The 282,382-nt window shown below is 44.6% G+C and overlaps 12 protein-coding genes and 1 non-coding gene across 21 annotated transcripts; 6 read left to right on the plus strand and 7 right to left on the minus strand.

The window, feature by feature from the left end:
• Positions 1-10,760: 10,760 nt before the first annotated feature.
• Positions 10,761-37,659, minus strand: Dync1li2 (dynein cytoplasmic 1 light intermediate chain 2). 2 transcript variants are annotated; one of them, XM_027939110.2, is made up of 13 exons: positions 37,352-37,659; positions 37,150-37,223; positions 35,015-35,131; positions 29,979-30,209; positions 25,102-25,271; positions 24,222-24,315; positions 23,179-23,314; positions 21,264-21,375; positions 20,622-20,681; positions 19,942-19,983; positions 19,526-19,643; positions 18,618-18,734; positions 10,761-10,939 (listed from the first exon to the last, which is right to left on the minus strand). In XM_027939110.2, the coding sequence occupies exons 1-13, from the start codon at positions 37,456-37,458 to the stop codon at positions 10,932-10,934; spliced, it is 1,386 nt and encodes a 461-aa protein (XP_027794911.1). In that variant the 5' UTR covers positions 37,459-37,659; the 3' UTR covers positions 10,761-10,931. The 2 variants fall into 2 exon arrangements, with proteins under 2 accessions (XP_027794911.1, XP_027794910.1); XM_027939109.2 differs by lacking the exon at positions 10,761-10,939 and adding an exon at positions 13,827-16,783 and having other exon boundaries at positions 37,352-37,658.
• A 2,830-nt stretch (positions 37,660-40,489) lies between these two features.
• On the minus strand, positions 40,490-77,232 carry Terb1 (telomere repeat binding bouquet formation protein 1). Its single transcript, XM_027938981.3, has 17 exons — positions 77,202-77,232; positions 71,302-71,412; positions 70,989-71,117; positions 69,779-69,910; positions 68,315-68,375; positions 68,111-68,226; positions 67,900-68,022; positions 63,903-64,055; positions 61,909-62,040; positions 60,118-60,243; positions 58,760-58,920; positions 53,364-53,710; positions 50,916-50,980; positions 50,534-50,629; positions 45,080-45,229; positions 44,719-44,784; positions 40,490-40,677 (listed from the first exon to the last, which is right to left on the minus strand). Exons 1-17 carry the CDS (start codon positions 77,230-77,232, stop codon positions 40,490-40,492), a joined length of 2,187 nt encoding a protein of 728 aa, XP_027794782.1.
• Positions 77,233-82,328: 5,096 nt separating this feature from the next.
• Nae1 (NEDD8 activating enzyme E1 subunit 1) lies at positions 82,329-104,295 on the minus strand. The gene is made up of 20 exons (XM_027939158.2): positions 104,194-104,295; positions 101,421-101,524; positions 101,258-101,318; positions 99,346-99,376; positions 98,503-98,574; positions 98,230-98,309; positions 97,343-97,452; positions 95,205-95,314; positions 94,027-94,089; positions 93,566-93,629; positions 93,150-93,241; positions 90,571-90,630; positions 90,354-90,487; positions 88,789-88,864; positions 88,480-88,519; positions 87,524-87,610; positions 86,982-87,074; positions 83,789-83,903; positions 83,654-83,703; positions 82,329-82,545 (listed from the first exon to the last, which is right to left on the minus strand). Exons 1-20 carry the CDS (start codon positions 104,244-104,246, stop codon positions 82,436-82,438), a joined length of 1,605 nt encoding a protein of 534 aa, XP_027794959.1. The 5' UTR covers positions 104,247-104,295; the 3' UTR covers positions 82,329-82,435.
• Positions 104,296-111,284: 6,989 nt separating this feature from the next.
• Positions 111,285-118,534, plus strand: Ca7 (carbonic anhydrase 7). The gene is made up of 7 exons (XM_027939203.2): positions 111,285-111,324; positions 113,811-114,008; positions 116,200-116,318; positions 117,093-117,188; positions 117,292-117,354; positions 117,863-118,018; positions 118,412-118,534. Exons 1-7 carry the CDS (start codon positions 111,285-111,287, stop codon positions 118,532-118,534), a joined length of 795 nt encoding a protein of 264 aa, XP_027795004.1.
• An 18,966-nt stretch (positions 118,535-137,500) lies between these two features.
• Positions 137,501-144,413, plus strand: Pdp2 (pyruvate dehydrogenase phosphatase catalytic subunit 2). 2 transcript variants are annotated; one of them, XM_027939201.2, is made up of 3 exons: positions 137,501-137,630; positions 138,126-138,233; positions 139,437-144,413. In XM_027939201.2, the coding sequence occupies exon 3, from the start codon at positions 139,474-139,476 to the stop codon at positions 141,064-141,066; it is 1,593 nt and encodes a 530-aa protein (XP_027795002.1). In that variant the 5' UTR covers positions 137,501-137,630; positions 138,126-138,233; positions 139,437-139,473; the 3' UTR covers positions 141,067-144,413. The 2 variants fall into 2 exon arrangements, with proteins under 2 accessions (XP_027795002.1, XP_027795003.1); XM_027939202.2 differs by lacking the exon at positions 138,126-138,233.
• Positions 144,414-158,976: 14,563 nt separating this feature from the next.
• Positions 158,977-166,851, minus strand: Cdh16 (cadherin 16). 4 transcript variants are annotated; one of them, XM_027939196.2, is made up of 17 exons: positions 166,807-166,851; positions 166,438-166,521; positions 166,172-166,327; positions 165,964-166,102; positions 165,466-165,624; positions 164,541-164,737; positions 163,809-163,931; positions 163,470-163,620; positions 163,008-163,235; positions 162,846-162,922; positions 162,586-162,774; positions 162,226-162,467; positions 161,597-161,726; positions 160,497-160,617; positions 160,261-160,368; positions 159,875-159,991; positions 158,977-159,074 (listed from the first exon to the last, which is right to left on the minus strand). In XM_027939196.2, the coding sequence occupies exons 1-17, from the start codon at positions 166,849-166,851 to the stop codon at positions 158,977-158,979; spliced, it is 2,364 nt and encodes a 787-aa protein (XP_027794997.2). The 4 variants fall into 4 exon arrangements, with proteins under 4 accessions (XP_027794997.2, XP_027794995.2, XP_027794996.2 ...); XM_027939194.2 differs by having other exon boundaries at positions 160,497-160,733; positions 161,593-161,726; XM_027939195.2 differs by having other exon boundaries at positions 160,497-160,663; positions 161,589-161,726.
• A 4,282-nt stretch (positions 166,852-171,133) lies between these two features.
• Rrad (RRAD, Ras related glycolysis inhibitor and calcium channel regulator) lies at positions 171,134-174,424 on the minus strand. The gene is made up of 5 exons (XM_027939149.2): positions 174,260-174,424; positions 173,672-174,062; positions 172,924-172,997; positions 172,589-172,793; positions 171,134-171,784 (listed from the first exon to the last, which is right to left on the minus strand). The coding sequence occupies exons 2-5, from the start codon at positions 174,039-174,041 to the stop codon at positions 171,507-171,509; spliced, it is 927 nt and encodes a 308-aa protein (XP_027794950.1). The 5' UTR covers positions 174,042-174,062; positions 174,260-174,424; the 3' UTR covers positions 171,134-171,506.
• A 5,229-nt stretch (positions 174,425-179,653) lies between these two features.
• On the minus strand, positions 179,654-183,133 carry Ciao2b (cytosolic iron-sulfur assembly component 2B). Its single transcript, XM_071604244.1, has 6 exons — positions 182,619-183,133; positions 181,964-182,167; positions 181,730-181,807; positions 181,350-181,475; positions 180,458-180,503; positions 179,654-179,888 (listed from the first exon to the last, which is right to left on the minus strand). Exons 2-6 carry the CDS (start codon positions 182,108-182,110, stop codon positions 179,791-179,793), a joined length of 495 nt encoding a protein of 164 aa, XP_071460345.1. The 5' UTR covers positions 182,111-182,167; positions 182,619-183,133; the 3' UTR covers positions 179,654-179,790.
• A 9,905-nt stretch (positions 183,134-193,038) lies between these two features.
• Positions 193,039-202,151, plus strand: LOC114095728 (cocaine esterase-like). Of its 2 annotated transcripts, none has more exons than XM_027939113.2 (12): positions 193,039-193,114; positions 195,341-195,545; positions 196,458-196,596; positions 197,462-197,595; positions 197,676-197,934; positions 198,359-198,457; positions 198,718-198,858; positions 198,966-199,046; positions 199,450-199,594; positions 200,017-200,151; positions 200,660-200,732; positions 201,183-202,151. In XM_027939113.2, the coding sequence occupies exons 1-12, from the start codon at positions 193,039-193,041 to the stop codon at positions 201,364-201,366; spliced, it is 1,671 nt and encodes a 556-aa protein (XP_027794914.2). In that variant the 3' UTR covers positions 201,367-202,151. The 2 variants fall into 2 exon arrangements, with proteins under 2 accessions (XP_027794914.2, XP_027794913.2); XM_027939112.2 differs by having other exon boundaries at positions 200,017-200,106.
• A 3,514-nt stretch (positions 202,152-205,665) lies between these two features.
• On the plus strand, positions 205,666-214,566 carry LOC114095712 (pyrethroid hydrolase Ces2e-like). Of its 2 annotated transcripts, none has more exons than XM_027939078.2 (12): positions 205,666-205,741; positions 208,122-208,326; positions 209,230-209,371; positions 210,203-210,336; positions 210,417-210,675; positions 211,108-211,206; positions 211,480-211,620; positions 211,730-211,810; positions 212,043-212,190; positions 212,574-212,714; positions 213,197-213,269; positions 213,677-214,566. In XM_027939078.2, exons 1-12 carry the CDS (start codon positions 205,666-205,668, stop codon positions 213,861-213,863), a joined length of 1,686 nt encoding a protein of 561 aa, XP_027794879.2. In that variant the 3' UTR covers positions 213,864-214,566. The 2 variants fall into 2 exon arrangements, with proteins under 2 accessions (XP_027794879.2, XP_027794877.2); XM_027939076.2 differs by having other exon boundaries at positions 212,574-212,663.
• On the minus strand, positions 209,995-210,067 carry Trnav-cac (transfer RNA valine (anticodon CAC)). Its single transcript has one exon. It is a non-coding gene; the product is annotated as a tRNA-Val (tRNA).
• Positions 214,567-241,480: 26,914 nt separating the features above from the next.
• On the plus strand, positions 241,481-249,891 carry LOC139702820 (cocaine esterase-like). Of its 2 annotated transcripts, none has more exons than XM_071605234.1 (12): positions 241,481-241,556; positions 243,944-244,148; positions 245,124-245,265; positions 245,980-246,113; positions 246,195-246,453; positions 246,886-246,984; positions 247,264-247,404; positions 247,514-247,594; positions 247,827-247,974; positions 248,358-248,495; positions 248,976-249,048; positions 249,496-249,891. In XM_071605234.1, exons 1-12 carry the CDS (start codon positions 241,481-241,483, stop codon positions 249,680-249,682), a joined length of 1,683 nt encoding a protein of 560 aa, XP_071461335.1. In that variant the 3' UTR covers positions 249,683-249,891. The 2 variants fall into 2 exon arrangements, with proteins under 2 accessions (XP_071461335.1, XP_071461336.1); XM_071605235.1 differs by having other exon boundaries at positions 248,358-248,447.
• Positions 249,892-270,551: 20,660 nt separating this feature from the next.
• Positions 270,552-278,686, plus strand: LOC139702657 (cocaine esterase-like). The gene is made up of 12 exons (XM_071604199.1): positions 270,552-270,627; positions 273,008-273,212; positions 274,125-274,266; positions 274,986-275,119; positions 275,201-275,459; positions 275,889-275,987; positions 276,268-276,408; positions 276,518-276,598; positions 276,824-276,971; positions 277,355-277,492; positions 277,975-278,047; positions 278,500-278,686. The coding sequence occupies exons 1-12, from the start codon at positions 270,552-270,554 to the stop codon at positions 278,684-278,686; spliced, it is 1,683 nt and encodes a 560-aa protein (XP_071460300.1).
• The last annotated feature ends 3,696 nt before the right edge of the window (positions 278,687-282,382 follow it).

Here is a 282,382-nt window from a genome sequence, read left to right on the forward strand (position 1 = left end):
AAGAAACAATACATGGAAAACATTATTTAAAAAAAAAATACATACCTATATTAGGAAGAGAAGAAAGGGAAGTATGTTTGTCTGATAAGGAGAAGGGAAGATGGGCAAGAGACTGGAACACTCTTCATCCACCTAAGGAGATCAGCAGATGCTTAAATTGAAAAATCTAGGGTAGCAGTATATGTGTTAATTAAACCTACAAATATAAGACTGGTGCAGTGTGGCAGCCTCTAACCCCAGCAACTCGGGAGGCTGAGGCAGGAAGATTTCCAAGTCTGAAGCCACTTAGCGAGACCCTGTCTCAAAATAAAAAGTAAAAAAGGGCTGGTAAAGTGCCTCAAAAGAAAAGAAAAGGAAAAAAGAAGAAATACAAAAACTAGTCGGTTAAAAGAGTTAAGAAGTGTTGCCTCTGGGAAGCAGGAAATGTCATGGCGATAATGGGCCTTTTAGAACTATTTGATTCTCTTAACTATGTGCCCCTGTTACTTTGATAAAAATAAAAGTTGGGCTGGGGGTGTGGCTCAGTGGCAAAGTGCTTGTCTCACACATGTGAGGCGCTGGGTTCGATCCTCAGCACCACATGAAAATAAATAAACAAAATAAAGATATTGTGTCCATGTATAACTAAAAAAAATTTTAAAAAATAAAAGTTAACTTTAAAACAAATTTTTAGAAAAGGATCTCAGGAGTCGGTGTTAAACAAGGCAGGCAAAGTCCCCTTCAGGGACATGGAAAGCAAGTACCGAAATCAGTAAGGAGGGCAGAGTGTGTGCTGAGTTGTTGAGGGAAGGAGAGTACTCATCATGGTATATGAATTAACAGCAAAAGGATTTAATTACATCTGTGGGTCAGAATTTAAGCTGAGATCAGAAATATGAGCACCAGCTAGCTAGACAAGAGGACAGTAAGGGTTGGTGGAAGAGTATTCCGGGCAGAGGGAACAACATGTGCAAAGGCCCAGAGATGAGCACATTCAGCAACACTGAAGAACTCAAGTGCAGAGTTAGTTCAAGGAGAAGAGACAGACAGAACTGAAATGGAGCCATGGACCAGTGTTAGGAGGACCTTGGAGGCCATGTTAGGGGGTGGGCTCCAACTGGAAGAGTATTCAGCATGAGAGCCGTCCCAGGAGGCCTGCCTCATGAGATGCTCTCTCTGGCTTTGGTGCCAGAGGACACGGATGGAGCAGAGGCAAGACTGGAGCTCTTCTCCAGGACTCATTAACTGCTCTCTGTTCCTGGACACTTGCCCAAGTTTATTTTTAGTTCGAGAAACAGACTCAAATTTTTCTCTTCTGATTTTTAACAGAAGTTCACAGACTTCCAAAGGGTGTTGTTGGGAATCCCACATGGATCCTTAAATAGTAGATAAAAATTAGCATTATGGTTCCTTCCTCTGTGTTAAATTGTAATACATCACAAGTCCCTGGCAAACCTGTGCTTCTGGTGTCTACAAGTGCTAAAGACAAAATGAAGACAATAACTGACAAAGAAACAGATGGCCCTTGGACAGGTCCCCATTCCAGGATCTGGCCCACGTGGCCAGGGCTGACTAAGGCACCCAGACTGAGAGGAGACTGATGAAGAAGCCAGATGCTACTTTATGCATTGTTGCCAGAGTACAGACCGGGCCAGGTCACAGACTCTTATCGCAGACCCTGAACATATCCTGATGTATCCTCTGAGCAGCCAGATTATGTGGAGGGATAGCTCATGCCTGCAGACGTGCTTGGGCTTTAGGAGACTCTTACAACAGGGTCTTTTTCAGCCTGGGCAGTTTTTGGATGCTGACAAGTTTTTTATCATTGACCCTTTCTCTGTGTTTGCAGTTGTCTGTTCTTTGTACAATGCTCAACTTGTAGCATCTTTACTTCTGGATACTTCCATTCACCTGGATGAGATTTAGCATCTCCTCCCATTGAGCCCTGGCTTAACTCCCTCCAAGAGCAACAACCTCCAAATCTGGGAATCCCCCACTGTACCCACTCTGCACACACACATACATGCACCCTGATTCTTTTGAGCATCAGGACTCATGGAGACCTCTGATCTCAAAGCATTGGTCTTATAAGTTTAGATTCTAATTCCACAAAGGCCTGTGAGCAAAACACCTTCTCAGACTCTAATTCCTTCATGTTTTGTTCCTAGAGGCAGTGTCTGAAAATTATGAGAGGGGTTCCCACTTCATTTCTTAACTAGGCCTCTCCTCATTGTATCCTTGCCAGTGTTGGGGGTAGGGTAGGTTTTTCTGTAACTTCAATTAAGCAATTGATCTAATCTTCTTTTAATAAACTCAGTAATTAGCAGAAGGCCTTAGAGACTTCTACCTCAAATGGAAAATACAGGCAGTGGTCATAAGTAGATTTCAAGCATAAAGTATATAATGGAAAGCCTGATAAAGTTTATATTAACAATTATCAACATTAAGCAAAAAACCAAATGCACAGTAAATTGTATATTTAATGTTTCAAGACTAACAACTTGGTTTGAAATGGTTCTACTTCAAAAGGCCTTTTTAGGTACCAGTATAACATCCATATGTCTGAAAGATTAGACTGAAAGATATAAAGATAAAATCCATTTTTGTGTTTGAAAGGACCAATGTCCCATCCCTCTCTTCTGTGGCAGTGCCAGACTCCTCCAGCAATGTTCCCACATGCCTAGGGCAAAGGTCCAAGGCCTGGGCAAATTCCAGGCAGGAATGGTTGAGGGGTTAGAGTTAACTGCGGCTTCTGCAAGAACTTGTGTCTTCAGCCGGAAAAATGCTTTCCAAGTCTCCTCTAAAAATAGTGCTTGCTGGGATTTTCCAGTTTGACATTCCTTTGGCTCCTATGATCAAGGACAACCCAAACAAATCCATTTTGCACCCCTCACTGTAGCCTTTAATGGCATCTTACCTTATAGGACCCCAATTTATGGTTCCTGATACCTCCAAGCCCTGCTCGTGCTTGGTGATACAAAGGAGAATTCATCTGCGCAGGAGCTGCTGAGCCTCACTCCCTCTTCCTTCCACCAGAGAGAAAGGGAGTGTTTTTCTGGGGAAGAAGAAGTTGAAAAAGTGCGCACAAGAAACGTGGGAACTGCCTTCATTTAACTCCAGTACTGGTGTTATTAGCCCTGAGGTTCACTCAGGGAGCCACTGAGGTCACCAGGAGGCAAACATCTCCTGATGTCCCACTCCCATCAGCCAGGTATTGAGCCATGTGCTGAGACAGCCAGGCTCTTGACTAGAGTGCTGGGGTTGGGAGAGTAACTGTGGAACTATGGTGGTCCATTCAGCATCTATTCCCTTCATCATTAGGCAATAGTACCCTTCCCTGTTCCTGGACAGGTGGTGCCAACCCAGGAAGAGTGAACAGCTGACCCATGATTCCCTTCCAGCCTAAAGATCAGCTCAGGATGGGTACGGGACCTGGGTTGAGCCAGTAAGAATCCTACTCTGGAATTTTTCTCTCTAAAATGGAGGGATTCTCAAATTTAAGGTGCACAGGAATTACTCAAGGGGTAGATTCTCAGTATCTCCTCCAGATACTCTGATGTGTATATCTAAGAGGGGGACAGGTATCTGCTGCTACGGGTATTGATGGAACTACAAGGTCAGTGCAACCACCCGGGGTGGGGAGAGCAGGGAAGCCTTCACTCAACCGTGTGTGATCCTGCCAACTGCCCCTGCCTTCCCACTGACTTTTTGGTGCTAGGGATTGAACCCAGGGCCTCCAACATGTCTCCTGTCCTATTGAGACAACCTCTTGCTTGGCAAATAGACCCCAGGTAGGATTTTCCTCTCTATGGACATGATATTTACACAGTGCCACCTTTGTACCAGACACTACTTGGTTTTTATATATTAACTCACTTAACTCTCACAACAGTTGAGTGAGGAGGGCTAACTCCTGCACATCCTGTAGGGCTCAGCTAGATGGGAACACTTTCCTGAGTCCCCAGGTTCAGTCAGGTACTCCTATCCTGGCTTTCACAGTCCCTTGCATCAAAGAATTTATTACACTATATTATGATTCACAGTTTTCTTATTTATATGCTGTCCTTCCAGAACATGAGTTCCTAGAGGGCAATGCTTCACTGATCTCTGGCCCGGTTCAGGGCCCAAAGCATGGCATAGCAGTGTAACCTCAGACAAAATATTAAACCTCTGTGAGTCTCAGTTTCCCAGTCTGCAGATTGTAAACAGTTTACACTTGTGCTGAAACAAAGTCAACACTCTGCAAATGCCCACTCACTGTTGGTGTCATTGTTCTGACCAAGGAAGATAGGGCAAGGCATTCTGGAAAGAGGAGCCTGTTTTAAGCTCAGGACCTGGTGGAAAGGCCAAGGGGTTCAAATGGAAGTAAGTAGTCTGGGTTCTTGTTGACACATGGGGAGGGTTCAAAGGTATATGAAAGGAAAGGAACAAATGGGCAGAAACAGTAAGTTGGGACAGATTCTGAAAGACTGCTATGGTCCCTCAAAGGCCCATGTGTGCTGGACATGGTGGTACACATCTATAATCACGGTTACTAGGGAGACTGAGGCAGGAGAATCTCAAGTTCAAGGTCAGTCTTGGGAACTTAGTAAGAACTTGTTTCAAAATTAAAAAGAAACAAAAGGGCTGGGGAATGTAGCTCAGTGGTAGAGCACCCTGGGTTCAAATCCCTAGTACTGCCAAAATAAAAAGTCCATGTGTTAACGGTTTGGTGCCCAGAGTGGGAAGTGGTTCAAACTTTGGAAGGTGGGACCTTGCAGGAGGTCTTTAGATCATTGAAGGTGTGCCCACAAAAAGGAATCTGGGACCTGAATCCATCAGTTTTCCTCTCTTGCTTCCTGGCATGAGCTGAGCGGTCGGCTCCACCATGTTCTCCCTGCATGTCCTTGCTATCCTAAGTCCAAAGCAGTGGGATCACCCAATCTTGGACTGGAACCTTCAGAGAACTATGAGCTTAAGAAACCTTTACTAAGTTAATTGTCTAGGCATTTTGTTATAGTAATTTAAAAAACTGATTAATACAAATCCCTTGCAGTCAGGGAGCCACGGGAGCTGCACTTTGTTCTATAGGCAAGAGACCAAAGTGATCAGATTTGGGTGAAAACAATAAGTACAGATGAATAATTCAAAGTCTTATCTCTTTAGTATCAAACAGATAGTAGAGACACTATTACCTTGAATATACATAGAGTCCTTTTAGAGGGAAAAAAGTCTCAGGGACCCCGAGAGTACATCTGTGGATGGTTAGGGATCCCCAGACCTATTGGGGGAAACCCTGGAGCAGCTAGAAATACACCAAGACTTCAGGGAGTCAGCTCCATGAACAGCTGAACTAAACTTTTTTTTTTCTGTTTTAATTTTTTTTCAAGATACACATGACAGTAGAGTGTATTATTTATTTATTTATTTATTTTTAATGTGGTGCTGGGGATTGAACCCAGGGCCTTGTGCATACAAGGCAAGCACTCTACCTACTGAGCAATATCCCTAGCCCTAGTAGAGTGTGTTTTGATATATCATACATGGAGTATAACTTCCCATTCTTGTGGTTGTACATGATGTGGAATTACACTGGTCGGGTATTCATATATAAACATAGGAAACTTAAATCCAATTCATTCCACTGTCTTTCCTGTTCCTATCCCTCCTCCCTTCCCCTTATTCTCCTCTGCCCAATCCAAAATTGCCCCATTCTTCCCTAGCTGCCCCCCAAAAAAACATTATGGATCAGCATCCAGATATCAGAGAAAACATTTGGCCTTTGTTTTCAGGAGATTGGCTTATTTCACTTAGCATGATATTCTCTAGTTCCATCCATTTACCAGCAAATGCCATAATTTCATTCTTTATAATTGAGTAATATTCCATTGTATGTATGTGTGTGTGTGTGTGTGTGTGTATATATATATATATATATATATACAACATTTTCTTCATCCATTCATCTGTTGAAAGGCACCTAAGTTGGTTCCATAGTTTGCTATTGTGAATTGAGCTCTATAAACATTGATGTGGCTGGTCACTATAGTATGCTGATTTTAAGTCCTTTGGGTATATGTAGAGGAGTGGGATAACTGGGTCAAATGGTGGTTCCATTCCAAGTTTTCTGAGGCTGAACTAAACCTTGAGAGAAGGATGGGCCTTGGGCAAGAAGTCAAAATAGGCAAAGAACACATGGTGGTAGGACATAGCAAGTCTCTACTAAGAGATTGGGGAGGAGTTGAAGAATATATGTATTAAAGAAGCAGTGGGGCTGGGGGAGGTTTCAGGGGCCATTGTGAAAGGCCTGTCATGCCAGTTTTGTTCTTAGCCCACATACATGGACAGACCTGAGTGTTGGTTATTTTAACTTATTTATTTGGAAACAATCACAAAATTACAAAAAAAAAAAAAAAAAAAAGTAAGTAAAATACAAAGACCACCATTTTTGCCCTGAATTATGTTAAGAGTAAGTTAAAAACTAATACTCCATCACCCTCAAATACTTTAGTGTAGTGTTTATTTTTACAACCAAGAATACACAAAAAATGAGGAAATTATTATTGATACATTATTATCATTATTATCTAAACCCTCAGATCTAATTTGAGTTTTGCCAAGTGTCTTTTATGTTTTTTGTAGTAAAATGATACCATCAGGAATCACAGGTTGCCCTTCACTGTATCTCTAGTCTCTTTTAGACTAGAACAGTTCCTCAGACCTTCCTTGACTTTCATGATCTTAACATTTTAGAAAATGACAATTATTTTGTTTTTTTTAAAATAATTTATTTTATTTATTTGTATGTAGTGCTGAACCCAGGGCCTCTCACGTGCTAGGCAAGCGCTTTACTGCTGAGCCACAACCCCAGCCCAACAATTATTTTCTATAAACATTTTTTGGCAGAAATAACCTCAAAGTGATATATTCTCTTATTCAAGAGGCTTATGATTGTCATTTGTCCCATAACTAATGATGTTTGCTTTGATCAGTTGATTAGACTTGTGTCTACCAGACTTTTCCACCATAATATACTTTGTAATAAATACACTCGGGATAATTTGAACATCAAAATAAATACGTATTGGAATGAATTTCAATAAATCTTATAACTTTGATGTTTTCTTTATTTTTATTTTTGAAGACAGGGTCTCATTAAGGTGCCCAGGCCGGCCTTGAACTCTTTTTTTTAAGAGAGAGAGAGAGAGAGAGCGAGCGAGTGAGCGCATTCTTTAATATTTATTTATTTTTCTAGTTTTCGGCGGACACAACATCTTTGTATGTGGTGCTGAGGATCGAACCTGGGCCGCACGCATGCCAGGCGAGCGCGCTACCGCTTGAGCCACATCCCCAGCCCCTGGCCTTGAACTCTTGATCCTCCTGCATCAGCCTCCCAAGTAGCTCAGATTATGGATTACCACCAATGTGCCCAGCTCAACTTTGAAGTTTTGCTAAGGGCTGGAATGCTGTTTCACATGGAACTTGTTCTTTTACAGTGCTGGGGATCTAACCCAGAGCCTCATACATACTAGGCAAACACTAACATTGAGCTGCATCCCCAGCCCTTGGAACTTTCAATTTACTTATTTATATCAATATAGACACATTACTTTCTACTTCATTTGCTGGTTGATAATCCATTACCTATTTTCTTTTTCTTTTTGGTACTGAGGATCAAATCCAGGAGTGCTTTACCACTGAGCTCCATGCCCAGGCCTTTTTATTTTGAGACAAGGTCTTGCTAAATTGCCAAGCTGGGCCTTGAACTTGTGATCCTCCTGCCTCAGCCTCCCAAGTTGCTGGGATTACTGGTGTGCACCACTGTGCATAGCTTGCTTGCTTGCTTGCTTATTTGTTTGTTTATTTATTTATTTAAATGTTCAGATTGTCCCTGGTTTGGCCAGTAGTTTTGTTTTTGATATGTCTTGGTCTCCATACTTCTTTATGCCCTTATTTTCTGGCACAAATGTTCCAGACTCATCTTGTGCTTTTCCTATTCTAGCTCTGGCATCTGTCAGTTCTCCAATGAGCCCCAAATTCTTTTTGAGGTACTGAAGATTGAATCCAGAGCCCTCATGCATACTAAGCACATGCTCAATCACTGAGCTACACCCCAGCCCCTCAGTTTATTCTACTGGAGAATGATATTTAGAAACCAAGATCTTGGCACAAGATGTGCTCATTGCTATTAGGCTGCTGCTGTTCCCAGGTCCTCTCAGTGAAAAAAGCTAAGGGATACATGTATGCACATGAACACATGCATATGTATGCACATATTTACATCTAATTGTTTTTATGTCCTGTGTGTATAAAACCATGATGTCACACTGACACCTCCAATTCCAATCCAACATCATAGGGTTCATTCTAGTTTTCCCTCCCTTGTCTGCCAGTGAGAAACCCCCTATTATCCTTTATTCATTAACTTACTGGACCAATGTCCATGTATTTAACTGATCTCACCCCACTGCCATACCCATCCCTGCACAGATGTCCTGCTCACACATGATGGGGCCACCCAACTAGGGTTCTTACACCCATGCTTGGCTACTCTACTCCATATGGATATTCTCACCCAACCTGGGCTTTAACAGTCTGCACCTGTCCCACTCTGCAGGAAGTATCTTCACCCTGCTTTGACTAACACTACATGGCAGGCCATTCTCCCAAACCCACTCATAGGGACACGCTTCATCCTGCTTAGGTTCCAGAAATCTGCTCTGGGTCTTCACAGATCCCCACTCCCCTCTGAAGCACATACACCATGCCATGCCCACCTAAAGGCTTTAGGGCCAATCTGTTCAGGGAGAAGAACCCTACAAAGATTTTGGCTTTTTAGTAGGGAAAAGCTGACTGTGGTGTCAGAGATCACTTGGGTAGTCACTTGTTCCCAGGAGACTACCAGCTCTTATAAGGGAAGGGCCTCCCCATTTCCTGCACATAGTGTGTCACCAACCCATCCCCACAACTCCTTTTAAGTAGAGGTAAGGAAGAAGCCCCAGGAGGCCACATACTTCAACCATATACCCGGATGCTCATGCATTCAGATGGCAGAGAGCTGCCTTGCCCAAGAAAGCAGGCAGTTGCCCAGGTGATGGAATTTATGGCTTTGAGAGCTTGTCTGCCTTAAAATAGCTCTCTTGCTCAATCTAAAGTAGCAATTTATTCCTTCAGCTTTAAGACTGGGGTTTGCACTGCCTGGCCTGAGGAAGTGGGCAGAGTGGGAGAGGAAGGCAACATGGTAACACCAGCATTCTCTAATCCTGCTTTCTGTGGATCTTGGCAATAATCATCCCCCCCCCCCCCCCCGCCTTGGACCTATTTTCCCATCTCCGAGATCACAATTTTTAAGACCTTTCTAAGAACTTTTAAGGTCTCTCCATCACACAATTAGTTCAGGGCTGGTTCTGCTTCAGGACCCTTTCTGCAGAGGTACTGCACTAAACACTCATCTCAACCAGTTTATCCTATCTCCCTGGGAAGTAGGTGAGAGTCTCCTTGCCACTCAGAGGACGATGAGATCTGAAGAGGCAAAGGGATTTCTCCCCAGTCAGACAACTGTTAAAAATCCTAGGGCCAGAATTCAAACCAGTCTGACTTTGGGTTCCCAGCTGAAACTGCCCAGGTGTCAGAGCTGTGACTGTGGGCTAATTTTCCTTTTGTCAGAACAGTTCTGGTCCACTTGAGTGCCAAAAATACTGATGTTCCCAAGTATGGGGAGAACCATCTGGCAGGCAGAGTGGCTAGACTGAGGCTGTGTTTGGTGATGCTTCCCACAAGGACCCAGCACCAGCTGCAGGGAGATGTTGGCTTAACCTCCCTTTGTGCCTAGGACAGTAGTGCCCATGGGTACGACATGAGAAACCAGCTCTTGGGGGCAAGAACTGCCAGGGATGTCCTAGTCATAGCAAACCCACCAATTCTACAAATGCTGGTTTCCTTTAAGGTATCAGAAGGAGGGGCAGGAGAGAGGGTACTGAGAAGCTGCATGATACCATCCATTTGGCTGTAGAGTTCAAATTTCAAAGATCATAGAAATACGGACCTTTGCAGAGTCTCAGAACCTTGCATGTGAATGTTCTCAAGAACATTCTGTGGGGCTGGGGAGATAGCTCAGTTGGTACAGTGCTTGCCTTGCAGGCACAAGGCCCTGGGTTCAATCCTCAGCACCACAAAAGAAAGAAAAAAAAAAAAAAAAGAACATTCTGTGGAACCTGAAGGTAATCCACAGTCAAAGCTAGGTGGAAAACCCCAAACACATGCCTTTCTGAAGAGTCACACCAGTCACCAATAAAATAAATTAAAAAATTTGTTTAGTTTTGAGTATTCCAAAGCTGCTCAACCACGTTAGAAGATGACCTCAGAATACCTTTTGGAACACCTAGACTTCAGCTTTTACAAATGGGAATAGGACTGTCAAGAAGGAGGCAGCCAGCGAGGGGCAGAGCCTGTGCCAGAACTGTGTGCACTCCAGTACTGTCCTCCTCTGGGCCTGTCGTGAGAGAGAATTCATCCTCTCAAGGTGCAAAACCATCTGACGTGAACTAGAACCTCTGAAATGCCATCTCAACATGCATACATTTTCTGTATGCAAAAGTTAAATGATTTGTTTAGTTTCCTATATACACCCAAGCTTAATTCCAGGCCAGCGTTTGTTAGATGAGTCTGTATAGGTCAGAAATGGATTCATAGTCAAATGATGCCAAATATTTTAAATATCAAGGACAGATGTAACATGACACAGGCTGCTGACAGATGTACCAAGGCACCCTTACTCTTTCAAATAAACGACTGCCTTAAAAAGGAACATAGTTTTAAAATTGTTGAGTTCTTCCCAAAACAAAAATGCTTCACATTGTGTTTCTAGTAAGACTTTAGTTCTTTGCAGATGCTGATGGGATGAGCAAGTTGTAGGGAGGGGAAAGGTCAGTGGGGAAGATGGAGGAGGCTGATGATCACTTTGGAATGCTGATTCAGTTTTCTATGCAAAAAAAAAAAAAAAAAAAAAAAAAAATTGGTTCCATTAAATAAATGTCAACAGAAAAATATTGCACATGAAAATACCTCACTGTTTTCATTTATCTTTACTTACTTGATAAAAACAAGACGAGACACAAAGTATTATTAACAGTACTGGAAAAATCTGTAATTCTACCCCACAAAGGGATTTCTTAACAGGGTTAGAAATACTTGGAAGGGCTGGGTATGGTGGTGCATGCCTGTAATCCCAGTGACTCAGGAGGCTGAGGCAGGAGGATAGCAAGTTCAAGGCCAGACTTAGCATTTGGCTGCAACTTAGCAAGACACTGTCTCAAAATAAAAATTAAAAATGGACAGGGCTGTAGCTCAATGGTAGATGTAGCTCAATACCCAATACCAAAAAACACTGCCCAAGAGTGGAGAAGAGACTTCCTGACCCACACACAGACCTGATCCCTACTGTTCCAGAACCCTATCCCCACCAGTTCCCAGTCTTGCAACGCTTGGCTGTAAACACAAGCTTCTGTCCCTTCAGGCCATGAGATGCTATGGCCTGACTTATTGTTTGGCAGCAGGGCACACTGCCTTATCTTTAGTGGGAGTTTTCACTTTTTCCTTCCTCTTGCTCTCTGGACCACTGCTGCTGGCCTGTCATCTCGGTCTCCCATTAGAAAACAGCATCTGTGCCTCACCCAGCAGTCAGAGAGCATCAAGAGAGCAGTTGGCATCCTGTTGGCTAACAATACCAAATACCAATGTCCTTACTTTCAGAATTCAGTGCTCAGGTGTGGCATCTTGTAGGAACTGCACCAGGAATTTTGAACAGGGTATCAATTCCTCTACCTCCATTTTCCAAAGAGATGAGATTAAACTACAGACTGATTCCACAAACAAAATGGGTGGGTCAAAGGATGGAGTTGCTAGAACAATGTTAATTAGGGATTACTTTCAATCAGCAACCACACTGAAGACCTACCATAAGCCAAGCATATGTGCACCTTCTGTGTTCATGACTGGAAAGAAATTTCATGCCCATTTTACAAAGTCAGGGAAAGAAGGCTCAGTGGGGAGAAATTTCCAATTTTGTTTGTGTTACTTTGTTTCTTTATCAATTTTTCTACTCTGTCTAAACTGTACTTGTTTGGTTCAAAGAGAATGCACAGGATTGGAATCCACTTGAGCTCAACCCTTCCAACTTCAGTTGCCTCCCTTCATGTGCTGCTCCTATCTAGAGAAGGCAGGCCAGGGAATCCAGAGTGGGTTACCAGTGTGTTTGAGGCCCCCTAAGACACATGAGTAGGGAGACCAGCTCCCTGGCCTAGCATGCACCCCCAGGGACATTCACACAGGTAAAACTCAGGGCCTATTGAGGGCACTTACCAATGGTAAGCCCTGAAGTTCTTGCCTTAAGAGGGAAGTCCTTTCTAGATAAGAGTGTGGCAGGCAATTCACTCTGACTTTCCCAGTAAGATAATGTGACTGCAGCCCATTTTCCCTTTGCACAAATGCACTGGATACTTGCTCTTTGGATACATTCTGTCATTTTTGTCCACCTAATAAGAGTAACTCTTGCATCCATGACAGCAAGGGAAATAGGTGGAATAGCAGCACACAGCTGCAGAGGACCTCAGATGAGAACACTTTCTTTTTCTTTGGCAGTATTGGGGATCAAACTTAGAGCCTCACACATGCTAAGTAAGCAAGCATGCTCCCATCTACCATCCTTTCATTTCATTTTAAGTCAGGTCTCACTATGTTGTGAAGGCTGGCCTCACATATGATCTTCCAGTGTCAATCTCCCAAGTAGCTAGGATTACAGGTGTGCACCACCATACCCAGAGAACACTTTCAATTGCTGTATTTCACCATCTGCTTTGAGGGAGCAACACAAGTGGCAGCAGAGCATACTGTCAGGGTTGAATTCTGGCCCTAACTTCAGCAGCTGCTTAGCCCGTCCCTGGCCTAAGGGTCCTCATCTGGAAACTAAGATGGTAAGAGTTATATTTGCCTCACAGAGATGTGAAGATTAAATCAACTTGTACAAAACATCTAAAGTGTGACTGGTATATAGCAACCTCCAATATAAGTATTTGCTATTACAGTGTTACTGGTAGTATCATAAAATGAAATAATCCCTCATACCACCCTACAGATTGCTTGAGAGACCTGAGGTACATCACCTTAACCAAGAATCAAACCAGCATCACCAATACAGGGACAACTCAATGTGAAAGTAGAACATGTACAACCTCATCTATGCAGTAGCATTCTTACAAAAATGTCAAGCCAGAATCAAATCATGAGGGAAACACTAAGATGGAACTTTCTATAAGACCACTGGCCTGACCTCATCTGAAATATTTAGGGGTAAAATATCCCGATGTTAAAAACTGATGAATCTATAAAAAATAATACGGGTATTCAATACATTCTTTTTCAACTTTACTGTAGGTTTGCAATTTTTCAAAGTAAGTTGAGGAGATAATTTGTATAAGTGCAACAGTCAGATACGCAATTCATGTATTTGAAAATAAAAGCTACAAATTTTCTTGAGCAAATTTTACAGTGCAAGTGGAAAGCACTACAATGTAGTTACTCTGAAATTCCTCTATGAATCCTTATGCTTTTAAATTGGCTAAGTGCAAATCACTCAAAATGAAAAATTTATATAAGAGGCCAGAAAAACAAGACAGTCTCTCACAAACCCTTCTGCATTCTACACACAGCTTTGAACTCCACAACTTTCAAACTATGGCTTTACATGTTTTTATCAGAATTCCTGAATTTTTAAGTGAGTGGTATTTTTAGCTACATGATCAGATACGCAAACAATGGTTTTCCAGTGGGATGATTTATTTATCAAAAAAAAAAAAAAGTCACCAAAATCGTAAGCAGTCTGGATTCGTGTTTATTGAAGCCAGTAATTAGAGACATCTTTTTATTTTCCAGCACTAGAGAGTAAGGTTCCACAAGACTGCATACTGCACCCGGATAGAGCCACACCCCTGGACTAAGGCTGGTGGGGGATAATCTGCAGTCCTATTTTAAGTTAAAAACACCAATGAACTTAGCATATAGACGACAGTGAACTTACAGCATCAACATTGTTAAGGTCATGATGTACAGAGCAGTCACTTTCAAATTCATTAAATTAATAAAACATGACAACGTTTTCAGTTTAAATACTGATTTTAAAATGCCAATTTAAAAAAAGTGCAAACAAAATAAAGTAATCTAGCAGCATACCTGTTGCATTTTTAGGAAAGACCAATTCATGGCCTTTATTTGGGCCACATCTTCTAGGTTGGGCTTATTTTTCTTTGATTTTTCCATTTTAAAAACAAACAGCAGATGTAACCACTATAATGTGTATAAATAAGTCATAAAATTGTCTTTAACTGTCTACCTACATGTGTATTCTGCAAATAAAATGAATTTTATTTTAAAAAGTAAAGGCTGCTTATTATTTGGCCTTTGGTTCCAATGCTTGAAAACCCCCAAATAACAGAAATCTTCTCCCTTCCCACCCTCTAAAAAGAACCCTGAAGCTCCCCCAAAGTTGGTAGACTTTGGCAACCACTGAGCACATGACACTACGCATCAGTTTCTTCTGACACTAGGAACATCCATTTGTCATGAGAATAAAAGTGGTCTCCAAGAAACCTTCCTTCACAAGACTGGCACCTTAGTATTTTCATAGGCTTTACTACATCTTACACTGACACAAAAAGTGCTTATCAGTTCAAATGATAAAAAAAAAAAATGAAATTTTGCATTACTATTTATACTCACACTGTATCCCTCTTAGGCATGTGCCTTTCCAAGAATTTTTTTCTTGTTTCTGAGGTTATTCATTTTGCTCCCAGCTACTACAGAGGGAATAAGTGACCCCCACCTTTAGTGTGGCCATGAACTGTTTGGCATCTACCGGTTGCTACACCACAAATACCACTCCACAGTTTACTGCCATCACCTAGACAACCTGGTAACTGGAAGCCACGATACATGTTAAAAAAAAAAAAAAAAAAAAACAAAACTGAATTAAAAAAAGGAAAAAATAATATATTTCAACAACAAAACTGGCACAAGAAACATTTTTTCATTTGTCAGAAAGGCAAGTGAATACGCAGCTTTCTCCTTAACAGTGTTCAGACCTTTTACAAAAGCAATTCAAGACAATTTTAAGAGTTTTGTTATATAACATAGGATATTAAGTTATGCCCAGTATTATGTTAGTGGTCAATCAAATCTGGTATGTAAAAGTAATGACATTAGGGAAGTTATGCTGAGACACAGTACAACAAACATTTATATAAAAAAGTAAACGCCACGTAAGTGAACTGTGGTATTTCCCTTGGTTTGACAACAAATGTTTTATACATTAAATTCATGGTAGTGTTTGCATTTAAATGCTGTGTCATTTATAAAATTAAAAGTGCCATCTCAAATCCACAGAATTCATTCCCAGAATGGTGATGTGACATGACAATGTGCATGAATCTGCCCTAAATGGGGAGACACCTAAAACACTCACTTCCGTAAGAAAAAAAAAAATGCTACATTTTATGAAAAACACAAAAGAAATTATATAATTTTTGTTTTCACTATAAAACATTCACACTTATTTGTCCATCTGATAGCAATGATCAGACCAGGGAGCTAGGACAAGACCTTTTGCATTAGTGGAACTCCATGAAAGTTTCCACAGACTGTAAGGCAGGGATTGGTGCAAGCCAATTAACCAGAGTACAATTACATTAAAAACCTCCCCCAAACTTTCTGTAGCACATTGCATTATGGTAGAATGAGAGGTTGATTACCCATTTTCTACTAGTAGGCCAGCCTGTGGTAGTTTAAAAAAATAAAATAAAATAAACAATAACAAAGCAGGAGCTATTTAGAAAACACAACTCAAAGTAAACTAATTTTGCTGACTTTGATCACAGCCCACAGTGACTGCCTGCCCCACGATGCACATGCATGGAGCCCAACATCTCCCCAAGGACAAGGCTTGAGCCAGGCATGTGGGTCCTGGGCAACTGACATCTTCCCAATCCTGTGTCAGCTCCACCTGACTCAGGACCCCTACACTTAATGTATCCTCCATAAGCTAAATGCATTCAGAACGAGTCTAAATCCCATTTTTCTTAGTGTTTAGTTTGGAAATGCTTCTAATTTTAATTCTTAAACAATGATTATTTGACTTCTACTGAACACACAGTATTTACTAACACTGCTCATCTCTCTTTCTTCCTCCACCTCCCTCAACGTCCGGCTTCCCCTCCATCACGTCTCTCGTTTCTCATTTCTCCTTTCAATCTTTCTCTTTTCTGGACTTTCTGCTACTTAATCTGCTTCCCAAGAACAAGTGAATTTGCTAACACGCAACTGGTCAGACTAACCACCATCTGATAATGATTTCCTGGTCTCATTTGCTCCACCCCAACAGAAAAGTGGGCCCCCTTTCTCCGCACTACAAGAAGCCCAGTTACGCTCGCTTCCCACGAGAGCCACATGCCCGAGAGTCCAAGGGTTATCCTTAACAAGGGGTCTGCCACGTAATCTTCCTAAATGTGCATTTCACACTCGGACAAGCCAATAAAGTTTTTTTTTTTTTTTTTAAAGAGTTCATCTCCCCTTCCCCAAAAAACTGATAGCATGTGCCATATCAGAAAAATCCTGGTCTTAGCAGATCAATATACATAGTTATTTGGTCATTTGACATGTGCACTTTTTCAGGAGGATCAGGCTTCATTTTCTGTTGAAGAGTTTGTTACCATGGAGTCTGGTTTTCGAGTCATTCTATCCAGTTCTTCCTGAACATTTGACAACACAGTCTTTTGTCCTTAAAAAAGGCAAAAGAAAAAAAAAAAGCAGCAAAGTGAGAACAGGAAAAGATTTTTAAAAAGAAACATTTAAAATTATACAGACTTCTATAATCACTTGTGGTGAACAAAAATGGGAAAGCCATTTATTCAAGAATCATGAAACAGACCCTAACTCAGTCTTTTTAATTCTAAATGTCACAAGTCTGTGCTCCCCCAACTATGTGGCTGCCTCTAGCAGGGGTATCTCTGTGCCAAATGCAAGGGCCTTTCTGAAAACCGTCTCACCTTCCAAACCCAACCCCTGAGCACTCATCACTAACATCTTCCTAGAAATGGTCATCTGAGTTTCAGGTATATGGCAAACTGCTTTCTTTGCCCCGGGCAGATAAGTATTCAGGTTTTTTCTAATCACAGCACTATGGACTGACTCAGATGCACAGCCTGAAAACACCATGTGTCAATATGAGATGAGACCAACACCAGGCAGTTCAATCCTGCACAAAGTTGGTGTTCACATTTTTCTGTTTCAAACACTAACAGGGCCTAGAAAATGACCTCAAATTCTGATAAGTGAAAAACGGTCATGGCCATGGCCAAGGCCACCAGACTCTAAGAAATTTGAGCTGCCAAAGGTCCAGGCTGTCCAGGAAATGGAGTGATCTCCTAAGGGTTTCATGGGCTCTGGAAACATTAATTAGGGAAAACACTGTATTAATATATCTTATATAAGTCAGCGGAAAATTAAATGCAAAGACCCCCCCCCCTTTTTTCTTTTACTTTTGGGTACTAGGGATTGAACCTAGGGATACTATCACTGAGCTACATCTCCAGTCCATTTTATTTTTTGAAACAGGGTCTTACTAAGTTGCCCGGGCTGGCACTGAACTTGTGATCCTCTAGCCTCAGCCTCCTGAGTCTCTGGGATTACAGGCATGTGCTACAGCACCTGTTGTAAAGCAAAGACCCTTTTAAAATATTCTTTTAGCATGTGCAAGACCCTAAGTTTAATCTCTAGTACCACAAATAAAATGAAATGTCCTCCAGCTTTCTGAGAAAATGTGTGATTCTCAAGGAACTTGGTTCTTTTGTTTCAGAGATCTCCAAGAAAAACTTGGCCCACTAGCCCATATGGAAGGATAGGTGGGTGGGCCACCATAGAGTTCAGAGAGGAAGAGATGACTCTCTAGTGAGACTGAGGGTTCACAGGCTCTAGCCCATGGCAAGACTAAGAGCAGTAGAGTGAATAAAATCCTTCAAAGTATCATAGAAAAATAAACAGAATAAATAAAACGTCAATAGTTTACACGAGGTCAAAATTTCCAGTGATGAGAGCTTCTATAATAGAGTCACATGTACAATTCAGGCTGCACCTCGACTCACCTAAGAGCCTAAATACATATACATCCCACTTTATTTATTTATTTAATTTAGTTTTTGGTACCAGGAATTGAACCCAGGGGTGCTTAATCACTGAGCCACATTCCCAGCCTTTTTTGTGTTTTAGAGATAGGGCTCACTAAGTTGCTCAAGGCCTTGCTAAATTGCTGAGGCTGGCTTTGAACTCGTGATCCTCCTGCCTCAGCTTCCCAAGCTGCTGGGATTACAGGTGTGTGCCACGGCGCCTGGCTACATCCCACTTTAAATGTGCCCGGGAAACCTATTGGTAATAAGGCAACCCCACAGAAAGCACCCTGCTCACTATGAAACGTAGATCTACTTCCACGTGTGGTTGTTCAGAATACCATGAGTCTGCAGGCCAGGTGAAGGTACACAATCCTGTATGTATTCCCATCCTTCTAGTACAGCTTGGCCATAAGGGCCATGAGTCAGTCTCCAAGGACCCCTTTATACCTGACTTCTTGGTTGTGCTCTGCACTCCACCAGCACCAGGACTTCCAGGAGAGCCTGTTTTTTTACTCAGAAGACTATTGAAGAAGCTGGCCAACACCCCTTCACTGGCTGCATTATCTAAGGAAACAGTAAGCAAAGAAAGCATCACACGAACTGGATGACTTAAAACAAAAAAAGTAGTTCTCAACTTGCAATTAGCCATTCGTGGCCATCACCATCCTATGATCAAATTCATTTACTCCGAGTCCTTACAACACTAACGCTGAGGCTAATTACGTGTTGGCATGATTACTAGGTGGAAACACATTATAATTCCTACCTAAGCATAGGATAACACATGTTCCACACCATCTCCCTGTCCTCAAAGCAGTGTTTTTCAAAATTTTATAAGCCCTTAACACTCCCAGCCTGCCACAAAAAGCTCATATCCTAAGTAGAAAATACCCATCAAACATTCGAGAATTAAAAAGGATTTTGTTTTGATGGTTTTACCCAATAACTTTGGGTATCAATAAGCTGCTGGAAATAACAGCTACTTAAACTAATAAGTAATTTAGCTTGACAAGAGCAGTGAAGGAGAAAAAAAATCTCACAATTTATAAATAGTAATAATATAAACATGAGACATAAAAAACTCAAAATACACATTTTAAAGTAACTTTCTATTTTGCATTCCTTTCTGAAAGCATCTGCAGGACCTGAAGTCTTACAAAACAAAGAAAGAAAAAAAGGTTCATGGGTCACTAATTCCAACAAAGGAACAGATCTTGGTTGCTTCCATCCAAAAATCCCTCCCTCTAGGAAGTGGAAAGAAGCTCTTCTTCAGGGAGAGCAGAGCCCCAAGCTTTCCTAGATCTTCACTCCTACAGACCTAGAACTAAACAATTCTCCATAAACAGAATACTTACTTTTGATGTTTGGGTCCGGCTTCTTTACTGACGTTCCTGGGGAGGCACTTGGTACACTGGCTGGCCCTCCCCGGCCCTGGGTCCTTGGAGAGCCAGAAGGTCCTCTCGCAGGGGATTCCTAAGTCCAAAACCAGTCCAGGTGACACATAAAAATAACAGAAAAATACAAATCTCAAAAATGAAGATTTGATTCTGCCAGAAATTTTCCAGAGTCTAGGTGAAGAACTGGGAGTTTGCTCCTAGTTCAGCCCCTTCCTAGGCCTCAGTTTCTCCTAAGAGGTCCTTTAGAAAGACCAAATTCCCACTGAACATGAAATGAAAGCCCACCTAAATATAAGCTCTCATAAATAATGGTATAAATTCTGAAGATACCCGTGACACTGGCCATGACCCTCTGTGTGGTATAAAGTACTCACGGAGGCTCTCGTGGGCGTAGCCGGCTGCTTGGCAAGGAGTGACTGCAAAGAGAGGGACAAACTGGCCATTAACCAAGGCCTGCAGAGTGCACTTGGGTTGGGAGAAAAACTTACTCTTAGTATTCCACTAGAGGGCGCCATTAACAACCACCAAATTGTATTTTACTCTACTGGCAAAAAAACCTATTTGGTATATAGTGAAAAAGATCCAAGTAACCAGGCTTTAAATTTTTTTTTTATTTATTTTTGGTGGTCCTGAAGATTGAACTTTAAGACAGGGGCGCTCTACCATTGAGCCACACCTTAGCCCTTTTTTAATTTTTGAGACAGGGTCTCACCAAGTTGCCAAGGTTGGCAATGACATTGTGATCCTCCAGCCTCAGCCTTCTGAGTGGCTGGGATTACAGGCATACACCACCACACATGCTTCCAACCAACCAGTTTTGAAGCTAAGGAAGCAAACAGGGCATAGAAAAGAGGAAGAGTTGGAAAAATAATTATCAAAACCTTGGACCTGCCCATACCCTCAGAAAAGGGGGTGAAAAGGAGACCTGGTCCACATCCCTATAATGCTGCAAGTTCTCTGTGATTCTCACTCGTATGCAGCCCCAGCCTTACCCTAAGGAATTGGCATTCCAAGCATGAGAGGGGCCTCTGTTTTAATCTCCCAGTCTTCTTACCTGTTGCTTCATCAGGAACACCTGCTCATCCTCTGCTGCCAACTCTTTGTCATGGACCAGCTGTGAAGAGACATAACACATTTGTGGCCATGGGTCAAGAACACTCTCAAACAACTGAAAATTCATGCTGTAAGGGGAGTCTTAGGCTCAGGCCTCCACATGGATCTGGAAGATCATTCCTGAGATGGTATATTTTTCTTGCCTGGTACAGACAGTCTCCCAAAATTAGCCATAGCATTGGGCCAACTGGCATTTTTAAAGTCTGGCAGATCAGGGTCTTCAGATCCCAACAGAGAGGAGATCTAGCAACAATAATCCAGAGGTGGCAGCAGCACTATCAGGACTCACTGGGACATGCCAGCTAGCTCTATGTAGGTGCACCATTACTCATGCTCCACCATAATGAGCCACCCACATAACCACTAGACCTCACCTGAAGACTAACAAAAAGGTCCCTGGATTACTTATTTCTTCAGAGCAGTACAATTAAGATCCATTTCTTCTTCTTCCCTTGTAGTGCTAGGGATGGAACCAAGGATCTTACGCATGCCAGGCAAGCATTCTACCACTGAACTACACCCCAACCCAAAACCTGAATCTTTTTAGGTTTCTTTCCCCATTAAAAGTGTTTGCTGTGGGTACCTTTCTCACAGGAGGTTTCACAATGAAGTCCTCATATGCATCTTCTGGCTTCACGGTTGTAAAATTTTCATGTAAAATAGCTATTTTCTTTTCATTGTCCCAACCTGCAGGTCTAAAGGCAAAGAGGGATTGGATTGCTTTTCCTGGGACTGCCTTACAAAATACAGAGCACATAGGTTAGAAAGCATTCCTGGATGAGAGCCTATCCCATAAGATCTGGTCTGCAGCTGCTGGGATGGTTTGCAGCTTCCTCAGCACGTATACCTCATCAGATCAGTGTGGCAGATCCTGCTCCACACAGAGCTCACGGGCCCCAGGCCTAAGAGGTCAGTCTGAGATCTGACTGACCACATATGGCCCCCATTGGAAGCATTCAGAACTCTCCCCCAATTGCCCTTATAGGAGCAAGGACACAATGGGACCCTGTCTTGACAAAGAAGAATGTAGAGAGTAAAAGAGAGGACAAAGCATGGAGTCTTCCCTCCTATGGGTTCTCTGAGGACTGCCTTTTCTTTCTTTTTTTTTGGTGCTGAGGATATCGAACCCAGGCACTTTACCACTGGGTTACATCCCCACCCCTTTTATTTTGAGACATGTCGTTCCTTGCTAAGTTGATAAGACTGGCTTTGAACTTGAGATCTTCTTGCCTCAGCCTCCTAAGCTGCTGGGATGTTTTTAAGACCTTGTCTCAAAATAAAGAATAAAAAGTAGTTCGGTGATAAACCTTCCCTGGGTTAATTCCCCAGTACCAAAAAAAAAAAAAAAGCCAAAAGATGTTTTTCTGTTGGGACCAGTCCCAAGTCCAACCAGGCTCCCGCTTCCTCTTAGAATTGTATGGGATTTGGGTACTGAAGGATTCCAAAACTCCACTTATTGAGCTTCTGTCTTTGGTACCTGCCTGACTGCTCTGGATGATTCTCCAAAAGCATATTTGTTGTCTAGGTTAAATCAGGCTCTCCTCAAATGTGCAGGAGGTTACCCATTCAGTTTCCTGGGGGTACCTGGCTCTCTAGCCTCTCATGGCTGCCCCTGACCCTCATATCTACTGAGGAAACACTGTTCATCTTCCAGCTTCACTCCCTCTGCCCTTCTCTGTTGCTCTTCACTTCTTTGGCTGTTCCTATATCTTTTTCGGTCCCACAGAGGGGAGTACATTTCATACATTTCGGTGTCCCCAGCAGAGAACCTGGGCACCAAGGAGATGCTGAGTAAGAACTGCTGAATGAAAACAACTGCTAAGTCAAAAGGCCACCTGAGTCTGAACATCTACCTGCTAGCCCAAGTCCTCTCAGAGAGAACACAGCTTCATCATTATTTATGTGTTCAGAAACACAGTTCTCCAGTTAAAGACACAAACTCAGGAAAACAAGTATACAAGTTGCTGGCATGACAATCAATCCCAGTAGCTCCCAAAATGTGAAATGCTGGAAATTAAATAAGTACTGAGTGTGACCAAAATCTACACTGGCAGGGATGTGGGAGGATCACCCTTATCAGCGAGCAGAGGAACCAGATGCCATAACAGAAGACATTCAGGATCCTTAAATGAAATCACCTATACTTCAACTACCTCCCCCAGTCAGTACTTCACCAGTTGATAAGTGCCATATATGGCTCGATTATATTTGGGCAACTTGGTCTCACTGAAGAAAGGCAGCACCCCTGGCCTCACCACTCACTTCCCTCAGGCAGACTGTCTCATAGTCCAGAAAGAGAAGAGGGAAAGATGGGTGTATCTACCACCTCTGAGGTCCAGCCCCAGCCCCAGCCCCAGCCCCAGCATTTTCCCCATGGCAGCCAGAAAGCTGCCTGCACAAGACACGGACAAAAGGCACTTTATATGAAAGGGTAAAATGCATAGCAAATGTACTATGAAAAAAGAAGGGGTTAAAAGCATCACCTTTAAAGAACTCACATAAATACTGCATCCTTTTCCACTACTAAGGCAGGCGTGGTAAAGTGGAAACCGTATGTTTTATGAACAATGTACTTATACAACAAATCAAGATTTTTCTCCTCCTTCACTGATGTGTAAATCAAGGCAGCTCCATCTAATCAATTTGCTTAAGGAAAACCAATTCACTGCAAGCAGAGACAAAATCACATACAAGCACAATCCTTACTGTACTACTCACAAGTCTTATCAGTTTTGATTAATATACGAACATCAAAAATATATTACAATTTTAAAAACTAAAAAGAGAATTGTAACAGATGAACCAAGTCAAAAGCATGAAGTATGCTGACGCTAGCAGGCTACACAGTTGCTTTTTTAACACCTCATTGTTGTCCTGCTCTCTCAGGTTGTTTCCCAGAAAGCAAAGTATTAATGGCTCTGGGGCTGGCCTAAGAGAACACCCTCGACCAGTTAAGGTGTGTGGATTCTGTCCTAGGCAGAAGCTCACAAGTGAGCAAGTTTGTCATTAAGCATACCGTTCCAGGAATGGGTGTTAACAAGCTAATGGGCTCAAAGGAGACAGTTAGAACCCATCTGTGTCCTCATATTCCAGGATGTGACAGTAGGGCACCAATAACTATTGGCTCTTCACAAAAACAAGACTTCAGAGACTGGTGACACAGCATCTCTCTCATAGGTAGCACAAAACACAAACACATGAGAAATACTTGTAGCACCTAAAACACCAGATTATTAACTGTCCCTTCCTGAACAAAAGCAAAGTCTAAGAAAATTTCTAAAATTTCTAAGCATGGTACAATTATTTTAATAATAAAACCATCACTCCTTAATATGAAAGCCTATGAAATGTACAGCCTTAAAAACAAAGAGTAACCAAAGATAGGCACAAGTTAATAAGCCTCAAATCCCAATACAGTAAAATATAAAACTAGTAAAAAGATATACATAAGTTCTCCCAGGAGAAGACTACTCTGAGTTCAGGAGGGATTTCTAAGATGCCCCATTTAGTGGGAATCCATGTCCCTGGGTCCCAAGGATACACTGGAGGCAGAACCTCCGCAGGTGCGACTGGATGAAGTCCAAGTGCTCGTCCCTGTAATCATGTTCCTTCTCCAGGATGCTCACTGCATCACACTGCAGGGGAGAAAAAAGAAAAAGAGTCATCTCTCTGCTTCTCTGTCCCCATGGAGAATAGGAAAAGCACCTTTTGCAGAAATAAAGTATCATAGCTCCAAAGAAGAAAGCCATTACAAAGGGTCCAAGTATTAATCAGAGTACAGTAAAAAGGAACAGGAGATTTCTCTCTTTCATCCTCTCAGCTTCTTCATCTATAAAGTGCATATACAATATGCCTGACCACCTCACAGTTGTTCTAAACATTAAACAAGGTCACATGAGGTCCATTGTACATCACTGGGTACCACCTCCACAGGGCTCCACTCTCAACAGGATAAGATTGGCACACCCTGCTGTTCGCAACCAGGGTGGCTCTGATGGGAATATCGTACTTTTGATACCTCAAACGTTTTTAAAACTACTTTTTTATTCTTGTGTAAAAGACACTTTAATTGAACTCAATTTCCATCCCAACCTCATCGTTCTATTTTTTCACCGTCAATTTGGACCAGATGAACTGGTTAACATGGCCTTAAGAAAACTGCTTTTAGTTGAGTTTCCCATACAGTCTACAGTGTTTCGTGGAAATTAACTGAATAAAAGTGAACCAAGTGATGTCACATTTCCAGCAACAACGTTAAGTGACAATTTGTTCTATCCTGAAACATTCAATGAACCTTAATGGTTCCCGAATAAACTCAACTCTCCCTAGGGAAGAAACTTCATCAAAGCCTCTCAATCTTTCTTTGAGACAGTGATTGTTCACTGGCCAAACCCAGCCAAGCTTACAATTCCTGGACGCACCTTTGTGCACACCACCAACACTGGGATCCCCAGGTTATGAGTCAGCACGTTGTCACCTAGAGGCAGGGCAACATTTTCTTCATCTGAGCCTGAGATCAGAGGCCCTCTTCTCTGTGGGGAACCCTGACAACCTTCTTCAGGCTCAATATAGTCTTGAAAATCTTTCACAACTACAGAGGAAAAAGGAAAAAAAAAAAAAAATATATATATATATATATAATACACACACAAATAAAAACACACATTAACTGTAGAAAACTGAAAAATGTAGTAATAGGCAGAAAACAAGCAGCTGTGTGCACCAACCTTCCCAGTTTCATCTGACTGCAGAATCAGAGATTTGGGAATGGTGATGCAAAATGACAATTCTGACTTTCAGTCTGAGCTTCATAACTTCTGAGCAGCAAGGACATTTCTCTGGTGTCTTCAATTGCACCAACTCCTAAACAGTTCTTTTCTTTTTCTGTTTTTTTTTTTTTCTTTTTTATTTTAGGCTTTTCTAGTTCCAACTATGAAAAGAATCACTTTTCTTAAAATATCCTACTTTTCAAAATACCAAATTAGTTGAACTGCTACTTCAACATAGGTGACCACTGGGAATCATTACAACTAATAAAACCCAGAATCCTTATTAGAAATGCTTACTAAATTACTGAATTCCATAAGAGCATGCTGTTTCCACATGGCTGAAGGGTGTCAGCACTAAGTAACAAGACTGAGCCTGCTTACCACCAGCCAAATTTCCTCCTTGCTCTCACTCATGTGAACTCGGTCTCATTTTAGAGATCTTGAGTCACACATGCCATGTGTATGGCCTCTCCCTGACTAACACAACAAAGGGTCAAAGGCACATCTGCTTCTTGGTGCACACATTGACTACCCTAGCTAAGGAGGGCCTTTAAGCCAAGTGCTTGATGGATAGTCAAACCAAGGGACCACAGACCCACAGACCTGCACGTGGATGTGGGGCACTTCAAAGCTCACATGTCAAGCAGATAACAAAGACATGATGGTTAAAGCTATTTTGAGCCAGAGGAGACAACAGGCAGCTCTACCCTTTTAACAAGCCCAACAGGACTTAAGAACCACAAGGTATTTTACTATTATCAACAACATATTCGCCAAGTAAATGCAAATAACAACACTACACAGGGCCCTAGAGAAAGGTGCAGGGTCTTCTCTTTTCCCACAGAAATGTTTAAAACAGTAAGTTTTTATTTACAGAGCTTTTTGGTTATCCTTGCATGAGCTTCTAAAATTATCTGCAAGCTCATCATATTTCAAATAATACTAGGCAAACTGAAAGCTAATTGCTTAAGCTCAAGTGTAGATGTGATAATATTTCATATCCACAATTTTCACTTTAATTAAGTTCATGCATATAATTCATTTTCAACATAAGTAACCTAGTTGAGTGATCTTCACTCCATTTTATACAACAAAGAAAAATCTGAGGTGATTATTGAAGGACATCAGAAGAAATCAAAGATTCTCATATTTTCTCTTTAAAAAAATTTAAACAAACCTTTAAATAAACGAAAAATACAGGGACTTAACAGTCTAAGTATCACTGAAGGCCCTTGGCCAGGGCTTCCCTGTCAGTGAGCAGAGCAGAGCCTGGAGTCGGGGAACAGGTGAACTAGGCTACAGCGGGAAGTGAGGCGAGGCAGAGCTCAGGTGCCTCCATTACCCAGGGTGCTGCCCAAATTCTGCTGTATTATACGATACGCTACGAGGTGAGAACAGCCTGGAATCTCTCGGTAAGACCTAGTCATACTATAAAGGAAAGACTTAAATTGTGGTTTTTCAACAAGAGTAGGAAATTGACATCTTTTAAAATAACTCAGCATTTTAGAAAGCATACTGGAAGGCAGAACAAATGTGTACAACATATAGGTAAACGAAAAGGGAAGATTAAAATAGTGAGGACTGTGTAACTCAAAACATAATATGTGCATTTTCCTTCGGGAATATTCATAGTGCAGTGTTAACAATTCTCTCTGCCTGGTGGGATGGCCAATAATTTTATAGCAGGGGCCATCCAACTGGAATGCATTAGCATGAAGACAGAGTAGGTTCAAGAAGGCAGTCACAAAGTACTCTACCTTCCCTACTCCTATCTTTCCCCTAATACCCCACTGATCACCCCATTAGATCCACAGACCTGAGAGTCCACAGGCCTACGTAAGCAACAGAGTAAACTACGAACGTGCACCACCTTCTGGCAGCTCTGAGAGTTGCTTCCCACCTAGTTCTGGTTCTTGCAGCCAGTTATCACAGACACTGAATCACTGGAGACCCTAACCCTGAAAGAGAGTGGCTGGCCACAGAGGAACTCTCCAAAATCAGAAGACTGAAGGTCGGTTGGATTAGAAACTGAGTTCGACACAACCTTTCACTAGTTCAATACAATTCAGAGTCCAAATAATCTGGAAATCAAGAGTCCTCTGCACAAGAATATGTCTAGCTACTTTATTAAAATGATTATCTAAACTCAGCATAACAAAGGCACCCCTTCAGCATGTAGCACAAAGGCATGGCTACCATTCCCAACATCTCAGGCATGGGTGGTAAAAGCAGAAGCCTTCAGAGGGTGAACGAGAGTCAAGAGACATGGACTTGGTTCCAGCAATTGCTAGTTGCTCTCAAGTGTCTTTCTCCTCTTCCTCCTTATAACCACACAAAACCCTGATTTTCAGAACACAGAGCCATACAGAATAAAGACATTTCCCTTTCCTTAAAAGACAGCAGACCTGGGCACCACGGTGCATGCCTGTAATCCCAGCAACTCAGAAGGCTGAGACAGGAAGGTAGCCAGTTGAAGGCCAGCAAGGCCCTAAGCACTTATTGAGGCCCTGTCTCAAAAACAAACACACAAACAAACAAATAGCTGGGGATGTAGCTCAGTGATAAACACCCCTGGGTTCAATCCCCAGTTCCAAAAGGAAAAAAAAAAAAAGAGAAAGAGAATAGGCATATGCCCATCAGCCCTTCCTCTTTCTCTATCCTGATGTCTGGAATACAGATGTGGAGGCTAGAGCTCTAGTTGTCAGAAGGAAATGAACCACACCCTACAAATGACAAAGCAAAAAGCATAATGGAGCCAGGGTCCTTGAGCCATCTTCGGAGTTCAGTGCTGTTCCCTAGTCCTAAACTGCCTACTTCTAGATTTCATTTCCAGGAGAGAAAAATAAACCTCAGTCTTGCTTACGCCATCACCATTCCAGGTTCTGTGTCACAAGCAGCTGAATCTAACACTGACAAAAACATCAATGACTAAGCCTACAAAACAAACTCAATCTCATGCAATAAGCTTCCCAAGAATAGGTATCTGGACTGCTATGTCCCCAGCACCTAGAATTGTACCGAATATTGAACAGGTACTTTCCCTATCCGGGAAAGAGCAGTGTCCTTGGCCAGTCTCTCTTTTCCTCTGTTTTAAAAAATCTTTACAAGGTTATCACTAATAACACAGGTTCAGAGAACTGGTACAAAGCTACTGGACAGCGGACTGAAAACAGTTCTTCAGCCTCAGAACTATTCTAAGAAGCTGTCTTCAGGGTTTCTTTTTTTTTTAATTTTTTTTTTTAAGAGAGAGGGGGGAGGGAGAGAGAGAGAGAGAGAGAGAGAATTTTTGATATTTATTTTTCAGTTTTTGGCGGACACAACATCTTTGTTTGTATGTGGTGCTGAGGATCGAACCCGGGCCGCACGCATGCCAGGCGAGCGCGCTACCACTTGAGCCACATCCCCAGCCCTGTCTTCAGGGTTTCTATTTCAGAGGAAAAAGAGACATTATCTACAAAGGTCAGTGGCTGATGACAGACAAGCTGAGCTGCATAACAATCACTACAGCACACATGTGGATGACCCAGGAAATACAGGCAACAAATCAAAGAAAAAAAGCTAAACTCTTTGTTTTAGCTAATGTGGAACAGGGCAAGATGAAGTGTGGGACAGGAAGACACACACCAGGAATTTAATTTGAAAAGCACATCAAAATTTCTGAACCCTTCTGCCAGTAAGTGTGATGATCCCACGTGCCATGCTCCAGAGCTCTCATCTATTCACTAAAGGAGTGATGTCATCCTGTGGAATCAAGCCAGACTAGGCCAAGCCTGTCCTGACCAAGACAGTTGCTACTGCCACAATTCCAGTCCCTGCCCCTCCCATTTCCCTGGCAAGAGGACAGAAGCTGATGTAACTGCACAGAGGCAAAGGAAAGGAAAAACAAGCTTCTGAACCACATTAAGGAAAAAACTAAAAAACTTCCTTTAATTTGAAAGTTCTTTTTTCTCAAAAGAACTCTGACATCCTAAGCCTTAAAATAGACTTTCATTTAGTTGCCCCCCCAGATAACCTTTTTATTCCTAACTAAAGCCACATTTGCTGGGCTCCAAAATGAAGTAAGGTAGGAGCTGAAAGATCTGTCTTTTTCAGGGCTCCCACTAAAGTTGCCAACAAGAGGGTACACAGGGCCTTCATGGAATTCCAGGGCTGTTGACTCAAGCTGCAGAGACCACAGCGAACCCCACATCCTGATGCTAATGCAGCAGACACAGTGACATAAAAGCCTGGAGGCCTACAACACTGATGAAGTTTTAGGAGATGAGAGAAGATGTCTTACACTAAAACAGAATCAACGAAGATAATAAGAAAGAGTCATTCCTCTTATTCAACAACTGACACTTAAGATAAAGACTGCTTTGAATGCTTTTTTCAAAGTATTCTTGATATTGATACTTACAAAAACAACTCTGGAATCAATGGTGCAAAATAAAACATAAATACTGCAAGGGAAACCTCTCAACTGTAAAGGTGGTTCCATCCATCCCAAAAGACTAGTGAATTTTCCAAGAAAATTTTAATTTACTTACACTTCCGCTCCAGCTCCCTCATTTCTTCTGGTGGAATTTTCATTTTATCAATGTGTTCACGCAAAACACTAGCCCACTTCTGTAAAGATTCCATCACAGTCCAAGGTCTAGACATGTCTGCAACAAAAATGACCAGGGTCTCTGGCAAAGATTCAGCAGAAACTGCAAACTTCAACAGGCCTTTGTGGTACAGATCTCCATCCAGAATCCATACATTGCAACGCGTGTGATCTAAGAAAAGAAATGAAGCCAACAACAGTCAGGAGGAGCAAGCTATCTGAAGAGCAGATATAGGAAGATCACGATTTCCACACAGAATGCAAACCTAACTGAAAAGGTGCAAATGTTCAGTGGACAGCAATCCTAGGTCCTTGTGGTTAATGAACTATTTAGACTTTTAAAAAAATTTAAGACTATCATATATCAAAGTATCCACAACTAAAAAGCCTTCAGCAATATCTAAGGTGCAGAGTAAAGGTAAATAGCTTTCAGTAAGAACCAAAAAAATCTAATGTTCAGTGGTCAACTGTGACATGGTCTAAATAATCTTTTGTCCTAAGATATCAGCAATCTTGTGAGGTGGCGAGTAATGCTGAGAGCTTGTGGTTAAACAAGGCCTTGTTGTGTCAGTCACATTAAGTGGTGCATTCACATACCAAGAAGGATACCAAGAGACAGGTCCTTTGTATTTAAATGTCAAGATAAAATCACTACTGATATAAATTGAGACATGAATTGCTGGATGCTTGATGAGATTACGGAATTACAGATATTCCTGTGGTAATAACATGGTTACATTTTCTAAAAATCCTTATCTTTTAGATACACTTTTAGAAGTATTCATAGAAGAAATGATACAATGTCTAAAATCTGCCTCAAAATAATCCATTATGGAGTGAAGGGAGAAAAGGGTTATACTTGAAATAAAACTGACTAAGAATGGTAATTATTGAAGACAAGTGATATTTACATTGTGGTTCATGATACTAGTCTCTCTACTTCATATATATTTTTTGTTTTCTATAGTAAATTTTAAAACCTATATACATAATTGCATGAGTACAGACATTTAAAAGAATATAGTTCCAAAAATCATATTTAGATGATCAAACTGTATACAACAATTCTCCAAACTGATAATATATTTTTAAAAAATTGTACACATTTTTCTTGGTAACTTTTTTTTTTTTTACTGAGGACTGAACCCAGGGGTGCTTAACCACTGAGCTACACCCCCAGCGCCACGCCCCCCCCCCCCTTTTGAGACAGGGCCCTAGTAAGTTGCTTCGGACTTCACTAAACTGTGCAGGCTGGCCTTGAATTCATGATCTTCCTAACTCAGCCTCCTGAGCTGCTGGAATTATAGGCATGTGCCACCACGTTCATGGTAACTTTTTTTTTTTTATAAAAGTAACTTGAAAGACACTTCTACTATCAAAAATAACTTAATTTTGCATCAATTCCAACATAAACTTACAATCTATCTTCCACTAACTATCTTTTTGGTATAATCAATAAATTCATATGCTATAAAAATATACATTTATGACTTTATTTCAACAGTATAAGGTATCTAAATCTAGCTCTACTTTTAAACTCTAATGTGTATATATATTATATAGATTATATATTAGATATATTATTATACAAGTAATATATAATATACATAATATGTAATATATAATATTATATAAGTAATATAACACACACACACACACACATATAGTGGGAGGAGGGTACCAGGTATTGGACTCGGGGGTACTCAACCACTGACCCACATCCCCAGACCTATTTTGTATTTTATTTAGAGAGAGGATCTCACTGAGTTGCCTAGCACCTCGATTTTTGCTGAGGCTGGCCTTTGAACTCACAATCCTCCTGCCTCAGCTTCATGAGCCATGGGGATTACAGGCGTGCACCACCATACCCAGCTTCTAATATATATTTATTTATGCTAGGGATTGAACCCATGACCTTGAGCTTGCTATGCAAGTGTTCTACCACTTTAGCTAGTGGTTTTAGTTTACATTCTGTGAATGCCTTAAAAAAATACTGCTCTGTACCCAAAATCCACAGGTTTGAATGCCTACCTACCAGCTAGTACAATTCTTTTTTTCAGCCTCTCTTGGTACTGTTCACTATACATAACTCACCCATGTGCATGAAGATCACACACACCCCACATAGCATTAGATGGATCTCCCAATCCGGATGCAGAGATCCTTTGACATGTCATGTCTCACCACAAACCAGGTACAAGTCAGAGACTATTTTCGTTATCTGGGTGACTGCCTGCAAAATGTATATTTATAACCCAGTCACACCACATAATAAAAAAGACCAGGGCTGAAAGATATATAATTAACCACGGGTAAGGGCAACTGTTTCATCAAATAGGAACTCACAGATAGATAGTCAACAAAAAGGTTTTAAAGTAATCAAAATCCATTAGTCTCCAGTTTTTAATTCTACAAATATTTCAGTGAAATTAATACAGGTACATTAAAACAGGTTTTATTTTCAAAAGCTCTAATCATTTACCTATTACTTTTCTCAGAAAATAAAACAAAAACAGACCTCTCAAAACATATTACTTCAAACTTACCCTAAGTAGTATATTTGTTGCTCTATTTACATTTTAATAAGTGTTCTTTATCTGGGATAATGGGACAAAATGGGTAAAAGGGATCTGAAACAGAAGTTACCATGTACTTAAAGTCAAGTAAATATGGTTACGTGATGCTTTGACCTGAAATGTGCTTGTGCCATCTTGAAAAAGAGGCTATGAAGATGCACAGAATATCTACACCACATTTTGTCCTTTCATTCTGTCAACCTGTAAAATAGGCACTATAACCCTATTCTATACATGAGGAAATTGAAGTGTACTGTGGTTAAGTCAGTTGCCCAAGGTTACTCTACTGCTGGTTATAGGAGAGACCTTAGGAACCAGTTCTGACTCCAAAACACAAGATCGCTATACAATAACCATGGTGACCTACAAAAACAGGAAGCAAAACAGGTAACACAGACATGAGAGGTCCTCTAAGCCTGGCTCAGTGGGCCCCAAAGTCCCAGCACTACAGCTACCAACTCCAATGGGCCTAGATGGATACCTAATGCCTGTTCATCTGACAACAAAGACCTTGGCACCAGATCAATCTCCTGCTTTCAAGATGTTCAGGGAATATTCAGCAAGAGAAAGGAAGTTAGGAAAGGGGAGCAGGAATAAAAATCCCTGGGGTTCTAAAATTACCACTAAAATTAGTTTATACAACGTAAGGTTTTGTTACCATTTGGATCTGAAATGCCCCCCAAAAGGCCAGATACTAAAGGCTTGGTTGCCAGCCTGTGGCACTATTAGTAGTTGGTGTAACCTTTAAGAGGTGGGGCTTTAGTTCAAGGAAGTAGGTCACTGAGGGAATGTCCTTGAAAGGTATATTTTGTCACCCACCACCGCTTATTCTGTGTGCTTCCTAGCCTCCTTGAGCTGGGCAGCTTGGCTCTGCCACACACTCCCTGCCATGATGTGCTGTCTCACCACAGGCTTCAGGAGCAACCTAAAAGCAATTGCTCAAGCGACCATGGACTGAAAACTCTAGATACTATGAGCCCAAATAAATCTTTCTTCCTTTATGTTGATTTTCTTATGTATTTTGTCACAGTAACAGAAAGCTGACTAACACAATTTCCAAGTTGAGATGGCAGAATTATAGTGCAGGCAAGAACCTTGGTTCAGACTTCAATTTAGCAATAAGGAAGTGGGGGACCAGAGGTGGTAGGATTAGTTCTCCCTTATAAAATTAATCACCTTTACATCATGATCCTTCCTGCCTAAATGGTAAAGTCTGTAAAGAACTTATTTGGTACTGGGGACTGAACCTAAGGGCACTCTACCACTAGCTACTTTCCCAGCCTTCATTTTATTGAGACAAGATCTCACTAAGTGGCCAATACTGGCCTCAAACTTTCAATCCTCCTCCCTCAGACTCCTGAATATATGGGATTACAGATGAGTGCCATAGAACCTAGGAAAGAATGTATCATCTTTAGGCTACAAAGGTAACTTTCCTACATACACAAAAAAAGACCTAGGGATCCATATTACTTATTTTACAGTTATTAAAAAAAAAACAAAACTAAAAAACCTAACACTGTCAAGTACAATGGTGCAGCACACCAGTTATCTCAGCAGCTCAGGAGGCTGAGGCAGGTGGATCAAAAGTTTGAGGCCAGTATCAGCAATTTAGTGAGATACTGTCTTAAAATAAAAAATAAAAAGGGCTAGGGATATAGCTCAGTGATAAAGCATCTCTGGGTTTAATCCCTGGAACAATCCCCACCCCCCAAACCCTAAAATAAAATCTAAATGATTACAAAGGAAGCATTACTATCTAGTTGTAACCAAAATCATTAGTCCACCCATCTCACAATTAAAAGAATTTTAAAATGATATCTAATCCTTGTAATAGTGTTTACCACATGCTTTTAAATACCCTACTGTGTAGGTAAAAACCATTACGCTCTGCATTTTAGAGATTGTGAATTAAAGAACATTATCACCCCTGCGCCTTTATTCCCTCCCACCAAAGAAATACAAATTAGCATTTCTTAATAGTCACATAGAGATTCAGGAAATCCTCCTGAGTGAATGTACATTAAATTATAAACTCTGAACAACACCAATTACAGACTCTCTGTTAGAACCAGGCAGAGAAACAATAATACTGCCAGATTAGTACGCCAAGCATACTCCAAAGCTTTAAAAAAAATCTTTCTTACTAGTTTTATATGCATGTGAAACTTTATCTTCAGTATCTCCTGTTAAATAGAGGCTAAATAGAAGAGCAATGAATGGCCCCATTCTTCATTTTGCTTACATGCTCTATACAAAATCCTGTGAATGACACATATTTCATTTATTCCCTTATTACTAATTCTCTTAAGAACCAAAAAGAAAAGTTGATAACCCCTGACATGTCATAGGAGTCAGAGTCCTGCATGTATCCCTTACTATGGATCAACGCTTCACTCACCATCTCGGTCCTCATCATGGACACTGAGGTAGAGATACTCTAGGCCTCTTCCTTTTTTGCCATGCTCTGCTCCTTGTAGTTTAGTCATAAGAGTTGTTTTACCAGAACCATCTTCACCTACAAATGATGTTTGCAAGAAAGACAAAAATGTACTGTTTATTTTGGACAAGGATGGCATGTTATATCAAAGTCATGACATTCACACAACAGGGAACAACTAAGAATGGCACCGACCACTGCTGAGGTCTCATTCGCTTTCATAAAGAAAGGAGATTTTGCTCTAAGAATGACTGGTGGTGGGGGCAGGTAAAAGCAGAAAATTCCAAGATCACATTGACATTCTACTGCAGTTTTCCTTACTTCACAAGGGAAGGCATAAGGCAAGTCCATCAGCCTTAGCTAGATTTTCTAAGACATGCATTTGGAGAAATTAAAGGAAAAGGTGGGACTAGTTTCCTCACAAAATAAATTTCTACCACAAGAATGCAAGAAATCTTCAAAACACAACTAACCTCAAAGTCTAGGAACTCTGAATTTTTTTTTTTTTTTTTTTTTTTTTTAGTCTGATCCTGCCTCACCATCATGAAGAATGGATGTTATTTTTCTCACTTGATTTTAGTACATATCCTTCAAAAGCATTCTGGAAGGCTGAGAAACTAAAGAAAATAATTACAGACCTAAGCAATGGGTACAGTCTGAGTAATTACCATTTTTTCATCTCCAACAATCTGATATCTCCTCCCCACACCAAAAAGAAAAAGATAAAGAAAAAACAAAATAAAACAAAACAAAAAAACAACCACCTCTCTAAACAGCAGGTAGAACCACTAGCAATAATCATCACTAGGCATTCCTGGGACTTAATAATATAGAATTATAGAGGGAGCGAAAGGCATTCCACAGATGAGACTCCCTGTCCATCCACAATGCTATTATTACCTTTTTGTCCTCCACATCCCAGCTGGACCATTGTAAAAGTTAGTCAGCCTAACTTCAGTACCCGCTCATCCTTAGTTACTTTCCACTCTACAGCCAAAGTTCTCTTTCTAAAACACAGATCTAGTGCTCTTAACCCTTGGTTTTTGAAAATCTCTAAGAGTCTGCTAACCTACCACAATGAACATTATCTGAAACCCATTTAGTCCCCTCAGAAACTATGGGGAAACCATGAAGAAAATGATGCCCAAAAGTATAGATGGAAGTAAGATAAAAGGGTTATAAAAATCAGAAGCCTTCAAGAAGCATTAACTCTTCCAGCTTTTCACAATCTGCCCCCAACTTCCTGTAGTGGCATTTACCACAAGAAATTTTAAACAGTTTCCAAACCCCAAACCCTTCTGTCATTTTTGTGTCCTGCATACTGACACTTATCCTTCAGAACAGGCCCAAATTTCTTTCAACAGCACAAGCAGCCTGATGCTCCCACAAGAATCTGCCCATGATAGGCATGGTGTAGTGCAATCACCAACATATCTGTTTCTGCTAGACTGAGGTTCTTGTGTGGAGCATCAGAGTTGTCTGTGCTGTCCCAGCCCGCAGGTCCCACTACACAAATGTGTGTGTTGTGCGAAGGACCCCAATCACCTTTACTTGTATGCGGAAACTGAGTTCACATAAGTTAAGGGGCCTAACTCAAGTAACCCAGCATTGAGGGCAGGACTAATGGCTGGAAAGCCCAGGGTACTGACTGCAAAGCCTGCTGTCCTTGCAGACTCCCTAAATCATCCGACTGTGCACTGCTCATAATAACCGAGGAAGGCTCCTGCGGCAGCTCCGAGCCCAGGTCATCTCGTTCTCCCGCCTACTCCATCTAGTCTTCTCAACTACTCTCTCCCTTCTCTCCACCCTCAACTTGAACAGAGAAGACTAGGAGCGCAGGAAGTCAAGTCGACTTAGCAGCCAAGTGACTAAAGGAAATGTGCGGACCACCCCACACAGCCCCTCTGGACTCCCAAAGGGCCAGCATCCCACCGTCAGGCGTGGTGGGCTTGGCGATTCTCCAGCTGCCATGCCAGCGCCTAGAGAGCCCTCCCGGGCGGCAGACAGGCAGCAGGGAAGGAGGGGAACGCTGGGACCTGTGGGAGAGGCGCCGCCTCGCCCACCCGGGCGGCCGCGGGCAGCGCCCCGCCGCTCACCGAAAACCAGGATGTTCTTGCCGGACGGTAGCTTGGACCTGGCGCGGGTGGACACTTCACTCAGGATCGAAGACCTGCAGCGACAAGGGGAAGAGCGGTCAGCTCCGGGGCCGCCCAAGACCGGCCGTCTGTGTCTGCCTAGGGTCCGGCCGGCAACCTCTCCATCCTGCCGCGCCCTCCCCGACCCAGCCTGCTGCCTCACCACAGGCTCTGGCCCTCCTCCTCCTCACTAGTGAGGTCGCCGGCAGCAGCCACCGCGGGCCCGTTGGGGCCCAGCAGCAGCTTTTTCTCCACCCCCACCGGCGCCATCTTGCCAACTGCAGCCACAAAGAGGGCCCTCCCCCGGGCCCGCCGAGGACCCTCAAGGACCCGTGAGGACCCTGGCGGGGCCGCCCGTCGTCTCCGCGCCGCGCCGCCCACCACCGGGGCCGTTCAGCTAAACGCGCCCCGCCGGGCAGGCGATGTCTGCGGGCTCCTACGGTTCGCGCGGCCGCTGCGGTAGCGGTAGTCAGGCAATTGCTAGGGCAGCCTTGCAGGAGGAGGTAGGAGGGAGGCGGGCGCCGCCCGGACTCAGAACGCGGTGGCGGCCTCTGCTGGCTGAGGGGCGCGGCGCAGCGCCCGCCCCAGGACCCAGCCCGGCTCGCAGTTACCTGGGTCTGTCTAGTGCTAGGGAGCCCCGTGGACTGACGCGGCAACCCACTCTTTGGAGTAAGACTGATGCTCGACAGCACCACGTAGCTAGCCCTCACAGTGTGCCAGGGCCACACACTATCCCAATCTTACTACAGGCACGGCGGCCCACCCCTGTAGTCCTCGGGACTCGGGGGTCTGAGGCAGGATTGCAAATTTCAGGCCCCAAAGACAGCGAGAACCTGTCTCAAAAAATAAAAGGGGCTGGGGATTTTGCTCAGCGGCAAAGCACTCTCTGGATTCAGTCCTCACTAACTACCCGCGCAAAAAAAAAAAAAAACCCAAAAACAAAAACTTACCTTTGACCGATGAGGAACCTGAAGTTCAGAATTTGGATGCTAGAAGGTGGCGTCTTGGTACTTATTGTACTCACTAATCTGAAACTGCTATATCGTGAATTAACCTAATCTTCATCAATCCCTGCAGTGAAAGATCGGCCTTAAACAAGATTCTCAAATCCTCATAAGTATCCTGCTTTTCACCTCCACCTTCGTAAATCTTATTAAGACTGTTCACCCCTGTGAACCATATGTTTGGGTTTGTTTTACTAAGAGTTAAAAAAATATATTTTCAGCGGGCTGGACATGGGCTCAGTATTAGAGCGCTTGGTACTTGGCTAACATGCCTGAGGTCTTCCTGGGTTCAGTCATCAGCACCTGAGGGGAAAAAAATTTTTTTTCAGGCATCCAGCCTTTGACACCAAAATTAAACTTTCATTTCCTTTGGGGGGGGGGGCGCATAAGAAAAGGGGTAGGGGATGTGAAAGAGGAAGGTGCAGGGAGAAGGAAGAGGAGGAAAGAAAACTGCACAAGGGTAAAGTTAGGTGTGGCCTGAGTGTTCTCAATGTTTTGATGGAAGCAGACTACCGTTTACAAGGCACTGCTAAATATCACAAGTGAATGGGATGACAGAAGAGCAACCACTTAAGTGGGTTTCACATGATAGTGATCCTGGCTCTGCCAAAAAACTGGGCATAGTAAATTATAGCATCCAACAAATGAGCATATCATCTGCAAAAGATCAGGAATAAAAAAAACATTAAATATATTACATCCCTGGAAGCCTGGGAAGATCAAGCAAAGTGTTAGAAATTATAGAAGGGTAAGCAGTGTCTGTATTTTCACAGGCAGAGGATGGGAGTTGAAAACTGTTAAGCCAAACAGCACTAGGTGATACTCTAATATGAGTAGTTGGAAAACAGCATTAAATTTACACAATATCTTTTCTTTTCTTGGAGGAATACCACCAGGTAGGAGGATTCTACAAACATAACAAATGCAGATTTCTTTTTTTTTTTTTTTAAAGTTGCTGAGCTGATACCAGGGTATGAATGGTCCTACTTTTTTTTTTTTTAAATATTTATTTCTTTTTAGTTATTGGCGGACACATCTTTGTTTGTATGTGGTGCTGAGGATCGAACCCAGGCCGCACGCATGCCAGGCAAGCGCGCTACCGCTTGAGCCACATCCCCAGCCCCACAAATGCAGATTTCAAAGGAGCATTTGACCATTCTCAACATAAACAAAGTAGATGATATCATTAAGGACTGTCAAAGAACAGGCCAGAAAGGACTGATGATGAAGCCTGCCCCAGCCAATTCATGGTGCTATCATCACTATAAGCTTATGCCTTAGCAAATAAAGATAATCATTATTTGAAAATAAAATTATAATATTAAGAATTGAAACTGCATTAACTATAATCTGAGTTGATCATGTAGAATGCCAAGAAGTGTCCAGTTCATAAACCTCACAGGGTCATAGTCAAGCCACACTTCTTAGGGTTACACTTCTCTTTGGACACATTTTACAAACAGATGGCCTATGGTCAGTAACTAAGGTACATAGCACTGTTATGCTACAGCATGTTATCCCATTAGCACAAAGCCTAAAAGATGTATAGGGACAGAAGGGGAAAGTAATAGATACTTTTAAAAAGCTAAAGCAAAAATACATACACCAAAAGTAAATCCAACTACTCAAAGCAATATATCATTAGTTTTTAGAAGAAACATTTTGGCTACTTGCATGCCTATAATCCCCTCCTGAGGCAGGAGGATTGAAAGTTCAAGGCCTGCTTTGGCAACTTAACAAAGCCCTGTCTCAAAAAAATAAAAAGGGCTAGGGATATGGTTCAGTGATAGAAACCCCTGGGTTCAATCCCTAGTGTCCCCCCTCCCAATTTTTTAAATTAACAAAATGTAAAACATTGATTTAGTGGGTGGGAACCTCAGTTGAACAGCTTGAGAAAACATTCTGAGTTCTAGGGAGGGACTTTGGCACTGAGCAAAAATACTAAAATCCGTATGTCCACATAATGTTCATTGCAGTATAATGTGAAATAATGTTTAAAAGCCAGTAACTTCTTTCCTCTGAGCCACGTTCTCTGAGCTTAAGAATTAAGTCATATTCCTAAACATATGTTTGACCTTATGGAAGAATTTTATATGACTATGCACAGTGAAAATGTATTTGCTTTAGAAATTATTGTAATAATTTGAAGAGTTCCAGCATCACAAAAACTGTTTAATTAAACTTATACTTGTTTCTACATTCCCTGCCTCATGGGGATTTAGAATAATATTTAACATTTTATCTTTCAAGGCACCATACCTATAGTCTAAACTAAAAATTGACAAAGTCTCTTCCAATCAAGGAGTTGTACACATGGGGCGTTTGATCAGGTTGTGGTATTTTTGAGCAAGGTCTACAGCTGTCCGTCCTTGCTGAAAGGGGAAAGACCACAAAATTGAATTCCAATGATTTCCCATTTTCTTAACTCCACAGAAAAGGTAATTTACTTCTTCTTTAGTAAAGTTTTTACGAATTCTTCTTTTTTCTGTAATTAATGAGAATTGTAGAACATATTAGTACTTGGTGAAAAAAAGGAGTCTTCTCGAAACCCAAATGAATGTGTAATTTACTTATGGATATAAACTAGAGTGAGAGTATTTCATGCCTGGGATATTCATCATATGAAAATCCACTTCAATTTTTAAAAATCTGAGGGCCTACTATTTTAAGTGCTATTATTGGTACTTCTTCAATTACTATAACAATTTTTTATAATGATACATGTAACATCTTTCCATCAAGAAACAAAAGGTTATAAAACATTTGGTTAATTCAACATTCCTGTAAGGATAGTTAACAGTTTACCTATCTTAGATACAGTTTTCCCAAAGGACTCCATAAGTTTATAGAATAGAAAACAATATCAATACTTGTTAAATACTAGGTTCGATTGATATTTTTTGAAGAAAAAAATTAAATCCGTTTATTCACAGATGACTTGATTTTTTATAAAATTTATTTCTTTGTTCTAATCAGTTATACACGACAGCAGAACACTCTTCAATTCATTATATACAAATGGAGCAAAATTTTTTGACTTCTCTGGTTGTACCCAAAGTAGGATCACACCATTCGTGCAATCATACATGTACCTAGGGTAATGATGTCCGTCTCATTCCACCATCTTTCCTACTATCTCCATGAACCCTCCTCGCCTCCCCTTTGCCCCATTCAAAATTCCTCCACTCATCCCATGCCCTCCTATTATGGATTAGCATCCACTTATCAGAGGTTTGATTAACATTTTTAAGAATAAGGGTCTTCTGAAATTTATTTTACAAAACATGTTCACTACCAATATGGGTGCTCAGCTTGATCAAAACTCAAAAAGATAGAAACTTCCTTCACCATTATGTGGCCTGACTATCTGGATTAGGGATACTTTCTAAAACAAAGAATCCATAGTTGGTAAACAAATATCTTCTGGTGATGATTACTAGGAAGCAGTATTCTTCAAACCTAATTCATTAGTAACTCATATAATCATAAGTCATGTAATTATTGTAGGTAGATGCTGGAAAGTAGTTTTTTGTTTTGTTTTGCAGTACTGGGGATCAAATCCATAGCCGTGCACAAGCTAGGCAATGCTCTATTACTGAGCTACACCCCCAATCCAAGGAGGAGGTTTTGTATTTCACCTTGAGGCTGCTATCTAGGAGGCACTGGTATCAAAGTGTTGGGTCATCCTTAGAAATTCTTACCCTTGCAGGACAAGACTGTTGGCCATCTATCCACCTTTCTAAGAGCCACAGTTTATACTTTTTAAGACAGAAAAGAACTGGGTGTGGTGGCACATGCCTGTAATCCCAGCTACTCAGGAAACAGGTAGGATATCACAAGTTCAAGGCCCATCTGGACAATTTAGTGAGACCCTTCTTAAAATAAAAATGGCTAGAGAGGGCTTGGGTTGTAGCTCAGTGGTACAGCACTTGTCTAGCATGTGTGAGGCACTGGATTTAATCCTCAGCACCACATAAAAATAAATAAATAAAATAAAGGGAATCTAGCTCAGTAGTAGAGCACCCCTGGGTTCAACCCCCAGTACTACAAAAAGAAAAAAAAAAAAAGAAAATTTTACCACAGGCTGAGAAATCAATATAAGTAACAATACTTAATATTATAAATTAAAATCCAAGCTCTATGAAGGCAGAGATTTTTGTTTAGTTTATTTACCACTGCATCCCCAGTGTCTAGAACAGTATCTCAAACATAGTCAGTGATCACTAAATATTTGTTGAGAGTAGAGCTATTTATTTATTTATTTAGAGGCACTAGGGACTGAACTCGGGGGCATTCAACCACTGAGCCACATTCCCAGCACTCTTTTGTATTTCTTTTAGAGACAGGGTTCTCACTGAGTTGCTTAGCATCTTGCTTTTGCTGAGGCTTGCTTTGAATTTGCAATCCGCCTGCCTCAGGCTCCTGAGCTGCTGGGATTACAGGGGTACACCACAGCACCCAGCTCCCTGTCATTTTTGAAACAGGGTCTCACTAAGTTGCTCAGGCTACTCCTGAACTTGCAATCCTCATGCCTCAGCCCCCCAAGTCCCTGAGATTACAGGCATGTGCCACTACCCACAGCTTAGTGCTCTTATTAGAAATCTAAAACAGCAGACCAACTTATCAACTGGTTTTAGCTAAAGTAAGTCTGACCTACAACACAGATACACAGTATTTATAGTGGAATGTTACAGTATTTAGGATAACTCTGTATAATCAATGTATAATTATATCTCTGCCCATTTCATGAGGGTTTACAGATGATTCTTATTTTGTAAAATTTTTAGTTGTTACATGATTGTTGAAAACTTACTATTAATTTGCTGATAAGGGATGGGGTTGTGGCTCAGTTGTAGAATGCTTGCCTAGCACGTGTGAGGCACTGTGGTTGATCCTCAGTACCATGTAAATAAAGTTATTATGTCCATCTACAATTGAAAATGTTTATAAATAATAATAATAATAATAATAATAATAATAATTTGCTGTTGAGTCCTTATCAAGAATAAGATTTTCAAGTGTAAAAAATGTCTTAGGGCTGGGGTTGCTCAGTGGTAGATACTCATCTAGCACATATGAGGCACTAAGTTCAATCCTTAGCACCACATAAAAATGAACTAAAGATATTATGTGTCCACCTACAACTAAAAAAATAATTATTAAAAAAATGTCTTATGAATAAAAATACACATATTCTAAGTGTCTACAGAAAATATGATTTAAAAAAATGGGCTCCTCTATAGTGCTACTATACTTTGGGGGAGGGGCTCTTAACAACTGAGCCACATCTCTAGCCCTTTTTTTTATTTGAGACAGGATCTCACTAAGTTGCTAAGGCTGGCCTTGAGTTGTAATTCTCCTACCTTAGCCTCCTAAATTGCTGGGGTTACAGTTACGTGCTACCAGGCCCACCTTACTACACTAAATTTTATTTAAATGTATAACTTTTAACTTAATAAAAGGCCCATATCTATAAAGTAAATTTGAAATTTCTTTTAAGGTTTTGGCATTGAAAATAGCCAAATAAGTATTATGTGAGGCAAAATGTTACCTAGATGTAAAGTCCAAATGTCTCTGTAATAAGTAATAGTGGTTCTATTGATGTTATTAATCTCCACATTACTTTGACTAGTAATGTACTCAACTACTTATTCTTACTCTGCAGGTACTAGCTTCATATGAAAAGAAGAAAATGGTAATGTTTTTAAATCTCTTTGATATATGTTGAATGGTGATAAACCTGAAACATTAACACTTTAGTTAAAATTTCCATCAATTAACTGTTTAAAGAAGCATTTTGATTTTTAAGTAGGGTAGTAAAGGCTTATGCTATTTGTCTCTTCAATTTTTTTGGTGGGGAGAGTACCAGGGATTGAACTCAGGGTCACTCAATCACTGAGCCACATTCCTAGCCCTGTTTTGCATTTTGTTTGTAGACAGGGTCTCGCTGAGTTGCTGAGCACCTCACCATTGCTGAGGGTGGCTTTGAACTTGCGATCTTCCTGCCTCAGCCTTCTGAGCTGCTGGATTACAAGCGTGCACCACAGCGCTGGGCTGTCTCTTCAATTCTGATCATTTGAAGTGCTATAATTATGAACAAAAACCTTCTGCAAAGTCTCTAAAGCACCTGTACATAGAGCAATTTTGTTCTTAAAAAAGAAATGTGACCTAAAGGATAGAACAAGGGCTTCTGGAGAAAGGCTTGCATTTGAGTCTAAGTTCTGTTATTTACTAACTTATACTATAAGAATTAAAGGAAATAATCTCTATAAAATACCAAATACAGAACAGGTGCTTAATACATATACATTTCCCCCTGCTCATTTCCCAGCTGGCAGGCAGTAGGTTAGCAAACACCATTAAAAAGGGAAAAAGGATGTTTTTTTCTTCAGAGGTATAACCCTCATTAGAGCCCAGGGCTATCATTTAAGAGCCCAACAATGATGAGACTGAGAATAATGACTCAGCTGCTCTCATCTTAGAAATATGCAAAATTTAAGTTTATTTAAAAATTAAATATATTCACTTATTTGTCCAGGAGTAGTAGATTCATTATTGAGTTGCTGTCTTCTGTGTGGGGTCAGAAGAATTTCTGAAAAATATAAAAAACATTTAGCATATGTAGAGTTTCAATCTGAGTAATAGCATATTAATCCATTAGTATATTTCCATTTTCTCTCTTCTAGTAGAAATACTTAGGTGAGCCAAGGAAGAATTTTTAAACCACAAGAGACTATGTCTACTCCCTGGGTACATCTTAAATTACTAGTTGCTTAGACAGATTTTCAACATTATTTTACCATCTAGCTTTTAATATACATACTGCTTTAGATGACACTTTGAAGGTATAGTCATAATTACAGTTTTAAAGCTGCTGGATTAATTACTTTTGTTACAGATAAGTGATTTCCTTAGTTCACTTTTATATCTGTCTTCAGCTTCCACAATGACTTTGTGACGATCACATTGGTATGGGCAAGAGTGCAAGAGCTTGCTAAAATTTCGGCTATTCAGGGGTTTTCCTACTGCTATGCAACCTAAAAGAAAACAAATCAAAGTGATGTACAGATGTTACAAAATATGCACTAACACATCTATGAAAATAAATACGTATATGATTATAACTAAAGTTAAATCAGGAACTATACATATTTCAAGAAACTCCAATTCATGCAAAATAGTAAAGACCACAAATACACTACAATGAAATAAATATTGAGACAGAGGTGTTAACAGACAGTTATACTGATATAGAAAAAGAGCATCTAGTTTGCCAGCTCTGAAGGAAGACATCCAGGAGATGTGATCATTAAAAACAGTTGTCTGTTTTAAACATTTTCTTTCTTACAGAAAATTTTAAACACACGAGATTAAAGGGCAGAGTATAATGAACCCTCATGTATTTATCACCCAACTTCAGTAACTATTAAGCCGTGGCTAATCACATTTTATCTACACCTCCACCTATTCTACTGTCCCCATGTGCACACTGGAATTTGGATTAAAGTATTATTCCATCTGCAAATACTTCGTTTGCATCCCTCATGAATAAGGGCTCTTTTAAACACACACACAATATCATACTCTAATCAGTATTTAAATTTCATCATTTTTTCTTCCTTGCTTCCCAATCATTTCAAAACTTTTTTTAAAAACAACTGGTTGTTGTGGGCTGGGGATGTGGCTCAAGCAGTAACGCGCTCACCTGGCATACTCGGGGCTCTGGGTTCGATGCTCAGCACCACATAAAAATAAAAAAATAAAGATGTTGTGTTCACTGAAAACTGAAAAATAAATATTAAAAAATTCTCTCTTTCTTCTCTCTAAAAAAAAAAACACAACAACTGGTTGTCTGAATCATAAATGTATTTATTTGTGGTGCTGGGGGTAAAATCTGGGACCTCACTCCTGCTGAACACGTGCTCTACCAATGAGTTGCTTTTAATTTACCAGTTCTCTCTTCCTTCCGTGTCATTAGTATCAGTTTCCCAAATGCTAGGATATGCCAGTGCATCCTAGTTGTATCCTTTAAAATGTTCTCATGTACTCTATAAACCAGTAATTAGAAGATATAGATGATTGATCAGATTCAAACATTTGGGTATTTTTGCTAGAATTCCTAACAGGTAGTATTGTGTCCCTCTCTGTAATATACTAAAAGGAACATCTTTTTTTTTATGTTAAGATGGAAATTAGAGTCAAGTCATGTCAGCCACATCCATCTACTATGAAGTTATCCATTAGCCTGTCACCTAATTATATTTGTGGCCTATTCCTAAAGGATGAGAAGTTGGAAATGCAGATTTTTGACTGGGGTAGGGGCATTTTGGATATAATAAACATGAACAAAAGCACAAAAGTGTGAAAAAGCATTGTGTGTTCAGAGATTCATAGGTACTCTGATATAGTATAAGAAAAATATTGAAGAGAAGATAAAGCTGGGGAAGTTTGCAAAGAAAGACCAAGAAGGGTTTTGAAAACCCTGCTAAAAAGTTTTTAACTGTCTTCAAGGTAATGGGGAGGAACTGAAAGATATTTATGAGTAAGGAAGAAGACATGATTTCTTTGTCTTTGGAGAAAGGTCATCTGACCCTCAAAGGATCACTTGAGAGGTTACTTTAATAGTCTAGAAAATAAATTAGGGGATTTTGAAACAAGACAGTTTCGGGAAGAATCAAGACATTTCTAATCTAAATTGGCAGAATTTGATGAATAATGAACTGCTGGGCCTGGCACAGTGGCACATGCCTGTAATCCCTGCAATTCTGGAGGCTGAGGCAAGAGGATCTCAAGTTTAGGGTCAGGGAAGCAACTTGGTGAGACCCTCAGTAACTTAGCAAGATCCCATTTCAAAAAATGAAAACAACTCAGGATGTAGCTCAGTGGTAAGGCATCCCTGGGTTCAATCCCCAGAACTAACTAACTAACTATGGGAGTAAAGGAAAACTTTAGAGTAATTCTAAGTAATTCCGTAATTGAATGGTAAAGTTTGGAATGAGCATAGCATATTTCTGGCACTGAAAGCAAGCAAATATTCAGTACAGTTTAGCAAGTGGAAGCAGGACAAAAATCTACACAATTTTGAAAGCCAGGTGGGGGAGCTGATTGTCAGTGAGTTGCAGAGAACTGCTGAGGGTTCTTTAGCATGGTGATAAGATAAAAAACACATATTAAGAAATTAACGGCAATATGGATACTATAGTTGGTGTTTAGAGACATTTGAGAACAAAAGACTGCTAGAAAGTTGCTGAAATAATTTAAGCATGAAGCCAAAAGTCCCATGTAGGAAAGAATAAAGAACCAAATTTGATAGACTTAGAAATTGGCTGGACTGGTGATGAGATCAGTGGTAGAATGCTTACCTAGCATGTGTGAGGCCCTGGGTTCAAGCCCCAGTACTAGGGGAAAAAAAAAATCCAGAAATTGGGAAATGAGAAAGAACAGTCATAGATGATTCAAGGGTTATAGTCTGGGAGACCTGAAGAATAGTAACAATATTGACAGAAACTGAGTTGCTGGGGGTAACTTTAAGAGGAAGAAAGATGTTTAGGATACATTAAGCTTGAAGTGGTATGTCCCAGATACAACTCAAAGTGGAAGAATATGCTATAAACCAAGGTAGAAGTTAAAACTTTATTTATTTATTCTTTGTACTGGGGATTGAACTCAGGGGGTGTGTTTAATCACTGAGCCACATCCCCTGCCTTTTTTTTGAGACAGTGTCTCACTAAGTTGCTTAGAGCCTCACTAATTCGCTGAGGCTGGCCTCAAACTTGTGATCCTGTCTCAGCTACCCAAGTCACAGGAATTACAGGCGTGCACTACCGTATCTGGCTAGAAGTCAAATATCTTTCTTTTCTTTTTTTTGCAGTGCTGGGGATCGAACTCAGAGCCTTGTGCATACAAGGCAAGCATCTTATCAACTGAGCTATATCCCCAGCCCTTAGAAGCCAAATATCTTGACTCAAATTTGAAAATAATCATTAAAGGGCTGGGGACACTGACCACTGGTCATGCTTGCCTAATGTGTGCAAGGCCCTGGGGTTACAACATAATATCACACACAAAAATAAAATTAATTAAATATAATTTCTTAAAAAGAAAAATCAGTAAAATGAGACATGATAGAACAAAAGTCATAGAGTTAAGCAAGTATTACAGATCATGCCTTAGGAGAACACCTACAGAAATTTGGCAGTAAGAAAAAAAGCAATAAGAACCAACTTCTGTACATCTTTTATCCTAGTATCTGCCACATAATGTTTGTTGAAATGAATAATGGTCACTAGGGAGGAAACAACCAGGAAAAAACATCTCTCAAACTAAGGGATGAAAGAAATGGGGTTAATAGTTACAGAGCATTCGCTCCACCAAATAGATACTTCTGATCAGAGGTTCTTGGTTCATGACTTACCAGCCATTTGAAAAAAATAATACAACTAAATTGAAAGAAAACTATAATTTGTATTTTATTCTTATGAATTACACTTATTATGGACAGCATAACTTCTCAAACACTGGAGTAAATTAATGATTCAATAACTTTCATTCCTGTTCCACATTGATTTTCTTTTTTTTTTTAGAGAGGGGGAGGATTTTTTTAACATTTATTTTTCAGTGGACCCAACATCTTTATTTTATTTTATGTGGTTCTGAGGATCAAACCCAGTGCCCCGCGCATGCCAGGTGAACATGTTACCACTTGAGCCACATCCCCAGCCCTCCGCATTGATTTTCATGTGGTGTTTGCTTTTCATGACAACAACCTCTAAAAACCTAGCTTCGTATGGTATTATGATACCAGGCATATAAGCATGTGCCTATAGTCCAAAACTACTGAGAAAGCTGAAGCAGAAGGATCACTGGAGCCTAGGAGTTCAAGCCCAGCCTGGGCAATATAAAAGATCCTATGGCACACATCTATGATCCTAGCAACTTGATAGGCTAAGGCAAGAGGATCCCAAGTTGGAGGCCATCATGAGCAACTTGGTGACACCCTGTCTCAAAATAAGAAATAAAAATTAAAAGGGCTGGGGATATAACTCAGTGACAGAGTGCTCTTGAATTCAATCCCCAGTTGTGGGGTAGGGCCAGGGAGAGACTTGGCATCCTCAAGAGGAATGTGACACAATCTAATGTTGAAACTATGAACTACCTTGAGTTAGGAGTTCATGAGTTGTCCATCAAATGTTGATTATTGTTGTTATATTTCCCTTATTAAGTCAAAAATATTGTGTAGTACTCTTGTGAGTTCATTACAGAGCTCCAGGGAGCCTGGGTGGAAAATTTTGGAAAAACTTTGGAAAAAAAATTTTAGACTCCTGAGAAGAAATTTAAAGGAATAGTAGTTAACAATGTGGAGATACTAAAGTAGATAAGAATTTATTTTTTAAAATCACAGGTTTTAGGGGGGAAAAAGGTTTCAGATAAGCTTTAACATTTAAAATTCAGGAGAAAGAAGGAAAAAAGATCCAGGTTTCAGAGAGTTAAGAAGGGAATAAATACTTGAAAGCAGCAAGAGAAGAATCTTGCAATAAACAGTGGAAAGAAAAGTGAGTGGATGAATGCTTTTTAGGGTATAGGGAATCACACAAAGTATTTGGACTTTTTAAGATAAGGGAAAATAAGCATAGTTTAAATGGCCCAAATAAAGTTACTGGATAGAAAGGAACTGACGAGAAAGATTTTATAATTATTAGAATGGGAAGAAAAGATGATCAGGATTTAGAGTATGGCTAGCCATCAGCATTAGCATAACAGAGGTAAATATCTTCATCCGAAATAGAAGAATAGTGATGTTCTGAGCTGAACCTCAATTTTCTTCATAGAGCAGATGGGCGCAGTAAATGTGAACAAAGAGAAAATACTGGAGTGTGAAGGAAAGAAGGAATGGATAAGTACTGTGGAACATTTTCAGAAAAATAATAATGGGGCATGGGACAGTAGAAACATTAATGTATTTATTATAAATATAAAAATAGGCATTGTTTAATTCTTAATATCTATAATGTTTACAGCATAATCCAGAATACATACATATTTGCTCTCTGAAGACAAAACTGTTTTGCTCAATCAAGTTAAATTTAAAGATGATATTGTGACAAGACAGTAAAAAAGTTATAAAGAGGTATTAACTGCATTGTTTTGTGTAAACAAATGTTGGGAGCTCAGCATGATATAGGTAATAGAGTATTAATTTGAATGTTTGATGCTCCAGATTGTCATTTATCCAAAGGAAATGAAGTTTAAGTCACAAAGGTAGAACTATTATAAATTCTAGTTATTATTTAATATCATATAATGCTTCAGTTATAAAATAATTACAATTAAAAAATACTTACCTGAACACCTATACTTCAATATTTTGGAACAATTTTCAGTTGCTTGAAAACTGACAACTTCCTTATTTATTATGTCTGAACATAATACAAATGGATCTGTAAAAAATTATAAAATGCATGATTTTTTGATACATGAAAATTTATAAGATTTACTAAATCTCAGGATTTTCATAACTTTATCTCAGTACTATAGAACCAGTCATCTTGGTTGGATTAACAGAAAGATTATGGATGTCAATAAAAGATTTCTCAGGCATTTACATCAGAACGGTAAAGGTGTGGCCTATAGTTCATAGGGCAGACATACCAATGTAAATTTTTAGCTATATCCATCACCTAAATATCTGTTTTCTTGAAAAACAAGAAACATTTTAAAACATACCTGTTACTGGTAACTGCTGCTTTCTATTTTTTACAGTATGAGTAGGATGTTTAAAAAAACTGTCACTAAAAGAAAATAGATAAGAGATCATTAAAAATAAAGGTAACTGTTTGGTGGTCAAATATTTCTGTAAGCAGTGACGTGATTCTGGGTGTTGGGCAAGCAGGAGTATGGAGCCAGGATCTACCAAAATATACTATGCTATGCTCTGGATATTGAATGTCCCCAAAAGTGTATGTGTTATAAGCTTAGTCTCCAGATTGGCATTATTAGGAGGTGCTATGGATCTTTGAGTAAGGGACTTGTAGAACGTCCTTAGGTCAATTGGTGTGTACCTTTGAAGGGGACTACGGGACCCAAGCCCATCCTCTTTATTTTGTGGCTCATGCGGTGTGGTCTATTCTACCAGGTGATCCCACCATAATATGCTGCCCTTGCCAAAGGACCAAAGCAATAGGTACTTCATTCCCCTACCATTTTAGATTTTGTAACCTCTAAAACCATGAGCCAAAATAAATCTTTTCTAAGTTAATTGCCTTAGTTGTTTTGTAGTAGCAACAAAAAGCTAATACTTCTGCCAAAGTAGGATCTGCAACAGTCATAGCCTTGTTTTTAGAAATGAAGTTAAACAAGACTTCCTTCAGAGGGCCAATAGTATTGATGTCAGCAGAAACAAAGAATAAGATTATGAAAAGAAGGAAGAAAGGAAGGAGGGCACAAAAGGAGAGAACAAAATTAGCGAGAGTGAAAAAAAGGAATAGCAAAGTATATTAAAAATAATCATTTAAGGACCTGAATTTAAAAATTCTGGGGCGGGGATGTTGGGGTTGTGGCTCAGCGGTAGAGCGCTCACTGAGCATGTGGGAGGCCCTGGGTTCGATCCTCAGCACCACATAAAAATAAATAAAAGTATTGATAACTACAACTAAAAAATAAACATTTAAACAAAATTATTCCTGACTGCCAAAACATTTGTGTCAGTGACGAATAAATCCTTAATGAATAAATATAAGTTTTGACTATACTCTCACAATAACAATACCAAAAAGGTCAAGAGTAGATAGAAGACAGATGAAGCAAGAGTACCACTATAATATCTATTACATGTATTTGTAGAAAGTACTATACAGGAGGGGAAGTGTAAACATTAGTAACTCAGCTGACATTAATACTATAGCATTAATAACACAGCTGAGGTAGAAACACAGTCAACCCTAAAGGAAGAAGAAGGGTATGGGTAGAAGGTTTGGGCCAGAGGGCAAGAATTGGCCTCAAAATATATCTCACTGCTTTGAAATTCCACATCCTAAAAAATCAAATTAAAACTAACATTGGCTGTGGCTCAGTGATGAAACACCTTTTGGTTCAATCCCTGATACCAAAAACAAAAAAACAATAATAAAACTAACATCAAGAGTAGTTTTTTTGTTAGTTTGCTTTTGTTTTTTGGTACTGAGGCTTGAACCCAGGGGCACTTTACCAGGGAGCTACTTCCCTAACCCCTATTTATTTATTTTTGTTTTGGTACCAGGTACTGAACCCAGGGGACTTAACCAATGAGCCACATTCCCAGCCCCTTTTTATTTTTTATTCAGAGACAGGGTCTCATTAAGTTGCTTAGGGCCTCGCTAAATTGCTGAGGCTGGCTTTGAACTTGGAATTATCCTGCCTTAGCCTCCCAAGTTGCTGGGATTAAGGTATGTGCCACTGCACCTGGCTCTTTTTAATTTTTATTGAGACAGGAGCTCAGTAAATTGCTGAGGCTGGCCTCAAACTTGTGACTCTCCTGCCTCAGCCTCCAGAGTCACTGAGATTATAGGCATGTGCCACCATGCCCAAAGGGAGTGGTTATGGTGTAATTCATCTTCCTGATACTTGTTTTATCCTGCAACCTGCCCAAACCACAACTTCTTCATCTTCTTAAGCACAGAAACCATCAGAAGAGGACAATACAAAAGGGTTTAAGAAGAAAAGCTACAATTCTAGGCTAAACTTTGAGGGAGAAAGGGTATGTATTGGAAATGAAGTATGGGAAACAAAAGGGCAATGCCAAACTAGATTTTCACCACAGCCTATTCCCTTTATCATACTGTTACAAACTGTTTTTCTGCCACATTGCCAGCAGATATGCTTGCACTAATACTTTGAGTAGATTGCCTCATTTAGGTTTTCTTTTATTAGCATACTTTCTAAAATTTCAATCTGATTATGTCACTCAATGGCTTCTAATACCTTATCAGTTAAAATCAAAAATCTTGAGTATGACATGCAAGGTGCTACATGAATTGGCCCACCTCCTCATCCAATCTCTTTTGCCAAAATTTCCTGTTTTATGATCCTCCCAAGACCATGTTTTCTCATTTGTATATCCCCAATATTTAACAGTGTGGCACAGAGTAGCGCATAATAAATGTCGGCTGAATAAATGTTACAATTATTAAACTATACCTTGATTGAGAAATAGAATTCTTTTTATCAAAAGTCATTTCTTCACATATGTTTTGATTGCAGCTTGAATTAGCTTTACATAAAGTCTTATTTTGCCAACTTTCCCTATAGCAAGCATTAACTGGATTAGTATTCTTTAAGAGTGTCTTCATTTGGTCATCATTTGCACAAGGTTTAGACATCACTCCACAGGATTTATAACTCTGGAGCTGTCTAGACTGGCTTTTATTCACATCTTCTGCTTTGGTGCCTCCAATCTTATCTGCATGGAGATGTTTCAATGTATTCTGAATATTTATGTTCATAGATGAAATATTACTCTTATACTTTCCTCTTGGTATTTTTTCCTATAATGTAAAAATGACAAGAGTTTTTAAATAATCAATTTTTATAATCCACTTTACATTTCCTTTAAATAATGTAGAGAAAGTTCGTAATTGTCAACAGAACATATATGATAAAAGGAACAATTTATATTAGGAGAAAAAAGGAATTTTTTTTCAATAAATGACAACTGGGGAGACATCTGGAAAAAATATAGATATCTCACAGTCTACATAAAAATAGGTAAAAATGAACTTTTAAATTTAAAAAATAAAATCATGTATGTTCTAAAAGAAACTATGATATTTCAATATTATTAAGGGGTGAAGATCTTTCCCAGCACCACACAAAATCAATAAATCATAACACAAGAAAACTAATATGCTTATCACATAATTTACTTTATCAATACTGAAGATTGAACACTCAGGGCCTCACACCTGGTAGGTAAGTGTTCTGCCTCTTAGCTACATCCACAAACCTTTTTTAAATTTGAGACAGAGTCTTATTAAGTTGCTGAGGCTGGTCTGGAACTTGAGATCCTCTTGTCTCAGTCTCCCAAGTAACTGAGATCACAGGCATGTGCCACCACACCTGGCATCATTAAAGAAAATTTTTTTGAAAGCTCTCTCAGAACCATGAACAATGAGGAGTGAGGGAGTCACAAAGGAAAAAAGGCCAGAAGCAAAACCATGGCAATCAAATTTTTTCTTGATACTGGAGCCTCAGCCTCGGAGCCATTAGGATAAATAGGTGTGTGCTACTATGTCCCACCCAATGGCAATAAAAAAACACCAGGAAATAATATTGGTCAAGCTATTATAATGAAATATTAAAAAGATCAATGGTAGTATAGAAAAGTAGGTAAATGGTATATAGGGAAGCAGCAAAGATGAGACTTGAATATAAACTACGACAAGATCATGGAGAATCATAAGAGGAGAATCTGCAAAGATGGTTTAGCATCACTGAAATTAAATGAAACTGGACCGGGGTTGTAGCTCAGCGGTAGAGGGCTTACCTAGCATGTGCGAGGCCTTGGGTTCGATTCTCAGCACCACATAAAAATAAATAAAATAAAGCTGTTATGTCCAACTATAACTAAAAAATAAATATTTTATAAAAAGAAACTGGATTTGAATCCTCCCCCCAAATAAAACACAATAAAATGAAATAGCAAAGTAGGGAAAAGAAATGAACAGATAGTTCATAGGATAGGAAACATGTATCTCCTTAAACACATGAAAAAATTCTCCATCCCACTTGTAATGATAAATTAATACTAAACCTACATTCAGGTATCTTCCTCATCTAGTAAAGATTAAAAGATTATGGAGAGGGCTGGGGATGTGGCTCAAGCGGTAGCGCGCTTGCCTGGCATGCGTGCGGCCAGGGTTCGATCCTCAGCACCACATACACACAAAGATGTTGTGTCCGCCGATAACTAAAAAATAAATATTAAAATTCTCTCTCTCTCTCTCTCTCTCTCTCTCTCTCTCTCTCTCTTAAAAAAAAAGAGTATGGAGAAACATACTCATGAACACTACTGGTAAGAGTATTAACTGTTATAACTTCTATGAAGAAATAATTTGACAAAAATTTTCATAATAAAAATTGCCTATTTGTACAAAAAAATTCTATAGATTTCTTTTACACATGTATGTTATGTTATTAACTACAACAATATTTGTAACAGCTAAAAGTTGGAAAGAACCTTAATATGTCACAAGGACTGCCAGTAAATCTAGTCAACAGAATATAAAATAACAGATTTTTAAAGAAAGATGAATTGAACATCTATATTTGATTGTGGACCTCTTAAAAAATCATTAAAACAACCATTTTTATAAAGGCATAAACCCACAAGAGCAAGGAGCAATGGAAGAAGAAATAAAGGCAACAAAAATATCAAGACTAGCTGGGCATTATATGCCTGTAATACCAGTGGCTTGGGAGGCTAAGGCAGGAGGATCTGGAATCCAAAGCCAGCCTCAGCAAAAGTGATGTGTTAAGCAACTCAATGAGACCTTGTCTCTAAATGAAATACAAAATAGGACTGGGGATGTGGCCCAGTGGTCGAGTGCCTCTGAGTTCAATCCCTGGTCATCCCATCCAAAAAAAATTCAAAACTAGAAAGCAGATACATAAGTGACAATCTACTCAGCAAATCTGGTAAAGCTGAATCCAAAGTTGATGAAGGGAAAATCCAAGAAACTAAGATAAACCACCAAACCCTCAAAAGACTTATGAATTATAACTACCAAGAAACTCTACAAGGTGGGATGTGAAGGCAGAGTTAAAACAAGAGTGGAGCTGGGTGTGGTTCTGCCTGTGATTTCAGTGAGTTGGGGGTGAGGACTAAGGCAAATGGATAATCTGAGGTCAGCCTCAGCAATTTAGGGAGATCCTCAGAAACTTACCAAAACCCTGAGTCAAAGTAAAAAGTAAAAAGGACTAGGGATGCAGAACAATGGTAACAAGCATCGCTGGGTTCAATGCCCAGTATCCACCCATACACACATACATACACATGCACATACATAATTATAAAAATAAAACAAGATTGGATGAAAGTCTTTAAAAAGCAGGTGGGCCAGGCATGGTGGTACATGCCTATAATCCTAGTGATAGTGACTTGAGAGGATGAGACAGAAGGACCACAAGTTGGAGGCCAGCCTCAGCAACTTAAGCCCTAAGCAACTTAGCAAAACCCTACCTCAAAAAAAAAAAAAAATCAATAAAAAGAGCTGTAGGTATAGTTCAGTGGTAAAGCACCCCTGGGTTCAATCAAGCAGGTAAAGAGCAGTTTTTTGGGGAACTACTGATCCTAACTCCTAACAGGGGGTCATCCTTCTTCTGCTTCTTTCCCAAGGCTGGCAGTTTAGTCAGGGGGCTAAAACTTAATCTCTGCACTGAAGTGCACTAAGCAAAGCTGAAGGCAAAATGCTAGTCAAGAATTAAGACTCAGTAAATATTACATACTGTATAATAGGACACCCACACTCTCTTCTTCCATTTTGACTCCAAAATACTCACTGCCAATCTCTAGGCAGGAGATTGGGCACTGGAGGTTCTCCAAAAACAAATAACAATGAAATAGACTCACTGAATGAATCCTCAATCAACATACTTTTAAGGAGACTTTTAGTATCTTACTCTTAAATATAAGCCACAACCTAAAACCACCAGAAATACAAATAAAAATGCCAAAGGAGAAAAAAAAAACCTTTAAAAATGAAAACTAACCTTAATATAGCTAAGAAAAATCTGGCAATTTAAATGAAGACTTAAATCCATGATTCTTTTAATGGAGGTAAAAAAGAAACTTGGTAATTAAAAATATAACAGAAGTAAAAAATCTAATAGGTTAATTTAGAAAATAAGTGTGAGAACTTTTCCCAGATACACAACAAAAAGATAAAGTGAGGGAAAATAAGAGAAATGAAAAGGAAAACCAATTTTGCAAGTCCAACTGCTTCAAAAAAGAAGTTTAAAGAAAATGAAGGAAGTACGTAGCATCACAGACCAATGTAAAATTTTCCCTCATATTAAAGAACATAATTCTCCAGATTAAAAGATCCCACTAAGTATATAGCATAACAGATGAGATTGATATCCATTTTTTAAAATATTTTTAGTTGTAGTTGGACATAACAATTTTATTTATTTACTTATTTATTTTACTGAGCATCGAACCCAGTGCCTCACACAAGCAATCTACCACTGAGCCACTTTTGCACAACACATCACTCATGCTTATGGTGATGCCAGTGTAAATAAATCTATTGTACTACTAGTTATATAAAAACAAAAGTACATAATATTTGATAACAATGTTGCTGGTTTACATATTTATTTATCATACTTTTTAATCATTATTTTAGAATGTTATTCCTTCTACTTAAAAAAAAAAAAAGGTCAGACATGGTGGCTCACACCTATAATCCCAGGTACTTGGGAGGCTGAGGCATTAAAAATGGTAAAAGAGAGGCCAGCCTGGATAATATAGTGTGACCCAGTCTCAAAAATTACAAAAAAAACCCCCACAAATCTTGTATTTTTTTTTTAAATAATACTGGAGATTGAACCCAGGGGCTCTCTACCACTGAGAGACATTCCCATCCCTTTTTACTTTTTATTTTGATACAGAATAAAAAATTCTATGTTACCCAGGCTATTCTCCATCTTGTAATCCTCCTGCCTTAGCCTCCTGAGTTGCCAGGATTACAGACATGGTATCACCACACCTAGTAAAAACAAGTTTACTATAAAACAGTATGCTCTTTTAGGCTGGCAGCAGCCCCACACAAACTCAAGTTTATTGTATCTCTTGACTGCATCAAGAGATCATGTTGAGTGAATGACCTACACCATCTCAGTTTCTGTAATTATACTCTATGATGTTCACACAATGCTGACACTGCCTAACTACACATTTTTCAAAACATATCCCTGTGAAGGTACATTGTATGTGTATGTGAATGGGGGTAAATTATTTGACTGATTTTTTTCTTTCTCAAACTCCTATAATTCAGATGTTAGATTTGTTGCCTCTTTCTTCAATATCTCTTAACTTTTAGTCATAATTTCTGCTTTTTTTTTTCTATCGAGGACTGAATCCAGGGGACTTGACTTTACTAAGCCACATTCCTAGTCCTTATTTTATCTTGAGACAGGTTCTAAGTTGCCAACGGTGGCCTCAAACTTGTGATCCTTCTTTCTCAGCCTCACAAGTTGTTGGGATTACAGGCATATGCTAAGGCACCTTGTATCATTTCTACTTTTTAAAAATATCTTTTGTTCTGTATCCAAGGATGATTCCTCAATTATTACTATTAATTTTTATTTTTTTTTGGTGGTGCTGCGAATTGAACCCAGGGCTTTGTGCATATAAGGCAGGCACTCTACCAAATGAGCTATATCCCAAACCCCCTACAATTAAATTTTACATTTAAAGTCATTAAAATATTTTTTAGACTTGGGAAGAAAAAAATTTTTACTCTCCAACTCTGTTAAAAAATATATGGAAAAACTTCTATATTCTTGGAAACAAACAAAAAAAAAAATCCAACCTCATTTCCTTCTCTTTCAAGCTGTTCTATTCTGTATAGAATTTCCTTTGCTCTCTTCCAGTGCTCTTCAAGATTCTTCTCTTTCACATTTATGTCCTTTAATTGTTCTGCTTCATCTCCATCAAAAGAATACTCTCCTAGACTTAGAGATAATTTCTCAGCTTCATAATAATGGGGGGAAAATGATGAATTTATCCATTACCAGTAACTGTAACACTTAAAGGATAACCACCTGCCCCATTCCACCCCTTCTGTAAATTTTGTCCATTCAGACTACTGTAAGTACTCAACCGATACTGAAAATAAATATAAGATAAGAGTGTCTGGCAGAGGCCCAGAACTCAAACGGTCATAAATTAAGCAGAATTACAGGAAAAAGAAGAACATGAAAATATGTTATTCCAGGTACAATAAATACCTACTGGTTTTAAAGTAGTTTTTTTTAGTACTGGAGATCAAACCCAGGGTCCCATATAGGTTAAGCACGTTACTAACTAAGCTACCTCTCCAATCCCCAAATAGTTACTTTTAAAACAGTGTTCACGATGTTGTTCCTTCATATAAACTTTAAAATCCTTTCTTCACATCTTATATACAGTTTTTCTTCTACAAGGACAATAATCCTTATCATGGCTATTGGCTTCTATGCTCCAGCCACATGGTCATCAATTCCTTCAACATACTAGCTTCCCTCCTACCACAGGGCCTGTGTGCCTGTTGCTTGGGATGAGAGACTTGCCCATAACAAATTCCCTTCTTTTTTACCTAATTAACTCTAGATAATCAGATCTCAGATGAAGAATCACCTTCTCCAAAGCCTTTCTGCTTCAAGTCCTGGTCAGATTTCTTTCTTAAAGGCTATCAAATATCCGCTGTCCACCCCTTCATAACCCTATGTCAATTTATAGTAATATATAATCCCATTGGATAGATTATTCAATTACTGTCTATTCCTCTAATTAAGTTCTATGAGTACAAGGTTATATATTTTCTTATACTGTATCCCTAATATCTAGCACATAATAGAAACTCAAAAATATTTTTTAAAATAAATGAATATAATTTTTATTAGGACTTAAATTTAAGAAACTAGTGTGATTATCACTTAAGTCCTACAAACTAAATTTGTTATGTTATATAAAGTAAGTGAATTATGTCTATTGCTGCTCTCTATATGTTCTCTTACATATAGGTTTGTATATGCTGAAAATACCTTGGTTATCACAACCAAATTATATACTCTGCTTTGCAAGTACAAGAGGAACCTGGAAGCTAATAGGGCTTGGCTTATTAAAGCATGTACAACTCCCCCTTTATAAACTTTGGTTGGTACCCTCTTATAGCAATAGTAAACTTACTAATTTTTTTGCAGTTGTGAAGTACAAAAGTGGCAGCTTTGTTTAGTTCCTCATTCTGAGATTCTGTTAAGGCTTGTATCATGAGTGGAAGCCCATTGTTTTTAAAAAGGTCATACTGATTTTCCTCTGGAAAATATATAAAAAATTAAAACAAGACAATTATTTTATCAAAAAACTAAATGCACAGATCATAATCCTTCTTTTGGTATCAGGGATTGAACCCAGGGTTGCTTAACCACTGAGCCACATTCCTAGCCGCCACCCCATCTTTTTTTACATTTGGAGGTAGGGTCTCATTAAGTTGCTTAGGGGCTCACTAAATTGTTGGGGCTGGCTTTGAACTTGTGACCCTTCTGCATTAACCTCCCAAGCTGCTGTGATTACAAGTGTGTGCCAAAATAGTTACAATTTTTAAAAGTAGATTAAAATTCAATTTTAAAAGTATTTTCAATTTAGGAAATAATTCGCTTATACAAAAAGCCTGACTCATGAGTGATGATTTCTGAAATGCAGCCACAGAGTAGTATCATACCTCAGAAAAGTAAACTGTCTTCATTTTGGATTAAAGAAAAGTAGAGTTGGTACTAATTACAGAGAGGCTAACAGAAAGAATAGAGAAATGGATAGAGAAGAAGAATGAGTAGAAAAAGCAAGAGGAGAAAGACAGAGAAGAGTAGAAAAGTGGAAAGGGGTAAGAGGAGGAAGATTTGAAGAGAGTGAGAGAAATAGAAGTGGATAGGGTTGGAAAGAAAGAATAGACTGGAGAGAGGATATTAATAATAGGATGAAAGTGGAGAAAGGGAGGAAAATGGAAGGGGAAGAAGAAAGGGAATAGACAGGATAGAGTAACAGGTAGCAGAAGAAAGAACCTGCAAAGGTTTTCAACAAGTAATATAGGATCAAATTTGTGCAGCAATGTGAAAAGGGGACTGAAAATGGAGTTAGGGAAACTAGGTGTGGTATGCAGGCCTATAATCCCAGCTATCCCAGAGACTAAGGCAATAGGATCAAGTTCAAGGTGAGCCTGGGAAACTTAGCAAGACCCTATCTCAAAATAAAATTTAAAAGGGCTGGGGATATAGCTCAGTGGTATAGCGACTGGCATCAATCTCCAGTACTTAAAAAAAAAGAAGAAGAAAAGGAGCACAGGGAGGTAGCTACTGTGTGAAAGATGTTGAAGAGATGCAGTCCTAAATTAGGAGGGTAGCACTACTGGTGATTTACAGAAAGAGATAAGAAGGGAAAAGAAAAGTAGAACCACAGGTCTCGGTGAATGACTGAATATAATGTCTGAAGGAAGATGAAGAACTAAAATGATTAGAGATCTTAATGACTGGGAGAAAGGCAATAATTTGTTTATTTGCCATATTTATATTTGTGGATTGAGCCCAGGACTTTGTGCATGCTAGGCAAGCATTCTATCACCAAGGTACATCCCAGTCCCTTTTATTTTTTAGTTTGAGACAGGGCCTCATTAAGTTGCTCAGATGCCTCAACTTCCTGGAATTATAAACCTATACCACCACCACACTCAGCAAAAGGCAATATTTTAAGCTTTTCCTATGACTAGTGGGGGGAAACACCAGTGTATTTCCACTGTTTTAATAGCACACTAGGCTGGGGATGTGGCTCAAGCGGTAGCGCGCTCGTCTGGCATGCGTGCGGCCCGGGTTTGATCCTCAGAACCACATATAAACAAAGATGTTGTGTCCGCCGAAAACTAAAAAATAAATATTAAAAAATTCTCTCTCTCTCTCTCTCAAAAAAATAGCACACTAATTCAATACTTACCACAATACTCTGTGCAATGACCAAGAGCAAGTATAATGCTAAATTTTTCTCCTGAATCCAGACTTTCATTGGACAGTAATGTCAAAAGTTTGGAAACGATGTGGTATTTGGATAGTACTACTCCAAAAGCAGCTATTAGTATAAAATAAGAGAAAAAAAAGTAAGTACAAACTTAAAACTTAGAAATATACATATGATACTTCTTTTTACATATGCTATGTTTTGAAGAGTTTATCCAGGAAGAATATTGTATCTATACAATATCTAAAATATATATAAATATCTAATATATATGTATAAATTTAGTTATACATATATCATATGTATACATATAACTGAATTCACTGTAATAAGATGATGATTTGCTGTAATAGTCTTCATTAATCCTTCTAAAGCAAATTTTTTGAAGAATGGTTTCTTCTTAATTATTCTGCATAATGTTGCATGTACATTCTGCTTTCCTAAAAGCTGAATATGCCCATTGTCACCTGACATATCGCCTCTTATGTTCATTGGACAATAAAGACAATCTCATCTAATCCTATCCTAACATTGAAATATTCTCTTAACTGACCAAAGTTCTAGTGATGTTAATGATGTAATGAAGCATATGTGAATCTGTACTGAAGAAATGACAAAATTCAAAAGTCTACTTAAGTTATACTTCTCTCATGGGAATTTTAATAAGGTTCACCCAGAGTCTAACAATACTGGTATAGACAAGAATGCTGGGAATTCCTTAAGGGACTATATTTTAATCCTTTTATCTCTTTGGAGCTCAAAATATACAGGCATTCAATAACTTCTTTTTAAAAGACCATCTACATTTTTTTGGTTCTCTCTGAATGACAATAGAGTTTCTTATTACAAAGCTATACAGAAATCATTCCTCAGTGGGTTTTGTGTGTGTGTTTGGTACTGGGAATTGAATTGTGGGGTGGTCTATCACTGAGTTATACCCTTATCCCTTTTTATTTTGAGACAGTGTCTTACTAAGTTGCTGAGGCTGGCTTCAAAATTGCAATTCTCTTGCCTCAGCCTTATGAGTAGCTGGGATTACAGGTTTGTGCTGCCACACCTAGCAATGCCTTGCTGTCTGTACAAATGAGAAGCAGTCATGTGTACAAGTCTGGCTCTTCTACTAGCTATGGAGTGTTGGGTAAGTCAGGCCAACTATTCATTAGAAAAAGGCATTCTTAATTCTTTATACAATTCTTAAAAATCTATAAATTGGGGGGCTGGGGTTGTGGCTCAGTGTAGAGCACCTGTCTAACATGTGTGAGGCACTGGTTCAATTCTCAGCACCACACATAAATAAATAAAGGTCCATCAACAGGGCTGGGGATGTGGCTCAAGCGGTAGTGCGCTTGCCTGGCATGCGTGCGGCCTGGGTTCAATCCTCAGCACCACATACAAAGATGTTGTATCTGCCGAAAAACTAAAAAATAAATATTAAAAAATTCTCTCTCTTAAAAAAAAAAGGTCCATCAACAACTAATAAAATATTGTTTAAAAAACTATAAATTGAGTTTTCCATTCCTTATGTCACAAAAATGGCCCTTGATTTCTCATCTAAAATATTTAATGCTGATTTTTTTCAGTGAAATAAAGGTTTAGGAATGATAGGATCTTCTTTTTTGTTAATATTAGTTGTTGGACATTTATTTATTTATTTATATGAGGCGCTGAGAATCTAACCAAGTGCCTCAAATATGCCAGGCAACCACTGTACCACTGAGCCACAATCCTAGCCCAGGATCTTCTTTTGATTCTATCATTAGGCTTGAAGTCAGAGACCTATATGAATTCTTAGTGAAATCGTAATTTGCATGGGAAAATAAAGTATTAGACTAGATAATTTCTAAGATTCCTTTCCACTTGTGAGAAGCTGGAAGCCTAATCCATGTTAGTGTTTAATCTCCCATTTCAACCCTCACCATGCTAAATTCTAACAAAATTTAATTGTAGAAAACTTACTAAGCATTTTTACTTACGATTATCAGCAATACATGCATCCACTGTCTTTGTCACCACCACTGCAAGTTTAGCACTGGAAAGAGCCTTGTGAGAATCAGATTCCAGTTGTACAAGAACTTGGGACAATACATCCAGTCCACCCACAGATATAAAGTATTTCTGAACATATGCTTAAGGAATAAAGTAGCAGAACTATTAATATCTTAAACAAAACATGTGGTTTCATTCAATTAATTTGTACAACATTAACTTGACTTTTCAAATACTTACTAAAAATTTCCAAGAATTAAACATCTAGTCTTTACCTGTGCATATACATAATCATATGATAAATTACTTATTTATGCAAGCACTTCACTTTGACATAGTACAAACACGTGTATTGTACAATATTGCTTTCTTCTGTGTAAAAAGTTTTTCATTTCATTTAGTAATAACTGTTGTATTTTGTAAGAAAGACATTATTAAACTATCCTTCAACGGTATTAAACAAGCCTTTCAATAGAGCTCTAAGGAACAGACTTAATAATTTAGCTTAGAATAAAAAATAGCAAGAGACCATTTTCTGAAATTCCAACATAACACAATTCCTTTGCAGATTGCTCAAATCTACAAAGGGCAAAGTATTTAACTGTTCCAAAACCATATCTCATCCATCTTATAAACAAAACTTTTTTAACTTCTTGGAGCATAAAACTATGTTACTGAGCTATAACAACTATTCTAGACAAAAGTTCAATGACACATACATATTTTTAAGTTTAAAGTCCATTTTTTCCCTGTTGCAAATGATTCTGAAGGGGCAATATCCCCGGGGGGGTTTATGGATTCAATAGTCTCCATAGCCCCTATCCCAAAAACAGACTTAAAACAAATGGATATAATTCTGTCACAAATCTTTTTTCCAGTTTAGCCTAGTTCCATAAAATAAAGCCAAGATGATTTAAAGCAAAAAATAATTTTTGTATTGTTTAATGTAATAGAATATTAATCTAAAAATATTACATCCAGAATTTTCTACATCTGAGAAAGAAACTCTAAGGAAATATTATTTAAGGACAAGCAAGCATTTTCAATATCATAGAGACTCCAAAACAGCTTAAAGAGTTTTTTTTTTTTTTTTTTGTACATGCATGTGCATGGCTTAAAGAGTATTTTTAACTTAAAAACTTTTTCAAAGAGTAAATTCTAGCCGGGTGCGGTGGTACATGCCTGAAATCCCAGTAATTCAGACGCTGAGTTAGGAGGATGACAAGTTTGAGGTCAGTGTCAGCAAATTAGTGAGGTTCTAAGCAACTAATGAAACTCTGTCTCAAAATAAAAAATAAAAAGGCCTGAGGATGTAGCTCAGTAGTAAAATATCCCTGGGTACAATTCCCTAGCACCAAATAAATAAATAAATAAATAAATAAAAATTAAAAATAAAAAGAGCTGGGAATGAATGGAAGGAAGGAGGGAGGAAGGGAAGAAAGAGGGAAGGAAGGAGTTTCCCATCTCCCCACATCACTGCCCCTCCTCTTGTGCTAGGGATTAAACCCAGGGCCTAATGTATGATAGGCAAGGGTTCTACTACTGAGTTAAACTTTGAACTCTCCAAAAGGATGCATTAAGTATAGACACAACCATGGGTGTATGTGTGTATGTACGTATACGTGCATAGCCAGGGTGTAGCTGGGGGAGCTATACCCCCAGCCCTTTTTAATCTTTAAGACGGGGTCTCACTAAATTGCCCAGGCTGGCCTAGAACTTGAGATCCTCCTGCCTCAACTTCCTAAATAGCTGAGATTACAGGCAAGTGCTGCTGTACTCAGAAAAAAATGAAGTATTTTTAAATGCTTAGATGAAAACTGGCTCTCTATTGCCACAAAGGTGCTTATTTATAGCCTAAGTAACAAAAATTCAAGCTTATATGCAGAGGAACATTCTGCTTTATACTTGTATGCTAAATATTTCAAATTTCCTCTAATTTATATTTGTTTTTGTTTTTACAAGCTACTGGGGATTGAACCCAGGGCTTCACACATGCTAGGCAAGTATTTCACCTCTGAGTACGTCATTAGCCCTAATTTATATTTCATACTAATTTTTTGAGAGTAATGAAGTCATATATTTATCAATCTTTTAAGCTGGCATTGAGAGAAAAAAGAAATGATAAGGTACCAAAGAAATAGGTTCCAATATTCAGAATTCTAGAAATATAGTCCTCTGAGTATTAAAACACCTGAATATAGACTGCATCAGCAATGTATAAAAGTTCTAATTGTTCCACATTTTCACCAATATTTAACATTGCCAATTTTTTTTTTTTTTACTTTTAGTCATGCTAGTGCATAGATAGTGGTAGTGCACATGGATTATAGATTTCTCTAAAGATTAATGATCAAGTATCTTTTCAAGTGCTTATTTAACATACAATTTTTTTTTAAGAAGCTACCTGTTCAAATCTTTTGCCACCCCCCCCCCCTTTTTTGTTACCTTTTATTTTGTGGTGCTAGAAATTGAATCCAGGGCCTTGCACAAGCTAAGCAAGGTTTCTATCACCTGCAACCTTTCTAAAATCACTATTAGTTCTAGTAGCTTTTTTGGATGTTCTATAGATAGTCATGTCATTTGTAAATAATAATAATAATAATAATAATAATAATAATAAAATCTTATTCCTTTTCCAGCTCTAGTCCTTTTCTTCATTTTCTTCTCTTGTTGTACTAGACAAGACATATGGTAAAAAGTGAAATGAAGCGAGAGTGACCGTCCTTATCTTTTCTTTTTCCCCAGTCTCACAGAGTAAGTATTAAAGTCTTTTACCATTATACATGTTAGCTGTAGTATTGTGGAGAGGCCCCTTATCACAACAAGGAAACTCCCTTCTATTCCTAGTTTACCAAGAGGATTTGTCATGAATGTATGTTGAATTATGGCAAATCTTTTCTATTGAGATTGTTCTATAGTTCTTTTTTTTTTTTTTCTGTGAATGCAGTAAATTTTCTGTTAAACCAATCTTGCACTCCTGGGACATGTGTCATTTGGTCATAATATATTATCCTTTCTCTTTATTCCTACATTTGATTCATTAACATCTTGTTAAGAATTTTCACACCTCTGTTCATAAGGCAGTCTGGCCTACAGTTTCCTTATAATGCTTTTTGGCAGTTTTGGTATGGGTATAATGTTGGCCTTACAGAATATTTTGGGAAGTGTTTCTTCCATTTCTATTTCTGGGAATAATTTATATACAATGTTTTGTTTTCTTGAAATGCTTGGTAGGCTTCACCAGTAAAATCATCAGGGTATGGATTTCCCTCTGTGTTAAGGTTTTAAACTACAAATTCTATTTCTTTCATAGACATAAGAATATTCAAGTTATCTATTTCTTTTGAGTGAACTTTGGTAGGTTGTATCTTTCAAAGAATTTGTCCAATTCATTTAAGTCATCAATTTTTTTGACATAAAGTTGTTCTACTATTCCTTTATTATTCTTTTAATATTTGTTATGGTCATGTGACCTCTCATACCACCACTGACAATTGGGGCCTTTAATTACCAGATATTTGGGGCTTTTCTAGATGTTGATTTTTATTCATTACTAATTTAATTCCATGTGGCCAAAAATACACATTTTCTGTTTTTAGATTTACCACCTAGTTGCTGTTTTATGAGGCTATGTGGTGAGATTCACACACACACACACACACAAAACAACACTTTTTGTCACCATCTTCTAAATATCCTCCCCCAAATATCTACTTTTTTAAAAAATATATTTTAATTGTTGATGTACCTTTATTTTTTAATTTATTTATATGTAGTGCTGAGGATCGAACTCAGTGCTTCACTGAGCCCCAGCCCCAGTCCCAAAATATCTACTTTTAAGACAGTTTTATCTTCAAAACTCTAAATGCTTCCAAAATGACCCATATTACTAGAATAAAATCAACTCAATTCTATTAACAATATTTTTGTTATGCTTTGAAACATGTTTCTTCAAGAATGACCTAGAGAATAATAAACACTTACTGTTATTTGCAAGAGTAAGTCCAATAAATGAGCAAATAGGGCGAATTATCTCAGGTTTCATGCAATTTGTTAGCCATTCATTAGCATGTGAAAAAAGTGAACAGCAAAACATTTGATTCTCATCTGAAAGAAGACAATCAGTTTTTATTTGACATTTGAAAAATACCAGTTTTCATTACTGTCTTTATATTTAAATATTTGAGATAATTACCATTTTGAGGATTGTTGACACAGACACACAGAGTACTACATACTGAAGACCATAACTGATAACTCTGGAAAACATTTTTATCTGACAAATTCAACTCATATTTTGAAAGAACTGTCCTGTTAGGTTAAAAAGAAAAGTAAATTAATATAAATAGGTTAAGGTCTTAAGCAATGAATAACGATAAAAAAAATTCTATTTGCTTACCTGAATAATTGTGACAGAACTGTAATACAACCTGTTTCTCTCACAAGTGTTTGTCCACTCTCTTAAAAAAAAAAAAAAAAGTCATGTATTACATAAATATGACTTTTTTGGGGGGAGGGATACTGGAGAGTGAATTCAGGGGCAATTAACCACTAAGCCACATCCCAGGCCCCTCCCCCCTTTTTTTGGGTGGTGCTGGGGATTGAACCCAGGGCCTTATGCATGCAAGGCAAGCACTCTACCAACTGAACTACATCCCCAGTCCCCCAGGCCCTTTTTAATTTTTTATTTTGAGACAAGGTATTTCTAACTTGCTTAGGGCCTTGCTAAGTTGCTGGGGTTGGCTTTGAACTTGCATCCTCCTGCCTCAGCCTCCTGAGTTGCTGGGATTACAGGCATGCATCACCATGTCTGGCTGAATATATCATTACAAAATATAACAGAATTATAGTAGATAAAAATTTATAACTAACATCATTATGGCAAAGACACTATTTATACTTAGAGATTGACAACATTCAAATTTCCTCTAAAAATCATAAAACACTGATTTTGCATCATGGTTCTCTGTTATAGTACTAAAATATGCTCCAAAGTAGAAAAAAATAAATTCAGTCTTTTATAAGTTTTACAAAAAAACAAAGATAAAATCTAGAAGTACTTTAAATGACCATAAAATGCTTGACAAATTGAAGAACTAAATAAAGCAATGTTAAAAAAAAAAAAATAACACTGAGGGGCTGGGGTTGTGGCTCAGTGGTAGAGGGCTCAAGTGCCTGGCAAGTGTGAGGCCCTGGGTTCAATCCTCAGCACCACATAAAAATGAATAAATAAAATAAAGGTATTGTGTCCATCTACAATTAAAAAAAAAGTAATAATAATAACACTGAACAATAGATGTATTAGAACATTCTACATTCTATTTGCAACTTTTCTATAAATCTAATATTATCCTAAAATAAAAACCATTGCTGGCTGATACAGTAAACTCTGTAACTAATTCGTCAATTCAGTTAAAAAAAAAATCAATCAATTAAATTCATTAAAGGCTATGCTTTTTCTTGTAAAAGTTATTATATCTTGAGCTGGGGTTGGGGTTGGGGTTGGGGCTCAGTGGTTGAGTGCTTGCCTAGCATGTGCAAGGCCCTGGGTTAGATCCTCAGCACCACATAAAAATAAATAAAATAAAGGTATTGTGTCCAACTACAACTAAAAAATAAATATATTTTTTAAAAAGTTATATCTCAAATGTTCAACAGTACAAATCACTTTCTATTTATGAAAATTAACATCAAATGATAAAATGTATTCTATTAATTCCTTTTTCTTTAAGCTAGTATTTCTCAGAAGTTAATGAGATTTAAAAAAGACACTGATATAAGGAGTAGAATAAAAAGATTAACAATGATTATTCCAATTTATTATTTAAAAGGTTTTTAAACATTCATAAAAGAATATACTTACTATTGTTTGAAACCAGACCCAAAATAACATATACAGACATTCTTTTCAAATTTGTGTTTGAATCATCATTAGATAAGAATAAAGTTAGGTCTTCAAATAATTCTGAAGTACACAAAGTTTGCTGACAGTAAACTGAAATATAAAATATAATTTTAATTTCAATTAATTAGTGAGAACTAGTTTTAAAGAATGCTGAACAAAATACAAAGCTGCCAAACTGTGAGAGGTTCTTCACCTGAACTCATTTGATACTTATTAGAAATACAACAAAATTCCTGACAAACTGATATATCATACTTAAGTATCACACTTTAGAACAGTAGTATCTTAACCAAAAGTGGGCTCTAGGCTCCAAACATGTATTAATATCCTTTACAGTTTTCAGTAAAAACCGAAATAAAAAATTGAATAAAATCAGACAAAAACTTAAGAGGATAAATAACTAAACAAACCAAGAAAAACAATTTAAGAAAATTCAGAAACTTGCTCTGGGGCTGGGGTTGTAGCTCAATGGTAGAGCACTTGCCTAGCACCTGTGAGGCACTGGGTTCAATCATCAGCACCACATAAAAATAAATAAATAAAATACAGCTATTGTATCTATCTACAACTAAAAATATTAAAAAAGAAGTAATGAAAAAAAAATCCTGCTCTGGAAAACAAAGGGACAAATTATATTTGTGTATTTTTGGAGACTTTTCTAGAAATCAAAGTCTTTCAAAAATAAAATAAAATAACTGACAGTGGTTATTTTTTTATAGACACTCATGCAATAAGTAGAATTTCACAAAAAAATAATAATTTGAACACAGTAATATAGTAGGCATTTTATTTAGTGCCCTATACCAACTACTATCCCCTTTCTCAGAGGCAAAGATTAGTTATCCCTGTATCCTCAATGCCTAGCACAAAACTTGGTCCTTAATATTTGTTGGTGACATATTTAGTTACTAGAAATATAAAAGTATAAATTTGGTTTGGTAAACTGATGGTTCACATTCAACCTTTTTTCAGGAACACAGCAGAAAAGTGTTTTTGCCAACATGAAGAGTTATACCCAAAGCATACAAGATGGTTGTGAACTATCTACATCTTTTGATTTAAATACCTGGATAAAGCTAATCAAACGTGTAAAACAGAAATTTAATTCTACAATTACTTTTTGGTAAAATATATCTTTAAAGATAATAAATAAAATTTTACATATTACCATTTTTTTCTGCAACTGCTCCTAATGTATATAAAGCTGCTTCTTTTACCATGCTATGCTCACTTGACTTTGCAAGATTTTTTACAAACATCAAACCACCAATTTCCCGAAAATAAACACCTGCATTACCTGTTGGGTATAAACAAAACAAAATAGAAATGATATTTATTTCCATTATTCTGTTGAGAATTTAAAAAACATTTGAAGAAAGTAATATAACATACAGAGTAAGAGTAGAAGAGAAAAAACATGCATATTTGATATCACAGTACTATGTAACTAGAATCAGATAAAATTCATTATAATATCTTACTGTTTTGTTGACAAATTGAATGAATAGTGACCAAAGCTTCTTTTTGTGAAAATGGATTGTCCATTTGATACTTTAGACATTCCAATAATAAGTTCAGGTCAGTCTTCATTTCTAAAAAAGAAAAATTTGATTAATTTGAACTAAATTTTTCTTTCAAAGACTAATGATTCAATTGCATTTTCCCATTACATATCTTTGGAATGTTTAACTTTTGACGTACGTGTGTGTGTGTGTGTGTGTGTGTGTGTGTGTGTGTATGGTGCTAGGGACTAAACCCAGGCTCCACTCAAGCTTGGCAAGAGTTCTATCAACTGAAGCGAAATCCTCAGCCCTAGAATGTTTGATTTTTAAAATAAGCATTTATTACTTTTATAAGCTAACAAACAAAAAATGTATAAAAAGAAAGACATTGTTTAAGTAAAAGCACTTAAAATGAACTTCTTCTAGTTCTTTGGTTTTACCCTAACATGGTATACAGAAATAGAATGTACAAATATTGTTCTCTTCAAGTAAAGCTACAGTGGTTTAAAAATCTGCCATTTAGAAATGAACAGAATGAAAATGAAAACATATAAACATTTGTAGGATGCTACTGAAGCAGTATTTATTTATTTATTTATTTATTTAAGAGAGAGAGAGAGAGAGAGAGAGAGAGATAGTTTTCAGCAGACACAACATCTTTGTTTTGTATGTGGTGCTGAGGATTGAACCCGGGCGGCACGCATGCCAGGCGAGCACGCTACCACTTGAGCCACATCTCCAGCCCCTGAAGCAGTATTTATAAGGAAATTTATAGCATCTATAGATTTACCTATATATTTATATTATCTATAAATTAGTAATTTATAAATACCTATGTTATAAAAGAAGGGTCTTAAATCAGAAACCTCAGCTTTCACCTTAAAAAACTAGAAAAACCCAAAGTAATCAAGAAAAGGAAATTATAAAATGAAAGGAGAAATGAGTAAAGTAGAAAACCAATAGAGAGGGTCCTTTGAGAAGAACAATAAGATAAATTTCTAGCCAGACTAATTAGGAAAAAGAGTACAGACTCAAATTACCACTATCAAGAATGAAAGAACCAGGGCTAGGATTGTGGCTCACCAGTAGAGTGCTTGCCTAGCATATGCAAGGCCCTGGGTTCGATCCTCAGCACCACATGAAAATACATAAATAAAATAAAGGCATTGTGTCCAACCACAACTAAAAGATATTTAAAAAAAGAATGAAAGACCCAAGATAGGTGCCCTTCAACAGATGAATAGCTAAAGAAAATGTAATATAAATACACAATGGAATATTACTCAGACATAAAGAAGAATGAAATTATGGCATTTGCCAGTATTGGGTAAACTGGAAACATGCTGAGTGAAATAAGCCAGTCCCAAAAAACCACATGCCAAATGTTCTCTTTGATTTGTGGATGCTAACACACAATAAAGTAGGTGGAGGAAAGAATAGAAGTTCATTGAATTAGATAAAGAAGAATGAAGGGAAGGGCAGGAGGATGGGAAGAGGAAAAACAATAGAATGAATCAGACATAACTTTCTTATGTTTATATATGAATACATGATAGTGAAACTCCACATCACCTACAACCACTAGAATGAGATCCTAATTAGAATAAGTTATACTCCATGTGTGTATAATATGTCAAAATATACTCTACTGTCATGTAAAAAAAAGAACAAATTCAAAAAATAAATTTTGTTGAACCAAAAAAAAAAGAATGAAAGAGATGGCTTTACCATAGATTCTATAGATATTCCAAAGATAATAAGGGAGTAGAGAGTATTATGTTTAACTTCATATCTATACAGTCCATGACTTAGATGAAATACACAAATTGCTTAAAAAGTGAAATACACAAATTGCTTAAAAGATATAAAATCACCAAAACTCACTCAAGAGAAAACAGATAACCTGAATAGGCCTACATCTATGAAAGCTGAAATCATAGTTTAAAACCTTTTCATAAAGAAAACACCAGGTTCAGATGGTTTCATTTGTAAATTCCACCAAACATTTAAGGAAGAAATAATACCAATTCTATACAAGCTTTTTCAAAAGTTTGAGAGAAGGAATACTTCTCAATTTATTCTTTGAAACTGGCATTACCCTTATACCAAAATTAAAACCACTAGAAAGAGAACTACAGCCCAATATCCCTCATGAGCATATATGCAAAAAGTCTAAACAATTTTAGCAAACTAAATCCAGAATGACCAAGTGGGCTTATCCCAGATGGAGGGTTGATTTAAGATTTGAAAAAAAAGATCAAACAATATAATATAATAAAAACCTTTTGGTCATCTCAATAGATGTATAATAACATTTGATAAAATCCAACATTCATTTTTGATTAAAAAAAACTGTCAGCAATCTTGGAAAAGAAGGGAACTTCTTCAACCCTGGCAGTTATGAATTCAAAATGAAACAAAACCCTAGCATCATACTTAACAGGGAATACTATCTAAGGCCAAGAACAAGACAGATTTGTTTAGTTTTAGCATCATACTAGAGTCTAGCTAGTGCCATCAGTTAAGAAAAAAAGAAATAAAAGGTGTATCTCCCAAAAAAGGAGATGTAGCCAGGCATGGTGGCATACAATCCCAGTGACTATGGAGTCTGAGACAGGAAGATTACAAAGTTGGAGGCCAACCTCAGCAACTTAGCAAGGCCCTAATAAACTGAGTGACAACCTCTTACAAAATAAAAAATAAAAATGGCTGGGGATGTAGCTCAGTGTTAAAGTATGCCTGGGTTCAATTACAAGTACCAATAAATAAATAATTAAACAAACAAACAAACATACATACTTAAAAAAAGCAGATATATGTCCATACAAATCTCATGGCACCATTATATGGAATAGCCAAAAAAAAAAAAAAACAGATCAACTAGAATATCTATCAGCAGATGAATGGATAAACAACTCATGGTATAACCACACAATGGAATTAACTACTGTTAACATGAAATAAGGATGAACCTCAAAATAATTATGCTGAGAGAAAAAACACATTATATGATTCCATGTATTGAAAAAGCACAAACTCATATAAAGTAACAGAAAACAGACTGGTGGTTGCTTGGGAAAAGAGAGCCTAAGAAGGGACATAGGGAGGGATTACTAAAGCTCATTGGAGGATATATTCACCATCTTGAATATGCTGATGTTTGCATGGTTATACATGTGTCAAAACTAATCAATGTGTACACTTTGTTATAACTAAACAGCAAATAATACTATAGTCCTTAAACAATTTCTTCTCTTTAAGGATTTAAATACAATTATATATAGGCTCTGGCATAATTCCTGAATTAACATTCAAAGTTCTGAAAGATATAGAATGAAGGGAGGACATAAAAATACAGAGAAACACACTAAAAATTAACTAATTTCTATTATCAATCAATATTTAGTCTTCCTCTTGAAAGAAATCCAGCTGGCAATTTGTTTCAATGGAATAATTTGTCACGTAGTTTGTTAGTGAAAAAACCATAGCACAAGCTGGGTGGGCTGGCACATGCCTATAATCCAGTAATTTAGGAGGTTGAGACAATAGGACTGAAAGCTTAGAGCATCCTGGGCAACTTGTCTCAAAATAAAATATAAAAAGGGCTGTGAGTGTAGCTCAGTGGAAAAGTCCCTAGTGCCATCAAAGAAAAACATAGTACAAAGTCTATCACCAAGTTTTCTTTTAGGAATGGAAAGTATTTAGTGATCATTTTATATATTAACAAAAACTACACGATGGTAAGTTTTTATGGATATCAATAAGTTACATCAACAACGTGTTGATGGGACACGTGAATTTCAATTCTAGACACAAGGTGGGGTGCGAGAAACAACTTCCTTATGTACTCCTCCACTCTCTTTCATACTTCCATCTCATTTTAAAATCTCCTATCATACGCCTTCCCTTCCCAGTAAAAGCAACTGGGAAGGGAAGTCCCAGTTGACTGGGACTTGATAGATATATAATGACATCTATATCTATCATATTTCATTTTGGATTTATCTTCTCTAGGCTGAGCAACCAAGTTCCTTCAATAATTCCTGAAGAAAACAAGCAAACAAAAACTGAAGCGCATATAATACCAAAAGCAGAAGTAATAAAAGAAAATTTGATTAAAAATGGAAAACTTTTGAGCTTCAAAAGATACCATCCAGAATGTGAACAGATAATCCAGTCTGGAAGAAGAGACCTCCCAATCAGATACCCAATAAAAGGCGTATGTTCAGAATACATAGAGAACTCTTAAAAATTCAATAACAAAAAGGCAATTTAAAAGTGTGTGAAGGATTTGAAAATACATTTCTCCAAATATAAGTTAATAATAAGTAAGAAGAAAGACACCCAACATTGTTAACTATTAGGGAAATGCAAACCAAAATCACAATTAGATACAATTCACAATGTTAATAAATGAATGAACAATGGGAACTGATGGATAAATACCCTTCACCCTTTAGCTGGGATGAGTTAGGCACACAACTCGTAGAATTTCCTAGTGGAGTTTTGCTCCAGAACCCATGATAATGTACTCTTCTGTCTGCCTTCCCTTTTCTATCTCATTTTGCAGCCAGTGTTTCCTGAGATTCTTTTTGCAAAAAAAGTACTTACACTCAAATCCTTGTCTAAAAGGTCTACTTCTGGGGGCAACCAAGTTAAGTCATAAAATGAAAGAGTGAGATATGGAACTGAGGTTGGAGGGTTGACAAATGAAGTTTGATAAGTAGTCTGAGAAAGGCATTGCCAACAATTAACTCCTATTTCTCCATATTGTTTAATTTCTTTTTTTCTGGAATCTCCATTCTCTCTTCAAAAATTCTTTGTCTCTACGACCTGGTAAGACTTCCTTGACAAGCTTGGCACTGTGGTACAAGTCTATAATCCCACTTGCTTGGGAGGGTGAGTCAGGAGGATCCCTTGAGTCCAGAAGTTTGAGGCCTGTCTAGGCAATACAGTATAACACACACACACACACACACACACACACACACACACACACAAAGGAGTTTGGGGAGTACAGCTCAGCGGTATAGCATTTACCTAGCAAATACAAGGTCCTGGTTTCTATCCCCCCCGACACTAACAAAAAAAAAAAAAAAAAAAGAGAGAGACTCCCTTCACATTTTAACCTCCAACTACTACTATATATCTTAAGTTTTTAAAAAGAATAAGCTATTCAATACTGTCTTCACATCTTCATTTCCCACACAGACCTAAATATACTCCACTCTAATATATATATTCTAAATATACTGAACTTTATCAAATGTATTGTTAATAAAACTAACAACATCCTAAATTCAAAATCCAGGGGATAATTCAGTTCTCATCTGTGACATCTGACACTAATGATCTTAAGCAATCTTTTTCATGAAGCATTCTCCTAAGACTGATTTTCAAGACATCAAATTCTTGACTCTTTCTTTCCCCCTTTCTGAAATGTCTCTCTTTTTTTGAGGGTCCTTTTCTTAAGCTAAAACCATGGGATAGCATGCATTAGGGAATGTTATTCCCCATACTTTATTATTATTATTTCCTCTGTGGTTAACCCCCTCCATGTCTAGGGATTCTGTTTCCATCTTTCCAAGAATAATACTGACATCTACACCTCCAGGCATACTTTAACAGTGGTCCTCTCAGGTTCCCACTGTTATATACTTTTATATACTATCATTAAATCAACTATCACTCGGCATTCAGAACATTATTCTCCATTGTCAGTTTCCTGAAGGCAGGAATAATGTGAGAACCAGAGAAGGTGCTCAATATTTCTGTAAATTGCTGAATGACTCATTTCCTGGATCCAGTCAGATAATCTGAAGTATATCCCACAAATATATTATAGAACCGACTGCAGATATGATTCATGAATTTCTCACCTTGTATTTTCTTTGTATCCTCACTTTCCATGTTTGTCTGTATTCTTTTTCCTTATATTACATCTGTAAGGTAGAGGAATTTTCTCAATTTAAATCCATTTTAAAGAATGCCAGAAATATAAATGTAAAGGAAGTAGGCAAAAACAGTTTTCCTGAAGCCAGAAAACCAGGGATTTAATCTTCAATTTAATAGATGTATGATACTGGGCACATTGCTTAAATTCTCTGAGATTCAGTTTCCTTACCTATAAAATAGGACTGATATTTCTACTGTATGGAGTTGTTACTAGAATTAAATTTGAAAACATACATAAACACATCTAGTGTTCTGAAGCACCATAGGCACCCAACAAATTTTATTAAACAAATGACTGACTGATTAAACCTAACTAGTCCTTCTTGGGTCCTATTTCCTTATTTTCTTTCCTGTAAATCTCCATCCCAATTTCAGTTGAAAATCCTTCCAGGAATCAGAGGTTTAAAACACAGATCCAGGATACTCTCTTTAGATCTCCATTTTTCTTCACAAGCTAAGTTTAATAATATAAAACATTTTTTTTCGTGGCTGGGGTTGTGGCTCAGGAGTGGAGTCCTTGCCTCCCACATGTGAGGCACTGGGTTCGAGCCTCAGCACCACATAAAAATAAACAAACAAAATAAAGGTATTGTGTCCATCTGCAACTAAAAATATATATTTTTTTAAAAAAACCATTTTTTCACTGGAAATGATGGCACACGCCTGTAATCCCAGGGACTCAGGAGGCTGAGAAAGGAGGATCACAAGTTCAAGGACAGCCTCAGCAATTTATCGAGGCCCTAAGCAACTTAGCAAGACACTGACTCAAAATTAAAAAAAAAAAAAAAAAAGAGGGGCAATGCCGGGGATGTGGCTCAGTGGTTAAGTACTCCTGGGTTCAGTGCCTGGAAATAAGAAAAGAAAAAATACTAAACATTTTTCCAACAACACATGTATTTTCAGCGTGGTATTCTACCACTATGCTCAAATTTTGTATATATCATTTGTTAGAAGAATTTATTTAATTAATTTATTTATTTTGGAACTAGGGATCAAACCTAGGGCTATTTTACCATGAGCTACATCCCAGGTCTGACCGTCTATCTATCTATCTATCTATCTAGACAGGATCTCGATAAGTTGCTGAGGCTGGCCTCAAGCTTTCAATCCTCCTGCCTCAGGCTCTAAAGTCACTGGGATTACAGGTGTGTACCCAGGAAGAAGTTTTAAAATAATTAGCAACTCTGATATGGCATTTTACATGTTCTACTTTAGAATGCTAAATTAATTATTTCAAAAACAGAGTTCAATTAATTTAAAACAACAAATCAGGACTTATGGAATTCAAGTTCTTGTTTACTCCAATATGTTGTCAAAGAAAGATACCCAATAATCCTTTTTATTTTTCATTCTTACTCTCAAAATGAAAATAAAATTCCTAAGCAAAAAAAAAAAGTTTAAAAAATAACAAATGTGAGAATCTTTTATAAACTAGTGTAAAATTTATACTAGTTTTGCTATTTCTAACTTCTTATCACATTAAAAAAGAAATGGTGTATGTTCAGCAGTACAGTGCTTGCCCAGCATGTGAGAGGCACTGGATTTGATCCTCAACAACACATCTAAATAAATAAATAAACAAATGTGTCCATCTACAACTAAAAAAAAGAAATGATTATTACACTAGTACATCTTCAGGATGAGACATTGACATTTACTAGAAAATTCTAATAGCTAGGAAAAACACTTAAGTTACAAAGTTAACAAGAACAAAAAACACTTACAAATTATGGTATAAAAGGCAAAATAAGATTGAATAAACAGACAGAAATATATTAACAGTTGTCTTAGGGTGGTTCTATTGTATTTTATTCTACTATTTCCTATTTTTCTACTTATTTATAATATAATGGCTTATAATATTCAGTACATATCTACTGTAGGCCAGGCTCTAGGTTCTTTACACTACATTAATATTATATTATTAGTCTTTGCAAAAATTTTTATGAAGGCGCCATATTGATGAAGATAGATGACAAAAGGTTAAATGATTTGCCCAAGTTCAAACAGCTAGGGGTTGGAATGGGAATCAAGAAGATCTGAAGCCCGTAGATTTTATCCTTTATTAGACTGACTCATATAGATTTTTTACCATTGAGCAAACTGGCTAACATTTGGAAAAAAGATTTTAAAAACTGTTATAAATGGACAACTGTATCATATAATGGTGTTTTTATTTTGTGGGGGAGCTTAAGAACTATCTCCTCATTTTAATTAGTCTAACCTACGGCCCCCTCTCTCACACTCCCCCCGCCCACGTTATTGAATCCAGGGTGATCTACCACGGAGTTACACCCATGCCCAGCCCCTTTCACTTAACTTACAAAATGTTAGATCAAAAACTTTTTTGGAACTTACATATTATCCCAAATTATCAGAAAAGAAAAATGACATTTTTTCCGCGCATAAAGCTGGCAGAGAGGGCTGAAAATCCTGCCACTAATTGCCATCATTAACAGTGGCTGCTTAGCTTTGACTCACACCTGGCGGAAAACGATCTCTTAATGGAGAGGCTAGGAGGAGGGCAAACATGCAACATGAAACAGGAATTTTCTGATAGAACAGTTCAAATGGTTTGTGAAATAACAATCGTTCAGGTCCCAGGAAACGCGCTTAGGGATCAATTGGCTCCACAATATTAACGGTAGATGGTTGCACGACCCCTCGCCGCCTCACCCAGCTAACACCGGGAATCTTTTCAGAAGGGGATCCTAACCACCCTGCTTCCTCAAATGCCATTCAATGATACCGCGGCCTGGCTCACCTGAGGAGCCGAGGGCTCCTTCTGAAGAGCACAGGCGGTCCCCGGGGTTCTTCTCCACCAGGCTCCTGGTGGAGAGCAGGCGCAGTCAGAGGGCGGCCTAGCCGAGCACCCAGCCCACCTACCGCCGGCGCCGCTAAGGCCTCGGGCACGCGGCCTCGCCTACGCGGCCTCGCCCTGGGTCTGAGCCGCTATCTCACCAGCCACTACCACCTGGGAGGCACCTGGCGCTGCGCGTGACAGACGCCTAACTAAGGGAAACAAGGCAGGGATCTCTCCCACCAGGAGCTGCGGGGGCTGCAGAAGGGTCTGAGTGCCTGCTCTGGAAGGCGCCGCCTCAGCTCAACGCCTCGCGGTGGGCCGGTAAGTAAAGACCCTCGGGGGAGTGTAGCATCCCAGGCACACTGAGGGCAGAACTGGGCAGCCAGTCTTCCACAGGAGGTAATGGACGGGACCCCAGGCTGGAATAAAACGACCCCAACGCGTGGGAACGCAGTCCGCGGGCTTTACCCTCAGTTTGAAGAGCGTAGGATGCCTTGAGCTCTCCTAAGCGCTGCCTTGACTGAGTTTCCCGCTCAAGGTCCAGATTCACTTCCGCTGGTGGGACTTCCGGCAGGAACGCCTATCCTCACGCGGAGCCTTGCCTCCCCTAGTCCCTGACGTTCTTAAGAACAGGAGGAACCAATGTGTGGTCATCAAGATTTTGGATGGAGGAAAATCACAATTGGGGGGATGTCCTGTCCCCTAATCTCACCGCCTCCAGGTTTTATGGTTTCCTTTATCCGGAAGGGCGTTTGCCCCAGAAAAGAGTGGGCTTGGATTGACGAGGCCGGGGCCATCGCTGGGTTCGCACGCAAGTATTGCGCATGCACAGGCCTCAACCCAGCTCTTCCCAGCTTGCCCCACAGCCTGTGTTATGCGTTTATTTCCCTGGTGCTGGAGTTTTTTTGTTTGTTTGTTTCCATGGAGGGATAGTCCTGCCACACAGCCGCCCAGTCGGGCCTCAGCCTCAGTTCAGGCCTGGTGTACTTCCCTCCGTCTAGACCAAAAGATCAGGACTCTTGGGTCTCCAATTAGAGTTAAGGCCTTGACTTATCTAATGGTCCTGCTCCATGCCTCTACAATAAAATCCACATCATGGGAGCGTCGGGGAGGGAAGTGAGTTACTGTGAAGGGTCAGTGCCTGCTGCTACGGCTGTGGGAAAGGCAACCCATAAGATGAAGAACAGCCAGCAAGGGCATGACCCATTAGGATCCAAGAAAAACGAACCCCACCCCACCCCCCACCCCGCACCTCATCAAACACTTCTTGCTTAGGGACACTGGCCTCAGAAACTAATTTGCAGGCAGTTTGGGGGCCTTGAGATATTGAATCATATCACCCTTCAGCTGTAAGTCGGAAACTCGGCCTTGCTCTCCCTTCTGTAATTTCAGTTCACCGTTAGGTCCATCTAAACGACTCCCATTCTCAACTGTAGTATTCTTCAAAATGAAATTTAAGATTTTTACACATTGCATTTTAGTCACAGAATATTGTTTGAAGAACACCTTTTTTTTTTTTTTTTTTTTTTTACAAAAGTTTGCTTTGTAGTCTTACATGTGGTTACCTTTCATAATTATTCCATGGTTCTTAAAGTGTTGAATTCAGGATTCCATGTGTGTCATTTAGATCAAGCTTATTAATTGTGTTGTTCAAATAATCTATATTCTGACATGTGTCATCTGCTAGGATTATCATTTACTGAAAGAGATGTGATACTTTTTAAATATGATTGTGAATTTTGTTGATTTCTTTCTGGAAAAGTGCTCCTTATGTCTGTTGGAAATGAGGTCAAGCTGCACGTTATGGAAAAACCAACTAGCATGGCTTATTTTAAGAGAATTTCATTTCTCAAGAATAAAGAAATCTAGTAAATAAAAAAAAAAAAGATTTTATGTGGTGTGGATGGACCAACTCTAAAATTTCAAGGAGGTATAGGTGGCACAACCTAAATTAGTTATGATGACTCATATACTTATAGGGGGATGGTTTTGTTTTCTGCTAAAACTACACATCCTGAAACATTTCTAAATTTTATTCACTTAAACAAATAACAGTGGTCCTAAAATGTCCATAGCTAAAATCTGTTCAATAGTAAGAAAAAATATTTTATTTCTAAAAAACTTAGGGATACCTATGATAAGTAACCCTGAAACAGCAAGCCAGTATTAATGAAATCAATTAGAAATACCTTTTATTCTCTGAGGAAATGATTGCTTCCTCTTCCCACCTCAAAGAATAAGACTACTGTTATTACAAATGAGAAAAAAAGTTTATTGAGGAAACAATTTAACAGACTAGAGCACAACCTGAAGGCAATTACAGTTTGAGTTAACACTCTTCACAGAATGCTTTTTCTACAACTGGAAAGTTGCTGAGGTTTGTGACATGCCACTATAAATGTAAGTATTATTAAAAATTACAAATTGCTTGGTAATTATTTTGATAACCTCTTGAGCAGCAGCTCCTGTAAGGAAAAAAAGAGAAAAGCAAATATTTGAAAAGAGTAAATTTCAAGAATTTAAGATTTCAATTCTTTATTACTATATTATTAAAGGAAATAAAACTTTTTGTTAGGAAGATTGGCAAGATATATTGAGGGAACAAAATTTAAATAGTAGTTTGACAAGGGAACTTTTTTAAAGGATACAGATGCATAAAATATCCTCAAAGAACACCCTTCTTTTGCATTAGATTTTTACTTGTGTGTGTCTTATACCAACAAAGGATATATAAAGATATGTTTGTTCAAAGTGCATTTGTTATTTAGAAAGGATCTATGTTAAATGTTGCCAGTCTGATATAACTACTCAAAACAAAACACAAAAAAGAAAAAAACTACCATGGAAAAATGGTGAGGTCACAGCAAGAAGACGGCCATCTATGAACCAGGAGGTGGGCTTTCACCAGACACTGACACACTGGCACCCTGATCTCAGATTTCCAGAACTGTTGTTTACAAGGTGCCTAGTCTGTGATATTCTGTAGCCCAAACCAAGAGAAGGAAGAAGTACAGTGAGGGAGGGAGACAAGTAAAAGGAGTTTTTATGAAGGAGGTGGCATTTTTTATTTGGATCTTGAAGAACAGATAGGTTCTAGACATGTAGGAAATATATTTTTAAGGCCTGAGAGGAGAAAAGATCTAGGAGCAATAAAAGTGAATGTCTAGGGTAAAAGCAAGTGATTTAGTAAAACTAACCAGAAAAGCTGAGGGAACGAAAGTACAGGGTCTTTAATGTCAACCTATTGTCCCTGGACTTGTTTATGGGAACAGCTGGAGAAAGGGAAAGAAGGAAGGAGAGAATGTATATGTGTGTGTAATGGTGGTACAGAAAGTTAAGTGAAGGACATGATCAAAACTATGCCTTAGAAGGACTAGTGACTCTTTAGAAATTTAACATGGACGACAGTGAGAGAGACAGAAGGAAGAAAGCAGCAGTATGGGGCAGGGGGTACTAAATAACATCCTGCTACACTGACCTCAGTAATTAAAATAGCTGAGAAAACAAACTTCATATTAAAATAGCAACTGTATTATGTATCAACAGATAAGTCATCTCATCTATGGAACTCACCCCCCAAGAATGCAGCAATGGTGTGTGGCTCAGCAGCTCCATATCGGCAGCTATAGGAAAGGATGGAGATATAAACTTAGATTAGCCTTATGACAGGTGGGGTATTCTCTTTTATGTGCCCTAAAGAATACTCACAATTCATGGACATAATCATCTTTCACCATTACAGATAACCCATATTCCTGAAGGAAGCCTGTGAGACAGGACTTCAACTTTCCTATATCTTCTTCAACTTGATAGTTAGATACACCTTAAAAAAAAAAAAAAAAAAAGATTTTATATATATATATATATATATATATATATGTATACACACACATAAAAATTAATTTTCATTAAAATAAATATGATTCAAAATTAATGACTACCTCTTTTACTTAATCAGTTTCAGATGTTCTAGTCAAAATAGTAAGATTTGAAACTGAAGAACAAAAATAACAAGAATGAAACCAATTACTTGCAAATATTGGAAACTTATAATCGAAGAAACCAACTAAAATCTATTAAAAATTCAAGTTCACTAAGTCCTTATCAACTATCAACTGCTCCCTACCCACCATCTAGAAGAGTACCTGGACATTGGGGCAATAATTATTGCCTGGCACACATGGGGTGCTGGGTTCGATCCTCAGCACCACATAAAAATAAAGATGTTGTGTCTGCCGAAAACTGAAAAATAAATATTAAAAAAAATTCTCTCTCTTTAAAAAAAAAAAAGAACTAAATGAGAAAACATTCTATTTATATCATTTATAAAAAATAGTCTTCCTTATTCATTTCTAAGAAACTAAATGACACCGAGGACATAAAGTTTAATAATAGGTAACATTTATTTAATACCAATAGATGCTGGACACTATACTAAGTACTTCAGTTATATTGATTGATTTAATCCTCACAACAACCCTATGAAGTAGGTACTATACAGATGAGAAAACTGAGACATGGACAGATGAAGTTACCCTCATTTTTACAGAAAAGAAAACTAAGGCTCAGATTATACTACTTAGCTCATAAATAGCAAACTTAAGATATGAACCCAGAAAGTTCTTAATGATTAAACTATAATATCTCCAAAGGTAAGCTATGGTTGTTACTACTGGAGGAGAAATACAATTATTATTAAAAACTTATCACTATTCTTCTTCATAATAGTGATAGCTACCCTTTACTGAGCACTTGCAAAGGTGCTAGCAATGTGTTAAGTGATTTTCGTATTTCACATATTTAACCCTTACAATCTAGTAAGAGGAGATACTGCATCTACCATTCATTGAGAATGGAGACATGGAGAAAAACAGTGGCTTACTCAAGGTCACAGAGATAGTGACAAATCTTGGACTAGAACCCATATTTAACTCCAAAGCCTATGCTATATGTGGTATCTAGTCTTACATGACAGCTCCCAAAACACCCACTGTAAGCTCTCATGTAGTCCTTTCCCATCCTTAATCTTAGCTGGCCCTCTGAAACCAATACGACAACATAAGCAATGCAGTGTGGCTTCTAAGAGGTCATAAATAGCTTTGTACCTTTCATATGTGGAATTTTATAGGAAGCCAGACATCACAAAAGTCTACCTTTGGACTTCCATGCCAAAAGGAAGTTCAAGCTTATAATCCCAGCTACTCAGAAGGCTGAGGCAGGAGGACTGCAAATTTGAGGCCAACCTATGGCAACTTAGTGAGACCCTGTCTAAAAAAAAAAAAATTTTTTTTAATGCTGGGGATGTAGCTCAGAATTAGAGCACCCCTAGGTTCAATCCCCAGTATCACAAAAAACAACCACCACAAAAACCCATCAAATTAGCCACATGGAAATAGACGCCTAGCCACTCCCCAGTTGTTCCTGCCATCCTGACTGAGGTGTCAGGAAATGTCTTGTTTGATGTCTTGTTGAATGTCTAACTCAGACAAGGCTTCAGAATGATTCCAGCCCAGGCATAATACAACTATATGAGAACCCCTCTCCTAGCTGGGCATGGTGCATACCTGTAATCCCAGCTATTCAGAAGACTTAAGGCAGATAGATTATTAAATTCAAGGCCTGGGCAATTCAGTGAAACCCTGTCTCAAAATAAAATAAAAAGGACTATGGATGTAGCTCAGTGTCTTGGATTTAATCCCAGAACCCCCCCCCCCCGCCCCCGCCACACACACACACACAAAAATAGGGCTGGGGTTGTAGTTCAGTGGTAAAGCACTTGCCTAGCATTTGTAAGGCACTGGGTTTGATTCTCAGCACCACATATAAACAAAATAAAGGTTCATCAACAACTAAAAATGCTGTGGCTCAGTACCTGGCATGTGTGAGGTACTGAGTTCAGTTCTCAGCAACGCATATAAGTAAATAAAATAAAGGTTAAAAAAAAAAATTAAATAAATAAAAAATAGAATAAAATAAACTTTCCTCAAAAAAACAATTGCCTAAACCCAGTTAATCCATAAAATCATGAGATTGTAATTTGTTTTAAACCACTGTTTTAGGGTGTTTTGTTATACAATAAATTAACCAAAATATATTCTAATTAAATAATATGTATAAAGCAATACATATTTGGCATTTATTCCCCTTTCCTCCTCCCTCTGGAAAATTTGCTCATTGTGACTGTAATCTGGAGGTTTAACTAGATTAGATGGGGCAACTGGCTAATGACAGATCTAGAATATATTGCTATGCAATAATCCTGCGCAATTAAAATTATCAAAAATAAAAATATTCTTAATAACTGTAGATCTTTGAGACTATGCCAATTCTGTAATTACTTCATTTGCAGACAAATAATGCTAAACAAAGAAATTCCAACATCTTCAGTGTTCTGAATTCAGAAATCACTGGAATACTTCTTGTGGCTTTCCTGTTCTACTGGATTAAAACCAGTGTAAGTCAGAACAAAATTATGAAAATTAACAGAAAAAGTTTTCCTTTTTTTTTTTTTTGATGCTAGTCTAAAAAAATCCCCAGCTCTCTTTCTTTTGAGACACTATCTCACTAAATTGCAGAGGGCCTACATTGCTGAGGCTGGCCTAACTTGCAATCCTCCTGCCTTAGCCTCTAAAAATTACTGGGATTATAGATGTTGGCCATCACACCTGGCAAAAAAAGTTTTCTTTTATTCACATCCAATCAACATTCCTCTATAACAGTTTAGAATCAAACACTACTTGCAAAATTATATACTCTCTGAGATGAGCTAGGTCTAATCTGTTTACAACATGAAATTCAAATACTATTGTTATAAGTATCCAGAGAACCCTTTAAGATTAAATTTGACTTAAATGTTTATTCAACATTTTATTACATTTGGTAATTTCATTGCTATTCTTACCTGGATATCTACCATGTTGTTTATGAAATCTATCAACAGCCCGTAACATTAAGTATAATACTATCTCATTATCTGGATTGTCCATGCTGGAAACTGAAAGAGAAAAAAAATGAATATAATTTGGGTAATTTGCAACATATAAACAACAAAGAGCCAATTTTACTATATACTCAAGTTTCAGGATACAATATTACCACAAATTAAGTATTTTGTTACAAAAAAATGAAAATGGTAAATAAAATAATAAAGGGAAATGCATTAAGAGGTTACTCAGTGATCTTACAACAACTGGAGTCATGCAGTATCTACTGAAGTAGTAACATGACTTTAGCTCTTCTATATAGCATACAATGGACTCAGTGACCTCTATTATTTTTTGTATATATTAAGTTTTTATATAATATGCATACATTATAATTACTGGGATAGGTTTATAGAATAAAATTAGTGTAAATATTTATATTATTTTTATATTATTACCATATACTTGACACAAAATACTTATATCTTTTAACCTAGCATCAGAAGGTTATTATACTTACTAATTTCATCCCTGTTAACTGTATCCAAACCATATTCTTCAGCTAATGATCGACACCTTACCACTCGAAGAAATGCAGAATTGCTGCCTGAACATAGGAAAGACTTTATGGAAATAATGGTTGTGACAGATGATTACTACAAATCTCAGGTCACCTTAAGAATAGGAAATTTTTCTATGTACACTTCACAGACATGGGAATAAGACAATATGTATTCTATATGGCTTTAATGGTTAGCAGAGAAGGCAGGAAAACACAAGTTATCTTAAATGCATAATACTGGCACAACAATTAGTTTAGCACTGAGTAAGAAGGTGGCACCTCTTTGAGCCTCAGTTTTTAATTTGTAAAATGGGGATAATATTATCTACTTTTGAGAGTTTTTCTGTAGATGAAATGTGTCATATATATAAGTGCATACCTAGCATAATGCTTGATATGGCTCAATAAATAGTAATCCTCATTTTTATGGATAAGTAGTCCTAAAGGAGAGTGGTGGTACGAAGGATTGAACTCAGAGGTGCTCTATCACTCAGTTACATCCCAGCCTTTTTTGTATGTGTGTGAGATGGGATCTTACTAAACTGCCCAGGCTGACCTTGACCTTAGGATCTTCCTGCCTCAGCCTCCCAAATCACAGGGATTACAGGTATGTGCCACTATACCCAGCTATATTAAGGCATTAAAAAAAAAAAAAAAAAAAACCAACAACTTTGTATTATGGAAATTTTCAAACATACCCTAAAGAAAACAGAACAGAGTAAACTTTCAAATACGCGACATTCAGCTTTTAATCTGGTATCATATACTGTAATAGAACAAACACCAATATTGATACAAGGTGCAAAATATACATCTATATCATTGAGACTGTGTAAAACTTAGAATTTTAGCCATTTAAAACTCCTGGGAACATTTATCAAACAAAATAAGGAAATTAGTTCAAGGGGACTTACAGAGTAATTTTAATTCTTTCTCTGAAATGGACTCTGGTGCCTGTAAAGAGATAAAAGGAGGTCTGCTCCAGTACAATGAGAATATTTACAGAGGGTATAGCACAAAGCCAGTGGCTGCGAAAGTGGCTTGGAGACTGGCTATCTCCAAGACTGGGAGAGGACTTTAGAAACACCTTGTTTCCTTACATCTGGTGTCCTTAGGCAGGAAAGTAAGCGTTCCCTCTCTCTCTAACCCCTTTCTGGGTGGAGTTACATAGTTAGGTGTGTAGGGAAATGTACCATCAAAGGCACAGTGTACCAACAGCATACCTGGCCAATGGACTGCAGCAATTTGGCAACATGATTGCCTACAGCAGCAGCATCTTTCTTTGCTTTTTCACGGTAACTACAAAGCAGCAACAACAACAACAACAACAACAAAAAAAAAACTACAATTAACAAACTTTAAAGTTAGCAAAATTTAAAATATTATTGTGAAGCAAACAAAAAACTTCTTTCTTTTTCATGAAAAAATACTGGCCTAGCAACATGAAATACAAAAATGCTAAAGAAATGCTAACAGCAACACCTATTAGTGGTTGAGGATCTTTCCAGTGTTGGTGATAGACTCTTGAAGTCCACTAAAACTGAGGCTCCCACTATAATTAAGAGCATCCAACTTCTGCCCACTTGGAAGGGTCCATAACCCAGGGTTCTCTGACAGAGGACCTGATAAAATATATCACTAAAGAACATGACTTGCCTCCTTGAAGTCAAGTCAAGAAAAGTTAGACTTCAAAACAGTCCATCTACAAATTCATACAAAATTTTTCTTTAGGTCTATTTACTTTTCACCCTCTAAAAATGATCAGTGGTCAAGCTGACTACTTGCCATGTGAGGTTACACTTCTCAATTGACATTTCTCAGGTTTTGAATACTCTGAACTCTTAGACTATGACAACAAACTAAGATGTGTTAAACAATGAATGACATCTCTTGTGTGACATAATTTGACCCTTGAGGAAACCAAGCCAGTAGTCTGGATTCACTGGCATCCCGCCCCAATTACACAAAGGTAATATCCATGTAGACCCATTCCTGTAATAGTTTATCTAGGTCAGGCTAGTAATACTGGATAGCAGATATCTATCTATAATTATGGACTTCTTAAATTACGAAAGAGTAATTACAAAAAAAAAAATCAAAATTAAGGACTTCACAGTTCAAAATTATAGACAGAAGGCCATGATTAAGAGTTAAGGCTCAGAGGGGCTGGGGATGTGGCTCAAGCGGTAGTACGCTTGCCTGGCATGTGTGCAGCCCGGGTTCGATCCTCAGTACCACATACAAACAAAGATGTTGTGTCTGCCGAAAACTAAAAAATAGAATATTTTTTAAAAAAATTCTCTCTCTCTCTCTTAAAAAAAAAAAAAAAAAGAGTTAAGGCTCCGAAATTGGGTTTCATGGTGTTCGAATCTATGGTTCTGTCATTTACCAGCTGTCTGACTCTCAATAAGTTACCTTTCCTAGGCTTTAGTTTCCTCATCTGTATAAAGTTGTTGTGAATCATTGTTTTAAATGAATCAATGCATAGAATAGTTCACAGTACAGAGTAAGTAATCAAACGGTAGGTTTTATATTGAAATTTGAAAGAAAAAAATCTGTCTCCACAGTAAGGAACTCTGTACTTCCCACTCACTTTTGTTTTGAACCAAAAATTGCTCTAAAAGTAAAATTTATCAAGAAACCAGCCAAGCAACAAAAAAATTGCTCCCTAAATTCTGTATTTTTAAAACAGCAAGGTTATAATAGACTTACATTTGATTTCTGATAAAATGTTTATCTCTAATATAAAGAGGTTAAACTGTTACATAGTTTGGAAACAGTGACTTACACATTTTGTAGTTTTATATATTTGCCTGAATCTGCAATCATATCAGGAATTGTGCCTCGAACAGGTAAATTTCCTTGACCCTCTTTGGCCACAAATTCCTTTAAGGCACGGGCTAAAATCCAAAATGGTGGAGTCTAACAGAATAAGAAAAAAATTAACATTAAGTGGTGTTTTATTTTGATCTAGAGGTTAAGATAGCATTATTTTTACTTGTTACCTGTTTGGTGATATTTATGCAGCGATCATCATTAAATATATCTTCAATACTGCTTGGAATCTAACAAAAGAACATGAAACATTTATTTATACTAAGAACTTGCCCACCTTATTTTCAATGTTATTTATTCAAGTACTTTGAATTCTCAGAGTGTCGAAAATACCAACTTCTGATTTGTTTAGTTTTATTGAGAATCAGAACCTGCTGGAGCTCAGATGGGGAAGAAAGAATGAAACCAAGTCCTCTCCTGCCCACTGCTAGCATTCAAGGCTGGTCTATTCTCCTACATCCGAAATGGAGTAAAGGAGCCCAAGTAAGTCATTTTTGTAGTTAACATCTCCAGATGACAAAGATAATGTAGACATCTGTACTAAATCAGATTTATAGTTCTTCATGGTTTTCCTGCTTGTCAAAAAAAATTTGAAATCCTTGCACCTTAACTAGAGACTACTAAAAGAGACAACCACTCTGAAAAAAACTAAGATGTTTTATTTTATTAGCAAGTAAGATCATCAAATATTAATAAAACTATACAAATTACAGGCTTTGATTCTACTGTTATATGGAAAAAGAAATTTCTTGGTGGAAACCCCCTACTGATCTTTCTGCTTCTTACCTCAGTCCTTTCCATTCTAGTCTGCTCACAAGAATCAAAATGAACTTTAAGAAATACAAAGCAGATCATTCCACTTCCCTACTCAAAATCCTTCAATGGCCTACAAGGCCCTATTATGATCCAGTTCTTTCTGCCTCTCCAAACTCAATCCTTCCCACCACTTTCCCCCTCTTCACTTCAATTACACTGGCTTTCCTAATGACCCTTGAACAATGCCACGCTTCACTCTACTTTTGGGCCTTTGCATATGTGTTTCCTCTGCCTGAAAAGTTTCCACCAGAACTCTGCATATCACTTCACTCATATTTCTGCTTAAATGCATCTCTTCAAAAGTTTTCCTGACCCCCATCTAAAATTTGCCTCCTGAACCCAGACCACCTCTGGCCTATCATGCTTTTGCCCTTTGTTCTGTTCTTATTTTTGTTAATAGCAACCAGTACATTTATATCTGTTTATTAAATTTACTGTATTCCCAACCACTAGAACTTTTTCTTTTAATTGCAGTTCATTTTCTATTCAGTGAAATGCACAGATCATGTATAATCTGATGTATCTTAATAACTATACATATGTATTTTCAATATCACTCCAATTCAGAAATTAAGAAATAGAAAATTTTGCCAGGCATGGTAGTACATACATATAATCCCAGGGGTGGCGGGGGGGGGGGGGGGGGGGCGGCTGAGACAAGAGGATTGCTATTTCAAAGCCAGCCTCAGCAAAAGTAAGACACTAAGCCACTCAGTGAGACCCTGTCTCTAAATAAAATACAAAATAGGGCTGGGGATGTGACTCAGTGGTTGAGTGCCCCTGAGTTCAATCCTCTGTACCCACCTGCCACCAAAAAGGAAATAGAAAATTTCCTTTACTCAAGAATATTGATTCACAAAGCATAAACTTTAATCACTCAGCAACACTGTTTCACTGTCTTCAAAAAGTCTGCAATGATAGTTTAAGGACCTTCCTAATGCTGAAAAGCAGCAATTTTGCTGTTTTAAACTATAAGAAAATTCTAACTTAATTTAGCAGGTTTGTCATTCCAAAGATTCCCAAAAACTTCACAAGCCAGACTTCAACAATAAAAGAGCAAAACAAAACGCCCCTAAGTTATCCTCCAAATAATTTTTAAAGTCTATAATGTTATTTAAAACATATTCCATTATATCCAACTAATTACTGTCAGAAGAAAATGCAGAGTAGGGGGTGGGGTTATAGCTCAGCTGTAGAGCTCTCGCCTCACACGTGCAAGGCCCTGGGTTCAATCCTCAGCACCACATAAAAATAACTAAATAAAAAATAAAGTTAAAGAAAAAAAAAAGAAGAAAGAAATTGCAGGGTAACAAAATTTAACTCTTCAGGCAACACCATTTTGGACCAGCAAAATACCACCTTAGTCATATAATCCCTACCCCAAAACGATTGATATTCACAAATTATATACTTCACATAATTTATATGTTATTGTATGGATGTTTTTATCACTATTAAATGATAAAATATGCACATAACATTTTAACAAGTACAATACAAAATCTTTTTTTTCCCTTTGTCCCTGTGATGCTGGAGATTGAACCCAGGGCCTCCCACATGCTAGGCAAGTGTTCTACCACTGAGTTATACCACCAACCCACAAAATTTTTATTAAAACAAGCCTCAAGTTGTGTTATAGATATTTTAACTATACATTTAGGAAATATTAATTAAATAAATTGTTTACAATCAACTTTTACATCTGAGGACTTTGGGAAACCGTTTTTTCTATCCTTTTTTTCTTCTTTTACAGTAACAGGGATTAAGTTCAGTAGTACTCTACCATTGAGCTACATCCCCAGATGGTTTTTTTTTTTCCCCAGACAGGGTTTAAGTTGCCTGGCTGGCCTCAAACTTGCAATCCTCCTGTCTCAGCCTTCTGAGTAGGGAAAACATCTTTCATATATGAATTACTCTGCGATTCTTTTAATACCTGAGTTGTATTTAGTGCTGTATTCACATTTTTAATAGCTTCTTCAAAATTCTCTTCATCTTCTGGAGCTCCATTCTCATTCTTTAAAATTCCTATTAAAATAGGAAATGGTTAACAAACAATAGCCCTTTTCTTCTTACTCCTGTCCACCCCCCCACCAACACCACAGAAATAATCCTGTCAGAGTCTGAAGGGAGAATTAGAATATCAAACCTTAAGTAAAAATATGACTTATCATTTGTCCTCCCTTAAACTATACAAAGAATGGGCTCCTTCACCTCCCCAGAGGAAAAGTAAAATAAAACTTCTGATGATATCATCTGATAAAAGTATTAAAAGAAATCCACTAAACATCTATTTCAAGCAATTTGCTTCCCAAACTTTATATAATACTTAACCACATCCCATAATATTACCTTGTCTAATCAAATCTCTGAAGTCCTCTTTTTCTTTATAGGTTTTAGGTATTCGTCCATTTGTCTAAATTGGTTAAAAATTTTAAAAATCTAGTTATAAAAACTCAAAATATGGAAATTGAGAGTTTAAAGTTCCCCCATTTGCCATGAGATTTCATTGACAAATATATACCTCAGTGAAATCAGAGGCTCACTTGATAGAAAACAGAAACTGCAGGCCATTCCTCTATATGCATTCCCCCTACCAGTTTCAAAATGACATCTATTCAAATTTTGATTTGTTAATAAAAATATCAATATTAAAGGAGGAACTGTTAGATTTAAATTTAAAAGCTCCCACCTGCCCTAATACCCCATGAGGAAAAAAATTAATCTCCCATTCCCTCCAAGGAAACCCATTATAATAAATAGAAATTAGTCACATATGGAATTTTTTTTTTTTTTTTTTAAAAAGGACATACTTCACTATACCACTGTGCTAGATATTTAGCTACGATCACAATCCAAGGAGTATGGCTATGGTCCTAAAAATAAGAGAAAAATCAAAGAAAATATCAGTATTAGTTAATATCAAGTCTTTATTCTACCATCTTGTTTTCAACAATATTTATTGATTGATTGATTGATTTGATTGATTGATGGTACCCTGTTTACTTTGAGACCGGGTCTCACTAAGTTGCCTAGGGCCTCAATTAATTGCTGAGACTGGACTCAAACTTGTGATCCTCCTGCCTCAACTTCCTGAGAAACATAAAACGTGTACTTGGATGCCTGGCTACTTTAGAAATTTTTTTTAGAGGCCGTGTCCAATGTAACCCCTTGTATGTCAGGTAGGTATTATGTTCCTGTTTTTCTAGCAAGAAAAAAGCTTCAGAAGCTGCCGCTCAACAACAGTTCAAATCTCGATTTCAGATCCCAATCCTAGACTAAGAAAATGGAATATTCTCTGTATTTTTTGATGAACCAAATAGACACCTACATTTTAATTAATATGTAGGTGTTCTTTAAATTATATAGTTCTTTAAATTATATGTTCTTTAAATTATATAGTCTGTTATAAATATTATATAGTTTCCTTGGTAATTTTCAAACACTAAAAATAAGTCTCAAGAGGCTCAATTTCTACAAACGTACTCCAAATTCAAACTATTTTTAAAAAATATTTATTTAGGAAAGGGTTATGAAGAGGCCTTCTGGGATTTTTTTTTTTTTTTTTTAATTGTAGATAAGACACAATACCTTTGTTTATTTTTATGTGGTGCTATGTGGTGCTAAGGATCAAACCCAGTGCCTCAGCCACGCTAGGCAAGTTCTTTACCACTGAGCTACAACCCCAACCCAGAAGACTTCTGGGATGTTAATGTCCCATTTCTTGACTTAGGTGGTAATTACAAAGATGTTCAGTTTATGTACTTTTCTTCAATAAAGAAGTTTTTTGTTTTTTTAAATTTTGTGGAAAATAAATTTATTGGTAACAAGTAAGATAAAATGTTATTGTGTGATCTGGATGTCAGGAATATGGAGGTTTATAGTATTGTCTCACATTGGTATAATTCAAAAACCTTATATTAAAAAAAAAGTCTTAAGTCTACCTATAAATGTAAGGTTATACATACTAACCTTATAAATACTAACCAACCTTTTTTTCCATGTGATCTAAATCATAAGACTGAAAATGTTCTCTCAGTTCAGGAAATGGCTTATCCAGTCGTAGATCTTCTAATGCATTATCTGGATGAGATTCTATTACTGTGAAACAAATAATCCAAAAAGAAAAACTTCATTCTTTATAAGAACTTAAGAAATCTATAATTTTCAAATGGTCATAGAACCTACAGATTTTTTTTCACCATGTTATGGAGGTCACAATTTTTTTTTAAATATTAATTTTTTAGTTTTAGGTGGACACAATTTCTTTATTTCATTTTTATGTGGTGGTGAGGTTTGAACCCAGTGCCTCATGTGTGCTAGGTGAACACTCTACCACTAAGCCACAAACCCAGCCCTGGAGATCACAATTTATAAATAGTAAAATGCACAAATTTTAAGTGGAATATAAATTTTAATAAAGTAAAACCAAGATTCCTTTAGAACAGAATTTGTTATGATGACTAAAAAAACTCAAAACTGACAATGTATATGTACAAATACCTGACAACCTACTCTTGCCCCTCTTGTAGTCTTAAAAATCAGATAACATTACTATCTACCTACGTCTCTTCCCTAGAAACCCAATGGTCATCTTGAGTTTTTGTTTCCTTGGCCCCAACATCAGTTGCTACCCACTTCCTAACCTCACTTTGTACACTGCTCTCTACGTGGGGAAGTACAAGAGTGTTCAATTTCAGTGCATGTTTAGAACAAGGTACAATTTTGTCACTTGATAGCTGAGCTATGTGAACTTAGGCAAATAACAATCTGTGTCTCAATTATAAAAAACATAGACTCTATTTCATAAAGGTTTTAGAAAGAGTAAATGAAATAATCCATATGAAGGCAGGCACACAACTAGCAATGTTAACCTTCATTATTATTTACCTCCTATTTCCCTCTTCTCTACCCTATAACATCTTCCCTAAGTTCAGGGGTTCTCATTGTCTCTCTCTCCCTTTCCTAGACCACTGGAAATTCACTGACAGCAATGCCTGTAATTTCAGTGACTTGGGAGGGTGAGGCAGAAGGATCACAAATTGAGGCTATCCTCAGCAACTTAGAACCTGAATAAAGAATTTTTTTAAAAGATGGCGATATAGCACAGTGTTTGAGCATCCTGGGTTCAATCTCCAATACCATCTATAAATACACACACACACACACACACATTTACAAACATCAATCCCTGTCTCCAATCTTTGCCCCCTTTAAGCCCATTCATTCCCCATAACTTCAGAGTGATTCATTTAAAATAAAAAATTTTACCCTGTCATTCTCCCACTTGTAACTTTTAAATAGCCACCATCAACAAATCACTCCCTAACTGCCCACAGATGGGCACACAATTGGCACAGGATTAAAACATTTTCTTGAGTAAATATGGAACATTGCATGAGCACTAAAAGAAAATTTTATGAAAATCTAAGGTTACAATTTTTATAAGTAAAGGGCTAAGATCAGCCCTGAACCAATGTAAGCCTACCTATGAATTATTTTGGTCTCATGTAATATTGTTTCCTTGGAAACAATAGTCAGGTAAATGCCTTCCTTGTCATATGGAATTGCTCATAAACTGGGAAAACTGCAGGAGAATGGAATAAAAGGTTGGTGCTGGGCTGCAGATGTAGCCCAGTGGCAGAGTACTTGCCTAGCAAGTGCAAAATCCTAGGATCAATTTCTAGTACTAAAAAAAAAAAAGAAGACAATTGGTAGGAGAAAAGGTGGTGTGTCTTCTTTGTGTCAGGGTGATTCACATATCAGGGTGATTCACATATCTCTTGTCGCAGCCACACATGCCCTATGTGGGTTGGGGGGCAAAAAAAAATTTAGGTACTTGTATAATTGCTGGACCTCCTTAACAAGCAGCAGATATACAATGGTATCTCTGCTTTGTATCATTCTGTGACGCTATGTAAAGCAATAGTAGATTAAAGCATACTGGGGAAAAAACAAGCATATTGAGTCAGACTGCCACTTTGAACCTATAAATAATATAACTAATATAAATATAATTTGTGCTGCTACAAATTTACTTCATATTTAAAATAGACTCTCTAAATTATCAAGTTTCTAAACCATAACTAAAGCAACCAATAGCAAGCCCCATATGCTCAACAATTTTACCTGGATGTTCTTTTATAATGATCCTCATATAACCAACCAGTCCATATGTCCTACAGATCAAAAGAGGAATTTCAGAATTCCAGAGGACATCTGCTAAACGTAGCAATGTACTATAAAGGAAAACAAAATAGAACATAAGCAAATGAATATATGCCAAATATAAAACATGCGAAACATGAAATACATTAAAATAATGCAAATTTCTTAAGAAATAATAAATGCAAAGACACATTGCATTTGCATAAGCGAGTCAAGAATACACTAAAAAGCAAGCAATTTCACAAGGATGCAGAGTCAAAGTATACCTTGAACTAGAGGGATATGAAACCCTAGTCTTTTGTATTAAGAAGAATATTATTGAAAAACACTTCCTAAATATTTTCTATGACAGAAAAAAAAATTTATAAAACCTGGCAATTTAGAGACACCCTGTCTCAAAATAAAAAGGGCTTGGGATGTAGTTGATTACCCCTACATTCAATCCCCAGTTTAAAAAAAAAAAAAAAGTAAACACACACCTCTGGTAATTTCTATAATCAGCTCTAACTAGTTTTTAATCACTAAAAAGTAACCAATGTTCATTTTAAGTGCTCTAAATACATCTACAAAAAGTTTCATATCTGAGCATTTTCTCTTTTCCATCTTTTCTACACTAAAATATACATAAGAGCTTCAAACTGAAGATTTCCATCAAATTTAAGAATTTCAGAAACCATATCTTAGACTGTATAGAGAAAAGAAAACTATACAAATCTATTAAGATTGAAATTAAAATATATATGTAATATATATATATTATATATGTAATATATATATATATATATTATATATATATATATAATATATATATATATATATATATTTTTTTTTTAAACATCAAAATTTACCTTTCATGAAGCTGAGTTGCAACCACAACAGTAAACCTACAGAAAAATGAAGGATCATTGTCTAGGAGGTTTTCTGGACTCTAAATGAGACAGGGGAAAAAAATCCAATAATTTCACAATCATATTAAACATAGCAGAAACACAAGCTCTTGTAGAATAAATATGCAACAAATTCCAACTAACATAAATGATACAAAGATTCAAAATTCTAAGTTTCTATGGCATTGAACTATTAAAAATTATTTTCCAGCACAGAAATAGTAATGTGCATACCTCTTCCACAAAACTTCCAGAGACATCATTATTTAGTTCTTGTAAGAATTCCATGGCAGCTTCAGCTCGGTTCTTTTTAAAAACAAAGCATTTGGCTTCAATTAGAAAATACTTATTTACAATGTAAACCCCTTATTTACAGATCAGGCAAAACAGACTGTGAAACTATCAAAATTTCATGTATAGTATGACAACTCTGCTCCTCGCAGTGTTTAAAACTACAGTTCAAGTTGAATACTACTTAAACACAGCTAAACTGTCCTTATCCAGCGTTCTTAAATAACCACATTATTTGCCCTTGACTTTTCTGATTAGGCAAATAACCAAAAACCCTAGGTAGCAGGGAGGGATATCCCGGATCAAGTTCAGACTCACTCTAACCACCCACATCTGCAATCCTATTCAAGTGGTCAATCCTTCAAAGAAATGTCACTTCCATTCAGAATATTAAACTAAGTTCATGAACAAAATTTTGGGGAGGGAAGGATGGGGGAGGGAAATGGGGGCAGGAGAGATGGTGGAATGAGATGGACATCATTACCCTAGGTACATGTATGACTGTACACACAGTGCAACGCTATACTGTGTACAACCAGAGAAATGAAAAGCTGTGCTGCAATTGTGTACAATAAATCAAAATGCATTCTGCTGTCATATATACCTAATACAATACTTCTAAATTCTTAAACTACCAAACATATAAAAGACTTATCAGATTAGAAAAATTAGCTAATTTTTTTCTCAGAAAATAAGCTCTTTTTAAGTCAAAACTTTTCAGGTAATCAAGACATAGTGGCATTATTAGATGCTAATACACAACTGTATTCTGTAACAAATATTTACCTTGCCAATACTGCTTCTTTGAAGGAAAAAACTAAAGTGGACAGAATAAAAAAAACAATTAAAGGCTTATATGGCTATAAAGAAAAAGTTGGTTATAATAACATGTGTATTGCATTTATAATATAAAACAAACACTATTTTTTTAATATTTATTCTTAAGCTTTTTAGGTGGACACAATATCTTTATTTTACATATATGTGATGCTGAGGATCGAACCCAGTGACTTGTGCATGCTAGGCAAGCGCTCTACCACTGAGCCACAACCCCAGCCCAAACAAACACTATTTTGACAACACATTGTTAACAGTCTTCTTGGAGGAAGAAAATCAGATGAAACTTAAAAACAAAATTGAGCTAATAAATCAGTGTTTCCCAAAGTGTGTAATACAAATTTCACAAAATGCTCTGAGAGAAAAGAGTTCCCAGGTTAAAAAAAAAAAGAAAAAGAAAAAGAAATTGGTGGGGGGGATACTATATGCTGTATTTCCTTCTTAGAAATTCATAAAATACATATACACATAATATTAAAGTTTTATAGTAAAGAAATTTTAACTTCATTGGACCCACTTCCCAAACTTCTTTGACCATAGAAGCCACTGGCCCATTTAACAGTTATTAACATTTCCTAGACCAATGTTCCTGAGACCACCCTGGGAAAATGCTATATTAAACCATTTGCTTCTGCAAGAAACTAAAACAGATTTATTCTGGCTTCTTCCCACACATACTCCCATCATGTCCCAAAGCCCGGTATGAGGCTGCTTGTTATGGTTTAGATAGGAGGTGTCCCCCAAAAGCACACATGTGAGTCAATGCAAGAAAGATACAAGAGAAGGAGAAATGATTAGATTATGAGAGTTGCAATCTAATCAGTGGAGAGGGATTAGATGGATGGTAACTTTAGGCAGGTAGGGTGTGGCTAGAAGAAGTAGGTCACTGGAGGGTGTGATTTGGAATTTATATTTTGTCTTTGAGGAGCAGCACTCTCTCTCTCTGTGCTACCTGGTTGCCATGTCCTGACTTTTCCTCTGCCACACTGTTCCACTATGATGTTCTACCTAATCTCAGGCCCAGAGCTATGAAGTTGGCTAATCATGGACTTAACTATCAAAACTGTGAGCCAGAATAAACTTTTCCTCCTCCACACTGTTCTTGTCAGGTCTTTTGGTCACAGCAACAAAAAGCTAACTAAAACATCAGTGATCAACCAAATAAGAAAGAAAACAGGACTTTTTTTTTTTTCTAAACCTATACCAATAAAGAGTTATGCTATGGATAGCCAGAAACTTGAAACTACTACCCAAAGAAATGATACTAAAGCTAAATATGAACTAAATTCTGGTTTTCATTGTATTTTCTCATTGTTATTGTCTACCAACAAATACAATGTGAGATCCCAGACTCCCTGAAAGAGTGAGCTTAAAATATAATTTGGGAAGGTTCTGAAAGTCTAACTATGATAATCTGCAAAGAATGATATATAGACCATATTTAAAACTATTTTTATAGAGGTAGTGTATTATGGTGAAAGATTTACCTGGATTAAACTCAGAAGACATCCCCCCAAAAAGGTATTATTTTTCATTATTCTCATAATCCCCAAATACAGTGGTTGTGAATTATATACTAATACCTAAGAATCAACATGAAGATTTAGAAAGTGCACAGATTTCGCAAATAAGGGAATAATGACTATTCCTTTGAATTAATAACAACAAAAGTGGTGATGATGGGTAACTTTTGTTAATGGTCTACTTTCCAGACACTGTGCTAACTAGCACTTGAACTATATTAACTCATTTCCTCCTCCCCATAATCCTAAACACATAGAAGACTTCCACCATATAGTCAAGTCACTGATCAAGTCACTGCTTTCCTAACATACATATGTTTGAAAAGAAAAGAACATACTTGTTTCCAGCATCTTCTCCGCTGACCTGATTTCCATCAACAATTGTAAATGATCCAATACCTGGGAGATAAAATCAAGTTAATCAAGAATATATATTTCTAGACCAGAACTTAAAAGAAGATTGTGTTCTCAATTTAGAACACAACTACCAAGTTACATTACCTGGAAGTACTAAGTTTTTAAGAATTTCAGTTCCTGTAGCTGTTGCATGTATTAGGCAAACATGAGCAGATTCCAAAGCTTCTTGCCCATGATCACCCCACAACCTAAAACAAGACACAATTCAACATTTTAAAAATTTTCACAAAAATAAACCTTTCTCACTTGAACAGTGATTTAAAATGTTTTTTATACAGAATAACTGATATGATAACCACAGCACTATGTCAGGCAGGAATGGACTGCGGATTATATGGCAGAGTAACTGAAGATTCAGACAGGTTATATTTTGCATAATTCAAGGAGAAGCATCAAATCAGAACTAGAAACTTGGGTCTCCTTGTTCCTTGTCCATCAAGCTTTTCAAGTGAGACAACTTATAGTACAGAAAGTCTATAGTTATATTCATCAACATTAAAGAAATGTATTGTAACCAAATGCAATGATGAGTACCTGTAATCCCTGCTACTCAGGAGACTGGCAGGAGGATCCCTGAGTCAAGCTCAGGAATAGTCTGGATAACAAAGCAAGATGCCATTTCTTAAAAAAGTAAAATACATCTTGCACCTAAAGCCTAATCTGTTCCCTAGTCATTTCTCCTAGTGGAAAAAGTGGATCCAAGTACATTTAAGATCTTAATATAGGACTTATCACCGGACATCTGCAAAAATAAGCAAAAGTTTTACCAAGAAAGCTAACCTATTATCTCAAAAGCCTCACACCAACTTCTAAAAAGTGCTTTAAAATACAATACCTGACAAACACTTTAATGGTTAGTAGATGCATTAACAAACAAAAAAGTAATAAGAATTAGAAATGTATGTTATGAAATGATGTACACCAGTTAATACAGTTTAACAGGGCAAGGTACATGATCACACATGTGTCATGGCTTCCAGGCCAACCTGGTTACTTCCACCAAAAATAAAAAAATAAAAAACTCTTATTAATTAATTTATCCTTTTTTTTTGTCAGCATGGGGGAGGTCAAACCATGAGAAATGCCATAAGTCAAACAAGTAAGTACTAGCAGCGCAGAGGACTGAGAAAGACTTATGTGCCTTCCATGTCACCTGATATAAAGCAAATTCCTCTTACTGTGTAGAGCAAATCACAACCAATGCCCCATTCTTTTTTTTATTTGCTTAGCATCCATCTCTCCATCCTAAGCTCCATAAGCCCAGACCACCCCTTTATGTTCACCACTGGTAATCCAGCGCCTACCACAGATCACAGAACATCTGTCAAATGAATGGAGGAATAGCCTGGAAGAACCAAACAGACTGGAAAACATCTGTTTTTTCCAGGAAAGTAGGGCACAAAGACATATTTAATTGACAGAACCTTAGTAATTGGAGAATGGGTCTAAGAATAATGGTGTATCTCTAGGTTCTATGTTTGAAGAAAGGAACCAAACAGAAAGACACTCTTTATCTCTAGTTGGCCTGAGAGCCAGGACCTTGATGACTAATACATAACTTTGCTTCTAATTGCTTCCCTCTGAGACTTGCAAACCAATAAGCAGTTCTCACTATAAAAAATAAAGTTTGGTCCTTTCATGGAATGGACTTGATACCCTCTTTTGGTGCTTGATCATATATGATGACATCTGCATTCAAAACACAGGTATTCCAAGAATTTGCAAGAAAACACCTGGTTACAAGGGCTCTGCCACTTTGTTTCTTCCCCCAGAAGCTTGGGAGTAGTGATAAAACTGAGTACAAGCTCTGAAAAAGTCAAGAGGGCCTGAGTTTAAAAATATGGAGAACTCTGGGCAAGTTATTTAACGTCTCCAATACTCAGTTTCCCCTCTGTAAAAACACAAAAATGTCTACCTTCAAGAACACTCTCAGAACTGCCCAAAGCCCCTAACTAGTACTAGATTGTAGGTCCAAATGGAAGTTTCAGTCCTAACTTCTCTGACTTGGGGGCTCCAGGAAGGGGAGGACACATATTTTTATTACCTCCACTGACTCAACACATAGAAGATACTTAATAAGAAGTGGAAAAGCAATAAGGAAAACAGGAGGATGAAGAAGGAGCCCCATGGTTTAATTCTGCCCTATCCATTAAGGCAGTTACTGGCTATACATGACTACTTGGCACCTGATGTGAGACTAGCATGAATTAAGGTGTGCTCTAACTGCAAAATACTTGATTTATAGTATTTTGATTTGATTTCTAAGATAATATGAAAGAAAAAGTAAAATAGTTCAATAACTTTTTATATTGATTACGTGTTGAAAGGGCAATATTATGGACATACTAAGTTAAATAAACTGCATTATAATAATTTATTTCTCTTTTTTTTTTTTTACTTTAAGGTGACTATTAAAAAATTATAATTACGTACATAAGTGGCCCTCATGAGAGACTATTATTATATTGGTACTGGACAGAGCTAGTTTAGGACAATGCCTGACAGTCGGTGCTGCTCTCGGCGAATCGGAACGGGGTACAATAGATCCCACCCCATTCTGCAAAATGAGAGGCTGGGAAGCCAGCTGACTTGGAGACCGCGCACTTGGAACCGCAGACCACGTGGCAAGTGGGCGCACCCCTCCGAGCAGGGGAATCCTGGCCTTGCAGTAATACTCCGACCCCGGTCCAGGGCCCAGGGCGCCAGCTCCCCGCGCCTCTCACGGCCGGGCCGGGCCGGGCCGGGCCTGGCCAGAGGCCCGAGGGAGGCCCGCCCCCATGGTCCGCGCGCTCAGGCCCGGCCCGGACGCGGGGGAGCCCACCGGCCCTCCCGCTTGGCTCAGTGAGTCCCGTCTCACCTCAGCTGCCGGTCGTACTTCTGCTCCTTGAGCAGCTTCCCCGGCTGCGCCATGGCCGCGCCCGCCGCGCCACCAGCCCAGCCGCTGCCAAGCGCCGCCGCCGGCTCAACACACGCGCAGGCGCACCGAGCGCCTTTCGCCACCACCGCCTCCTGCGCGTCGCCCGCAGGGGGCGCCGCCGTTGCACTGCGCACGCGTCACCGGAACGCCCGTGCGACCGCAGCCACTGCAGGGAACCGGGCTGAACCTGGTAGTTGGTTGTGCCTGGATGCCCCAGTGCCGCTAATACGCCAGCCCAACCCTCTGTCGGTGCAGTAATTGTGCGGAACTCGGGCTTTGGAATCAGGCGGACTTGGATTTTAATCACTTCCTGCTGTGAGCATTGCTCTTTGCGGTCCTTAGTTTGCTCACCTGTGCAATGGGAATGAATGGGTCTTGGAGAGAGGGGTCTTTCAGTCTTAAATGAAAACTTTTTAATACACAGGGCCAGACTCACAAAGAATCTTGTATGAAAAATAATTTTCATTATAATGTACGTCATCGTTTACCCATTTCTTTCAACCTGTCATTCAACAAGCCCACACCTGAGGACAGGTTTTTGAACCACAAACCAGCTGCTCCTGGCTGCAAAGCAACGAAAATAATAAATCCGGGTCCTGTTCTTGGAGAGTGCACAATCCTGTGAGCAGGGAGGGACAGAAAACAAGCGCTCACCAGAAAATGTGTCCTCCCATTGAAGCAAGATGCGGGTGCACAGAAGAGCCCCACCCCACTCCTCCTCTCCAGGAATTCTTCCTGTGGTGTGGTGATGGAAGTGTGTTTTTAAGCAGAAGGAACAGCAGGTGTCATCTGTACGAGGCAAAGTAGGCAAGGTAGGCTTTAGGTACAGGTGAAATGTAGTCAAGTGAAGGACCACGGAAAGAGAAGCCCTACTTCCTGAAAAACTTCTTTTTCAGGAAGAGTTTGGCTGTGCTGTGGGACATGAGGAACTGGTAGAGGGAGGGGGCTAGAGGCTCCATGACCAGCAGGGAGGGAGATAAGGATCCTTTCCTCTCTGTATCCCAGACCCTATAGGCAACTTCATGTTAATAATTGCCTGAAATAAGACGAAAATGAGCACAGATCCCCACTGAGGACAAGGGAAGGGCACAGTTTGACAGTAATCATGCAAGATGATGAATGGCCTTCCCTGGGGCACACCCTCCCATGACTTCCCTTGTCCCTACCCAACCCTCATGGAGCACAACTGATGAGAGACAGAGACATGAAGCTTTCCCAGATCATCATATGCTTATGTGATCACATTTCCTTCTCTATTTGGACAGGTAAAATATAAAGGATAATAAAATACCCTCAGGGAATGAAGGAAGGTCAAAAGGTGACAGGTGGAAGTCCACCGCTTAGCCTCCTAAGCTCAGTGCGGTCAGGGAATGCATGAGAGGAAACATTCCCAAATTTGGTGAGTGAGGGAGGAGGGGACAGGGGGAGTCATACTGCCTATGAAGGAATGCATGACTTTGAAAAGGGTTGTGTTGGTGGTGTCTGTAAAAAGATACCTCGGGGAATTTGTTTCCTAGGACTGCCATAGCAAAGTACCATAAACTGGGTGGCTTAAAACAAGAGAAATGTATTTTTCATAGTTCTGGGGGCTGGAAATCTGAAATCAAGATGTGGGCAGGACTATGCTCCTGAAACCTATAGAGGAGCAGCCCTTGCCCCTTCCTGGTTCTGGGGGTTTGCCAGCAATCCTTGGCTTGCTGCTGTAGCGCTCCAATCTCTGCATCCCTCGTCACATTGTATTTTTCCCTTGTGTCTTGTTCTATGCCTCTTCTTATAAGAACACCAGTCATATTGGATCAGGATTCATCTAATGATGTCATCTTAACTTGATTAAGGTCTGTGAAGACCTTAGTTCCAAAAGTTCACATTCACAGGCACTGGGACATTAGGACTTATTTAAATAACTTTTGTGGGATGTACAATTCAACCCACTGGAGCATTTAAAGATTTCTTCACTGGAGCTGTGGAGGCTGAGTAGATACAACCCCTTCCATCTGGGAATTCAGGGCCTACTTGTGTGTTTCTCCTGCTGTGGAGTGCAGCAAACCAGAGGTATCAGGCCAGGACTCCATGGCCTAATTCATTTAGGTCATTGGTTTATAAAGTGTCATCCTGGACCTACAGCATCAACATATCACTTGGAGACTTGTTAGGAATGCAAATTCTTTGCCCTATCCCATACCTGTTAAATTAGAAACTCTGGGTTAAGGCCCAGGAATATGTAGTTCATTCTCTCTCCCTCTCCCCGCTCCTCCTCCTCTCCCCCTCCCTTTCTCTCTCCCCCCACATAGATAGATATAGATATAGGTACATAGATATATCAAACAGGCCTTTGGCCTTTGACCTGCATCAACTCTTGTGCTCACCCAATGCAACAGATACTGCTGCTAACCCTGCTTTACAGAGACAGCAGAGACATGAAGTAGAGGAGGGCAATATTAAAAATTAAGGGATGAGAAACAAATACTCCAACAGATCTGGCCAGACCCCTACTCAGGTCTGATATTGTATCCATCCTTATGGTCTCATCCAAGGAAACCTGGAACTATGGGATCCCAAAAGTTTGCATAGGCTATGGGAGGCAAGTCAGGAAAAATGAGTCATGACCCAGAACACTTTGAGGGCCTTAACCAATAGCCCTCCCTGCCGGTCCTTGACCATCCTAGCCCTTGTCACTCTTGTACTCATTGACTGATTCTCACCTCTTTCCCCTATCCTGTAAACTCCCTGAGGGAGCAGTGAGTCTATAGTCTTCAGAGTTGTATTACCTATGCCTGGCCCAGCACTTGACATCTAATAAATTTTTATAAATGCTCACTGAATGAAAGAATACATTTCTGAAATTAATTCCACCATATATCCTACACTTTAAAATGTTACTTGGCACCAGGCATGGTGGTGCATGCCTGTAATCCCAGCAACTTGAGAGGCAGAGGCAGGAGGAGCACCAAGTTCAAGGCCAGCCTGGGCAACTTAGCAAGACCTGTCTCAAAATAATTAAAAATAAATAAATAAATAAGGGCTGAGTATGTAGCTCAATGATAAAATGTCCCTGGGTTCAATCCCTAGTACTGCAAAATAAAATAAAATAAGTTACTTGACAATTTGTATACAATCTAATTTGATAATCCCACTTCTAGCATTTATCCCAAGGATAAGGAAATCATCAGACACAAAGATGTATAAATAAGGATGTTTACTGCAGTGCTATCTACAATAGTGAAAACTGGAAATAACGCATGTACCAGAGCAATGTGAGAAAATTGTGTCAAGTTTTCCAAGTCTAATCAAGCAAGGGGGAAAAAAACTGGTCACAAAGCTATATATACAGTACTGATTGTTCTGTACATAGCAGAAAAACCTGACAGAATGGTTACTAAAGTGGTAACAATGATGATTCTTGGTTAGTGACATAACTAGTGATTTAAATTGTATTTTTAAGTTGTTTCCTACATTTTTTTTCCCCTACAATAAATAGCCATCATTACTATAGTCAGGAATGTTTGGACTTTTTTTTTTTTTTTTTTTTTTGAGACTGGGTCTTGCTGAATTGCCCATGTTAGCCTCTAACTTGTCATTCTCCTGCCTCAGCTTCCTGAGTAGTTGGGATTACAGGCATGTGCCACCATGTCTATTTGTTTGAAGTTGTACATGTGGCCAAGAAGCGAAGGGGAAGGGGAAAGAGTAGAGGTCCTAGGATCAGAGGATTGCATCCTTGGTCCCGGGAGTCTCACAGATTATCACCTCATCTGACCATCCTACTGGTCTGTTAGTTTCAGTGCCTCATGTGTGCTAGGCAAGTACTCTACCCCTGAACTACAACCACAGCCCTATCCCATAGATTTTTTTTAAAAAAACAAGACCCCAAAATTCAGAGAAGTGAAGCAGACTTGCCCAGGTCACACAACCAGTGGTGCTAGCTAGGAGTCAATCACAGGTCTCTCTGAATCCACAGTTCAGTCTCCTTGAATCCCTGCATGTACACATACACATATATACTTGGAGTGGAACATGTGCATGTGTGCGTGTGCAGATGCGCATATGATAATGGGTATTAAACTCAATATATGCAATTTTAAGTACAGGGAACAAGACTTCTAGCCCGACCCACTGGCCCTACTCATAACAGCAAGGAGGAGGCATGATTCTGCCCATTGTTTCTGCATTGGGCACCTGTCATTTCAATGGATGTGCAAAGGGATCCCCAGGAAGTGAGCAGGCAGGGACAACCCCCTGATCACCTTGTTTTGTAGAGCAAAACCACTGTCCTCTGAAAGGAACTGAAATCTGGCCAAGATTATTTGATAAGTGAGCCCATTGCTTTTCAAGCTGCTCATCATAGTTTCCTCATTCCCTTTCCTCCCCCATAAATAATGAAAACCAAGAGCCATTGATGTCAGTGAGACCAAAGAGTAAATTCTCAAGCAGATAAATCACTTCAGCTTGAAAGACAGCATGTAATTGAGAGTGGAGGCGTCTGTATGGGGGTATAGTTCCCCCCAAATTGACCTGAGTGGGCTGCTGGGGCAACTGGAGCTTTGCCTGATAAGGGCAGATGTCACTGGCTCCTTTCACTTGCATGAGTTCCCAGCACCCAGGGAAAATTGCTAAAGACAGGCTGCAGAAAGGGAAGAACTGAATCAATTTTTTATGGTTGTTGAGGAGGCAATACACTACTGTATATACTTTAATTCTTTCAAAAAATATACATTCTGATTGCTTCTAGACCTTTTGGCTAAGATGAAGTGTAGAGAGTACACATTTGGTACCCTCCCCTGCCCTTTCTAGTCTCTGATCTCCTCTCTGGAAGCACAACATTCTCCCTTGTTTCTCTAATTCCTTTTTGAGAGAACTTGAATATACATGCAAATGAGAAACACATTTGAAATTCACGTCCTCCCCTGTCTGTGATTTTAGACAATGTTGAGTGAACCGTAGGTTTTTATCCTTGCTCTGTCATTTACTGTGAATCCTAGAGCCCATCATTCAACCTCACTGAGCCTTGCTTTTGCCTTCTGTAAAATGGGGCCCAATGTCCCTAGGGTTGCTGTGTTGATGAAGCTGGATGCAAAACTATATTAAGAATTCAAATTTTATTTTTAAGCACTATTTTTTTTTAAAAAAATAAGGAAAAGGCCTGGGTTGCTGTGAGGAAGATGTGGGTCAATGGAGTTTGGGCCATTCCTAGATCCCTAGGTGCTGCATCTCCCCTGCAAGAACAGTGGCTGGATCCTCCAGGAGAGAGGCTCCAAGCCTTCCCTGAGGCATGCCTTTGTTTTTTTGATCTGGAGGTGGTGTTTCTAGCTTGGAGACCTGGGGCTTTGGCAATGATATATTCTCTTTCACTTGCTGGTCGTGAACACCCCCTTCATCTCTATCATGAGTCCTCTGACCCTACTCTAGGTCAGATTTGTATTGAGAGGGCCTTTCTGCTCTTGAGTCAGTGAAGGATGTCTCTGCAGGACTGGAAAGTCACTGGTGTTGGCCAAACTAACTAGCTGTCAATTAATCTCCACTATTCTATCTGGGGAACTGGGAGAGGGAAACAGACAGACCCAGAGATACAGGGGAACTAGGTAGAAGAAATGAGTTTCCTTCGTCAAGGTCAATCAAGAACAGGACCTTAAATAGTGTCCCCTGGTCAAGGTCTGATCAGCAGACATTCCACAAATTGCTCTTCAGCTCCTGTTGGATAGAGGGCCCTGGGTGGGATCATTTGTCTTGTCCTTCCATTCATCCATCTGTTTATCTTCCCAAAACTGCCTGCTGAGGCCTAGCCAGAGACAAGCCCTATCCTTGGCACAAGGCCACATGCTAAGATGAATCAGATTGGGACGGCTGGAGCTGGTGGGTGGAAGACAGAGGACATACCAGGAGGAGGGCACAGCAAAGCAAGGTCCAGGGCTCGTGGGTGGAGAAATGTTTGGGCAAACCAGACACTGAGATTGAGTGCAGGGTAGAAGGCAGGTGTGCTGAGGGGCATGGGGAGGCAAGGAGAGGAGACACAAAGGGCAGGCTGTGGAGGGACAGGCAAAGGGTCCCTGAAGGAAGAAGGAAGCAGCAGAGAGAATGAAAAAGGAGGGTGGAAGGCAGGGCCTCAGACTTGATTAGTGGGGGAAGCTAGTTAAGGTGAGTCTGTCTGACCCCACTGCTAATGCCATTCTGCCCCACTCCCAATTTAGTGCTCTGGTTTCACCTGGGTGTGAATTGACCATCCTGTACCCCCATCTACCCCAGAGCTCCTGGACCCTCACTGGCCCCCAGTGCCAAGGGGGAAGTGGTAAAGCTCACCACATTCAAAGTGAGACAAACTGGGAATAAATCCCTCATTCCCTGATAAGACGACCTTGGGCAAATTACTTAACCTCTCTTGACCTCAGTCTCCTGCTCTGTCATATAGAGCCACTGTAAGCCCTCCACCATTATAGCGTTACTGGAAGGGTTATATCACAGGAAGGACCCAAAGCTTGGCTTAGCAACTGCCAGGGCATCTGACCAACAGGGAGAGTTCCAGATCTGGAACTTTGGTGGTCAGCGCAGTTTGCAGTTCGAAGAGGGACTTTTCACCCCAGAAGACTCAAAGCCCAGAGTCCAATTCTTTGTTGGTGGCATTTGCAGCTCAGGGACAAGCCTGGGTTGGGGATGCAAAGTAGAGAAGTCCCTCAGCGTGGGTGGTTTCTCCTGTCCCAGAGTCCATACACGTGCTGGGGGAAAAGAAGGAGACTTGTCGGGTCTGCGAGTGAATAAAGATAGGAGGATAGGTTTACCCCCATCCCCCCCAACCCCCTACACACCTCCCATCTCGATTGGGGACTTAAAGGCCTGCGGGCGGGCGGGGGCAGGGCAGAGCAGGGCCGGCCTCTCTCGCCCTGCTGGGGGGTGGGGGGCGGGTCCCCGGGGAACTGCTCCTCCCGCCCGCCGCCGCTTTAAGAGGCTGCTCCGCGGCAGCGAGCGGGGCTGGAGCCGCAGCCCGACCAAGCAAGCGGACCAAGCCGAGCCGGCAGGTGCACGGCTGCGGGGACAGCAGCGGCATGACCGGCCACCACGGCTGGGGCTACGGCCAGGACGACGGTAGGCGCAGACCCCTGCCAGCCCTGACCCAGCTGGACTCGCCCCAGACCTGCGCGCCCAGCTGGGTTTCCCGAGCGCGCAATTCCCATGCTCCTAGATCGACCCGGACCCCTCTCCTGTCCAGCCCCCAGAACCTGGCCCCCTTACCGGGCCCCAGCCCTGGTTCCCCTGCAGGCAGTGCAAAGTCCGCGCTGAGCCGGGAGGTCCCCCGCCACCAGCCAGGGATCCAGTGGTTGCACGCGTCCTGCCGCCACCTCCGCGCCGCCCCTGACTGCCGCGCGCTCCTGGGACTCGGCTGGGCACTCATTGACTCGCCCCAGGCGTGAGCCGCGCGTGGAGATGGCCCAGGGCAGCGGCGGGGGGCGGTCACGGCGGAGCGCTGTGCGCGGGTGTCTGCACGGGGTGCGCGCACGGCGTGTGTGCGGGGACCTCCGGGAAACTGGGCTCCGCGAAGGCAAGGGCGCCGTGTCCCTGGGAAAGAGTTTCCCGGTGGAAGCGTCCAAGCTGCTGTGGCCACTGGTAAGTGAGGGAAAGGGGCACTTAGGGTGCTCATGCATGTGTCTAGTGTCCACACTGAGCAGGGTGTCTGAGCACGTCCGGTGTGAGGTGGGAGCTGGCCGACACCAGCCTCCTGGTCTAACGGGAAAAATAGATGTACCCTGCCACAGTTGCTATAGGATGCAGAAAAGGAGAAAGACGCAGAAGATGAGCCAGACGGCTTTTGTGTGGGTCTGGGACACGACAATTCCCTTTTAGGCTACTTCTTATCAAGCAGGGAGGGAGGTGTGGAGTAAGGGCTTCCTCATTTCCCTGAGATAAGCGATGTACCCCCAAGATCCAGGCTGTCGGTAGGGGAACCCAAGTAGGGCAGATGGGGGTTGGAAGGGGCACCCAACTCTCCAGCTCCATTATGAGGGTGGGTAGGGGTCCCTGGCCACAGTCTTGGGGGCCATGAAGTTACAGTGGATCTGAGGGAATCAGGGAGGTGCTTCAGAGTCTCTGGTCCCCTCAAACCCCCAAGGACAAAGGAGCATATTTTGGAAGTGGAACCCTAGATCTGGACATGCAGGAATTAGAGACATTTAAAAAAAAAAAAAAAAGCAACTGAGACTAGCAAAGATGGAGGAAAAGGCAAAAAAGGGGCAGATTGACAGCACACATTGGAGACCGTCTTCCTCCAGCAGTTAGCTTTTGGGTGCTTCTACCAGAGTCTGAGTCCCCTGACTTCAGCCTTTCCTGCTAATCCTGCCCACCAGCTCTGAGCATCCAGGGTCCTGAATGGCCTGTCCCATGGCCCTGCTACCCACAGGCAGCTGCCCTTCACCCAACTAGACATGGGTTGTTCTGTCTAGGGGCAATGAAGAAGCAAAGGACAGAGGACAGAGGTGCAGGCATGCGGCAGCACTCTCAAGGGCTTCAAAAATAACCCAGTGGGGCCCGGCCACGATTTGGAGTTCTGAGTCATCCTTTGGGGACACAGCTCTGTCGGCACCTGCTGCTGTTTTCTCAGGAAAACTTAAGAAGCCAAAAAGGGGGAGAAGCTCCAGCCGCAGTGGCTCTAAAAATAGGCTGCATCTCAGGATGTTCCCCAGGGAGATGCTGAGTCTCTCGGCTGCAGATGGAGCCTCTGGGAGGCAGGTGGTGGGCGCCTGTGGGTGTGCATGCAGGTGTGTGTATGAGTGCATGTGTATGCATGGGCATGTGTTTTGCTGTGGTCCTCTTGTGTGAATTTGGCTTTCCAACAGGAGGTGTTTGTGTGTGAGGGTGCATAGATGTGTGTCAAATGTAGTTAGTAGAGCTGTGTGTGTGTTTGAGCACATGCGTTGTTCTGAGCTTGTCCTGGTGACCCAGGTACACATGTGTGCACACATATGAAGATCTCAGTAGACCTCTGGGCATGTGCCTGGAGAGGGAAACCAGAGATGGTACAGGTACATACCTTGTGTTTATACTGTGTGTGTGTGTGTGTATGAACATGCATGCATGGCCCTCGGTCCTCTCATCTGTGACATGGGCATCATGCTAGTTTCTACTTCACAAGATGGTTGTGAGGAGCAAATACATGTCACAGAGCCAAAGGTAGGTTGATGTGAGTTTTTGTTATCAGTATCACAAACATCAAGTTTGCACTAAGTTATTCAGGATGCAGGAAGAGGTTAAATATTTGTTAAGTTAAGATTAGAGACTTCAGATGCTTGGGGCCTCCTTGAGTGTGTGTTGGGGACTGGAGGTTATGAGATGCACTACCTGGAACCACCTCTGAATCTGTAGCTGCACGACGTTCCCTTTCATTCATTTCCTAGCATGCTGGGAGGGGAGTTTTAGTGAAGCCATTTCCCAGACAAGGAAATGGAGGATGAACTCCAGGCTGCTTCAAAGCAGAGGCTCACTGAATGGATGCCTGGGAATCGACCCCCAGGACTTACTTCAGCCTGCAGCTCAGAGATACTGGCTATCCTGAGTCCTTGCCACATCCCTGCCTGCAGGCCCCTTGAATTGGCACAAGCTGTATCCCATTGCCCAGGGAGACCGACAGTCACCCATCAACATCGTATCCAGCCAGGCTGTGTATTCACCCAGCCTGCAGCCACTGGAGCTTTCCTATGAGGTCTGCACATCCCTCAGCATCACCAACAATGGCCATTCTGTCCAGGTAGACTTCAATGACAGCGATGATCGAACAGGTAAGTGGCCCCTGCCAAACCTTGGAACCTGTCCCTGCTAGGACTTAACCCTATTGGGCTAGCTCATTTGTTCTTCTCAATAATCCACTTTTCAGATGGGTGAACAGAAGCTCAATGAGCTGGGGAGCACCAGAACAAGCTGGTTCTGCTCCCCAAAGTCTTTCTCTCCAACTCACTAAAGGTCTCAACTCCCTTGGGCCACAGACAGGCCCATGGGAACTCACAGAAGCTCCTTCTTAGATCTCTTTGCCCTGGGATTAGAGTCCAGGTCCTTTCGTGATAAATTCCTAGGCAGAGGCTTTAGGAGTGCTCTTCAGTGAAGAGATTTTGTCCTTATGACTAGGTTTGTGGGATAGGAAGTTGGGTGAGGAGAATTTCTTAGGAAGTGTCCAGTTCTTTGAACCCTCACCCCCCACTTCTCACCCTTCCACACACATATTGAAATAGAAAAACAAAAGAGCCACGCTGGGAGGCTGAGACAGAAGGATCACAAGTTCAAGACCAGCCTGGACAACTTAGAGAGACCCTGTCTCAAAATAAAAAATGAAATAAGAAAAGGACTGGGGATGTCGCTCAGTGGTAGAGTGCCTGTGGTTTCAATCCCCAGTACAAAAGAAAAAGAAAAGAAATTCAAAAGGCACAAAAGAAGAGGAAAGCCAGAATTTTCATGAGGCGATTGATCTAAATTGCTTAATCCTGAGTTCCTGGTAAGCTAGGGAAAAGGGAAAGAGAGTGGGTCTAGTTCTTGTTGCATAAGGGAGGAAGTCAAGCAATCCCCAGTAGAGAGAGGAAAAGCATTTCCTTGCACTGAGCTCCAAGAAAGGAAAAACCTCTTGTCCAAAACTTTAGGAAGAAGACATGGGGGTCTAGATGACAGAATACCCAGACCTGAAGAGGCAGTGAGCCAGTGGGGTTTTGCCACTCACCTAGCACAGTTCACTCTGGAGGTCAAATGGATTGGTGCCAACAGAATACTGAGGAGGGAGGAAGGAGGGTGGGCAGGGAGAAAGGTTAGAGAATGAGGGTTAGAGATACTTAGGGGTCCCAGGTGAAGCAATCTCAAAGAGGTGGACACTCACAGACCTATCTGGAAGCTTGGCCTGCAAGCCCTGTTCCTTCCACCTCTGGGAATAGGATGGCCTTCCTGCCTCCCATCCCCAGACTCCCTTTCTCAACTTTCATCTTTGCCCTGGACAGGCCGTGTTTCTCAAGTAAGGCAGGTTGGGCAGCAAGAAGGGGCCTCTGGACTGTCCTGTTCTCCTTGAGGGGCCCCCATGTGGACAAGGACCTGCCCTGATCACTCAATGTGGAAGGGCCTTAGGGGAACTCTGAGCCTGGGGCCGTCACCTGATCTAGGGGCTCACATTCAGGCCTGGCTGGGGCCCCCTCCGCTGCCAGATCCCTTTCAGCTAGAAATTCTATCAGTCCCCAGGAGGCCTTGTGCATGGCCCCAGCTCACTGACTATCAAGGTGAGAAAGTCACAAGCTCAGAACAAGTGGGACCCTCCAGAGAGGTCATTTGTGCTGGAGATGTCACTGAGGGCACTAGAGCCTGTCAAATAAGAGGGTAAGGACTCTCGGGAGCTGGCTTCCTGCTCTGGGACAATACCATGTTCTGGGGGGCTCAAGGTGGCAGGGAGGCAGTATGGCCTGGTGATCAGGGGATTGGGTCAGAATTTAAGAAATATGGGTTTATACCATACCTCAGTGCCTTGCTATGTAACCATGGGCAAATGCCTTGCCCTCTCTGTGCCTCAGTTTCCTCCTTTATAAAATAGGAATAATAATATGTTCTGGCCCTTGTGGGCTACTATGAGGACTAAACAAATGAATCCTTCCAAGCTAGCCTAGGTCAGGAGCCAGACGGGGGAGGTCTACTATTAGTGCCAAGGGGGGCCTGGAGGCAGGGTCCCAGCTTCCACAGGAAATCAGAAGGAGTGAAGAGAATGGCCCCAAGGAGGGGGCAGTACTCTGTCAGTCCCAAACTGCAGGCTGTCAAGATTTCTGCCCTGACCCAGATTAAGGGCTGTGATGGTCAGTGGAGACTCACCCCAGCCTGGCCAGTCCAGTGGACTCTCCACATGAAACACATATCCCCTTCCTGGGCTGCTGCTCTGGACCTGGCACCGCCACCATGAGGCAGTGTGGGTCCCACCATGCCCACTGCCACAAACCCTACTTCTACCCACAGTGGTGACTGGGGGCCCCCTGGAAGGGCCCTACCGCCTCAGGCAGTTCCACTTCCACTGGGGAAAGAAGCATGATGCAGGCTCAGAGCACACTGTGGACGGCAAGTCGTTCCCCAGCGAGGTGAGGGCCCTCTGTATCCCTCTGCTGCCTGGGGAAGGGATAGGGATACCATAGTTAGCAGCTTGAGCATTTCTGGGTAGAGCTCTGGAGAGGGTGAGGGGAACACCAGGGGACTTTAAGGTGAGATGCCTTCTACCGGCCCCCAGCACAGTGTCTCCCTCTGAGCTCTGCCCACTGCTGTCCTGGTCTGCATATTGGTTTTCTGAAGGTCCTGCCCAGTCCCACCATACCCTGCTGGAAACCCTTCAGAAGCTGAATCTGGCATTCACGGCCCTGCACGGACTCACCAGGCTTGGATTCATCTTCCCCTGCCCTCTTCCCCCATTGGGCTGCATGTGATGAATGCATACACCTGTCCATACCTGGTTCCCTATTGCTCCTCATACTCCTGGTCCCTTTGCCTGGAATGCCTTTCCCCAAGGCTCTCATCTGATAACCCTCTACTTCTTTGAACTCGCTGCAGGGGCCACCTCCAAATGTCACTAGGGATGGCCATCATTCATTTCATAGCTAGTTCACTGGAAGGCAGAATCCGAGTCAGATTCCTTTTGGGTCTCCTGGGGCTTGGGGAAGGGTTGGGCCCAAACATGGGTAGATGCTTACTGGGAACTTCTGGGGCTCCCCTGCACTTCAGGACCCCAAGCCTGGAAAGTTTGATAGCCTTCCCCGCAGAGAGGCAGAAGTCAGGTAGGAGTGAAGGAAGCCTGGCTCAGAGTTCCATTGTCCCCAAGACGCTAAGCCCTGGCCTGGCCTGGCCTGTTCTTGCTCCTCCAGCTACATCTAGTTCACTGGAATGCCAAGAAGTATAGTACCTTTGGGGAGGCAGCCTCAGCACCCGATGGCCTGGCTGTGGTCAGTGTCTTCCTGGAGGTGAGTGGTGGGTCCCTGGGACCAGGAAGAGTATGCGAGGCCTGGCATGCCCCTATCTCTGGAATGCAGGGGTGTTGGGCTCACACCACTTTCTCCCTGACAGACAGGGGATGAGCACCCTAGCATGAATCGTCTGACGGATGCACTCTACATGGTTCGATTTAAGGTGAGACCAGGGCTCCCTGTCCCTGATCTTGAGCAGCTTAGTAAGCAGAGAAGAAGCAGCCCTCTATTCTGGCAGCAAACTCTGGCTGAGACCAAGGGCAAAGTTCAGTACCTTCAGGGCCCTCTCCTGATTCCTCTTCACTAGGGTCCACTGCCCCATTGGTGCCTGCCAGGCAACCCAGAAGTGAGTAGGATTTGTGAGATGCTGGTCACAATAAATGGTAGTCTGACAAACAGTGCCACCGAGGAAAGCTGAAGGCAAGGGAGTGAACACGGTGACCAGGAGCCCAGGAACCACAACCTTTACATACAAGCAAACGGGTGCTGAGGGCCCAGCCCTGCCGGGGAGGTGGCCTCTGGGGTCATAGACATTTGCCCACAATTTGCATCAGTGAGCCAAGAAGAAGCCTGAATCCCGATGATAGAAGTGGGTGGGGAAGCTGCTGGGTTGATCTTGGTGGGAGGTATGTGCTGACTTCCGGGTCTGTCCCCCATACCCCGCTCCCCAGGGCACCAAGGCCCAGTTTAGCTGCTTCAACCCCAAGTGCCTCCTGCCTACCAGCCGGCACTACTGGACCTACCCAGGCTCCCTGACCACACCCCCGCTCAGTGAGAGTGTCATCTGGATTGTACTCCGAGAGCCCATCAGCATCTCTGAGAGGCAGGTGAGTCCTCCCAGAGCCCCAGGTTAAGGGGGCACTCAGGGCCCAGACAAAGCAGGGTGCCCCCCACCATATTGCTAGTAAAGTTTGGATTCTTGGTTGGGGGTTAGCTTGATTGTTAGTCTTTAGGACCTAGACATGTACTGGGAGGGGAGACACCTGGATCCTGGGACCACCTCTACTGTGTTGGAATTGAAATGCTGCATTTGTTGATACACCTTAGCTGGACAGGATTGGGACTTGAACTAAGTGGAGTTCAAAGGCCCTTTAGGAGTAAGTATCTGGGGCTGGGTCTCAAAGAGGAGAATGAGTGGGGATGAGACGGACCAGTTGAAGAGGATATGCCAGCTGCTGGGTCTGGGACCACCCCCATTTTAACCCTTCTGCCTCTTCAAGATGGAGAAGTTCCGGAGCCTACTTTTCACCTCAGAGGATGATGAGAGGATCCACATGGTGAACAACTTCCGGCCACCACAACCACTGAAGGGCCGCGTGGTCAAAGCCTCCTTCCGGGCCTGAGCTGCCCACCTGCCCAGCTGACCAAAGGGCACCATCTTCCCAAGGGCTTCCATGTCAGCAGACACCAAACCATCTGAGGCTCCCTGCCTGGGGGTGCTGTGGACCCCCTTTCAGCCGGCTTGCTCCTTGACCACTCTGGAGGGTTTTTGATGGGACCCTGGAGTTGAGGGCACCCTGCAGCTGCCCTGGGGACTAGAAGAACAGGCGCTGAGCAGGGTCCAAGCCTGGGGCTGCCTCTGCTCTCCAAGACCCAAAGGCCCCTGGGAACCTCCTCTTGTCTTCCCCACTGGCAGTGGCAGCAGCCCCACTCTGAGCTCACACTGTGATGGACAAGACCGAGCTCCCTGGGGCAGGCAGCTGGCACTGCCAGAAAGACTCAAGCAATAATTAGAGGTGGGCAGAGCTGCCCTCTCGGCATTACCTCGACTGCAGGCCTCCACCAGGCACACACCTCACTGCCAGGCCATTTAATCAGCACCCAGCCTGCTGGAGGTGACATGGCCTTCTCCCTCCAGCCATCTGCTGCCACGGGCAGGCCCTGGCTATAGCTTATACACTATCTATCTCCCCTTGTCCCCACCCAGCCATCAAAGACCCCTACATAATAACCCATGGATATATTAATTAATAAACTCATTTATCCATTCAGCGAACACAACTGAGTGCCTATGCTATGCCAAGTACTGTTCTAGGCTTTAGGGAGTCGGTGGTGGTTAGCGGGGCACATTTGGGAGGGACTTGTACTAGGCAGAGGGAGATTATAACAAGGGCAGGACAGAGGTGATGGAACAGAAGAAAAGGATAGTCTACCTTGTTTTGTGAGAAAATGAAATTCCAGCCAGTACTCCAAGATGGAGGGAAGAGAATGCCTTGCTGAGGTAGAGGGAAGAGGTGAGTGGGTCAGTGGGACTAGAGCCCTGGGGAAGGGCCTTGGCCTTTCTTTCTCCCTAAGCTAGTGGGGAGTCACAAGGGTTGGCAGTAGAGAAGGGGCAGGGCCAAGTGTGCATTTGGGGAAGATCCCTGTGGAATGTGGCAGCAGGGAGGAAGTGGGGCCCAGTGGGTGGTCAGGAGTAAAAGGACAGGGTATCGGAGGAGGGGAAGAGGGAACTAGATGAGATTTAAAGGTGCATCTCAAAGGCAGCATTTGGCTGTGTGTGAGGGAGAAGAGTCCAGAGGGTATCCCAGGAAGTGGGAGACCCCCCTCATGGACTGGGAACCCTGAGAGGAGCTGATCAGTTGGACACATAGTATTGATGGGGCCCTGGAAGAAAACCATTGAGGCACAAACTCTAGGCCCTAACCCTTCATTTGCACAAATCTTTAGTGAGTGCTGTCTTAAATTTGCACCCTAAGTACCTTGCTGGCCTCCACCTAGCCCCATCCTAAGTCCAGAGAGCTCAGGGAGGCAAGCTCACAATTGGGTTTAGAGACCCAGTGAGCACTTGACCCAGATGAGACGGGGGCAGGAGGCAGACAGTGAGGGGGGCTGAGGAGGGAGGGGGAATGAGAAGCCAGGAGAGCAGATGTGCAAGTTTAGTTGTGAAGGAAAAGAAAGGGACAGCTGAGTAGCTGTGAGGAGACGGACAGGGGCACGACCAAACCCCTTGGGAAGAAGTGCTAGCTTCATGACTGAGATTGGCTGGTGAGGCATGCTGACTGTTGATGCCTATAGCTTTTGTCATTGTCACTAAACCAGAAGTCTACTCCCAGGCCACAGGGTACTTCTGGATCTTCTAGTTTTGAATTCAGGGAGGCAGGGAAGGGCAAGTCTTGCTCTGTTGGTCCCCCCTCCCATTCCCATGCTCAGGACAAACCTGTCCCCAGAGTACGTGAAGGTGGGGGGACAGGAGAGACAGGATATCTCAGCAAAATCTGCCCCAGTACAGGATCAGACAACTTTGCCTCTGCACGCCCACTGGCTTGACTTAGGGGCTATCTTCTCCTCTGGGTTTCAGGAGGGGTGAGAAGGTGGGGGAGCTGTCTGGAGGATAGTGTTTGCTCAACTTGGGGGCAGATGGCTTTGGTAGCAGGGAAGTGTACTAGCAATGTGAACTGTTAAGGCCCTGTGAAGGGCCTGCGGAAGATATCCAGCTCTCTCCCTAAGACCCAGGAACTGTCATTAATCCCATTTTACAGATGGGATAATTAGGTTCAGGGAGGTTAAGTAGGTAAGTGGCAGAGCTAGAGTTGAACGGGATCTGTCTGGGAACTTTCTTGCTATATGCCAGAGCAGCTGGGCCCAAGGAAGGGAGGGATAGCATAATGTGGCCGCTCAGAGGTGGCATAATAGCTTCAATGCTGCTGGATGTACCAGGGACATTGTCCAGCCCCTCCCAGGGATGGTAGCACCCACCACAGGTCTGGCCCTGAGAAGCACTTGGAAAATGGGAGCTGGTTTTATAATAATTATCCCAAGTCTGCCAAGAATTTTCACTCCCCCAAATCCTTTCCCTTAATACATTTTTAAAATTTAAAACTATTTTAAAACCCAAAGTGGCCTCCTTATGTTATAATCACAACCCAAGGTTTGACTCTATTATATCCAAATGGAATGTCCCAGCTGGATCTCAAATGCCTCCAGCAAACCTGGCCTCAAGGGACCCAAGCCTGGGTTTTGAATCCTCATTCAGGACAAGGTCTTCTGGAAGTGATGCTGGATACATCTGAGGCATCCAAGGCAAGATGGGCTCTTCTTGCTCTCAAGACCCCAAAGAGGCCCCAGCCTGGACAGCCAAGAGGGCTTTTAGAGAGACCCAGGCTAGCAACCACAGCATGCTGAGTCTTCCCACGTTAGGGGCACAGGCTCTCCTCCAAAGCACCTCTTGGGGGAAACCAGGCCCCAGGGAGTCCTTTCTGTGGGGTGGGGCTCAGGAGATGGGTGACTATGAAGACCCAATCCCCCTGGAGCTCCTGCAGAGGATTTGCTCCCAAGTGTCATGATTACCATGATAGCTGCTTCTGCTGCTGCTGCAGAGGCCCAGAATTCTCTGCAGCCCGAGGGCTGGCTGTGGACATTCACCTCTAGGATGCTATCTGGGGAGGAAACCCTAAGGTAACTTGACAAAGTTACCTGGGAAGCAGGTCACAGCTGATGTCAAAGCTGATAGGGGTTAGAGTTGGACAGAGGCCTCTTGGCTGCAGCTGGAGCAGCCAGGAGGTGGGAGTGAGGACAGATGAGAATATCTGTCCCGTCTGGGAATCTTGGGGTGCCTCCCACAAACATGGGTCCCTGCACCAACTGAGGCCACCTTAAAAGGCAGAATGTATGACTGGTTGGTCAAGATTCAGGGAGAAGGAGAAGAATGTGACTCTGAGCATAAAACATTCTGGCATTTATACCACAGCCAGAGGCAGGGCCTGGGGAAGGCATTTCTTTTGGAGCCTTACCTGTCACCAACTCTAGGGAAGACATTGCAGCTCATGTCACTCAAGACTCAAAAGCTTGTTTCCTCCTCTGTAAAAAGAAAATGGCATAGTATAAGTCAAATCCAGAGTTTAAAATTTTTTAATGACTGCATCAAAAATGTAAAAGGAGGGGCTGGGGTTGTAGCACAGTGGTGCAGCATTTGCCTCACATGTGTGAGGCCCTGGGTTCCATTGTTAGCACCACATAAAAATAAATAAACAAAATAAAAGATATTGTGTATGTCTACAACTAAAATATTTTTAAAAAACTGAGGTTAGCCGGTGCGGTATCACACGCCTCAGATAACAAGATAGAGGATGAGTTGAAAGCCAGCCTCAGCAATGGCAAGGCACTAAGAAACTCAGTGAGACTCTGTCTCTAAATAAAATACAAAATAGGACTGGGAATGTGACTTAATGGTCGAGTGCCAATCCCTGGTACCAAAAAACAAAAACAAAAACCTGAGGTTAAAAAATGCAAAAGAAAATATCTTTTGTTTCAGGATGAGGGATTGAACCCGGAGCCTCAGGCAATCAGTTCATCAAATAATACATTTTATTTAAACCAATTATATCTAAAATATATCCATTTTGATGTCACCAATATAAAAATAGCATTAAAAACTTAACACGTTCTTTTTTTGGTACTGAGTCTTTGAAATCCAGGAGTGTTTTACACTTACAGTACATCTCCATGCAGACCAGCCACATTACAATGCTCAGGATCCCTATGTGGCCAGTGGGAATTGTATTGGACAGTGCAGCCCTAAACAGATGTCACTCTTTTGCAGGGCCATCTGCTGACAAGGTGTCTGAGAAGGCTCTCTGGTTGGGCCTGCAGCCAGGCAAAGTGGTGGCAAGAAGGAGTCGGATCTGCTCTGAGCCTCTGTCCCCTCCAAAAGAGCTGTCTCCGACACTCATGCCAAGTTGGCTTCCTCTACCAGGCCTTCTTCCTCCAGGAAATGTCCCTAAATCTCTGCTTCACTCCGGCCTGACTGCCCTGCCCTGGTCACCCTGCAGTTAGAAAGGCCAAGGCTCTCAGCAAGGAATCGACCACAGGAGGCTGTCAAGAGTCAGGGGAGGTAGTAGGGCCCTGGCTGGGTTAAGGGGACTTGATTAGTCTGGGAGGGTTTTCTAGAGGAAGAGCCCTGAGCAAAGTAGCTGACATCCCAGGAGAGGTACAGGAGCCTCAGCCGAAGGGAACCAGAGAGACAGAAGGAAAGCCTGGCAGGCTCTTGCTCAGCATGTATTGACTAAATGGGAATATGTGGCTGGAGACACAAGGAATCCTAGTTCTAGAGACTTCCAATGCCAGGCAGAGGTCTACCCTTGCATCCAAGGACGATGGGGGTTCTAAGAGGTCTAAAGTAGGTGCTGAGGGCTCGTAGGTTGAAGGAATGGAACTTCTCCTGAGGCTCAGGGAACACCAGGCATCACTTGGCCCACATCCACCTTCTAACACAGGGCTCCTGTACAAATTCTGGCAGGTGCCATCCACCAGCTCTTCTTGCTGCCTCTTCTTGGCACAATAATATGGACTCATTCCTGGGCCCTTGCAGTTTCCAGTTTGGCAGATTGTGAATCTACCTTAAATCCCTCCAGAAGCTGGCATGGTGGGTGCATACCTTGTAATCCCAGAGGATGAGGCAGGAGGATTGTAAATTCAAGGCCAAGCTCAGCAACTTAAGCAAGACCCTGTCTCAAAATAAAAAATGAAAGGTGCTGGGGATATAGCTAAGTGGTAAAGCATCCCTGGGATCAATCTCCAGTACTCCAAAATAAATAAACTAATAAATAAATCACACCACTAGCTAGATAAGTGATGCATTCCTGTAATACAAGCAACTGGAGAAACTGAGATAGGATTGCAAGTTTTCAGGAGATAGGTGACTATGAAGACCCAATCCCCCTGGAGCTCCTGCAGAGGATTTGCTCCCAAGCTCGGGATTACCATGATAGCTGCTTCTGCTGCTGCTGCAGAGGCCCAGAATTCTCTGCAGCCCGAGGGCTGGCTGTGGACATTCACCTCTAGGATGTTATCTGGGGAGGCCAGCATTGGCAGTTTTGTGAAATCTTATCTCAAAAACAGTTGGGGAGGGAGCTCAGTGGTAGAATGCCCCTGGGTTCAATCCCCAGTATCACAAAAACAAACAAACAAATCCCTCTAGTGGCACCCTAAGTATTTTTTTTTCTTCAGGCCATAGGAAATTGAGAAGATATCTCCTTTATTCCCACTGAGCTGCCCTCTGGGGACAGGCATCATGAGAAAGGCTCATGTGCCCCCAGGGTCATCTGGGCTCCCAGGAGTCCTGCAGAGTTTCAGGAAGGAGAACATAGGACTCTTTCTCCTTCTCCTGTCTCAGTTCTTGTTCTGAGTGCTAAGTCCTATGTTGCTGTGGGTGTAGGTGTCTCCAAAGGGTACCCTACCCTGTCTTTTTAGTCACCAAGGCCCTGGGAGGACTGGGAAATGGGGCCTTACTTTTGCTACTCCAGGATGGGAGGAGGGCTTGGGGAGTTTAACTTTTTCATCCAGAGGAAAAGACTCAACAATCCCCTTAGGGGATTCCAGGGCATCTAAGCTGATCCCACTATACCAATGAACAACTGAGGCCAAAGAGGAACAGAGCTGTTTGCACCCAGCTTGGCTGCAATTCTGCCTGTGCCTCTGGAAAACCTCAGTGAGCAATGGCCAGACTGACTGACACAGCCTGGAACTTGCTGAGGTCAGAGGTCATGCTGGAGGGGTCTGGAGATGTGCTCATAAGCAAGACTAAGCAGAGGGGTTCTGGGACAAAGGTGAAAAACAGGCGTTTGTTAACAGATAAGAGCATGGCCAAACCCACTGAGCCCTTGTATAAGGGAAACGCCTTATACATTGAATTGTCTGGTGTTCTTCATTTCTTCTTCACTCCATCAGGAGTCTTATGTTTCAAGAAACACCCCTGCCTGCCTGTCAAAGTGCCTGAAATGCTACCGTATGAGCTTCATTGTTCTCAGTGAAGTCATGGTCTTCTAATGAATGCCCTTGGGAGGAGCACATAGTAAAACCTTCTCAGGGGATGATTCTGCACTTCCTTTTCAGTTTACTTTGTGATTTCTTCGCTAGAGCTCAGTTTCCCCATTTGCAAATAAAACAGTAGGGATTGGAGAGAAAGCAGATTTTCCAGAGGCACAGGCAGACTTGCAGCCAAGCTGGGTGCAAACAGCTCTGAATCTCAGCTGTGAATCACCCCTATGTGCCCCTCTCACTGAAAGGGGCCATGGTGCTGGGCCAAACCAGGTGGGGGCTGATAACGGGAAGAGTTGCCAAGACCTCCAGCCCTTTGCCCATCACTGTGAGAGTAGACTGCCTGAGCTGAGTTTCCCACCAGCCTGATATAATGGGGGCTCAGAGCTACAGTTAATTGATTCACGGAAAATAAAGATGTTGGTTGTTTTTCACATATCCAAATTCATGAACCGTGACCTGTGCAACAATAAGGCCTGTGCCTTGGGAGAAGTCAATGCTTGGAAATGATTTCTTTCCTGGAGAGCAAAGCTCTAATGGTATTATTTCAGTCAGGGGCAGGTGAACTAAAAAGATATTTTGGGGACAGCCAAGCCTTTGAAGACCTGGCCTCAGTACTAAATCAAGAAGCCTGTGGTTTCTGAGGGGCAGTGGAAAGGACCGGGAGGGGAGCTCCTCACCCCTATGCAGCTCTGGTCTAAGGGGTGCAGAGATATTGGCATGTGCCCTTTGGCCCCAGGTTGAGGGTAAAGATTCAGTATCAACCTGGTTGCTTTTAGTTGGCTCCAGTGGCAGTTCCAGCAACTCCAGGGAGAGTCCAGAGGGTTCAGGTCAGGGCACTGCATCCTACTTTGTAGTCTTTGGGGCGCCTGACACAAGTCTGGAACTTGCTGAGGTCAGAGGTCATGCTGGAGGGGTATGGAGATGTACTGGTAAGCTAGACTAAGCAGAGGGGTTCTGAGGCAAAGGTGAAAAACAGGTGTCAACAGATGAGAGCATGGCCAAGCTTAGTGAGCCCTTGTATAAAGGAAACGCCTAGAGATGGGCCCTCAGAACTTGTAGCACGCAGACCCTCCCATGTGGGGGAATGTCTGGCTTCGGTTCCTTCTTTTTCCTCCCCTATTCACACTGATGCTCAGGAAAACTGGGGTTGCAACTGTGGAAACAGAAAAGAAAGGCCAGCATTTAAGATTCTGCCATCAGACCCAGACCACCTCACCCAGATTTTTTAAGAGGTATTTTTTATTTTAACATAATTAGAGAAAACTTAAAAGAGTAACATAATAAAAACCCATAGACAAGTCACCCGATTCCCCATTTTATCACATTTGTTTTACCCTATTCTCTCTCTCTCTCTCTCACATACATACACACACACACACACATACACACATACACACATACACACAGACACACACACACAGACACACACACACACACACACAACCTGGGGGGCAGGGGATTGGTTGACAACAGGCCAACTGAAACCTCCAAAACTGTGGGCTAAAAGCAAACCTTTCGCTTTTTTTTAAATTTATTTTTTAGTTGTAGTTGGACACAATACCTTTATCTTATTTATTTATTTTTATGTGGTGTTGAGGATTGGACCCAGGGTCTTGCACGTGCTAGGTGAGCGCTCTACCGCTGAGCCACAACCCCAGCCCCAACTCTTTCTCTTTATAAATTGATTATTGCTGGCATTTGTTATAGTGACTGAATGCTGACTAAACAATATACATTAAAAAACGGAAGCTGGTTGTGGTGGCATGCAAGTATAATCTCAGAGACTCAGGATCCTCCCTAGCAGGAGAATAGAAAGATACAGGCCAGCCTCAGCAACTTAGTAAAACCCTGTTTCAAATTTAAAAAATAAAAGTGGCTGGGAGTATGGCTCAGTGGTTAAGCACCCCTGGGTTCAATTCCTGGTACCCATTAATAAATAAATAAATAATGGAGAATAAGTCACAGCTACAACACTTTTTTATACCTACATACTTCAACGTTTCTTCCTAAAACCAAGGATATTCTCCTACATCCCTGTAATACAAGAGTCAAAAATCAGGAAATTAACATTGTAGCTGTATTATCCAATTCACATAATTTATTCATATTTTGTTCATTGCCCCAATAATATCTTTTTAAACAACAGAATCCCTGATCACCCAGGACATTCAGCTGTCAAGGGTCTTTTGTGGCCCTTTCTCTGGAACACTTCCCCAGTCTCCTTGAAGAGTGCCACTTGGATAGTAAGATGGCCCTCAAATTGGGTTTGTTTGGTATTTTCTCATGAAAAGATTCTGGTTACTTACTTTTCATAGGAACATGAGAAAAATGATCCTGTGTTGTTTTGTGTGACATCCATAGGTACATAGTGTTGATTTTTTCCTTTACTGGTGATGTTAACTTCACGTTTACTTTTTTTAAATTGAAGCTTAATTTAGGTACAGAAAAATAGGTACCCTTGATGAACATTTACAATCTGAACACACCTTACAGCCAAACACACCCAGATCAACAAAAGCACATTTCCTGCACCTCAAAACCCCAACACCCTTGCTAAATGACTGCCTTCTCAAAGTAACCACCATCTTGACTTCTAACATCATCAGTTACATTTGCCTAAGTTTGAATTCTCAGTAAACAAAATCATTCATTAATTCATTCATCTCCTTAGTTTCTGGACTTTTTTGCTCATATTGTGCTTGTGAGAGTCTCAGAAATTACTTTTATACTAATAAATGCAATGCCTCTCAGTAGGACCCTGAAGTGAAATTCAAAGGAAATATGACTTATCTATATACACAATTTTTAAAGATCAATTTAATGCTTTATTTGTGATAGCAAAGACAGTAATTTAGTATGCACAATAAGATGTATTTATGTACATAGACATAATTAAAATCATATTTATATATACAAACAATGTAATTTTTGTGGGCATGTGTGTGCACGCATGTGCTCGCGCTGAGGATTGGACCAGGCTGCTTAAACATTGAACTATATATCCAGCCCTTTTTAAAGAAAATTTTGAGACAGGATCCTTCTAAGTTGCTGAGGATCCCACTAAGTTGCTAAGGCTGTCTTTGAACTTGCAATCCTCCTGCCTCAGCTTCCTGAATTGTTGGGATTACAGGCATGCACCACCGTGCCTGGCACAAACAATTTATTTTTTAGTAGTTGATGTACCTTTATTTTGTGTTTATATGTGGTGCTGAGGATCGAACCCAGTGCCTCACACATACTAGGCAAGTGCTCTGCCACTGAGCTCTAACCCCAAACCCTTAATTTTTAATAAAGATACTTCATGTGTCAGTATAAAAATGCTGAGGCATAAGGACACTAAAGATATGATGAGATCTTTTGATGCTTGAACCCATATTCAGTAGCTCCCAGGCAAAGGGACATAAGTATGCTTGCCCCCATGGTATGATTTTCCTAGATAGTGAATAATTCCTAATAAAATTCCAACCACTATCTTAGTCTGTTTTCTCCTGCTTTAACAAAATTAATGAGATTGAGTAATTTATAAAGAAAAGAGGTTTATTTTGGCTGATAGTTCGAAAGCCTGGAAAAGTGAAGATCCAAAGCCAACTTCTGTTCCACTGCTGGCAAGAGCCTCTGAGGGTATCATGCCGCTTCAACTCACGATGTAAAGTGGAAGGAGAAGGAGGCAAGTGTGGAAGGGAGTATGTGTGTCAGAGTGAGAGGTGGTGTCGGGCTTGCCTTGTAGCAGTCTGCTCTCTGGATGACTAACCCTCTCTCCCAGAAACTACAGTAATCTATCTATCTATTTCTTTCTCTCTCTCTCTCTTTTTTTTTTTTTTTTGGTACTGGGGATTAACCTTGGGGAACTCCACCACTGAACTACATCCCCAGCCTCCTACCTTTTTTTGAGGCCAGCCTTAGCAATTTAGTGAGGCTGAGCAACTCACTAAGTTGCTGAGGCTTGCTTCAAACTTGCAATCCTCCTGCCTCAGTCTTCCAAGTTGCTGGAATCATAGGCGTGTGCCACTGTGCCTGGCTTTTTAATAATTTTTTCATGAGGATAGAGCCCCATGATATTATTACCCCTCAACACCCTCACATTGAGGAATTAAGCCTCTACATGGGTTTTGGTATGGACAAGCCATATTCAAACCAGAGTAAACAAAAAGGGCAATCTTCCCTCAATGTACGTGATAACTATATTCTTGGAAAACTCATGATATATTCAAACCGAAAAAATATTTTCTGTTTCCAAATAAAATGGAGCAAGATCGCAGGCTTAAATGATGACAAATAGATAGTTCACCTGTCTGAACATCCTGGTAGGACATTTGAATATCAGGAAGGACTCAGACAATTCTTTGCTGTTTAAATTTGCCCTGGAAGTCTCCTAGTACCTCTGACTACACACAGTTCCAGGGGTATTCCCAGGCAGTGACAACTTCCACCCCAGATTCCCCAAATACTCTCTAGGATGGTACCACAGGTCTAGGGGATGAGAGGCATGGATGGGGAAAGATCATCAGAGGAGGGAGCAGGGTAGAATACTCATGATGAGGCCTCCTTACAGCCAGCTCTCCAGGGAGCAGGCTGGTCTCTGGGGGTGGAGGGTTAGGAAGACCCTACATGAGCCTTGCTGCCTATTGATCAGTGCATCCTGCAGAGGAACCTCCAGGACCTATACTTCTCTAAGTCCTACATAGACATTTCCTGTTCATTGTTCTAGGATACCCCCCCAGGAAATATGCCCCCCAAAGACAGCGGGGTCCCCATCATCTGCAGTCCCCTGCAGGGACCTCCAGTGGCTGTAAATCTACCTAAATCCACACACCAAATGTGTAATTAAATGTAAAAATAGTACAAAATGATACTCAACTGACAGGTAACTATAAGGCAGGTAAACACAGTTCTGATGTCTCTCCTGCTGCTTTTATTTAGGTAAAATGTAAAATAAATTACTTTAAAGTATCTTTCTTTGGTGCCTCTAAGAACATGCTTCATGTGTCTGTAGGGTGACCCATCAGCAAACACAATTTACAAATCCACTCATTTAATCGGACTCACACCCTTCCTAGGTAGGTACTGTTCTTATTCCCATTTTGCAGATGAGGCATTGTTGAATGGGGCAGCTATGCCTATAATTGTTGTGGGGGTATCAAATTAGTTAAGACACTTGCTCTAGGCCACGTATCAAGAAGTTACTGGGGCCAAGATTGGTTTACCCCAGAGCCAAGCCTTAGCTTGGACCATTCTCTAGTCTCCTAAAAAAGGAGTTAAGCCTCCCTATCACTGGCTATGTGGTGCTAGGACAGTGCCAAACCAGGCTGTGTTAGTAACCCACCCAGCCCTGTCCCAATCCACCTGCTCTAGGAAGCAAGAGGGGCTCAGGTGCTTCCTACGGTGTGTTTACGCCCTCTGGTGGCCATGTGCAAAGTTGTGGTTTGGTTCATCCTAGTCAGGGGTCTGAGTGGAAAGTAACCAGCAGGTTACTAGTTGTCAAATTAGTTAACATATTTTTGCTGCTGTTTGTGTTCTTGCTTCTCTGGAGCACTAAGCTCTTGCTTCTTCTGCTGGCCAGGGCTTCAGGACTGAAGTACCACTGAGTACCACTGGGCTGCTGGGGAAAGGGTACGCATGGTTGACTGAGACAGTGAGACCCCACTGTTCCTCAAAGGCCTGGAGGATAGAGGTGGACATTCTAGATAGATGGTCAGCAAAGCCAAAGGACTGGGGATAGTTCTATGGAACTGAAGGACAGTGTAAGAAAAAGCTGGATTAAATTTGACCCAGTCTCCAGCATAGCCTGGGGATGGGGGTGCCCTGATTATAGTCACAGGTCCTAGTTCTTTAGACAGAAATAGCTCTGGAGCCAAAGAAAAGAGGCCAGCTCCACCCCAACACCCCACATATTTTCCCCTGCCCTCATTCTGCTGTCCCCAGATAGCTGGTGAGGGGTCTACCCCCACAACAATTATAGGCATAGCTGCCCCATTCAACAGATGGAGAAATGGGGCTCTACATTCAGATGAGGTCCATTGTCCAAGTCACACATCTGGGCAATGGCAGTGCTAGGGTTCTCATGTTTGTCTGATTCAAGGCCCAGCCTCATAAAGCACCAGTTTACTCTGGGTACCTGTGCCAGAGGAGGCTCTTGTCTCTGGGAAAATCAGATATAAAGAATGGCCCGGACTTGATACTTCATACATAAACCTCAAGGGTATAGCGCCACTCTAGTCCTCAGCAGAAAAGAAAAAAAATCATCCAGTCTGAATTTTCAGTCTCCTTCAGAGAAGTGGGTTGTTCAGGTAGAGATTGCAGGCTTCTCTCTCTCTCTCTCTCCCTCCAGCACTGAGAATTGAACCCAGGACTGCTCTACTACTGAGCTGCTGCACCCCAACCCTTTTTTATTTTTCATTTAGAAAAAACAGGGTCTGACTAAATTGCCAAGGCTGTCCTCCAACTTGTGATCTTCCGGCCTCAGTGAGCCACTGGAATCCAGGCGTGCACCACTGAGCCTAGGGGTTTGCAGGCTTTGATCCTTGCTATTGGTTTTCCAAGAGTGTGTTTGAAACATATTTGTCCTGCATTTCCCAATGGAGACCAGGCTCAGAAAACACCCACACACTGTTAGCACCGAGTAGGTGAAGGCCCTATTTAACTTAGAGTCTTTACCTAAGATGACTAAACAAAAACATAGCACTGAAGTTGGGCAAATTGTTTTCCCACCATGCAGCTTTCCATCTGACCTCAGAGGTGCCCAAATCAGCCCCCAGACTTCTAAATGTAGATAAAGGAGTTTCCAGGATAAGGGCTTGCCTGGGAAGACCAGAGGGCAGGGTCCAGACCCATCTTAGCCACAAACTTAAAGTTAGGACCCTGAGGAAATTGGGGCAGTCAATTCAGGCCTCTGGACTTTATATTTCAAAAAATGTATGTGTGAGTCTCTCACAAAGCATATGAATTCTGCAACATGTGACCAGCTTTTCCAGCAAAGAAGTGAGTCATCATGAAACATTTGGAATGGCTGCACTAAAGGTGGAAGAATTCCTTTTTCTTCAGGATTTTTCAGAGCCTGAATTGTGCTATTGGGTATTATGACTTGTTCCAGGGGTGGGTAGTGGGCTGTGGCCCTTTCATCTGAGAACACTTTGTGAGATGGTGTTCCAAGAAATACACTCAGGAAAGCAGTGGGGAGACATGCTCTCAAGTCCTGGTCAGACCTGGTCCAATGGGTGGAGACTGGGCAGGCAGCCCTGGCCATAAATTCCAAGTCCTTCGTTTTGCCCACAAGTCAAGGACCTTTGCCCCTGCAGTTTTATCCCGTTGGAATGTTCTCTCATTCCCTAACTTCCTTCAGATTTCTATGAAAGTCTATCTTATCAGAGGAGCCTTCCCTGATTTCCTGATCTAAAACAGCAGTACTTCCAGTGCCCAGCCCCAGGCCCAAGGGTGAGCTCTGTCCTCTTTCCTGCTGCCTCTGAGCCCCCAGGGACAGTGCCCTGTGCTGGGCCTTCTTCCCTCCCACTCTTCTGTGTGTAAGAAGAGATATTGGGAGGGGGTTCCCTGATTATTAAAAGCATGCTTCTCTGTTTAAGAAGTAAAGAAATAGGGGCTGCGGTGTAGCTCAATGACAGAGCGCTTGCCTAAGGTGTGAGGCTCTGGGTTTGATCCTTAGCACCACATAAAAATGAAACAAATAAAATAAAATCATGCTGTCCATCTATAATTACAATTTTTTTTAAGTAAAGAAATAAATGGAAAGGTAAAGAATGTGAAAGTTCTTACAGAGTCCTATGACCCAGAGATGAACATTGTTAACTACTGGCTTTTGTGTCCTAGTAAACACTTCTCTTCAGGCAAAACAGGCATGCACAATTGTGGTGGTGGTTGGTGGGGCGAGGCGCTGGAGAAACAAATATGTCACTGTTGTTATCAAAACCCCATGTCGTGGTCCTACCCTGGATATTAGGTCCTGGCTACTTTCAACCCTATGCTTCTGTGTCCTGATAAGTGTGGGGAGGCCCCTCCTCAGGCCAAGGCTGGGGTGGGGGTGGGGGTTGGGGGGCAGTCACTGCCAGGGGAAGGATGCTGACACCGTGCACCGCATCCCTGTGCACACCCAGGCTGCGAGCTGGTCCTTCGGTTCTCTTGGAGTTGCCCGCACACTTGCTCGGTTCCCCAGGAGGGTCAGGGTTAAGGCCTCCCCAGGAGGGACAGGGAGGGACTGCTGGGCGCTCGTGGTTTCCTGCAGAGCTTCTGTTTCATTAGGCTGCACATTCTGGGATCCAGGGCCATTATTTGTCGACCCAGCAGACACTGCGGTCTTCCTCAGCCACAGCCCCTGGGGAGACTGGGGAGGGCGGTGCCCAGCGCTTCCTACTGGCAACTTTCCTGCAGCCAGTCGGTTCCTGCAAGGCTCGGAGGCACCTCTCCCAGGTCCCTCCCTCTTGCCTCTTCATACACCAGTTTACTAGGGCCTTCTTCTACTCCTCTCTAAACTACTTTTATGAAAATATATGAGTTATTTTTAACCTGTGGTGTAAATGACAATCACAAAGCCCCCAAACACACTCTGCCCTTCCAAGTAGTTTCCTAGGATCTCAGAGAAAGTGACTGATCCAGAGTCACACAGCAAGAAGGTGGCAGAAATGGTAGGCCTCAGGCTTGGGATCCTCAGGGTGATGGGGAATTCTGGACCCTTCAGAAAATATGGCCTGAATGTAAGGATGGATGTGAAATGGTAGTAGCAAGGGGAGTGATTATTTTGCCCTCAGGACCCTTGGAAGATGCAGCCTTGGGTGCATCTTCTCTGAATGGTTGGCAAAAGAGGTTGCCCCATGTTTTGAAAAGCCTTAAAGAGACTGAGAGCAGGGTGCAGTGGCACATGCCTGTAGTCTCAACAGCTGGGTAGGCTGAGGCAGGAGAAGTTCAAGGCCAGCCTCAGCAACTGAGATCCTGTCTCAAAGTAAAAAGTAGTAGGGACTGGGAATATATCTCAGTGGTAGAGATATATTCTGCCTAGTATGTGTGAGTTCCTGGATTCAATCCCCAGAACAGGGGGCTGGGGTTGTGCTTCAGTGGTAGAGCACTTGCCTCGCACATGTGAGGCACTGGGTTCAATCCTCAGCACACATATAATAAATAAATAAACAAAATAAAGGCATTGTGTCCATCTACAACTTAAAAAAAAAAATAAAGAAAATCCCAGAACTGTAGAGGGAAATGGTGTGTGTGTGTGTGAGTGTGTGTGTGGTAGCCTGAGAAAGTCAGATCATCTTTTCCAAAAGAGTCTGCCCATTCTCCTCTAGGGAAGAGCAAGCATTGACTCTAAGCTCTAAGAGCTTAACACAATCATTTTAAGGCTTCCTAACACCTTGGTAAACCTGTTAGTAGTGTTGCTTCAAAGCATAATTAAGAAAGGGACTGAGGCAGGACTTATATTTTTCAAAAATTCCCAAGTGTTTGCTCAGAACTCCCTGAGTTTGTTGCTCTGCAGCAATGGGGTAGCCATTTTCTTTGAAGACAAGGGGGCACTGTGTGATAATCAGGAGCAGAAAGATTTGGAAAAAAGTGGACTTGAAAGGCAGGTGTAAAACTGGGGCTAAGGAAGTTGCAGTTGTTAAAGACCTTATTGCCACTAAAGAAATGTTAAAGACTTTGTCCAGAGACAGATGGTTTGAGGGCATTTCAGGAGTTAACAAGACCACACCCATCTCAAGCTCAAGGGAGTAAAAGTGAAAATTCTTTTGAGAAGAGACCAGTGGGGCACCCTTCTTGAACAAGGGGGCCTGGGAAGTTTGTTCAACATGCTCAGCTATCCAGACACTCAGAGGCTGCTGTAGCAAGGATCCCTACAGGCTTGTCTACTGCTTGAGATGGCAGCGGATCTTGGTGTCAACCACGTGGTTCGGGTTCTGCAGGAATGCAGGATACTGGAGTTAGGGATTCAAAGAGGCTTCCACCAAGATTTCAAAGGAAGGTGTGGGAGGCCAGACAAAGTGCAGGAGGGTTACAGTCCCTGCAGGAACCTCCTGAGAAATCCAAGTGTGGAGAAGTGAGGAGGAAGCCAAAGCTGCAGTGGAGACCCCCAAGATTAAGAAATGCCAGTAATGTGGGATATTGTCCTAGGAAAGCTACAGAAATTGAGCAGACACAAGCCAACGGAAAGGCCACTTGGGCTGCAACAAACAAGGCCACAGGGTAACAGGGACCCTCACAAGGCTATGTGCCCTAGATGCCGAGATGGAGCTACAGGACTTGTTTGTACTCTGTACCTTTATATATTGGATACTCGTAAATTGCTTTTAATTTTACAGGAGTTCACATGGGAGATTGCCTTGAGCCTCAGAGAAGACTTTGGACTTGAACTTTGAGCAATCTCGGAACTGTTGAGACTATGGGGACTCTTGGGAATGGACTAAATGTATTTTGCATTGTGAGATGGTTGTGAGTTTGGGGGACCAGGGGCAGAATATTATGGTTTGAATGTGAGGTGTCCATCAAAACTCATGTGTGAGACAATGCAAGAAGGTTCAGAGGAGAAATGATTGGGTTATAAGAGTCTTAACCCAATCAGTGAATTAATCCCCTGATAGAGATTAACTGATTGGTAACTGAAGTGGTAGTGTGTGGCTGGAAGAAACAGGAATTGGGCATGGCTTTGGGGTATATATTTGTATCTGGTAAGTAGAGTTGCTCTCCCTGCTTTCTGATCACCATGTGAGTGGCTTCCCTCTGCCACACTCTTTCACCCTGATGTTCTGCCTCACTTCTAGCCCTGAGGAATGGAGCACCTTCCATGGACTAACACTCCTGAAATCATGAGCCCTCAAATAAACTTCTCCTCTACAGTTGTTCTGCTTGGGTCCTTTTATTTGCAGCAGCAAAGAAGCTGACTAAGACAATATAATATCCTCAAGGGTACATTTTTATTTGGAAGTGGGGTATGTGGTAACTTAGAAAAACTCTGTTGTTTGAGGCTTAGTAGAGTGATGTGGTATTTCTCAGGAAAGTGGTGGGGACCATCTGTGTGTCTCTAGGACTCAGTCCAGGGCCTGCAGTTTGAGCAATTATACTCTGCTGCATCTGTCCTGAAGGATAACCCTCTGTAACCTCAAATGAACTATTTGTACAAAAAACAACAACAACAACAACAACAAAAGTGTGCTTCCTGGTTGCCTCACACCCATTTTTAGAGTTAGAGTTATTTTAGTACAAGTCTGAAACAGCCGCCCCCACGCCCAAGAGGATAGATATTGTAAATCCCTACTTAGTATTTCCAGAAAAGCCTGAGTGGCAGTACAAATTTCATCCAGGACAAGTTTTCCTGCAGGCATATCCTTGGGTCCAGGTAGGCTGGCCAGGCTCCTCAAGTAAACCATTGTGACTTCCTTCCTGAAGATCCCATTCTCAGAGTTCTAAGTAACTTTTTCTCTGCCTGCAAGGAAGGATTCCATTTGACTTTCCACAGTTAGTAGAGTTTTATTAAAATAATTTGTAAGGAAGCAGATAATGACAGGAATCTCACAATGTTAGTACCAGAAGGGCCTGAGGGGAATATCTGATGTTCTCTGCCTTTCTTAACCTGCCAACCACTAATCTTGCTGTTATACTTGTCAGTGACAAGCCAGTGTAATTGGGAATTCAAGGCAGTGGTTGGTGGGGAGCCAACGAAGATTTTGGAGCAGGTGTTTTTTTTAAGAAGGTTATTTTGGCTGCTCTGTAAAGAATGAGTGGTCAAAATCTGTGGTAGTGTTCTAGGGATAGAACACTCCTGGAATCCCAGCGACTCAGGAGGCTGAGGCAGGATTGCAAGATCAAGGCCAGCCTGGGTAAAATAAAAAATAAAAAAAGCCTAGGAATGTAGCTCAGTGGTAGAACATCTTTGGGTTCAATCCCCAGTCCAAAAAAAAAAAAAAAAAAGAAAAGAAAAACCACTAAGTTGGTAGGAAGACCAGGACTTGGAATAGGATGAAGGAGCTGGAGGTAAATGGATGGGTGGGTGGACAGGTATTTAGAAAGTGGGCTTGACAAAATTCGTAACTGATTGTGGGGAGGAAGAAGGAGGCTTCGAGGTAACCCCCAGGGTTTTTGACCCGGATCTTTGGGCAGATGGTGAGGCCATTATTGGGTTAGGAGAGGAGAGGGTTTGGTAGGAAGTTAAGTTCAGGGCAAGTTTTGCTTAAGACACCCATGGAGCAGGTGTCCAAGTTATTGAATATTTTACAGGTGCGATACTTAGGAGAGGGGTCGACACAGGAATAGGAAGCCGGGGGATATTAACAGTAAGGAACCGGATTGGCCGCTAGGTTCGGGGTGTGCAAAGCGCAGCCGTTACGTAGTGGCGGGACTCAGTCTCGTGACTGCAGGGTCAGGTAAGCCAGCTCTCAGGTACTGTCAGAATCCGGGCGGATAGGGTGGAGGGCGGTGTTAGCCCCTCCCAGTCACGCCTCTCTGCCGGCTTCTTGTCCTCTTCAGTCATTGGGCAATATTACTGTTCGTCAAGGACCCGCCTCCGAAGATAAACCAATCAGGAATTGCGGGCGGGGCTTTCTTCTAGAGCTTGTTCCCTTCTAGGGCCGGTTCTCGGGAAGTGGGACCAGAGAGGCGGCTGCCGCTGCACTGTGCGCAAGCGCGCAGCTGAGGTGACCGAGAAGGCGGCAGGGAGCAAGCTGGTGAGAAAAGGGCTGGAGGTTCGAGGTAAGGAAGGGGATGACCCGAGATGTGGACGCCTTCTTTCCTGCCAGCCCTCGCCGGCGCCTGGCTCTCTCCGGCGCTCGGCGCGGGCTTAGGTGTTGGGGCGGAGAGCCGAATGGGGTGAGGGGAGGTTAGAGGGCGGGCCCGTGGCCGGGAGGGACAAGCTGGGCCCATGGTCACGGTCACCCCACTCGCACGCACACGCCACGTGGGCCTGCGGGCTGGCCGAGGACTCGGCTGCGGACCGCGACACCCACACTAGTAGTTTTATGTCCGGAGCACCCTTTGAGCTTGGCGTCCTGACCGAGTTCCCATCTTGTACAACCTGGGAAGTGGAGACTCAGAGGCACCAAGTCGGTGGGGTGGCCTGGGAGCATCTAGCTGGGACGTAGTCGCGCCCGGGTTTGAGGGGCATCGGGCTTAGTAGATTCTGGAGCCCGGGCTATAAGGCAGTGATCATAGACTTGAACTCCAGACCTGTCTTTTTTTTTTTTTTAGAGACGTGAAATTGGGTCCCTGCTGCTGCCTGCCGGCTCTGCTGAGCCCGGAAGTGTCCGAAGCCCTCTGTGCTCCTGACTGACCTCTCCTGTCCCCAAGTTTAGCGGGGTGGGTACTGTCCTCAGTGCTAGGGCTCTCGAAATCCGGACAAACTCAGGGCAGATTTCATCATGAAGTCTGAAAACACGTGGGAAATGCCCTTCCTCCCTCCCGGGTCAGAAGCTAATTATAATGGCTGGAGCATTTTTTTTTTTTTTTCCTCCTTGCCCAAGGAAAAATACCACCAAGGCTGGAAAAGGCACTATGAAACTGTTTCTTTCATGCCTCTCTGGAGGCAGATGTGAAGCTTTTTAGAAATCAGTGTTGGCAATGAGTCCAAGCCCTTTGATCTACTGAATCCTCATTTGGGAATAAGTAGATTAAAACCTAAATAAGGAAAAGGTAGTTGCATAAGGCCATGTGGTTAGGTTTTTTTTACAAATAACAGGTTAGTGGAAACAATCTCTAAGTCCTTAGCATTAGATAAGTCAATTGAGGCATATTACATATTCATTCAGTGGATTAGAACACACACACGCACACACACAAAATGCTCATAACAGGAAAGCCAGATTCAAAGTTATAAGAACAGCATGGAAGAATATATACTTAATGACAAAAATAACTGCCTTTTTCTAAGCAAAAGGATCATATTTTATTAAATCTTCACGAAACTCTGTTAGACTGGCATTATTACCATTCCACCCGTGGATAACTGGAGTTCAGATTATGCAGTATATACAATGCTAGACAGATAATGTGTTACTGGGCCTCTGAAAATGTCACATTTAGCCAATATTTAAGAACTTATTGTGCGCCAGCCAGGTACAGGGCTAGACACTGAATAACTAATGGTAAGATAGTTAATAGTTTTTAAACACATGGAGCTTATAGACTAGTGAGGAAGCAGATATCTAAATGAACACTTTGAGTGCTAGGGAGGTTGTGTACATGGGAGCTAGACAATAGGGTCTAGCAAGAGAAAGAATTTGGGAAGGAGAGGAAAAAGAGACCCTGGGTTGGCTAGTAGGGAGAAGGGAGGCCTTCAGTGTCCCTGTAAAAGCAGAAAATTTATAAAACCTGTTCCCCAAATTTGTAGAATGTGATTATGTGTTATAATGAGGAATAGGGACACTTACTTAGCCTTTTGAATTTAATCAACTCTTCTAAATTGCTTAAATCATTTTTGTTTAGGATACTAGCAAATTAAATGTTTCAGAAGTTGATATTTTTAAGAAATTTTGAAACTTTCTTAAACTCTTTAATTTTCAGGCTTAAAAAAATTCCCGTTTGCTAGTTTATATTCAGAATGTCAAGTACTGTGTCCTACTGGATCTTAAATTCTGCAAGGAACCATATTGCCACATTCCAAGGGGGCAGACGCTTATACTCAAGGTGTGTTTCAAATAGGAATCAATCGAAATGGAAGCTCTTTTCCTGGGTGCCACCAATGCTGAAAAACAGTTCTCCTTGTGGTAGCTTCGCTCTACAGAAAGCCTACAGACACACATCAACGGAGGAAGAGGATTTCCACTTGCAGCTCAGTCCTGAGCAGGTAAATGAAGTGCTTCGTGCTGGTGAATCAGCCTACAAGATCCTTGACTTCAACAGTGGAGTCCCAAATTCAGTGTTGCGGTTTGAGAGCAATCAGCTAGCTGCCAATTCCCCAGTGGAGGACCGGAGAGGTATAGCCTCCTGCTTGCAGACCAGTGGACTGATGTTTGGCATCTTTGATGGACATGGTGGTCATGCATGTGCACAAGCAGTGAGCGAGAGGCTCTTCTATTATGTGGCAGTGTCCCTGATGTCCCACCAAACCTTGGAGCAGATGGAGGGAGCAATGGAGAACATGAAGCCCCTGCTGCCCATCCTGCAGTGGCTCAAACATCCTGGGGATAGTATCTATAAAGATATCACTTCAGTGCATCTTGACCACCTCCGTGTCTATTGGCAGGAGCTACTTGACCTACACATGGAGTTGGGACTGAGCATTGAGGAAGCATTAATGTACTCGTTCCAGAGACTGGATTCTGATATCTCACTGGAAATCCAGGCTCCCCTGGAAGATGAAGTGACAAAGAATCTATCACTCCAGGTTGCCTTCTCTGGGGCAACAGCTTGCATGGCCCATGTCAACGGAGTTCACTTGCATGTAGCAAATGCTGGTGACTGCCGGGCCATCCTTGGTGTTCAGGAGGACAATGGTATGTGGTCTTGTCTACCCCTTACCCACGACCACAATGCCTGGAATCCAGCTGAGCTATCCCGGCTTAAAAGGGAACACCCTGAGTCAGAGGACAAGACAATCATCATAGATGACAGACTGCTGGGTGTCCTCATGCCCTGCAGGGCCTTTGGGGATGTTCAGCTGAAGTGGAGTAAAGAGCTGCAGCGCAACGTCCTAGAAAGGGGCTTTGATACTGAGGCCCTCAACATTTACCAGTTCACCCCCCCACACTACTATACTCCACCCTACCTGACTGCCAAACCTGAGGTTACATACCACAGGCTGAGGCCCCAGGATAAGTTCCTCGTGCTGGCCTCCGATGGCCTGTGGGACATGCTGGACAATGAGGATGTGGTAAGGCTGGTGGTGGGGCACCTGTCCAAGGCAGGTTGCCACAAGCCAGACCTGGCCCAAAGACCCGCCAACCTGGGGCTCATGCAGAGTCTGCTGCTGCAGAGGAAAGTTAGTGGGCTCCACGCAGCTGACCAAAATGCAGCCACACACCTGATCAGACATGCCATTGGGAGCAACGAGTATGGGGAGATGGAGCCAGAGCGACTGACAGCAATGCTGACCTTGCCAGAGGACCTGGCAAGGATGTACAGGGATGATATCACTGTCACTGTGGTGTATTTTAACTCAGACTCAATTGATGCGTATTACAAGGGGGGTTAAGAGTTTCCCATCCTATTGCCCAGTTAACATAAATGCTCTTTAAAACATTTTCTTTTACTTTTAAATGAGCTATGCAAATATCACTGTTGAAAGGACAGGCAGATATTAGCTTGCTGAATATTTGACTAACATGAGAAGAGGAGGAAAACAGCTAAGGTTTAAAAACAGTAGCAGTGATTTCATATGTCTGAATGTACTGGTCAACTCTTCTATGCAGAGAGGGCAGAGGACCATAGAATTGGCCCTGGGCTCATATAGCCCAAATCCTTATAAAGACACTGTTAAACTGTGTCATCCTGAACTTTCAAAGGGCAAATTTAATCATGATTCCAAGCATAAAGAACTTCAGGATCTTCTGAGATTCAACTGCAAAATCTGCGGGTTTGATCATTCTGAATTCACAGTCACACACTCTAGGTTTATGAAGAGTTTTTTTTGTTTGTTTGTTAGTTTTGTTTAATTAATAAAGTCTAGGGTTACAAAGCATACTACAGTACACTTTTCTATGCAATATTCTAACTTTTTTGTGAATATTCTTGTGAAGACCTTCTGTAATACTACATTCTAGTTCTGTTTTAGCTTATTTACAAATTAATCCTCAAACTTACAAGCAGGCCTACTGTAAGCATGTTTTGTTTTTCAGCTGAGAGTAAGAGGGTCTAGGCCTCTGGACCAGCTAAATTTACTTGTACAGCATTTGGTCTCCTCCAGTGAGTCTCACTCCAGAACCTTTGAGCCATACTAGGGGGTAATTTATGTCTAATCCTTAACTCCTGGCCTTTTTCTTGTGTTAGAAAATGTTCTTCTAGGCTTATTTAATAACCCCCTTCACTTCCTGAGGGGATTATTTACAGCATTTAGCATTTTTGATTATATCTTTCAAACATTCTTCTGTTAATTCCATCTGACACAGTCCTTCTACCTCTGCCCAGTCTTGCCCTGCAGCTGCTGACTACACAAGAGTATCTTAGAAAGTCTTTCACCTGTTTTCTATTCAAATGGGTTTCAGGAAAGGAGGCTATGTGAGCATGTGTGATAGTTGTGATGGACATTTAGGCAGGAGACAGAATTATTTAGTGGACTTAAGATTTAGTCTGAATCTGGAGAGGTGAAAACATGAAGGGTCTAAAGAGAACAGGTATTGTCCGAGACTCTGCATCCTGAGGGGTAGTGAGGAGGAGGGAGGAGTAAGACTTATTAGATGGGACATCTACCCTAGAATGCGATCAATCACCATTGCTACTTCTCAGAAATTAGATCATGTTTAGTATAGGAGTTAAGGCAAAAATAAAAATTTAACTTGTCATGGTTTCCATGGGCCACAGAGGCTGTTTACTTAAAAATTAACCCACATGGATCCTTTTTGGGGATGAATTTCCTCTTGTCATGTGCAGCTGTGGCATTTAAACAGGAAATGTGTCCCTAAATAGAAACACAAATATAATTCCACAAAATTGACCATTTTGGTTTTCCTGTACTGCATCAGGCAGAATTCTTCAGCGTAGTCAAACTGCATTAGTTGATCCCTCTCTACTCACCCTGCCATCCCCCTGAAAAGAAAAGCTAATAACCTGAGTGTTTTCCTCTTATTTGTGTTCCAGCTGACATTCAATCAACAGTTGAGATATGTCTAATATGGGGACATTTCTTTGTATATCATCCAGGACACCTGTTTAGTGTCATGGCTTCATCTAAGAAATTCTCGTTTAGGTACTTAAGTCTTGGTCCTTTTTTTTCTGAAACCATCATTATTCTCTTTGATCTCTTAGACCTTAACTCAGAAATAAATTGTGAATCACTACCATTCTGTTAGCATGGTTCCTTGTTCAAACTGAGGTGAGGACTCTGCTTGCCTAATGTTTTTCTTTGTCCTTTGTTTTCCATTCCAGCTACACCCTGGAACCTTAACTGGCCTAGAGGGTCTGAATCCTACTTTGGATGCATGGTTCATAAATGTGTCTTGATTCAGTAGCTTGAGTAGCAGCTGATAGAACACAGATTTCCCACCTGTGTCTCCAAGCCTGTTTTTTTCCTTTGCCTATTAGATTTCCCTGCTATCTAGTTGGCATATTGAAAGGGAAGAATGGCCCATTTATGTCTTTTTTCTGCTGTGAACTGTCAGTTCTTACTATGAGTGCTCCAGGGAGTCTAACCTTCTGGTTAAACTCCAGTGTGTCTGTCTCCAGACTTTAGTTCTTGTTAGCAGCCTTCCTAAAGCACATAGTCTACTGCTTTGGGACACTGCAATTGGAAAGGAGGTTAGAGGTCTTTGTCAAATTTTGCAAAGCACCTGTCATTCCTTTTATATAGAGATTTCAATTTTGAGGCTTTTAAAATATTTTTTTTAAATGAGATTGGCCATGTAATATTTTAGATGTAACTTTGAAGGAAATATGCTTTGGTGCTTAAAATTATTTATTATTTTAGGTATGAAACTGATAATATTGGCGTAATTTAGATATTATTTATATATAAATAATATAGCTCTGTCGATTCTGGGTCAAAATGGATAGAGAAGATGGTATTCTCAATTCAAATTGGTATGCTAGATCGTTACTGAGATTCAGCTTTCTGAGATGTTATTTGTATATTAAAGCTAATTTATTATAATGAAAATATAAACTTTGGGGTATTTTAATGTATGAACATATTTTTCCTTGAAGTACATTTGGCCTAAAACGTTATAGGTCTTGAAAGTTCAATTTGAGACACAATCAAATTGACACTTTTTAAACATAAATGAAACATAAACAACTTGAACTCAAATTAGTTAAAGAAGAGTATAATTATGTGGAATAAAAAAAAAAAAAAGGTGTTCAGAATGAGTCTGGCAGGACTCTTTAGTCCATCAGCCCATAGTGGCCCATGTTTATTTGACAACTTTTGGGAAGTCTTAAATTCCCAGGTCAAACCAGAACATCCTGGAACTGAGCCAACTTGGTTTCATCAGAAAATGATTCTTCACTTGTCTCTGAAATGTGATCCCCATGACAGAAAAAGCCCTGGTATAGTCTTGGAGCTGGGGGACCCATACTTATGACACCTCAATAAGCTTGTGATAGAGCTGCCATGTGCATGACCTGAGGGGAAGGTATGTTTGGTTGCTGTTTAACCATCTCCTGAGCTGACCCAGGCTCTGTCCCTTCCTTCTGGGGCATCTGATGTCTAACTTGCCTCCCAGAAAATATTTATTAAACATTCTCTTGGAATAATTATTAACCATGTTCTTTAATAATTACTGGCATTTGTATTTTGGCATTGTAACCAATGTTCATATCTGACACTGATTTTCTCCAACCATTAGTGCTATTTAATCAAAACTTGTAAATAAAAGAAGTAAAATGAAATTTGGCTTCCTTTGGTATGAACACTAATTTTCTAGCCCTTAGGACACTATGTTTTTTTTCACCACCTTTATCTGACCAAGGAAGAGTTTAGGCTCTAAGAGTCCACCCAAAAGACAAGCATGGTGTTCCACAAATTTTTGGTGGCTGCTGAGTACCCAGGAAGTCCTCATTTATGTTAACCATATGTGGGAGACCTGAGAAAAAGGAAAAGGGAATAAACTTCTGCTGTGAGGGTCTCCATACATTTAGGGCTAAGGCCTACTGGGATTTTAGAGAGATATTGATTTTGTCTCTCTCTCTCTCTCTCTGTGTGTGTTGGGCTTTTAGAAGGAGCAGATTTTTTGGGGGGGTACTAGGGATTGAACTCAGGGGCACTCAACCACTGAGCCATATCCCCAGCCCTATTTTGTATTTTATTTAGAGACAGGGTCTCACTGAGTTGCTTTGCACCTCACTGTTGCTGAGATTGGCTTTGAACTCATGATCCTCCTGCCACTTCAGGTGGCTCCCCTAGGAGGATGGGTAAGCCTTTACTGACTTCCGTGGGTCAGAAATTGTCTCATTGGCTTTACTGTCTTCTCCAAGCATGTCTTGGTCTGAGAAATGGCCAGGCTGGGACTTCAGGGCTGAGGAGGCCAGGGTTCCAGTGCCAGCTTTTACTGCCAAGGGAATAAACAGCCTAGACTTGTGGATAAACAGTCTGGGGAGGGACACTCCAGAACCCACTCATTTCCTATCTCAATTCTTCCTGCCTTCCCAGGATTCTGGAAAGCCCTCATCTGCCCAACCTTGTTCTCCCTATAGCAGATAAACAGAAGGAATGCCTGCCTACCTCTATTTGAGCCTTGCATGCCCCAGAGCCAGTCATGTGGAGCTGTCTAGGAATGGCCCAATCCAGCTAGGGGCTGAGAGGCCTATGACACAGCCACAGTGGGGAACGGGAAGGGCCAGTCCAGGGAAGAGAGCACATGGATTGAAGCCCAGGATCTGGTCCAGCCCAGTGTCTGGGGACAGGACTCCTGGAACATTGTTGCAGTGAAGGGGGAGGGGAAGCTAGCTAAATGTGGCTGGCTGCGATGAGCCCCTCAGGGGACCTCTAGGATGGGAAAATGAGAAAGGCAGTGTAGTGGCCTCAGGAAGGGCTATGGGCATGGCTTGCTCTGGCATCAGCCTGGGGTAGGGAGGAGAGCTGGGAATCCTGCCTCAACTCCCCAATATCCTGTGGTGTTACTTCCAGGGCTGTCACTCTTATTACTCTCCTCCCACCCCCACCCCTTTAGCCTCAGGCCTGGCCCCTGTCCTGCTCCAAGCATGAATGTGGAATGAATGAGGAAGGATGGAAGGACAGATGGATGGATAGATGATAAAGGAGGAGTAAACGAAGAGGAACTAGCATACAGGAGGCTCAGAGAAGTAGGAGGAGAAGAGTGAGTGGTGGCCTGGAGGCAGAAAGAAGCAAGGGGAGTTGGCAAAGAGGGTCCAGATCCAGAAATGCCATGGATGTGGCTGGATGGAAATGAATAATTAGCTAAGAAAGATTTGCTGCAGGAGAGGGGCAGACCATTCTGTAATCTCACTTGGGGATGAAGACAGAGGATGGGCCTTGATGGAGGTAAGGACAGGGTGTTGACTTTCTGAGAAAAGGCTTGGCTGAGTTGCTGGGAGGACCCTACCTCTGAAACAAAGTGGTACAGAGGGTGGGAGGACAGGGAATGTCATCAACAAACCAGTGTGCTCCTTGGTTTGTGGGGCACTTGGGGTCCCAGGGATTCTGCTGACTCTGAACAGAGTTTTGGTACTGAGGATGGAGGAGATGGGGTTTTCCCACCTCTACCCAGTGGCTTGATCACTAAATCCTGCAAGTGGCGTGATGGGCGGAACATCAGCAGAAAGCCCGAGGCCATGTGAGATCCAGAGGCTGCCTCTAGATGTCACCATCCAGCCATGCTGACACCAGATGCAGCCAGGGTGGGAGGAGTGTGTTCCTGAGGCCTAGCCCCAGCCTGAGCAAGCTTTCTCTGTGACTGCAAGCTGAAACAAGCTTTGGAAAGTCTTAGAAGTCTTTGGGGCAAAAAACAAGTGTGGGATGGGAGAAGGACTCTGATTTGTGGTCACCCAGCTCAGATTTATGGGAAAGGGGCTGCTAGGGTCCCAGATTGCAGCAGAGAAGGTGGTAGATCACATGTGATCAGAGAGTGGCTGCTATGGTGACAGTGTGGCTTTTCTTCTGTAGACTACCTTACACCTCTGATCCCATCCTCCCTACTCCACTCCTTACAGCCAGTTCCCACAGCCACTTTTCCAGCAACCCTGGGGTCCATGCCTTCCTGCCAACATCCTGTGCCAATTTCAAGAAAAATCCGAACCACCTTTATCCTCCCCTGCCCCCAAATGACAACTGCTCCTCTAGTCATTTCCACCCACCACACTGCAGTCAACTCTGTCACTCCTGTGTTCAGAACCCTTCCATGGCTCCTTATCACCCTAAGGTAAGAGCTCAGATTCTTACTGGCCTCCTTGACCTCTCTCTGTCCTCCCCAGTTGTATGGGCCCAACTGTTACACAAAGCACTATGTTCCTAGAATGTACCAGGCCTTTGTCCTGCTGTTTCCTCTGGCCAAAACACCTGCACTATCCTTCACCAAATCTTGGCTTACGCCTACTTATTGAGTCAGATTCTACTGAGGCGACGTTCCTGACTTTCTAGGCCTCCTCTGGCTCCCATGTACTGACCCTCCATCATATCTCCTTGGGTGTTTCCTGTCTTTATGTCTGTTGACCCTCTTGGCAACAGGGACCTGGTCTGACTCTCCTCTGGATCCCCAGGAATCAGCCCAGTGCCTGGCATGCAGTAGGCACTCAACAAATGCATTTAAAATGTTAGGGTGGAGCCTGGGAGTATAACTCAGTGGTGGAGCATTTGCCTAGCATGCAGGAGGCCCTGGGTTCAATTCCCAACATTGCAAAATAATTTTTAAAAATTTATTCTAATTTGTTATATATGATGGCAGAATGCAATTTGCTTCATATTACACAAATAGAGCACAGTTTTTCATGTCTCTGGTTGTACACAAAATAGAGTCACACCATTTGTGTTTTCATACTTGTACTTAGGGTAATGATGCTCATCTCATTCCACCATCTTTCTTACCCCCATTCTCCCTCCCTTCCTCTCCCTCTCCCTTGCCCTATCTAAAGTTTATCTATTCCTCTCATGCTCTCCCCCATCCCCATTATGAATCAGCCTCCTTATATCAGTGAAAACATTCGGCATTTGGTTTTTTGGGATTGGCTTACTTCACTTAGTATGATATTCTCCAACTCCATCCATTCACCTGCAAATGCCATGATTTTATTCTCTTTTAATGCTGAGTAATATCCATTGTGAATATATACCACATTTTCTTTATCCATTCATCTACTGAAGGGTATCTATGTTGGTTTCACAATTTAGCTATTGTGAATTGTGCTGCTATAAACATTGATGTGGCTGTTTTCAAGTCCTTTGGGTATAAATCAAGGAGTGGAATAGCTGGATCATGGTGGTTCCATTCCCAGTTTTCCAAGGAATCTTCATACTGCTTTGCAGATTGGTTGTACCAATTTACAGTCCCACCAGCAATATAAGAGTGTCTCCTTTTCCCCACCCACATCCTCGCCAACTCTTATTGTTGTTTGTATTCTTAATAGCTGGCATTCTGACTGGAGTGAGATGAAATCTTAGAGTAGTTTTGATTTGCATTTCTCTAATTGCTAAAGATATTTAATATTTTTTTTCATATATTTGTTGATCGATTGTATATTATCTTCTAAGAAGCGTCTGTTCAGTTCCTTGGCCCACTTATTGATTGGGTTATTTGTTTTTTTGGTTGCATAAGAATTTTTAAAAAAATGTTAGGGAAGGAAGAGTGAGAAAAGAAAAAGGTCTTGATTTTCCCCCACAAATTGGAGTTTCCTCTTCCAACAGTTGGGCCAGCCTTTTAGTCATTCCTGGGGTGGAGTTTGGAATCCTCTTCCTTTTGTTTCTTCAGTTATGGGTTTAAGGATATCTCAAATTCTTTGACATTTCTTCCATCAAGCAGTGGGGTCGAATTCCCCTCCCCTTTAATCCGGGCTGACCTTAGCCACTTGCTTACAACCAAGAGAATATAGTAAAAATGACACTGGGGGTTGGTAAACTTAAAGTGTGGCATAGTCTTGATAATTGGTGACTCTGATACATGATTTAAGTAGCTTTATTATACTATCCACTCTATTTTTGATGTTGGAAGTTTATTTATTGTTTTGGTGTTGGGGATCAACCCAGGGTCTTTCTCATGCTAATCATATGCTCTATTACTGAGTTACATTCCCTAGAGCTCCTAGAAATTTTTTTATTAGGAAAAAAAAAAAAAAAAAAAAAAAAAAACTTCAGTGACATTGTCCCAACTCTGGCCCTTTCACCCTCTCTGGCTTCCAAAGAGTCCAAAATACCTCAGTCCCTTTCTTATACATCATGCAAGGTCAAGTGTGATCTGGCCCTGCCCACCTCACTTCCTATCTCTTCAGTTCTGTTCTTGGCCACTCTGATCTACTTTCGGCCAGGGAGGAGCCATATCAGGGACTTGGTTTATGATAATTTAAGATCATAAACTAGGCCACATTGAGTGAGCACATACTCTGGCCAAGTGCTGTGCCCAGGACTTTATGTGTATTATCTTATTTAATCCTCACACAATCATATAAGTATTACTAACCCACTTTACAAATGAAGAAACTGAGCCCAGAGAGGTAAAATGCTGTGCCTTAGGCTACAAAACCAGTAAATGCAGAGCTGAGTTTCAAATCTTGGTGTCTGACTCCAAAGCCTCGTCTTAGCACTCATGTAATTCTTTTGAATATTTATTCATTTGATTAAAAGAAAAGTTCCACTTGCTCCCCACTGGCTTGGCAGCAACTAGGAAGGAGTAAGCTATCAATCCATAGGAATGTTCTAGCAAAAACTGGAGGAGTGTGCCTGTGAAGATGTGAAGGGGATGGAATTGGGGGGGGGTCCCCCTTGAGACTGGTACCAGTCTGTGTCGGGGGTGGGGACTGTGTGGACACAGCCTCCAGCTTAGGCTAGAGGAGACCAGGTGTATGCCTTTTTCCCTGTGTCCCCTGTCAGCCTGATCTTTGTGGCTGGGAGGGCAACAGTTAGCAGAAGTTGGGGAATGTGAGTCTGGAACAAGCAGGAGGGAGGTCTGCTGGTCCCGCCCTACTCTGGGCCTGGCAGTTTGGGAAAGGGCCCACAACTCCTCAGGCCCACAATGAAGCCTACTCTCCCACCCAACACCTGTGAGTATTCATTGGAGGTTGAGGGTGTCAGGTGGGGATTTGAACAAAAATGGTCATGGCACTGGTGTTTGTAAGAAAGAGAAACTGTACACCATTGACACGTTCTCCTCCAAGATTGGACACATAGATTCTGTTACATCCATCCTGGCACACTTTAAAAAGTGACATGTGAAAAGAAAACATGGCGGAAGACCTTTATTGTTTATTTGACAGAAAACTGCTATTTGTAAATATTATAAATGGGAGGTGGGGGTGGGAAATCAACAGAATATACAGTGTGACCCCAAGTTGAAACACTTCCCCCCTAGCCTGCAGACACACTCCTTTACCGGCTCCCCCCTCGTGACTTACCCCATTGGCCAGGGCAGGCGGGTGGGGGAGGGGAGTGGAACTATCTTGGGAAGGGGATGAGATCACCAGAAGGCTGGCTGATTTAGAACAGGGTAACTTTTTCCACCCATATGGCTCTCAGAGACTTCTGCACTGGCTCATAAACCTTGGCGCCAGTCTCAGGAAGGAGTGGAGCCATGTGTCCCCTCCCCAGCATGAAGATGGTGGCCTATTGCAAGGGGGCCAGCACCTCCCCAGGGTAATTTTTCCTGCACAGGAGGGGATAAGCCACCTGAGAAAATAAAGTCTGAAATAGTAAAGAAATAAAAGACAAAGTCAGAATTATAATTTTAAGGGAGGACCTGATAGATTCTTCCAGTCCTGTAGGAGCTAGAACAGTACAATTAGAAAATGGCTCTGGTGGTTTTATTTAAGGGGGTACATCAAAGTCAGGGATAAGGTTTCAGGGGTGGAGTTTTGCTTCATGATATCTTGCAGTCAACTGACTGATTGGCATCTTGGTAGGTCACACCCATCTCTGAGAGGCTGTGTGGCTACAGCAGGTCACCCCATCTCTGGTGCTGTGTGGGACCTGGCAGAGCTGAACAGGACTCACATGTACCTAAGCGATCTTACCAGCAAGATTGCCACTGGAAGTTCCCAAATACCAGATTTTCCTATTCAATGGGCTCCATGCTGATTTGGTCCACACGTAGTCCATGGATGGCTCTTGACAGTGGCTAAAACTTTGTTGGCCACCAGACAGGGCTGAAGTTCAGAGTGGCAAAGTGTGGGGGGGGCATTTCCAGGTCTCAATTGGGTTTTAGTATGAACTTTGTTCCCAAAGGATCTGGGTGTTGTGTCACTCCCCAGAGACCAAGATGGACAGAAAGTGCATTTTTTGGGTATAAGACTATCCCAGACGTCAGCCACCTTGTGAAGTGCAGAGCTGGTGGCCTGGTACTTAACACCTGCCTCTAACACCTGGTGGGTCTTGGGATTCCAATCAGCCAGTCTGGCCTTCCCTGGAGACCTGCCCAACCCAGCCGCCAATTTCTGGCCAAAACCCTGCTGCGGGTAGTTGTGAGGGAAAGAGAGTTGGAAAAGGAATCGGGATCTAATTTCTGACTGGTAGATGAAGTTCAGTTCAATCTCCCCGGACCCTGTGTCTGCAGCTTCAATGTCGATTAGCCTACCCTAAACCTGAGCTCCAGCCTCAAGGAAACTGCAGCATGTCACAATCCTTGAGCCTAGTCACATCTCTGAACCTTTGCCCAGGCACTTGTCCAAGCCCAGCTACCCTTCCCCTCTCCAGCTGCCTTTACCAAAACTCCCTACCCTGAGCTGAGTCAGATGCCATTTGTCCCCAAGTCAGTGTTCATCCTGCCAGCTTGTCCATGTTCATCTGAGGTCAGGGGTTGGATCCAGGGAAAATTCCTGGACCTGTTAGATGAGGGAAAAGGCAGGCCCCTAGAAGGGATAGGGGGTCAGGAGAGGACAATCTGTGCGCTCAGCACTGCTCTGTGACAGGACCACAAGGGGTAGCTAGGAAACCCAAGCGCTTCAGACACCCTAGAACTCAGCCAGAAAACATGGTGTGGGCACCTTGGCTTAGGCTTCGTAGGCCAACAGCAGGAGCTGGACAGAACTGGAATAAGCCAGTGTCTCTTTCTTAGCCTAAGCTCTGGGCAGCAGGGCTAGGAATAGAAATCAGACAGAGTTGTTCTTGGAAAATCCCCACAAACCCTGCCAGAAGTGTGCTCTAGTGTCAGACTCTGGCTCCTTCAGAATTGGAGGGGAAAGGATTTTTCTTCTTCTGGGTGATAAGGTTCTTGCCCCCTCTGGACATGTAGGCCTGGCTCTGAGACAGCTAAAGTGGGGATTCACCCATCTATTAAGCCATCTCTCAAATTCTCCAAATTCTCAGCCTCATTGAACAGTAGGGACCCAGGTTCCAGCATTTGTGTAGGAATCTGACACTCAGAGATGCCAAGTGGCTCGTCTGAGGTCACATGGCTGAGTCAGGATTGGACTATTGAGGGTCAGCTGGTATGCAGTTTCAGTCCCCCACCCCCATTCAGCATCCCCAAGAGGGCAGGGTGTCCACCCAAAGGCCAAGGATGCCACTTCCAGCTGTCCCACCTGACCTGGCCCTGTGCCTGTCACTCTCAGAATAACCCTGGTAGTTCTGGGCATGGATTGCAAATCATCACCTGGGACCTATTTTTGTTCTTTGGGTAACAAGGAAGTCTCACCTTGTCCAGTAACCATTTGGGGGAAGGGTAAAACATGTGACCCCCTAACCCCAACTGACATTGCTGCCCTGCTGGGAAATGACCCTGACTGAGAAGGGGAAGGCCTGGCTCAGCCACACTCCTGTTCTCTTCCTAGCCACTTCCTAGAATCTTGTTCCCACATATGGTCCTCTCTGGCAGCCCACACCTCTATACACATGCACTCTCTGACCAGGAAGCCCAGAGCATCTGCTTTTGTCCTTACGATCCATCATCGAATCTTATGCACCTGAACAACCAGAAAATTCCTTCTCATGTCAGCTGTTGAATGAGCCCATTTCTTTGGGTTCTAATTGGAGCGTTCATTCTAGAATCCAGGTGCAGGGGCCATTTGGGGCTACAACATCTAGAAATTGACTTTCAGAATCTGTGGCTTTGGAATCCTGTGTGCATAGGAACGTTTGAGAAGATGACAGAAATTATGGGTACAACCACAGGTACTCTAAAGGTCAAGTACAATCTCAGGAATTATGGACCCTAAGTTTATAGAGTGGGTGATCCTTGAGGGCAGCCCGCAGATCTGTGGAGGGACACTCCAGCAGGTTTGGGTTCCTCCCTGCTGAAAACTGTTGTGTATGTGTATATGGGAGTGTGGGAGAAGGTCATGTCCTGAGCCCAGCAGCATGAGACAAATGCTCGGAAAAAAAGACTGGAAGGAAATCTAATTTAAAAAAAAAAGTTGCTAAAACAACAAACCAAGACTGACTGTGACAATAAGAGTCATGACAATAAGAGTTGTAGCTCTTGTTTTTCTTCTTCTTTCTTTGGTACTAGAAATGGAACTCAGGCCTCATACATGCTAGGCAAGTGCTCTGCCACTGAGCTACACCTGAGCCTCCTTTTCCATTTTTTGGAGATTTTTTTTTAATATTTATTTTTTAGTTTTTCAGTGGACACAACATCTTTATTTTTATTTGTATGTGGTGCTGAGGATTGAACCCAGCGCCGGATGCATGCCAGGCAAGCGCTACCGCTTGAGCCACATCCCCAGTCCGCCCCTTTTCCATTTTTTGAAGACCAATTATGTGTTAGCCCCTGTGTTAAGTCAGGGCTTTGTTTGTATTATCTCAGTTAATCTCCACAGCCTTCTCTTCTCTGGGTGAGAGGGTGGAGAGTGGCCCATGGTTGGTTTTGCCAGGTCTGCAGCTTCCCTGGAGGTGGATGGTTGAGCCTCAGGGATGCTGTGCTCTCCCTGCCAGCCCCTGCCAGCCATGCTAGGAGAGAGAGGGCAGGGCTGACCCCCTTGGGGATGCCTTCAGGGAGCCAGCCAGACCCACTGAGTTAACCCCCCATTTGGCCCTACTCCTCTAGGCGTTGGGGCTTGAAATAGCAGTGGCTCAAGAGCTGACAATCAAAGGGCAGCTAAATAAAGGCCCCTCAGTCTGGGCTCTGTCGCGCACGGCTGGTAGGGCCTATTTTGAGGGAGAGAGTGCCGACGTGCCAATGGAAAATCCATGGGGTGGGAGTCTCCGAGGTGGGGGACCCGTGTGCCTCCCTCTTCCCATTCTGGCCCCTCACCCCTGAGTATGCATGTGTGTGCGCACATGCACACACACAAGTGAGTACACACACATAGATACAAGTTCCATCCCTTAGCCCACCTTTCTGAATGTTGGACCCTGGGATCCCTTCAATAGCCTGGGAAAGGGATGAGGAAACAAGCTCAGAGAAAAAAGGTGACTTGCCCAAGGTCACATGGCTAAGAAATGGGGAGGACCATGGCCAATCTGGGCTTCTGTGGCCCCTAGTCCAGTGCTGTTCACTGTCGCCAGGCAATGCATTGTCCTCTGGAGTGTCAGAGGCTCAGAGTGGGAACAATGGTGGTCTATTCTGGTTGGACTGGGTAGCACTGAGAAGGATGCGTGGGAAGGAATCCCATTAGAATCCCCAGACCAGTTCCGACCAGACCTCGCCTGGCTGTAGCAGAGACAGCTGGAGCAGGGCTTCAACTGCAGTGAGCCCAGCCCCCCCCTGTGGCCACCTCACCCCCACCCTGCCCAGGCCCCCAGAGGCTGGCAGCCCCTGCCAAGTTTCCAGGGAATGTGTCAGATAAGGAGCTAGTGCTCATGACTCGTTCCCACCCTGCCACTATCTCTGACCCTACTGCCACCACCAAGTGAGTAAGAATAGCAACAGCTCGGGGTGGGGGGGCACACACAGGGACACCACAATTTGGGACAACACAACAATGTCTTCAGGAGGGCAGTTTTGGCCCTCAGATGGAGGACAGGTCTCTGGGTCTCCCTGCCCAGTCCTGCCGAGCTCCCATTGTCCTCCTGGGCTGGAAGTGCCCCCACACTGTATGGTAAAGGGCAAGCCTTAGCCCTGCAGGGCAGCAGGGGATCTGGGGTAGACAACGCTGTAGCCTTCTGGATCTTGGCCAGGGGACTGCACCGTGACCTCCACTGAGGAGCTGTGTGACCTGGAGCTCCGTGCAGTCCCCCTCTGAGCCCCTAAGCAGGGGAAGCAGCTCACTGAAGCAAGGGAAACAGTCAGCTAAGGCCTCTCCAGGAGATGGGGCCCTCACTCTTCTGGCAACAGCACCTTTGCCTGGCTTCTTCATGGCCCTGAGAAGGCTGGTCAGTGGGCATGTGGATAGGGTGAGGGTCCCCATGTCCCATGCGTAGGGGTCTCCATGATATGACCACAGTGGAAAGGGTCATATCATGGCTGATTTCCCTGCACCAGTCTCTTTGTGACACAGCTGTGACTGTGAGAGGGTTGCCACGTCACTCAGGGAAGAGGTTGTTGTCATGGAACCCCCGGTGAGCATCACTCTGACACCGGAAGTGAGGAGATCCAGGGAGCCTTCTCTCCATGTTCCTGAGTCACTGCAACACCTGGGCATGATTCAGGGAGTCAAGTTCCCTGGTCCCCACATCAGTGGCCCCTGCAGTTCTCACAGACTGACTCACATCATGAACAGGGACCTAGGCCCCCTCCCTGCCCTCGCCCCAGCCCCCTTGCCCTCCCCATCTGCCCCGATCTCAGGTGACTCTTTCCCTTGACCCTCACTGCTCTCTCTTTTCTCTCTACTTACAGGGCCCTGGGTAGGAGGTCAGGGTTGCTAGGGAAAGAGGTGGAGGGATGCAAGCTCATGTTCCAACAGCGAAACTGTTGCTCACACTTACACACTCACGGGAACACACGTGTGTACACTCATGCCTGACATAGTGAAAGGCTGCCGAGGGAGTCTCCCAAATTGAGTCCCCCAACTAGCTTTCCAGGTGGGCTCCCACCATGCCTGCACCCTTGAAGCCTTCCACACCTTTGAGGTCTTCTCAGTAGGAAACATGTTATCCTACAGCAGTAGGACATCTGGAGGTGAGATCTCAGGAAGAATTTCTGCCCTGAGGCCCAAACTAGAATCCTTTGGTGGATATAGGTGTGGGTGGGGGGGGTCTTTGGGGTCCCAAGACTGTTTCATTCTTTGGAGGTGAGGGCTGGACTGACCTCCAGGCCTCTTGCTTCAAGAGCTCTATCACTGGGGCTGGAAAAAGTTTAAAAATATCCTCATGTTTACATTCTTTCCCAGTACGCCTCCTGGTCCTCAGTGCTGGGTCTCTTTGATCTGGCCTTGTGCTTCTGGAAGGGGCCTGGGAGAAGGAGAACATGAGCCCCACTCTGGGGCTGATCCCTCCACCCCTCCAGCTCCAGCCCAGTCAGAGATGCATGAGACCCCTTAGCAACAGAGCCAGAGAAAGCCTAGGGTCTGGAAAGGAGCCCAGGCAGGAAGCAGTGTCTTGGGTCGCCCAGCAAGGCCAGCTGGGGCTGGAGCAGGGACCCTTCTCCATATTCCCTCCCCAAAGCCTGGACCTCATGGGGCCTCTAGGGAGTGTGGGGATGCAGGCATTTTGGGGACTAGAGAAAGCCACATTTATTAAGCTCCTGCAGCGTTCCTGGACTCTGCTAAATGCATTTTGCAAGAATTTTTCTCATGCAATTCTCAAAACAGCCCCATGAATTGAGGCCCATTTACCAACAGGTAAACTGAGACTTGGAGAACTAAAGTGATTTACCTAGCAAGGATGAAATGGGGCACAGATTGCACGATGTTCTACCCAGAGGGTGCCTCTTGGTACTCCACCTTGCTCTGTTAGGATTTAAGCTCTGCCTACAGCATGAGGCCTGCCTCACTAGTGTGAATGCCTACAAACACGCACTGCTCTATTGCTAAAGTGTTTCTCTCTCTTGGTGACCCTCACCTTCCTCTTTAGAATGAGGCTGAGAAATGTATGCCCACAGGTGCTCAGGGAAATTGAGCCTTGGCCCTTAGCACTGATGCAAACAGGGAGTGGCCTAGGGTCTGCAGGCTAAAGGAAGAAACCCTCAAACTGGGGCAGACGCTTCAATTTGCCCTGGCATCCTGTTATCTACCCTTTCCTTTGTTGGTTCCCCATCCACCTCCTCATCAACCCACCCCCCCCACTAACCTATCCACCCACCCAGCTACCTACCCATGCAACTATTACTCACCCACCCACCTGACTCACTCATCCAGCCACCTACCCATGCATCCAGAACAAAGACCCAGAGAGCAGGGAGGTTCTAGCTCAGGTGCCAAATCTCACTGGTTGGATGAAACTGGGGTGATCCTTCCATCTCTTCGTGATCCAAATTTCTACCTTTACCTGAAGAAGCTGCCAGGGTGTTCTATAAGGGTCTTCTAGGGGATCTGTGGAAGCAGAGACCAGCTGAAGGCTGTGGATACTTCTAGAGAGGTAATATGGACCTTGGCCACACAGTTTTGCATTGTGATCTGTTCCAAGACTCTGACTACAGCCCTTAACCTCCTTGACCTTCAAGATCCTCCACTGCAAATGGGAACAATAATCTACCCTAGCAAGTTGATGAGAAGATTAGATAAGCTACAACCTCCAAGGAACTTTGTTCCCTGAAGACTTCTGAGCCAAACAGACAATCCTCTGAGAGCTGCAGGAAAGCCTTGCTTGGTCTGGGGTGGGCAGTGTAACCTCCAATGGTGGGGTGGCATGGTCCCTGAGTACAGGGTGGTCTCTCTCTCTTTTTTTTTTTTTAGAGAGAGAATTTTAATATTTATTTTTTAGTTCTCTGCGGACACAACATCTTTGTTTGTATGTGGTGCTGAGGATCGAACCTGGGACGCACGCATGCCAGGCGAGCGCGCTACCGCTTGAGCCACATCCCCAGCCCCAAGGGGTGGTCTCTTAATACATCTTCAGGCTCCTGCAGGCCAGCCAGAATGCTGCTCTATTTCTCTTGGCTAGCCTTGGCCCCCATCCCACAGAATCTGCCAGCCATGGAGAGATTATCTCCTAAAAATAGGGCTGGGCCCCACCGAGGTTGTTTTTCTTCCTTCCCCGTGATTTACCATCATCAGCTCAGGGTGCCTGGGATGGCAAGTCCCACCCTGGCTCCCCAGAGACTATCAGGAAGGGGACATGTGGGATCAGCTTGTGTCTGGGTAGGTCAAGGGGCAGGGATTAGAGGGCGCTCTGCAGGTGTGGGTTTAGCAGAGCACCAGGGCCATGGCTTAACTTGGGCCAGAAGCAGGGTTCACCTGGGGCAGTAGCAACTCCAGGATGATCCACAGGGATTCCTGTCCAATGCAATGGCGTCCATCTGAGTGACTCCCCTTCCCTGAGTTTCTGCAGAGGCCCCATGTGCTCACCAGCCTGCTTAGAAAAAACCTGAAGTGCCTTGGAGCCTGCACTGGGGCAGAAGGGCACCCATCACCTCACCTCTTTGGTTCCTGCTTACCGGGCCCTCAAGATTCCTGAACAGGAGCTGTGGCTGTGGCTCAGTGGCAGAGCACTCATGTAGCACATGTGAGGCACTGGGTTCGATCCTTAGCACCATATAAAAATAAAATAAAATAAAGCTATAGTGCCCATCTACAAGAGAGAGAGAGAGAGAGAGAGAGAGAGAGAGAGAGAGAGAGAGACATTGGAGATTGAGAGATTCCTTAATAAGCTCCTTCTGAGACTGAGAGACCTCTGCCCACCTCTGGGTGCAGGTGACTCATGCACAGGGATAGAAGTGTTCTCGAATACGAACATAGGACACAGACTCACAAGGTCATGTCCTGCCATAGTCAAAATGATGTCCTGAAAATACAAGAATGACACACTCCAGCACTGTCCTCTTCATCATCACCTGCACAGTTAACCCATCTGGGGTTAGTGACCCTTCTTGCTTTGGCCGCATTTTCACCAATAGCCCATATGATGCCCCATGTTCTTCCTTACAAGGGACCCCGGTCTTGTCCCTCAAGCCCCTAGACCCATTCTGTGCAGAAGGAGATGGGGAAGGCATGAAGGGATAGATGTGTTCACACCCACATGTGCATGCACACATGCCTGTGGACACTCAGACATGGCATGGCCATCCTTTAGAGCTCAGCCCTGCTCGCTGAGGCTTTATTATTGGACAACAAGCTGCCATTTGGAGTACTCCCATGGATAACCCATTAAAGTCAGTGTCCGGGCTCTGGGGACTTGTCAGGTAACAGTGCCTCTGCCCAGGAGGGTGTAAGGGCTTTTACTCTGTCCTCATCTCCACTGGACCTTGGGTACTGGAACCTTTCCTAGTGGGTTCAGATGGAGTCAGAGGCCAAAACTTCCAGCTGGAGCTTCCTGGGTCCCTCAGACAGCTGGCTTCAGGGGCACACTGTCTGCTGGCTGATCCAGGTCCTTCTTCCTCGCCAAGGCCAGGTGGGTGAAGATGAGGATGAGGAAAAAGCCTGAGGGGCCCAAGAGGGATGGATCAACCCTCAGGAGGGGCTGTGGGACTTTTCCATTATTAGGGACCCATTGCTATTGGCATTGGTTTTAATAGAGAGGAAGTTTCCTAGACAGTGTCCCAGAAGATGGACTGGTATGACCTGAGTGCCTGACAGTTCAAATCACTTGGTCTCCTTGTACCTCACCAGGCCCTCACTGCACTGAGGCAGCCCTGGAACACTCAAGCCACAAAAGTCCCCTTCTCTGGGGGACAGTTTGGTTGGAGTTCATCTGAGAGACAGTAAGTTGCTCCTGTGTTCCTCCAGGAGAAAGGCACATCATAGCATTCTGCCAGAACCAGCAAAGAAAGCCAGCAAGGAAAAAATTTTAAGGAGCTAAATAAATACAGGGAATGGAGAGGATGGTTTGAACTGCAGGAACTAGGCTGGGAAGACCTGGGCTCTACCGTGTAATTTCAGGCAAGTTATTCACCTCTCTGATCTACAGGGACCTCATGTGCAAAATAGGAAGATACCAGGATCTACCTCGCAGAGTAAAGAGAGGATTCCATGTGACAATCCACGTAAAGTGTTTATCATAGGGCCTGACACAGTGCACAAATCGCATAATAGAAAATGCTGTTATAAGTAATGATTATGATGACTATGATGCCAGGGGCACGAGTATAATGAGCAGGGGTGTTGGCGGTTCCTTTTTCCAGACCTGGTGTCATTATAGGGACAAGGGGCACTGTTTATATGAAAGTTGTGGCCCCAACCAACCATCACTCTCCCCCATGCAGGAACCCATCCTCCATTACCTATTGCTGCTAGGGTGCCCACAAGGACGCCAATTGCCGACAGCTTCGTGGGCATGCCCTTCATGCGGCCCACCTTGCGCATGCACTGCCCCTCCACATTGCAGCGACACACAATCACTGGGGGACAGAGTAGAGGAAGGTGAGAGCGATGCAGGAGGGCTCTCTTGGCTGCTTAGAGACTCCTGCCTGGTCAGCTGGCTGACTTGTGTTTCTGTCACACACACATATGCATGGGTATGTGAATGTGTGTGCCTGGGTGCATGTAGGTATGTGGGCTCAATCACAAATATGTATGCTGTCCTTGTGAACCCACATGATGGGTACCAGCCCTTCCCCACTGCATCCTGATGCTCCCTCAGTCTCCCTAACTTAAGCCCCAGCCTTACCTCGAACCAGGAGCTGCCACATCCGGGCATTGTGGCTGACAACCACAGGGACTATGTGTTCTCGTGGCTCTACCCAATGCAGGGCCAGGGTGAGGTAGGCATGGGAACCTGTCAGGTTGCAGGAAGTGACCAGGGTCATTAGCTTGACAGGTTCACTGGGGGCTACTTCCCCTAGGTGTGATGCCACCCCCATCTCACTTCCCAGGTGACCCTCCCTGTCTTCCCCCATCACATACCATTGAGAGTCTGGAGGCGCCAATCTCGCTGCACTGTGGGATTGGGACCAAGGGCAAAGCTGTAGGGACCATGCCCACTGGCCAGGTCAGGGTCTTCACTGGTGATGAGCACACCATAATCCTGGCGTGGTGTGCAGAGGTGCCGAGCAGGTACAAGGGCCAGAGCCGGGGTGGGGGCAGGAGGGGCCTTTAGGAAGTGGACCACGAGGGTGGCAGAGGTACTCAGTCCTGGCTCATCTGCGTTGTTGGGGGTAGGATTGAGCTCCAGAGTCCCTGGGCTGCTCTCTCCCCACATAACCCATCAGTTTCATCCTGCTGCTTCCCTGCCACTCTGCCTCCACTCCATCCACTCCGTCTCTCCATCCCACCATCATCCCCATGGCAGTCTCTTCCTCACAATGAGCTTCACTCCTTCACTATCTGAGCAGCTATTTGTCCACCTGTGCCTTTCTGAATGCCAAACCTGCCCCCATTGCCACCCCTGCTACTGATGCCAGCACCCAGCCACATGGCAGCACCCTCACCATAGAAAAGCCCACCCCTGTTGGTCTTCCCTGAGCCTTATGACTTACCCTCCCCAGGGCCAGCTGTTCATCCTGTAAAAGCTCCATTCACAGTCCTCCACACCTGGCCTCAGCAGGGTCCCATTTGGCTCATCTCCCAACACTCCTGCCCTAAAGGCAGCCCCTGGACCTCCTTCCACCTCTCCAATCTAGTACCTCTGTCCTGAGCTTGTTCCTGAAGCCAACACCCTAAGAGGCCATCCAGAAGTTAAGGGACTGGGTTGGGGGATTTCAAGTGGGAAGCTAGAGGGTAGTGGAAGAGGAGGGCAGAGACCAGGTCTACCTGGCTCCCTCTTACTACCTGGGGGTAGACCCATTCTCAGAAAGAGACACTGGACTTAGCTCCTTGTCCCTCTCTCCCGCCTGGGGCTTGGTGGCTGTCCATAAATGTCCCAAGGAGGAAGCTCAGTCCTGCCTGTTTGTCCATCTGTCTGAGGTTTGCATATGGAGCTAGTAAGATTTGCATATGGAGCTACTTCAATATGTAGTCCCAGGGCCTACCTCACAGAGGCCCCCATATTGCCTGGCCATACCTGCATCCTGGGCCTCCACAAGCACTGTGTATGAGTCTCCAGGCCGGGCGCCATGCAGGGACTTGGCCGTGTGCACTTCCCCAGAGAATTCCTTGATGGATAGCCAGCCCTCTGAGTCATTGACCAGGGAGAACCTGAGGCCCAGAGAAGAGGGTAGAGGTAAGGAGGCACTGGGACTATGTATGAGGTCTTGCCCATGTGACGTGCTCAAGGTCCACATTCTCTCTGTGATTCAAGGGAGACAGTAGGCTCTCTCCCCAGCTCAGGACCTGCTGGTGCTGGGGGAATTGAACAATGGATACTGTGGGTAGGGGAAGTCTACCACAGTAACGGGGGACCTAATTCAACTAGGTCCAGGGCACACTGCAAAGGAGTCTGGATGGGATCAGAGCCTGGGGAAAGCTTTGTCTGTGCTTCTACCTGGATGCAATGTGGAGGAACCCCCTCCAGGTGAGCTTCTATGGGGTCTGAACACTGCCTCCATATCCTGCCCAATCCATCCAGACTTGATTCCCCCAGGAATCACAATCACTATTCTAGGCCATAGATAATGTGAATCTCGTCTGAGGCCCTGGAGTCATCCTGGGGAGCAAGATAGATCCAGCCCAGGTAAGGGCTGGGCTTTTGGCTCACCTGAGGGCTCTGCTCCTAGGGTCTGAGGGCTGGATGGTCAGCAGTAGCGAGCCAGCTGGGGTGCTGACTGGGATCCTGGCCTCGTAGCTTTCCTGGTCCAACTTGGGGGGTGGTATCACTCTCTCCACCAGCACGGTCACTGTGGCTGTGGATCCAGGGCCTGGGCCTGGGCCCACCAGTTCTTCCACGTTCTGCACTACCACCACTACCTTGTGATGGGGAGCTGCCTCATAGCTGAGGTTCTGGAACCAGTGAGGCCCAGGTCACTGTGAGGGCTGGGGCGTGGCACACCTGTGCGTGTGTGCATGTGCCTGTGTGTATGTGCACATGCGCCCCTTTTACATCAACTCAGACCCTTACCTTGCGGAGTCTGAGTTGCACATGACCAGAGTCTGGCTCCCAATCCAGGCCGAATATCCCTTCCACGTTTCCTGCTTCAATGGCAAAGTCCATGAGGCGGAAGGCAGGCTCAAGGTCAGCATCAGTGGCCATGAGAGTGGCTACCAAAGTCTCAGGCTCGACATCCTCAGGGAGGCTTATAGGCCCAATCTGGAGAGAGGGCGAGGGGTGGTGAGCCCTACCAGCACCCTTCCCAAGGTCTCCTTCCTGCTTTTACTTACCTGGGAGGCGGTAAACTCAGGGGCGTGGTCATTGATGTCTGTGATTGTAACTGCAATCTCACACGTGCTGCTGAGGCCTGAGGCAGGAACGAGCTTCGTGTTGGTGAGACTCCAGTAGGAACAGAGTGGGTAGGAGACCCAGGTCACCATCAGGGCACTTACCACCCTCTGCTCCTGCTAGGTCAGTGGCTAGCACCTGAAGCAGAATGTTCTGGCCGGCTTGGAGTGGAGCAGTTCCCAGAGTCACAGAGCCTGAAGTAGGATCCAGCTCAAAGAGTCTCCCCTCAGCCCCCTCCACAGGTTCAGGACTGAGCAGCTGATACACAACGTAGGAATTGGGAGAGCCAGGGGCATCTGCGTCCTCTGCCGACAACCTAGTCACTTCAGTGCCTACAAGACAGGCCACACCTGGGTGGGACCACGGCCCAGACTGGAGGCCCTAAGCCTCCCACTCCATGCTTCTTTTTTGTGCTGAACTTAACATGAGCTTGTGCGCGGAGGAGTGTTGGAGAGGGACATTAATATAGGGGCCTGAAGCTAGAGTCCCTTACCCCAGAGAAGCACAAGGGGATGGTTCTCAGAGACTGCACCTTTCCCTCACCCCTGACCAGACCCACAGCACACCTGGGGGGCTGAGTTCGGGGATGCTGACTGAGGGCCCATGTGGGAGGCAGACGGGCCCGTTGTCGTTCTCATCCATCACCACCACGTGTAACTCGAGAGGCGCTGTGTAGTCCTCACCAAGGGAATTCTGAGCCCGCACCTGGAGCACAAACTGCAGTGGGCAGTGGGAGGCTTCAGGTCAGGGCCAAGGGTGGTTCCAGTCCCTTCTGGTGGCCAGCTTCAGCTCTTCTGGGCTCTCTTCCACTGCCTCAGTGTTCTGTGGGGGATGTGACATCCCCAAAAGCCAACCAGTGACTAAGCACCCTCCCGCCTACCTCCCTGGCTTCCCTCTCACCTCACCTCAGCCTGGGCCTCTCGGTCCAGCTCCCTGGTCACGTAGAGTTTCCCCTCTGTGTCCACTTTGAAAGGCCCAGGGGGCTGGCTCTCCAGGTGATAGCGCACATCCCCTCCACTCCAATGTGCCTGAGAGGAGGGTACAGAGTGAAGACACCCATGCCAAGCGCAGGAATGTTCAGTGTCAGCACTTGTGTCCCAAAGAGATACCCAAGCAAGGGGCCGGACCCAATTACCATGTGACTTTAGGCAAATTGCTCTCCTCCCTAAGTCTTGAGGCCAGGTAGATTCCCCTGTAGGGGGCACTTGTCATTGTGACTTTGCCTTGATTCAAGCCTGGCCCTGTCCCACAGTGCCCTAATAACCAGGTTACTCTCTTTTCTGTCTTTTCAAGCTGGGCCTGACCCAAGGACATTCCTAGAGAAGGCCTGAGACATTCCTGTCCTGGGTGACAATCCCCATGGCAGCAAGAGGTAGCAGCTGTTCTCCCCAAGAAAGCCTTGGGCAAGCTGGAGAGGTCAGAACACAGAGCTACACCGGCCAGAGGATGGCAGGTTAGGAACTATGGGCTTGGTCCCAAAGCCTTATATACCCTCCTCTACAGTGAGAAGTAATGGGAAGAGTGGAAGGAGGAGTGGGGGTCAAGTTGGTTCCCAGCATACCTTCCAACAGTCCATTAGCCTCAGGTTCAACTGCATCATCTGGGATTGCTTTGGCCACTGAAAACCACTTACTTACCTGGGCAATGTAGTGTGGGTACAGGACTTCAAGATTCTCTGCCAGGTGTATAGGTCCTAGGGGCACCCAGGTGTTCTCTACTATGGAGATCTCTATGGTGGCTGTGGCCTGGTGGCCTGAGGCTTGGTCACCCATGTCCTTGACCTGTACCAACAGCTGGTAGGGCCCCTCCAGGGCATGGTCTAGACTGGTGCTCCCTAGAAGGGATAGGATGGTTATCCAAGCATGAGGCCAGGGAACAAGAACCAGAGTAACCTTCTCAGCAGATACCAAACACAAAGCCAATCCAGTGGCAGAGGTTCAGAACACTCTCTTGCCCAAAGGATAAGAGGAGCGTTTAACACCATCATGAGATTCCAACTAGGATTTGATAGTTTGCAATGTCATTTCCATATCTACTCACACAGTGATGTGAGGGGTAGATGGATAGCCAGGATGGAGATGTGGTAGACGTGGGCAGGGTGGGAGATGATCATTGGATGAATGAATAATTTACTGGGTTGATGGATAGGGATTTGGGTGAGTGCATGGAAGAGTATGTGGATATGTGAGTGTTGGACAGATGGGCTCTATGGGTGGTGTCAGGGTAAATGTGTGAAGGGGTGACTGGCTGGGTTGAGGTATAATTCACTTTTTTTTTTTTTTTTTTTTTATCCTCAAGCAGTGCTTCTAGTTTGAACTCCCTGTCTAGGTCTCTTCTGCCTTCAGCTCTGAGGTTCCTGGACCACAGCCCCTTTGAGCCATTTCTACCTGGTTTCCTGGGTGTGGGCAGAGGCACACCACCCTGTTTCCTAGCTCTCCACGCACAGCCAGGCATGACCTCTGCCTTGCTCTCCGTCCTTTTCTCCCCCTTCATCTCCAGCTCCAACTCATTTGCAGCTCAGAGCCCCTCTTCTTCAGTTTCCCTGACTCTCCTCAGGCTCACCCTCGGGACTGAGAGCCAGAGCCCCCAGTTGAGGCTCCAACTGGAACATGTTTGGCGAAGGCTGGGCTGGAGCCTGGTTCAGGATCCGGAATCGAAGATCTGAGTTAGCTGTTCCTGGTGCATCCCCATCTGAAGCTTCAAGGAAGAGGAAGGGGACACCTGGTGGGTGGGGAGAAGATACACTGTAAGAGATGGTGGGGGTGGGGAGTCTCCTGTGCTTCCCCTCTCTCTTCCTGGTTCTTCCTTCTATATCCATCCTTCTATCAATCAGGATTGTGGGGGTGAGACATGGCTTTTCATCCCACTTCACAGATGAGAAAACTGAAGCCAAGAATAGACATGACCCACAGCAAGGTGGGAAGGGGGCAGGATGGGACAGAGATGGGGGAGAAGCTTAGACTCTGGCTGCCCTGGTCCCTATACTGATTGTCTTTTTACTCTTGGCTGTTCCGTAAGTGTTCACCTGACTGCTGCAACTTGTCTTCCCTCATCACTCACCAGGCCTGGTACCCTGACTCAGTTGAGCTCTGTAGACGGTCTGAGAGAATCGGGGCACCTGGTCATTCTCATCCTTCACATGCACAATCACATGCTGTGGACCCCACAAGACATGTCCATCCTCAGTCTCCAGGGTGACCTGGCAAAGAAGAGTAGTGAGTACCTGGCCTTGCCCTGCCTACTCTCCCCTATACCTTGCCAACCATACCTGCAGCTGATATTCTGCCTGTTCTTCTCTGTCCAGGGCCCTGGTCACTGTCAGGAAGCCAGAATCTGGGTCCACAGCAAAGGGGTCCTCAGCTTCCATGTCTGAGTCCCCTGACAGTACAACCCGACCTTCAGCCTTCTCACGGGGCAGTGGCAGCTGGTAAGAATGGAACCAAAGGAAGTGGAGGCCAGGCCCCTGAAGAGTACCCCTTCACTTACTTTACATGTGGGGACACTGAGCTGGCACTTACCAGCTCTCAAGCTCACCTTGATAAGGTACAAAGGGAAATTTCCACCATAGTTTTCAGGGACTTCCACATGCAGATCTGCAGGCTGGGCCTCAGGGAAAACCTGTGAGTGAATGCTCACCTTGACCCATGGTCTATCTTCCTACAAAGGTGCTGGGATGTGATGGGAAGAGAAATTTCTGCCCCTTCTCTGGACCTGGCTTTACCTCAGTCCATCCATCTTCTGGCTTTTGACCTCCGGACCCCACATCAGCCCCACACCCCCAGCTCTGAGCCCCCCACTTCCATACTCTTCCTATGGTGAGTAAATTGGTCCAGATGGAGTTGAGGGAAAAGGGTGCCAACCCCCAAGACCAGGGCCTGAAGGAGCGGGCAGGACCCAACTCACCTGGGTGATGCAGAGGCAAAGGAGCCACAGCCAGGCAGGGACCATGGTCAGGATGGGCCTGAGGGACATGGCAGTGAGAATCTGGCCCAGATGAGTGGGAAGGGACGTTCTATCCCATTCACACGAGTAGAGGAACCTCACTATGGACTAGCCTCCTCTTCCTTCCCTGTGGCTCACTGTTGCCTGCAGGGAGGTGTCTAGCTCCCCAGCAAGACCCAGCAAGACCCCAGACCCTCTTGGCTCTTGTTCCCACAAGGATCCCTCCAGACCTTTGTCTCTCTCAAGCCCTCACTTCCCCAGCTTGTAGATCCCAATGTAGTGATTTTCCGGCATCCCCGCATTCCCGGACACACAACAAATCACAAAAGTTTTAGATGGAAAGACTGTGTGAGGTCACTTCCTGTAGTTGCCTCATGTTGCAGGCAAGGTCTGAAGGTCAGGGCCTGGCCAAGGTCATAGAGGACTTGACCACAAGAACATTCTTCCTGGAACAAGGATTCATGGCTTGGGGTCTCAGGCACTGTCCTGCTTCCCACTGCCACACTCCAGACATGGAGTACCCCCAGGGTAAGAGCTCTGCCCTCATCTGGGCATTTTCCAGCACTTGGCCTATATCTAAGCACATAGAGCATCCACAACCACTCCAAGATGGATCCCTGGAAATTCTTCCCCAAAGGACAACAGAAAGAGAGGGTGGTGCCCCCAGACCCCACTTTCACACTCCCTCCCACTCCCATTCCCTTACCCTTGGTCCAGCTGCCAGGTAAGAGGGCTCCTTCTGCAGGGAGCTCTGGGCAGGCTGGGCTGGGTCCAGTAGGGCAAGGCGGGCACTTGAACAGGTAGGCGGGCCAGCCTTGCTTGCTCAGGAGTGGAAAATGCCACCAGGCCCATAGCAGCTGGCCTGGCCTGGTCTAGCCCCCCAAGTTACTCATTGACATTGGAAAGCTGGTTGCTGCTCAGCATCCGTGACTGCCAGCCCCAGGAGGTGGGCAAACCATGGCCTGGCCCTCCCCTTCTCCGACACAGCTCAGTAGACACTCCTTGGCCTTCTGGGCTTGGACACTACTTTTTCCATGGCTTCAGACTGGGTCCCACTTCTCCCCTGTGTGCCGGCACCTGCAGCTGCACCTTTGCACACTCTGTGTTCCTTTTCCTTGGAATGCCCTTCCCACCGCTTCATCTATGTGGTAAGTACCATGCTTTAGTTCTCAGGGAAAACGGTCCCTTTACCAGGAAAGCCCCCAGTGCTCAGAGGCTGGTTCAGGAGCCTCCTCTGGGAATGACCCCACCCCACACCATAAACTTTCTCTATCAATGTGTAGAGGACACCAGCTTGTCGTCCATTCATTAGACTCGGAGCCCCTCCAAAGCGGGATTCAAATTTCCTGTCACAACCTGACCCTCGCCATGCCTGGCAGCTCCCAACTGGTTTGTGAAACTAAGACAAGGACTGGACCTGAGGGCCGATGAGCAATGCATGACCTGAAGTGGGCATTAAGGGTTCTAGGTGGTTCACCAGTGGGACTAATGGGTGGGACAACAGCTGTGAGCTCCCTTGAGTGTCCCCATATCCTTGCATTGGCCCCTGATTGCTGATAGAGTTGGGACAATGAACTGTCTTATGCCTCTGAGAAGGAAAGAGAAGACTGAGCCAACTCAGGTGACCTTGAGAAACTACAAGGCTGACCAGAGCCCTTCCCCCAATAAGTGCTGCCAAGCAGATCCAGGAGAAGCTTCTGGGGCCTGGGAGTCTGAGATGAGGGGGAAGAGGGAGGGGGGGATATGCTGGTCTCCTGTCTCTCCCTGTCCTTGGAGTTTCCCATGGTCTCCCCTGAGGCCTTCCCACTGCATATCTGGTTAGACTCTCTCTCTCTCTTTTTTTTTTGCAATTTATTTATTCGTTTTTTAAAAATTTTTATTGTTGGTTGTTCAAAACATTACATAGTTCTTGATATATCATATTTCACACTTTGATTCAAGTGGGTTATGAACTCCCATTTTTACCCCGTATACAGATTGCAGAATCACATCAGTTACACATCCATTGATTTACATATTGCCATACTAGTGTCTGTTGTATTCTGCAAGGTTAGACTCTCTTAAGCTGGCAGCTAGGCTAGCACCTGTCAGCTGCCCCCAGTCTTGTCACAAGCTGAGTGCCTGCCTCTCAGTCACTTGGGCACCCAGTCTGGGTAAGTGATGTGTGGGGATGTTGAAAGGGTCTCACAGATGTTGAGCTCCCACTATGCCCAGCACCTCTCTGAGCACACACTGTTCTACCCACTCCATTCTGAAGGGGGCACTGTCTTCAAACCACACACTGGGGCACAGAGAAGCGAAGTGGTTCTTAGTACTCTGGATCATACAGCCAATAAATAGCAGAGCCAGGATTCCTCTTCAGGGCTGGGGACCCTCATCTGCTCTGAGAAAACCATGCCCTTCCCATGCCTCAAAGTATATTGGCAGTAGGCACAGGCAGCAGCAGCAGTTTTGAATAGTGAATATTGTCCTGGGGGGCATGTGGGTGAGACTCAGTGGAGACACACACACACACACATACACACACACGAACACACCACACACACACACTGGACCAGCTTCAAACCTCCTTTTGCCATGGAACAAGTTGTAATTGGGGTTCTAACCAGGTCTTGGGAGCTTCCAGGGGTCAGTGAAATGAATAAATGGAACTAATGTAGAAATGGGAAATACATGGATCATATCCCAGACCCTTCTCAGAAGGTGTCCCTCACCTTGTCCTAGACTGCCTTCAGGCTTTGGAGATGAGGAGATTTGTATACCAGTCCCCATTTAGTCACTTTTCTATCCATTACCAAATGCAAATGCTCATTCCTGAAATCATGCACAGTAGCCTTCTGTCCATGGGGGATATATTCCAAGACCCCCCAGTGGATGCCTGAGACAGAGGACAGTATCTTTCCCCCACACGCATTCTCCTCCCATATATGTGAATATATATGATGTAAACATATACATATATATGGATATATGTGTGTGTGTGTATATATGTATATATTTAGTCACGAACACTACATTTTTGCCTATATAAACCTATAATAAACTTTCTCCTTTTCTTAAAGGAAGCACTTTACAGCCTTTCTTTGGCATTTCTGAATTGCCGGTATCACTACTCTTGTGTTTTAGGGGCCATAAATAAGTAAACTAAAGATTACTTTATGACTAGCACTGTAATATACCAAGATAATTGATATGATAACTGAGATGCCCTAAGAGACTAACAGGTGGGTAGCACACACAGTGTGTAGCCTCTGGACAAAGAATGATTCATATCCTGAGTTGTACAGAACTGCATGGCTTAAGATTTCATCATGCTATTTAGAATATCATGCAATTTAAAACGTAGGAGCTGTTAATTTCTGGAATTTTCCATTTAATATTTTCAGACTGTAGTCAATGAAGGGTGACTAAAACTACAGAAAGTGAAACTATAGATAATGGGGGATAATTATAGTCAAACTCCTGCACAAGCGCCTGTGTTGAGGATGAGGGAGTCACAGTCTCACATTCTTCCAAGAATGTATGATCTGGGGATGTAGCTCAGTGGGAGAGCACTTACTTTCCCAGCATGTACAAGAACCTGTGTTCAATCCCCAGTACTGTGGGTGGGCATGCTCTTGCATTCCAGGTAGCCAGGGCTCCAGGGAGCTGTTTTTTCCAAAATCAAATTAGCCAATGCCCAGCCAGAAAGAATTTTAAGAAAGAATTGTGTGGGCCCCCTCAGTAACCCAACCTCAGCATAGGAGATGAAGGAGCTACCTGGAGCCAAGAATGCTCAGGTACACCTTCCTCATTCCCACTCTTACAAACCATCCACCCTTCTGCCACCCAAGTCACTGAAGTTTCCCTCCCTCCATCTGCAGCTCAGTTGATTCCTGGCACCTCAGGAGGGAACAGGGTAGAAATACCTGGTGTAGAGCCAGACCCAGGGTTCTTGTCAGGCAGTGAAACCCAGGGGAAGGCGTGTTCTCTCAGGCAATGTTTCCTTTTATATATAGTGGGGTGATAAGACCCACAATCATCCAAGCAATGCCAGGCCCCAGTGCAGAGATAGATCTGGACAACAGAGGCTGGGAGGGGTTTATGTCTCCTCCTGCTCCCTGGACACTCCCAACTTGCCTTGCCTGGACCTGCTTCCTCAGTCCATCTGGCTATATGCAGGCCCAAACATGAGAACCATCAAGGCCGCACACCAGAGTAGGGCAAGAAGTTCCTATCTCTCAACTTCAGATACCTTCCTGCTCCTGAAGCCCCCAGATAGGAGGAAACACAGTTCACAGCCCTGACATGTCAGGAAATAAGTCTTTATTACAAAAATCTCCATGTAAACAATAGCAACTGCACTGAACAGTCTCCTTCCAAGGCACGCACAAAGAAGAAAGGCAGGGTCCTGTCCCCTCACACGGGTCTGGCTGGGCTCAGGTTGCTGCTTGGTATATATGTGGGCCTGCACATGCACATCTGTGGGCCCAGCCCTCACCAGCCACTGGGAACTGCCTCCCGGGGCAGCACGGTCCTTCTGTCCATGACCCATGGTGGATGCCCAGCTGGCAGCTCCACAGGGTGTCGAAAGTGAGCTAGCCCTGAGGTACCAGTGGTGGTTGGCTGGGCCAGCCCACCAACCTATCCATCTGCCCACCTCAGTGAGAGCCTGCAGGGTCTCAGAGAACTGAGAGGTCATGGCAGGACTTGGACTTGGCACGAAAGGCCATCTTGCGGCTGTTGCGTGCTACAATGCGGCCCAGGAAGCGTTTTGCCTTCTTGCCAAGGCTCTCCCGCCGCCGGGTTCCAGCTTGCCGTCGTGCATTGGCCTCTTTGCTGTCCCTGCGCAGGCGTATCTGGCGAACAACACCCTCAAACAGTGCCTGGACATTGTGGTGTAGTGCTGCTGATGTCTCGATGAACTTACAGTCAAAGACCACAGCGCAGGCCCGGCCCTCTAGGTGGTGGGGATAAGAATGTACTAGTAAACAAAGGGTAGGGAACAGCATTCAAACCCTGATCACCCCTGGCAGCTACCATACAAGAATTCCCAGGTAAGGGAAAGGGGAGGCCTGGGTCTTCCTTAGAACTCCTGTTCTGAGGGTCCAGGACACTGCAGGGTTACCCCGCAGGCAGGATGTGCCTACATTTAAGGAGCCCCCAAAATGGTAGCCCACAAAAGAAATTCATTCATTCATTTATTTGAAGTCTGATATTTAAAGGGAAGTACTGCAGTAGTCAACCAAGAAAATAAGAACTATTTTGGACAGCTTTGCTGTCATATTATGATGAATGACCCAGTAGACTTGGGTGGTAGACTTGAAGAGTGGTGCAAGTCACTGCTGGGTTCCCCTGTGGGACTCAATGATGGAGGCCACAGAGGAGGATGCTGAGACTGAAAAGAAAGGGCCAAGCTTACTCTGAGATTGATCTCAGCCTGCAACCAGACTCTTACCTTCTGGTCTGGTTCCCTGAACTCTCTTCTACCTGTCAGGTCAGGGTCAGTGGGGCAGGAGAGTAGGGCCCCATGGTGCCTTACTTTCCCTAGCAGATGTGATTCTTTTCCCAGGCCTCTTGAGCCATTGGGAGCCCTGTGGAGGACAGTGGGGGCAACAACTCTCTCTCCCTTCCTTTCCTCTAAGTTATCTTCCTGAATATTTTTAGCCACTGATGACCCCCAGGGATTCAAGCTGAGCCAAGACTAACTGGACCACAGCCCAGCCAGGATCTCCCTCCCTTTCCTGACCCTCTGCCTGCTTACCATCCACGGAAACCTCACGAGAGCGCACCAGGTCACTCTTGTTGCCCACAAGGATGATGGGCACATCGTCTGTTTGCCGTGCCCGTCGCAGCTGGACCCGAAGTTCTGAGGCCTTCTCAAAGCTGCCCTTATCAGTTATTGAGTACACGATGACATATGCATCCCCCATGGCCATGCAGTGGCCAGGCAGCCAGCAGCTACCATCCTAAAGAACACACACACACACACATCAACCCAACAGTCTTCATGCCCCTGACATGAACCTGTCACTTCCAGCAGGACCCTACCCCAGCTCAACTTCCCACTCCTGCCACGGGTTCCAGTCTAAATCTTACCTGCTCCCAAATGTCATAGACCATGAGTGATGCCTCTTCTCCGTCTACCATGATGGAGCGATCATAAGTGTGTCCTAGGCAGGAGACCAGTAGCCAGGTTACTTGTTGGCTGTCAAAAGCCCCCATTTCCTTGTTTCCTGTAGTGGCCACATCCTCCCCTCTCTTCCCCAGAACCCTCCAACCCTCCTCTCCACTATGAGCAACAAAAATAAGAGCTAGGAGCTGGGGGATGGATAGCATGGTGTGCCTGACCTCCATCTACATCCCTCTAGGCTAGTAAAGTCTTGAGTGCTCCCTGCCCCCCTGCTATCTGGTCCTATGGTGGCTCTGATCACAGTGCCTATAGAATAGTGACTGTCATACCCCTGGGGGCCAGCCTTGGCCATCCAGAGCTCCTCTCTTAGAACTCCCTCTGCTTGTGTTCCTGCCAGCCTTGGCAGGGAGGGATGTCCTGCCCCACACAGTAGTCACATCCAAGCCCTGGGTCTTCTATTTTGGGCATTTCTTTCCTACCAAGGTCTGACATGTGGGGTGGGGATGGGGGTGGAGTCCTTTCTCCCTTAAGTCTCTGCATCTTGAAATAGGAAAGTAGACTCTGAAATAGGTAGGGCTGATTTTGAAACTGCCTTTAGAAGTCCATGGTGTTTACTGTTTCTAATCCAGGTCTCCAGCCCCACAGCCCCCCAACCCCATCCCATTCCCACACCAGGGTGAATCTCCCCTCTCCTGAACAGTAGCATCACCTCACCTGCAGACTCTGCTTCAGGCCCGTCCTCTACACCACCAAAGATACGCGCCAGAGCACTCTTGCCGACGCCTGGAGCCCCTAGCAGCAACACCTTGTAAACACTGTCGTCTGAACTGCTGCCCCCTGAGCTGAGCGAGTCGGAAGAGCCCTCTGGCCAGTCCAGCCTCCGATCCTGGGTCCCGGTTCCAGTCGCAGCAGCTACCAGGGCGCCAGGAGACAGCGCCGCCTGCAGGTCTCGCTCGTCCACTGGCATGCTACGGCGGTGAAGCGGAGGCACCGGGCCCCAGGGGGTGCTGCCCCGACGGCGCTCGCGCTCCCGGACCCCACCGCGGCTCCCGCCAGCTCCGTTGCCACCGCCGTTCAGAGTCATCGCGTCCAACGCAGTCTGGGTCTGGGAGACCGGGAACCGGGATATCAGTGTAAGCCGCAGGGAAGGCGGGATGCGGAGTCAGGCAAGATGCTCGGATCTGCTGCCACCTACTCCCAGGCACTAGAGTCCTTGAGTCCTAACCTGTGATCCCGCCGGGCCTGGCCTATCCATCCCCAACCCAGACGGTGCGGCCCACCCCGCTCTGCCAGGGCACTCACCCACTCACACACAGACAGGGTCAGGCCCAGGATCTGGGCTCCAATACAGATACAGCCCGCTGAGTCTAAGATTCAATCCACTCGCAGACCAGGGTTCAGTCACTCGGACCCTTGCTGATGCCACAGACTCTGCCGCCTCTGTTGTCTCTTCAGCTCCTGCTGGTCTGGGCTCCGGAGCCGCCTATTTAAGCCCCCGCCCGCCCCCTCCGCCCCCCCGTCCACGCTGCTGCGGGGGCTGACGTGTTCCGCCCGGGAATCCCCCACCCTCCCCCAGGGACCTCACCCCCACCCCAACACACACACACTCCCACTCATCAGGGGTGGGGCAGGTTGTGTGAGAGGTGGGAGGAGGAAGGAGAGGAAGCGATTGGGGGGGTGTGAGAGGGAGGCAGGCAGCGGTAAACTGGACCAGTCAAGCAGTAGCTCCCCTCTGGGGAAGAATTAGGTCTGGCCCTTTAAGAGTGAATTCTCCCTTCCCTCTCCTAGTCCTGGCCTGTTGCCCAAGCAAGTAGACTAGTTGTGGACTGGACAGAGATTCACCCTTCTGCGCCTATGACACCCACTCCCCACAGGCCCAGATACCAAACTAAATCCCTGCTTCTAGCCTCAACACCAAGTCCTATTCTCTTCTCTGTTCTGAAATATTGGAGATTCGCCCTAAGAAGTCTGCCCTTCAGGGTGAGGGTTGTTATCACTCATAAACCCCTGGAGGCCCTTAGAGGGCTTCTGGGGGAGAGACCAGGGGGACCCTCTGGCAGCACCAAGCAGATGCAGATGCTCTAATCCTGAGGAGGAAACACAGGCCCAGAGAAGGGAAAAGTTGAACTCAGTCCCCACCCCACCTCCTGGCACCTGCCAAACAGCTGCCAGCAACTCTGCTAAAAATATCAGTCCTCCTCCTGGCCCTCCCTGGTCGTTCTGCTCCTGGCCTGAAAGTTGCCAGAGCTGAGGAAATTCAGGCAGAGGCCAGCCACTTTAGAGTCTTCAAGCTTTACCAGTTTCATAGCCTCAGTCTGAGCCTGCTGTTTAGCACGCCCCCCCCCCCCCCCCCCCCCCCCCCGTCCCAGGAGGGGCATAGATGCAGAATAGGGGCAAGAGATGGGGAATGTCTTAACCACCCATTGGTGCCATCATTGTCCAGAGCTCACACCTTTCCTCAGATCTAGGGTGGTGGCTGGGGCACAGAGGGAAGGAGAGGCAATGGGGGACAGAGTGTCTAGTCCTGGCTCTGCCTCCAGCCTACTGACTCTTGCCCTTCTCCTAGTCTTAGGGTGCCCAGCTATATAAATCGGGCATCATGACCTATTCCCCCACCTTGCTCATCTCTGGGGTGCATGAGGGTTGGGGGTAGACAGGCTGTGACAGGAGCTTGCTATCAGACTCTGACGTTGGATTGTGACGTTTGAGTGTGGTGGGGGTGGAGAGTACCCATCTGTGACTCAGGTGACATCATGGATGAAACCTAGTGGGCTCTTGCAGGTTGTCATGGAGACCTGGGCCAGGCTCTCTGGCTGCTGTGTCAGTTTCCTTGGCAACATTTAAGAAGGCATTGAGTTGAGGAGGGCCTGGCTAAGTAAGGTTAGCAGGTTCATGCAGGGCCCTCTTATTCCTGAGTTCCCAAAAGTAGGTAAGAGCTGGGCTAAGGGGAGGCCTGTCCATAGGAAGGAATTTCAGAGGCCTGGGTAGCCCCATGCTGGCTTTGGCTTCCTGGACAATGTCCAGTGCGAAGAGGGAGCCATGAGTCCAGCCTCTCATCAGAGGATAGAAGTCTCAAGAGCTACACACCACTTCCCATCAGGAGTCCTGGATAGCTGCTTGTGATGCCTCCCCCCACCCCTGCCACCTGTAACACATACACAGTGTGGCTGGAAAGAGCCCATAGGTGCCTGGAAGATTCTGGCAGAAGTGGATGGGTGAGGGGGATGGGCGGGGGAGGGGGAGAGGAGGAGGTGGTAGCTACAGCCCTTCCCAGCAGGGGCCATGCAGGGAAATACTGCTGGCTTTCCCCTCTGGTAATCTGAGCTCTTGACCTCAGCTGTGTGTCTTCATTGCCAAGGGAACCACATCTACACAGGGCTACTCAGACCCCAGGCATTCTGGCAGCTGCCCCAACAGGCCAGAGACACTCATCACGAGCCTAGGTATGGCCAGGGGCCCTAGGACATGACCTTGAGACACCCCTGCCTGTTCAGAATTGAGGCTGGAGTCAGGCCTAGGGTCCTCTGTCCTTTGTTGTTTACCTCTGTCCATTTATCATGGCTGAGACTCAGTTTCCTCCTGTATAGACCAAGGATAATGTGTTCTTCGGGATTTTTCTCAGATAAATAACATGAACTGCAGAGGTAAGGTAGCTGGCTCATGTCTGGCACAGGGTAATATCTCAGAAAGAACACTTCTATTTTTATTACTCTTGGTTGGATGGGGCAGGTTGAGTTAATCTGTTGGCACTCTCTTGGTGCTGTACCATTCTCTCTAGGATGGTGATCTGCCCAGGAAAGGGGCAGAGATCTCAGGAATAATGCAAATACCACTCCCCTTTATAGGATCTCATGCTCTCTCCTTTCTTCAGGTAACAAAATGATGCAAAGGGAACTTAGTTACAGTGTCCCCACCCTTTCTCACTCCTCAACCCAGTGCTCCAGGGCCTCTGCTCTGTTTTAAGACTCCATCCATCCATTCATTCCATTAACCTACAATAAGTATCTACTGTGTGCCAGGCGGTTATCCAGGGAGGCAGGATTATGAATGGAAATATAGCTACATATGTTCATGTGTGTCATCTAACCCCTGGGACAATCTCATTTAGCTATGATTGATTATTCCCATTTAAAAAATATGGTAACCAAGGCCTGAGGGGTCATGGCCAGAAACACAGACCCAGATACACCTGGCAGAGGGTATCAAAAAACCTTAAACTCCACCACCTTCCACCACACGCCAGGTCCTCACACATCAGCTGGTGTTCCAGAAAGTTCCTTTGGCATTGGCTTAGTGTGCACAGATGGTGCCCTGCAGGCAGCCAGGGGCCAGGCACAGATGAGTCAAGACTGTCCAGGGGACTATATGAAATGCCAGATATGGCATGAGCAGCTTGGTATCCCTTACCCACCAAGGCCTGGCTGTCAAGAAGGCCAGCAGAATGACTCAGCAACACCTGCCTTCCCTGTGAGTCCCACTTTCAGCTGCACATAGACACCATGGCCACCTCAGACAATTGGGGGTATCAGGGCAGAGGTTTGCATGTGGTAAGGCCTACAGCTTGGGAAAACTGCTAGAATCTGATCACCTGCCTCTCGAGAGCACTCAGCTTCTTCATCTGTGAAATAGGGGATCTGACGTCTGGAAGGTCATCTGAGATAGGCCCAGAGCCACTTTAAATTTCCACAGAGCAGTCCTAAGTACTGCCATGACTGTCCCTACATCACAGGTAAAAACCAAACAACTGAGCAATGGCTGAGGACTTCACCTCTCTGATCTTAGGCAGCCACATTCAGAGCCTCTCCTTGGTCACTGGGTGACAATAGTACTCCTAAAAACTGATTGTGATGACGATAGGAGTTGGGGGTCTCAGGTAGGCCTAAGCCCTTCTCTAGAGGCAACAGTGTCCCCTGTCATCTAAGCAGCACCTATCAGGCTGCTCAGGTTCTCCTTTATTTCCTAGTTGGAAGTCTTAGAAGGAATTTTTTATTAAGCCCATTTCCTTATCTGCAAATTGGGGATAAGAAAAGCAACCATTACACAGGGTTAGATGGAGAACTATCCGACTAGACTGTAAGTGTAAAGCCCCTGGTCCAATGCCCACTCTTAGGACAGGCTTAAGGTTGTCGGTGGTGCTCAAGAACAGATTTACCAAGTGCCCAGGTTTCCTGTTGAGGCTTCTTTAGGTCTCAGCCCATAATCACTTCTGAGCCCCAGCGGGTATGGTGCGTTCCCATTTATCCTCAGAGAAAGAAACTGCGCCAGAGAATCCCAAGGCAGGGAGCCCTGGGAAAGAACTCCTAACTGGCAGAGCTAGTATCTAAGCCTGAGGTCTCTCCAAGTAACCAAGTGCACTTAGGACCCAGAGCCAGGGGGAGGTGGAGGCGGAGGCCCCAGAACTGAAACATCACTTCATGGGATTGAGCTCCCCTTCTTACTCAACACCTGGGCTATCATTCATCTCTGGGAAGACTGATAGAAAGGGTTCCTCAGGATTCTTTCAGCAGAGAAAGCTGATGTCACTGCCTTGATGAGGAAACAAGACTGAGCATCACCATCAGCTGGACAAGCTATTATCACAAACTTATAAGAGGACAGGTTTATCTTGGCTCATAGTTTTGGAGATTTCAGTCCCTTGTTTGTTGGCTGTTGCTTTGGACCCGTGGTGAGGCAGAACACTATGTTTGTGTGACAGAGCAAAGCCTCTCACCTCATGGCCAAGAAGCAAAAGAGAGTAAGAGGGGGTGTCCACTATCTTTCCTGGAGGGTACACCCTCAACAACATGAAGACCTCCCCCTCTGCCTTAGCATATGGACACAATATTTTATTTATTTTTTATGTGGTGCTGAGGATTTAACCCAGTGCCACATGTGTGTTAGGCAAGGGCTCTACCACTGAGCTACAACCCCAGCACCAATTGCTCAGTTCTTGACCAAACAAAAGTACTATAACTGCTGGGCATGGTTGTGCACACCTGTAACCTCAGCAACTCAGGAAGCTGAGGTAGGAGAATTGCAAGTTTGAGGCCATCCTCAACAGCTTAGTGAGGACCTAAGCAACTTAGCAAGGCCATAAGCAACTTAGTGAGACTCTGTCTCAAAAGGGCTGGGGATGTAGCTCTGGTAAAGTGCCCCTGGGTTCAATTCCCAGTACTGCAAAGAAAAAAAAAAGTGCTGTGACTACACAGATTTATCTTATATAGATGTCAAAATGAAAGGTCATGTCTCTGTAAATTACTCTCAAATATACTTACATTTATATGCACACATATAAATAAGGCCAGTGTTATAACAGGTCAACAATTGTTGGATCTACTGACGGTGTTTTGTTTTTTTTGTGATTAACTATGACTTATTGAGAAATTAACACACAGATTATAACTCTCAGTCTTCACATTGTCTAACATTCTTCAAAAACTGGATGTGGTTATGGTAAGGCAGTTTATTCTATTTTATCTTATTTTTATTGATTTTTCTGATGGTGTTTGATATAAAGGTATATTCACATATTAATCTTTCAGTTTTTTTTGTATAATTTTAACTTTAGTCCCTAATCAAAACACTGGGAGAGATTTTAAAAACAAGTAAAGAACCACAAATCTTTGATCCACCCTACATAGGCACCCATTATAACTACCCTCTCCCAAATCCCAAGTGACTCCGCCAAGATGAAAGATGCTAAGGCATGATGGGAAATGAATATAAATTAAGGGTTTATTACAAAATGCAAAATGTTAGTTTCTCATCATCTATGATTCAAGAAAACAAGCCATAAGCCTTGGGTGAAGCTGAGGCCAGGACACTGGTGTGCAGGCTGAGGGCCAAAGTCAGGCTCAGGAGCGGGCTGACAGGCACTGATTCACAACCTCCAGCAGGTGAGTGTTCTCTAGGGCAGCTGCAACTCGCTCCTTATCTGCAAGCTGTTTGTTCACTGGGTCAGGGAGGAGTGAGAAAGGCAGAATCAAAGCCATGCTCTCTGAGCTGGGGATATAACTCAGTGGTAGAGCACTTGCCTAGCATACGCAAAGTCCTGAGTTCAATCCCCAGTTTCTCTCTCTCACACACACAAAGCCAAGCTCTGACCAGGCTACTAGCCAGTCCACCTCTGAGCTTTAGAACAGTATGTCCCCACCAGTAAGGCTCTTCTGTCCCATCCTTCCCAGGACCCTTGATTAGGGTACCCCAATAACCTGAGTTGACACCTATCCTGCCTTCTTTAGGACCCTTCTCACCCGGCTGCTCATGTCTACCTCCAATATTGCTGAAACCTGACACACTGATCTTACATGCTTGAGGAGTGCAGGAGGGAAGTATATGGTAAGCAGGAGACTTGAGTCAGGCCAGCTTTGGTCTGGGTCACCACCTTCACTGAAAAGAATCTGGCAATTTCCCTCACTCAGTCCCCCACCCCCAATGTTGGCCTATAAACCTCTGTGGTGAGAGAAGCTTCTGACAGCTTAGAGCCCTGGCACACCATCCTCACCCCTAGCCCACACTTACCTGCATGCTCCGAGGCATGGGTCCCTGGTGTGATGTGCACATCCATCTGGAAAGGAGATAACCTAGCCTGAGTGGGTACCCACCCATCAGTCCCCCTTCTGCCCCTTGAACAAAACCCTCAAGCACCACCTCCAACTGAGCCTTCCTCCCAATCCACCCCTGGATTCTGGCCCTTCCATTACACCTCTAACCAATCCACAACCACTCCAACTCTACCCAAAGAACTGGTCAACAACCGTTGATTTAAAGGCCTGCCTAAGCTGGGCATGATGGCATATGCCTGTAATCCCAAAGACTTGGGAGCCTGAGGCAGGATGATTCCAAGTTTGAGGTCAGCCTCCCCAGCTTAGTGAGATCCTGTCTCAAAATAAAACTAAAAAGAACTGGGGATGTGGCTCAGTGGTAATGCACTCCTAGGTTCAATCCCCAGGACAGACAGACAGACATACATAAATAAATAAATGTATGTCTGTGCCCTATCCTCAATCCAAATTCATGCGCAGCTCCTTATATCCCTTCTGCCACACTCTTCACTACTTTCTGCACTTTCTAGATCACAATTTTTGAAAAACCATGAGGCACATCCCCAGCCCTTGTTATTTTTCTTTTGAGCAGGGTCTCACTAAGTTGCTGAGGCTGGCCTTGAACTTGCAATCCCCCTGCCTCAGTCTCCTAAATCATTGGGATTATAGGCATGCTTCACTATGCCCGGCACCAGATCACAATTTTTAATTTTTGTCATATCAAGTTAGAAAGTTTCCTTTCAGTTCTCAACTAATTGGGATCCTTCCACACTCCACTCTGATGTTCTCTTCAAGTTCATTCTCTCCCTTTTCTTTTTCCCCAGTAGCAGACCAAGACATTTCACCCTCAAATCTCAAAATGAACTGACCTTGAAACGCTGGGGAAGTGAGCGCAGAAGCTTGACTTTGATGGACAAGCCAATCAGGGTGGCCATGCTGCAGTGTGGAATGGTGGGCGTGAAGGCCACTGCCACTGTGCTCTCGGGGTCGCTAACCTGGCAGTGGTGGGGAGATGTCAAGGATCATGGCCATACCCAGTCCAGAGGCCCTCTTCTTGGTTTGTTGCTTTGGACAAGTCACCTATACTTTATGGGCTTCAGTTTCAACATCTGTAAAAACAGGCAAGACAATCCTCCTCCCAAATATACCCCTAAATGTCCCTAAGCTGAAAGCCATTCCCTGATGTACAGAGGAGCCTTTCTGACTCTCCCGAACAAGTTGCTCCCCTCTGACACTGGGAGTGACTCACCTGAACCCGAACTTGCTCTACTACGTTCAATTCCTCTAGTGTCAGTGGATGCTCCGGGTCATTGATGGAGCGAATAAGATGTGTCAAGTGAAGGAAAACGGACTTGTGTGTTTTTGGCCACTCAGAACCCTCCGCCAGGAATACCTGGCCAGAATACTCCTCCATCCGCTGCTGGACATCACTTCCCGCCTGTCCCAAGACCCCCCAACCCGCCCGCGCCCAGCAGCGGCGGATATCAAAGATCTCCCGCGCGTCGATGCTGTCGGGAACCTGCTCGTCTTCCTCGCCCGCCGTCACCGGCCGCTCCCCAGAGCGCTCATAGATGAGGGGGTTAGCGTTTTCCAGGAGGCCACCGCCCACTCCACTGCCGCCGCCCACCATGCCGGAACCGCTGTCGACCCGAGTCAGTAAGCTCTTCCGCTCCTACTGGCGCACTTCCTGGGAACGGGAAGAGGGCGGGGCGTCTTTACGGGGTCATGCGAGGGACAAGCGGCGCTGCGGGTTCTCAGCCCCGGGTTTCAGAGAACTGTTGGCTGTTCCGCGGCTCGCCTCTTATCCTCGATTCTGGGAGTTGATCCCAGGGGTGCTCCACCACTAAGCTACATCCCTTTTTATATTTTATTTTTAAACAGGGTATAGCTAGGTTGCCCAGGCTGGCCTCAAGTTTGGTATCCTCTGCCTCAGCCTCGGGATTACAGGAGCCGCTGTCTAGCTAAGAACTAGGCTTTGGCGTACTGGTTACTCGGACCAGGAAATAATTGACATTTATCTCAAACGGGCTGAGAAGGGACCCGGCGACGCTGCACACTGCGAGCCGGTTGGGAGCTGGAACGCGGAGGCCACGGCCCAATTGTCGGAGGGCACTGACAGCTGAGGTTGAGCCCCGCACCAGTTTTCCTCCGGGATGTCCGGCTGGGCAGGCGCTCCGGTGCCCAGGCTAGCTCTCTCTATCCCGGCAGTGTTCTCGGTGTTTCAGAATCTTCCAGTGATGAACCTGCCTCCCCCGCAGAATCGGACCTGGGATTGACCTGCCGGGCCCCAAGAGCTGGGACCAGCAGGCACTCTTTAATGTTAAATGTTTCTCAGGTGGATAAGGGGCACTGAAATCGACTCTCCATGGAGTGGGGATGAAAGACCCTCAGAGTCCCTGTCCAAAGTGAACCACATGAAACACTGGCTGCAAAAGCAAGAGGCAAGTTTATTAATACACAGGCGCCTGCGGGTGCTCAGCAACACCTCAGCCGGAGCTTAGGTGAACTGGCACACCGGGCTTTGGGGTACAGATCTTTTATAGGGTACAGTGGTCAGTTTCCCGCCTAGCACAGTAGCAGGTATCTCATTGGCTCTTTTGAATCCAGCATATAGGTCACTTAAAGGGTAAACTTGTTTTTCACTATAGGTTTCTGGAAAAACCACATAAAAACCATTTGTTATTCATTGTATGTTCCCGTTTGCTCAACCGTGCCGGTTCTTTCCCAACCATCCTGTCCTTTCTTAATCGGTTACACTTAACTGAATATCTGAAAAACACATCTGACGTCTGTGCAGGTGCGAAAGCAAGCCCTGGTGATTTCATTACTGGGCCTAAAGTTATTGGGCTGGGGTCTCTCAGGGAGAGTGAAAGCCCTGCTGATGGGGAGGTCAATGAGAAGTGCACATTCACGTGTGCATTTCAAAAGATGAGCCATGATTGAATAGGGAGGGGCCCGTGCAGACCCCTCAGACCGCGAAGCGGAACCAATAAACTCTGCTTCAGAAGATGATGAGCTTTCAGGGTTAATGGCTCAGCCACACCTCCCTGCCTTTGTTTAAACTGATCCCTTCACCAAATGGAAGGTCCATTCTGTTCATGTGAGGATTCCTTGGCTTCTCCAGTTACAGTTCTGAATCATTAAACACCATATCCCTGAATGCCTCTCTTCTGTTCCCAAAAATCTAACCAAGTTAAGGGAACAATGAGAGCAAGCCTGGGCTGGAAAGTCCAGGTACATACTGAAGGACACTGGCTTTCTCTTATGCACTCTGGGAGCATGTTACTTTATCTGTAAAAAGCTACTTTCTTGCAGGCACACCAGGACTGTTGCTCCTTGGGATACTGGCCATACAAGCAAGCTAATGCTGATGATGTCACTACTTCTTCAGTCGAACATATAAGACCCCTTTCTGAATGGGGATAGGCATGGAACTGAGGGCACTGTGGAAGGGATGCATGTCCTTGTCCAGCCAGCTACCAATGGACAAAATGCTCTGAGAGTCAAGGAGGCACTTTTTGGCAAAGCACCTTGAGGGACAGAGGGACAAAGGTGCTATCTGTTTGGCTTGTCCACACTGAACTCTTGTTGGTGCAGTCACTGATCTGCTGTAAGCTTTACCCTGGAAATCATGTCTCATTTGCTGTCTCTGAGCACTTTCTTTGTCCTTACTGCAGCTTACCCTATTGCCCTGGCACAACTGGCCTGTGAAAATGACAAACTTTCTGCTTCCTTCTTTCTCAACACTTCCTACTTTCTCAACACATTTCTTTCTTTGGGCCACTACTGCAAAGATAGTGAATCAATGAATCCAGGTGTGAGGAGAGGGTTCCTAAGGTTCTCAGAAGGGCTGGCACAGTGCCTTGGAAGGTGGACAAAGCGGGTAGGCAAAGGGGAGATGGCCCAGCTCCCCCCACTGCCCACTAGTTCCATGACCTCTGCCCAGTCAGGGTGGCTCTCCAACAGCACCCACCTCTCCCAGTGGTACCCATTGCCTCAACTTTTCCCTGCTGGTTCCAAACTCTATCTGAGCCTGGACAGGTCCTGCTCCACAGTGGCCTGTGGGTGAGCATGGTGCCCACAGCAGCAGAAGAGAAGGTGCCAGGAAGTAGAGAGGTGGTGGAGATGACGAAGGAGAAATGTGACCATCCCATAAACCCCCAAATCCCAGGGTGACTCCCCTGAAATCAGAGAGAGAGGATTAGGCCTGCCTAAGGACACCTAACATAAAGGATTGAGTCCACTGTTAGACCTCTGAAAGCCCTGGAGGGGCAGGTCAGAAGAGAAGCAGGGATTGGGACATTTCTCTCCAATATATGTGGCTGTGGCTGTATCTGCTACTGACCTTCAGGTATTACTATTACTACTATTACTATTACTAGTACTACTAATACCTTTCCAGTTATGTTTGGCTCTAAGTATTTTGTCCCCTCTGGCCAGAGAAGCACCTGGAATCCTCTAAAATGTCCCCAGGCAAGGTTACTGGCTTTCTGGGACACAACAGCCCTTCTCACCACATGACCCCCCCATCATACCACATCCCAAAGCAAAACAGGGAGGCTGTAGGTTCCCCTCACCCATGGACTTGAGCTGGGCCACAGACATGGCTTGGGTTTCAGGACAAAGGTGATAGTGATCTGCACATGTCAGAAGGCTCCAGGCCCTTATCAGGAATAGTTGCCAGGAGGGTACCATGCCCAGGGTGTCTGCAGCCCTTGATCTCTCTCACCTCAAAGGTTTCTAGTGTGGAACCTGACCAGATCCTTAACACTTTCCCAGTGTAATCTTCCCAGGGGAATCCATGCTCACCTCACCCCCATGGCCCGCCCCTGCCAGGCTTCCTTCCTTACCTGCAGTTGATCAGGCTCTTGGAGGACACCAGGACCTTCCAGACAGGAAAATCTACCCAGCCTCACTGATGGATCCTCTTCAGGTTGGCTCAATCAACCTATAAAAGACCCTGACTCCAGCAACAGATACTGCAGGTTCCTGAGGAGGGGAGTAGTGATGGCTTCTTGGGGACTCAGCCCTCCACAGTCACTGTGGCAATCCACAGGGCCAGGTACCAGTAGCCAAGGAACAGGTGTATGTGCTTATAGCTGGAGACTCTGTGGGAGGGATGATGTTCCCTGAGAGTCTCGACTTGGGCTGTGGGATGCCCCATTACTCTTCTATGGGAAACTAACTTCTATCCACTCAAGCACCGCCAGTGTGCTTCTATGGGAAACTAACTTCTATCCACTCAAGCACCGCCACCTATGCTATTTCAGGCCTGAATGGGTACACGGATAAATGATGAATGTCAACACAGGCCCAAAAAGGTTCCAAAACAGGCCCTTAGAGACACGATTTCCCAGCTTCAGGAAGAGTGAGATCTTAGGCCCTCAACAATCATTAGTCCTCCCCGGAAGTCTGGGCTCCATCCCAGCTTCCACAGAGCCTCTGACCTCTACCTTGTTAGGAAATGACTTTAAAGAAAGGCAGAGCATCAGGTGGAGCAGGGACTGAGAGTGTCTGGGAGCAAATCAGGACCAGAGGTCCAGTGTTGACCATTGCACAGCTTCTGGAATACCTTAATCCATTGTTACTAAGTATTTTAGTCAGTTTTTTGTCACTGGGACCAAAAGACCTGGCAAAAACAGGAGGAAAAGTTTATGTGGCTCACAGTTTCAGAGGTCTCAGCCCATAGACAGCTGACTACATACCTCTGGGCATGAACTAAAGCAGAACATCATAACAGAAGAGTATGGTAAAGAAAAGCAGCTCAGGACATGGCAATTAGGAAGGAGAAAGATAAAGTGTAAGTCCCAAAGACAGGTCCCCAGTGACCCACCTCTTCCAGACACTCCGTACCTATCTACAGTTACCTCCCAGTTAATCCATATCAGTGGATTAATGAACCAATTAGGTCAAAGCTCTCATAACCCAATCATTTCACCTCTGAACTTCCTTGCATTATTTTACACATGAGGTTTTGGGGGACACCTCATATCTAAATCAGAACACCAGATGTCTGCACAATGCTTAAGTCATAGAGACTCTGAACCTATTAACTCTGACTCTGCTTCCCATGCTGTATAAGAGGACTTCCTACATCTCAGCATCTACACAGCCACCCACACCCATGAGGGCTCTAACCTGCCTGTAAGTGTCAGACCATGGCCCATTGCAGTGTGGATCCTGATGAGAAGTCTCTCACTATCAAGTGCAAGAAGGCCTCTTACACAGGGTGGGCAGCTAACCCCTGTGTATGGGTTCACATAGCTCTGGTTGCTTTCAGGGGTCAGAAACTGTAGCCCTTTCATAAGTTCAGGGTATTCAATCAACTCATTCCTGGGAGACCCACTCAAGGACTACACTTTGAGGTCACCCAGGCCCCCAGCCATGGGTTATCTTTTGGGACAAAGAGATTAAAAGACAATTTAATTAATATTCAGATAGAATAATCAGGGAAACTTTCCTGTTTACTACTTTATTTCCATAGCTGAATGTGAAATGGAGACAAAGTTATGCAAAGTCAGGTTTGGGATATATGTGAGCATACTGGGATTAATAAGGAAGGGGAAAAAGTAACTCAGTGGGCATCAGAAAATGTCTGAGCTCTGACTGTTTCCTGACCTTGAATGTCCCCTTAGGCCTTCAAGGTTATGTGTTATGTGGTGGATGAGATCTTCCTGTCCAGGCAATCCCAGGAGCTGCTGACCTCTACTGATTTTCTACATATTCCTAGCATCACTGGTGTCAACAATGATGAGTATGGCTGGATCTTCCACATGGCAAGGCCCAGTTCCAAGTCCTTAAAATCCTGAAGATCTCATTGTGTGTGTGTGTGTGTGTGTGTGTGTGTGTTATGTGTATGTGTGTGTGTAAGTATAGCTCAGGATTTCAAGGCTTACTACCCCAAATTTAAGACTTTCCTTCCACCTCCCAGCTCATAGGTACTGATGATACCCAGATGGAAACAGAGGGACTAGGTAGGCTCTTTCTCAGAGTACTTCAACACTGATGGTGAGGTTCCTGGGGTCCTGCCCCAATGGAGAGAACACCTCTACATTCCTGCTTATGTAGGAACCCCAGGAACAAAGGCTAAACTATGTACATATTTTTGGATAAAGTCTTCCCAGAGTTTGGCCCTCTCCTCCATTCTCAGTCCCCCAAGCCCCATCTCTGGACCCTGAGGCTGCTGACTCACTGTCCTTGAGCCTGCCTAACCTAACACTCCCTGATCTCCTGCCAAATGCAATGACCTGTTGATGGAGGAGACAATGAAGACCTTCACACCCTCCAAGTCCAATTACAGAAGATAATGGACTTCTTGTTCATGATCTCTGAACACCAAATAGTACATTATCATTGTGAGTATATCTGTACCTAAATCCTGGCTGCCTAGGGGGCAGTTCAGAGCTGTGAGTCTCATAAGAGTTCTGGTATCCAGGTCCTGAAACAAGTCTTTATCAGGTTCCTGGTCCCAAGCACCTGATGATCCTCATCTCAATAAATCCTCATGGCTAGTGTAAGAAGCAACCATTTCCTTTACTTTACAGGTGATAAAACTGAGTTATTAACACTTAGTGACTTTCCCAAGACCATACAGCTAGAAGTCCAAGACCTGATTTAACCAAGGTCCTTCCTGCTGCCTCTGCTCCAGCCTGGGACTCCCCATTCCACTGTCCAGATTCAAGCCAACTTTGGACCTACGTATCTTATTGCCAAGGGTACGGCAGGAGAGGGGTACTGCAGGAGAGGGCCACCACATGAGATGAGGAGCCACCCACACATATCCTGTCAACCCCCCAGTTCCCATCCTCTACTTCTTTGAGTTCCAGCATTAGTTCAATTTCTTCAAGGATATCAAGCCACCTCACATGAAGGCCAACCATGGCAAAGAAATTATCGTTGTCTTTGGATCCTACATCAAGGGCAGCAGAGGTGTCTTCTTTATTTCCTAGGAGCCAGGATGGCATTCTAGTGGGCAGGAGTGGCAATTTATCCCATTGTACAGATGAGGAAATTGTGGCTTAGAGAGAGGATGGGATCTGGTGTCTACCATCTTACAACTCTAAAGTTCATAACAGAGTTAGAATCTAAGCCCTTTACCACTTCAATCTGTTTTCCTTCCATTTGTTCCCACCCTAACCATGGTGGTTAGAGTCATAATTGTTTCTTTTTTTTTTTTCAAAAAAGGCATAGTAATGCTTTCTTAAATGACTTCCTAGTTTTAGAAGGAATAAGGAGGCTTCTGAGCCAAAGACAAACTCAAGGTGGATTCAGTTAGAAGCTGAGATGAGTAAGGGCAGGTTGGGCAAGCAGAGGGCCTGGCTCCAGGACTGTTGGGGTAGGGAAGGGACACAGGCCTGGGGTCCAGGGACAGGCTACAGCTAGGGTGCTGAGTGTGGCACAGGAGTGGACAGCTGGATGGGCTTCGCCAGACCTGGATCCTTGCTTTCTTCTTCCCCATAGTTGAGAGTTGAGCTCACTGAGGAGGAGGAGCTGCTGAGTAGGAGGATGATGAGGTACTGGGCCAAAATTACTGGAAATGAGTGAAAGAATGCACCACCCATCTTAGCCTCCTTCGAGACTTGTACTCATCCAGCGTTCCCTTTGTTTGAGGTGACTTCATTAATACACATGTCCTTAATCACAACGTAGCCCCCTCGCTTCAACCCAAAGACCCACTCTAACAGAGGGCATCTTGTGTGTGCCATTACCTGGTCCCTTTCCAATGACCAGGAGGGTGGGCCCTAATGCAGAGCTTCCATCAGAAGCCCTGACAGGGAAGGACAAAACAGGCCAGGCTCTGTCCCATGTGGAAAGTCTACAAGTAGAAAGTCATTGCTCTCCTAAATTAGGAAACCTATCCCCATTGCCCATGCTTCCTGCCTGCCTGGATGCCTGGATGCCTGGCATGACCAAAATCAGGGGGCTCAGGGCCCTGAAGGCCCACAGGCTGAAGTTCTGGACCAAGACTCTGCCCCAGAAGATCCAGGAACTTAAGGGGGCTGACGACAAGCTCAGAGCTGTAGCTCCATGTCAGGGAGGGCTGGGTGGGTGGAGTGCAGGTGAGGTCTGCCTGTGGTACCCACACACGCCCACCTAGGAGCCAGTGTTGACCCCCTCGTTTCATGTAGCCATTCATTCATCCATTGAGCCAACACCTACAAATAACTTACCTCACAATGTTCATTGCCCAGGCTGCTGTGGGTCCTCTCTCGTTAGACACACTCAGTCAATCCCCCCAGGAAGCTGTGGATGGGTAAGCCAGTGTATGCCCACCTTCTTGCACACCCCACTGGTCCTGTGTCCCTTCCCAGCTTCTTTATCTCTCCTTCCCTGAACCCTCTTTCTCCTCTCCTCCCAACTCTCATACCCTCCCCACTTCAAGAGAGGTGCTAGGGGAATGTTGCCCTCTCCTAGATAACAAAAGCCCAGTTTCATTTCTCAGCATGTCTCCCATGTTTTCTTACATGGAAGAGGCCAATACAATACCTTTACTCCAAATGTGCCAGTATCTTAATTTATTCGGGCTGATGTTATGAAAGTATAATTTGGGTATCTTATATACAACAAAAGCTTATTGTTCACAGTTCTGGAGGCTGGGAAGTCTAAGATCAAGGTGCCAGATAACTTGGTATCTGATGATGACGGCCCTTGAATGGCACCTTTTCACTGTGTCCTCAAGTGACAGAACAAACAAACAAACTCTCACAGGCTTAATTTATAATGGTGTTGTAGTAACCTATCTCCTGTTGCTATAATAAAATACCTGAAGTGAGTACATATAAAGATAAGAGTTTCATTTGGCTCACAGTTTTAAAAGTCCCAGTTTGGTGCTGCCATTTCTTCAGCCACTCACAAAGGCTCCCTTCAGCCTCACAATATTTTGGGGAAGTGGGGAGGGAGATGGCTAAATGTGGAAGGGGATAGTATATGGGGTGACCTTGATGTATAAAAATCTGCACCTGTAGGACTCACAAGAACTGTATTAATCTCTACCTAAAGCAATGATCCCAATGACCTAATTACCTTACAATAGGCCCCATCCCTTAAAGATTCCACCACTGTCATGACCTGCATGGTGTTTACTCAGTTGCCTGAACTAGGGTGGTGAGTCAGATTAGAAATATTAACGGTATGAGAAATTTTAGAAATAAAGACAAGACATGGAAATAAATAAAAAGCAGGTGGCACGGTGAGATGCTCTAGCTCTGATGGAGACTGGATCTAACCACAAAATGGAACCCATGCCCTTTATTTATATGGATAGGAACACCAGTGGGATTCAGTATGAAGAACCTTCCAAGGAAAACAGGATGAAGATGGCAAAAACAACTTGGTTGGGGCTTAGCAGGTTATGCCCACCTCCTCTACTTCTGGGCTGCTACATTTGAGCCTAGAGCTGTCTGAGACAATGGTCAGGGTGTCTGCATAAACGGAGTGGTCTTGTATCAGTGGGATTTCACAAAAAGTTCTCAGAAGAGCAACACCCTACCTTGAGATGGCTCAAACAAATTCACAATTCATTCATGGCCCCCGACACACTACCTGTCACCACTCTGGACCTTCCAGCATATGAATCTTTGGGGGGACAAATATGATCCAAAGCATAGAGGGCATCAATCTTATACTTGAGAACTCCACCTCATATGTCACCTCTCAAGCATTCACCTGCTAATACCATCACATTTGGGATTTGATTTTAACATATAAATCTAAGAGGGGGGAAAAACTTTCAAACTATAGCACATAAGTTCCCATACTTCAGCCACCAAGGTTACCAATACTAAAAATATAAAGGTCCCTGACATTACCTATTGTCCCCCTATATTGTTATATTGTCATCTATTGTTGACATTTATTTTTGTCTCAGAGATGTGATTGGCCCCATTTTTGTGAGAAGAAGGACAGGGCATGACCATTGGCTCCTGGCTTCTGGCTGGCAATGGGATGTTGAAGGGAGTCAGGTGGGTTCCTTAGGATCCTCACTTGTGAAGTTTGCTCCTATATTTTTTGATCTGCAGACTCTGAGGACCATATTGACATCAATCATTGCACAACTGCAAGGAGGTTTAACTCCCAACCTTTCTTGAGGTCTTTCTTGAGAATGGAACTAGAAGACAGAGGGTCAGTCTAGCAGAAGAAATTCTTCGTATCTAGATAGATAGATAGATAGAAAGAAAGAATAGATACAATCACATACACAGATATGCACCTGGGACTTTTCTTAATTTCACATTTTTACTGTTATTGTAGCTACCGTCAATGCAGGGGCCTCTGAATGATTGTGCAATAAGTGGCAAAGTTTATGAGGACCTTCACCCTAGCAGTGGTAGACAGCAGGAAGAAGCACTTATGTTATCCGGTTGACATAAAGAAGCTTGTAACATGACTCTGAGTGGGAGGATCCTCACAACTCAGCTGTGAATTAGATCAAGAAAATCAGGGCAGAGAAAGCATCTGCCCAGGCAGGAGCTAGGGCGATGGCTTGGAGCAGAGCTCCCTGAAAGGGAAACTGAATCCACAGCAGCCTTGCTGATTGGGTGGAGGTCAAGGAGAAGTGGTGCTATCAGTATGCTGGCTATTCAGATTCGAATAAATGCTTATTGGTTCCCAAAGATGCTAAGAAGGAACATAGATGGTGCTGGGCTGTGAGTTTTCCTCTAGGAAATCAAGCTGTGTTGAGGTACTGGGTTCGATTCTCAGCACCACGTAAATGTAAAAATAAAAATATTGTGTGTCCACCTAAAACTAAAAAAAAAAAAAAAAAAAAAAAAAAAAAAAGGAAATCAAGCTGTGGGCTCTCTAAGCCCAGATTGGCTTCCATTCACCCATGCAGGGCTCAGGATAATTCAGAATCTCCTAGAGGCACCTAAGACCTAGGTGTTCCCTGGATCAGCCAGCCCTAATTTCACATCTTTCCAGTGAATAAGTAAAGGTGAACTTGACCTTGGCTATTGGGTAATGGGGTACCTACAGAGAAGTGCCTTCCAAAAGAAGGGCCAGACTGACTAGGGAGGGGCCCTCAGGGGCTCTGAGAACACAGTCTTGAGATGAGGGACTGTTGAAGGGGACTCAGTCAGCAATAAAGGTCACAGTCACACCTCCCTGCCACTGTGCAAGCAGTTCCCCTCACTCCAGCAAGGTCATCTGTATTTCTCCATCTCTGGAAATCTTCATTTTGCTCCCTCAGAGAAGCCCTCCAGGTTCCTCCAGTTACATCCAGCTCTCTGCTCCCTCCTCTACTCCTCAACACCCTCATGGGACAGGGTGACAGCAAGGACAGGGAATTAGTGACTCCAGGTGTGAGGAGAGGGGTCCTGGCATCTCAGAGGGGCTGCAGAGGCTGTGTGGCACCTTGGGAGGTGTCAAAGGGGACAAGCCCACTGGCTCCATGGCCTCTGAGAGTTCAGAGTGACTCTCCTGAAGCACACACCTTGCAGGGCACCACCCATTTCCCTGCCTCCTCCCTGCCAGGTCCAAATTCCACCTGGACAGAGGTCCTCCTGCCATGCAGTGCCCTGTGAAGCCCAGTGGATGCAGAAACAGTCCTGGGAACTGACCATGTGGCTTCACCAACTTGGTGTGCAGCTCACCATCGTGACCTATGGGCTCCTGCTGCTCCTCCTCCAGGGTCAGGGTGAGGATCCCATGGGGGATGGCAGAGACCCGGGTTGGATCTTCCAAAGTGCACAGAGACAGAACCTGAGCCTGGAGGGAAGGCGCCAAGGGTGGGGGGAGTTGGTGGAGAAGACACATGAAGGGGATGAGGGGCAGGAAGGTGAGCTCCCTCAAAATTCAGAGTGGCTCTCTTGAAGCCAAAGAGGGTCAGAGCTGCCTGAGGACACCCCCATGGAGGAGTGAGCTAGTGTGAGGGGATTCTGAGGAGCACAGTTTGGGCAAGGGAGAAGCCTCCTGGCCGAGGAACCGGAATAGGAGACACTTCTCTCCCATGTGTGGCTGTGGCTATAGCTTCTCACCCTTGAATAATAACAACAGCAATAAGAAGACCTTGCTGGTTACATTTTGCTCTGAGTGTTTTGATCCCTTGGACACAGAAGTGCCTAGCACCTTCCAAAGGGTCCCTAGGCAAGGTTATTGGTCTGGTGGGATACAGAAGTCCCTGGTAACACTTCTCAAAGCTGATCTGAAAGATTGCTGGGTTCCCTTCACTCATGGGCCTGAGCTGGGGCACAGTCATGGCTTGGCTTCCAGGACAAAGGTAGATATGCTCTGTACCTGCTAGAAATCTCCAGGCCCTTATCAGAAGTTGTTGCCAGGGTGTGTCTGCAGCCCTGGATCACTCTCATATCGAAGCCTCCTAGTATGGGTTCTGGTCATAACTCCAAGACTTTCCCACTCTAATCTTCCCAGAGGATTCCAGGCTCACCTTACCCCCTTGGACCATCGTGCCAGGCTTCCTCCCTTACCTGAGATCTTAGAAAACCAGAACTTTCTCATCAGGAAGATCTTTACAGCTTCACTGAGGTCTTTTAAAACAGTCTTTCTTCTTGGACTCACATTAAAAAAAAAACAAGACATATAGGAAGGTATGGAGTTGGGTTCCACTGTCTTCTTCCCACCCAGTCCTGGCTCCTCCACAGGCCCATCTAGGTCTTAAATAGGGTCCAGGTTTTACACAGTGCTTGTCCTTGTCTCTCACCTAAGCATAAGCTTTTCATATCCTGACCCGGGGACACTTCATACCACTGCAGGGTAGATATTCCTTCTGCGGTTTCATGGAGGACTTGTTCTCAATGAGGCAGCTGCAACAATACTTATCAGGCTTTTTCTTTTATTATAACAAATATCAGGCACTAGTGGCCAGTGGCCATGTGAGTTACGTGGGCTGAGATCCCATCTGGCAAGGCATTGTGTGGAGACAGCATGTTGGTAGGGACAGGAGTGTGTCTTATGGACTTGGAGAGATGCTGGCCAATTTCCTTCTCTGGTCCTGTGAGTGGCTGTTGCCCTGGCCTGACCTGTACCAGGTAGCATCAAACATGCAGATCTTAGGGGATCTGGTGGGAGAGAAGAGGAGATTTGGAGTTTTTAACTTTTTCTTATGGAAACCAGCTCAGATCTATACCATATTCTAGAGTGAGAACTTGAACCTGGGGGAGGGAAGGCTCCAGTGATGTGGGAGCTGTGGAGATGTCAACAATAGCAGGAGAACTGTGGACCTGACTACCAACTTTCTGCACCCTGAAGCACAGAGAGGATTAAGGCAGCCTGAGGGCTGCACAGCACCCAAGAGTGGGCCCATTCTGGAGTAGAGAGAAGAGTTAAAACCAACATACCCAACATCAACCTTTAACAAATATCATGACCTGGACAAGCCATGTATATCTAGGTTGATTTTCCATTGCTTTCTTGCCCTGATCCCCAACCCCAGGAAAGACAGAAGTTTTGAACTCATAGCTCTCCTCCCACAGTCTGTTTCTCCTTACATGAATGATGCTTCTTTATGTCATTTCTTGTCTTCTCAAGCATGAGATCCTTGAGGATGGGAAACTTTAGTTCCATTCCCACAGTCCTCCTAGTGCGTGACATGACCTGGCACAGTGAGTGCAATGGACACTCTTGCCCCATCAGCCCAAAAGACATTCTGCTGGCAGATGTGAGGTATGAAGGATGGTGGCAAGTCACAGGAGCCTGGTGAGCCTGGAGGGATAGGCTGTGACCCGGTCGAGTGATAGCAGTGGTGGGGATAGGGACAGGGATGAGCAGAAAGATTCTGAAGCGAATGTTGACAGATCAGGGTTCCTTCACAGGGCGGAGCTGAGGAGGGCAAACCAGGCCCAGTGCTGTGGGCCAGCAGCTGATTGGGCAGACCAAAGTCTGAAGTGCATCTCTCTGCCCACAGGCCAGGACTCAGTCAGCCCCATCCGGATCACCCACACCGGGCAGGTGCGGGGCAGCCTTGTCCGTGTGAAGGGCACCGATGCAGGGGTCCACACCTTCCTGGGAATTCCCTTTGCCAAGCCACCTGTAGGACCACTGCGCTTTGCAGCCCCTGAGCCCCCTGACCCTTGGAGTGGTGTGAGGGATGGGACCTCCCACCCAGCCATGTAAGTTCTCCTGGGGTCTGGGAAACCTCAGGCCTGGGTGGGGGTGAGTATTCTGAGCTGTGGGCCAGGCTTCGGTAACTTCTTCATCTACACTGTCCAGGGAACTTCCCTCTGCATTGAGAAGATTCTCACATGCGTGTTTCCAAAGAGAGAGGATCACAGAGTACCAGTTGCTAACTTCCCCAGGCTCCCATCTCAGGCCTTGGCACCCGAGAGCATAAGTTGCAGAGACATGTTTGTCCCAGCTTATGTTATGCCAGATGTTCTCTGCAACCAGGGGACTGACGTGTGTCTGGGAGAGGTTCATGTTAGTTCTAAGAAACTATAAAAGACCCACCAGTACATTCTGTAGATTCCTGAGGATGGAAGCAATGGTGGCTCCTTGGTGACTCCCACCTTCTATAGTCACTATCCCAGCCCACAGGTTCAGGAGACAGTGTCCAAGAAACAGGTGAATGTGCTTATAGCTGATGACCCTGTGGGAGGGATGTGGTTCCCTCAAAGTCTCGAATTGGTCTGTGAGTTGTCCTAGTATGTTCTATGGGAAACTAACCTCTACCCATTCATGTACCACCTGTGTGGGGACACCCTATGACAGGGATTATTTGATCAATACCTGCAGCCAATATTTCCCAGACAGGCCCCTAGAGTCATGATTGCCCAGCCTCAGGGGGAGTGGGACGCAAGTGCTCAACAACCTTGAGACCTCCTGGAGGTCTGGGCTCCATCCCAGCTTCCCCGGAGCCTGTGGCCTGGAACTTGGTGGGAAGAGTCTCTGGAGAAGGATCAAGTGTGAGCAGGGTTGAGGGGGAGTGGGGACTGAGGGTGACTGAGAGCACCCAGACTCACTCTGGACCCACAGTCTGGTTTTGCCCACGGCACAGCTCCTGGAATAACTGCTATTCTCACCAGGTGTCTGCAGGATGTGGCTAGGAATACACTGGTTATGAACCTCTTGAATCTGACCCTCCCTCCCATCCCCATGTCAGAGGACTGCCTGTACCTCAGCATCTACTCACCTGCCCATGCCCATGAGGGCTCTAACCTGCCTGTGAGTGCCAAACCTTGGTCAGCTGCTAGGTGGGAAAACAGCTGTTCTGCAAGAAGATTTTTGTAAAGATGAGAATAGTCTGAGCCCCACTGCAGTGTGGACCCTGATAAGAAGACTCTTACTAAAGGTTCAAAAAGTCTTCTTACTCAGGATGGGTAACTGAACCCTGGGCACAGGATTATAGAAACCTGCTTGTCCCCAGAGGTTTTAGGCTGTGGCCCTAGGGTGGATCCAGGACACCGACAACCAATTCATGCCCGGGAGAGACAATCAGGTGCTCAAGGACTGCATTTTGAGGTCATCTGCATTTCCAAACATTGATTACCTGTTGAGCTATTAAAAATGTTGAGCTAATAAAACTGGTTAATGTTTATGTGGGACGTTCAGGGAGACACCCCTTTTATTTTCGTCTCAAAGGGGTTCTGGGAATAATAGAGCCAGAATCTGATACATGGGCAGATTCACAAGCATAATGGGCCGGGTGCAGTGGTGTACGCCTATAATCCCAGCAGCAGTTTGGGAGGCTTAGGCAGGAGGATCATGAGTTCAAAGCCAGATTCAGCAAAAGTGAGGTGCTAGCTAAGCAACTCAATAAGACCCTGACTCTAATAAACAAAAAATATAAAAAGGGGCTGGGGATGTGGCTCAGTGGTCGAATTCAATACTGAGTTCAATCCCCAGTATCCCCCCCAAAAAATAGCATAAGTGGTCTTGAAACTGAGTCCCTTGCTCATGAGAAATACCATGTCACCTGCTGGGGTTCTGTCCATGTAGTAGCTACACAGAGAATATCCAAGTCTAGAGAGCAGTCCAGGAGGGGTTTGGGTTGGGTGAGAGATACATGGCATCTGTCTTGATTTCCCAGGTGATGGTCTGGATCCATGGTGGTGCCTTGGTAGTGGGCTCAGCTTCCATGTATGATGGTTCTATTCTGTCAGCCATTGAAAATGTATTGGTGGTCACTATCCAGTACCGCCTGGGAGTTCTGGGCTTCTTCAGGTGAGCTTGGGACAGGGATGGTCAATGGGGCTGAGTAGACAGAAGACCATCCATTGATCATCATCCTTTCCATTTCTCAGCACTGGAGACCAGCATGCCACTGGCAACTGGGGCTTCCTGGACCAAGTGGCCGCCCTACGCTGGGTCCAGCAGAATATCGCCCACTTTGGAGGCAACCCTGATCGCGTCACCATTTTTGGCCAGTCTGCAGGTGGCACTAGTGTGTCCTCACATGTGGTGTCTCCAATGTCCCAAGGACTTTTCCATGGTGCCATCATGGAGAGTGGGGTGGCTCTCTTACCCAAAATTATTGACATCTCATCTGAGGTGGTTTCCATGGTGAGTGCCCTCAACCACGAAAGCCAAGACACACTGTCTCGACCCTCACCGTCAAGCCACTTCTACTCTGTCTGTTCAGTGGGGACAACAAAAACAGTTGAAGTGTCTTCAGAATTGATGTTTATCCAAAGATTGCTCAGGGGCTTGAGGGTCAGAATCTGCTTGGCTCTACCTCACAGTGGTTGATTTTGCTCTATGTTCTGCAAAGCTGCACCCTGGGGGTCTCATCCTAAGAAGAACCATCTAAGCAGGTGTAATGGCTCCTCTGGCTGACACCTGAGCTTCAGGGAAAAGTTTCACACCTGTGACAATCCACACACAGCACCCTTGAGAATTAGGGTCACCTGCACCCAGCTGGGATCTTAGGCAACACTTTCCTTCCAGCCTGGAGGGATGATCCAGCCCCTACCTGGTCTCTTTGTAGATGGTGGCCAACCTGTCTGCCTGTGGGCAAGTAGAGTCAGAGGCCCTGGTGAGCTGCCTGCGGGGCAAGAGTGAACAGGAAATGCTGGCTATTACCAAGGTAGGCTAAATGATCATGGGTATGGAGGAAGGGCATGGAGAGTAAGAGGGGCAGAAGGTCTGAGTGCCCTTCATCTTGTGGGACAGTTAACTCATCTCCATGCCATTGTCTGTGTTTGAATTGGTGGAACAGGTCATGAGGAACCAGTGCCTTTTAGGGTGGGCATTTGGGGAGAGTCAGTAAAAGGTGGAAACCACTCCGAGGACATCAGAAATTTTCTATTCCCTGACCTTGCTTCCTGTCATTGAGTGTCCCCTCAGGCTTTCAAGACCATATCTGGTGTGGTAGACGGGACCTTCCTGCCCAGGCATCCTGAGGAACTGCTGGCTTTAGCTGATTTTCAACCTGTCCCCAGCATCATTGGTGTCAACAATGATGAGTTTGGTTGGCTTCTTTCCACAGTGAGGTCCATTCCCATACCCCTGGTGTCTGGGAAACCCTGGGGAGATTGTATAGATTTGTAGCTCCAAGTTCATCCATCCCTAAATCAAGACTTTCTGCCACCCAGGGCTTAAACATTGCTGACACCCAGAAAGAAATGGACAGAAGGACTGCACAGGCTATTCTTCAGAGAATGTCGACATATTTGGTGAGTTTCCTGGGGTTCTGCAAAAATTCAAGAGGACACCAGATCAGTGATGCATATCTGTAATCCTAGTGACTCAGCAGGCTGAGGCAGGAGGATCACAAGATCAAGGACATCTGCTGCAAGTTAGCAAGGCCCTGTCTCAAAATTATAAAGGGCTGGGGATATAGCTCAATGGTAGAGTGTCCCTGGGTTCAATCCCCAGTACTGCCAAAAAAAAAAAAAAAATTGAGGGCACATCAGATATCCTGCTCATGCAACAACCTCTAGCAAAAAAGATTGACCTAAAATGGTAATGTATGTGGTCACCCACCCCAAAACTTAGTCTTTTCATCCATTCCTGTTCATCCCCCAACCCAGAGGCCAGAGCCTGCTTAACAGGACTCTCAATGTTCTCCTGTGCTAGATGTTGCCTGCTGAATTTGGTGACCTGTTAATGGAGGAGTATATGGGGGATAATGAGGACCCACAAACCCTCAGACTCCAGCTCCAGGAGGTGATGGCAGACATCCTGTTTGTGAATCCTGCACTCCAAGTAGCACATTATCAGCGTGAGTATATCTTCACTGAATTCTGGCTGCATACGGATGCAGCTCACAAGTGTGAGTCCCAGGTGAGGTCTCTGGTGTCCTGGTCCCCACAGATGTCTTTATCAGACTCTGGAGGCAATATACTTGGTAGCTCCCATACAGAAAACCCTCATGGTTAGTGTAAGAGACAGACATCACCTTCATTTGACAAATGAGGACACTGATTTAATGGCATTTAGTGATATGCCCATGAGAACACAGCAAGGAAGTCCAGGGTTATGATTTCACCAAGAGACATTTCAACCGCCCCTGCCCAGCCTGGGGCTCCCCTTTCCGCTGTTCAGATTGCAGTCAACTTTGGACCCAGACATCTTGATAAGATGGGTAAAGCAGAAGAGCTCAAGGTGAGGGGCCATCATATCATGGCCTGTCCATGCCCCCAGGTTCCCATGCCCCTGTCTACTTCTATGAGTTCCAGCATCGGCCCAACATCTTCAATGACATCAGACCACTCCACGTGAAGGCTGACCATAGCGACGAGATCATCTTTGTCTTTGGATCCTTCAAGGGCAGTGAAGGTGAGTCTTCTTAATTCTCCAGGAGCTGAGATAGGGCCCTGGCTGGAGCCCTGAGGGACTTCATGGTAAACATGAGGAAACTGTGGCTCAGAGAGGATGGAATCAGGAATCCACCATATTATAGCTCAAAAACCTGCTCTATGATTAGAATCTCAGCTTTTCCCATCCCAGTCTTTGATCCTCCATCTGTTTCTACCCCAATCATGGTGTCTAGCATAGGAGAAAAGGGACTTAAGGCATAATCATTTCTAAAATGACACCCCAGTGTCCAAAATTAAAAGGGAATTACTGGGCCAGGGATGAGGCAAAGGTGGATTCAGCTAGAGACTGGGATGGATAACGGCAGGTTGGGCAAGCAGAGGGCCTGGCCCCAGGACTGTTGGGGTAGGGAAAGGACACAAATCTGGGGCCCAAGGATAGGTTACAGCTGGGGTAGTGAGTGTGGCATTTTAGTGGACAGCTGGATAGAGTTGGCCAGACCTGGACCCTTGTCTTCCTCCTTCCACAGTTGAGTTCACTGAGGAGGAGGAGCTGCTGAGCAGGAGGATGATGAAGTACTGGGCCAATTTTGCTCGAAATGGGTGAGGAAACCTGCACACTCAGCCTGGGGGCATGGGCCCTCCACTGCTCCCCTTGTCTGAGATGACTCATTAGCACATGTGTGTCCTTAATCATATCCTAGACCCTCTCCAACCTGAAGACCCGCTGAAAGAGGGTGCTTTGTGGGTGTTGGTCACTCACTGGTCTCTACACATGGTGGCTGGGAGGGTAAGCTATGGTGGTGGGCTACCATGAGAGCCAGCCTCTCACAGGAAAGAGAAAAACAGACCAGATTGCCCTGCCCTGTGTGGAACAAGACGAGTGAGAGGTCATTGCTTTCCAACGTCAGGAAAACTTGACCCAATCTCAATACACTTGCCAGCCTGGTAACCTGGCCTGTCCCAAATGGGGTGGGTAGGAAGGGTCAGGTCTGAGTTTAGCAGGATTCAGAGTGACCCTTGCCCCACCCTCCTGGGAGGGCATGTGCACAGGAACCCCAATGGAGAGCGCCTACCCCACTGGCCACTGTTCGACCAGGACCAACAGTACCTGCAGCTGGACATCCAGCCTGCTGTGGGCCAGGCCCTGAAGGCACATAGGTTTCAGTTCTGGACCAAGACCCTTCCTCAGAAGATCCAGGAGCAAGGCACACAAGTCAAGCACACAGAGCTCTAGCTTCCTGTTCATGGAGGGAGGGAAGGGCTATGTGCAGGTAGGCTCTGCCTGTGGTGCCCACTCTTGCCCACTCAGGAGCCAGGGTTGGCCTCTCATTCACAGAGCCATTCATCCACTCTTTATCTATCCATTCAGCCAACACTGGTAAAGAATTCACCTCATGATATTCATTTCCCAGTCTGCTGTGGGTCCTCTCTTTTTAGACACACTCAGTAAATCCCCCCACAGGAAGCTGTGATTGGGTAAGCCCAGTGGATGCTCAACTTCCTCCACACACACTGGGCCTTTAGTATATTCTTCCCTTCCTCAACTAACCTTCCCAGGACTTTCTGTCTCCTGAAAGAATCTAGACACTCTACAAAGGAGGGCTATGCTTTGAGGAATGTCCCCACACCTGAGTGTTAAAATCCCACATCTACTTCTCAGCCAAGTCCCATGTATTCTCATATCTGTCATTGACCACTAGACAGACTAGACTAGAAACCATGATTACCTAAAGCCGTAGTATCACAGTACATTCAGACTGCTGTAAAAAAAAATACCATCACAAAGTGGTTAGCTTATGAACAACAGAAAATTATTCAGAGTTTGCAAGGTTATGTCCAAGGTCAAGATGCCAGCCTGGTATGGTGGCACACACCTGTAATCTCAGCAACTCAGGAGACCGAGGAAGGAGGATTACAACTATGAAGCCAGCCTGAGCAACTTAGTGAAACCCTGCCTCAAAATTAAAAATGAATAGGACTTGGGATGTAGCTCAGTAGTAAAGTTCTCCTGGTTTCAATACTGAAAATAAAAATCAAAATAAAAAAAGAAAGAAAGATGCCTACATATTTGGAGTTTATTAGAACTTGCTTTTTGGCTCATGGATGGCACCTTAATGCTGTGTCACTACATGGTATAAGGGACAAATAATGCCTGTGATGTGATAAAATCTGCTAAAGATCCCAAATCTCAATACCATCATATTGAAGATTAGGTTTCAATGTGTGAACTGGGGGGACACAAGTTCTTAGACCCCAGCACCTACAGCCTCCAGATTTCAGCAACTAAGGTTGCAAACTACTGGAAAATGTCTCTGCCTGTTTTAAACACCTGCCCACGCATCTCTTTCTATCCCAGAGAGGTGACTGGCCCATACTTGTGAGAAGCAGGACTGGGCTTTTCCATTGGTCCTGGAGTCTGGGACAGCTGAAGTCCTGTCTCCTAAGTTGGCTCTTATTCTCTGTGGATCTGCAGACACTGTGAGCCCCACACTGACATGATCACAACACATCTCACATCTGAGAAAATATTTATCTGTGTGGTGTGTCCTGGAAGAGGCCTTGAAGGCTCAGGAGGTCCAGACATGAAGCAGAAGAGGTTCTTATCCCTGGTTCCCTGAGAACCTCTCCATCCAGTAAGGTGTCCTTCTGCCTTGCAGAATTCCCCCTGCAGCCTCCTGACCATCCCCCACTCACTATGGCATCCACATCATTGATTTTCCTTCTCCCCTTATTGCTGTCTCTAAACTCTTCTGACTCCTCCTATAAAAACCCTCTCATCTTTTCTCATTGTACAAAGGTAGCAAATAATGCTCAATGTGTCTCTGGGTTCTCTCAAATCTTTTTCGCTCAGACATTAAGAGGTTGGATTTCTCATCCCAAAGACCTTGGGAGTCCCCCACTCCCCAATCTCTGACTGACATGCCCTCCTGGGGCACCAATTTTTCCAGGGGAGATGACCCTCTTGTTTCCATTGACTATATTTAAACCCAAACCAAGACCTTCATGAATTTCATGCAAAAGATGACAATTCCATTCTGCCATTTGGGCCACCAGGGGACAGACAAAGTTAACATTAAGCCTGCAGGGACCCAGCACAGGAAAGACTTTCCTTTTGGTGAAGACTGATGGGTGCATCCTTATAGCATTTACTGAGTTCCAGCAAGCATGCCTCTATGTTTCAGTTCTGCAGAAGCACACTGTATTATCCAAAGGGTCTCCATTATATTTTGTAGATTTTTAATAGCTTTTTAAATTGCTTTAGTGTGGCGATTGTGTGTGTGTATGTGTGTGTGTGTGTCTCTGTGTGTGTGTGTGTGTCTGTGAGTGTGTACAGTGCTAGGGACCATATCTACCTCCTTGGCCTGCTAGGCAAGCACTATATTACTGAGCTACATCCATTCACAGCCCAGTGTGGAATAACTTATATGCAATTAAATTAATCTCTTGAGTATACGATTTTCTTACTCTGAGGTTATATGTAAGATAAGCAAACACCACCACCACAAGTTTTACCAGTTTCTTTCACTTCCTAAACTTCCTCACGCCCCTTTGTAGTCCTTCCTTGCCCTTAATCCTGCTCTAAGGCAGTCACCTAATTGCTTGGGTTCCTCTAGTTGGCCTTGCCCCAAATATGATGCAAATGGACACTTTTAGGAATGCCTCTGTCACTTCTCATACTATTTCTGAGATCCAGGCAGATCTCAGATTCCTTTTCCTGGGGTGTGGCATTCCTTGTAGGCACACAACACAATTTATTCATTGACCAGTTACTATACATCTGAGTGACTTGCAATTTTTGATCAATTTGACAATAAAACTCTTAGGGACATTGTCAGAAATTATTTATATGGACCCATGCTGTCATTTCTGTTGAGGAAAGACCTGAGAGGAGAATTGCTGAGTCACATGGCAAGTGTGTGTGGAACCTTTAAGGGAAATACCAAACTCTTCTCCAAAAAGACTCTGTCACTTTGCATCCCTACCAGCCATTTATGAAGGTACCAGTTGTTCCATATCCTCTTCAACATTTGGTCTGATGGGTCCCTGCAGGCTTAATGTTAACCTTGTCTTCCATTCTTTCTCTCTCTCTCCTCTCCCCACCCACTCTCTCTCTCCCCTCTCTCTCTCTCTTTCTCTCTCCCCACCTCCGCTCTCTCTCTCTCTCATCTCTATATATGTATAAGGTATAATATATACAAACATATACACAGATATGCTCCTGAAACTCTTCATCATTTCAAATTATTACTATTATCTTGGTCATTGTCAAAGCCAAGGCCTCTGTAAGATGGTGCCATAAATGGCACAGTACCTGGGGACCTTCACCCTAGCAGACTCCAGATTAGGAAGAAGCACTATGTTGTCCAGTCGACACGAAGGTGCTTAAAATAGGACTTAACTGGGAGGATGACCAAGCCCAGATATGAATTAGATCAGGAGACTCAGGGCAGAGTAAGCATCTGCGGGCAGGGCCTGGGGCAATGGCTTAGAGCAGAGAATACTGCAGAGGAACTGAATCCACAGCAGCCTTGCTGATTGGGTGGAGGTCGAGGAGAAGCAGTGCTCCCAGCATGCTGTCTCCAGACATCTGGATAAGGCTGATTGCTCCCCAAAGTGGCTGAGAAGGACACAACACTGGGCTATAAGAGCCTATGGGGGGTGGGGAGAATCTAGCCAAAGATGGTTTGCAGGGGAAACTCTAGGCTGACTGAACTTGAGCCCCACACCCCTTCATCAGGGAAGTCAGGTTGAGCAGGTTCTCCTAACCCACACTGGCTTCCATTCACCCATGCAGGGCTCAGGATGATTCAGAATCTCCCAGAGGCATCTAATCCCTGGAAGTTCCCTGGACAGGCAGGCACTCATTTCATATCTTTCCAGTGGATAAGTGACTGTAAACTGGACCTTGGTTTTGTGTTGATGGGGTATCTACAGAAATGCCTTCACAAAGAAGGGTCAGACTGAGAAGGGAGGGCCCTCAGAGGTTCTCAGATTATGGTGTTTAGAAGATTAGGGACAACTGAAGGGCACCCAGTCAGCTTTGAAGGTCAGTCACACCTCCCTGCCACTGGGCAAGCAGTTCCCCACACTCCAGCAAGGTCACCTGTATTTCTCCATCTCTGGAAATCTTCATTCTGCCCCCTCAGAGAAGCCCCCCAGGTTCCTCCAGTTACATCCAGCTCTCTGCTCCCTCCTCTCCTCCCCAACACCCTCATGGGCCTGTGACTCAAGGACAGGGAGTTAGTGACTCCAGGTGTGAGGAGAGGGGTCCTGGCATCTCAGAGGGGCTTCAGAGGCTGTGCGGCACCTTGGGAGGTGCCCAAGGGAAGAAGAGGGGTAGGGCCCTGCCCGCTGCACACTGGCTCCATGACCTCTGAGAGTTCAGAGTAACTCTCCTGCAGCACACACCTTGCAGTGCACCACCCATTTCCCAGCCTCCTCACTGTCAGGTTCAAATTCCCCCTGGGCAGAATGCTGCTCTGCAGTTCCAGGTGAAGCCAAAGGAATACAGAAGCAGCCCTGGGAGCCAACCATGTCCCTGCATCGTCTTCCTGTCTGGCTCATCATCATGGCCTATGGGCTCCTGATGCTCCTCATCCAGGGCCAGGGTGAGGCTGCCATGGGGAGGGTGGTAGAGACCTGGGTTGGATCTGCCAAATTGCACAGAGACAGAGCCTGAGCCGGGAGGGAAGGCACCAGGGCAAGGGAGTTGGTAGAGGAGCCAGATGAAGGGGATGAGGGGCTGGAGGGCGAGCCAGAGAGGGTCAGAGCTGCCTGGGGACACCTCCATGGAGGAGTGAGCTAATGTGAGAGGATTCTGATGGGTTTGTGACCATTTAGGTGAGAGACAAAGATGAGTAGTATGTAAGACCTGGACCCTATTTAAGACCTAGATGGGCCTGTGGAGGAGCCAGGACTGGGTGGGCAGAAGACTGTGGGAATGGAATACAGGGAATGGGCAAGTCAGAAGCCTCCTGGCAAAGGAACAGGGACAGGGTCCTTCCCCTCCTGTGTGTGGCTGTGGCTGTAGCTACTACTCCCCCTTGGATAATAACAACAGCAATAAGAAGAGCTGGCTGGTTACATTTGGCTCTGAGTGTTTTGACCCCTTGGACAGAGAAGTGCTGGCAATTCCGTAGGGGCCTCAGGCAAGATTAGTGGCCCTGGGGGTTACAGAAGCTCCGGGAACCACTTCTCAAAGCTGATATGAATGACTGGTGAATTCTCTTCACTGGTGAACCTGAACTGGCATGGCTTGGATTGTTCTAGGACAAAAGCAATGTGCTCTGTACCTGCTAGAAGTCTCTAGGCCCTTATCAGAAGGTGTTGGCAGGAGTGTACCATGCCCATGGAGTGTCAGCAGCCCTGGATCCCTCCCACCCCAAAGGCTCCTAGTGTTGGTGTTGGACATAGCCCCAACTTTCCCAGTCTAATCTGCACAGAGAAATCCATGCTCACCTATCCCCTTGGATCACCGTTGACAGGCTTCCTCCCTTATGTGGTGTCTTAGAGAACCACAATTTTCTCAAGAGGAAGATTTTTTTTCTAGCTCCACTGAAAGATTCTATCTTCAACAGTTTTTTTTCTTTAACTCACATCCAAAATTTAAAAAGAAACAAAAACAAAACTGAGTCATGAAAGGGTATAGAATTGAGTCCCACGGTCTTCTGCCCACCAAATCCTGGCTCCTCCACAGGCCCATCTAGGTCTTGAATAGAGTCCAGGTCTTACACACTACTCATCTTTGTCTCTCACCTAAATGGTCACAAACCCATCTTTTCTGATGTGAGCTTTTCCACATCTGGAAAAACGAGGAAACTTCACACCGCTACATATATACATGGGTGAGATTCCTGCTGCTGTTTCATGCAGGGCTTGTCCTTAAGGAAGCAGCTACATAATGTCACCAGACTCCAAGCAGGAATATTTTGCAGGCTTTGTCCTTTGTAGTAACTAATATCAGGCATTAGTGGCCAGTGGCCACATGAGTTACATGGACCGAGATCCCATCTGGCAAGACACTGTGTGTAGACAGCATGTTGGTAGGGACAAGAGTGTGTCTTTGGACTTGGAGGGATGCTGGCCAGTTTCCTTCTCTGGTTCTGTGAGTGGATGCTGCCCTGGCCTGTCTTGTACTAGGTAGCATCAAACATCAGATCCTAGCGCATCTCGTGGGAGAGAGGAGGAGGTTTGAAGTTTTAACATTTTCTTATGGAAACCAGCTCACATCTGCCAAACTCTAGAGTGAGAACTGGAGCCTGGGGGAGGGAAGGCCCCAGTGATGTGGGAGCTGTGGAGATGTCAACAATAGCAGGAGGACTGTGGGCCTGACTGCCTAACTCTCTGCACCCTGAAGCACAGAGAGAGGACTGGGGCATTCTGAGGGCTGCCCAGCACCCAAGTGTGGACACAATATGCCCACCATTAACTTTTAACAAATATCATGACTTGGACAAGCCACATATATCTAGCTTGACTTTCCATTGCCTCCTTGCCCTGATGCCCAACCCCAGGAGGGACAAGAGGTTTATGGCCTGAACTCATAGCTCTCCTCCCACTGTTCATATATCCTTACATGAATGATGCTTCTTTATGTCATTTCTTGTCCCAAGTATGAGTTCCTTAAGGATAGAAATCTTTAGTTCCATTCCTACAGTCCTCCTAGTGCATGACATGACCTGGCACAGTTAGTGCAATGGACACTCTTGACCCATCAGCCCAAAAGACATTCTGTTGTCAGTTGCTAGGGCTAAAGGATCGTGGCAAGTCACAAGAGCCTGGTGAGCCTGGAGGGATAGGCCGTGACCGGGTCGAGTGATAGTTGTGGTGGGGATAGGAATTACGGATGGGCAGAAAGATTCTGAAGCGAATGTTGACAGATCAGGCTCCTTCCACAAGGCTGAGCTGAGGAGGGCCAACCAGGCCAAGGTGCTGCAGGTCAGCAGCTGAGTGGGCAGACCTGAGCCTGAAGTGCATCTCTGCCCACAGGCCAGGACTCAGTCAGCCCCATCCGGATCACCCACACCGGGCAGGTTCGGGGCAGCCTTGTCCATGTGAAGGAAACCGATGTGGGGGTCCACACCTTCCTGGGAATTCCCTTTGCCAAGCCACCTGTAGGACCACTGCGCTTTGCAGCCCCTGAGCCCCCTGAACCTTGGAGTGGTGTGAGGGATGGGACCTCCCACCCGGCCATGTAAGTTCTCCTAGGGTCTGGGGAACCTCAGGACTGGGGTGAGGGTGGGTACTCGGAGTCCTGGGCCAGGCTACTTTGGCTTCTTTATCTACACTGTACTGCAAGGCCTGGGGCTGTAGACCAGTGATAATGTGTTTTTAGCAACCTAATGCACAGGCTTTGAAACCCAGGCCCTAAATAAACAAATATATAAAAATATATCCCTCTACATTGGGGCAATTCCCACACTCATTCTTCCAATGCAGCAGTAACTTTGCCAGGCCCCTGCCTCAGGGCGTGGAACCCAACAGGCATTGGCTCCAGGTGTTGAACACAAGAGCAGAAACACATGTCCCTGTATTTGGCTTACTCCAGGGGTTCTCTCCCACCAGGGGAGACGAGTCTGGGAGAGGGTCGGCTTGGCTCTCTGAACCTATAAAGACCTTGACTCCAGCAGTTGATGCTGCAGATCCCTGAGGAGGGCAACAGTGGTGGCTCCTTGAGGACCCCACTCACAGGGCCAAGGGAAAGGGGCATGTGCTTACAGCTGGAGACTCAGTGGAGGGGTGAGGTTTTCTGAGAGCCTCTAGTTGGGCTGTGGGATGCCCCATTACCCTTCTGTGAGAACTAACCTCCATCCACTCAGGCACCACCTGTGTGGGGACACCTATGCTGTTCCAGGCCTGAGTGGGGACAGGGTTAAGAAGTGAATGTCAATACATGCAGCCTGTGTTTCCCTGGGGGTCTGGGAAAATCCCTGCTTCCCCGAGCCTGTGGCCTAGAACTCAATGGGAAATGACTTGAAAGAAGGATCATGTGAGGCAAGGCATCAGTTAAAGCAGGGAGTGAGGGATCTAGTTAGGACCTGAGGTCTGAATTGACCACTGCTCAGCCCCTGGAGTAACTGTATTCCATTGTCACCAGGTGTCTGCAAAATGCAGATGCAATGAATATAGAGGCTCTGAACCTAGGGAGGAAAAACTTGCCTCCCATCCCCATGTCAGAGGACTGCCTGTACCTCAGCATCTACGCGCCTGCACATGCCCGTGAGGGCTCTAACCTGCCTGTGAGTGTTAAGTCATGGTCAGTGGAAGGGTGGGAGAACATTTCTTTTAGAAGATATTTAGAAACAGGCTTGGGACATGGTTCAAGGTAGAGAGCTAGCACAATGCTGTGAAGGCCTGGGATTGACCCCAAGTACTACATAACAATACCAATGACACTGGAAGTACAGGTTCAGCTGGCCACCACTGTGGAGTGAACTACCATGAAAAGTTTCTCACTATTAAGTCCAAGAAGGCCTCTTATGCAGGCAGGTAGCTGACCTAGGCATGGAGTCAAAGAGCCCTGGATGCTCTCAGAGGCCAAATGTTCTGACCCACTGATCAACTCACCAGCTTGTACCCAGGAGATCCCATTCAGGTGCCCAAATCTGCAATTTTGCAATCACTACATTCCATGACCATCTATTTTTTTGGGGCCAGAGATTAGATGACACTTTAAATTAATGTTCAAGTGGGGTAATGACAGAAACATCACTTTTCTTTTCCTTTCAGAGTAGTTCTGAGAGAAATAGATCTAGGTTATAATTCGTGATTAGACCCCAAAGTATGGGAGGCCTGATCTTCCAGATTGAAGATATTCTTTCACCAATGGGCCCTAGGTCATAAAGTCCATTTTTTTTTTTTTTGGTGGTACTGGGGATTGAACCCAGGGCCTTGTGCATGTGAGGCAAGCACTCTACCAACTGAGCTATATCCCCAGCCCGAAGTCATGAAGTCCTACTAGAGTTCTGTGTGGGTAGCTACACAAGCCAAGGTACTTTTCAGACAAGAGATTCAGCCAGGACAGGATTGAGCATGGTCGCTACCACACGGTATATCTCCTGATTTCCCAGGTGATGGTCTGGATCCATGGTGGTGCCTTGGTGGTGGGCTCAGCTTCCATGTGTGATGGTTCTATTCTGGCAGCCATTGAAAATGTACTGGTGATCAGTATCCAGTACCGCCTAGGAGTTCTGGGCTTCTTCAGGTGAGCCTGGGACAGGGATGGTCAATGAGGGCTGAGTAGACAGAAGACCATCTATTGATCATCATCCTTCCATTTCTCAGCACTGGAGACCAGCATGCCACTGGCAACTGGGGCTACCTGGACCAAGTGGCTGCCCTACGCTGGGTCCAGCAGAATATTGCCCACTTTGGAGGCAACCCTGATCGGGTCACCCTTATTGGCGGGTCTGCAGGTGGCAGTAGTGTGTCATCACATGTGGTGTCTCCAATGTCCCAAGGACTCTTCCATGGTGCCATCATGGAGAACGGTGTGGCCCTGCTGCCTGACCTCATCACCAGCTCATCTAAAGTTGTCTCCACAGTGAGTATCCTTTAGTGCCCACGGCCATATCTGTAGCCTCACCATTCAACTTCAGAGCCTCTGCCACTCTGTCTGCTCCATGGGAATAAAGACCATGCAGGTGTCTTCGGGACTGGCCACCACCCCAGGGTTCCTGAGGAGCTCAAAGGTCAGAATCCACACACCTCTGCCTCAAGTGGTTGATTTTGCTCTAGTGTCTGCAAAGGTACACTTTGGGTGCCTCATCCTCAGAAGACTCATGTAAAGCAGGTGTGATGGCTCCTCTGGCTAACACCTGAGCTTCAGGAAAGGTGGAAGGATTTCACACTTGCTGGAATACACAAATGGCACCCTTTGAGAATTATGGGTAACCTGCACACAGCTGAGACCTTAGGCATCAATCCCCTCCCTGTCTGGAGAGATGATTCAGCCTCTTTTTGTATGCCTTTACAGATGGTGGCCAACCTGTCTGCCTGTGGGCACGTAGAGTCAGAGGCCCTGGTGAGCTGCCTGCGGGGCAAGAGTGAACAGAAAATGCTGGCTATTACCAAGGTAGGGATGAATGGACGTTAGTGAGGATACAGAGGTCATGGTATAAGGAAAATACAGTGCTTTATACTATGATCTCATTTCCAGGGCTTGGTCTTCTTGTATCCTCATAGCTCTGGATGGGAAATGAGATAAAAATATGCTTAACCAGTTGTAGAATCTCTGAATGTTGGTCTGAGAATCATGGGATGAGTAGGATGCGTTGGAGGTAACTCAGGTGTCATTAGAAAAGAGACTTTGCTTCCCATAATCCATGGACTTTGAATGCCCCCTTAGGCCTTCAAGATCATTCCTGCTGTGGTGGATGGGGCCTTCCTACCCAGGCACCCCCAAGAGCTTCTGGCCTCTGCTGATTTTCAACCTGTTCCGAGCATCATTGGTGTCACCAATGATGAGTATGGCTGGCTCCTTCCCATAGTGAGTCCCCTCTTCAAACCCCCATGATAGTGTCAGGTGGGAGTGGGTTTGGACTTCGTACCTCCTTGTCATCTCACCCCCAACTCTATACTATCTTTTCACCACACAGTACTTGGGCCCCCCTGAAATCCAGAAAGACATAGACAGAGAGACCACGCAAGCTGTTCTACAGAGAATATCAACACAGAGGGTGAGACTCCTGGGGTCCTGATCCAGGCACGAGTGCAGCCAGACACTCTTCCTTTTCAGGAATCCACAGGAACAAAAATTGATCTATGTAAATTTGTGGGTGGGGCCACTGCACAGCTTGACACCATTGCCCTCTTCCTTGACACATCCCAAACACCAATCCCTACCCTCAAGTTCCTGCCTCCTTGCCCCAGAGATTGCCTAACCTGACTCTCCCTGATCCCTTGGACTAGATGAAGTTGCCTGCTGAATGTGCTGACCTATTGATGGAGGAGTACATGGGAGACTACGAGGACCCCCACACCCTCCGACTCCAGTTCCAGGAGATGATGGCGGACTTCATGTTTGTGATGCCTGCACTCCAAGTAGCACATTATCAGAGTGAGTGTATCTGAACCTGAATCCTGGCTTCCTAGGAGACAGCTCAGAGCTATGGGTCCCAGGTGAGGTCTGGTGTCAGGTCCTGACACATGTCTTTATCTAGACCCTGTTCCCAGGTACCTGAAGGCCCTCATCTCAGTAAATCCTTATGGCTAGAGTAAGACATAGACATCACACACATTTTACAGAGGAGGGAACTAAGGTAGTGTCACTGAAGGACTTGCCTGTGACCACACAGCCAGGAAGTCCAAGACATGACTTAACAAAGAGCCTTGCAACTGCCTCTGATCCATTCTGGGCTTCCAAGCCACTGTGAAGATTCAAGCCAGCTTTGGACCTACCAATCTTGTCACCAAGAGTGACACATCCTGTCCACCCTCCAGGTTCCCATGCTCCTGTCTACTTCTATGAGTTCCAGCATCCGCCCAGCTTCATTAAGGACCTGAGGCCTCCACACGTGAAGGCTGACCATGGTGATGATGAGTTTGTCTTTGTCTTTGGATCCTACATCAATGGCATCAGAGGTGAGTTCTCCTTGTTCCACAGGAGCATTCTCATGGGTACAGGGTGGCAATCACTCTCATGGTACAATGAGAAACTGGGGTATGAGAGAACATGGGATCCAGTGTCTACCATCTTACAACTAAATGGGTCATTCCAGGGTTAGACCTTTCCCAGTCCAATCTATGCTCATTTCTACCTGTTCCCAATCCAACCATGGTGTCTAGAATAGGAGAAGAGGGGGTTGGGTAAAAGCCTAATCATTTCTTAAATGACTTTACAGTGTCCAAAAGAAGGAAGTTTCTACGCCAAGGATGAGCCCAGTGTTGATCCAGTTAAAAGCTGGGTGTATTAAAGGAAGGTTGGGCAAGCAGAGGGCCTGGCCCCAGGACTGTTGTGATACAGAAGGGACACAAGCCTGGGGCTGGGGTGGTGAGTTGGCACAGGAGTGGACAGCTGGATGGGGTTGGCCAGGACCTGGACCCTTGCCTTCCTCCTCCCACAGTTGAGCTCACTGAGGAGGAGGAGCTGCTGAAAAGAAGGATGATGAAGTACTGGGCCAACTTTGCTCGAAATGGGTGAGAAAACCTGCCAGGGGGCACGGGTCCTCCACTGCTCCCTTTGTCTGAAGTGACCCCATTAGCTATTGTGTGTCCTCCATCACATCCTAGCCCCCTACCCAACGGGAAGACTCACACTAAAAGAGGGTGCTATTTGGTTACAGGTCACTGGTCTCTTCTCACAGTGGTCCATAGTGTTGGACTACCATGGGAGCCAGCCTCTCACAGCAAGGGCAACACAGGCCAGGCTAGTGACACTAGTGAGAGGTCATTACTTTCCTACATCAGGACACCTCCCCCCATTCTCAACACCCCTCTCTGCCTGGATGGCTACCCTGTCCATAATTGGGGTTGAAGGTCAGGTCTGAGTTCAACAGAGCTCAGACTGACCCTCATCCTTCCCTGCTGGGAGGGCATGTGCACAGGAACCCCAACGGAGAGGGCCTACCCCACTGGCCACTGTTCGACCAGGACCAGCAGTACCTGCAGTTGGACATCCAGCCTGCTGTGGGCCAGGCCCTGAAGGCACACAGGCTGCAGTTCTGGACCAAGACCCTGCCTCAGAAGATCCAGGAGCTAAAGGGGGCTGAGGACAAGCACACAGAGCTCTAGCTTCCTTGTCAGGAAGAGAGGGGTGTGCTAGGTGTGATGGGGTCTTCCTGTGGTGCCCACACATGCCCACCGAAGAACCAGGGTTGACCCACTCATTCACATAGCTATTCATCCATCCACTCCGCCATGGGTCCTCTCCTGTTAGACACACTTAGTAATTCCCAATGCATGCCCACCTTCCTCCTCACCCCACTGTGCCTGAGTCCCTTCCACCCCTCTCCTTCCCTACAACCCCATCTATCCCTTCCTCCCAGTAGCCACACCCTCCCATGTTGACAGAGAAGTTTTAGAAAGTGGTGCTGGTACTTTTCTGAACCCCTTGCCCATCTCTCAGCACTTACCCCAAGTTTTCATACTGGTGGGACCTCTGTAGAAAACCTGGACACCACAAGCCCCAGTGTTTTACTCCATCAGGCTCCTGTAAGAACAACAGCAACAGCAACAACAACAACAATTCCAATAATAACCTAGCTTGGCATGGTGGCACCTGCCCATAACCCAAGCCACTCAGCAGGCTGAGGGAAAAGAATTACATATGTAGCACAGGCTGGCCACTTGGGGAGACACAAACTCAAAGTAAAACAACAAGTCCTGGGAGAGTAGCTCAGTGGTTGAGAACTTGCCAAGCATGCACAATGTTCTGGGTTTGATCTCAGTGCTAACACAAAATATCAACAAATAAACACAATAAACTGGTTAGCTCATAAACAATGCAAATGTGTTGTCTTCTGTGTTGGACGTGACAAGTCCAGAATCAAGGTGTTAGCCGATTTGTTGACTGGGGAGGTCTTGCTTTGGTTTCTAGATGGCATCTTCCCATTATGTCCTCACTTGGCAGAAGGGGTGATCAAGTTCTCTTTGGACTATTTGACAGTTCCTAAACACTGTCCCCTCCCAATGATTCATCATTTCAGACTGGCTTTTTTTATTTTCTTTCTTTTTCAATCAAAGCCCAAGAAGTAGACTGATTTTATTAGTTATGCATTGTGTTTGTGTTGTTGTTGTTGGGGTTGAGCCTAGTGCATTAGAACTTAATGCACTAGAGCTTAGTGCAAGCTAGGCAAGCACTCTACTACCTGAGCTCTATCCCCAGCCCATGGAGACTGGCTTTCAATTTATAATCTGCAGCACAAAAACTTTCAGGCGAAACACTTAGAGTTCCCACATCTAACACACCTAGGCTACAAACAAAACCAAAGTTCCATATCCCTGAGTCCACCTGGAGACTAAATGTCATTCATCATTAACATTTCAATCTACCAACATACTCATCTATTTCTGTCCCAAGGAGGTGGCCCCATCCTTATGAGAAGCAGGACTGGGCTTTTCCATTGGCTTCTAGAGCCTGGGCCAGCTGGGTGCATCCTGGAGAGCCAGGTGGGGTCCTCAGGGTCCTGTCTCCTGAAGTTGCCTCTTATTCTCTGTGGATCTGCAGACACTGTGAGCCCCACACTGACACAATCACAACACAGCTGTGAAGATGTTTCTGTGTGGGATGTGTCCAGGAAGAGGCCTTGACATGTCAGAAGGTCTAGACACATAGCAGAAGGGATTCTTGTCCCTGGGTCCCTGAGGATCTCTCCATCCAAAATCTTTCCGAATTCCCTCTGCAGCCTCCTGCTCACTATGGCATGCACATGATTGAGTTTCCCTTTCACCTCATTGATGTCCCTAAACTTTTCTGGAACCTCCAATAGAAACCCTCTTATCTTTTATCTCAGTAATCAAAAGTGCCAAATGAAGCTCAATAGCCCTTTTGTTCCTCCAAAGCATTTTCTCTCTGTCATGGAAAGGCTGTGACCCTTACTCTAGGGACCCTGGGACTCCCTCTATACCCTCCCTCTCACCAACTTGCCTCCATGGGGCACCAGTTTTCCCAACAGAGAAACTCTCCTCTTTCATCCAGTTCTTTTAAGCCCCACCACAGGGCACCAAGGCCTTTAAGGCTGAAGATGAAGATTGCCGTGTTTCCCATCCTGGACACTAGGGGGCAGACGAGGAGAGCGGTAAGCCTGGGCTGACTGGATCTCTGCAGAGGTGAAAAGACCTTTTAGTTCCTTTTAGTGTACAGGGACTGGTGCATAATCCTTCATCTCTGTGCTGAAAACATTCCTTGTGCTCCTGCTGCAAACATGCCCCTGTATGTTTTTCAGTTCTGAGCATGCACAGGATGCTTCCCAGAGTGGGTCCTCAGAGTATTTTTCAGACTTTCAGTAGTTTCAGTAGCTGTTTCTTTTCTTTTCTAAATATCTTTTAGTTGTAGATGGACACAATACCTTTATTTATTTATCTTTATGTGGTGCTGAGGATTGAACCCAGTGCTTCACCTGTGCTAGGTGAGTGCTCTATCACTGAGCCACAACCCCAGCCCATTCAGTAGCTGTTTTTAAGATGTTTTTTGGGGTGGCGGGGGGTACTAGGGATTGCACTCAGGGGTACTTGACCACTGAGCTACAACCCTAGCCCTCTTTTCTATTTTACTAGAGACAGATCTCACTGAGTTGCTTAGTGCCTCGTTAAAATGCTGAGGCTGGCTTTGAACTTGCAATTTCTTCTCTTTTTCAGGAGTGGCCTTGCATGTACACATCTGCCACACTTTAAGCCATTCCCAGTTGATGCACACCTGAATGACTTCCATTTGTCCTCCTCCCACTTATTATTATTTTTCCTTATTAGTGGAGACTTAACCCATGGACATTCTAAAACTGATCTACATATCCATCCCTGTTTATTTTAGTTGAGTTGGGTCTCACTAACTTGCTCAGGCTGGCCTCCGCCTCCTTTGACCTCCTGAGTACCTGAATTGCAATAAGGGTACCATCATGCCTGGCTTAGGCTATTTTACATAAAACTTGAGGTGTATATTTTCAGAAATCACTTTGTAGACATGTGCTCTTTTTTTTTTTTTTCGGTAAAGCCTTGTGATAAGAATCCTCTGTGTCAAATCACTGAGACTGAGTGAAACTTGTTTTTCCTTTTGAGTTTTTTTTTTGTTTTTGTTTTTTTTTGTGGAGAGGGTACTGGGAATTTAACCCAGGGGTGCTTCACTACTGACAACAGCTCCAATCCATTTTGTATTTATTTTTAAATTTGAAACTGGGTGTCCCTAAAATACTGAGGGACTTGCTAAGTTTCTAAAGCTCACCTTTAACTAAGAATCTTCCTGTGTCTTCCCCCCAAGTTGCTGAGATTATAGGCATGTGCCACTGCTCCCAGCTCTGGGCTGAACTTTTAAGGACAATGCCTAGGTGTCTCCCAAAATGACTATATTATTTTTTATCCCATTAAACAATATGAGGGTGACAGATGTTCCATATTCTCACCAAAACTTGCTTTTAGGGGGTCTTAAACCTGATGAGATGGAAAGGGCGGTAGCACTTATTTGTCATTGCAGATGTTTTCCTGGATTTTTAGCTTCTACTTCAATTTTCTTCTCTGTGTTTCTCTCTCTCTCTCTCTCTCTCTTTCGCTCTCACGCTCTCTCTCTCCTCTTCTCTTCTCTCAGACTTTCTCTAGATCATTACATATATGTAAGTTTTACACCCCACCCCACCCCCACATGCCCTAATGCTCTGAAGACTCTTCTTCATTCCACAGTTTTACTGTTAGTTTGGGGACCTTCACCAAGAGATAGACAGCAACTTCCAGGTTAGGAAGGAGCACTGTGTTGTCCAGTTGACATAAAGGAGCTTATAACATGGCTATGAACCAGGAGGAGCTAGAATATCTCAACCTCCACAGCCCCAGCTATGAACTAGGTCAGGAGAATACAGAGAGAGCATCTGCCTGGACAGGAGCTGGGACAGTGGCTTGGACCACAGTGCATTGGACGGAAAACTTTGAATTGACAACAGACCTTGCTCTTTAGGTAGAAGTCACGGACACAGCCACCTGGGAATATTATCACTCCTAGAAAGACACAGTAAAGGACACTTGCTATCCTGGTGTGTAGGAATGAACCCAGGCTAGAATGAAGAAGCCAAGGCCTGTTAGGAGAAGGTACTGAAGGTCATCTGAGGTGGAGCCCACACCCCTTCCTCCAGGAAGTCAGGCAGAGCAGGCACTCCTGTCTCCTGCTGTACTCCCTATGTCCTTGCAGGATTCGAGAAGATTTGACAACTCCTGGTTATGGGCCTGTCTCCCCAGCGGCACGAGATGCCCAAGAGAGCCCTTCCAGGTCCACAGTGCTAGAACCAGAAAGTCCTCAGAATGTTTATCAGGTGCATAAATAACAGTAAACTCAACCTCAGAGGGAGCTGTCCTCAGGGGAAGCCACAGGGTGGGGACAGAGCAAGTAGAGGGGGGTGGGTTCTTTCTTTCTTTCTTTCTTTCTTTCTTTCTTTCTTTCTTCCTTCCTTCCTTTCTTTCTTTGGTGGTGCTGAGGATTGAACCCAGGGTCTTGTGCATGCAAGACCAACTGAACTCTATCCCAAGCCCAAGGGGGTGGGTTCTTAAGAAGTGTCACAGTTGCAGTCACCAGTGTATTTCAACAGAGCAGCCAGGACCAAATAGGGACAGACTTACACAGACCCTCAGACCAGGACTACAAGGACCTTGGAGGGAACTCAGGAAACTATGAATGCTGAGAGGAAGAAGGACTTCCCAGTACCATGGGCACAGTCACACTGCCCAGTTTGCTCAGGCAGTCCCCTTCATCCCCCAAGGTCACCATTCTCACCTGTGGGGAATCTTCATTTTGTGTCCCCTCAGAGAAGCCCTCCTGGCTCCTCTAATTACAGCCCACTGCTCCCTCCTCTCCACCCCAACACCCTCATGGGCCAGTGTAATGGTTTAGAGAGGAGGTGTCCCCCAAAGCTCATGTGTAAGACAATACCAGAAAGTTTAGAGGTGACATGATTGGGTTATGAGAGCCTTAACCCAATCATTGTTTAATCCCCTGATGAGAGTTCACTGGATGGTAACTGTAGCCATGGAGGGTGGAGCTGGAGGAGGTGCGTCACTGGGGCGGGCCTGGAGGTATGCATTTTGTCTTTGTTGAGAGTAGCTCTCTCTTTCTCTGCTTCCTGGTATGATGTCTTGAGCAGCTCTCCTCCACTACACCCTTCCACCATGATATTCAGCCTCTCCTCGACACCTAAGGAATGGACCTGCTGTCTTTGTACTGAACCCTCTGAAACCATGAGCCCCAAATGAACTTTTCCATTTCTATGTTTTTCTTGTCAGGTATTTTGGTCACAGCAGCAAAAAAAGTAGAATAAAAGAGCCAGTGGCTGCTAGGACAGTAAACTAGTGACTCCAGGGGTGACGAGTGGGTTCCTGGGATCTCAGAGCAGCTAAGAGGCGGGGAGTCCTGTCCTGCTCAGTACCCACTGGCTCTGTAACCTCTGCAGGTTCAGAGTGGCTCTCCCACAGTGCCCAGCTTGCAGGACACCACTCATTACTCTGCCTCCTCCCTGCAGGGTCCAAAATCCACCTGGGCCCAGGTCCTTCCCTGTGTTGACCTCTGAAGCACAGCAACCCCAGCAGCACAGAAACAGCCCTGGGAAATGACCATGTGATTGCACAGACTTTATGGATAGCTGGGCATCATGGCCTGGGGGGTCCTGCTGCTCCTCCTCCAAGGCCAGGGTGAGACTCCAGTTTGTGTTTGGGGGGGGCAGAGTCTGGAATCCCATCAGCCAAAGGGTGCAGAGGAAGAGACTGAGGCTGCAGGAGAATAGGTGACAGGGAGGGGGAGGATGGTGGAAATGATAGAGGACAGAGGGGAATGTGCAGCCACACAGGGGTCCACCTAATGCCCAGGGTGACTCCCCTGAAGTGCAGACAGGGTCAGTCAGCCTGATGTCACCACCACCAAGGAGAAGGCAGGGTATGAGGGGAGACTGAGGAACCCAGAAGAGCAGGGCCAACTTCCCTGTCTCTGGGCGGGCATTGAGGACACTGAGTGCTGGCTGTGCTGGAGCTCCAGCTGCCAATGGGAAAAAAAAGCCACTTAGGAACACCTTCCTGCTGCCATTTGGCTCTAGGTCATGCCTTTGGCCAGAGGGGTGACCTGGCCCTCTCAAAGGGGCTCCAGGCAAGCTTACCTGTCTTTGGGGGAACTACAGAAGTCCCCAGGCACTGTGTCCTAAAGGGGATGTGGGATGTCACTGGGCTCCTGTCACTTTATGCACCTGAACTAAAAAAGGGTATGGCTTGGCCATTAGGGCAAAGGTGATGAGGCTCTGAGCCTACAGGCAGCATCCAGGCCCTCATCAGAAGTTAGGCAAGGTTGGCAGGATGCCTGGGCTGTCCTTGGCCCTTGATCCTCTCCCTTATAGGCTTCTACTGTGGGGCCCCTTATCTCCTGCTACTCCTCCCCACTCTGCCCAGGAGGAGTCCACACTCACTTCTCCCCCATGGCCCATCCACAGAGGGTCTTTCCCACCTCCCTGCTGTTGACCAGGCTCCTCTCAAAAGTCACTAGGACTTTCTTGACAAGGAAAGCTGCCCAACATCACTATTGGCTTCCATTATAAATATTGTCTTGGCTTCACCCATTCAGAAATAATCGTTAACAAGTCACAAGCACAGATTTGGGTTCCACCCTCTTGTGTCCCCACCAGTCCTGGCTCCTTCACAGGAACCATCAAGGCCTCAGGGTCTTACACACAATACCCAGGACATGTTGTGTGTGTGTGTGTGTGTGTGTGTGTGAGAGAGAGAGAGAGAGAGAGAGAGAGAGAGAGAGAGAGAGATTTTTTTCTCATGCCTGGTTTCCATCTACATGACCACAGCTCACCCTCTGGGGCACCATGCTTTCCCCTTCCTAACACAGGAGTCACCTCACACTCTTACATGGTGCAGCTTCCTCCACCATCGAGTGGAAAGGATGATGTGCTGTTGACTTAGCAAGTCTCTGATCAGGGACATTTTAGCAGACTGTGTCCATTGCTGTCACAACACACACCTGAGGCATCTGGGATGCTGTCTGTGTACATTACATGAAAAGAAGATTCACCCAGTAAGGAATTCTGTGTAGGCAGCTTGTTTACTGGGATGTGGAGCATACTGTACTGTCCCCCGCACCTTATTGGTACTGAGTGAAACCCCAGCTTACTTTACCACTGAGCCATGTCCCCCAGTCCTCTTCATTGTATTTTGATACAGCATCTCACTAAGTTGCTTAGGACTTTGCTAATTTACTGAGGCTGACCTCAGGCTTCTGAGTCACTGGGATTACAGACATGCGTGTGCCTTTTGACTTGGAACATATCTTAGTTCAATTTGGGGTGCTAAAACAATAAAACTGACCTGACACTGGGTGATGTATAAAGAAAATAGATTTATTTACCTCTGCCCAGGTGACCATCTCTGGTTTGATCTTGGTTAACATCATTCAGCTATGTCATAATATGGTAATGGCATGACATCATATGACTTTGTGGGAGAGAGATCACATGGCGAAAGAGGAAGCAACAGACAGAGAAGAGGCAGATTGCTTTTGTAACAATGTTTTTATTGAATATTGATGGACCTTTATTTATTTGTTTGTTCATATGTGGTGCTGAGAATTGAACCCAGTGCCTCACACATGCTGGACAAACACTCTACTACTGAGCCACAACTCCAGCCCCAGACTTGCTTTTTTAGAAAAACTCACACTCACCTCAAAGGAATTAATCCACTCCTGTGAGAGCTAATCCACTCTGAAAGACTAACATTAATCCCTTCACAGGGCAGTCCTGAGCCGATCACTAGGTCCTACTTCTGAAAAGTAAAACCAAACTGGGGACCAGTCATCCATGATAGGGATCTTTGAGGGGCAGACCACATCCAAACATACTATTCTGCCCCCGCCCCTCAAGGTTCAAGTCCTTCTTTGAATGCAAAATGCAGTCATTCCATGCCTATAGTCCTCAAGCCTGAAACCTTGCCAGTGTGACTCCAAAGTGCAAAGTCCCAAGTCTCATCTGAAACTCAAGGCAAATGACTTCCAACAAGTACATGGTTTCAGGATACAGCCTTGAAACAGGCACGGGGCAGATAGTTCTGTGGCAAAAAGGAGGAATAGCAAGTAGAAAGGGCTCCCAGACCCCCAGCAAGTCTGAAAACAACCAAAGAGGACACTAGATCCCCAAACTCCAAGTCCAGCCTCCTAGACACAGGGCAGGTTACTGGTCCCAAGGGCCTTGGACAGCCTTGCTCCTGGGGTGATGCTGCTTGCAGCCCACATGGCAGCTCTCTTGGGCTTCTTGCCATGGCCTGTGTCTTTCCTAGGCTGGCATTGCACACTGCCAGTGGCTCTACATTTCTGGGGTCTCAAGAGCAGTGGTCCCACTCTCGTGGCCTCACTTGGCATTCTGGTGAAGAATCTTTCCTGTGGCTCCACACCACAGCTTGGCCTCCAGAACTTTCCTTTGAAACCCCAGGGGAAACTGTTCTGCCAGCAGAGCCCTTGGATTCTCTACACCTGCAAAATAGCACCATTTGGCCATCACCAAGGTCTGTTGCTTGCTCCCTTTGGAGCAGCATCAGGAGTCATGGCTGGGCTTTCGTGAACCATGGTTGGACAGACCCAGAGCATTTTGCTAGAACACAAGGAGCAGAATCCTGAGACAATGCTGGGGCCCCTTCCATGGTCTTCTGGGCTCTTGATGGAAGGGCACCAGGAAGATTATGTGTAGGCCTCAGGCCTTCTCTCCCATGGTTTTGAAGCAGAGAGCCTGCCTCCTTCCCACCCATCGTAATGTAATCTCTTTCCCATCCTCTATATTCTCACCCAATCTCCCATTTTGCTACTTAGGTGGGCAGACTGTGATATTCCCAGTGTTTTATGCTTTCCTTTGTCAAGTATCATTGTAAATCTCAATGAAAATGACCAAAAAATAGCCACACAACTCCTTCTATATTTTGCTTAGAAATGTTCCCTGAATCCTCTAGGTCTTCAATCTTATATATGGCCTTCCATGACGTCTTTAGGCATGAATACAGTGTAGCCAAGTGTTGCAGTAATCAAAGGCAGCCTTTCTTCTAATTTTCACAGATGGCTCCCACTTCCTTCTGAAACCTCCTTAGGATGGCCTTTACTAAGCACATTGCTATGAGCATTCTGAATATGACCACTTAACCAATCTCTATGATATTCTAGCTTCTTCCTAGTCTCTTTGACGTCCGAACTCTCACCAGGATTACTGACAATTCTCCATTTACAATAGTACAACACTTTCCTTTCTTTTTGATTCTTCAACTTCTTTTGTTGTTGTTGTACAGGGGATTTAAACCAAGGGCACTGAACCACTGAGCCATATCCCCAATTCTTTTTATTTTTATTTTATTTTAAAAATTTATTTATTTATTTATGTATTTTCCTAATTTGTTACATATGGCAGCAGAATGCATTACAATTCATATGACACATATAGAGCACAGTTTTTCATATCTCTGGTTCTACACAAAGTAGAGTCACACATTGCTTTCCTATATCAGGAAATTTTACCATTCTCAAAGCCTCTGCCCACCTGGCCACCAGGCCTGCCCAAATGGGGTAGGTAAGGGTAAGGGTAAGGGTAAGTCTGAGCTTATTAGGATTCAGAGTGACCCTCACCCCACACTGCTGGAAGGGCATGTGCACAGGAATCCCAAAGGTGAGGGCCTGCCCCACTGGCCCCTGACCAGTTGTATCTGCAGCTGGACATCCAGTCTGCTGTGGGCCAGGCACTGAAGGCCTACAGATTACAGTTCTGGACCAAGACCCTTACTCAGAAGATCCAAGAGCTAAATGGGGTTGGGGACAAGCACACAGAGCTCTAGGTCCCTGTTTAGGGAGGAAGGGAAGGGCTACGTGCAGGTGGGGTCTGTCTGTGTTGTCCTCTCTTACCCACCCTGGAGCCAGGGTTGGCCCTCTCATTCACATAGCTATTCGTCCACTCTTCATTTCTCCATTCAGCCAACACTAATGAAGAACTCACCTCATGATGGTCATTGCCCAGGCTGCCATGGGTCCTTTCTCATTAGACACACTCAGTAAATCCCCCCAGAAAGCTGTGGATGGGTAAACCCAGTGGATGCCCTCTGTCCTCCATTGGGCCTGAATATACTCTCAACCGGGCCTGAGTATATTCCTCCCTTTCTCACCTCGCCTCCCAGTACTTTCTGTCTTCTCTCCTCCAAGCACCTAGACATTCTTCAAAAGAGGGCTATGCTTTCAGAATGTTGCCCACACCTGAGTGTCAAAATTCTACATCTACTTCTCAGCAAGTCCCATGTATTCTCATCTTTGACATTGACCACTAGAAAGACCAGACTAGAAATCTGTTCACTAAAGCCCTAGTATCTTGGTACATTCAGACTGCTGTTACAAATAGCATCACAAAGTGGGTAGCTTATAAACCACAGAAAATTATTCAGAGTTTGCAAGGTTATTTCCAAGTCAAGATGCCCAGCCTGGCATGGTGACGCACACCTGTAATCCCAGCAACTCAGGAGTCTGAAGAAGGAGGATCACAAGTACAAAGCAAGAAACCTCTCTGAAAGGACACTTGCGAAGTCCAAGGACCACACCACACACTGGAATCCCACGCGAGAGATTTATTTTCAGTAGCATGCAGCAAACTGACAAGGCTGTCCTTCCGAGGAGAGCAGCAACAAGCATGGTTACGGGTTGCATCATGGGCTGGGGTGGGGTGAAACTTTGAGCAGGCACGTTCAGAATCGCATCCTGGGAGTCCCTAGATAAAATGGTTCCTAAATCAAAACCTAGGAGTCCCTAAATAAAAATGGCCCTCAACCTAAAATGGCAGATCTGATGCCAATATTGATCTCATGCCAATAATCTTCCCTTTTTGTTTTTATAGATACAGGGTTGCAGAGGGTGATGGTCTTTCTTCTGTAGCTTCTACCTGCTGGTTAGGGACAAAGAATCTCATTCCTATGAAGGGGGTCAGGGAGGGTTTTAGGTGGGGCAGAGTCTCTGGAGTTGGAATAATTGACCACGAGTCATAGGTCTCTGTCTTGGGAGTCAGGGGCTGGTATTCTTGAAGGAGAAGTAGTTGATTGACCAACTAGTTGATGAATTTGTGTATCTGATCTTGTAGGAACTTCTGTAAGCAATTTAACAGGCATGGTCCTAGTAGGAGAAACAGAAAGAGGACTAATAGGGGTCCTGTGACGGGGAGAAGACAAGGCCACACTTGACTTCACATTCCCCAAGGCCACTGTTGGCCTACTTGCTGTTTCCTCTTTTCTAGCTGCTCTTGTAATTGTTGATCTTGTCCTTTTCCCCTGATTGGTGGACATAAAACAACACTCCTCCTGTAGGTATAGGCAGAGGCCTCCTTTCTCTGTTGTTAATAGGTCCCAGTCCACAGCGGTTTTGTAGGACCACAGAGGCTAAGGAGTCCAATTGATTTTGGAGAGTTACTATAGACTAGGCTACCTGTTGGATACCCCCTATCAGCTGATTGGAGAGCTGATGAAAGTGGGAAATGGATGTGGTTATTCCTGCCCTTCCTGTGGCTAGGCCTGCTATAATCCTAGGTGGCTTGTAGAGAAACAAATTGAATAGCCCATTTGTCCAAGGCCTCATATGAGCACGGACTTACCAAGGAGCTGTTTAGGCTAGAAGACCTGCTATTAAATGAGAGAAGCCAATAATCTCTTTCCAGGAGGTCTGAGGGCTGAGAACTTGTCTCCATAACAGGGGTGGAGAGGACAAGGATTTTATTTCAGAATATAAGTCTTTAACAGAGCCAGAACTATCAGGAATATAAACACAACATTTAACTATTAATGTCACAGATGACCATCCTCTCAAGATATAGTTAAGCTATTTAATGTCATCTGATTTTGTAAAATATCTAAATTTGTTACTTAGGGCTGGATAATCATACTAGCAAACATCAAGCCTACATATTTAGGTTAGGAATATCTGTAGGTTTTTATACTAACTAAAAACTTCTGGCTTTGGCAGTTTCTCTTGATCTTTATCAGGCATTCTTGCCTAAGAATCTCTCTTTTGTAGCCTCCAGTCTTACATATTCTTGGGGGCTAACACAAGTGTATATCTTAACTTACATTTAACTATTATTTCCTTTCTTTTTAATGCCCAGGAATGGCTCTATTTGGGTTCAACTGTTTTTGCTAGGTGTTTAAGGTCAAGCTGGTCAAAATTGACTTTGTTTCTATCTATTGTAAGGAGTCAGCTGAGTTCCCACAGGGGTCACTCGTAGGGGCACTTGAGAGCAGGTCTCAGCTCTGCTAGTGCTCTTTGCACTAGGATGGGTCCAGGTGTTGCTGACCATGTGACTTTCCTTGGAAACCTCAGGGACATTCTCCCTTCTCCAATGACCCTCCTCTTCATAGAGAGTGCACTGATTGGCTTTTCATTCTCCAGTGGTCTTATTAATCTCCCTTATCAGGAGGTTGTGTGGCCCAGAGTTGCAAAGCTCTTTGGAGAAGTTCCCTGATCCTAAATTCAGACCGACTTAGAGGGCAAGAGCCAAGTATTGGTTTCCTTGGCCCTGTTAATTTAACATTAATTTTTAAGTTTTGATCTTAATCATCCAGCAAGTCAGTATCACCAGTCTTAAATTAAGAGTACTGGTTTTTAACTTTAATGTCTATAACCTTACAGTCACTTACCCATTTCATTAAACTAAGGTTAGTATTATCCTATCTGTCCTATACGTGATGACTTATCTTAAATTAACCCAGGTTGTGTGTTCTTGAAGTAATACCTCTGCAAAACATTAACAGACAACATTTATACAGTTTATAAGGAAAATACAAAATAAAGTTAACAAGTAAAAACATAATTAGTTTGTGTAATATCTATCTTGAATTTTGGCTGATATATATATATATATATATATATATATATATATATATATATATCTCCCCTATTTGAGATCCTAGTAATCTTAACAACAAAAATTAATCTTTTGAACATAACTTTCAATGAGCTGAAGTTTGGCCTACTTTGGAGTTATTCTGATACATTGTAAGGTGGGAGGCAGAGCCTTATCTCAGGTAAGGCGGGGCTCCTCATAAATCTTAGGTGAAGTGTTCTAGCTCTGAAGCTGATTTTTGCCTCTTTCTTAAATACCATTTGACAAAGATTACATATATTGTCTTTTTTAAAAGTTCATATGAATGTTAGCTAACACAATATGATATTACATTTAAAACACAAATTAAAGAAAGGCTGAGAGTTTTTAACATTTTTGGGGAAAAGTAGCAAAATGCTTTTGAGTTTTACAATATTAACCTTTAAATAGATTAGGCTCTCATTAACTCAAAAATACATTTAAATTTTATACCAGTGTAAAAAGTAACATAAAGCTTTATATATCTTATTGATAACAGGTCCAGTTGTAGAACATTAAATGATATAAATAAGTCCCCAATAAAATTTGTTATTCTTATGAATGTAAAATTACCATACAACTTTAGTTTGGAGAACTCCAGCTTGACATAATGTTCTTTTAAACATTCTACTTTAAAGATTTGTTTACCTGGAAGATAAGAACATATTTAATATACAAAGAAGAGGAATATCACCATAATTACATTGATGTTTTTATATTAATCAAATTTAGCTTTTAAAAAAAACTTAGACTTTGTAACAGTTGTTGTTTAACAGTTGTATTTACCTAAATTCCTTCAAGTTATTTGTTCTAAAAAGTAAAACTTATAAACACAATGTTATGGGTCAATTAATGTTTTAAAAAATTCTTGTCATTTTAACATATAAACTTTGGTTTATATCAGTACATTAATATTTGACCTTAGGAAAAAACCTTCAATAGCTTTGACTGATTCTTTCACATATATATATCTATATCTCCAACTTATACAGATCTCTTTATCACTTATTTAAACCCTCTTATTTACTTCATCACATAAAGACTTTCTTATCCAGAAACATTTTCTTTTCCTTCTATTAAATATGGTTCCATACCTAAAACCTTCTAATTTCTCTTTCCCATCTTTAAACAAATCCTTTTATATTCACTTTTTAAAATAATCCTTGTAAATTTCTGAATTTAGACAAATTATTCCATTTTAATGAGAATAAATACTTTATGTCATTTAACGTACTCTAATTGAAACACAGTTAAAACTTTCAGACCTCTTTGAATAGAGAATCTCATTTGTTTATCATTTCATGAAAATACAGTATTCAAGTATATAGAATTATACCTGTTGGGATAATTTAAATTTTCAGTAACCTTGTTTTCAGTGGTAGGAGAGAGTTGGATAGGATCATGGAAAGTTAGATCCTCTGATTGGGTTAGTTATTGGAATTCTTTACTGTACCCTCAAGGATTGGAGTTAAAGGATCCTAGCCTCCTTTCCATTTGGGAGAGGTCACCAAGGGACAAAGGGACATGTACCTGGACAACTCCCTCTGACCCTGCTACTTCACAAAAGGAAGCAAAGGTGCAGGCTGGGTAGAGGGGGCTGAGCAAGAAGGAGTAGCAGGTGGACAGAAAGTAGGTGAGGGAGGTCCCAGAGGGGTCAGAGCAGAATGGTAGGGAGGGGGTTCCTCAGCAGGGTCAAAGTCTGGGGTTAAGCAGGGTCCTGAGGTCGAGAAGAGAGAGTTTAAGAGCCAGCAGAGCCTGTGCCAGAGAACAGGAAGAGCAGAGGGACAGTTTGGAAAGAAGGAAAGATAGGCCTGAGCATGGGGGATATCTTTGCATTTCCCAGAGCGCTCCCAAAATTTAAAAAGTTTCATCAAAAATGTTGGGCTCTAGAGTGCCCTTAAGTGGTCATTGGAATCATTGTCTAAGGTATAGAGGGGCCAAATTTGGTTCCAGAGACAAATTAGTTTCTGTTCCTTTAAGTCAGGGGTAAGGTGGAGGGAGTCTAAATTTGCTAAAAGGCAACCCAATGGTGTCCAGGGGATGGCAGAGGTGGCTTCACCCATGGCAAGAGGGAGAGAGAGAGTTCCTAGGGAGAAGCAGAGGCATCCCTCTGTGTCTTCCCATATTGAGTGAGGAAGAGCTGACCTCAGGGTGGCAGCTGGGGCTAAGACCCGTAGGGGTTCTCAGTGCCTGGCACCAGGGCTTTGAGCCCAAAGAATAACCAAGACCCAGAGAATGAGATCTTTTGCTAGGGGTGAGAACTTCTGAGCCTATGGACTCAGTTGATGGTAGGGACCAACCACAGCTCTGGAAGCCATAGTTGGGGGTGTCCCAGACCAAAGGGAAGCCTAGGAGCACCGGATGTTCCATGGTCACTTCTCTGGACCCGCAGTTCCTTTGAATTGACTAAAGGCAGGGGAACTTACCCGAATCAGCTGGTGGTGGATGAGAAATCGAGCACTCAGTGAAATGGAATGTGTGTGGTGAGGGTGTCCTAGGACCCAGGATAGGATGCCAAAGCAGCTCAGGTCCCAAAAGGGAGAGGAAGATCAATGGGAGAGCCAATCCAAGTCATGGTACTACTGAAAGGACACTCATGAGGTTCACACAAAGTCCAAGGACCACACCACACACCAGAATCCCACACAAGAGATTTGTTGTCAGTAGCATGGAGCAAACTGACAAGGCTGTCCTTCCTGGGACAGCAGCAATAAGCAAGGGCTGGGGTGAGGAGAACGTTTTAGCAGGCACATTCAGAATCAAAGTCTGGGAGTCCCTGAATAAAATGGTTCCTAAACTAAAATGGTGGATATGATGCCAATATTGATCTCATGCCAATACTGGCTCCAAATGAAGAGTGATTAGAACTAGAGATGTAGTTCAGTAGTAAAGTTCTCCTGGGTTCAAACCTCAGTCCTGACAAAAGACAGAAAGAAAAAAAGTAAGTTGCCACCAGATTGGGAGACTGTGGAGAGCATGCTTTTGGCTTTTTCACTCATGGATGGCACCTTCTCACTGAGTCATTACATGGTATAAGGGGCAAATAATGCCTTCCATGACCATATTGCAGCCAGAATTAAAGACAGGCAGTCAATGTAGATAGGTAATAGGGTCAATGGATAAAATGGAGGCTAGTGTGTGGTGTGGTCCTTGGACTTTGTGTGAACCTCATGAGTGTCCTTTCAGTGGTGCCATGACTTGGAGACCACCCCTGGGAGACTGGAATGGTAATGCCTCCTGAGCACTTTGGCTACCAGGATTCCTGCCTATACTGCCCCTCCTAGAAGGGGGTTCATGAAGCACCCCCTGAACAGACAGGGAGCTGCTAGTTAAGGTCCCCTGGGATGCAGCTCCCATCATGCCCCATCACTCCACCTTGGCCCTTCCAGCGCACCTGCTTCTCACCTTTTTGCTATTCCTGGGCCTCGTCAGGAAGGAGGAGATAAGGGGGAAGAGAGTAGGAAAACAAAGAAAGTCTAAAATGTCTAAAAGGTGCAGGATGCTCTCACTTCTTGGGATACCAGGATACCAGGATGACCCCTTCTTTCTCCCAGGAGAAGTCTGTATTACTACTTTTTGAATACCACCTCCTTTATTGGCTTGCCTTGGCACTTCTCTAATGTTCAGACTTAAACGTTGGAGGAAGAAGAACTCTCCGCAATAACCGGTGGTTTTTATCCTAACGCTTTTTCTCTTGGTACCTGGGATCGAACTCAGGGGCACTCGACCACTGAGCCACATCCCCAGTCCTATTTTGTATTTTTATTTATTTATTTATTTTTATTTCGAGACAGAGTCTCACTGAGTTGCTTAGCACCTCAACATTGCTGAGGCTGGCTTTGAATTCCCCATCCTCCTGTCTGAGCCTCCACAGCCACTGGGATTTCAGTCATGGCCCGCCACACCCAGCTATGAACCTAACTCTTAAAGCCATCATATTGGAGACTAGGTTTCAGTGTGTGAATTGGGTGGACACAAGTTTTGAGACCCTAGCACCTACAGCCCCAGATCTCAGCAACCAAGTTTGCAAAGTACAGGAAAATGTCTGCCTATTTAAAACAACCACTTCCCCATCTATTTCCATCCCCACACTTGTGGCAAGCAGGACTGGGTTCTTCCATTGACTCTAGAGCCTGGGTCAGCTGAGTATGTCCAGGAGAGCCAAGTGGCATCCTCAGAGTTCTGTCTTCTGAACTTGGCTATTATTCTCTGTGAATCTGCAGACACTATGAGCCCCACACTGACAAGATTATACCACATCTGAGAAGATGCTTCTCTGTGTGGTGTGTCCTGGAAAAGGCCTTGGAGTCTCAAGAGTTCCAGACAAGAGGTTCTTGTCCCTGGTTCCCTGAGAACCTCTCCATCTAGTAAGGTGTCCCTCTGCCTTGCAGAATTCCCCCTGCAGCCTCCTGACCATCCCCCACTCACTATGCATCCACATCATTGATTTTCCTTCTCCCCTCATTGCTCTTCCTAAGCTTCTCTGGCCCCTCCTATTAAACCCCTCTCATCTTTTCTCATTGTACAAAGGTAGCAAATAATGCTCAATGTGTCTCTGGGTTCCCTCAAATCTTTTTCTATCAGACATTCAGAGGCTGGATTTCTCATCCCAAAGGATGAGACTTGGGAGTCCCCCACTCTCCAACCTCTGACCAACATGCCCTCCTAGGGCACCAATTTTCCCAGGGGAGATGGCTCCCTTGTTTCCATTCACTACATTTAAAACAAAAGACCTTCATGAATTTCAGGCAAAAGATGAAAATTCCATTTTGTCAACTGGGCCACCAGGGCACAGACAAGGTTAACATTAAGCCTGCGGGACCCAGCACAGGAAAGACTTTCCTTTTGGTGAAGACTGATGGGTGCAACCATATAGCATTTACTGAGTTCTTGTGAACATGCCTCTATGTTTCATTTCTGCACAAGCACACTGTATTATACAAAGGGTTTCCATGATATTTGGTAGATTTTTAATAGCTTTTTAAATTGCTTTAGTGTACAATATGTGTGTGTGTGTGTGTGTGTGTGTGTGTGTGTGTGTGTGTGAGTGTGTACAGTACTAGGGACCACACCTACCACCTTGGCCTGCTAGGTAAGCACTATACCACTGAGCTACATCCATTCACAGCCCAGTGTGGAATAACTTATATACAATTAAATTAATCTCTTGAGTGTACAATTTACTCACTCTGAGGTAATATGTAAGATAAGCAAACACCACCACCACAAGTTTTACCAGTTTCTTTCACTTCCTAAACTTCCTCATGCCCCTTTGTAGTCCTTCCTTGCCCTGAATCCTGCTCTAAGGCAGTCACCTAATTGCTTGTTCCTCTAGTTTGCCTTGCCCCAAATATGATACAAATGGACACTTTTAGGAATGACTCTGTCACTTCACATCCTATTTTTGAGATGCAAGCAGATCTCAGATTCCGTTTCCTCGTAGGCACACAACACACTTTATGCACTGACCAGTTGATATACATCTGAGTGACTTCCATTTTTTTAACTAATTTAATGAAGTTCTTAGGGACATTATCAGAAATTATTTATAAGGACCCATGCTGACATTTCTGTTGAGGGAAGACCTGAGAGGAGAACTGTTGAGTCATATGGCAAGTGTGTGTGGAACCTTTAAGGGAAATACCAAACTCTGCTCCACAAAGACTCTGTCACTTTGCATCCCTACCAGCCATTTATGAGGGTATCAGTTGCTCCATATCCTCTTCAACACTTTTCTGATGGTCTTAGATCAAATTGTATTTAAACCACGTGTTGGGGGATCTCACTGCAGATGTTTGTTTTGACTTCTAGACTCTGCTTCCATCTTCCATTCTCTCTCTCTCTCTCTCTCTCTCTCTCTCTCTCTCTCTCATCTCTATATATGTATAAGGTATAATATATACCAACATAAACAGATACAATGCCGAGACTCTTCTTCATTTCACATTATTACTATTATCTTGGTCATTGTCAAAGCCAAGGCCTGTGTAAGATGGTGCCATAAATGGCAGAGCCCATGGGAACCTTCACCCTAGCAGTCTCCAGATTAGGAAGAAGCACTTGTTGTCCAGTTGACACAAAGGAGCTTATAATAGGACTCAACTAGGAGGGGCCCAAAGCCCAGCTATGAATTAGATCAGGAGACTCAGGGCAGAGTAAGCATCTGCTCAGGAAGGGGCTGGGGTATTGGCTTGGAGCAGAGAAGACTGCAGAGGAACTGAATCCACAGCAGCCTTGTGGATTGGGTGGAGGTCAAGGAGAAGCAGTGCTCTCATCATGCTGTCTCCTGACATCTGGCTAAAGCTGATTGCTCCCCAAAGTGGATGAGAAGGACACAAAACTGAGCTGTAAGAGCCTATGGAGGGTGGGGAGAATCTAGTCAAGGATGGTTTGCAGGGGAACCTCTAGGCTGCCTAAAGTTGAGCCCCACACCACTTCATCAGGGAAGTCAGGTTGAGCAGGTCTCCTAACCCACACTGGCTTCCATTCACCCATGCAGGGCTCAGGATGATTCAGAATCTCTCAGAGGCACCTAATCTCTGGGAGTTCCCTGGACAGGCAGGCACTTGTTTCACATCTTTCCAGTGGATAAGTGACTGTAAACTGGACCTTGGTCATGTGTTGATGGGGTATCTACAGAAATGCCTTCATAAAGAAGGGTCAGACTGAGAAGGGAGGGGCCCTCAAAGGTTCTCAGATAATGGTGTATAGAAGATTAGGAACTATTGAAGGGCACCCAGTCAGCTAGGAAGGTCACAGTCACACCTCCCTGCCACTGTGCAGGCAGTTCCCTTCACTCCAGCAAGGTCATCTGTATTTGTCCATCTCTGAAAATCTTCATTCTGCCCCCTCAGAGAAGCCCTCCAGGTTCTGCCGCGTCCGGCTAACGGAGTAGAGTCCGGCGAGGGACGGCGGGGTTAAAAATACACAGGACACCAAGGTTCTTCATCCAGGAGGGAGCGTGTGCGCGCTTTATTGCCAGATTTGTTCCCCTTATATATCTTTTTAACAGCTGCGGGAAATTACTCAAAAGTGAGGAGGGAAGAGTAATAATTGCGTCCTTGGGTTACCGTCATGTCACCATCCCCTATCAGGAGGCTCGAACAGGTCAAGATGTTCCCGAGAGACACATATGTGCGAGGCAGATAAACAGGGAACCGCAAGCCCGTGTCATGGCCTTGTGAGTTGGCCACATTGACATGCATAACAAAGAACTGGGGGTTGAGTCCCCAGGGTCCAGGGCGGGCCTGCTACCAGCAAGTCCCCCTTTTTTGTTTTTTCCATGTCAATGGGAATCAAGTAGCCCCTGTCTTAGGTCGTCCACCGCCCTTGCACTGCTTACCCGTCTCTGGGGAGGCCCCATTCCCCTGGCTTAGGTTGCAGTGCAAGCGTGGAAGTTGCCCGTCACTGGGTACTACAAGATCAGCTCTTGTCCTATGTAAATGGACACTTTTCAGTTAGGATGTCATGGCCAGCAGGACACAACTGCAGATCCCAGTCATCATCTTTGCCAGTGGGATAGCTATGACCAGGGAGCTTTCTGAACGTAAGGGTCTGGGATGATGGCACCAAGTCGGCAGGGTAATTAGGGACCTGGGCAAAAGCAGGCATACATAGGAGGGCTCGGGTATTGGCTCCTGTCCAGTTACATCTCATCTCCGGATGGGTCGTAAGTACACCTCGTGGGCGGAGTCGTCCATCTCCAGGCGTTGGTAGTGAACCTGTATTGGCTTGGAGGTTAAAATGTTAATCTGGTCCTTAATGAATTGAGTTATCCTATTTGCAACACAAGGTCCCAAGGTTGCAATCAAAAGAAGACCCAGTAAGGGCCCCAGGAGGGGAAGAAGGTAGGGCAGGAACCCATTCATCCCAGTCCAAAGAGGGTTCTCGAATAATTCTTTTCTCCTTTTCTCTAGGTCTTCTTGAAGCTCCTTGATTTTCGTGCGAACTATGCCTGATTTATTGGCATAGAAGTAGCACCTTTCTCCTAAGGCTAAACAGATTCCCCCCTGATTGGCAGTCAGTAAGTCTAGGCCTCGCCTATTTTGGAGGACCACTTCTGCCAAAGAGTCAATTTGGTCTTGTAGGTCCCTAATAGTGCCAGATAGGGTCTGCACATCATCTATAAGCTGCTGAGATAGACGGTGATAAGAATGTATAGCCGTACCCAGTCCAGCTGTGCCTGTGCCCACAGCAGCGGTTATTCCAAGGCCAACAAGGAGTGGTAAGGCCTGAACAGCTCTCTTGTGTCTTCTAACTAGGGTGTCTAGGCTAGGAATGGGTAGGGGTTCATCTCCTGAAATAATCGTGATATCAGGAAGCAGTAATGCCAGAACGCAACCACCAGTCCAATTTGCTGGGAGCCTGGGAAAAGCTAAATTTCCACCACACATAAAAACTGTACCATTAGGGGGACAAATGGGCGGAGTAGGTGAAGAGTAATTCTTTACTAAAGAGCAGTTCCCAAAGGAAGAGACTCCAACATCAACATCATAGGTATTATTTTGCATCATGCCCAGAAGGCAAGACATAAAACCACCCAGAGGCTGCACCTTAAAGGGTAGCCCAGATTGACATGTGTTGTCATCATCAATGGTATAATTAATGGGGACTGCCAATGGCATGATTGCACCTGCCATCATGCAGAGCCAGCAATCACCAGCAAGGGTAGGATTGGAACTGTTAAGTAAAGAAAAGGTAGTTTCTAGGATATCTAATGTATTGGCATCTAAATAAGGAAGCTGGGATTTGGGCAATATCAAGGGGTGGTATGTAGGCTTAGGGATCTCCGGCTTTAAAAGCTTAATCACCTGAAGGTGTTTGATAGCATCAGTGGGTCCCCCTCCATCAGAGACTCCGATGGGGGCCTGCATGGGCCAGCAGGAGGGTTTACCCATGACGCCCTCACATCCTGCCTCCGTTAACCGAGTCGTGATGCCTTCTCCTCCCCGGTCACCAAGAAAAGGAATAAAATTATAAATAGTCCCCCCTTCTCCATGGGTGTTAGTTAGGATGGCCTCAAAATACTGTTTTCCTTGATTATTAACACAAATTGAGGCCGATGTATAACAGGAGATGTGCATCGCCGGGGTGTAATGACAAGTGGCGGAACACCTTTCAAGAGTCTCGGTCGAACTGGGGACATTAAGTCCGGGCTTATTGACACATACCCATTTTGGTTGCTCAAATCCTCCGATGTTTTGATTGAGTTCAGCCGCCATGTAGGCTACTTTAGTCCCACAATCAATGCTCTGGGTATAACCAGAGGGGGCCGAGTGCTGGGGCTCTCCCTTACACTCACAAGGGGCTCCAAAAAGATATTCATGAATATTCCCAGGTGGGGGGTCAAGCCCTCCTTCAACAAACCTGTCCAGAAGGAATGCCACAAGCGGTGTCCAGCTCATGAGGTGTGTCTCGGCACTCACTTGAAGGGGTGAGAACAACAGCGGCAGGATCAGCCATCTTGGGAACTTGATTTTGTCTTGAATTTTCATTCACTGGTCTGGTGCAGCGCTCCGGGATCCAAATGGGTTTTTCCGTCCCTGGAGGGAAGACACATATAGCTCCTCTCACTCTAGCCAAGAGTGGAGCAGGGGGTTGCCACTTCCCTGTAGCCAGATCCTTCCATCTTATCTGTGCTTTTTGTATGGTGGGAGGGGAAAAGTGACGCTGCGCCGCTGTACGGCCTTCGGCGTCAGTGAGCAAAAAATTTAAAGTGAATAGAGTTATGCTTAGGAGTGCTTGTGGTCCCTGACAATTCTGGTATATTTCCCCCTCTTTTGTTTTTTGCAAATAGGTTTTAAGATGTTGATGGGCCCGTTCAACAATGGCTTGTCCTTGGGGGTTATATGGGATTCCTGTTTTGTGTATAATATCCCACTGTGAGCAAAATTTTTGGAAGGTTTGACTAATATAAGCTGGGCCATTATCTGTTTTTATACATCGAGGGGTTCCCATAAAGGAAAAGGTTTTAACATAGTGCTGTATCACGTCCTTAGCCTTTTCTCCTGAATGTAAAGTAGCGGAGATAAAACCAGAGAATGTGTCTATACTGACATGCACAAAAGACAGCTTTCCAAAACTAGGAATATGAGTTACATCAGTTTGCCAGATGTTGTTTGGCTGAAGGCCCTTTGGGTTGACTCCCAGAGAAGGGGAATGGATAAAAGGTGCACAAGTAGGACATAGGGAGACAATTTTTAAAGCTTGATCCCGGGAACATCCTTAGCGGAAGCGCAAAGTTTGTGCGTTTAGGTGAAATTTATTATGAAGTTGTAGGGCCTTATCATACTCAGTTATTGTATATATAAAATTAGTGGCATGTGTGGCAGCGTTTGCCATGGCGTTGCCCGCTGCCAGAGGACCTGGAAGTCCGGAATGACTTCTAATGTGACCTATGAAGAGGGGGTCTGCCCTAGCCCATATAAGAAGCTGCACTGTTTGTAGCTGATCCATGATAGTGGATTGTTTTCCAATATAAGGTGCCGTCTCAATCGCGGAGGTGAGCCTGGCGATATAGAGACTGTCTGTGAAAACATTAAGGGGCACGGAGCTATAGGTCTGTAAGGCCAATATTAAGGCTGCAACCTCCGCTTTTTGGGCCGAACAATTGGCCACTCTCTTGCGGATGACTTGGGTCCCATCTGAAACGACAGCAAACCCATTTTTGGCCCCGTCAGTGAAGACGGTTTGTGCCCCCGGGAGAGGATCCTTTTTTAGGATCTTTGGGAAAATTATTGGACATGTCTTTAGACTTTCAAGGAGCCTGCTTTTAGGGTAGTGATTGTCAACCTGTCCCATGAAACTACAGAAGAAAAGACACCAGAGATCATGTTCCTGTCTTAATTTAGAAAGAATGTCTTGATTATATGGTAATATGAGAACATCAAAGGTTTTCCCAAACAAGGCATCTCCTAGATATTTTGCTTTCCAAACTAATTGTATTACCAGATCATGGAAAGGTATTAAGACCCGGGAGGGGGATGCAGGTAAGTGAACCCAATAAATAGGACCAGTCTGCCAAAAGACTCCAGTTGGGGTGAGTTTTGATGGCGGAACAATGAATAACAAGGACTGGGAGTAGTCCACCTGCATCACCTGCATCTCTTGTAAGGCTGTCTCTATCAATCTAAGCGCCTTCAAGGCTTCTGGAGTAGGTTTTCGCGGGGAGGTGGGTGAGGGGTCTCCTCTCAAAAGGTCATACAGGGGTTTAAGTTCACCAGTAGGGACATGGAGGGAAGGCCGCAGCCATTGGATTTCCCCCAGAAATGTCTGCCATTGGTGCAGGGTTTTGAGCTGGTTCACCTGAAATTGAGGCCTCTGGGGAGTGATCCCTACCTTGTTAATAGTATATCCTAGATAGTTATAAGGATACTGAATCTGCACCTTCTCTGGGGCTATAATCAGTCCGCCCCCTTTAACAGGGACTGGAGGACTTCATAAGACTGGAAAAGTGCTTTCCTATCAGGGCCTGCCAACAATATATCATCCATATAATGGACGAGGTAAAAGTTTGGGAATTGTTGCCTAAAGGGTTGCAGAATTTTTGCTATAAAGTACTGACACATAGTAGGGCTATTGGCCATTCCTTGAGGTAAGACAGTCCATTCAAACCGTTGATAGGGTTCCCTAAAATTTATTGAAGGTAAAGAGAAAGCAAAACGTTTACAATCCTGGGGGGCCAGGGGAATAGAAAAGAAGCAATCTTTTAGGTGCAAAATAATAAGATGCCAATCTTTAGGGATAGCCGTGGGGAAGGGTAGTCCTGGCTGTAAAGGTCCCATGGGCTGCATGGTATTATTAATAGCCCGCAGGTCTTGGAGAAGCCTCCATTTTCTAGACCCCTTTCTTATGACAAAAATAGGAGTGTTCCAGGGGGAAGTGGAAGGCACTATATGCCCCACCCTAAGCTGTTCCTGAACCAGAAGGGTTGCGGCCTGCAATTTATCCTTAGTTAGGGGCCACTGTTCTATCCACACAGGGTCATCTGATAACCAAGTAATAGATAGAGGATGTGGCCGCATTTCAGTGGCCCCTAGGATAAATTTCCTAGCCCCCTTTGATCTCCTCCACTTCTGGTAATTTCTTCTGTAGGGTCCACAGGCGTTGCCCTTCCCTCATGTCTTTTCCCCAGTCCTTTTCCGGGAAGCCATCCCATATCTAACATCATGTCATTAACAAATTTATTACTCCCTTTTAGGGTCTGAGTGGTGAGGATAGCTCCCATTTGTTGAAGTAGGTCCCTTCCCCAAAGGTTTGTGGGGAGTCCAGCCACTACGTAAGGCTGAAAATAACCACTGTGTCCTTCCTCATCTCTCCATTTTAGAAAGGAGGCACTTTTTTTCTGGTCTCGTCTGCCTAATCCCCTGTAATACAGCTGAGGGATCTTGGAGAGGCCAAGAAGGTGGCCATTGTTTCTTAGAGATAACAGAGACATCAGCTCCTGAATCTAATATCCCCTTGAAGATTTTATCCTGTATTTTAATGGTTAACTGTGGTCGGGAGTCCAAGTGTGCTACCCAAAAGGTTTGAGGGGTGCCGGTGGAACCAAAACTGCCATTACCCCGGGCTGCCTGTAGGGCGCGGCTGGGTAGAGACGCCGCCGACAGCAGCAATAATTGTGCTATGCGTTCTCCGGGAGGAATAATAACGATCCCTTGGGTAGCCTCGGCAACAATTTTTAACTCCCCATGGTAATCACCATTAACCACACCTGTAAGAATTCTGAGCCCTTTATGCAGAGTGCTGCTTCTTCCCAGTATCAGTCCCACAATTCCCTCCGGCAAAGGGCCAAAGGCTCCAGTTGGCAGGTCTGGGGACCCATCTGCGGAGTCAGTACTGCTCGGGAGGTGGAACTGAGGTCCAGTCCTGCGCTTCCTGGTGTTCCCCTGGGGAGTTCCCAGATAGAAAGGGGTTGGTCGGGGGGAGGCGGCGGAGACGCCCACTCCCCGGGGGCACTGTTTCGTCCTTGCATTGCACCGTACACTTTGGCTTCCGGGGCCCGGGGCGGGCCCCTGCTCCCGTTTCCCAACGGTATTGGGTTACCCTGGATGTCAAATTTTGACCTGCACTCACTACTCCAATGATTTCCTTTATGACATTGAGGACAAATTTCAAGCATCCCTCTGCCAGCACCCTCGCTCCTTTCTGGGCAGTTTCTCCTTATATGTCCCTCTTTCCCACACTTAAAACACCCCTTAGAGTGGGTTCCCCTGTTATCAGATTTTTGCATTCCAGTCTTAAGGGCAGCAGCCAAAACCTGACCAGTAATATGAGGCCCATCTATATCTTTGCATGCTCGAATCATGTCATCTATACTTTTGGCCTGGGAGGACTTAATAGCATTTTGGCAGTAAGTGTTAGCGTTTTCATATGCCAGTTGTCTAATAAGTGGCATAGCCTGTTCCAGATTAGGGAATATTTTTCCAGCCGCCTGCATTAGGCGGGCTATAAAGTCCGAATAAGGTTCAGAGGGCCCTTGAGAGATCTTGGAAATTTTTGCTTCAGTCTTAGAAACGGGCAAGGCTTTCCAGGCATGGACCGCAGCTGAGGCTATCTGAGAATAGACCCCCAGGATCATAATTAATTTGCTGATTTATGACAGCATATTGTCCCGAGCCTGTTAACATTTCGAGGTTACGTCATGGGAAGCCGGCGTCCTGATTGACTCGGGCTAGCTCACGACACCTCTCTTGATTTTCACTTTTCCACAACAAAAAATCCCCTCCAGACAACACAGCCCTGCGAAGCTGTTGCCAAACTAAATCCCAATCATTGTTATTGAGAAAGCCTCCTGTCAGAAACCAAGGACAAGCCTGGGCTATAACTTCAAAGAATTCGGTTGCAGTCTTAGTTTTTATTCCTGTACCTTGTGTATTTAATAGCTCTTTTAGTTCATTGGCCAGACGAACCTTCGCTGTTGAGTTACCCATGGTACGTACCCTGTCTCTTTAAATTACCTTTAAACCAATCCTCCCCCTTCTACCTTTAGAAGGTGAGCCCCGTACGCTTACCCCTACTTTCCGGATCTCGGTGGGACCTCCAGATGCCGCGTCCGGCTAACGGAGCCGAGTCCGGCGAGGGACGGCGGGGTTAAAAATACACAGGACACCAAGGTTCTTCATCCAGGAGGGAGCGTGTGCGCGATTTATTGCCAGATTTGTTCCCCTTATATATCTTTTTAACAGCTGCGGGAAATTACTCAAAAGTGAGGAGGGAAGAGTAATAATTGCGTCCTTGGGTTACCTTCATGTCACCATCCCCTATCAGGAGGCTCGAACAGGTCAAGATGTTCCCGAGAGACAGATATGTGCGAGGCAGATAAACAGGGAACCGCAAGCCCGTGTCATGGCCTTGTGAGTTGGCCACATTGACATACATAACAAAGAACTGGGGGTTGAGTCCCCAGGGTCCAGGGCGGGCCGGCTACCAGCAGGTTACTCCAGTTACATCCAGCTCTCTGCTCCCTCCTCTCCTCCCCAACACCCTCATGGGCCTGTGACTGCAAGGACAGGGAGTTAGTGACTCCAGTGTGAGGAGAGGGGTCCTGGGATGTCAGAGTGGCTGCAGAGGCTGTGCAGCACCTTGGGAGGTGGCCAAGGGAAGAAGAAGGGTAGGACCCTGCCCGCTGCCCACTGCGGCTCCATGACCTCTGAGAGTTCAGAGTGACTCTCCTTGCAGGGCACACACCTTGCAGAGCACCACCCATTTCCCAGACTCCTCACTGTCAGGTCCAAATTCCACCTGGCAGAATGCTGCTCTGCATTTCCAGGTGAAGCCCAGGGAATACAGAAGCAGCCCTGGGAGCCGACCATGTGCCTGCATCGACTTTCTGCCTGGATCATGGTGGTGTCCTATGGGCTCCTGATGCTCCTCATCCAGGGCCAGGGTGAGGCTGCCATGGGGAGGGTGGTAGAGACCGGGTTGGATCTGCCAAAGTGCACAGACACAGAGCCTGAGCCTGGAGGGAAGGCACCAGGGCGGGGGAGTTGGTAGAGGAGACAGATGAAGGGGATGAGGGGCAGGAGGGTGAGCCAGAGAGGGTCAGAGCTGCCTGAGGACACCCCCATGGGGGAGTGAGCTAGTGTGAGGGGATTCTGATGGGTTTGTGAGCCTTTAGGTGAGAGACAAAGAGAGTAGTATGTAAGACCTGGACCCTAATTAAGACCTAGATGGGCCTGTGGAAGAGCCAGGACTGGGTGGGCAGAAGACTGTGGGAATGGAAACCAGCGAATGGGCAAGTCAGGAGCCTCTTGGAAAACGAACAGGGCTAGGGACCTTTCCTTCCTGTGTGTGGCTGTGGCTGTAGCTACTACTCATCCTTGGATAATAACAACAGCAATATAGACCTTGCTAGTTACATTTGGCTCTGAATATTTTGACCCCTTGGACAGAGAAGTGCTGGAATCTTCCAAAGGGGCCACAGTCAAGGTTACTGGCCCTGGGGGTTACAGAAGCCCTGGGAACCACTTCTCAAAGCTGATCTGAATGACTGGTAAATTCTTTTCACTGGTGAACCTGAACTGGCATGGCTTGGATTGTTCTAGGACAAAAGCGATGTGCTCTGTACCTGCTAGAAGTCTCTAGGCCCTTATCAGAAGGTGTTGGCAGGAGAGTACCATGCCCAGGAGTGTCAGCAGCCCTGGATCCCTCCCACCCCAAAGGCTCCTAGTGTTGGTGTTGGACATAGCCCCAACTTTCCCAGTCTAATCTGCACAGAGAAATCCATGCTCACCTATCCCCCTTGGATCATCACTGACAGGCTTCCTCCCTTACCTGGCATCTTAGAGAACTAGGAAGATTTGTCTAGCTTCACTGACAGATTCTATTTTCAACAGTCTTTTTTTCTTTAACTCACGTCCAAAAATTAAAAAAAGAAAAACTGAGTCATGAGAGAGTATAGAATTTAGTCCCACAGTCTTCTGCCCACCAAGTCCTGGTTCCTCCACAGGCCTATCTAGGTCTTGAATAGAGTCCAGGTCTTACACACTACTCATCTTTGTCTCTCACCTAAATGGTCACAAACCCATCATTTCTGATGTGAGCTTTTCCACATCTGGACATGGTGACACTTCATACCACTCCATATATACATGGGTGAGATTCCCCCTGCTGTTTCATGCAGGGCTTGTCCTCAAGGAAGCAGCTACATAGTGTCACCAGACTGTGAGCAGGAGTATTTCGCAGGCTTTGTCCTTTGTAGTAACTAATATCAGGCATTAGTGGCCAGTGGTCATATGAGTTACATGGACCAAGATCCCTTCCAGCAAGGCACTGTGTGTAGACAGCATGTTGGTAGGGACAGGAGTATGTCTTTGGACTTGGAGGGATGCTGGCCAATTTCCTTTTCTGGTTCTGTAAGTGGATGCTGCCCTGTCCTGACCTGTACCAGGTAGCTTCAAACATCAGATCCTAGCGCATCTTGTGGGAGAGAGGAGGCGGTTTGAAGTTCTTAATGTTTTCTTATGGAAACCAGCTCACATCTGCCAAATTCTAGAGTGAGAACTGGAGCCTGGGGGAGGGAAGGCCCCAGTGATGTGGGAGCTGTGGAGATGTCAACAATAGCAGGAGAACTGTGGACCTGACTGCCAACTTTCTGCACTGTGGAGCACAGAGAGGACTGGGACAGCCTGAGGGCTGCATAGCACCCAAGAGTGGGCCCATTCTGGGGTAGAGAGAAGAGTTAAACCCAACATGCCCAACATAAATTTTTAACAAATATCATGACTTGGACAAACCAGATATATCTAGCTTGACTCTCCTTTGCCTCCTTGCCCTGATCCCCAACACCAGTAGGGACAAGACTTTCATGGCCTGAACTCATAGCTCTCCTCCCACATTCTGTTTCTCCTTACATGAATGATACTTCTTTATGTCATTTCTTGTCCCATCAAGTATGAGATCCTTAAGGATAGAAATCTTTAGTTCCATTCCCATAGTCCTCCTATTTATTGTGTGACATGACCTGGCACAGTGAGTGCAATGGACACTCTTGCCCCTTCAGCCCAAAACACATTCTGCTGGCAGTTACTAGGGCTGAAGGATGGTGGCAAGTCACAGGGACCTAGTGAGCCTGGAGGGATAGGCTGTGACCGGGTCGAGTGACATTTGTGGTAGGGATAGGGACAGGGATGGGCAGAAAGATTCTGAAGTGAATGTTGACAGATCAGGCTCCTTCCACAGGGTGGAACTGAGGAGGACCAAGTAAGCTATAGTGCTGTGGGCCAGCAGCTGAGTGGGCAGACCTGAGCCTGAAATGCATCTCTCTGCCCAAAGGCCAGGACTCAGTCAGCCCCATCCGGATCACCCACACCGGGCAAGTGCGGGGCAGCCTCGTCCATGTGAAGGTCACCGATGCTGGGGTCCACACCTTCCTGGGAATTCCCTTTGCCAAGCCACCTGTAGGACCACTGCGCTTTGCAGCCCCTGAGCCCCCTGAACCTTGGAGTGGTGTGAGGGATGGGACCTCCCACCCGGCCATGTAAGCTCTCCTGGGAAACCTCAGGGCTGGGGTGGGGGTGGGTACTCCGAGCCCTGTGCCAGGTCGCAGTGGCTCCTTCATCTAGACTGCACTGCCATGCCTGGGGCTGTAGGTCAGTGGTAATGTGTTTTTAGCAACCTAATGCACTGGCTTTGAAACCTAGGCCCTAACTAAACAAATATATAGAAATATATCCCTCTGCATTGGGGCTATTCCCACACTCATTTTTCCAATGCAGGAGTAACTTTGCCAGGCCCCTGCCTCAAGGTTGGAGCCAAAAAAGCATTAGCTCCAGGTGCTAATGCAGAAACACATGTCCCTGGATTTGACTTACTCCAGTTGTTCTCTCCCACCAGGGGACATGTGTCTGGTAGAGGGTCGGCTTGGCTCTCTGATCCTATAAAAGATCTTGACTCCAGCAGTTGATGGTGCAGATCTCTGAGGAGGGCAACAGTGGTGGCTCCTTGGGGACCCCACCCACAGGGCCAAGGGAAAGGGGCATATACTTATAGCTCAAGACTTAGTGGAGGGGTGAGGTTTTCTGAAAGTCTCGAGTTGGGTTGTGGGATGCCCCATTACCCTTCTGTGAGAAACTAACCTCCATCCACTCAGGCACCACCTTTTTGAGGACACCTATGCTGTTCTCGGCCTGAGTGGGGATAGTAATAAATAGTGACTGTCAACAGGGGCAGCCAGTGTTTCCCAGAAAGGGCCCTAGAGTCATGATTGCCCAGCCTCAGAAGGAGGTGGAATGAAGTGCTCAACAATCTTGAGGCCTCCCTGGGGGTCTGGGATCATCCCTGCTTCCCCGAGCCTGTGGCCTGGAACTCAGTGGGAAATGACTTGAAAGAAGGATCATGTGAGGCAAGGCATCAGTTAAGGCAGGGAGTGAGGTTGTCTGGGATCCAGTCAGGACCTGAGGTCTGAATTGACCACTGCTCAGCCCCTGGAGTAACTGTATTCCATTGTCACCAGGTGTCTGCAAAATGCAGATGCGATGAATCTAGAGGCTCTGAACCTAGGGAGTAGAAACTTGCCTCCCATCCCCATGTCAGAGGACTGCCTGTACCTCAGCATCTACGCGCCTGCACATGCCCGTGAGGGCTCTAACCTGCCTGTGAGTGTTAAGTCATGGTCAGGTGAAGGGTGGGAGAATATTTCCTTTGTAATGTGTTTCGAAGCTGGATTGGGACATGGTTCAAGGTAGATAGTTAGCATAATGCTGTGAAGGCCTGGGATTGACTCCAAGTACTACATAAGAATACCGATGACACTGGAGGTCACAGGTTCAGCTGGCCACTACTGTGATGTGAACTACCATGAAAATTTCTCATTTCTCCAAGAAGGCCTCTTAGGCAGGCAGGTAGCTAACCTAGGAATGGAGTCAAAGAGCCCTGGATGCTCTCAGAGGCCAAATGTTCTAACCCACTGATCAACTCCCCAGCTTGTATCCAGGAGAACCATGCAAGTGCCCAAAGCTGCACTTTGAGATCACTACATTCAATGACCATGGATTAATTTGGGGGCCAGAGATTGGATGACACTTTAAATTAATGTTCAAGTGGGGTAATCACAGAAACATCACTTTTCTTTTCCCTTCAGAGTAGTTCTGAGGGGAATAGATCCAGGTTCTGATTCATGGGTAGAACCCAAAGTATGGGAGGCCTGATCATCCAAGTTGAACTTACTGTCACCAGTGCACTAGGTCATGAAGTCCTACTAGAGTTCTGTGTGGGTAGATACACAACCAAAGTGGTGTTCAGACTAGGGGTACAGCCAGGATGGGATTGGGCACGGTGGCTACCACATGGTATATCTCCTGATTTCCTAGGTGATGGTCTGGATCCATGGTGGTGCCTTGGTGATGGGCTCGGCTTCCATGTTTGATGGTTCTATTCTGGCAGCCATTGAAAATGTACTGGTGGTCACTATCCAGTACCGCCTGGGAGTTCTGGGCTTCTTTAGGTGAGCCTGGGACAGGGATGGTCAACGGAGGCTGAGTAGACATAGGACCATCCATTGATCATCATCCTTTCCATTTCTCAGCACTGGAGACCAGCATGCCACTGGCAACTGGGGCTACCTGGACCAAGTGGCCGCCCTACGCTGGGTCCAGCAGAATATCGCGCACTTTGGAGGCAACCCTGATCGGGTCACCATTTTTGGCGTGTCTGCAGGTAGCACTAGTGTGTCCTCACATGTGGTGTCTCCAATGTCCCAAGGACTCTTCCATGGTGCCATCTTGGAGAGTGGGGTGGCCCTGCTGCCTGACCTTATCACCAGTTCATCTAAGGATGTCTCCATAGTGAGTATCCTTTACTACTCAAGGCCAAATCTGCTGCCTCACCCTTCAACTTCAGAGCCTCTGCCACTCTGTCTGCTCCATGGGAATAAAGGCCATGCAGGTGTCTTTGGGACTGGCCACCACCCCAGGGTTTCTAAAGAGCTCAAAGGTCAGAATCCACACACTTCTCCCTCAAGTTGTTGATATTGCTCTAGGGTCTGCAAAGGTACACACCCTTGGGGCCTCATCCTCAGAAGACCCCTGTAAAGCAGGTGTGATGGCTCCTCTGGCTGACACCTGAGCTTCAGGGAAGGTGGAAGGATTTCATACTTGCTGGAATACACATATGGCACCCTTTGAGAATTTTGGGTAACCTCAGACAGCTGAGACCTTAGGCTGCAACCCCCTCCCTGTCTGGAGGGATAATTCAGCCTCTTTTTGGTGCCTTTACAGATGGTGGCCAACCTGTCTGCCTGTGGGCACGTAGAGTCAGAGGCCCTGGTGAGCTGCCTGCGGGGCAAGAGTGAACAGGAAATGCTGGCTATTACCAAGGTAGGCTGAATGGACGTTAGTGAGGAGACAGGGTTCATGGTGTAAGGAAAATACAGTGATTTCTACTGTGGAACAATGATGTCATTTCCAGGGCTTGGTCTTCTTGTATCCTCATAGCTCTGGATGGGAATTGAGATAAAAATATGCTAAAGCAGGTGTAGAATCTCTGAACGTTGGTGTGAGAATCATGGGATGAGTAGGATGCATTGGAAGTAACTCAGGTGTCGTTAGAAAAGAGACTTTGCTTCCCATAATCATGGACTTTGAATGCCCCCTTAGCCCTTCAAGATCATTCCTGCTGTGGTGGATGGGGCCTTCCTACCTAGGCACCCCCAAGAGCTTCTGGTCTCTGCTGATTTTCAACCTGTTCCCAGCATCATTGGTGTCACCAATGATGAGTATGGCTGGATTCTTCCCATGGTGAGTCCCTTCTTTAAATTCCCATGATAGTGTCAGGTGGGAGTGGGTTTGGACTTCGTACCTCCTGGTCATCTCACCCCCAGCTCTAGACTATCTTTTCACCATACAGATCTTGGGCCCCCCTGAAATCCAGAAAGACGTAGACAGAGAGACCATGCGAGCTGTTCTGCAGAGAATATCATTACAGACGGTGAGACTCCTGAAGTCCTGGGCCAGGCAAGAGTGCAGCAAGACACTCTTCCTTTTCAGTAACCTATAGGAACAAAAATTGATCTACGTAAATTTGTGAGTGGGGCCACCACACAGCTTGACACCATTGCCCTATTTCCTGACACATCCCAAACCCCAATCCCTGCCCTCAAGCCTCTGCCTCCCTGCCCCAGAGATTGCCTAACCTGACTCTCCCTGATCCCCTGGACTAGATGAAGTTGCCTGCTGAATGTGCTGACCTATTGATGGAGGAGTACATGGGAGACAATGAGGACCCCCACACCCTCCGACTCCAGTTCCAGGAGATGATGGCAGACTCCATGTTTGTGATGCCTGCACTCCAAGTAGCACAGTATCAGAGTGAGTGTATCTGAACCTGAATCCTGGCTTCCTAGGAGACAGCTCAGAGCTATGGTTCCCAGGTGAGGTCTGGTGTCAGGTCCTGACATGTGTCTTTTTTCCAGACCCTGGTCCCAGGCACCTGAAGGCCCAATCTCAGTAAATCCTTATGACTAGAGTAAGAGATAGACATCACACACATTTTACAGAGGAGAGAACTAAGGTAGTGGCACTCAAGGACTTGCTTGTGACCACATAGCCAACAAGTCCAAGATATGACTTAACAAAGAGCCTTCCAACTACACTCTGATCCATTTTGAGCTTCCAAGCCACTGTGAAGATTCAAACAGTGCTGGAACTATCAATCTTGTCACCAAGAGTGAGACATTCTCTCCACCCTCCAGGTTTCCATGCTCCTGTCTACTTCTATGAGTTCCAGCATCCGCCCAGCTTCATTAAGGACATGAGGCCTCCACACGTGAAGGCTGACCATGGTGATGAGGTAGTCTTTGTCTTTGGATCCTACATCAATGGCAACAGAGGTGAGTTCTCCTTGTTCCACAGGAGCATTCTCATGGGTACAGGGTGGCAATCTCTCTCATGGTACGACGAGAAACTGGGGTAAAACAGAACATGGGATCCAGTGTCCACCATCTTACAACTCAATGGGTCATTCCAGGATTAGACCTTTCCCAGTTCAATCTATGCTCCTTCCACCTGTTCCCAACCCAACCATGGTGTCTAGCCTAGGAGAAGAGGGGGTTGTGTAAAAGCCTAATCATTTCTTAAATGACTTCACAGTGTCCAAAAGAAGGAAATTTCTATGCAAGGAGGAGCCCAGTGTTGATTCAGTTAAAGGCTGGGAGGAGTAAAGCCCGGTTGGGCAAGCAGAGGGCCTGGCCCCAGGACTGTTGTGATAGGGAAGGGACACAAGCCTGGGGCTGGGGTGCTGAGTTGGCACAGGAGTGGACAGCTGGATGGGGTTGGCCAGGACCTGGACCCTTGCCTTCCTCCTCCCACAGTTGAGCTCACTGAGGAGGAGGAGCTGCTGCAAAGGAGGATGATGAAGTACTGGGCCAACTTTGCTCGAAATAGGTGAGAAAACCTGAACACTACAGCCTCCCAGGAGAAAGAGCCCTCCACTGCTCCCCTTATCTGAGGTGACCCCATTAGCTATTGTGTGTCCTTCATCACATCCTAGCCCCCTACCCAATGGGAAGACCCACACTAAAAGAGGGTGATTTTTGGGTATAGGTCACTGTCTCTTCTCACAGTGGTCCAGAGGGTGAGCCATAGTGCTGGGCTACCATTGGACCAGCCTCTCACAGGGAAGGGCAACACAGGCCAGGTTGCTCTGCCATGTGTGGAATGACACTAGTGAGAGGTCATTACTTTCCTACATCAGGACACCTCTCCCCATTCTCAACACCTCTATCTGCCTGGCTGGCTGCCCTGTTCATAATTGGGGTCGAAGGTCAGGTCTGAGTTCAACAGAGCTCAGACTGATCCTTGACCTGCCCTGCTGGGAGGGCATGTGCACAGGAACCCCAACGGAGAGGGCCTACCCCACTGGCCACTGTTCGACCAGGACCAGCAGTACCTGCAGTTGGACATCCAGCCTGCTGTGGGCCAGGCTCTGAAGGCACACAGGCTGCAGTTCTGGACCAAGACCCTGCCTCAGAAGATCCAGGAGCTAAAGGGGGCTGAGGACAAGCACACAGAGCTCTAGCTTCCTTGTCAGGAAGAGAGGGGTGTGCTAGGTGTTATGGGGTCTTCCTGTGGTGCCCACACATGCCCACCCAAGAACCAGGGATAACCCACTCATTCACATATCTATTTGTCCATCCACTCCGCCATGGGTCCTCTCCTGTTAGACACACTCAGTAATTCCCAAGGAGGCTGTGGATGGGTAAGCCAGTTCATGCCACCTTCCTCCTCACCCCATTGTGCCCGAGTCCCTCCCTCCCTTCCTCCCCTCTCCTTCCCTACAACCCCTCCTATCCCCTCCTCAGGGTTGCCACACCCTCCCATGCTGACAGAGAAGTTTTAGAAGGCAGAGCTGGTACTTTTCTGAACCCCTTGCCCACCTCTCAGCAAGTACCCATGTTCTCCTACCGGTGGGACCTCTGTAGAAAACCTGGACAGCACAAGCCCCAGGGTTTTACTCCATCAGGCTCCTGTAACAATAACAGCAACAGCAACAACGACAACAACTCCAATAATAACCTAATGAGGCACAGTGGCACATGCCCATAATCCAAGCCACTCAGGAGGCTGAGGGAAAAGAATTACATATTCAGCCCAGGCTGGCCACTTGGGGAGACTGAAGCTCAAAATAAAACAACAAGTCCCGGGAGAATAGCTCAGTGGAGTACTTGATAAGCATGCACAAGGTCCTGGGTTTGATCACAGTGCTACCACCTAAATATCAACAAATAAACACAATAAACTGGGTAGCTCATAAACAGTTTAAATGTGTTGTCTTCTGTGTTGGACGTGACAAGTCCAGAATCAAGGTGTTAGCCAATTTGTTGTCTGGGGAGGTCTTGCTTTGGTTTCTAGAGGGCACCTTCCCACTATGTCCTCACTTGGCAGAAGGGGCAAATAAGTTCTCTTGGGATTATTTGACAGTTCCTCATCCCTGTCCCCTCACAATGATTCAGCACTTTCATACTGGCTTGCTTGCTTTCTTTCTTTCTCTCTTTCCATCTTTCTCAATGAAAGTCCAGGTAGTAGACTGATTTTATTAGTTATGCATTTTGTGTGTGTGTGTGTGTGTTTGTTGGGGATTGATCTTAGTGCATTAGAACTTAATTCACTAGAACTTAGTGCGGGCTAGGCAAGCACTCTACCACCTGAGCTCTCTCCCCAGCCCATGGAGACTGGCTTTCAATGTATGAATTTGCAGCACACAAACTTTCAGGCCAAACACTTACATCTAACCCACCCAGACTACAAGCAAAAGCAAAGTTTCATATTCCTGAGCCACCTGGAGATTAAATGTCATTCATCATTAACATTTCAATCTACACGCATACACATCTATTTCTGTCCCAAGGAGGTGACTGGCCCCATCCTTATGAGAAGCAGGACTGGGCTTTTCCATTGGCTTCTGGAGCCTGGGCCAGCTGGGTGCATCCTGGAGAGCCAGGTGGGGTCCTCAGGGTCCTGTCTCCTGAAGTTGCCTCTTATTCTCCGTGGCTCTGCAGACACTGAGAGCCCCACACTGACACAATCACAACACAGCTGTGAAGATGTTTCTCTGTGGGGTGTGTCCAGGAAGAGGCCTTGACATGTCAGGAGGACCAGACACATAGCAGAAGGGATTCTTGTCCCTGGCTCCCTGAGGACCTCTCCATCCAAAATCTTTCAGAATTCCCTCTGCAGCCCCCTGTCCATCCCCCACTCACTATGGCATCCATGTGTTGACTTTCCCTCTCACCCCATTGTTGTCCCTAAACTTTTCTGGACCCTCCAGTAGAAATCCTCTCATCTTTTATCTCAGTAACCAAAAGTGCCAAATGAAGCTCAATAGTCCCATTTGTTCCTCGAAAGCATTTTCTCTCTGTCATGGAAAGGCTGTGTCCCTCACTCCATGGACCTTGGGACTCCCCCTATACCCTCCCTCTCACCAACTTGCCCCCATGGGGCACCACTTTTCCCAGCAGAGAAACTCTCCTCTTTCACCCAGTGCTTTTAAGCCCCACCACAGGGCACCAAGGCCTTTAGGGCTGAAGATGAAGATGCCGTGTTGCCCATCCTGGACACTAGGGGGCAGACGAGGATAGTGGTAAGCCTGGGGTGACTGGATCTCTGCAGAGGTGAAAAGACCTTTTAGTTTCTTTTAGTGTACAGGGACTGGTGCATAATCCTTCATCTCTGTGCTGAAATCATTCTTTGTGCTCCTGCTGCAAACATGCCCCTGTATGGTTTTCAGTTCTGAGCATGCACAGGATGCTTCCCAGAGTGGGTCCTCAGAGTATTTTTCAGACTTTCAGTGGCTGGTTTTTTTTTTTTTTTTTTTTTTTTTTTTAGTTGTAGATGGACACAATACCTTTATTTATTTATCTTTATGTAGTGCTGAGGAACGAACCCAGTGCCTCACCTGTCCTAGGTGAGTGCTCTACCTCTGAGCCACAGCCCAGCCCCTTCAGTAGCTGTTTTTAAGAGTTTTTTGGGGTGGCGGGGGTACTGGGGATTGAACTCAGGTGTACTTGACCACTGAGCCACATCCCTAGTCCTTTTTTCTATTTTACTAGAGACAGATCTCACTGAGTTGATTAGCGCCTCATTAAATTGCTGAGGCTGGCTTTGAACTTGCAATTTCTTCTCTTTTTCAGGAGTGGCTTTGCATGTACACATCTGCCACACTTTAAGTTTCCCAGTTGATGCACACCTGAGTGACTTCCATTTGTCCCCCTCCCACTTCTTCTTTTTTTTTTTTTTCCTTATTAGTGGAGACTTAACCCATGAGCTCTCTAAAGCTGATCTATATATCCATCCCTGTTAATTTTAGTTTGAGTTGGGTCTCACTAACTTTTCCAGCTTGGCCTCCAATTCCAATCCTCCTCCTTTGACCTCCTGAGTGCCTAAATTGCAATAAGGGTACCTTCATGCCTGGTTTAGGCTATTTTACGTAAAACTTGTGGTGTATAATTTCAGAAATCACTTAGTGGACATGTGCTCTTCTTTTTTTGTTTTTTGTTTTGTTTTGTTTTTTGGTAAAGCCCTGAGATTAGAATCTTCTGTGTCAAATCACTGAGATTGAGTGAAACTTGTTTTTTCTTTCGTGTTTTTTTTTTTCCCTGGTGGGGAAGGTACTGGGAATTTAACCCAGGGGTGCTTCACTACTGACTACAGCTCCAATCCATTTTGTATTTATTTATCTTTTAATTTGAGACTGGTGTCCCTAAAATACTGAGGAACTTGCTAAGTTTCTAAAGCTCACCTTTAACTCAGAATCCTCCTGTGTCTGCCCCCTAATTTGCTGAGATTATAGGCATGTGCCACTGCTCCCAGCTCTGTGCTGAACTTTTAAGTACAATGTCTAGTTAACTCCCAAAATGACTATATTATTTTTTATCCCATTAAACAATACGAGGGTGACAGATGCTCCATATTCTCACCAAAAGTTGCTTTCAGGGGGTCTTAAACCTCATGAGATGGAAAGGGCGGTAGCAGTGATTTGTCATTGCAGATGTTTTCCTGTATTTTTAGCTTTTGCTTCAATCTTCTTCTCTGTGTTTCTCTCTCTCTCTCTCTCTCTCTCTCTCTCTCTCTCTCTCTCTTTCGCTCTCTCGCTCTCTCTCTCCTCTTCTCTTCTCTCAGACTTTCTCTAGATCATTACATATATGTAAGTTTTCCCCCCACCCAACCCCCACATGCCCTAATGCTCCGAAGGATCTTCTTCATTCCACAGTTTTACTGTTAGTTTGGGGACCTTCACCAAGAGGTAGACAGCAACTTCCAGGTTAGGAAGGAGCACTGTGTTTTTCAGTTGACAGTAAGGAGCTTATAACATGGCTATGAACTGGGAGGAGCTGGGAATATCTCAACCTCCACAGCCCCAGCTATGAACTAGGTCAGGAGAATACAGAGAGAGCATCTGCCTGGATGGGAGCTGGGACAGTGGCTTGGACCTCAGTGTATTGGACGGAAAACTTTGAATCAACAACAGACTTTGCTCTTTAGGTAGAAGTCAAGGAGAAGCCTAGGACACAGCCACCTGGGAATATTGTCACCCCTTGAAATGCACCAATAAAGACACTTGCTATCCTGGTGTGTAGGAATGAACCCAGGCTAGAATGAAGAAGCCAAGGCCTGTTAGGAGAAGGTACTGAAGGTCATCTGAGGTGGAGCCCACACCCCTTCCTCCAGGAAGTCAGGCAGAGCAGGCACTCCTGTCTCCTGCTGTACTCCCTATGTCCTTGCAGGATTCTAGAAGATTTGACAACTCCTGGTTATGGGCCTGTCTCCCCAGCGGCCCCAGATGCCCAAGAGAGCCCTTCCAGGTCCACAGTGCTAGAACCAGAAAGTCCTCAGAATGTTTAGTAGGTGCATAAATGACAGTAAACTCAACCTCAGAGGGACCTGTCCTCAGGGGAAGCCACAGGGTAGGGACAGAGCAAGTGAATGGGGGGTGGGTTCTTTCTTTCTTTCTTTCCTTGTTTCTCTTTTTTGGTGGTGTGAGGATTGAACCCAGGGTCTTGTGCATGCAAGGCAAGCACTCTACCCACTGAGCTACATCCCAAGCCCAAGGGGGTGGGTTCTTAAGAAGTGTCACAGTTGCAGTCACCAGTGTATTTCAACAGAGCAACCAGGAACGAATAGGGACAGGTTTACACAGACCCTCAGACCAGGACTACAAGGACCTTGGAGGGAACTCAGGAAACTATGAATGCTGAGAGGAAGAAGGACTTCCCAGTACCACGGGCACAGTCACACTGCCCAGTTTGCTCAGGCAGTCCCCGTCATCCCCCAAGGTCACCATTCTTACCTGTGGGGAATCTTCATTTTGTGTCCCCTCAGAGAAGCCCTCCTGGCTCCTCCAATTACAGCCCACTGCTCCCTCCTCTCCACCCCAACACCCTCATGGGCCAGTGTTATGGTTTAGAGAGGAGGTGTCCCCCAAAGCTCATGTGTGAGACAATACCAGAAAGTTTAGAGGTGACATGATTGGGTTATGAGAGCCTTAACCCAATCATTGAATTCATCCCCTGATGAGGGTTCACTGGATGGTAACTGTAGCCATGGAGGGTGGAGCTGGAGGAGGTGCGTCACTGGGGCGCAACTCTGGGGTATGTATTTAGCCTTTGTTGAGTGGAGCTGGCTCTCTCTCTGCTTTCTGGTATGATGTCTTGAGCAGCTCTCCTCCACTACACCCTTCCACCATGATATTCATCCTCTCCTGGAGACCTAAGCAATGGACCTGCTGTCTATGGTCTGAGCCCTCTGAAACCATGAGCCCCAAATGAACTTTTCCATTTCTATGTTTTTCTTGTCAGGTCTTTTGGTCACAGCAGCAAAAAAGGTAGAATAAAAGAGCCAGTGGCTGCTAGGACAGTAAACTAGTGACTCCAGGGGTGACGAGTGGGTTCCTGGGATCTCAGAGCAGCTAAGAGGCAGGGAGCCCTGTCCTGCTCAGTACCCACCGGCTCTGTAACCTCTGCAGGTTCAGAGTGGCTCTCCCACAGTGCCCATCTTGCAGGACACCACTCATTGCTCTGCCTCCTCCCTGCAGGGTCCAAAATCCACCTGGGCCCAGGACCTTCTCTGTGCTGACCTCTGAAGCACAGCAAAGGAAACAGCCCTGGGAAATGTCCATGTGATTGCACAGACTTTATGGGTAGCTGGGCATCATGTCCTGTGGGGTCCTGCTGCTCCTCCTCCAAGGCCAGAGTGAGGCTTCAGTTTGGGTTTAGGGGGGCAAAGTTGGAGTCCCATCAGCCAAAGGGTACAGAAGAAGAGACTGAGGCTGCAGGAGGATAGGTGACAGTGAGGGGGAGGATAGTGGAAATGATAGAGGACAGAGGGGAATGTGCAGCCACCCAGGGGTCCACCTAATGCCTAGGGTGACTCCTCTGAAGTTCAGACAGGGTCACTCAGCCTGATGTCGCTAACATCAAGAAGAAGGCAGAGTATGAGGGGAGACTGAGGAACCCCGAAGAGCAGGGCCAACTTCCCTGTCTCTGGACGGGCATTGAGGACACTGAGTGCTGGCTGTGCTGGAGCTCCAGCTGCCAATGGGAAAAACAGCCACTTAGGAACACCTTCCTGCTGCCATTTGGCTCTAGGTCATGCCTTTGGCCAGAGGGGTGACCTGGCCCTCTCAAAGGGACTCCAGGCAAGGTTATCTGTCTTTGAGGGAAATACAGAAAGCCCCAGGCACTGTGTCCTAAAAGGGATGTGGGATGTCACTGTGTTCCTGTCACTTTATGCATCTGTACTAAAAAAGGGTATGGCATGGCCATTAGGGCAAAAGTGATGGGGCTCTGAGCCTACAGGCAGCATCCAGGCCCTAATCAGAAGTTAGGCAAGGTTGGCAGGATGCCTGGGCTGTCCTTGGCCCTTGATCCTCTCCCTTATAGGCTCCTACTGTGGGCCCCACTTATCTCCTGCTACTCCTCTGCACTATGCCCAGGAGGAGTCCACACTCACCTCTCCCTCATGGCCCATCCACAGAGGGTCTTTCCCACCTCCTTGCTATTGACCAGGCTCCTCTCAAAAGTCACTAGGACTTTCTAGACAAGGAGTGCTGCCCAATTTCACTGTTGGCTTCCATTATAAATATTGTCTTGGCTTCACCCATCAGAAATATTCATTATAAGTCACTTAGGAACACTAACTGATCATCCATTTGGGTTCCACCCTCTTCTGTCCCCCCCAGTCCTGGCTCCTTCACAGAAACCATCAAAGCCTCAGGGTCTTACACACAATGCCCAGGATATTTGTGTGTGTGTGTGTGTGTGTGTGTGTGTGTGTGTGTGTGTGACAGAGAGAGAGAGAGACAGAGAGAGAGAGATTTTTTTCTCATGCCTGGTTTCCATCCACATGACCACAACTCACCCTCTGGGGCACCATGCTTTCCCCTTCCTAACACAGGAGTCACCTCACACTCTTACATGGTGCAGCTTCCTCCACCATCGAGTGGAAAGGATGATGTGCTGTTGACTTAGCAAGTCTCTGATCAGGGACATTTTAGCAGACTGTGTCCATTGCTGTCACAACACACACCTGAGGCATCTGGGATGCTGTCTGTGTACATTACATGAAAAGAAGTTTCCCCCAGTAAGGAATTCTGTGTAGGCAGCATGTTACTTGGAAGAGGTGCATACCACCCATGCCCCCTTTTGGGTACTGAGTGAAACCCCAGGTTGCTTTACCACTGAGCCATGTGCCCCATCCTTTTTCATTGTATTTTGATACAGCATCTCACTAAGTTGCTTAGGGTTTGCTAATTTGCTGAGGCTGGCCTCAGCCTCCTGAGTCCCTGGGATTACAGACATTGTGTGCCTTTTGACTTGGAACATATCTTAGTTCGATTTGGGGTGTGAAAACAATTGAACTGATCTGACCCCAGGTGATGTATAAAGAAAATAAATTTATTTCCCTCTGCCGAGGTGACCCTCTCTGGTTTGGTCTTGGTTAACGTCGTTCAGCTATGTCATAATACGGCAATGGCATGACATCGTATGACTTTTTTTGGGAGACAGATCACATGGCAAAAGAGGAAGCAATAGACAGAGAAGAGGCAGAATTGCTTTTTTAATGATGTTTTTATTGGATATTGATGGACCTTTATTTATTTGTTTGTTCATATGTGGTGCTGAGAATTGAACCCAGTGCCTCACACATGCTGGGCAAGCACTCTACCACTGAGCCACAACTCCAGCCCCAGACTTGTTTTTTTAGAAAAACTCACACTCACCTCAAAGGAATTAATCCACTCCTGTGAGAGCTAATCTACTCTGAAAGACTAGCATTAATCACTTCACAGGGCAGTCCTGAGCCCATCACTAGGTCCTACTTCTGAAAGGTACCACCAAACTGGGGACCAGTCATCCATGACAGGGATCTTTGAGGGGCAGACCACATCCAACCATACTATTCTGCCCCCGCCCCTCAAGGTTCACATCCTTCTTTCAACGCACAATGCATTCATTCCATGCCTATAGTCCTCAAAGGCTGAAGCCTCTCCAGCATGACTCCAAAGTGCAAAGTCCCAAGTCCCATCTGAAACTCAAGGCAAATGACTTCCAACAAGTACATGGTTTCAGGATACAGCCTTGAAACAGGCACGGGGCAGACAGTTCTGTGGCAAAAAGGAGGAATAGCAAGTAGAAAGGACTCCCAGACCCTCAGCAAGTCTGAAAACACTAGAAGACACTAGATCCCCAAACTCCAAGTCCAGCCTCCTAGACACAGGGCAGGGTACTGGTCCCCAGGGCCTTGAACAGCCTTGCTCCTGGGGTGATGCTGCTTTCAGCCCACATGGCAGCTCTCTTGGGCCTCTTGCCATGGCCTGTGGCTTTCCTAGGCTGGCATTGCACACTGCCAGTGGCTCGACATTTCTGGGGTCTCAAGAGCAGTGGTCCCCCTCTCATGGCCTCACTAGGCATTCTGGTGAAGAATCTTTGCAGTGACTGCACTCCAACAGCAGGGCCTCCAGAACTTTCCTTTGAAACCCAAAGGGAGGCTGTTGTGACAGCAGAGCCCTTGGCTTCTCTGTACCTGCAAAATAGCTCCACTTGGGCATCACAAAGGTCTGTTGCTTGCTCCCTTTGGAGCAGCATCATGAGTCATGCCTGGGCTTTCGTGAACCATGGTTGGACAGACCCAGAGCATTTTGCTAGAACACAAGGAGAAGAATCCTGAGACAATGCTGGGGCTCCTTCCATGGTCTTCTGGGCTCTTGATGGAAGGGCACCTGGAAGATTATGTGTAGGCCTCAGGCCTTCTCTCCCATGGTTTTGAAGCAGAGAGCCTGGCTCCTTCCCACCCACAGTAATCTCTTTCCCATCCTCTATATTCTCACCCAGTCTCCCATTTTGCTCTTTAGGTGGGCAGACTGTGCATTCCCAGTGTTTTATGGTATGCTTTCCTTTGTCAAGTATCATTGTAAATCTCACTGAAAATGACTAAAAATAGCCACACAACTCCTTCTATATTTTGCTTAGAAATGTTGTTCTCTGAATCCTCTAGGTCTTCAATCTTATATTTGGCCTTCCATGACGTCTTTAGGCATGAATACAGAGTAGCCAAGTGTTTGCAGTGATCAAAGGGATCCTTTTTTCTAATTTACACAGATGGCTCCCACTTCCTTCTGAAGCCTCCTTAGGATGGCCTTTACTAAGCACATTGCTATCAGCATTCTGAATATGACCACTTACCCAATCTCTAGGATGTTCTAGCTCCTTCCTAGTCTCTTTGTCCTTCCGAACTCCCACCAGGATTACTGACAATTCTCCATTTACAATAGTACAGCACTTTCCTTTCTTTTCCCTTTTTCAACTTCTTTTGTGGTTGTTTTACAGGGGATTTAAACCAAGGGCACTGCACCACTGAGCCACATCCCCAATCCTTTTTATTTTTATTTTATTTTAAAAATTTATTTATTTATTTATGTATTTTCCTAATTTGTTACATATGGCAGCAGAGTGTATTACAATTCATATGACACATATAGAGCACAGTTTTTCATATCTCTGGTTCTATACAAAGTAGAGTCACACATTGCTTTCCTATATCAGGAAATGTTACCATTCTCAAAGCCCCTGCCCACCTGGCCACCAGGCCTGCCCAAATGGGGTAGGTAAAGTTAAGGGTTAGGGTAAGTCTGAGCTTAGCAGGATTCAGAGTGACCCTCAACCCACACTGCTGGAAGGGCATGTGCACAGGAATCCCAAAGGTAGGGCCTGCCCCACTGGCCACTGACCAATTGTATCTGCAGCTGGACATCCAGCCTGCTGTGGGCCAGGCACTGAAGGCCTACAGATTACAGTTCTGGACCAAGACCCTTACTCAGAAGATCCAAGAACTAAAGGGGATTGAGGACAAGCACCCAGAGCTCTAGGTCCCTGTTTAGGGAGGAAGGGAAGGGCTGCGTGCAGGTGGGGTCTGTGTTGTCCTCTCTTACCCACCCTGGAGCCAGGGTTGGCCCTCTCATTCACATAGCTATTCGTCCACTCTTCATTTGTCCATTCAGCCAACACTAATGAAGAACTCACCTCATGATGGTCATTGCCCAGGCTGCCATGGGTCCTTTCTCATTAGACACACTCAGTAAATCCCCCCAGGAAGCTGTGGATGGGTAAACCCAGTGGATGCCCTCTGTCCTCCATTGGGCCTGAATATACTCCCAACCGGGCCTGAGTATATTCCTCCCTTTCTCACCTCGCCTCCCAGTACTTTCTGTCTTCTCTCCTCCAAGCACCTAGACATTCTTCAAAGTAGGGCTATGCTTTGAGAATGTTGCCCACACCTGAGTGTCAAAATCCCACATCTACTTCTCAGCAAGTCCCATGTATTCTCATCTCTGACATTGACCACTAAACAGACCAGACTAGAAATCTGTTTACTAAAGCCCTAGTATCTTGGTACATTCAGACTTCTGTAACAAATAGCAACACAAAGTGGGTAGGTTACAAACCACAGAAAATTATTCAGAGTTTACAAGGTTATTTCCAAGTCAAGATGCCCAGCCTGGCATGGTGACGCACACCTGTAATCCCAGCAACTCAGGAGTCTGAAGAAGGAGGATCACAAGTACAAAGCAAGAAACCTCTCTGAAAGGACACTTGCGAAGTCCAAGGACCACACCACACACTGGAATCCCACGCGAGAGATTTATTTTCAGTAGCATGCAGCAAACTGACAAGGCTGTCCTTCCTAGGAGAGCAGCAGCAAGCATGGTTACGGGTTGCATCATGGGCTGGGGTGGGGTTACCCTTTGAGCAGGCACGTTCAGAATCGCAGCCTGGGAGTCCCTAGATAAAATGGCTCCTAAATTGAAACCTGGGAGGCCCTGAGTAAAACGGCTCCTAAATCAAAACTTAGGAGTCCCTAAATAAAAATGGCACTCAACCTAAAATGGTAGATCTGATGCCAATATTGATCTCATACCAATAATCTTCCCTTTTTGTTTTTATAGATACAGGGTTGCAGAGGGTGATGGTCTTTCTTCTGTAGCTTCTACCTGCTGGTTAGGGACAAAGAATCTCATTCCTATGAAGTGGGTCAGGGTGGGTTTTAGGTGGGGCAGAGTCTCTGGAGTTGGAACAATTGACCACGAGTCATAGGTCTCTGTCTTGGGAGTCAGGGGCTGGTATTCTTGAAGGAGAAGTATTTGATTGACCAACTAGTTGATGAATTTGTCTATGTGCTCTTGCAGGAACTTCTATTTAACAGGCATGGTCCTAGTAGGAGAAACAGAAAGAGGACTAATAGGTGTCCTTCGAGGGGGAGAAGACAAGGCCACACTTGACTTCACATTCCCCAAGGCCACTTTTGGCCTACTTGCTGTTTCCTCTTTTCTAGCTGCTCTTGTAGTTGTTTTTCTCTTGTTCTTCCTACCCCTGACTGGTGGACATAGAACAACACTCCTTCTGTAGGTATAGGCAGAGGCCTCCTTTCTCTGTTGTTAATAGGTCCTAGTCTATAGCAGTTTTGTAGGACCACAGAGGCTAAGGAGTCCAGTTGATTTTGGAGAGTTACTATAGACTAGGCTACGTGTTGGATATCCCCTATCAGCTGATTGGAGAGCTGATGAAAGTGGGAAATGGATGTGGTTATTCCTGCCCTTCCTTTGGCTAGGCCTGCTATAATCCTAGGTGGCTTGTAGAGAAACAAATTGAATAGCCCATTTGTCCAAGGCCTCATATGAGCACGGACTTACCAAGGAGCTGTTTAGTCCTAGAAGACCTGCTATTAAATGAGAGAAGCCAATGATCTCTTCCCAGGAGGTCTGAGGGCTGAGAACTTGTCTCCATAACGGGGGTGGAGAGGACAAGGACTTTACTTGAGAATATAAAACTTTAACAGAGCCAGAATTATCAGGAATATAAACACAACATTTAACTATTAATGTCGCAGATGTCCATCCTCTCAAGATATAGTTAAGCTATTTAATGTCATCTGATTTTGTAAAATATCTATTTTGTTACTTAGGGCTGGATAATCATACTAGCAAACATCAAGCCTACATGTTTAGGTTAGGAATATCTGTAGGTTTTTATACTAACTAAAAACTTCTGGCTTTGGCAGTTTCTCTTGATCTTTATCAGGCATTCTTGCCCAAGAATCTCTCTTTTGTAGCCTCCAGTCTTACATATTCTTGGGGATTAACTTACATTTAACTATTATTTCCTTTCTTTTTAATGCCCAGGAATGGCTCTATTTGGGTTCAACTGTTTTTGCTAGGTGTTTAAGGTCAAGCTGCTCAAAACTGACTTTGTTTCTATCTATTGTAAGGAGTCAGCTGAGTTCCCACAGGGGTCACTCGTAGGGAAACTTGAGAGCAGGTCTCAGCTCTGCTAGTGCTCTTTGCACTAGGATGGGTCCAGGTGTTGCTGACCATGTGGCTTTCCTTGGAAACCTCAGGGACATTCTCCCTTCTCCAATGACCCTCCTCTTCATAGAGAGTGCACTGATTGGCTTTTCATTCTCCAGTGGTCTCATTAATCTCCCTGATCAGGAGGTTGTGTGGCCCAGAGCTGCAAAGCTCTTTGGAGAAGTTCCCTGATCCTAAATTCAGACTGACTCAGAGGGCAAGAGCCAAGTATTGATATCCTTGGCCCTGTTAATTTAACATTAATTTTTAAGTTTTGATCTTAATCATCCAGCAAGTCAGTCTCACCAGTCTTAAATTAAGAGTACTGGTTTTTAACTTTAATCTCTATAACCTTACAGTCACTTACCCATTTTATTAAGCCAGAGTTAGTATTATCCTATCTGTCCTATAGGTGATGACTTATTATCTTAAATTAAGCCCAGGTTGTGTGTTCTTGAAGTAACACCTCTGCAAAACATTAACAGACAACATTTATACAGTTTATAAGGAAAATAAAAAATAAAGTTAACAAGTAAAAACATAATTAGTTTGTGTAATAACTATCTTGAATTTTGGCTGAGCAATATATCTATATATCTACATCTATATCTATATATATCTATATATCTATATATATATCCCCTATTTGAGATCCTAGTAATCTTAACAACAAAAATCCACCTTTTGAACATAACTTTCAATGAGCTGAAGTTTGGCCTACTTTGGAGTTATTCTGATACACTGTAAGGCAGGAGGCAGAGCCTTATCTCAGGTAAGGTGGGGCTCCTCATAAAACTTGGGTGAAGTGTTCTAGCTCTGAAGCTGATTTTTGCCTCTTTCTTAAATACCATTTGACAAAGATTACATATATTGTCTTTTTTAAAAGTTCATATGAATGTTAGTTAACACAATATGATATTACATTTAAAACACAAATTAAAGAAAGGCTGAGAGTTTTTAACATTTTTTGGGAAAAGCAGCAAAATGCTTTTGAGTTTTACAATATTAACCTTTAAATAGATTAGGCTCTCATTAACTCAAAAATACATTTAGATTGTATCCCAGTGTAAAAAGTAACATAAAGCTTTATATATCTTATTGATAACAGGTCCAGTTGTAGAACATTAAATGATATAAATAAATCCCCAATAAAATTTGTTATTCTTATGAATCTAAAATTACCATAAAACTTTAGTTTGGAGAACACCAGCTTGACATAATGTTCTTTTAAACCTTCTACCTTAAAGACTTGTTTACCTGGAAGATAAGTACATATTTAATATACAAAGAAGAGGAATATCACCATAATTATATTGATGTTTTTATATTAACCAAATTTAGTTTTTAAAGAAAACTTAGACTTTGTAATAGTTGTTGTTTATCAGTTGTATTTACCTAAATTCTTTCAAGTTATTTATTCTAAAAAGTAAATTTTATAAACACAATGTTATGTGTAAATTAATGTTTTAAAAAATCCTTGTCATTTTAACATGTAGATTAAACTTTGGTTTATCTCAGTGCATTAATATTTGACCTTAGGAAAAAACCTTCAGTAGCTTTGAGTGATTCTTTTATATATATATATATATATATATATATATATATATATATATATATCCAACTTATACAGATCTTTTTATCACTTAGTTAAACCCTCTTATTTATTTCATCACATAAAGACTTTCTTATCCAGAAACATTTTCTTTTCCTTCTATTAAATATGGTTCCATACCTAAAACCTTCTAATTTCTCTTTCCCATCTTTAAACAAACTCTTTTTTTAAAATTTTTATTGTTGGTTGTTCAAAACATTACATAGTTCTTGATATATCATATTTCACACTTTGATTCAAGTGGGTTATGAACTCCCATTTTTACCCCGTATACAGATTGCAGAATCACATCAGTTACACTTCCATTGATTTACATATTGCCATACTAGTGTCTGTTGTATTCTGCTGCCTTTCCTATCCTCTACTATCCCCTTCCCCTCCCCTCCCCTCCCCTCCCCTCTTCTCTCTCTACCCCCCTACTGTAATTCATTTCTCCCCCTTGTATTATTTTTCCCTTTCCCCTCACTTCCTCTTGTATGTTATTTTGTATAACCCTGAGGGTCTCCTTCCATTTCCATGCAATTTCCCTTCTCTCTCCCTTTCCCTCCCACCTCTCATCCCTGTTTATCATCCCTGTTTAATGTTAATCTTCTTCTCTTGCTCTTCGTCCCTACTCTGTTTTTAGTTAGTCTCCTTATATCAAAGAAGACATTTGGCATTTGTTTTTTAGGGATTGGCTAGCTTCACTTAGCATAATCTGCTCTAATGCCATCCATTTCCCTGCAAATTCTATGATTTTGTCATTTTTTTAATGCAGAGTAATACTCCATTGTGTATAAATGCCACATTTTTTTTATCCATTCGTCTATTGAAGGGCATCTATGTTGGTTCCACAGTCTTGCTATTGTGAATTGTGCTGCTATGAACATCGATGTAGCAGTGTCCCTGTAGCATATTCACTTTTTAAAATAATCCTTGTAAATATCTGAATTTAGACAAATTATTCCATTTTAATGAAAATAAATACTTTATGTTATTTTAAGTACTCTAATTGAAACACAGTTAAAACTTTCGGACCTATTTGAATAGAGAATCTCATTTGTTTACCATTTCATGAAAATACAATATTCAAGTATATAGAATCAAACGTGTTGGGATAATTTAAATTTTCAGTAACCTTGTTTTCAGTGGTAGGAGACAGTTGGATAGGATCATGGAAAGTTAGATCCTCTGAGATTGGGTTAGGTACTGGAATTCTTTACTGTATCCTGAGGGACTGGAGGTGAAAGACCCTAGCCTCCTTTCCATTGGGGAGAGGTCACTAAGGGACAAAGGGACATGTACCTGGACAACTCCCTCTGACCCTGCTACTTCACAAAAGGAAGCAAAGGTGCAGGCTGGGTAGAGGGCGCTGAGCAAGAAGGAGTAACAGGTGGACAGAAAGTAGGTGAGGGAGGTCCCAGAGGAGTCAGGGCAGAATGGTAGGGAGGGGGTTCCTCAGCAGGGTCAAAGTCTGGGGTTAAGGAGGGTCCTGAGGTAGAGAAGAGAGAGTTTAAGAGCCAGCAGAACCTGGGCCAGAGAACAGGAAGAGCAGAGGGACAGTTTGGAAAGAAGGAAAGACAAGGCCTGAGCATGGGGGATATCTTTGCATTTCCCAGAGCGCTCCCAAAATTTAAAAAGTTTCATCAAAAATGTTGGGCTCTAGAGTGCCGTTAAGTGGCCATTTGGAATCATTGTTTAAGGTATAGAGGGGCCAAATTTAGTTCCAGAAACAAATTAGTTTCTGTTCTTTTAAGTCAGGGGTAAGGTGGAGGGAGTCTAAATTTGCTAAAAGGCAACCCAAGGGTGTCCAGGGGATGGCAGAGGTGCCTGCACCCATCGCAAGACAGAGAGAGAGAGAGAGAGTTCCTAGGGAGGAGCAGAGGCATCCCTCTGTGTCTTCCCATATTGAATGAGGAAGAGCTGACCTCAGGGTAGCAGCTGGGGCTGAGGCCCGTAGGGGTTCTCAGTGCCTGGCACCAGGGCTTTGAGCCCAAAGAGTAACCAAGACCCAGAGAAAGATCGTTTGCTAGGGGTGAGAACTTCTGAGCCTATGGATCCAGTTGATGGTAGGGACCAACCACAGCTCTGGAAGCCATAGTTGGGGGTGTCCCAGACCAAAGGGAAGCCTAGGAGCACCGGATGTTCCATGGTCACTTCTCTGGACCCGCAGTTCCTTTGAATTGACTAAAGGCAGGGGAACTTACCAGAATCAGCTGGTGGTGGATGAGAAATCGAGCGCTCAGTGAAATGGAATGTGTGTGGTGAGGGTGTCCTAAGACCCAGGATAGGATCCCAAAGCAGCTCAGGTCCCCAAAGGGAGAGGAAGATCAATAGGAGAGCCAATCCAAGTCATGGCACCACTGAAAGGACACTCATGAGGTTCACGCAAAGTCCAAGGACCACACCACACACCAGAATCCCTCGCAAGAGATTTATTGTCAGTAGCATGGAACAAACTGACAAGGCTCTCCTTCCTGGGACAGCAGCAACAAGCATGCTTAGGGGTTGCATCATGGGCTGGGGTGGGGTGAACCTTTTAGCAGGCACATTCAAATCAAAGCCTGGGAGTCCCTGAATCAAATGGTTCCCAACCTAAAATGGCAGATATGATGCCAATATTGATCTCATGCCAATACTGGCTCAAAATTAAGAATGAATAGAACTAGAGATGTAATTCAGTAGTAAAGTTCTCCTGGGTTCAAACCTCAGTCCTGAAAAAAGAAAGAAAAAGGAAGAAAGTAAGGTGTTACCAGATTGGGAGTCTGTGGAGAGCTTGCTTTTGGCTTTTTCACTCATGGACGGCACCTTCTCACTGAGTCATTACGTGGTATAAGGGACAAACAATGCCTCCCATGACCATGTTGAAGCCAGAATTAAAGACAGGCAGTCAATGTAGATAGGTAATAGAGTCAATGAAGAAAATGGAGGCCAGTTGGAGTCCAGAAACTTGGAGATCACTCCTGGGAGACTGGAATGGTAATGCCTCCTGAGCATTTGATTACCAGGATTCCCTGCCTATACTGCCCCTCCTAGAAGGTGGTTCATGAAGCACCCCCTGAACAGATAGGGAGCTGCTAATTAAGGTCCCCTGGGCTGCAGCTTCCTTCCTGCCCCAACACTCCACCTTGTCCCTTGCAGCCCACCGGTTTCTCCCCTTTTGGCCATTCCACAGCATCTCCTGGGCCTCATCAGGAAGGAAGAGATAAGGGGGAAGAGAGCAGGAAAACAGAGAAAGTCTAAAATGTCTAAAAGGTGCAGGATGCTCTCCGTCTTGGGATATCAGGATACCACCAGCTATGGCCCCCTTCTTTCTCCCAGGAGAAGTCTGTATTACTACTTTTTGAATAAAACTTCCTTTATAGGCTTGCCTTGGCACTTCTCTAGTGTTCAGACTTAAACATTGGAGGAAGAAGAACTCATCACAATAACCAGTGGTTTCATATTCATCCTAACTCTTTTTCTTTTGGTACCTGGGATTGAACTCAGGGGCACTCAACCACTGAGCCACATCCCCAGTCCTATTTTGTATTTTTATTTATTTATTTTTATTTCAAGACAGAGTCTCACTGAGTTGCTTAGCACCTCAACATTGCTGGCTTTGTATTCCCCATCCTCCTGTCTGAGCCTCCAGAGCCACTGGGATTTCAATCATGGCCCACCATGCCCAGCTATGAACCTAACTTCTAAAACCATCATATTGGAGATTAGATTTCAATGTGTGAATTGGGTGAACACAAGTTTTGAGACCCTAGCACCTACAACCCAAGATTCAGAAACCAAAATTGCAAACTACTGGAAAATGTCTGCCTATTTAAAACAACCACTTTCCCATCTATTTCCATCCCCACCCTTGTGGGAAGCAGGACTGGGTTTTTTCCATTGATTATAAAGCCTGGGCCAGCTGAGTATGTCCAGGAGAGCCAAGGGGCATCCTCAGGGTCCTGTCTCCTGAAGTTGGCTCTTATTCTCTGTAAATCTGCAGACACTATGAGCCCCACACTGACATGACTATAACACTGAGTCATATAGCAAGAAGATGCTTCTCTGTGTGGTGTGTCCTGGAAGAGGCCTCGGAGGCTCAGGAGGTCCAGAGAAGAGATTTTTGTCCCTGGTTCCCTGATAACCTCTCCCTCCAGTAAGGTGTCCTTCTGCCTTGCAGAATTCCCCCTGCAGCCTCCTGACCATCCCCCACTCACTATGGCATCCACATCATTGATTTTCCTTCTCCCCTCATTGCTCTCCCTAAGCTTCTCTGGCCCCTCCTATAAAACCCCTCTCATCTTTTCTCATTGTACAAAGGTAGCAAATAATGCTCAATGTGCCTCTGGGTTCCCTCAAATCTTTTTCTCTCAGACATTCAGAAGCTGGATTTCTCATCCCAAAGACCTTGGGAGCCCCCCACTCCCCAACCTCTGACTGACATGCCCTCCTAGGGCACCAATTTTCACAAAGGAGATGGCCCCCCTTGTTTCCATTCACTACATTGAAGCCCAAACCAAGACCTTCATGAATTTCATGCAAAAGATGAAAATTCCGTTTTGTCATCTGGGCCGCCAGGGCACAGACAAGGTTAACATTAAGCCTGGAGGGATCTAGCACAGGAAAGACTTTCCTTTTGGTAAAGACTGATGGGTGCATCTTTATAGCATTTACTCAGTTCCTGTGAACATGCCTCTATGTTTTAGTTCTGCAAAAGCACACTTTATTATACAAAGGGGTTTCCATGATATTTTGTAGATTTTTAATAGCTTTTTAAATTGCTTTAGTGGTGTGTGAGTGTGTACAGTGATAGGGACTACACCTACCTCCTTGGCCTGCTAGGCAAGCACTATACCACTGAGCTACATCCATTCACAGCCCAGTGTGGAATAATTTATATATAATTAAATTAATCTCTTGGGTGTACAATTTACTCACTCTGAGGTAATATGTAAGATAAGCAAACACCACCACCACAAGTTTTACCAGTTTCTTTCACTTCCTAAACTTCCTCATGCCCTTTGTAGTCCTTCCTTGCCCTGAATCCTGCTCTAAGGCAGTCACCTAATTGCTTGGGTTCCTCTAGTTGTCCTTGCCCCAAATATGATGCAAATGGACACTTTTCGCAATGCCTCTGTCACTTCACATCCTATTTTTGAAATCCAGGCAGATCTCAGATTCCTTTTCCTGGGGAGTGGCATTCCTTGTAGGCACACAACACAATGTATTCATTGACCAGTTGATATACATCTGAGTGACTTCCATTTTTTGACTAATTCTAATGAAGCTCTTAGGGACATTGTCAGAAATTATTTATATGGACCCATGCTGTCATTTCTGTTGAGGAGAGACCTGAGAGGAGAATTGCTGAGTCATATGGCAAGTGTGTGTGGAACTTTTAAGGGAAATAACAAACTCTTCTCCAAAAGGACTCTGTCAGTTTGCATCCCTAAGCAACTGAGGGTATCATTTGCTCCATATCCTCTTCAACACTTGGTCTGATGGTCTTAGATCAAATTGTATTTAAAGGATCTGTTGGGGGATCTCATTGCAGATGTTTGTTTTGACTTTTAGACTCTGTTTCCATCTTCCATTCTCTCTCTCTCTCTCTCTCTCTCATCTCTATATATGTATAAGATATAATATATACAAACACATACAGAGATACGCTGCTGAGACTCTTCTTCGTTTCTCATTATTTCTATTATCTTGGTCTTTGTCAAAGCCAAGGCCTCTGTAAGATGGTGCCATAAATGGCAGAGCACATGTGGGCCTTCACCCTAGCAGACTCCAGATTAGGAGGAAGCACTATGTTGTCCATTCGACACAAAAGTGCTTATACCTGGACTTAACTGGGAGGAGGACCAAGCCCAGGTATGAATTCGATCAGGAGACTCTGGGCAGAGTAAGCTTCTGCCCAGGCAGGGGCTGGGAGATGGCTGGGAGCAGAAAATACTGCAGAGGAAGTGAATCCACAGCAGCCTTGTGGATTGGGTGGAGGTCAAGGAGAAGCAGTGCTCTCAGCATGCTGTCTCCTGACATCTGGATAAAACTGATTGCTCCCCAAAGTGGCTGAGAAGGACAGAAAACTGAGCTGTAAGAGCCTATGGGGGGTGGGGAGAATCTAGCAAAGTATGGTTTGCAGGGGAACCTCTAGGCTGCCTGAAGTTGAGCCCCACACCCCTTCATCAGGGAAGTCAGGTTGAGCAGGTCTCCTAACCCACACTGGCTTCCATTCACCCATACAGGGATCAGAATTATTTAGAATCTCTCAGAGGCACCTAATCTCTGGGAGTTCCCTGGACAGGCAGGCATTCATTTCACATCTTTCCAGTGGATAAGTGACTGTAGAAGGGACCTTGGTTATGTGTTGATGGGGTATCTACAAAAATGCCTTCATTTTAGGGCCAGAATAAGAAGGGAGAGGCCCTCAGATGTTCTCAGATGATGGTGTATAAATGATTAGGGACAATTGAAGGGCACCCAGTCAGCTTTGAAGGTCACAGTCACACCTCCCTGCCACTGTGCAAGCAGTTCCCCTCACTCCATCAAGGTCACCTGTATTTGTCCATCTCTGGAAATCTTCATTCTGCTCCCCCCAGTGAAGCCCTCCAGGTTCCTCCAGTTACATCCAGCTCTCTGCTCCCTGCTCTCCTCCCCAACATCCTCATGGGTCTGTGACTGCAAGGACAGAGAATTAGTGACTCTAGGTTGTGAGGAGAAGGGTCCTGGATCTCAGAGGGTCTGCAGAGTGTAGGAAGGCGGCCAAGGGAAGAAGAGGGGTAGGGCCCTGCCCGCTGCATACTGGCTCCATGACCTCTGAGAGTTCAGAGTGACTCTCCTGCAGCACACACCTTGCAGGGCACCACCTATTTCCCCACCTTCTCAGTGTCAGGTTCAAAGTCCTCCTGGGCAGAATACTTCTCTGCAGTTCCAGGTGAAGCCTAGAGAATACAGAAGCAGCCCTGGGAGTTGACCATGTGCCTGCATCGACTTCCTGCTTGGCTCATCCTCGTGGCCTATGGGCTCCTGATGCTCCTCATCCAGGGCCAGGGTGAGGCTGCCATGGGGAGGGTGGTAGACACCAGGTTGGATCTGCCAAATTGCACAGAGACAGAGCCTGAGCCTGGAGGGAAGGCACCAGGGTGGGGGAGTTGGTAGAGGGGACAGATGAAGGGGATGAGGGACTGGAGGGTGAGCCAGAGAGGGTCAGACCTGCTCAAGGACACCCCCATGGAGGAGTGAGCTAGTGTGAGGGGATTCTGATGGGTTTGTGAGCATTTAGGTGAGAGACAAAGATGAGTTGTGTGTAAGACCTGGATCCAAATTAAGACCTAGATGGGCCTGTGGAAGATCCCAGGACTGGGTGGGCAGAAGACTGTGGGAATGGAATACAGGGAATGGGCAAGTCAGAAGCCTCCTGGCAAAGGAACAGGGACAGGGACCTTTCCCTCCTGTGTGTGGCTGTGGCTGTAGCTACTACTCACCCTTGGATAATAACAGCGATATAAGAGCTTGCTGGTTACATTTGGCTCTGAGTGTTTTGACCCCTTGGACTGAGAAGTGCTGGCACCTTCCGTAGGGGCCACAGGCAAGTTTACTGGCCCTGGGGGATACAGAATCCCCTGGTACCACTTCTCAACGCTGATCTGAATGACTGCTGGGTTCCCGTCACTGGTGAACCTGAACTGGCATGGCTTGGATTGTTCTAGGACAAAGGCGATGTGCTCTGCACCTGCTAGAATTCTCTAGGCCCTTATCAGAAGGTGTTGGCAGGAAAGTACCATGCCCATGGAGTGTTAGCAGCTCTGGATCCCTCCCACCCCAAAGGCTCCTAGTGTGGGCATTGGACATAGACCCAAGTTTCCTAATCTAATCTGCACAGAGGAATCCATGCTCACCTGTTCCCCTTGGATCATCGCTGACAGGCTTCCTCTCTTACCTGGCGTCTTATAGAGAACCAGAACTTTCTCAAGAGGATGATTTTTCTAGTTTCACTGAAAGATTCTATTTTCAACAGTCATTTTTCTTTACCTCACATATAAAAAAAAAAAAAAAAACTGAGTCATGAGTGGGTATAGAATTGAGTCCCACAGTCTTCTGTCCACCAAGTCCTGGCTCCTCCACAGGCCCATCTAGGTCTTGAATAAAGTCCAGGTCTTACACACTACTCATCTTTGTCTCTCACCTAAATGGTCACAAACCCATCATTTCTGGTGTGACCTTTTCCACATCTGGACATGAGGACACTTCATACCACTCCATATATACATGAGTAGATTCCTCCTGCTGTTTCATGCAGGGCTTATCCTCAAGGAAGCAGCTACATAATGTCACTAGACTGTGACCAGGAATATTTATCAGGCTTTGTCCTTTGTAGTAACTAATATCAGGCATTAGTGGCAGTGGCCACATGAGTTACATGGACCAAGATCCTTCTGGCACGGCCTTGAGTGGAGAGAGCATGTTGGTAGGGACAAGAGTGTGTCTTTGGACTTGGAGGGATGCTGGCCAATTTCCTTCTCTGGTCCTGTGACTGGATGCTGCCCTGGCCTATCCTGTACCAGGTAGCATCAAACATCAGATCCTAGCGCATCTCGTGGGAGAGAGGAGGAGGTTTGAAGTTTTAACATTTTCTTATGGAAACCAGCTCACATCTGCCAAACTCTAGAGTGAGAACTGGAGCCTGGGGGAGGGAAGGCCCCAGTGATGTGGGAGCTGTGGAGATGTCAACAATAGCAGGAGGACTGTGGGCCTGACTGCCTAACTCGCTGCACCCTGAAGCACAGAGAGAGGACTGGGGCATTCTGAGGGCTGCCCAGCACCCAAGTGTGGACCTATTCTGGGGAGAGAGAAGAGTTAAACCCAATATGCCCACCATCAACTTTTAACAAATATCATGACTTGGACAAGCCAGATATATCTAGCTTGACTTTTCATTGCCTCCTTGCCCTGATCCCCAACCCCAGGAGGGACAAGAGTTTTATGGCCTGAACTCACAGCTCTCCTCCCACTGTTCGTATCTCCTTACATGAATGATGCTTCTTTATGTCATTTCTTGTCCCATCAAGTATGAGATACTTAAGGATAGAAATCTTTAGTTCCATTCCCACAGTCCTCCTAGTGCGTGACATGACCTGGCACAGTTAGTGCAGTGGACATTCTTGCCCCATCAGCCCAAAAGACATTCTGCTGGAAGTTGCTAGGGCTAAACGATGGTGGCAAGTCACAGAGGCCTGGTGAGCCTGGAGAGATAGGCTGTGACCTTGTCGAGTGATAGTGGTGGTGGGGATAGGAATTACGGATGGGCAGAAAGATTCTGAAGTGAAGGTTGACAGATCAGGTTGGAGCTGAGGAGGGCTAACCAGGCCAGGGTGCTGCAGGTCAGCAGCTGAGTGGGCAGACCTGAGCCTGAAGTGCATCTCTGCCCACAGGCCAGGACTCATTCAGCCCTATTCGAACCACCCACACCGGGCAGGTGAGGGGCAACCTTGTCCACATGAAGGAAACCGATGTGGGGGTCCACACCTTCCTGGGAATTCCCTTTGCCAAGCCACCTGTAGGACCACTGCGCTTTGCAGCCCCTGAGCCCCCTGAACCTTGGAGTGGTGTGAGGGATGGGACCTCCCACCCGGCCATGTAAGTTCTCCTAGGGTCTGGGGAACCTCAGGACTGGGGTGAGGGTGGGTACTCGGAGTCCTGGGCCAGGCTACTGTGGCTTCTTTATCTACACTGTACTGCAAGGCCTGGGGCTGTAGACCAGTGCTAATGTGTTTTTAGCAACCTAATGCACAGGCTTTGAAACCCAGGCCCTAAATGAACAAATGTATAGAAATATATCCCTCTGCATTGGGGCAATTCCCACATTCATTTTTCTAATGCAGGAGTAAACCTGCCAGGCCCCTGCCTCAGGGCTTGGAACCCAACAGGCATTAGCTCCAGATGCTGAACACAAGAGCAGAAACACATGTCCCTGGATTTGGCTTACTCCAGGGGTTCTCTCCCACCAGAGGAGATGAGTCTGGGAGAGGGTCGGCTTGGCTCTCTGAACCTATAAAAGACCTTGACTCCAGCAGTCGATGCTGCAGATCCCTGAGGAGGGCAACAGTGGTGGCTCCTTGCGGACCCTACCCACAGGGCCAAGGGAAAGGGGCGTGTGCTTACAGCTGGAGACTCAGTGGAGGGGTGAGGTTTTCTGAGAGTCTCGAGTTGGGCTGTGGGATGCCCCATTACCCTTCTGTGAGAACTAACCTCCATCCACTCAGGCACCAGCTGTGTGGGGACACCTATGCTGTTCCAGGCCTGAATGGGGACAGGGATAAGAAGTGAATGTCAACACATGCAGCCTGAGTTTCCCTGGGGGTCTGGGATCATCCCTGCTTCCCCGAGCCTGTGGCCTGGAACTCAGTGGGAAATGACATGAAAGAAGGATCATGTGAGGCAAGGCATCAGTTAAGGCAGGGAGTGAGGTTGTCTGGGATGGAGTCAGGACCTGAGGTCTGAATTGACCACTGCTCAGCCCCTGGAGTAACTGTATTCCATTGTCACCAGGTGTCTGCAAAATGCAGATGCAATGAATCTAGAGACTCTGAACCTAGGGAGGAAAAACTTGCCTCCCATCCCCATGTCAGAGGACTGCCTGTACCTCAGCATCTACGCGCCTGCACATGCCCGTGAGGGCTCTAACCTGCCTGTGAGTGTTAAGTCATGGTCAGGTGAAGGGTGGGAGAACATTTTTGGGAGAACATTAGAAGTGGTCTTGGGACATGGTTCAAGGTAGAGAGCTAGCACAATGCTATGAAGGCCTGGGATTGACCCCAAGTACTACATAACAATATCAATGACACTGGAAGACACAGGTTCAGATGGCCACCCCTGTGGAGTGAACTACCATGAAAAGTTTCTCACTATCAGCTCCTAGAAGGCCTCTTATGCAGGCAGGTAGCTGACCTAGGCATGGAGTCAAAGAGCCCTGGATGCTCTCAGAGGCCAAATGTTCTGACCCACTGATCAACTCACCAGCTTGTATCCAGGAGATTCATTCAGGTGCCCAAATCTGCAATTTTGCAGTCACTACATTCAATGACCATCGATTAATTTGGGGGCCAGAGATTAGATGACTCTTTAAGTTAATGTTCAAGTGGGGTAATCACAGAAACATTACTTTTCTTTTCCTTTCAGAGTAGTTCTGAGAGAAATAGATCCGGGTTCTAATTGGTGATTCTACCCCAAAGTATGGGAGGCCTGATCTTCCAAATTGAAATTATTCTGTGATGAGTGCCATAGGTCATGAAGTCCTACTAGAGTTCTGTGTGGGTAACTACACAGCCAAGGTGGTGTTCAGACTAGGGGTTCAGCCAGGATGGGATTGGGCAAGGTGGCTACCACATGGTATATCTCATGATTTCCCAGGTGATGGTCTGGATCCATGGTGGTGGCTTGGTGATGGGCTCAGGTTCCATGCTTGATTGTTCTATTCTGGCAGCCATTGAAAATGTACTGGTGGTCACTATCCAGTACCGCTTGGGAGTTCTGGGCTTCTTCAGGTGAGCCTGGGACAGGGATGGTCAACGGAGGCTGAGTAGACAGAGGACCATCCATTGATCATCATCCTTTCCATTTCTCAGCACTGGAGACCAGCATGCCACTGGCAACTGGGGCTACCTGGACCAAGTGGCCGCCCTACGCTGGGTCCAGCAGAATATCGCTGACTTTGGAGGCAACCCTGATCAGGTCACCATTTTTGGCGTGTCTGCAGGTGGCACTAGTGTGTCCTCGCTTGTGGTGTCACCAATGTCCCAAGGACTCTTCCATGGTGCCATCATGCAGAGTGGGGTGGCCCTGCTGCCTGACCTCATCACCAGCTCATCTAAAGATGTCTCCACAGTGAGTATCCTTTACTACTCAAGGGCAAATCTGCTGCCTCACCCTTCAACTTCAGAGCCTCTGCCACTCTGTCTATTCCATAAAAACAAAGACCATGCAGGTGTCTCCAGAACTGGCCACCACCCCAGTGTTTCTGAGGGGCTCAAAGGTCAGAATCCACACATCTCTGCCTCAAGTTGTTGATTTTGCTCTAGGGTCTGCAAAGGTACACCTTGGAGCCTCCTCCTCAGAAGACCCATGTAAGCAGGTGTGATGGCTCCTCTGGCTGACACCTGAGCTTCAGGAAAGGTGGAAGGATTTCATACTTGCTGGAATACACACATGGCTCCCTTTGAGAATTATGGGTAACCTGCACACAGCTGAGACCTTAGGCAGCAACCCCTTCCCTGTCTGGAGGGATAATTCAGCCTCTTTTTGGTTCCTTTACAGATGGTGGCCAACCTGTCTGCCTGTGGGCAAGTAGAGTCAGAGGCCCTGGTGAGCTGCCTGCGGGGCAAGAGTGAACAGGAAATGCTGGCTATTACCAAGGTAGGGCTGAATGGACGTTAGTGAGGAGACAGGGTTCATGGTGTAAGGAAAGTACAGTGACTTCTACTGTGGAACAATGATGTCATTTCCAAGGCTTGGTCTTATTGTATCCTCATAGCTCTGGATGGGAATTGAGATAAAAATATGCTAAACCAGGTGTAGAATCTCTGAATGTTGGTGTGAGAATCATGGGATGAGTAGGATGCGTTGGAGGTAACTCAGGTGTCATTAGAAAAGAGACTTTGCTTCCCATAATCATGGAATTCGAATGCCCCCTTAGCCCTTCAAGATCATTCCTGCTGTGGTGGATGGGGCCTTCCTACCCAGGCACCCCCAGGAGCTTCTGGCCTCTGCTGATTTTCAACCTGTTCCGAGCATCATGGGTTTCACCAGTGATGAGTACGGCTGGCTCCTTCCCATGGTGAGTCCTTTCTTCAAACCCCCATGATAGTGTCAGGTGGGAGTGGGTTTGGACTTCGTACCTCCTGGGCATCTCACCCCCAACTCTAGACTATCTTTTCACCACACAGTACTTGGGCCCCCCTGAAATGCAGAACGACATAGACAGAGAGACCATGCGAGCTGTTCTGCAGAGAATATCATTACAGACGGTGAGACTCCTGGGGTCCTGGTCCAGGCAAGAGTGCAGAAAGACACTCTTCCTTTTCAGTAATGCACAGGAACAAAAGTTGATCTATGTAAATTTGTGAGTGGAGCCGCAATGACACCATTGCCCTATTCCCTGACACATCCCAAACACCAATCCCTGCCTTGTAGCTCCTGACTCCCTGCCCCAGAGATTGCCTAACCTGCCTCTCCCTGATCCCCTGGACTAGATGAAGTTGCCTGCTGAATGTGCTGACCTATTGATGGAGGAGTACATGGGAGACAACGAGGACCCCCACACCCTCCGACTCCAGTTCCAGGAGATGATGGCAGACTTCATGTTTGTGATGCCTGCACTCCAAGTAGCACATTATCAGAGTGAGTGTATCTGAACCTGAATCCTGGCTTCCTAGGAGACAGCTCAGAGCTGTGGGTCCCAGGAGGGGTCTGGTGTGAGGTCCTGACACATGTCTTTATCCAGACCCTGTTCCCAGGTACCTGAAGGCCCTCATCTCAGTAAATCCTTATGGCTAGAGTGAGACATAGACATCACACACATTTTACAGAGGAGGGAAATAAGGTAGTGTCACTGAAGGACTTGCCTGTCACCATACAGCCAGGAAGTCCAAGACATGACTTAACAAAGATCCTTCTAACTGCCTCTGATCTTTTCTGGGCTTCCAAGCCACTGTGAAGATTCAAGCCAGCTTTGCACCTAGCAATCTTGTCACCAAGAGTGACACATCCTGTCCACCTTCCAGGTTCCCATGCTCCTGTCTATTTCTATGAGTTCCAGCATCCGCCCAGCTTCATTAAGGACCTGAGGCCTCCACACGTGAAGGCTGACCATGGTGATGAGTGCATCTTTGTCTTTGGATCCTACATCAATGGCATCAGAGGTGAGTTCTCCTTGTTCCACAGGAGCATTCTCATGGGTACAGGGTGGCAGTCACTCTCATGAGGAACAATGAGGAACTGGAGTAAGATAGAACATGGGATCCAGTGTCTACCATCTTACAACTCAACAGGTCATTCCAGGATTAGACCTTTCCCAGTTCAATCTATGCTCCTTTCTACCTGTTCACACAGCAAACATAGTGTCTAGCCTAGGAGAAGAAGGGGTTGGGTAAAAGCCAAATCATTTCTTAAATGACTTTACAGTGTAAAATAAGGAAATTTCTAGGCCAAAGAGGAGCCCAGTGTTGATTCAGTTAAAGGCTGGGAGGAGTAAAGGCAGGTTGGGGAAGCAGAGATCCTGGCCCCAGGACTGTTGTGATAGGGAAGGGACACAAGCCTGGGGCTGAGGTGGTGAGTGTGGCACAGGAGTGGACAGCTGGATGGGGTTGGCCAGGACCTGGAGCCTTGCTTCTTCCTCCCACAGTTGAGCTCACTGAGGAGGAGGAGCTGCTGAAAAGGAGGATGATGAAGTACTGGGCCAACTTTGCTCGAAATGGGTGAGAAAACCTGAACACTACAGCCTCCCAGGAGAAAGAGCCCTCCACTGCTCCCCTTATCTGAGGTGACCCCATTAGCTATTGAGTGTCTTCCTCCATCACATCCTAGCCCCCTACCCAACGGGAAGACCCACACTAAAAGAGGATGCTTTTTGGGTACAGGTCACTGGTCTCTTCTCACAGTGGTCCAGAGGGTAAGCCATAGTGTTGGGCTACCATTGGAGCCAGCCTCTCACAGGAAAGGGCAACACAGTCTAGGTTGCTGTGCCCTTTGTGAAATGACACTAGTGAGAGGTCATTACTTTCCTACATCAGGACACCTCTCCCCATTCTCAACACCCCTGTGTGCGTGGCTGGCTACCCTGTCCATAATTGGGGTTGAAGGTCAGGTCTGAGTTCAACAGAGCTCAGACTGACCCTCGCCCTGCCTTGCTGGGAGGGTATGTGCACAGGAACCCCAACGGAGAAGGCCTACCCCACTGGCCACTGTTCGACCAGGACCAGGAGTACCTGCAGCTGGACATCCAGCCTGCTGTGGGCCAGGCCCTGAAGGCACACAGGCTGCAGTTCTGGACGAAGACCCTGCCTCAGAAGATCCAGGAGCTAATGGGGGCTGAGGACAAGCACACAGAGTTCTAGTTTCCTTGTCAGCAAGGGAGGGGTGTGCTAGGTGTGATAGGATCTTCCTGTGGTGCCCACACATGCCCATCCAAGAACCAGGGTTGATCCACTCATTCACATAGCTATTCGTCCATCCACTCCGCCATGGGTCCTCTCCTGTTAGACACACTCAGTAATTCCCAATGCATGCCCACCTTCCTCCTCACCCCACTGTGCCTGAGTCCCTTCCACCCCTCTCCTTCTCTACAACCCCATCTATCCCCTCCTCCCAGTAGCCACACCCTCCCATGCTGACAGTGAAGTTTTAGGAAGTGGTGCTGGTACTTTTCTGAACCTCTTGCCCACCTCTCAGCACTTACCGCATGTTCTCATACCAGTGGGACCTCTGTAGAAAACCTGGACACCATAAGCCCCTGTGTTTTACTCCATCAGGCTCCTGTAACAACAACAGCAACAGCAACAACAACAACAACAACTCCAATAATAACCTAGCTCGGCACGGTGGCATATGCCCATAACCAAAGCCACTCAGGAGGCTGAGGGAAAAGAATTACGTATGTAGCCCAGGCTGGCCACTTGGGGAGACACAAACTCAAAGTAAAACAACAAGTCCTGGGAGAGTAGCTCAGTGTTGGAGTACTTGCCAAGCATGCACAAAGTCCTGGGTTTGATTACAGTGCTACCACCAAAATATCAACAAATAAACACAATAAACTGGGTAGCTCATAAATAATGCAAATGTGTTGTCTTCTGTGTTGGATATGACAAGTCCAGAATAAAGATGTTAGCCGATTTGTTGTCTGGGGAGGTCTTGCTTTGGTTTCTAGATGGCACCTTCCCACTATGTCTTTACTTGTCCAAGGGGTGAACAAGTTCCTTGGGACTCTCTGACAGTTCCTAAACCCTGTCCCCTCCCAATGATTCATCATTTCACACTGGCTTTCTTTCTTTCTTTTTCTAGCTATCTTCCAAAATAACTGTTATTTTTTATCCCATCAAACAATATGAGGGTGACAGATGCTCCATATTCTCACCAAAAGTTGCTTTTAGGGGGTCTTAAACCTCATGAGATGGAAAGGGCGGTAGCAGTGATTTGTCATTGCAGATATTTTCCTGGAATTTTATCTTCTGCTTCAATCTTCTTCTCTGTTTCTGTCTCTCTCTTTCGCTCTCTCTCTCTCCTCTTCTCTTCTCTCAGACTTTCTCTAGATCATTACATATATGTAAGTTTTACACCCCACCCAACCCCCCACATGCCCTAATGCTCTGAAGACTCTTCTTCATTCCACAGTTTTACTGTTAGTTTGGGGACCTTCACCAAGAGGTAGACAGCAACTTCCAGGTTAGGAAGGAGCACTGTGTTTTTCAGTTGACATTAAGGAGCTTATAACATGGCTATGAACCAGGAGGAGCTAGAATATCTCAACCTCCACAGCCCCAGCTATGAACTAGGTCGGGCGAATACAGAGAGAGCATCTGCCTGGATGGGAGCTGGGACAGTGGCTTGGACCTCAGTGTATTGGACGGAAAACTTTGAATCAACAACAGACTTTGCTCTTTAGGTAGAAGTCAAGGAGAAGCCAAGGACACAGCCACCTGGGAATATTGTCACCCCTTGAAATGCACCAATAAAGACACTTGCTATCCTGGTGTGTAGGAATGAACCCAGGCTAGAATGAAGAAGCCAAGGCCTGTTAGGAGAAGGTACTGAAGGTCATCTGAGGTGGAGCCCACACCCCTTCCTCCAGGAAGTCAGGCAGAGCAGGCACTCCTGTCTCCTGCTGTACTCCCTATGTCCTTGCAGGATTCGAGAAGATTTGACATCTCCTGGTTATGGGCCTGTCTCCCCAGTGGCCCCAGATGCCCAAGAGAGCCCTTCCAGGTCCACAGTGCTAGAACCAGAAAGTCCTCAGAGCATTTATCAGGTGCATAAATAACAGTAAACTGAACCTCAGAGGGACCTGTCCTCAGGGGAAGCCACAGGGTTGGGACAGAGCAAGTGGATGGGAGGTGGGTTGGTTCTTTCTCTTTCTTTCTTTCTTTCTTTCTTTCTGCTGGGGCTGAGGATTGAACCCAGGGTATTGTGCATGCAAGACAAGCACTCTACCCACTGAGCTACATCCCAAGCCCAAGTGGGTGGGTTCTTAAGAAGTGTCACAGTTGCAGTCACCAGTGTATTTCAACAGAGCAACCAGGACCGAATAGGGACAGGTTTACACAGACCCTCAGACCAGGACTACAATGACCTTGGAGGGAACTCAGGAAACTATGAATGCTGAGAGGAAGAATGACTTCCCAGTACCACGGGCACAGTCACACTGCCCAGTTTGCTCAGGCAGTCCCCTTCATGCCCCAAGGTCATCATTTCTCACCTGTGGGGGATCTTCATTTTGTGTCCCCTCAGAGAAGCCCTCCTGGCTCCTCCTATTACAGCTCCCTACTCCCTCCTCTCCACCCCAACCCCCTCATGGGCCAGTGTTATGGTTTAGAGAGAAGATGTCCCCCAAAGCTCATGTGTGAGACAATAACAGAAAGTTTAGGGGTGACATGATTGGGTTATGAGAGCCTTAACCCAATCATTGATTAATCCCCTGATGAGGGTTCACTGGATGGTAACTGTAGCCATGGAGGGTGGAGCTGGAGGAGGTGCGTCACTGGGGCGTGCCTCTGGGGTATGCATTTAGTCTTTGTTGAGTGGAGCTCACTCTCTTTCTGCTTCCTGGTATGATGTCTTGAGCAGCTCTCTTCCACTACACCCTTCCACCATGATATTCAGCCTCTCCTTGAGACCTAAGGAATGGACCCACGGTCTTTGGACTGAGAACTCTGAAAACATAAGCCCCAAATGAACTTTTCCATTTCTATGTTTTTCTTGTCAGGTCTTTTGGTCACAGCAGCAAAAAATGTAGAATAAAAGAGCCAGTGGCTGCTAGGACAGTAAACTAGTGACTCCAGGGGTGAGGAATGGGTTCTTGGGATCTCAGAGCAGCTAAGAGGCGGGGAGTCCTGTCCTGCTCAGTACCCACTGGCTCTGTAACCTCTGCAGGTTCAGAGTGGCTCTCCCACAGTGCCCATCTTGCAGGACACCACTCATTGCTCTGCCTCCTCCCTGCAGGGTCCAAAATCCACCTGGGCCCAGGTCCTTCTCTGTGCTGACCTCTGAAGCACAGCAACCACAGCAGCAGAGAAACAGCCCTGAGAAATGTCCATGTGGCTGCACAGACTTTATGGGTACCTGGACATCATGGCCTGGGAGGTCCTGCTGCTCCTCCTCCAAGGCGAGGGTGAGGCTCAGTTTGGGTTTGAGGGGGCAGAGTCTGGAATCCCATCAGCCAAAGGGTGCAGAGGAAGAGACCAAGGCTGCAGGAGGATAGGTGTCAGGGAGGGGAGGATGGTGGAAATGATAGAGGACAGAGGGGAATGTGCACCCACCCAGGGGTCCACCTAATGCCCAGGGTGACTCCCCTGAAGTGCAGACCGGGTCAGTCAGCCTGATGTCACCACCACCAAGGAGAAGGCAGGGTATGAGGGGAGACTGAGGAACCCAGAAGAGCAGGGCCAACTTCCCTGTCTCTGGACGGGGCATTCAGGACACTGAGTGCTGGCTGTGCTGGAGCTCCAGCTGCCAATGGGAAAAAACAGCCACTTAGGAACACCTTCCTGCTGCCATTTGGCTCTAGGTCATGCCTTTGGCCAGAGGGGTGACCTGGCCCT

This window comes from Marmota flaviventris, chromosome 18, assembly GCF_047511675.1.
Source record: "Marmota flaviventris isolate mMarFla1 chromosome 18, mMarFla1.hap1, whole genome shotgun sequence".
NCBI lineage: Eukaryota > Metazoa > Chordata > Mammalia > Rodentia > Sciuridae > Marmota > Marmota flaviventris.

Bases quoted from the DNA above. Each gene is read 5' to 3' on its own strand.
- Rrad (XM_027939149.2), bottom strand. From the start codon at position 174,041: ATGACTCTGAACGGCGGTGGCAACGGAGCTGGCGGGAGCCGCGGTGGG. The intron at 172,794-172,923 runs GTAAGATTTAGA...TGTGTTCTTTAG, and splicing joins TCTATGACATTTGGGAGCAG to GATGGTAGCTGCTGGCTGCC. The intron at 171,785-172,588 runs GTAAGCAGGCAG...CCCACCACCTAG, and splicing joins TCGTGAGGTTTCCGTGGATG to AGGGCCGGGCCTGCGCTGTG.
- LOC139702820 (XM_071605234.1), top strand. From the start codon at position 241,481: ATGTGCCTGCATCGACTTTCTGCCTGGATCATGGTGGTGTCCTATGGG. The intron at 245,266-245,979 runs GTGAGTGTTAAG...CTGATTTCCTAG, and splicing joins GTGAGGGCTCTAACCTGCCT to GTGATGGTCTGGATCCATGG. The intron at 246,114-246,194 runs GTGAGCCTGGGA...TCCATTTCTCAG, and splicing joins GGAGTTCTGGGCTTCTTTAG to CACTGGAGACCAGCATGCCA.
- Terb1 (XM_027938981.3), bottom strand. From the start codon at position 77,232: ATGGAAAGTGAGGATACAAAGAAAATACAAG. The intron at 64,056-67,899 runs GTAAGTGTTTAT...TTATTCCTTAAG, and splicing joins ACTTACTCTTGCAAATAACA to CATATGTTCAGAAATACTTT. The intron at 53,711-58,759 runs GTTGGATTTTTT...TTTACATTATAG, and splicing joins TTGAAAGAGAAGGAAATGAG to GAAAAAATACCAAGAGGAAA.
- LOC114095712 (XM_027939078.2), top strand. From the start codon at position 205,666: ATGTCCCTGCATCGTCTTCCTGTCTGGCTCATCATCATGGCCTATGGG. The intron at 210,676-211,107 runs GTGAGTATCCTT...ATGCCTTTACAG, and splicing joins CATCTAAAGTTGTCTCCACA to ATGGTGGCCAACCTGTCTGC. The intron at 213,270-213,676 runs GTGAGAAAACCT...GCATGTGCACAG, and splicing joins GCCAACTTTGCTCGAAATGG to GAACCCCAACGGAGAGGGCC.
- Ca7 (XM_027939203.2), top strand. From the start codon at position 111,285: ATGACCGGCCACCACGGCTGGGGCTACGGCCAGGACGACG. The intron at 116,319-117,092 runs GTGAGGGCCCTC...TTGCTCCTCCAG, and splicing joins GCAAGTCGTTCCCCAGCGAG to CTACATCTAGTTCACTGGAA. The intron at 118,019-118,411 runs GTGAGTCCTCCC...TGCCTCTTCAAG, and splicing joins TCAGCATCTCTGAGAGGCAG to ATGGAGAAGTTCCGGAGCCT.
- LOC139702657 (XM_071604199.1), top strand. From the start codon at position 270,552: ATGTGCCTGCATCGACTTCCTGCTTGGCTCATCCTCGTGGCCTATGGG. The intron at 275,120-275,200 runs GTGAGCCTGGGA...TCCATTTCTCAG, and splicing joins GGAGTTCTGGGCTTCTTCAG to CACTGGAGACCAGCATGCCA. The intron at 276,409-276,517 runs GTGAGTCCTTTC...TTCACCACACAG, and splicing joins ACGGCTGGCTCCTTCCCATG to TACTTGGGCCCCCCTGAAAT.
- Cdh16 (XM_027939194.2), bottom strand. From the start codon at position 166,851: ATGGTCCCTGCCTGGCTGTGGCTCCTTTGCCTCTGCATCACCCAG. The intron at 166,522-166,806 runs GTGAGTTGGGTC...ATTCACTCACAG, and splicing joins TTTGCCTCTGCATCACCCAG to GTTTTCCCTGAGGCCCAGCC. The intron at 166,103-166,171 runs GTATGGTTGGCA...CTTCTTTGCCAG, and splicing joins AGGCAGAATATCAGCTGCAG to GTCACCCTGGAGACTGAGGA.
- LOC114095728 (XM_027939113.2), top strand. From the start codon at position 193,039: ATGTGGCTTCACCAACTTGGTGTGCAGCTCACCATCGTGACCTATGGG. The intron at 196,597-197,461 runs GTGAGTGCCAAA...TTGATTTCCCAG, and splicing joins ATGAGGGCTCTAACCTGCCT to GTGATGGTCTGGATCCATGG. The intron at 197,935-198,358 runs GTGAGTGCCCTC...GTCTCTTTGTAG, and splicing joins CATCTGAGGTGGTTTCCATG to ATGGTGGCCAACCTGTCTGC.
- Pdp2 (XM_027939201.2), top strand. From the start codon at position 139,474: ATGTCAAGTACTGTGTCCTACTGGATCTTAAATTCTGCAAGGAACCAT.
- Nae1 (XM_027939158.2), bottom strand. From the start codon at position 104,246: ATGGCGCAGCCGGGGAAGCTGCTCAAGGAGCAGAAGTACGACCGGCAG. The intron at 90,488-90,570 runs GTAACAAGTAAA...TTATTCTGTTAG, and splicing joins GCATAAATATCACCAAACAG to ACTCCACCATTTTGGATTTT. The intron at 88,520-88,788 runs GTATGCTGTTGG...ATCTCTTTACAG, and splicing joins TGCTGCAGTCCATTGGCCAG to GCACCAGAGTCCATTTCAGA.
- Dync1li2 (XM_027939109.2), bottom strand. From the start codon at position 37,458: ATGGCGCCGGTGGGGGTGGAGAAAAAGCTGCTGCTGGGCCCCAACGGG. The intron at 30,210-35,014 runs GTGAGTGAAGCG...TTCTTTTCTTAG, and splicing joins CCATGATGAGGACCGAGATG to ATCACACGCGTTGCAATGTA. The intron at 19,984-20,621 runs GTAAGAAGACTG...CTCTCTTTGCAG, and splicing joins TGTTCCTGATGAAGCAACAG to TCACTCCTTGCCAAGCAGCC.
- Ciao2b (XM_071604244.1), bottom strand. From the start codon at position 182,110: ATGGTGGGCGGCGGCAGTGGAGTGGGCGGTGGCCTCCTGGAAAACGCT. The intron at 180,504-181,349 runs GTCAGTTCATTT...TCTCCTTTCCAG, and splicing joins CACTTCCCCAGCGTTTCAAG to ATGGATGTGCACATCACACC. The intron at 179,889-180,457 runs GTAAGTGTGGGC...TCCCTGACCCAG, and splicing joins CCATGCCTCGGAGCATGCAG to TGAACAAACAGCTTGCAGAT.